The sequence below is a fragment of the Ailuropoda melanoleuca genome, chromosome 8 (genome assembly GCF_002007445.2).
Source record: "Ailuropoda melanoleuca isolate Jingjing chromosome 8, ASM200744v2, whole genome shotgun sequence".
In the NCBI taxonomy this organism is placed as follows: domain Eukaryota; kingdom Metazoa; phylum Chordata; class Mammalia; order Carnivora; family Ursidae; genus Ailuropoda; species Ailuropoda melanoleuca.
In genome coordinates, this window is record NC_048225.1 from 44,025,758 (window position 1) to 44,312,170 (window position 286,413).

The 286,413-nt window shown below is 40.1% G+C and overlaps 7 protein-coding genes and 2 long non-coding RNA genes across 49 annotated transcripts in view; 6 read left to right on the top strand and 3 right to left on the bottom strand.

Moving 5' to 3' along the window:
• CCDC83 (coiled-coil domain containing 83) overlaps positions 1-30,380 on the bottom strand; it is a 50,911-nt gene extending 20,531 nt beyond the window's left edge. The window contains exons 1-7 of one of the 3 annotated variants that reach the window (XM_019797590.2): positions 30,245-30,380; positions 24,449-24,571; positions 16,364-16,448; positions 10,490-10,652; positions 8,820-8,867; positions 7,083-7,250; positions 887-978 (exon numbers count right to left, since the gene is read on the bottom strand). In XM_019797590.2, coding sequence (XP_019653149.1) covers positions 887-978; positions 7,083-7,250; positions 8,820-8,867; positions 10,490-10,652; positions 16,364-16,448; positions 24,449-24,543 — 651 coding nt within the window. In that variant the 5' untranslated portion in view covers positions 24,544-24,571; positions 30,245-30,380. The remainder of the gene's footprint in view (positions 1-886; positions 979-7,082; positions 7,251-8,819; positions 8,868-10,489; positions 10,653-16,363; positions 16,449-24,448; positions 24,572-30,244) is intronic. The other 2 variants (XM_011222449.3, XM_034666199.1) reach the window with 2 other exon arrangements.
• Positions 19,077-27,269, top strand: LOC117803355. Its single transcript, XR_004627122.1, has 3 exons — positions 19,077-19,334; positions 24,689-24,759; positions 27,046-27,269. It is a non-coding gene; the product is annotated as an uncharacterized LOC117803355 (long non-coding RNA).
• Positions 30,381-35,079: 4,699 nt separating the features above from the next.
• Positions 35,080-55,747, top strand: LOC117803353. Of its 2 annotated transcripts, none has more exons than XR_004627118.1 (4): positions 35,080-36,495; positions 48,405-48,804; positions 49,571-49,761; positions 54,958-55,747. It is a non-coding gene; the product is annotated as an uncharacterized LOC117803353 (long non-coding RNA). The 2 variants fall into 2 exon arrangements; XR_004627119.1 differs by lacking the exon at positions 35,080-36,495 and adding an exon at positions 37,439-39,824.
• Positions 55,748-63,573: 7,826 nt separating this feature from the next.
• SYTL2 (synaptotagmin like 2) lies at positions 63,574-180,655 on the top strand. Of its 22 annotated transcripts, none has more exons than XM_034666182.1 (21): positions 63,588-63,725; positions 77,879-77,984; positions 110,659-111,163; positions 124,982-125,133; positions 126,947-127,079; positions 139,032-139,113; positions 140,027-140,141; positions 141,723-142,526; positions 149,896-153,777; positions 157,391-157,492; positions 159,558-159,611; positions 160,873-160,920; positions 163,839-163,933; positions 167,031-167,150; positions 168,459-168,628; positions 169,695-169,797; positions 171,876-172,046; positions 174,618-174,696; positions 177,328-177,427; positions 179,115-179,320; positions 180,188-180,655. In XM_034666182.1, exons 3-21 carry the CDS (start codon positions 111,051-111,053, stop codon positions 180,331-180,333), a joined length of 6,675 nt encoding a protein of 2,224 aa, XP_034522073.1. In that variant the 5' UTR covers positions 63,588-63,725; positions 77,879-77,984; positions 110,659-111,050; the 3' UTR covers positions 180,334-180,655. The 22 variants fall into 22 exon arrangements, with proteins under 22 accessions (XP_034522081.1, XP_034522082.1, XP_034522072.1 ...); XM_034666183.1 differs by lacking the exon at positions 63,588-63,725 and adding an exon at positions 63,738-64,194; XM_034666190.1 differs by lacking the exon at positions 77,879-77,984 and having other exon boundaries at positions 63,574-63,725; positions 149,875-149,964; positions 157,391-157,504; positions 160,870-160,920.
• Positions 180,656-184,032: 3,377 nt separating this feature from the next.
• On the top strand, positions 184,033-188,216 carry CCDC89 (coiled-coil domain containing 89). The gene has a single exon (XM_034666201.1). It carries the CDS (start codon positions 185,910-185,912, stop codon positions 187,020-187,022), a length of 1,113 nt encoding a protein of 370 aa, XP_034522092.1. The 5' UTR covers positions 184,033-185,909; the 3' UTR covers positions 187,023-188,216.
• A 14,194-nt stretch (positions 188,217-202,410) lies between these two features.
• Positions 202,411-207,263, top strand: CREBZF (CREB/ATF bZIP transcription factor). 11 transcript variants are annotated; one of them, XM_034666210.1, is made up of 4 exons: positions 202,411-203,744; positions 203,953-205,200; positions 205,828-205,942; positions 206,978-207,263. In XM_034666210.1, the coding sequence occupies exons 1-2, from the start codon at positions 202,672-202,674 to the stop codon at positions 203,966-203,968; spliced, it is 1,089 nt and encodes a 362-aa protein (XP_034522101.1). In that variant the 5' UTR covers positions 202,411-202,671; the 3' UTR covers positions 203,969-205,200; positions 205,828-205,942; positions 206,978-207,263. The 11 variants fall into 11 exon arrangements, with proteins under 11 accessions (XP_034522101.1, XP_034522103.1, XP_034522100.1 ...); XM_034666212.1 differs by lacking the exon at positions 205,828-205,942 and having other exon boundaries at positions 203,953-204,030; positions 205,132-205,200; XM_034666209.1 differs by lacking the exon at positions 206,978-207,263 and having other exon boundaries at positions 203,953-204,397; positions 205,132-205,200; positions 205,828-206,605.
• A 4,241-nt stretch (positions 207,264-211,504) lies between these two features.
• TMEM126A (transmembrane protein 126A) lies at positions 211,505-219,893 on the bottom strand. Of its 2 annotated transcripts, none has more exons than XM_019797577.2 (5): positions 219,753-219,893; positions 217,646-217,744; positions 213,972-214,165; positions 212,359-212,473; positions 211,505-211,734 (listed from the first exon to the last, which is right to left on the bottom strand). In XM_019797577.2, the coding sequence occupies exons 2-5, from the start codon at positions 217,735-217,737 to the stop codon at positions 211,605-211,607; spliced, it is 531 nt and encodes a 176-aa protein (XP_019653136.2). In that variant the 5' UTR covers positions 217,738-217,744; positions 219,753-219,893; the 3' UTR covers positions 211,505-211,604. The 2 variants fall into 2 exon arrangements, with proteins under 2 accessions (XP_019653136.2, XP_019653137.2); XM_019797578.2 differs by having other exon boundaries at positions 219,777-219,880.
• Positions 219,894-237,453: 17,560 nt separating this feature from the next.
• On the bottom strand, positions 237,454-243,896 carry TMEM126B (transmembrane protein 126B). Of its 3 annotated transcripts, XM_019797576.2 has the most exons (6): positions 243,728-243,854; positions 241,106-241,219; positions 240,730-240,851; positions 239,512-239,705; positions 238,066-238,177; positions 237,454-237,800 (listed from the first exon to the last, which is right to left on the bottom strand). In XM_019797576.2, the coding sequence occupies exons 3-6, from the start codon at positions 240,840-240,842 to the stop codon at positions 237,617-237,619; spliced, it is 603 nt and encodes a 200-aa protein (XP_019653135.1). In that variant the 5' UTR covers positions 240,843-240,851; positions 241,106-241,219; positions 243,728-243,854; the 3' UTR covers positions 237,454-237,616. The 3 variants fall into 3 exon arrangements, with proteins under 3 accessions (XP_019653135.1, XP_034522128.1, XP_002917343.1); XM_034666237.1 differs by lacking the exon at positions 241,106-241,219 and having other exon boundaries at positions 239,512-239,627; positions 243,728-243,896; XM_002917297.4 differs by lacking the exon at positions 241,106-241,219 and having other exon boundaries at positions 243,728-243,885.
• A 1,692-nt stretch (positions 243,897-245,588) lies between these two features.
• The window catches only part of DLG2 (discs large MAGUK scaffold protein 2), a 1,964,683-nt gene continuing 1,923,858 nt past the window's right edge, over positions 245,589-286,413 (top strand). For 2 of the 4 annotated variants that reach the window (XM_034666215.1, XM_034666218.1), the window contains exons 1-2: positions 245,590-245,809; positions 261,824-261,955. In XM_034666215.1, coding sequence (XP_034522106.1) covers positions 245,791-245,809; positions 261,824-261,955 — 151 coding nt within the window. In that variant the 5' untranslated portion in view covers positions 245,590-245,790. Of the gene's footprint in view, positions 245,810-261,823; positions 261,956-286,413 lie in introns of all 4 variants that reach the window. The other 2 variants (XM_034666214.1, XM_034666217.1) reach the window with 2 other exon arrangements.

A 286,413-nucleotide genomic window follows, 5' to 3' on the forward strand; every position in this document is an offset into this window, starting at 1 on the left:
AAAAAAAAAAAAAAAAAAAAAAAAAAAAAAAAAAAAAAAAAAAAAAGCAACAAACTGGAATGCAGTGAAGAACTACCAGATGTTTGTGATTCTGTAGAAGAGATATTCTAGATGAAGAGACAATCCCAGTGGGGGCCTCACTAACTGAGGAGATAGTCTGGGGACAGGGGAAGGAGAGTAAAGAAAAAGGAATTAGAAAACATATAATGTTGGAAATTATATCTCAAACTTTTTTTAAAAAATATTTTATTTATTTGTCAGAGAGAGAGCACAAGCAGAGGGGAGCAGCAGGCAGAGGGAGAAGCAGGCTCCCGCTGAGCAAGGAGCCCTATGCAGAGCTCGATCCCACCATCCTGGGATCCTGACCTGAGCTGAAGGCAGATGTTTAACCAACAGAGCCACCCAGGCTTTCCTCAATCATTTTTCATATCCCAAATTTTTAAAGCTCCGGCAGTGTAAAGTGTACTCTCTTAGGTTTGGATATATATAACAGTACTTTTTAGACAAATCATATTTCATTCTATAATGCATCCAAAACTTTTATTTAATAATTTGGTGTAGCCATTGTTATTACATAAAAATAACTGAATGGTAAGTTACTGAGCTCTTGTTTCTTATGAGGCACTATGCTACTTAATTCATCTCATTTAATCCCCATACTATTCTTTAATTTAAAGGTAAATATCATTATTGCCCCTCTTTTTTAAATTAGAAAACTGAAGCCCAGAAAAGTAACAAATTTAGTTTATATTCCCAGGAAGTGGTAGAACCATGATTTAAACTTAACTGCTGAACTTCAGAACGCACGTTCTTAATCAATATAACATACCACGGGAAACAATAAGGGAACAGCTTTTGTTTTGTTTTTAAGAAAACTGAAATATACCTTTGTGGCCCATTCCTTCTTTTGATCCAGTTGCAACAAAGTTTCTCTGATTATTCTCTTTCTAGCATCTTCCAGAGTGACTTTATAGTGTTCTTTAAAAACAAAATTAGAAAATTTAACAAAGCTAATCCTAGGTAAAACTATGCTGTTCGTAAATTTTATCTTCCATGATCCTCTCCTCTCCTTTCTACATATTTCCCCCCCAAATTTTCAGGGTACATTTTTACTGAAGCATCTAGTACTTCCAATTAGAAGAAATGCTGCAATAATTTACTAACACCTTAATGTGAATTAGCTTAAGATGATAGCTCTCCTAAGAATATTTGTATTTTCAAGGGATTGTCTCTCCAAAGGGAAAATTCCCGATACTTTAGGGCAGCCATCTACCTTGCACATCACACACTTCTGATTCCACAACAGAAATATAAACAATATTTGATTATCTGCATGAGAAGCATCCCATACCTATGACTCCATCTAACTAAATTTCCAGTATTCCTGACCTGCGTTTCCTTGGGCAGGAAAGACAGAGTGAGAAGAGGAGAGAGGTGTGAAGGGGCCATGAAAGTCAGCCCCTGGTTCTGAGTTGGGCTCAGAGAAAAAAAGGAGGACAGATATGAAGAAGTGCAGAATTCTTCATTCTCTCCAGCTTTTCTTATGTCATAGTCAGGATTGAGAGAGCAAAGGATCATAAAATTTTAGGCCTTGAAAGATGCTTAGTGATCAGACCATCAGCACCTCTGCTTAAGGAAAAATGAGGTATAGTGACATGAAGTCTGCTGTAGAGAGTGGAGAGGAAGAAAATTAGTCTAATTTGACACCTGGTGAATAAGAAAATGTAAGTCTTCATTATTCCAACCCACACATGCCCATCTATACAAACTGTAGTCTTCTTATTCCCATTCGGAGTCATTTCTTGAATATTTTAATCATTCCAGTCTCATTTCTGATAGAATTTGTTTCAATTCAGGACCTAGTCCACTAGACTAAGGCTGGATGTTTGAAACTTTTATGAACCAACAAAACATAACAGGCAATCTAAAAGTTGCAATGGATCAGGAGTTGAAAAATGATGGATTTTAATTCTTAGCATCTGAAAGAAACCGTCAACCTGGAGCTTGATAAGATTAAATATTAATTCTTTGCTGCAAATCATAAAAAAATAGATGATCAAATATGCTCTGACCAAAGTTATAGCTCTCTCTATTGCCATATTAACACTGACAAAGCAATAAAAATACCCAACTTGTTCCAAGTTCCATATAAAATTCTATGGACTGTTTATCTCCTGAAGAGCAGAGTAACCAGCACAAGGGAGAATGTAAAAATCTCATTGCTATCTTTTGTGATTCACATGCTGCTTTGAGAAACAACTGCTACCCATGCATTCGTGAATACAGCCAAAGAAGCTGGGAGTATGAAATGTCTCCTTCTCATAGAAGTTGGAGACATTGCTAGTGGGGGCGTGGGAGAGTCTGGCTTTGTGCCTTTAAGCTCCTGGCTGCTAAGACCCCTGTCTAATGTGGCCACCTCTCAGAGGCTGATGGCAAAGCCACACTGGCTGAAGCTTGCTTTGCCTTGTTCTGCCTTCCCTGCTGTGTCTGGCTCTGTGTTGCTTTGCTCCCCCACAGTTTCCTGGGAGTCTGTTGCCCACTTTTCACACCCTTGTCACTGTCACACAACCTCACTGACCCTCTCCAGTGGGAAGGGTGATGGTAGCCTCTCTTGTGAGTTCTCTTGGAGATCACCAAGGGACTCCCATTAACAGATGAAGAAATCGATGTTCAGAGAAGTTATGCTGCTTTTTTGTAAATGCATTTTAACCCAAATCTTCTAACTCACTATTAGTGTACAAAGAAATTTTAGAGATTCCTGTTCTCTGTGCCTGGTGAAGGACAAAAGTAAAAATGCTCTGTGACCCTGACATCTATGACTTATAATAACCCACACTTTCTGTATTGCTAGGCCTCACTAAGGTCCCCTTTCCTTTTATTGAGAGAAAAAGTTGTGTCCTGGATAGATTAGTGACTGTGTTTCCTATACCCACTATCCCAACATCTCCCAGCCAAAGTTCAGGGAAGCAGCTCTAGGTGCTTCCTTCCCCTTCCCCCCAGAGCTCAGGGATGGTCCTGAATAAGGCAGGGTTGGATAGCTGACCACAGAATGGCCGACTGATGACCCATGAGGAGGCATGGACAAAGGTCTTTGCTCATCTTCTTTAGGTAGGTGATGATACCAGCTCTTCAGAGTCTGGGCTGGAGAAAACTGCAAGAACTGGTCTGTGGGAAGCAAGAAGAGAATGGGGACAGGACAGAGCAAACCAGAGGCACCATGAAGGGCACACAGGCCGTGAAAGATAATGTAGAGAGGAGCCATCTCTAGGGCCACGGCTGATCTGATGGGCTTCTGTTTCCATCTTCAACAAACGTGACCATGGGACATCAAGCAAACTTAGTTTTATCTATTCCCTTTAAAATTCATACTGTGAGGCTAGTAACTCTTTCAATAAGATATATAGCAAATTTCTTACTTTTCTCATCTTTTGGGATAATAAGAGGACCTCCAATCAGTAATTAGTGTATCCAGTCTTTTGTAATAGTTAAAATTTTAAGCTCCGTTCAAAGCTATGGCTATTCCCTTCCCAGCTTGAACGTACAACTATTTCCTCTGATTTGAGTTTCTATGCCTTCTCCCTCAGGGTTGAAGAGGAGCATGGAAAGGGACAAAAAAGCTCTCACTTGACAGATATTATCTCAATATGTGCACTCTAATGTGGCACTTTCTGGTTCTAGCTGGCACTTACGGTTGATTCCTTTTTCTATGGGGGTATTTTATAGGTTCTTCAAAGGACCACCCTCCCCATTGTTAGTTATTTCACCTGTGTTTCCTTGACACGGGGGATGTACTGTACTTGAGGCTGGCTAACAACCTTTCTTTTGGCCTCTGGCTCTCTATCTCTTCCTCCTTCCCATATATGCAGGCTCCTATTTCTGGGTTAGGACACCGTCACTGAGATCTAACAGGACTGCGTACTAGCTCTCTCTCATAGCAGATTCAGAGGAAACACTTTCATGCTTTGCCATGACAAACTCTGAGAGTGCAGCCTGCTGCAGACTGATTATTTGTCCCCTCTCCCCAATGAATGTGCTGAAATATAGTCCCCAGTGTGATGGTATTTGGAGATAGGGTCTTTGGGAGGTCATTAGGTCAAGAGGGGGGAACCCTCATGATTGGGATTAGTGCCCTTATAAAAGAGACTCCAGAGAGCTCCCTTGTCTCTTCCACCAAAGATGGCTGTCTATGGACCAGGAAGTGGGTTTTCACCAGACACCAAACCTGCTGGCATTTGTCTTGAACTTCCCATCCTGAAGAACTGTGAGAAATAAATTTCTGTTGTTTATAAGTCACCCATTCAATGTATCTTGTTATAGTACCTGAAAGGACTAAGACACAGGCCTAGCTCAGGACAATAGCCACTTCACCTTTGCCCTGCTGTCAGAATGATTAGTTAGTCCCTTATCCCCTAGATTTCTCAGGGGTGGGTCATAAATTAGACCTCCATGTCTCCCAAACTGCAGAGGACACATACTGAACAATTCGAGGAATTTCCTTAAAGATTCTCCATCTTGATTTGAGGTGATGGAAGAATTCCCCTTCACCTGCCCCTTTGTGGGACAGCATAAGACTTAGAGCACACCAAGATCTCTTTCTAAACACTGTTCCCTAATTCCCAACAATCTTTTCTTGACCTATCCAACTTCTTTTATAGACTGGGATTCCGTTTTCTGCCTCATCTGCATGGCGGTATCTCAGTTTACTCTGAAATGTGGTGTCTGTTATTTTGCCACCCCAGTTCAAATGAGACTAAAAAAGTTTTACTTTAACATCCTGTTTCAAGAACCATCCTTTCCTTAAAATACTTGCTCCTTGCCAGTAAACCAGTCTAACTACCACAAACTCCATGATCATGGGTGTGGGAGGAACATTCTAGAGAGAACATAGAAGAAAGGAGGAGGTGGGGAAAAAAGGGCAACATAATAGTAAGGCTTCAGATAAATCGATTTAAGTGTCCTGCTCATATCCACTGTCCAATTACTGGCTTCCAAAGTATTTTAATAGTCCCCAAGCAGAGTTGCTGCTGCTACCTGCATGGTTAGGAGAAATGCCTAAAACTAATGACAGATAAGAAAGGCCCATAGCAACTATTTCCCTATGACACTTAAAGTCAGCTACAGACTCAGGTTTAACCAGCAAGTAATTCAATATATAAATGTTACTACCACCATCCCAAAGCTGGATACACAGCATGACAATTTTCAACTTAAAGAAATCATCCAAATTTCTGATCAAGATAATGGGTTAATAAGTTTATCTGAGAAGATGACTCTTCCTAATTTAAAAATATAAAGAACTGTTGGGGGGGGACTTTAAAAATTTTAAACATACCAGAACAGTAACTATTCTAAAAGTATAGTACCGGTGCACAAATACACAGATCAGTGGAACAGAAGAGAAAGTATAGGGAGAGACCCAAATACACATGGGAAATGGAAGTATGATAAAGTCACCATTTCAAATCAGTAGGGCTAAAGTGAATTATTTGATACATGATGTTAGGACAACTGGAAAACCATCCTTCCTAGGGATACACAAAAATGAAATTATATAAATACAAGTATATTCATTGCAGTAAAAGGAGATATTTAAGAATATTCATTGCAGCATTATTTGTAATAGTAAAATATAGGAAACAACCTAAATGCTTATGGGTAGGGAACTTGTAAAAAAAAAATCATAATACAACAAAACGAAGTAGCCATGGAATGAAGAATGAAGAAGTACTAATATGTACTGATCTATAAGAATATCCATATTGTTACATGAAAAAGTAAGTATAAAATTGTATTTGGAGCATGCTTTATACATATTGATATAAAATATTTCTGACAAAGGTTACACAAGACTTTGATAATAGTAGTTTTATCTAGACAGAGGATCTGAGTGGCTGGGGGATAGACAGGGGTAAGAAGGTCTCCTCTGGCTTTTTTAAAAAGACTATTTATTTATTATCATTATTATTATTATTATTATTATTAGAGAGGACAGGAGGGAGGGGTAGAGGAAGAGGGAGAGAGAGTTCCAAGCAGACGCCCCGCTGAGCATGGAGCCTGACACAGGGCTTGATCTCATAACCCAGAGATCACGACCTGAGCTGAAACCAAGAGTCGGATGCTAACTAACTGCACCACCCAGATGCCTTAGAAGGTGTCCTTTTTATTCTTTACTTTTCTTCTGGGGAGGAAGGCCTTTGAAAAATTGGAACTCTAAGCCCAGATCAATTTGGAACCAAATTTACACTGCCATTGTGGTGCAGAAACGCTGAGCTGAGAAACTGACAGAAAACTTGGTCCAGCAGTGGAACATCCCACCATAGGGCCCCAGCCCCCCCAGTTTCCACTACCCCACACGAACACCTTCACCACTAAGGGCACCATCACCAGCCGGGCTCAGAGCTGTCATCTGGCCAGTGTTCTTCTAAGTCATCAAATTTCTCCATTTACTCTACTCCATGACTTTCCTGTCTCTGAGTCTCTGATGTTTTTTTAAGCCACTGTGTTAGCCACAGTGACAGACAGGTGGCCTCATGGTTCCCAGAACTAGTCCTGGTAAGCTTCATCACGCCTGATGCCATCCCGCCCCATACTCTCTCCATTTCCCGTCTCGTGTTTGTGCTTCAGTTCTTTCTAACTATAACCTCGCATTTACTTGGGCGTTTCTCTACAATGATTCTGGTTTAACACCCTGGTTAAGTTGTTTTAAGCTTGCCTCAGATAAATTTCTTTTCAGTATAACCCTGTCTCAGGGCCTTCCTTCCCCAGTGGAATGGCCCCAGACCTAGGTGTGGGAGCGTGCAGACACCACCCACTGAATGAAGCTTCTTTCTCCAAGACAGTTGGTCTCAGGGGTTCTCCGCTTCCCCCCCACCCCCATCCTTCTACTTCTCCTCAGTTCCACTGGTGATGCTGGGAGAGTTTCTCCACTTCCTTTCTCCACCTTTACTCTTAGGTTCATAGCTGCTTGTGCTGATAGCAGAAAGTAAAGAATGATTCAGGGAATACACATGTTTTTTCTTCTACCAAAGGGCTACTCTCCAGAGATTTTCTACTGAGTTTGAACTAGCTTTATCACAACTGACCTGACATTTTCTCCGTATTTTCTTTAACTGTATTGATGTCATTCTGCAAGGAGGTAATGAGTTTAGCATGTTGCTCACTCCCTACATTCTTGTATTCTTCCCAGTATTCCTTTTCACTGAGTTTCTCAAGAAATAGTTTCTCAGAGTTATTTAGTTGCACGCGCATATCTGTTGAGAGAAAATCAAGACACCATGTCATTTCCATTGTTCTTGCAACCACGATACGTTGCAATCCGATTTTATGAAGTTAAGATCTGAAAGGTCTGCTACTAAAATGCTGTTAACTCATAAACACAATTTTTTATCTACAATTAAAGGAAATCTAAACTATTTCAACTACTGTTTAGCCCTCATGATGCATAATCCAAGTAAAATTAAACTTCCAACTATAAAATAGATGTGTGGTTTTAGGCTGTGACTGATAGGTTAATAGACTACCTGCATGCTTAGGAATCCACAAGCTTAAATTATTCCCATGATAGCTTGGTAAGTGTCCTATTTTGTACATTACATTATATCACATAAACTTTTTATTAATATATTGTCATTTTTCTGACCATTGTGCCTCTGGGCAAAGTGAGTTCAACTTATATCCTGCGCTGTCCCTGGCAGCCATTTCTGTAAATAAATAGGTTGCTTCCATCATCTAAAGTTCTGTGTTCGGGCATCCCTTGTGTGAGATGATACCGTATGACAGTAATCTCAACACGTCTTCCCCGACCCCCACTTACAAAGGCCTTCAGGGTGAAAGATAAATTCTCTAGTAAAATATGTGCAAATACTGAGCTGTGTCCCCCATACGAACCTTCAGTTTGCCCTGGTGCACTGGCTAAACATGATATTCCACTCCATCTTTAGGCTGGGCCTCATGCTGCTAAATATTTGGGAACTGGAAGTATTACAAAGAGCAGGGTACAATGAACTTAATGGCTCTTTGGCTCAGTGCCACACACCATCTTGTTTGAGAGCTCCCTGAAGGCAAGACCGCATCTTATTCTTCTCTACAAAACCAGCACTTAGCAGAGTCTGCCAATTACTTGGTGCTCAATAAATGCTTATGGCATGGCGGAAGCATTGCAGTCAGGCCACAGGGCTGGTCTTCAATACACAGGGCATGACTTTTTCCAAGGCTGTAAATAAGATCATAAATTTTTAAATCCCTTAATAAGGGCACTTGTTATTGCCATTAAACAATGAACACCGCAGTCACCTGCCTGATGAGCTGTCCTCTTATTTGCTTAGACGGCTACTGTCTCAGCCTGTGCCAGCCACAGTCAGCCTTTGACGGGAGGGTTGGTTACTGTCACTGAAGATTTTGAAAGAGGTGGATGTAGTGGCTGTTGTTCTACTTTGCCAGAGCCCATGTCCCTTCCCATCTCCTACACCTTGTCAAATAAGTAGGCCAATTACAGTGACTCCTTCTCCTGGTCGTCAGGATTTGTCCAGGGGGAGCCTGTGTCTCAAGCTCGGCACATGCTCAGAGGCCTTCCCTGGAAACACGTTCACTGGAACTGGTGGAAAACATGTTTCTTTTGTCTCCATTTGGAGGTTAAGAAGATGTAAGGTGAGAAGTGTCCATGGTCAGAGTTCCAGCCTCATGGACAACAGCCTCAGAAAAAGGAGCCAAATTTCAGGGGCAAGACAGAGAAGAGGGTAAGAGACAGAGGAGGAGGGTGAGGGGAGAGAAAGAGGGAGAGGCAGAGGAGATTAAAAAAAAGAAAAAAGCTGAGATCTGACCGCACGTGAATCTCTGGGTCCAGGTCAGGAGCACCGTGGCTTTTCCGTCTGGTTTTAAAAAAAAAAACAAAAAAACAGCGTCTTTATGCTTAGGCTAGTTTGGGTTAAATTTTTATCCATGCAACTGAGGAGTCCTAACTAAAAGGTGAAAGAAAGGGGTTCTGTCAGTCCTTCTCAAAACTCCCGGTGCACAGGAATCCCCCAGGGTGTTGTGACAATGCAGATTCTAAGTCAGTAGCTCTCGGTGGGCCTGAGATTCTACACTGCGACGAGCTGCGAGATGAAGCCGCCACCACCACTCCCCAAACCCAGTCGGTTACGGTGACTCCCTGGACGAAACAGAAGTGCCGAAGTGCCTCACAGAGCCTCATCCCACCTGCCTGTCCTCTCGCTTTCCCTCCCTCCCACGACTTCTGCCGGCTCCTCTCATCCTTGGAGCACCGCACATGCCCAGCCCTCCTCTGCTGAGCTCGGTCACCCGGCTTGGCCCCCAGTCGTGCCGGACACACACGTCCCAGCACTCAGCACAAACGTAAGCAGGCACACCTTGGCTAGCTGGTCCCATTTCCCTGCGAAGGCAGTTTGGTGAGCACATCTGAATATCCTTTGTGGTCTCACTCCCATCTCAAGGGACTTACCAAAGTCCTCCTTCCAAACATAAGCAGAAGTCTCCTGGAGAGGCGCCCTGCAAAGTACAGTATCTACCACCTTGTGCCATCCCCACTGCCCATCAAGGGACAGGCCACAACGGGCTTCTGGGAGCCATTGTGGAGACCCCTAAAAGTGAAGCTTGCTGACTGATGTGTGGTCTTGGGAGCTACTCCATTCAAAACCACAAATATCCACAGATGGTGTGCTTGCGCTGTGTAGAGCGTTTGGGTCAGCAGGTTCTCTGCCACTTGGAGAAATTCAGGGAATCCAGGCCTCGCTTTGCCTCCCAGGTCCTAGTACAGCTTCCTGAGAACATGCACATCTCTTCCCCAAGTTTTCCAGCTTCCTAGCTGAGATGGTATGCATAGAGGTTCTGGCAAAAGTGGTTTGGGAAATCTTAGCAAGTTTACGATAAACGAATTTTTTTTTTAAGCGCGTGTTAAAACGATGTATGACTTACCCACGGGACCATGGTATTTCCTAAGTCCATGGCAAGAGTAGGTCCTGCGTCTTTCATCTTCTCACCTAGCATCATTTCTGTCCACATCCTCCAACCTTCCCCCTTGCCAACTCTCATCCCTCTTCTCCCACCAAAATGAGGCGCTTAGCTCACTTAGAGATACTGGCATGGGGGGGCAGCTCCATGGCAACATTCACCCTGTTCCCAAGTCTGAACTGACGTGGAAGCCAAAGATGCCTCCAGAGAAGAGAATTTCCCCCAAAAAAGAACAAATCCCCCCTGTGAGGACTTCAGGGTGGTAGCTAACAGGCAACAGGTCTGGTGTGGAGAGCCAGGTGGTTTTCCTCTGCCTTTGTTTTTGATCAGTGCCCTTCCTCCTCCTCCTCACTTGGCTTCAGTAGCTCTGCCCACTTGTTACTTCCCTCTCCTTCCCATTTACCCACACGTGTGTGTGCTTGCGGTGGTAATGCTCTCATCTCAAACACGTTCACAGCATTTTGAACATATTAGGAGACAGAAGCATGAACACATTCAAGAAATAACTAAGTTTCTAAGTCACCTTTCAAGTTTTCTTCCTGGTATCTTTCAAACTTCCATTTTTCCTTCATTGCTTTTTCAACATCTTCTCTTGTTACAAGTGGTAACCCGTCTGACTTCTCTTCACTCAGCTCCTTTAGTAGGTTCCATATGTGCCAAGTCTGTTCATCCTTCAAACGTTTGTTCTGTTGTGAAAATCAACAGTGGGTAACTGCATCTGCTCAAGTATTTACATTGACTTGCCTCAAAACAGAGTCGCACATTGAGGCTTGCAAAGTGAGAAAAAAACATTTAATGAAATAAGTTTATACAGTATCTCTAAGAGCTTATGGAACATGGAAGATGCAAAATAAAATTAAACCCATTAACACAGTAACTATTGAATAGAGAGCTACATTTAAAAAGTTGTGTTATTAACCTTCCAGTCTGTCACCCTATTATAGGGTCAGTGAACGTTAAAGTTGGACCTTGGAGGCTGATTTCTTTAGTCTCCCATTAAAACGTTATTCTCCAGCAATCATCATTCGTTTGGTCAGTATTTATGAAGCATCCACCAGGTGGTCTTCTAGACACTAGGAATACCTCGGTGAACACTATATACAAAATGCAGTGACCCCTTCTCTTAGCCATAGGGTTTTGTCCAGGGGAAGCATGTGTCTCAAGCTGGGCACATGCTCAGGGTCCTTCCCTGGAAATACTTACACTGAAACTGGTGGGAAAGGTGTCTGTTTTGTCTCCATATCGAGGTTAAAAGGGTGTAAGGAAAAAGGTGTCCATGGTCAGAGTTCCAGCCTCATGGGGACAACAGCCTTAGGAAAAGGATGCTTCTATTGCAAAGATAAAAATTTAACCCAAAGCAGCCTACGTATGAAGAGGATGTTAATTTTTTCACATAACCAAACAGAAAAGGCAGGATGTTACACCTGGACCAGAGCCTCATGTGCTGTCAGATCTCAGCTTTTTAAAATTTAAAAAAATCTGCTCTCCCCCTCCTTCTCTCTCATCCCCTCTCCTCCTCTGCTCTCTTATTGCCCTTATCCCTCTTCCCTCTCTGCCATCCCCATGAAAGTTGGCTCCTTTGCAAAATGGTACAGCTACTCTTAAAAAGGGTGCCAATTTCTTATAAAACTAAACATTTGCTTACCATACAACTGAGCTCTTAGGCATTTATCTCAGAGAAATTAAAGCTTATTTCACATAAAAACCTGTACACACATGTGTCTAAAAGCTGTATTTATCATAGCCAAATAAGGAAAAGAACTCATATGTCTTTCAATAGGTAAACGGTTGAATAAATTATGGTACATCCAAATCACAAAATAAAAATGAATAAAAGAAGCCAACTAATGATACATGCAGCAAACTGAATCTCCAGATAATTATGCTGAATGAAAAAAGTCAATCTCCAAAGATTACTTACAAAGATTAACTACTACTACGTAATTTACATAACATTCTTAGAATAACAACATCATAAATATGAAGAACAAATTAATGGTTGCCAGGAGTTAATGAAGGGATGGAATTGGGAGGGAGGGAGCGGCTATAAAGGGACAATAGGAGAGATGTTCGTGTTGATGGAAATGTTCTGTGTCTTGACTGTATCAGTGTCAATATTGTTAAGGTTAATATGCTACTTGTGATATTATACTGTAGTTCTGTAATATGTTATAGGAAACCAGGTTCTGGTTATACAGGATCTCTCTGTGTTATTTCTTATAACTGCATGCCGATCTATAATTATTTCAAAAAAGTTTAATTTAAAAAATGGAAGTCAATCAATATTAGCAACTGAAAAACAATATATTGCTCTTTCATCAATTCTCAAATGTTCCATTTTCTTGAATGAAATAGTTCATGTTTTGTTTTCTTATAAATAAATTGAATTACTTTGGCTTGACATGAGTTATTTGAAAATGAAATACGTGTAGAAACTTGAATAATACCAACGGAATGATCCCTTGCGAAACTATTGCACTGCTAATACTTTTTCCAAATGCAGACTTTTCCACTTATTTTTGTTAGAAGTGGAAAATTCCTTATCAAGTGTAGTCTGAATACTAAATAAATCTTTATCTGATTGTATTTATGTTAGCTAATTTTATTAAGGCAACAATAGCCTTAAAATCAATTGCAGCTCTAAAATAGGCCAAAAAATCCAAAGATAGTGACCATTTAAAAACCACTACATATAATTCATAAAGAAGTAATGTGTAATCAATCAACAAATTTTTCTCTTACTTTCCATACTTAGCACAATACTTGTCAAAGTGAATGCAGTCCTCTTAGATCAAATTTTTAACACAATGACTATTCTTCTCAAACATATGATATTTTCATTTGTAAATTAAAATAGTATCACATGTCCTAAAAATGTAATTGAATATTGCATAAATATGACTAAATCATATTTGGCATTATATGTAATTTTTTTTAAAGATTTTATTTATTTATTTGACAGAGATAGAGACAGCCAGGGAGAGAGGGAACACAAGCAGGGGGAGTGGGAGAGGAAGAAGCAGGCTCATAGCGGAGGAGCCTGATGTGGGGCTCGATCCCGTAACGCCGGGATCACGCCCTGAGCCGAAGGCAGACGCTTAACCGCTGTGCCACCCAGGCACCCCTGCATTATATGTAAATTTAATAACATCCATATTAAACTCCCAAATCCCAAAGTGAATTTCAAATGGGTGGGAAATGTGTCTGACAACAGGTTACAAAATTTGCTATATCTGAAAAATTATTTTGAGTGATATACTGAAATACAATTTAGTTAGATATATTCACCAATGTGTTAAAAAAAAAGGACATTTATCCTACAAAGTAGACAACTATTATTCAAGGTAAGAATAATTGTCACACTATAAAATAGGAGAAAGGAGATTCAATAAATAAACTACTAAGAAAGGACTGATTTTGTTTTGTTATTAGGCCACGTCATGGGCTTTACATTTTTAAGTCTTTAAGTCTTTCAGATTCAGAGGAGCAAGAACAGAAGTTGCCAAGACAGTACCGATCTCTCCCTTACTATTTTTCCTGCTCTCCCCAGCGATGACGTCTTATATAACCATAGCACATTACCAAACCAGAGAAATGGAACTTGGTACAATGTTATTAAGTAAATTAGAGACTTTATTTGGATTTCATCAGTTTTTACATGTGTTCATTTTAATTTTTTTTGTGTGGGTATAAGTATTATGAAAATTTGTCACATGTACAGATATGAGAATTATCACCACGTAGATGGCATTTGAAGCCGTGGTGTGAAGTAAGATCTTTAGAGTGAAAGAGAAGAGTTGAGATCAGAACCCTGGAAAATACTAATTTAGGGGTGGGTCCAGGAAAAGAGCAATGAATGAAAAACAAGAAATGGCTGGTGAATAGGGGGAATATTAAGGGAGAGTGATGTCCTGGAAGCCAAAGAAAGTTTCAAGATGACAGGGATGACTGCTGGAAGCATGAAGGGTAAAGTGAGGACGATAGAGAGGCCACTGGACCTGGCGACCTGGTCATTAATAACTTCTGCCCGAGCCGTTGTGGTGGAACAGGAGGACTGAAAGAGTGAACCAGAAGTAAGGAAATGGACACAGTGAACTATGAAATGTCTAATGAGGTAAGTGGAGCAGTGAGTGTGAACACAGAGAAAGGAAGACGATAAATGAAGGGACACTCCAAACAAAACTCACACACACAAAGGAAGAAATGATGTGAAGGAAGGAAGAGGGGTATTCCTGATTTTGACCTAACTGAAAAGTCTGTCTTGCTAATGAGTCATGTTTAACTTAGCAATTAAATATCCGTGACCTCAAAAATGTTTCCTTCCACTGGTGCCAGTGTGAATCAACTCAGTAAATATTTATTGAACACCTACGCATGCTGGGCCCTTCCAGAAAAACAAAGGTAAGTAAGATTTGACTGCTGCTGCCTAAAGAGCTTTCAATTTAATAATGGAGTTTTCAGTTTAATAATAACATTTGTGTGCAGCATTCCAGCTTAGTTTGGGGGAATGAAAAGGAGCTAGCCAAGAGAAGAGCATTCCCGTAAGATGGAACAGCCTGCATAAAGGCACAAGAAGGAACAAGAGTGGGTTTTCCAAAATTTAGAAGAAGCAGTGGTAAACAAAGGGTGGAGCAAAGGGAGATAAGGTTGGAGAGGTGAGCAGAGGTCAGATTTTGTAGGGCCTCAAAGACTTTAGTGAATTCATGGATTTAATTTCCCATACAATAGGAAGCCACTGTAGGGTTTTAAGCACTGGAAGGTTTATAGTATTTGAAGGGTTGCACCTTGGAAAATGTACTGAATTGAAGAAGGGTGGGTAAGAGGTGGTGGTGGCTTAAACCAGGGCAGTAGCAGCATAAATGGAAAGAAACAAATACATACAGTTGGAGCAAAAGCCTGTCCTTCCATGCTCCTCACTGCTGGGTCCAATTATGACCAAAAGGAGACATAGGCCTATCCCATTCTTGGGTGAATCCTCATGAAAATAAGAATTTTGTCTCTGGCTGCAAAACAGGGGGTGTGGGAAAGTAATTCCTCAGTCCTGATCTGTTGTCCTTTCCGCAACCAAATGGAAGTCTAAGACTGACCCAAGAGGCCCAGTGTGACCACCGGGGGATGTGCATTAGTCCCTTGATGACACTTCACTCCCCTTACATGCGGTAGATTTCATCATATGAAACTGATCCCAACACCTGACCAAAGTTCTCCTTCCCATTCTCATCCACAGACCTGAGTTTCTGTTTGAGTCCGGTAAACAGACTTTAGTGACTGATCCTGCGGAATCATGACAATGTCAGGGTCACAGTTAAATCACCACCATGGCATGTCTGGCCCAATAAATGTTGCTGAATGAATGGCCAAATTAGCCCTATTTGGAAGACAGGAATCTCCATGTTATAGGAGGGAAACCGAGACTCCTACCCGTTTGGGCCAAAATGATACCAGCAGTAAGTTGTACAGTCAGGGTGCAAACTCAGGTCTCTGACCCTGGACTCCATTAAAACTTGTACATATAGTCAGTTTAGACAAAAGCCAAATTAAACAGTTAACTGTGGAAGTTTTAGAGTCGATATAAATGCTTTAATAGGGAATAGTCTCAGTATTTCCTCATTTATGAGACACCCTAAGGGATAAGTTGTGCTAATCATCGCCTACTGCTTCCAAACTGTATTTCTGCCAGTCTTTAGTCATGATAGGCATATACAGCATGGCTTCATATTCATTTTAATCTGATTTTATAAAAACAATATATCGTCTTAAACATTAAATGAGTCACTTTAACAATTGAGACTGTATTTTTCAAATAGCATTTACATATGCACCCTCTGAAAATCTAAAAGCAAAAAGATACAGAAATTAAAAACAGAGAACCAATGTTTTATCACTTGGCTAAATAAGAAATTAAAAGATAAATGTGATTTCAGAGCCTTAAAATTTTGAACACAAGATTCAGAATCATCATGATCTAAATAACACAGCTCAAGCTGACTTCCTTTGTCATGGTAATTAATATAATAGGAACAGCAGTGCCCTCTTGCCTTAAATGTACCAAAAACTGAGATTGTCAATTACTCAATTCCAAGCACTAAAGAAGATAATTTCCTAGAATATGTGTCATCATAATTCACAATTTTTAAAGCATTTGTGTAAATGTTTAATAACTAGATATAAGTTTTATTTTTTGAAAAAATTTAAAAAGATTTATTTATTTGACAGAAAGAGAACACAAGCAGGGTGAGCAGCAGAGGGAGCGGGAGAAGCAGACTCCCAGCTGAGCAAGGAGCCTGATGCAGGACTCGATCCCAGGACCCTGGGATCATGACCTAAGCCAAAGGCAGACGCTTAACCCACTGAGCTACCCAGGCACCCCTAGATAAGCTTTAAATGTTATACTCACTCTTTCATGATACTTTTGATTCTTTTCTCTAAGTCTCCTTATTTGAGCCATAAATCGTTCTACTGCATTTTCCTTTATTTGACAGCTGATAATAAACAGAGATGTGTTACAATTATTTATCAAGGAAAATTAATGAGACAAATTTTAAAATTAAGCTATTTAGATGGAAATAAAGTATTAAATATATTATAAAAACCCATTTAGGGATAAGATACCTTCTTTTTTTTTTTTTTTTTAAAGATTTTTTATTTATTTATTTGACAGAGATAGAGACAGCCAGCGAGAGAGGGAACACAGGCAGGGGGAGTGGGAGAGGAAGAAGCAGGCTCATAGCGGAGGAGCCTGACGTGGGGCTCGATCCCACAACGCGGGGATCACGCCCTGAGCCGAAGGCAGACGCTTAACCGCTGTGCCACTCAGGCGCCCCTGGGATAAGATACCTTCTTAAGCGATTTTTGTGTGTGTGTGTTTCTGAGTCTAGTTTACTCACTAGAATATATATTGGAGAGATAACTTCAAGGTTTTTTCCTAAATCAATCCCCATTTGTATTTCACAGTCATAATTTTTATACTTTGTAATTATCTATAAATTATTCAGCTTAAAGGGAACCTAGGGAAGGGCACACAGAAAACATGCTTTCTAGAATTCTAAAAAATTCAGACAAAAATGACAAAACAAAGGCTTTATAAGGGCAGGCATATCTTCTTGAAATAGTAAGATAAATGAGGCATAACTTTGGTTCAAGTTTGTTAGTATGCCATCTCTTCTATAAATAATAAAAGCTTTCCTGACACAAACACATTTCTTTAATACCCAATAAGAATTTGTTGAGCATCTGTCAGCTACAAAGGAGAGAGAGAACAGCGCAGGAAGATTTTGCTATAGGCCATTTGACAGCTATTTGAAGTGCTAAGTATATCTCTATCTCTCTATTACCCAGCAAATCTTGTAACTTTAAATCTGAGACCAAAGTAACACAATGGAAACAGCTTTGCATAAACACCTTGCCTCAATTAAAACAAACAAAATAAAAATACAGCACCTCTGTGGTGTAGTGAGCAGAGAGGCCGTTACAGAATGAGAAACTCATTTGCTATCTTGTCCCTGTCACTTCTCACCTTATGATCTCAGGCAAGTCACTTCTCTGAGCATCAATTTCCAAGCTGTCAGTGGTGATAAGAATCCCTAGCTCTAATCCTATAAGGATTAAAATAAGAAATTGTATGTGAATGTTTCTCGCATAATGTAAGTGCTTAGTAAATTTCAGTTGAATTTGAATCTTATATACTCGGCCCTTCCTCCAAAATACCATTTATATGTGTGACATCGTGTATTCAGTAGAGAGAAAAATAAGGCTCTTTCTTTCCCAGTGATGAGAAAATGCAACATAAAAAAAAAACAAAACCAAGCAATTCCTTTAGTGGCAAAAGCGCTCTGTTTGGATACTACGAAACCTGGACTTCCACTAACTGCCTAAGGAGTCTCAACCTAAGGCCTTGGCTTACTCCTCTGTAGGTGAGAGCATTGAAGGGGATGAGCTCTATACTGTTTCAGTTCCAAAATTCTTCAATTTACATTGCTTATTGTTCCCTTTCAAGCAGTCACACAGACAACACATACAGCACATACAAGATTTAATGAGCTGCTGCTCTGTGCCTAGTATTGTTTATGGCATTATGGAGATGGTGTTGAACAAGACCTCCATGATCCTTGCCCCCAAGGAGCTTGCATTTTACTAGACCACAAAGAAGTAAACACGCAAACATATTACTTACCCATTGTCATGGGGGAAATAACAGGCTATGACAAGGATAGTAAATGGAAGGAATAACCATCTTTTTACTTCTCACCTAAAGCTTAGGTGTGGGGGTGCCTGGGTGGCTTAGTTGGTTAAATGTCTGCCTTCGGCTTGGGTCATGATCCCAGAGTCCTGGGATCAAGCCCCACCTTGCGCTCCCGGCTCAGCAGGGAGTCTGCTTCTCCCTCTGCCTCTGCTACTCCCCCTGCTTGTGTTCTTTCTCTCCCTCTCTCTGTCAGATAAATAAAATCTTTAAAAAAAGTAAAGCTTAGGTGTGCAAAAATTCTGAAGGAGTGTCTTCTCTATCTCCCATTTTTAAGGAGAAAATTAAAAATATTGTAAATGAGAATTATCTGAAAAAGGCCTATGCAAATGCATGCAAATTATGCAATTTCTGCCATCATAAGTATGGTAACCTAATTAATTCTCTGCATGGGCAAAGCAGGCAAATGAATCTCCAGTATTTGGTGTCCCTTGGTTGACACCAAGCCTTTGGGTGGTCTGGTTAATAGACTTATTCCTGGCTTCCACTGAGAGCTTCCTTGGTGATGACTGAGCATGCAAAGGTGGGTCTGGAGACTCCATCCAGCCCCAGCCCCAGACACTGCATGGCACACACTTCTACTAAAAAAAGTTATTTCTCATTTATTTGAAGTTCAAATTTAATTTGGCGTCATATAATTTTTTTTGCTATATCTGGCAACCGTACACTTAAGTCTACCACCCCTCCGCTCAGACCTGTTAGGAGCAAATCATCTGGGGCTTTGTCTCGTGTTCCCTGCGAGCAGTTTAGAAAGATCTAAGTGGCACCAGCAGGACTCAGGGGCAATTCTGAGGCGCCCTAAAGGTTTTGGTGGCTTCATTCCCACAGTTGTAGCTCACATGGTAGTTGTAGGTCTAAGTTAGCTGAGCCTTTCCTTGGAATTTACTTCAACCTCTGTGGGTTTCATGAAGATGAAACCGAATTTCAGAACTCAACACTACTAGCCACTGTGGGAATTCAAGCTTCATGGTTCTCTATATACTTTTTCCTTTTCAGATCTCCCTCAGATGCCATCGTATGCATATGTCACACTAAATACTGAAGCCAGTGGGATGACAAACCAATGAGATAATACATATTAAAGTGGTTTGAAAAGAAGACACACTATTTTAAAGCATGATATGAAATGGTTAGTAATATAACAGGTCACATTTCCCCTTCCCTCTGTATTACCAAGATGTTACTAATGTGTCAACTTTCTCCCTCCAGGCAATTTCATTGAAAATTCTGAGAAGGAAAACAAATAAATCTGGATTTTTTTGTTTGTTTGTTTTTTTGAGAGAGAGAGAGAGAGAATGAGAGCATGGGGTGGGAGGGGTGGAGGGAGAGGGAGAGATTCCCAAGCAGACTCTGCGCTGAGCACAGAGCCCAACGTGGGGCTCCATCTCATGACCCCAAGATCACGATCTGAGTTGAAACCAAGAGAGAGATGCTTAACCGACTGTGCCACCCAGGAGCCCCTAAATCTGGATTTTTTGAAAAAATTATATTTTTATCTATTTTTTAAACTATAGTCATATCCACACCTATTTCTATATCTACATTCATGCCCATTGTAGAAAACTGGGGAAAAAACAAGTATAAAGGGAAAAATTAAAACCACCGTTACCTAGAGATGATGATCACTTTACAGATTTAGCATTGGCAGTCTCAGCTCTTCACAAACAACCACAGAGGTTCATGACCTTATTTTTTTGGGATAGATTTAAAAAATGTTTAGTTAACTACCTACTATGTGCTCCCAGCTCTTTGTTAGATGAGACTGTATAAGAGAATTATAAGATGCTGCCAGGGGATCCTTGGACAATCCTTTCTCAGAAAGTGAGGGGGGTGTTTTGGCTGCTTGTCATGTGACAAAATTCTGTCACCTGGGAACACATGGAATGAGTCAAGTGTCATTAGCAGAGCATGGTACACTAAGGCCTTGACTGTTTCAGTCCACAAGATAATGTATTTAGTCTTAACAAAGGAGAGAACAAAAGCATGAGCTGTTCAATTTATATTTTGCACTAGATCATGAGAATTTTTAAATGTTTGTCTCTTTGTAAACCTGTGTTAAAGAACAGAAATACTGGCCTCTGACTGACCTAGAAGAGAAAGAAACAATTGTATTTGGATGTCACCAATGTAAACCATAGGAGCAAATCAGAGACCAGGCTATATTCACGGAGCCTGACTTTCTGTCCGCCTCTCCAAAGATGAGATGAGGGAAGTTGTCGGTTATGCTGACAAATGAGTGCAGTGGTTTCTGGTTATAACTTAATGTCTCAAGTAGAAAATAAAAGGGAACTTTGTAACAAAGTCCCTTCCCATGGGTGTTTCTCTCTTCGTGTTCTGACACTTTCACTCACTGTCCTCTAAAAAGAACAGACAGATAGATTTAGAGTTTCTCAAGGAGGAGGAGATGGATTTTCTCTGAATATTGTTAAAAACAAATCTCTTAAAGACCAGCGTCCCAGGATAGTCACCAGCATCACGGGCTCCGCACTTGCAGCCTTGTTCCCCTCCAATGAATACTTTCCCAGTCCCAAATCCCAAATGCTTCACAGGGCTAGGCTTATCTCACTCACCCTTGCCCATACCACCAGTCTGCTCTTACCCTCTCTCCCACACTCTGTCTTCTCTCCGTTCCTCACCCCAGCGTCCTTTCCATAAAGCTTTCTCTCCTCCACCCGATATCTCCATAACACCTGTTCCGCTGCCAGAGATCAGCTCCAATGTCACTTCCTCAAACAAGCTTTTCCTGACCCCTCTGACCACATCAAGTCCTTCAGTTAAACCGTTACAGAGGACCCTATACTTTTCTTTCATAGTGTCTTCACTCTAGCTATACAATTTTTTAAAAAAGCTTGAAGTATTATCTAACGTCTGTCTCCCATGCCTCGTCAGGGCAGGAACTGGGTGGTCTGTTTGCTGTTGTCCTCCACCGCTTGCCTTGGACTTGGTAAACATTCTAGTATTTGTTCAGTAAATGCATGAAGTACGTGTTTCTTAAAAAAATTATTTTTTTTTTAAATTTTAATTCCAGTATAGTTAACATACAATGTTATATTAGTTTCAGGTGTACAATAGAGTGATTCAAGAGTTCTATGCATTGGGGCGCCGGGGTGGCACAGCGGTTAGGCGTCTGCCTTCAGCTCAGGGCGTGATCCCGGCGTTGTGGGATCGAGCCCCGCATCAGGCTCCTCTGCTATGAGCCTGCTTCTTCCTCTCCCACTCCCCTGCTTGTGTTCCCTCTCTCGCTGGCTGTCTCTATCTCTGTCGAATAAATAAATAAAATCTTAAAAAAAAAAAAAGAGTTCTATGCATTACTCAGTGCTCATCATGGTAAGTGTCCTCTTGATCCCCTTCACCTATTTCACCCATCCCCAGCCCACCTCCCCTCTGGCAACCATCAGCTCGTTCTCTGTAGTTAAGAGTCTGTTTTTGGCTTGTCTCTTTTTTTTCTTTGTTCATTTGTTTTGTTTCTTAAATTACACATGTGAGTGAAATCATGGTATTTGTCTTTCTCTGACTGACTTCACTTAGCATTATACTCTGTAGCTCCATCCATGTTGTTGCAAATGCTAAGATTTCATTCTTTTTGTGGCTGAATAATATTTCATTAAATTATTTATATATTATATTATTATATTTATATAATAATGAAATATAGTAATAATATGTATAAATTATATAATCTAATAAACATATAATCATATAAATTATGTACTATATATAATTATATATTACATAGTAAAATATATACTATATATAATATTTTATAATATTATAAATATACAATTATATATATTATATATAATGAAATATATATATATTATCCATTCTTCTTTATCCATTCATCTATTGATGGATACCTGGGCTGCTTCCATAGATTGGCTGTTGTAAATAATGCTGCAATAAACACAGGGGTGCATGTAACCCTTTTTATTAGTGTTTTTAATATTTTGGGAGTAGTGCAATTACTGAATTGTAAGGTGGGAACCACCATACTGTTTTCCACCGTGGCTAGATAAGTTTGCATTCCTACCAACAGTTGGCGAGATTCCTTTTTCTTCACATCCTCATCAACACTTATTGTCTCTTGTATTTTTGATGTTAGCCATTCCGACAGGTGTAAGGTGATACCTCATTGTAGTTTTTGATCTGCATTTCCCTGATGATGAGTGATATGGAGCATCTTTTTATGTCTGTTGGCCATCTGGATGTCTTCTTTGGAGAAATGTCTGCTCATGTCTCCTGCCAATTTTTAATTGGATGTGTGTGTGTGTGTGTGTGTGTGTGTGTGTGTGTGTGTGTGCTGAGTTGTATCAGTTCTTTATATATTTTGGATACTAACTCCTTATTGGATATGTCATTTGTGAATATCTTCTCCCATTTAGTAGGTTACCTTTTAGTTTTGTTTGTTGTTTCTTTTGTTGTGCAGAGTGTTTTATTGTGATGTAGTCCTGATAGTTTATTTTTGCTTCTGTTTCCTTTGGTTCAGGAGACATATCCAGAAAAATGTTGCTATTGCTGATGTCAGAAAAATTACCATCTGTGCTCTTTTCTAGGATTTTTATGGTTTCAGGTCTCACATTTAAGTTCTTAATCCATTTTGAGGTTATTTTTGTGTATGATGTGAGAAAGTGGCCCAGTTTCATTTTTTTGCATGTGGCTGAGCAGTTTTCTCAACACCACTTATTGAAGAGACTGCTTTTTTCCATGGGATATTCTTGCCTCCTTTGTCGAAAATTGTTGACCATATAAACATGGGTTTATTTCTGGGCACTCTATTCTGTTCTATTGATCTATGCGTCTGTTTTTGTGCCAATACCATATTGTTTTGCTTACTACCGCTTTGTAGTATATCTTGAAATCTGGGATTGTGATATTGCTTTGGCTATTTGGGGTATTTTGTGGTTCCATGCAAATTTTACGATTATTTGTTCTAGTTCTGTGAAAAATGCTATTAGTATTTTGATAGGTATTGCATTAAATGTGTAGATTGCTTTAGATAGTATGGACATTTTAGCAATATTTGTTCTTCTAATCCATGAACATTTGTTTGTGTCACCTACAATTTCTTTCATCAATGTTTTATAGTTTTCTGAGTACAGGTCTCTTACCTCCTTGGTTAAGTTTACGCCCTGCTATCTTATTCTTTTTGGTGAAATTGTAAATGGGATTGTTTTCTTAATTTCTCTTTCTGCTACTTTATTATTAGTGTATAGAAATGCAGCAGATTTGTGTATATTGATTTTGTATCCTGTGACATTCTTGATTTATCATTTCTAGTAGGTTTTTGGTGGCGTCTTTAGGGTTTTCTATATAGTGTCATGTCATCTGCAAATAGTGAAAATTTTACTTCTTCCTTACCCATATGGATGTCTTTTATTTCCTTTTCTTGTCTGACTGCTGTGGCTAGGACTATGTGGAATAAAAGTGGTGAGAGTGGACATCCTTGTCTTGTTCCTGATCTTAGGGGAAAAGCTCTCAGATTTTCACCACTGAGTATGATATTAGCTGTGCAGTTTTCATATATGGCCTTTATTACATGGAGGTATGTTCCTTCTAAACCGACTTTGTTGAGGGTTATGAAGTACATTCTTATGTGGAAAGGACTGAAATGAATTCATCCAGTCCCTAAGAATTACACATTAAAACACTTACCCTGTGGCAAAAAAGGAGCTTCAAAATCTCTCCAGGGATTTACTGTCTATGAATTTGATAAAACATAACATTGAATAGGTATTACTTCTGGTTTTGTCTCCAGCTCCTGGGAGTGAGACACTAGGAAATATTTTTATTAAAAATAATTGCATCATTCGGATTTGATCTGTAGCCACCAGAGATAATGCTCATTGGAATGTCTAGAAATGAAAAATCTTTTACTCTTCTATAAATGTATACAAACTATTCTATGTGGTATTTTAAGAGGTAAGTCAGCCAGCTGTTATATACAGACGGCATATAAAGTATGTGGGAGAGTGACCAATAATACAGTGGAGGGGGAGAGGGAGCCAAAACCACATTTATGAATGCTGTTTCATTGCTACTCTGTGGAATATGTTATAGTTAACGTTTCAAAAACTTTAAAAAAATACGCACATAGCACAAGAGTCAATTATGCTTCCAATCTACCTCCAGTCTGGCTCTCCTGACAGCTTTTGACTGCATCACGTTCCATTTGGAAATACGTGAATCTTAACAATGACTTCCACTTACATATGGGAACATTTGGATTCCATAGTCTAAACTTACTGGTAGTCTAGAAGTGCTTCACTGGCAGGCAATTTGACTTCTTTGTGTGGCCCATCTTGAATATCCTTTTTATTTACTTTTGCTGTGTTATCCATTGTGTTGCTTAATTAGTAGGAAGCATACCTGTGTAGAAAAGAAACAGGACGAGTAAATAAATTTGGTCTTTGCCCCCCCTCTACTTATGTTTACTCAAGATGAGGAACTGCTGGGACTTAATTTAAAACTGTTTTTTCCATTCAGGTTTCCATGTCCCCAGACCTATCATCCACTGCAATGCTGGGACATCACAAATCAATGGATTCTAGAGTCCGGTGAGTTCCATGTTTGGCCGGGTACAGCATTTCCCCCACCCAAAACTTTCTAAGAGACTCATCCCCATATGTCATCCATCTACATCTGTTGTCCCTATCAAGCTTTTTTAAGAACAAGGACTAAACTTCTTCACTCATTTTATTTCTCCACAGTGTTTGGTGAAGTGCACTGCATATAGTAGCAGCTCAGAAAATGTCTGTTAATTTTTTTTTAAATTAAGATAAAACAAAAGCACAACTTTCCATGAGCACCAAGAAACTAGAATCCAAAAGAATTAGGTTTGGCCGGGGTTGTTATAAAGAGCAAATAAAAGCATGTATTCAAATGTTTTTTAAATGACTAAAAGGTTTACAAATGCAAAATAATAGTAATAATAATTATTATTAACAGTAACTGCTCATCAGCTATTAATTGCTTTTTTAATCAATAATGAAAAATTATCAAAAACAATATATTTTAGAAGTAAAAAATTAGGTCCACTGTTCACAGATTTTTATAGTAAACAGGAATACCTCATGGATTTTGTATAGGTACTAAAGTACCTCTCTTCAGATTATACAGTCTTCTGTAACAGATTTTTATCTTTTCATTTCCATTAATCTCAAAAAAATGAGTGCCCAAACTTCAGTGTATTAGTACTTGAGTATGGTCAAAAGAATTTAGCCTTTGTATTTATTTATTTAGATGGCTGGAAACTCCACGAGAGTGGGAATGATAAATTCTTGTGCACTAATCTATTTCCCCACCTAGCACAAGTAGATGCACAATAAATCCTTGTCAAATGAAAAAATGGATGGATGAATCAGGCAGACATGTTTTAATCCCAGATCCCCCACCTATTTTCTATGTGACCTTGAGTAGGTTACTTAATCTCTTTGAGCTTCAATTTCATTATCTGTAAAGTGAGAGCAAAAATCTTACTCTAAAAGCTGTTGTAAGGATTACATAAGCTAATATTTTAAGCACCTGGCATAGTGGCTGACATACAGAAAGAGCTTAGTTAAGTATTATGGCCATTTGGTTGAAGCTCCAGATCATGCTTCTGCAAACTCCAGGTAACGGTAAAGCAGAGGATGTCTCCTTGCTGCCAAGTATGATGACATGTGGAAAAACTAATCCATGCGGTTTGCTCTTGTCAAACTTCATCATTGATATGGGCCACTGGATAAGCAATCCTCATAGATCACTGAGATCCACGGTGGAAAATCTCTCTGAAATGAAACACGTTTTCCTACACCTCCAGCCAGGCTCAGTCTTTGTGTCTGAGACTTTTCCAGCCAAGTGTGTTCATCTCGCTATTCTAACAGATTCAAGTACACCTGAATGCAAATATACTATAATACCTTCCAGCTGAAAAGCACAACAGAAAGATTTAGTACATTAGAACAGAATAATATTATTAAGTGGTATCTTCTCAGATATGAAAGTGTTGAGAATAATTCCATAAATGACACACTAAAATGTGTCATTATACCATCACAGTTCACAGAAACTTATCAGCTAGCAAAAAAAGTGCTTTTGTTTTAGATGCAGAGTTGAATTTTAATATTATTTTCTATTTCAGAATTAGAATTTTTAACTTGACTATTGCACAAAAAGATAACATGCTGACCAGGGTTTTATTTAACAACAATAAGTTGCTATTTAACAGTGATTTTTATTATAAATATTTCATTTAAAAGTTAAAACAAATGCTAACCTTGATCTCTTGTTTTCTTTCTGAGTCATATGGAAGAGATCAAGTGTTTCCACCTACAGTACCCATCTGGTGCTGGGGGAAAAATGACCTCATCTTGTTCAATTACCTCAGTTACCTGGGTCTTTGGTTTTCAACTCTCTGACTAAAGTATAATTAGTTACGTAACTGCAGCTCATGGCAAAGGACTTTAATAAAATATGAGTGAAAATGTGGATCCAGGAAGCACAAATGATTTATGCATAAACTCTACTCATATTCATTGTTTCAACATACTTCCCAGAAAATTAGGAAGCATTGGCTTGCCCTCTTATTAGATGCATTTTTGCAGTGAGCTAATGACATTACTTCAGAAAGTACTTATACATTTGAAAATGTCCTACAAACAGTGGTGATTTTCATAAACATTTACAAGGATTTACATACAGTTCCTGACCACCTAGAGGATTTCTAATTCAGCAAAGAGTGAGAATCATAGAAAAAAATTTCACAAAGTAATGTAATTATCTTCCAGAAAGGTTTCGCATAGAATAATTCCTGACACAGGGACACCTAATCTGTCTGTCTCTAACTGCAAACATCTATTCAGTGCCAGCTCTGTGCATAGCTTTACCTGTCCCTTAATTAAAAATATGGAAGGAAGAGACAAGATCTCTACTGAGACAGATGGGAAGAAAGAAGCATACTCCAGCAGAACTTTAAGAAAATAATGAGCAACTTTAAAAGACTAGCAAGATTGTGCAGGTAATGAATGCTCCGGAGATCTCTGCCTGCAGTGTGACCTTTTGTGCATGTTTTTCCTCTCCCAGCACTGTTTGGGCATTCAATAACATATGCCATGGAGGGAGGGGAGGCGAGGAAGCTGTGTTTGAAAGACTCAGGCCTCCAGCCTTTGCAAAGCCCACCCTATAATCACTTTCCATCAAAAAATGTTTCAAAATATATTCCCCGAATGCTTCTCAGTGAAAAGTAAGAAGTCTGTTTGAATAAAATGGACATATAATAGCCATCTTCTTCAAATGTACTGTTATCCCATAGTGCTTTACTCGACTCCACAAAATCACCCAAAAAACACAGAGTGCATTCTCAGGATCCTGGCTCAATATGTAGAAAGTTCCTAATGACTTTTTTCATGACTTTGTGGAGCCATGAAGCCTCCTAATGACTCTTCAAATTTTGTGGGGGCTGGGAGAGATGGCAGTTCTGCCCTGATACCTTTTTGGACATTTGGAATGGATTCTGATGTATGTTGGCCAATGTTTTTATATAAGTGTAGATTAAAATGGAAGATATTTACTTAATAGCATTAGTAATGGCAAAAGTTCTGAACAAGATTCCATCAGAGGTTGGGAGCAGATGTTTAGTTAAAAGATCTCTATATGGGTGTTGAAAATCTTGAAACATTCATGGCATTCGCCCTTAACAAAATACAACTCTTTTAATACTGAATAACAACTAATCACTTCAACAAACCATCTTTGGGTTTTCAAAAATATATGTTGGCACATAGGCCAGCATCTCGCATGGATGAAAACTAGATGTTCAATAAGTGTCTAATTTGAATGACTGATCTGCAAATAATGTGTACCCACTTTCTTTGCCATGGCCCTATTTATTTCTTCATAATGTTGTATATACCCTTAATTTAGAAAGTAAATCTTATTATTTACTTTAAGTATGCTCCACGCCCAGTGTGGTGCCCAATGTGGGGCTCAAACCCATGACCCTGTGATCAAGACCCAAGCCAAGATCAAGAGTCAGATGCTCAACTGACTGAGCTACCCAGGAGCCCTGAAAGTAAATCGCTTTTAAATTCAAATTCTCACTTATGGTAAAACATATTTTTAATACAATTTTTAAATGTTTTAGAAATGTTCTTCAGCATATCTTAAAAAACCCTGAATTCATTTAAAGCCTCTTAATGGTGAGAATATCACCTAAGAGTTAGGTTAAAACAAATTCAGTCCTCCGTTTTTTGTTTTTGTTGTTGTTTTTTTTTTTTTTTTTTTTTTTTTTTTTTTTTTTTTTTTACTGATTATGTATATACAACCCAAAACAGCTTTAAAATGTAAAACACAGCCAGTTTGGAGATATGTTAAACCAGCCTATATTCAAATTGAGGTATTTAACGATATCTGGATAGAGGTGCCTGGTTGGCTCAGTCGCAGGGTTGTGAGGTTCAAGCCCCATGTTGGGTATGGAGCCTACTTAAAAATTAAAAAAATAATAATAAAGTTAACTATTATTAATGTACCTTACATTTAAAAAAAATAATAAATAAAATAAAATATCTGGATGAATGGCATTTTTAACTTTCACTTGCCTAATTGGTGATTTACATTACATTACCATATATTTTCTTTACCAACACAAATCCTTTGGTCAGTGGCACATTTCTGAACTGCAGTTCTCAAATTATACTGGATTCTTACCTTAAAAATTGGTCTATCTTCTGATCCAGAATTGCTAATGACATAGGTTGAAAAGCAGTAATATTATACTGACTTTTCTAGCAACCAAACTACATTTTTTCCCAACTCCTGCTGTCCTCCAAGCTTAGAAATGTCAGAAAAGAAACATAATCATGAAAAAATATTGTGAGGATAATGGAAATGCATGTAGTATTTTCATCCTCTGATGGTGGAGGAGAACAAAAAGGCTTTTGTCCTCAAAGAACAGTGGTGAATATGAAGAAGATCTGCCGGAGCCAGGTCTTGGGGTGGCCGTAAGGAAATCCATGAGCCTTTACCACACACGCAGTGGTGAGTACCCAGTCGTATTAGTTTCCTTCTCCGCCTTCACAGAAATATATATGTGTATATATACAGTTTTCTTCAGTGGGACATCTTCCACCTCCCGACCACCTCCTCAACTCTCTCCTGCCCAGCAGAGAATTAATCATGGAGTAAGAAGGGGAATGAAGAAGCAAGATACTATACAAATCTAACAAATTAATAAAAGAAAGAAACTAAGCGTCCTGTTCAGAGGGATGTTGCAGCATCCAGGGCAAGGAGTTGAAGCCAGTTTGCGGACTGGGAGGGGGAGGGTGAGGCCATCAACAGCGCTCAGGAAGTATCCACGCGGAGGGAGGGCGGGCTCTGTGCTGGTCCTGAGAAGGAGGCAGGCATGCGTGAGCCTTTACTCAAAAGGCATTCACAAGACTAGGAATGCGGTGAGAAGAGCGCTAAGCCGAGCCAGACTTGAGTCTAGTCCTAGCTTTTCCACTAATGAGTTTTATAACCCTCGAACAAGCCCCTAAACCCCTCTGTCCCTGGGTTCTCTTCCATCTTTCCTGCCTCCTGTCCTTGTTATCAAGGAAGCTCAAATGCTTTTGCAATACTGTCAAGCATCAAGCTCCATACAAATGGAATTCGTTTACTGAGCATCTACTGTGTGCTAGAGGCTGTGAGGGCACCATGCAAGCTACAAATCTGAATCCAATTCAGATCCCGCCCTCCAGGAACCGAAGATCTGGAAGGGCAAATAAGCCACGCCTCTGTTGGTTCTACAGCATGGAGGAAAGAGAGATTAGTATTTTGATTGGATCAAAAGATCTTCCCTTTCTATCTCCTGCGTGAACAGGGGTGGGCCTATGGGAACCCCTGCTGGCGGTTTCCAACGGTCCAGGAATAGGACATGGTGGAAGACGCCAGCAGGGCGCGACCCCAGGTCCGTTTGGGCGCAGAGCCAGCCCCGGGGCTGGTGGGGGTGGGGCGGACATGTAAAGTCTTAAGTGTCAGATTGGAAGGATTCAGGGGCCCAGCGAGGAGTATATTCAGTCTCCCTACCTCCCCTCGACGGCTTCCAGGTGCGGATGCACCGCAGTGGACCCGCAAGTAGCACCGGCATCCGGCCCGCGGACCAGGCCCACCCGCTCCGCGGCTGCCGATGCGCCCTCCGTTTCCAAGGCGCTGCGCCCGCGAGGGCTTCCCCCTCCCGCCGCCCTGCGCCGCCGCTACCCGCGGGACGGGCGCGCCACCTGGTGGCCGCAAGGGGAAGAGTCCGGGAGAAGGGCCCGCAACGCAGCCTTTTGCCGCCGAGATCCGGCCCTCCCTCCTTCCTGAGCGATTTTCACCGCCACGGCTCACTCTGCTGATTGCACACAACGTACGCCCCCTCCCTGCTTCCCTCCAGTGGCAAACCCGTAAGTAGTGAGTTGTGAGGAGACGTGACATCCGGCTCTGCGCTGTGACCGTGAGACACACTAGGATCTGTGTGTCCGTTTCTTCCCCTTAAAGTGAGACCGAGACTGCTCGGTGGTTTTCCAGCAGCTCCCAGGGTGGGGAAAGGGTGTGTGCGCATGGACGGGTTCTGCCCCGCTTCGCCCTTCAACCACCAAGGCTTTTTCTTCTGTGTAAGAGTTCTTTTGGGTTTGGCTCTAAACAGAATTGCAACCTCCTGGACTGAGTGCTTCTATGATAACGTCCAGCTCTGAAAGATCCTTGATCCTGTTTTGCTTCTCGCTTTACTTTTTCGCTCCTAAACCTCAAGAAAACCAACACAGATGCTGATTCTGTCTTTTCCCTCTCTTTCCACTTTTTGCAGCTCTGTCCTAATTCGAGGGGAAAATATATAACCTTTAAAGTTCCCCTTTTCTCGGGGCGCCTGGGTGGCTCAGACGGTGAAGCGTCTGCCTTCAACTCAGGTCATGATCCTCGAGTCCTGGGAGGGAGTCCTGCCTCGGGCTCCCTGCTCAGTCGGCTTCTCCCTCTCCCCGCTGCTTGTGCTATCTCTCACTCTCAAACAAGTAAATAAAATCTCAAGAAAATAATAATTCCCCCCTTTTCTCTCCTGCATTTTTTCTCATTCTCTGCCTCAAGGCAATTTCTTACATCCTGGCAGCGCCTACTTAGGCTATAGTAACATCCGAGTCAAATAGTTATCCCTCGGTCCCGGCAAGACAAAGGTGAGGCGCTCCCTTGAACCTCCACTCTTCATAAGTCACCTGTTTGCCATTATTGAATCTGATTTTTAAAAAATAGATTATTGGGAGGCCTGCGTCGCTAAGTCATTTAAGCGTCTGCCTTCCGCCTGGGTCATGATCTCTGCCTCCTGGGATCGAGCCCCCTGTCGGGCTCCTCCTCTGGGAGTTTTCTTCTCCTCCCTCTGCCCTTCCCCTGCTCTTGCTCTTTCTGTATCTCTCTCTCTCAAATAAATAAAATCTTTTAACCAACTGAGCCGCCCAGGCGTCCCTCTAAATAAAATCTTTTAAAAATTAAAAAAAAAAGTTAAAAAAATAAGTAATAATCATATATTTTCTAATTCTGTTATGTTAATAAACAAATTAAGAGCTTCTTAAAAGAAGGGAATTGAAGCAGTTAATACAAATATTAGCTTTTGGTTGAGGGAGTTTTTCTCATCAGTAAAAAAGTCATCCAGAAAATAACCAGTTTGAGATAATTTATGTGTTCTACCTCATCTGAACCTTCCTTTATTCCATCAGGGTTATGTATTTGTTGAATGCCGACAGTTTGCTGTGATCTACACATTTGATAAAGGTTTTTTAGGTACTTGGTCTTTCCTAGAATAACAACAGGTGGGATTGTGGGGTAATATTTTTTTTTTTTATAAGATTTTTTTATTTTTTATTTATTTGACAGAGACAGAGACAGCCAGCGAGAGAGGGAACACAAGCAGGGGGAGTGGGAGAGGAAGAAGCAGGCTCATAGGGGAGGAGCCTGATGTGGGGCTCGATCCCAGAACGCCGGGATCACGCCCTGAGCATGAAGGCAGACGCTTAACCGCTGTGCCACCCAGGCGCCCCTGTGGGGTAATATTTTTAAATAGAGTACAGATGCAGGAGGGAAACAAAAGCGACCACCAAAAATTTTCAAGCATGGGGATTATTTTTGTTAGATGGAAAAACAATTTTGTGATTATTCAGCACTTTGAAATCATTCTCCAATCATTTCCTATAAATCTTAGACCTGCTTCTTTTATGAAAGCCTGGGCCCAGGGTCAAAAATGTACTTTTACCCTATCATTTATTTCCTGTGCAGTTTTTCTTATGGTGTTTGCCGGTTGGTGGTTAAATAGTGGAGCCAGCATTTGCCAAGTTTCCTCATTTGACTTTGATTTTCTGTTAGCTTTGCCATGTTGAGTGATGTAGAAATACAGGCAGGAGAGGGGCGCCTGGGTGGCTCTGTCAGTTAAGATTCTGACTCTTGATTTCGGCTTGGATCATGATCTCAGGGTCAAGAGATCGAGCCCGGCCCAGGCTCCGCTCTGGGTGTGGAACCAGCTTAAGATTCTCTCTCTTCTTCTCCCTCTGCCCCCCCACCTCCCAGAAATACAGGTAGGAGAGTTTCTGTGGTAGAAAAAGCCAAATATATTGTCTGACTTGGCAAAATGCCAAATAACCTATTGGGTATGCATAGTTGCTAAACATTTTATACTTTTTCAAATTTGTCACCTGTTTTCATTGAAGATCACTATTTCTGCAAACAGACCCTAAAGCAATCAACTAAATGTATTATTAAATCTCACAAAAATTTTTAGAGACCTGAGCTAGTGATTAACCTGTTGACTTTGTAAACCAGTTCAAATTTCTAGTAAATCAGAAAGTTTACTGACAACAAAGTTACTTTTGAGAAACAGAAAAGCCCTGCTATGATTTCTTATCCAATAACTTTGTTCCTGACAAATAGGAAACAATTAAATAGGTATTTTGCAAAAAAAAAAAAAAAAAAGAGTCATGAAGTAAAAAATATTCTCGTTTCCCACTTTATTTATAAGGGTTGCAACTTTTTCTTTTAGGCCAGAGACAAGGTTCTGCAATCTACCCCATCTCTTCATCTCTCCATCTCTTGAAACCAAGTTTAACTTGAATGACCAGAACTCTGGCAAAAAGAGATCACATCGCTCTTCCCCCACATATCTCCTCCTTCTCCTAACTAATTTTTGAAATTACTTTTATGATCTCTTTGTTCTCTGTGAGGGAGAGGAGCCCAGAACGGTAAGCTGGAGCCAAAGTGTCATGTCCCAGAAGCCTGAGCCAGGTAATACGGACTGTGCCTAAGGGCGTTAGTGTATGATGTCATGGGAGCAATTTAGCTCCAGTGAGTTGCTACATGCTTCCGGCAGTTTTAAAATACGACTACAAAAGAGAAACATACAAATCAATAGAATGTGACAAAAATGCAGAAATAGATATGGAAAAACATATATACATATATTTGACTATCATATTTGATTTTTTATACATATATATATATGCCCACACACACACACACACACACACATACACACACACACACAGAGAGACAGTTGCTTCAGACAGAAGCGCCAAGGTAAATAAATGAGGAAAGGATAGTATTTTCAACAAATGCTACTGTATTGCATATGCTTGGAAAAAAATGAACCTTGACCTGATATATACATTTGAGTTAAAAAATTAACTCAAAGTTAATCATAGATCTGAACATAAAAGCTAAAATTATAAAACTTCTAGAGTAAAACATAGGAGAAAATCTTTGTGATCTTGGGTAGGCAAAATTTATTTTTAAAGGACACCAAGAGCATGAATTTTTTTAAAAAGAAAATAATAATTTGGACTTCATAAAAATTAAAAACTTCTGCTGTTTAGTTAGTTTTGAGAAGATTAAATGGCAAACCACAGCCTGGAGGAAAGTATTTTAATACGTATACTTGACAAAAGGCTGGTATGCATAATATAAACAACTAAAGCTCAATCATGAGAAAATAAAACAACCAATTACAAATGCCCAAAGATTTGAACAGACACTCCACAAAAGAAGACAAATCAGTGGCCAATTAGTACATGAAAACATGCTCAACATCATTAGTCATCAGGGAAATGCGAATTAAAGCACCAATGAGATACCACTACAAACCCATTATGGTGGCTAAATTAAAAAAAACCTGACAATACTGTGTGTTAGCAAGGGTGGGGAGCAACTAGAACTTTCATATATTGTTGCTGGAAAAGTAAGATGACACAACCATTTTGGAAAATAGGTCTTTTATAAAGTTAAACACATTATCTCTCATATGACCAACCCAGCAACCCTACTCCTAGATATTTGTTCAAGAGAAATGAAAATGAATGTTCATAGCAGCTTTATCATAATAACCTAAACCTGGAAACAACCCAGATGTCCATGAACAGGTAACTGCTAAAACAAAAAGTTTATAGCATACAATAGCAACTACTTAGCAATAAAAAAGAAATGAACTGTTGATACATGCAACAGACAACATGATGGGTCTCAAAAGAATTTAGCTAAGTGAAAAAGTCAAATGTGGAAAACTATATAGTGTATCATACAGAATTCTAGAAGAGCCTGAAAGCCGATTAGTGGTTGCCTAGCTCCGAAAGGGAGAGGGGCTTCACTGCAAGGAGGCAGGAGGGCACTTTGGGATGAAGGAAATGTTTTCTTTTTTTTTTTTTTTAAGATTTTATTTATTTATTCAACAGAGATAGAGACAGCCAGCGAGAGAGGGAACACAAGCAGGGGGAGTGGGAGAGGAAGAAGCAAGGCTCATAGCGGAGGAGCCTGATGTGGGGCTCGATCCCATAACGCTGGGATCACGCCCTGAGCCGAAGGCAGACAATTAACCGCTGTGCCACCCAGGTGCCCCGAAGGAAATGTTTTCTAACTTCATGGTGGTGGTGGTTACAGGGTACAGGCATTTGTTTAAACTTGCCAAATTACATATTTAAATAGGTGCATTTTATTGCATGCAAATTATACCTTAATAATTAGCTGATTTTTTCAAAAAATAGCTACAAATTCTTTGATACTCCTCCCATCAAGAGGTGGGGTCTCTCTTTCCTCTTTTTGAATCTAGATGGTCTTATGATTGTTTCAACCAAGAGAGTATAGCAGAAATGACCATACATTATTTCCAAGGCTAGGTCATAAAAACTCATGCAGAACTCTGGGTTCTTTTGGGATACTTGTTCTGAGGAAAGCCAGCTGCCATGTAAAAAGTCCATCTGCTTTGAGACAGCCATGCTGGAGAGACCAAATGTAGGCCCCATGGTCATCTGTTCCAACGAAGCCTACCTTCTAGCCCAAAAAGTGCCTGACATGTGAGTGAAGCTCTCTTGGATCTGCCCAACAAACCCATCAGCTGAGTATTGCTGAATTGTGCCACAGTTGATGCCTCAGGGAACAAGAAATTGCCAATTGCTACCCTGCAGAATCTGGGATATGGTTGTTTGAAGCCACTAAGTTTTGATAGTGTATTAGTTATCCATTACTATATAACGAATCACTTCAGAATTTAGTGATTCAAGACAACAACAATCACTTATTGTCTCAATGTCTATAGATCAGGAGTTTGGGAGCAAGTTGATTGGGAAGTTCTAACTTAGGGTATCTCATGAGGTTAGATGTTGGGCAGACTCTGTCTCTGCCTGAAGGAGCTTTCAGTATAGGGGGAGCAAGGAGCAGACAAGTTAATAGGCAATCACAACACAGTTGGATAACCTGTGGAATAGGGGTAAAAACCCCTGGAAAGGGAAAACCTAACCCAGTCTTGAGGCTCAGGGAAAAATTCCTAGAGGAACAGAAGTCTGGATTGCGAGTTGACAACGAGCAGGCATTTGGAGGGTTGGATGTGAAAGGGGCTGTGACAAAGGAACAGGCATGGACAAAGCCCTGCAGGTAAAAATGAAATCGATGAGTTTCTTGTGGAGCTGAAAGAAATTTACTAATGCTTAGAGAATTGGGTCTCAGAGGAGAGGAGGTAGCCTGAAGGCTAGAGAGAAGTGAGCAGGGACAGATTGTGATGGGTCCTTGAAATCATCTTTCATGATGAAAGTTCACTCTGGCTACAGTATGGAGGTGTTGGGAGAGGTCAAAGTGGGGACAGAGTCCACAATGAACTCCACTGATCACACTTTCCATCTTCTTCTGCCTAAGGGCTTCTCACATAGGTTTAGTTTCTGGTCCAGGAAACATGTCACCGTCTCTGCCTTTTACAAGATTGCAATGGTTAGCAAAAAGAATGACCTCATCTCCTTGGCTCAAGTTATAAGCTTGCCCAATCTCTGGAACCTTCTATGACTCAGGTGAGATGCCCACCCCCACACCAGGAAGTAGTCTGTGAAACTCTGCCTCCAACAAACACATTAAAGAATTACAGCATAGGGAGTGACACTGCCTCACATCTGGAGAATGAGGCAGTGTAGATTCTGACTTCCATCTTTTAAGAACTGTGTTTGTATAATTGTTTTCTGGTTGATTTTTTTTTTTTTTACTGTGGTAAGAACACAACGTGAGATCTACCCTCTCGCAAAATTTTAAGTGTACATTGTTGTTGACTGTAGGCGCTGTATTTAACAGCAGATCTCTACAATTTATGCATCTGATGTAACTGAAACTTCATACCTGTTGAGCAGCAACTCCTTATTCTCCCTCCCCTGAGCCCCTGGCAACCACCAATCTACCCTCTGCTTCTATGAGTTTGACTATTTTACACACCTCATATAAGTGGAATCATGCAGTATTTGTGTCTTCTGTGTCTGGATTATTTGACTTAGCATAATGTCCTCCAGTCTCATCCATTTGGTTGCAAATGGCAGGATTTTTTTCTTTTTCTGAAGCTAAATAATATTCCATTGTATGAATATACCATGTTTTCTTTATCCATTCATCCATCAATGGACATTTATGTTGTTTCAATATTTTGGGTATTGTAAATAATGCTGCAGTGAACATGGGAGTGTAGATATCTCTTTGAGATCCAAATTTTCATTGTTTTGGATAAATACTCCAAAATGGGATTGTTGGATCATATGGCAATCCTATTTTTTAATCTTTTGAAAAAAACCCCAATACTGTTTCTCAAAATTTTTGTACACAATTCAATAGTTTTCCTGTCTATCAGAAATAATGATTTAGAATAGACTGTGGGGGAAATGTGCCATATAAAAATAACATCAGAAAAGAGTTTAATACAGATAGTATATGTTCAAAACCTAAATAATAATTTTTTTAAAGTTCCCAAAACTTTTGACTTAACAGACTGGATTGGAAAGGAAATATTATGTACCTGGTGTAGAAAATATGTAACATTGAATAATGTCAATGTTAATCTTTCCAAATAAATGTATAAGTTTGATGCAGATCTACAAAAAAAAAATCTGTTTGCAGAAGGAAAAATAATTAGGGCATTTTCAGGACTGTGTATCAGTATTAGCAAATCCAAGATGGTGTGCTATATTTTTAAATAAAAAGAAATAATGAGGTTTTGGGTGTTGAGGAAATACTAAATATTTTACCTTTTATTCATCACACTAGCTGAGAAAACCATTGCAAAAGACCACCTTCTATGATCCCATTTAAATGATATGTCCAGAAAAAGCAAATCTACAGAGACAGAAATTGAGAGAAGACTGCAGTTGGGCCTATACCACAAGGGGGTCACCAGCAGTGGGACCACTTGGAAAGAGAGTTGTCCAAATGAGGGAAGATTAGCTGAACAGGGGGGTGCAGAGAGAATGGTATTTGGACCCTGAAATCAAAAGACCCTCCTAGTGAATGCACCTGACGTTGGGAATTGCTCATTGTGGAGCCTGGTAAGACTAGGACACACAGGATATAGACTGTGCTTATTTATATATTCCTGGTGCTTATTTTCTTTAACAAAAATTTGGACTAAGACAGTCCAGAGTTTCTCTGAAGCAACTGACCAGCTGTGAACTTGGATACATTACTTCTCCTTTCTGTACCTCAATTTCCTCATCTGTAAATGGAGATAATATTGCATACCTCTTGGGGCTGTTCTGAAGAATAAACATCTGGTCTAATTCCTGGCAAATAGTAGGTTCTTGGTAAATATCAGTTCTCCCTCATACTCCTTCTAAAATATTATTTTAGAGAGAATGCCGGAAAGTAGGAAAATGTGGAGCTCTTCTGGTCATTTTTCCCCTGTGGCTGGCAAGGGCTTGCTGCACTCTGTATCTGGTGGGACCCAAATATGCATCTCTGACCTAGCTTCAAACCTGTATACTCGGCTGCCTACTCAGCATCAATTAGATGTCTCACAGGCACATCATGCCCAAAACTCATTATCTCCCACCCCTCCAACCTGCTGATCCTCAAGGCTATGGTCCATATTCCGTCAATAGCACCAACATCCACCCAGCTGTTCAAGCTAGAAGACTGGGAGTTGTTCTTGACTCTTTCTTTTCCCTCAAATCCCAAATGTAATCAATCTTCAAGTTCTATCAGTCTATCTAGAGGTACATAGAACCCATTGTTTAATTTTCATCCAAAAATCTTTATTCAGCAGTGACTATGGGTGAGGCAGGCACTGTGCCAGGCTCTGTCTTCACTGCCTCCTCCCCAGCACTGATCACAGTCCTCCTGATTTGACTGAAGAAATAGCTTCCCAGTTAGTTGCCCTGAATGAGCGTTTTACTTCTTTGAATCCTTTCTGCATATTCTGCCAGAGATTCATTCTTTTGCTTAACACCTTAAGTGGCTTCCCACAGAGCCCTGAGGAAAGAACTCCTGACATAGCTGGTAAGCCTCTCTAACATTCAGGCCCACCGAGCACAAGTCAAGTCCCTGTGATGGGCTCCAGTCATTGGTGGGGTTCCCTGAGGTTGGGATTTGAGAACAAGTGGTTCATTTGGGAGGTAGTCTCATGAAGCTGTGATAGGAAGTGGAGGAATGAGGAAGGAAGAAAAAGAGGCTTATTCAGAGTGCCTTAATGAACAGACTACTGGGAGATGGGTAACGGGCTCAGTCTCACTGGGGAACTCTGGGAAACAATATATGCCATATCCTGAATTGCGTTTCCCCAAAATTCATATGTTGAAGCCTAACCCTCAATATGACTGCATTTGGAGATAGGGATAATAAGGAGATAATTAAAAATTAAGGAGGGCCTATAATGAGATCTTAAGGGTGGGGCCTTGATACAGTAGGATTTGTGTATTTATAGGAAGTGACACCAGGGAGCTCCCCCGAATTCTTTCTTTCTCTTTCTGAGAGAGCACATAAAAAAGAGGTCATGTGAACATGCAGTGACATGGTGGCCACCCACAAGCCAGGAAGAGAGGCTTCACCAGAAACCACCCATCTTGGCGCCCTGATCTCAGCCATCCAGCCTCTGGAACTGTGAGAAAATACATTTCTGTTGTTTAAGCCACTAAGTGGATGGCATTTTGTTATGGCAGCCCTGGCTATGATGGCATAGAACACCCCCAGAGCTGTCTCACCCGCAAGGAGAGGAAGCTGGGTAGTTAACTCTGCTTTCTCCCTCACCATCGGTTGAGGGCTCTTCCTGATGGCATTGATCCCCTGGCACTGTTGGCCTACACCGTGCGAGGGCTGAGCATGCTTCTGCCCGCTGTGGGCCAGAGAAGTCTTGAAGCCTTCGGCTTGCCTGGTGAGTGCTGAGGGGATGTGAGCAGGGCAGTGGTGTCCACCACAGCTCCCTCTTTACCTTCCTTCTTTAGCTCTGCTTACTCTCAAAATGACTCATTCAGCTAATGTGTTAGCTCTGTCAGGTTATAGACAATATCTCTCTGCTTCACCAATATACCGCCGATGCCTAGCACAGACCCTGACATGTAAGAGATGCTCAAGAGATATTTAATGAATGTTTGGATAAATGAATAAATGGCGATCCTTTGCAGAAAGCAACGCAGGCATGTCATGCTCTGTATTTGACAAATAAATGACAATACAGCATAAAACCTCTAAGTTATTGTGATACCTAAATCTCCACATTCACATAAGTCCCTGAAGTTTCTTTACAGTAGGTGATTAAAAACCTTACTAGGCTTTCTAAATAAAGCTTCAGGTGTAAATTTTTATCCCTTTGCAACAAATACAGTATTTGCAACACATACTGTTTTTCTAGCCCCAGGCCATTCCACATGTTGAGCTGGGGTCGGGAAAGATAAAACATACACAGCCCACCCTGCACAACAGTAGCCGGGCTGAGCCCCAGATGGTCTGTGGGCTCCCAGCTGCCCACAGCAGCAGCGCAAACAGGTGGAGCACATAAAGACGAAGGTGGCGTTAGGGAACTCAGACCTTACGCTGTGAGCCCTGGGGGCTGTGCAAGGTTTCGCAGCATAAAAGCAAGACTTCAGAAAGATTAATGAACAGGAATATTTAGGTGGGAATGGAATGGGAAGAGACTGGAGGCTGGGAGACAAAATAGGAGGGCGGAGCCCTGAGACAGCGTGGCTGACAGAAACTTATGGGCTGGGTGACACTTTCCACAGTAGGTCTGTGGACTGGCTGGAGACAGAGGAGTCACTGCAGGGAATGAATCAAAGTAAAAACAGTATGCAAATGTAGTTTAGGTTTTAATCTCACTCCCTTACAAGCCCTCTTCTGTTACTTTATCTTTGAAGTTATTTCCTAAGGCACCAAAGAGGTATTTGTAAAAAAAAAAAAAAAAAGAGAGAGAGAAGCCAGTCACAAAAGTTCCCTGTAAATAATCAAGAATGCAAGTTCTCACAGCTGTGTAACTTGAAAAGAGAGTTTAAATGGCATTTGGTTTTGTGTGTTCATGGGATGATGCTTGAATGTTGCACACATACAGCATATGACTTTCTCTGAAACTAAGAAACTTTGTGTTTCCCTTAAATCTTTGCTAAAATTTAAAATATTCCTTTTCACATGTTCTGTATCTTGACTGTAGTGGTGATTACATGTGATATTCATTTATCAAAACTTCTCAAACCCTACATTTAAAACTGGTGGTTTTGTATGCCTCAATAAAGCTGCTTTTTAAAAATTGAATAAAGATCAAATCTATCCACAGATGTATCCAGGCAAATAAGAATACATATGTATGATTGCACTTATATAAAACTCTCAAAAATGCAAACTAATCTATAGGGACCGAAAGCAGATCAGTGGTTGCTTCATTGAGGGTGGGGTTTTATATACGTCACAGTGCTACCTATACGTACATATATGGCACCATAAGGTTGAGACACTTCTAGTTAAATATAGCTGCACTTATCTCCTCCTACAGAAACATCACTAAATAAGGAGAGGTGGGACGGGATAGGGTTGGAGGGAGTATAAATCCACAAGGACTGAGAAAATTGGAAAGGAGATGTGAGCAAATGAAAGATTTCAGAAAAAAATTTTGACTGGTGGGAAATGAGTGGAGAAGGAAAACATGACTTAGAGCAGAGGAGGCTGCTATTGGGAGTCCACAGAGGATGCAGGACTGGAGCTGGTCCCAAGTACACTGAAGGTGAGTGAAGTGCAGGGATTGGTTGAAGTTTTTAATGTAGATATTAAAGCCAAAGGTTCTCTTCCCTGTCCTTTGAAGTCAGGGAGCTACCTTCCACAGGCGACAGGAAGCATGTTCTCTGGAGATAATGAGCAAGAGAGACCCAGACAGCCTCAGGACATGAGACATTCCGGGTGAGGTAGGGTTGGGTTAATGGTAGGAGTCTGAAACATGCTGATTAAAAGTTCAAGTTCCCGCCAGCCTTCTTTCTTAGATCTCCTGCCACAAAGACCCTTCTTCCAAATAGCCATCAGGCGTATGTCCCCTAGGCAGGAGACTGGAGGCTGCTTCTCTAAAGACAAAACCCCTCCACATACTGATATTTGAAGGATCCAGTAGGGCAAAGCACTAAGGGAAATGCCAGCTGACAGCTGTGCCATAAGCCTAGAAAGTAATTAGCCCACATGGAGCAGGAGAACTTGAGAATTCTGAGGGGGAGATTGCCAGGAAAAAAAATGGAACAGACAGATTATTTGATATATTTTAGTGTCTGGAAAATAATAACAATAGGTGTTTGACAAGTCCAATCTAGCATTTGAATAGATTAATAGGAAACTTTGCAACTGAAAATAACAAGATGATTGTTAACTCCTGGAAAAACAAAAAGTTGTTCAAGAAAGGAAACATCAGGGATGTACTGTATGGTGACTAACATAATATAATAAAAAAAAATATGATTATAAAAAAAAGAAACATCATCATAGTAATTACCTGCCTCATCAGTGTAATATTTGTATGCTTTTTTGTTATAAAAGAAGTGACTGATAATTTAACCCAAAATTGGGAGGATGGGGGGAGAGTAAGTGAGGTCGGAAGTTGTAAGAGAGCTAAATTCTCATTGACTAGATCAAGAAATTAGTTTACGTTAAAAGTGATATTTCAAATTAGTGAGAAAGAAAGGTTTACATAATAAACAGTGTCGGAACTTCCAAATGCAATATATTAAAAACAATATTAGATTCCTGTGTTAATATAAAATCCAGATTAAAATGAACTAATAAACATTAAGAAATAAGGGTTCTTAAAATAACTTTGGAGTAGGAAAAATACTTCTAAGCAGGAGGCAAGCTGCAAAAACCATAAAGGCAAATGATGGACAGATTTGACCTTGAAAGAACAAAAAATATAGGAATGAGTGACAAAGATCACCACAAATTAAACAGAAGCAACAAACCTGGAAGAAAATAGGCACAACATTTTAAGAGAGAAAAGATTAATGCTATCTAACTACACATAAAACTTTTAGTAGCTCTCTGTTCTTTTTCAAATCTATTTGAACAGTTTGTAAATACCTTCTTCCTCTTCTTCTTTTTCTTCTCCTCCTTCTTCTTCTCCTCCTCCTCCCCCTCCTCCTCCTTCTTCTTCTTGTTTCAGGGGTAGAATTTAGTGATTCATCAGCTGTATATAACACCCAGTGCTCATCACATCAAGTGCCCTCCTTAATGCCCATCACGCAGTTACCCCATCTCCCCACCCCCGCCTCCCAGCGGCCCTCGGTTTGTTTCCTAGAGTTAAGATTCTCTTATGGTTTGTCTCCCTTTCTCTGATTTTATCTTAGTTTATTTTTCCCTCCCTTTCCCGATGATCCTCTGTTTTGTTTCTCAAATTCTACATTTGAGTGAAGTCATGTGTAAAATACCTTGCTTCTTAATTACACTTTTGATGTTCTTATTTCTTTAAATATATCAAAGGAACTTATTTTATTTTTGAATCTGATGGTTCCAATCCTATCTGCAGTCTCCGCAGTTCTGACTTCATTGTTTCTGCCAATGTCTGCTCGCAGCAGCTTCTTCCATGTCCGTGGGGTTTTGATTGTGAGTTCATGTTCATTAAAACCTTAAATGGGTGAACTTTTTGATAGATGGTTTAAAGTTTTTTGTTTTTTGGGTTTTTTCCTGGAAGTTTGCTTTTACTAACCTAGATGCCTGAGAGCATTAACTAACCCAGAGCCACTGTGAACAATATTTAGGTATGATGAGCTACTCTTGTGCTACAAAGGTGTGTGGGTTCTGGTTCCACCCCTGCCTGAGGGTTGAGCTTGCAGTTGGCAATTCTCAAGGAAGACGTTTTTCCCTCCTTCACTTCCCACTACTGTGTAAGTGGCTTTCCCATAAATAGCCTTGCAAATCTGATCATGTCACTTTCCCTGCTTAAAAAACCATAGATCACTCATTTCTCGAGTCTTAGCTTAAACATTACTTCCTTATGATTGCCTCCTCTAACTGCCCGCCCCCAAACTACATCAGGTCCCCAACTCATGCTCTTACAGCACCTTCTACTTCTCCATAGGCATTCATAACTATTGTAATTGATCATTTGTGTAATATTTCAATGAAATAGTAAATTTCTTCATCATTGGCTATAAACTATGCTGTTGGGAACCATGTCAATCACCTTCAGGGCTATGTCTTCACCATCTATCTCAGGGTCTGGTGTGTATTTGTTGAATAAATAAAAAATAAACAAGCGAACAGTTTGGGGAATATTACATAGCAGAGCAAATGTAGTTCCCAGCTCTGTCATGTTCTAGCCCTAGGGGTTGCTCACTTGTAAAACAGAATTGATAACGCTTACCTCATGGGATTGTTGTAAGAGTTACAAATGATTTGTCTATAGAACTACAAAATGGCTCTTGGCAATGATAGATTCTCAATAAGTGGTAGCTTTTATTATTATTTGCCAACTATTCCTAAGTTCTACGGAGTTGTGCCAACCAATTATTTTGAGCATACTTATGTAGTCATTTCAAATAGGGAGCAATGTAAAGAGCTTTTAGCCCACCACGAATCACTGCATCAATATGATAATTAATGGATTATTCCAGAAATTGGATTTCAAAATAATATAGACTTAAAACTCAATAATATTGTTTTCAAAAATAACTTAGCATGATGGTTTCATGGGTGCATACATATGTCAACATTTATTAAGTTGTACACTTTATTTTATTTTTTTTTAAGATTTTATTTATTTATTTGACAGAGATAGAGACAGCCAGCGAGAGAGGGAACACAGCAGGGGGAGTGGGAGAGGAAGAAGCAGGTTCATAGCGGAGGAGCCTGATGTGGGGCTCGATCCCATAATGCCGGGATCACGCCCTGAGCCGAAGGCAGACGCTTAACCGCTGTGCCACCCAGGCGCCCCAAGTTGTACACTTTAAATATGTTCAGTTCATTATATGTCAGTTATCCCACAATAGGACCATTTTTTAAATAAGGAAAAAAATTAAGCCATCAACAACAATGAGTGGAATGAAATGCATATAATAGATCCATTATTTAGGATGAAGTTTGATTCATTTCACTGTTTTTTTTTTTTAAAGATTTTATTTATTTATTTGACAGAGACAGCCAGCGAGAGAGGGAACACAAGCAGGGGGAGTGGGATAGGAAGAAGCAGGCTCCTAGCGGAGGAGCCTGATGTGGGGCTCAATCCCAGAAGGCTGGGATCACACCCTGAGCCAAGGCAGACCCTTAATGACTGCGCCACCCAGGCGCCCCTCATTTTACTGTTTTTTTTAACCAAGGATCTGTCTATTGTTTGGCCTTAATTTGAGGACAATTTAATTGTTTCTCACATAGTCCTTTTTTTAAATTGCAATTTGCACTACAGTTTGACAAATGTCAATGCCATCACTGCTGAAACTCCACTCCTCAAATGTAAATATTTGCTGAAGGTTAATCTTGCTTTAACAGTACAAAAGGAAATTTATCTCCATTTCAGAATGAACTGTTTTAAAAATATTTATATTTATATCAATGCCCTGAAAAACTATGCATAATGCCACTTTTTTTTTTAAAGCTCGCATACTTCTCAGATCTGACCAATGAACTTGTGCCTCTTTCTGAAGAGTGACTAAAGTATCCAGTTAATGAATCATGAGTATCCACACATTGGACTGTCTGTATTTCTGCTACTGTTAAGGCAGCAACAGTCAATGTATCATTTGCTTATTAACGCCTATCCAGTTCACCCTAACTTGGTGTTAGTGGTGTTATTGGAAGACCTGTGGATAAAACCTCAGGGCCTAGATCTGAAAAGTGAGCAAGAACAGGTGTGGGTCAGCTAGGAGGTGATGTTACTGTGAATTTGGTGAACAACCATGAGATAGAGTGTCTTGATTTGTGTTTCCCCAAAAGCAGACCCTGAGACAAGAATGTGGGATGCAGGTGGCTTATTTAGGAAGTGATCTCAGGAAGCACAAATGAGGAAGTGGGGGGAAATGAATGGGAAAGGGAGAAATGCCAGTGAGGGGTGATGAATGAGTGAGTTACTGCTGTGTAAACCTGGGGCACAATCTCACTAGGGATCCTCTGAGGAGTCATTTGAGCAAGCTTCAAAATTATCCCACCGAGAGAGAGGTTAAGCTGGAGTGTTTATCTGCAGATTCATGTCCTCAGTGTTTGAAGGATGTCCTGGAAAATGGGGGCATTAATTACACACACACACACGCACAGAGACATACATACCCATATGCACACACACACACACGTGGCTAAAGAAAGTCCTCAGACAGAGATACCAAAGAGATGCCACCCACTGAGATGGAAAGCTGCTGTGTGCATGGAAACTGCCACACTGTTCACTGTGCCAGTGAACGCAGAGGTTGGATGAGGGGGAATGCGCTGGGACATAACATCATCTGCTACACAGAGGGTTTGGGATCTTGATGTGATAGAATAGCAACACTAGGTGTTAACGAATGTGTAGCAGCATGGTTATAAATTCTGGAGGAGAAATGTCCCTTTCCCACTTTTCCAGAGTGAAATAAAAATGAGGAAATGCACAATTAGCTGGCCAATTCAGTAGACTTTTCAGTTGTTTTGTATCCTGTAGATATGTGGTTCAGCAGCATTAGCCTCACCAGGAAATCTGTTAGGAATGCAAATTCCCAGACCCCACTCCAAGCCTGTTGAATCAGAATCTCTGGACATGGGACCCAGAACTCTGTGACAAGCCCCGTAGATGATCATGACACACACTCAGCTTGGGAAGCTTCAGCTGGAGATAAAACACTGTCCTGAGAGACTTAACTCTTATCCCACAGGGTCTTGGACTGAGTGTGAGAGAACCATCTGGTGTCTGATCTTAGTTGGGTGTGAAAATGGACAAATTATGTCATCTTTGTGGGTCTTTTCCAATATATACAATGAGAAGTTTGGACTAGTTATACTGGAGTTTCAGAAATTTTTTTAAGCAGAGGAATACTTTCTTCCAAAGAAATTTTTCTTGAAAACATTAGTATAGGAGACATGAAAACAGAGCTCCTTTTTTTTTTTAAAAAAAAGATGTTATTTATTTATTTGAGACAGAGAAGGAGCTGGGGGAGGGGCAGAAGGAGAGGAAGTAGCAGTCTCCCTGAGAGTGGAGTCCTTTGTGGGGCTCGATCCCGTAACTCCTGGCTCATGATATGAGCCAAAGGCAGACGCTTAACCGACTGAGCCACCCAGGTGCCCAACAGAGCCTAGGATCCTGTCTTCTCACTTTCCCTACGGTGGCTTCCTAGTCATCACTATGGACCTTTGTGGTTCTAAGAAGTGTAGTTTGAGAACCACAGCAACTAGAAGAGCTTCAAGGGCCGTCTACGATATGATCTAAGACATCAGGCAGACTTAACCACAGTTTACGTGCTAATGATAGCTCTGAGATAGACCTGTGATCACAAACCTTGGATTCAAAGCCTGGCTGAACGCCTACTAGCACGGTGACCATGAGCCAGTCACAAAGCTCCCATGGCTTCCACGCATCCTCATTTCTAACCTGAAGTTAACACTAATTCTTGTTGCATCTGCCATACAGGGATGACAGGAGCAAATGAAATCATGTATGTGAATGTACTTTGTAAGTTGCTAAATCCTATCTAATCAGAAGGGATTATTGTGGGAGAAATTATCCTTCCAGGTAGTTTTCCTTTGTAACTGGTGCCAAAGATATGTAGAGACAGAGAGTGTAGATAGTGAAATAGTCTGTAGTTTCTCCTTTATCTTTGAAGGATGCAAATGTAATTTTCCTTTTTAATTAAAACCTGTTTACCAGGAAGTGTCATTTTAAATAAAATGATGCTTAAGCAGAGACTTGAGTTAACCTGATGACTCATTCTATAAAGCTTGTAAAAATAATGTTTGGAGTAATACTATCTAAAGAGATAATTAAGGATGCCTGGGTGGCTCAGTCGGTTAAGTGTCTGCCTTTGGCTCAGGTCATGATACCGGGGTCCTGGGATCGAGCCCCACATTGGGCTCCCTGCTCAGTGGGGAGCTTGCTTCTCCCTCTGTCTGCCATTCCACCTGCTTGTGCTTTCTTTCTATCTGTCAAATAAATAAATAAAATCTTTAATAAAGAGATCATTAGTTTTTCTTAACAATTTACTGCCCACATACTAATTGGGAATATGTTGACTGAGCATTTGCATCTGCTTGCACATTCAGAAAAATTTTAGTGAATCATTACTTCATATTTATTTGGCTTTTTTTTCCTTTAATCATCAGGTGGGTGTTCCAGGAGAGATTCATGCATCCACCATAGAAATGCCTGAGATATACTAGGTAGCATGTTTTATGCCTGTATTTTGTCATCAGTGAAGTAGTGAGAAATTTCTTTCAGAACTTTTGGAAGATTATCTACTAGTAATGTCAAATATATTTCCTGGGGTTAGAAGGTAGTCTGATTTAAGACCGTTTATTTTTTTTTCCCCTAAACCTTCAGGGTGGCAGGTCAGGATGATAATCTGAAAACTGTCATCATAAGAAACAGATACCTGCCAATAACTCTGGATGGCCACTTGGAAGGCTGCTATTACATGGACCTACCAACATTTTCTAAGTGTGTCTCTCACTTTGCATTTCCTTCACATTTTTCCCATTACTTGGATCTTCAGCCTCACATTGTTGTACACCAATCAACACTCCCTGAGAAGGAATCAACATGGACTGGACAAGGATTTGCTCACAGCCACCCCATATCTGGGTGGAGGGGCTGTCAGCATTCCTGCACCTTTGAGCTGGAGAAGCAGCCGTGGGGCGAGGCTGCTGCATGTGTGCTCATTTACTTCTTGGACAAAGAGACGTGCCGTACTGACTACTGACCAGGCATTGCGCTGGGCACAGTGAGTAGAACAAACAGGCCTTTGCTAGGATCCGCAGGTTACTGAGGAGTCAGGCAGGCAGGGGTAGAGTGGGAAGACAAGGAGATGTGAAGAGGAGCAGAGAGTGTTTCAAGCAGAGAGAAGAGTATAAAGAAAGGCCCAGAAGAGAGAGCATGGCATGTTCTGAGGACTGAAGAATGTCCACAGTGGGTAAACCATAGGGTGTCACATGGAGAGTGATGGGAGCCAGTGCCAGGTCGAGGAAGATCTGTCAGCATGGGCCTCCCTCTCCTCACCTGTGTAACACTAGGACTGGTGCACGGCAGTGCTTCTCAGACTGCCCTGTGGAACCGAGGGGGTTCCACCCAGGAGCCCAGAGGGCCAAGGGGTGAAGGAGGTGGAAGGGAATGGCTCTGGGCTCCAGCTTCTGCTTCAGTAAGAACAGCTGCATTCATATCCATTTCAAATGTTGGGGATCCAGTAGTGTTAGAAAATAGGGTTCCATGGATTAAAAAGTGATTGAAAGCTACCAAGTCCCCGCTAGATCTCACGTCCTTGGATAATAGGATTCTGTGCTGCTCCCCTTGAGAGAAGGCTATCCAGGTTAGTAGGGGTGTGGGTGTATTGTCTCCCAAGGAGTGGCCCATTCCTTACTGAAAACACACAGGATTGTGGTGTGGGCAATCCTGGTTCTGGGACTTCCTGTTCACTTTTTCACAGAACTTTCCAAAACGGTCCCTGAAATTTCCACTTTCCCACCTTGACTGATGTCTCTTTCCATTGGCAGGTCAGAGGAACCTTCCAGCAAGCCTCTCACCTGCCTTCCTAAGGAGCAAGTGTGTTGTGATGCTGAGTCCCCTCAGACTACAACCGCACAAGGACACATTCATCTACATGTGAAAGAGCGTGAGCCCGAGAAGGAGGACCAACATCTCCTAAAACGAGAAATCACTCCCTGTCTTACCCATAAGTGGCACCGTAAGTACTGGTTGAATTGTCTGCTTTTTTTTTCTTCCACACTTATTCTTTAGACTTTGGCTCTATAGACCAACATAACCTATTTCAGCTTCTCACTTACTTGAGTCCCCAGGACTTGGCTTCTTGCCTCCTTGTTCTCTTGCCTTTGAGTCCAGGCTGAGGCTCTGAAAGTCAACCTTTGCTCACCCATCTGTGGAATCTGTACACTACCCCTGCCAACCAGGTTGGGCTCCCAGCTCCTCTGCAGCAAAGCAGCCTGGCCTTCTGCTCAAACCTTGAGAGATGATGGTCACAATTTAAGGAATCCGTTTGGATACTTGCTGACGGGCCGTGCCTCCCCGCCCCCCCCCCCCTCAGCTGGAGCCACGAGAAGCCACTACCAGGAGACTCAGACTTCCTCATTCCTCCAGTCAGTCTTGACTGAGTAGTGCTTCTTAAAGTTTAACGTGCAGACAAACCACCTGGGAATCAGGCCAAAGTTGATATCTGATATTTGGGTCTGGGGTGGGTCAGAGAGCCTACATTTCAAAGAACTTCCCAGGTCACGTCAGTGGTTCATGAACTTCACTTTGAGGAGTATAATGAGAATGTGTAGGCTAGCAACCTCAACCCCACCTGGAGATGGGGTCTGGAATGCAATTTTTGCCCCCATTTGTTAGCACACGTTTATCAAATACCCTCTCTCTTTGTGGTCCTTGCTGTGCTGCTAAGATCCTTTCTTTGCTTTCAAAGATAGAACGAAAGCCTATGTATCTGGGGTCTCCATACTTTATAAAGCTTAATTCTCACCACGTCCCCGTATGATTCCTGTTTTATACCTGAGGAACCTGAGTCTTAGAGAAGTTAAGAAGCTTGTCAAAGGTTGCCCTACGCTAATGGGAAATGACAGTCTGGATTCCAGCTTACTTCTCTGGCTCTGAGGCTTCTTGCTTTCTGAAATATCTCAAGCATCTCTTCCTTAATTTTCTTGTGTTGCCAAAATCCATACAGTTGGGCTTCTGCCTCTGCTTCCTTGCCTAGCACTTTAGTTTCTGGCTTAGGCTGAGCCCTGCTCCAAGCCCCGGCCAGCTTGGCTAGTGATGGTGCATCCAGCATTTCCCAGGCCCTCCTCACCAGCCCATCTGTTAGTTGGGATTCAGCTGCAGACAGTCCAGTTGCCTGGAAACACTAAGCATTGCTCCAAGTTGCAAAACAGCTTCTAGGGACTAGAATGTTTCCTTTCCTTCATAGCTAACCCTCATGGTGCTTTGAAGTTTCACACTCAGCATCAAGCGCTTCAGAAAGTAAATAAGCTGCAAAACAGACACAGTGAAGAAAGGAGGAAGTGGCACTAATTTATGCAAATTTCGTTCTCTGACCTCTTAAGCCCAGGGCGGTATTCCTAATGATCCAGGCCTCCTCCTAGGGATAGGTGTAGCAGCTAGTAGAGCTCAGGCTTTGACTTGTCCCAAACCCTATCACTGTTCTGCTGAGGCTCTGGGGCGAGCAGAAAGAGTGGGGTAGAGTCTGGGAGAGTTGTCTGCATGGGATGGGTGTTACATAGACCGCAGAAACTCTGGCCTGTGGTCATGACTTTGACTTCTCCTAGGGCTCCTCACTTGCTCCCCACCTACCCCTCTTAGCCAGGCCAGGTTTAAACTAGGAGCTTATTTCCTATTGGCTCATTTACTCCCATTTAATTACCCCGTCCAGGGGGAGGGAAAATATCTGCTATTGCTTCAACTGCTTTTGCTTACTTAGAGTGGCAGAATTTAGCAAGAATTAGAAATTGAGGGGCGCCTGGGTGGCACAGCGGTTGGGCGTCTGCCTTCGGCTCAGGGCGTGATCCCGGTGTTATGGGATCGAGCCCCACATCAGGCTCCTCTGCTATGAGCCTGCTTCTTCCTCTCCCACTCCCCCTGCTTGTGTTCCCTCTCTCACTGGCTGTCTCTATCTCTGTTGAAAAAAAAAAAAAAAAAAAAAATCTTTAAAAAAAAAAAAAAGAATTAGAAATTGAATGATGTCATGGTCCGTTCTCACTGACTAATGAAATGTTTTCTCTCTTTGTTACTCAGTGTAACCCATTCTATGACTTTTAGTGAAAAATCTTTAACAGAATCTTGTAAACCATTCCCCGTGCTCAGACTGACACTTTTGACGATCATAAACCAGGCTTTAGGCAATCTTCTGTCGGCCCTATATCATTTTAAGTGACATCTGTTACTTGTTTAAGTGTTCCTTCCCTCCGCCCACATACCCAGCCGATGGCAGTTCCTACCCAATCCAAGCCCAAGTTTGTCAGGGGCCTTCTGACCCTCTGACTGCGTGTAGCTGGGTCCTCTGACCCAAATTCCCCAGTCCTCTTCCTCTCGACACTATGTGGCAACTTTAACCACACCTCCCGCAGCAGCTCTTTAAGTCACCCAAACTCCTTCTGCCCTTGCCCCCAATCAGACAAAATGTAAACATGTTCATGGTCAGCGGTGTGGTAACTTGCAGTTTCCTTTAATTCAAAGTTTGAGTCCCCCTCAGGGTTTGCCATGTTTTCTGTGCAAGTCTCAGAGTTGTTTTTTGTTTACTCTGAGCACGCAGAAGGCGGTCGGAGCTTTAGTGGACTAACCACAGCATCCCGGAGTCGGCATGTAGAGTTTACATACATTTTGAGAACCTTTGAGTGCTATTTGTTCTAGTGCCCTAAGAAGTATGCCAAAGTAAAATTTCAAAGCTTGGCATCAATATTTTCCTTTTGGGTCTAGAAATTTTGTGATCAAACACCATAATTTTTTTACCTCCAATGGTGACTGTGTAATTTTTGGCAATCTTCAGGCATTCTTTGTTGCAAATTCTTTTGAAACCAGTGACAAATGCTTAGTAGCATTGATAGCATTGACCAAAGATTAGTTTGGAAATTTAATAAAAGGAAAAAATAAATTAGTTAGTGTTCTGAAACCTGACTTAGCTGTATTTTTACTTTCTCTTAAGTCTATGTGCTATTCCTTGTCTTAGAAAACTTTAAATGATCTTAGTATAGGATATGTCTGATTACAAACTTTACATGCTGACAGATGAAATCGTATTTTATTGTTGGTAAATACAAGCAGACAACATGTGCCTGGCACTCTATTGAAGGTTACTGCCACAACTTGGAAGATACTCTAGGACACTAAACATTTTCTGATCATTCATCAGTTATTCATTCATTCAACCAATATATATCTAGTGCTTACTATGTGCCAGAAATTGTTCTGGGTTGTAGATCTTAAAACGATGGAAAAGATAGACAACATTTCTGCCTACGTGGAGCTCATATCCTAGTGGTGGCTCAAATGTTTGTAAATTGTATAACTAAAGGAATGAATGTGGGTGCAGCAAGGAAGGAGGCTGGGGTTGGGCTGGATGGTGGTCAGAGCACCCAGCAATCCTGGTAATGCCTGAGGGCTTAGATGGAGCCAGGGGGAGGTCAGTGCCAGGTCTGAACCAGCTTGGTGAGCCTGCCCATTCTCTCCATACTCATAGACCCTATAAGAAGCCCTGTCCTGCATTCAGGTGCTTGGGAAGTCAGTGCTGCTTGCACCTCCATCCTTGCTTCTACACCCACTTGCTCCTTACAGTTGGCTCCAGTTACAGCCTTCTTCCCTCTTGGCTGGTTCCCCCTCTCTGCCAGGCTCCTTTGGATTGAGGCCTTTGAGTCTGGCTGTTGGTCCTGCTCCCTGCCTTGCTTCCTAGTTTCTCTCCTCAGATTTCTTCTTACCTCCACATCCAAGCTATGGGCCAGCTCTACTTCTATCTGAGCCTAGCTCTAGTTTCTAAGTTGGAGCCTTAGACACCCACTGACCTAACTGGCAAATCGAATCTCAGGGATTGGGGTGTAGTAGCAGGAATTTGCAGACTGGGGTGATGCTCAAAACCAGGCAGGCAACAGGTTGAGGTTACAGAATTTATCTAGTTCACATCAGGACCATGATTGGGAGGAAGAGACTGGCAGGAGAAGGTCAAGGGGTCAGGGATTCAGGGTAGGCTCTCTGTGTGGCAGAGTAACTAAAGGGCAAAGCAAGGAGTAAAGTTCCGGTCTTATGGAAAGGCAAGTATGTTCCTGACAAAGGGTTAGGGACAAGGCTGTAATTTGGTGGGCACATGGGTGCACACCACACCCAAGCTATATTAGTGCTAATTCCAGAATCTATAACTGGGGGTCTGAAATACTGTGTGGAGGTCTGGTTAGGGCCAAGACTCGTAGAGAATACGGGTTCAAAGAGCAGACCTTGCAAGGAGACAGAAGAGGGCGTGGATCCCAACTCTGCTACTTACTAACTCTGTGACCTTGGGCAAACTGCTTCACCTCTGGGCCCTAGTCTCCGTACTTGTAAAATGGGGTTGGTAACAGCTACTCCACCTGGATGTGGTGAGGATTCAGTGGGGACTTCGGGAGGACTTTGAGGCTTTTTCAAAAAGAAGACAAGTCTTTGAGCAGCTAGGGCTCTAGGAGGCCCAAGTGGAGAGGGGCCAATGGTCCACAGCCCAGCGCTGGTGTGGCTGCCTCTGGGGCCGCAGGAATCATTGAGTTTTGGCAGCTAGAGAGCAGTAACAGCCAGTGGGTGTGCTCTCCCACCAGGTCTGGGGGAGTGGCTGGGCGTTGGCTCATTCGTCTCTGCCACATGCGCTTGTGTGCATAGTTCTCGTACTTGCCATGGCTCTGCCAGGAGCTCATCGCCTCTGAGTTCCGAGTCAGCGCATCTCCTTCCTTCAAGCTCAAGCAGTGATCACCAAAAATTGAAAAAACCCACATGTGTGTGTGTGTATATATATATATATATATATATATATATATATATATACACACACACACACACACATATGTAGGTATATATGTATGTATGTGTATCTATAGATACAGATGTAGATATATAGATATCTATCTCCCCTGTTGCTGAGTCCATTCACAGACCAACTTTGGACTTAACCTTTCATTCTTCTGTGCAGAAATCTTTCATTGTTCCTTATTTTTAATTGCACCATTTGCTTAATTTTCTAGGCCTTTTATAATCTGATTTCAGGTTATTAGTCACTCAGCTCCCTTGCTTCTTAACATCGCCCCCTCTGTCCCCCCCAGGGCTGTCTCTCTGTTAAGCTTTTCCTTCCCTTTGGATGCTTCTCCTCCACTTGCTCCTGTTGTTCTTCCTCTCCTACAAATCTTACTCTTTCTTCCATCTGTCTCAGGTCTCACCTTACCCGGGAAGCCCTGTTTGACTCTTGGAATGCTTACAGATCTCCATATCCCTGAAATCCTATGATGCTTAAGAGTTCAAAATATATCAAATTTCACAAACTCTAAGACGCCGTCACCTGAAGAGGCACCGTTATTTTCTGTACCATTAGGAAAACCTTCGAATAAAACTGGCAACTATAGAATGTAAGACACATCCTTATTTCAGAAAGGTTAAGCTGTGAAAAACTTTGTCTTAGGCTCAGTGAAATGCTGTAATTTTTAGTGCTACATATTATTCATAATTATGATGGACATTACCACTGTTTCATAGTTGCGTGTGTATTTTCTGACTAGAACGTGTACTTCATGAGGACAGAATTCATGCCTGGCTCATTCACTGTTGCAGCCCTAACCATCCAGCACACTGTCTGGTCCTAAATAAATGACTGAATGAATGGACTCCTAACATGAATGGAAAGTTCCTTGAAGACAGGGATTATGTATTACGTGCTTATGTATAGTTATTTTTAAAATTGACATGTAACATACATATAGTAAAGCGCACTAATCTCAAGTGTACAGACTAAAGTCTTTTTATATATGTATATATCTACATTATAATCACTGAAATTAAGATATAGAGCATTTCTCTATGGTACTTTCCCCAGTGCTGAGGAAATAGGAGATATCCATTAGTATTTATCTATACTCATTGATTGAATAAATGGTCTCCAGCCACCTTTGCATAGCTCAGTTTCAATTCACTCCTGTTTATCCTGGCTCAATGATTCTCAAATTCTCTTCTGCCTCAGAATCACCTACAAGGCTTGTAGAAACACAGATTGCTGGGCCCCACCCCTGGACTTCCTGATTCAGAAGGTCTGTGGTAGAGCCTGAGAATTTGCTTTTCAAACAAGGTAATGTTGATGTGGTTCTAGTGAGATGGGGAGGGAGGGTCTTCCCAAGAGTATTAAATGTCTCCCAAGTCAGGTGCTTATTCCTTTTCCTTGCGACAGACGGCCTGGGTGGTGTGGTAAAGCCCATGTACTCCTCAGAAGAATTTTTCTAATGGAATAAAATAAAATACCTAAGACTACAAAGAAAAGCAATCATATTAAAACGGATTGTTCAAATTATTTTGAAATTATTTTGTAATTGTAATATTTACAGTATCTACAAGTCATCTGTATTGTGATATGAAACACGTGTGGTTTCCACTGGTGGTAGCTCACACGCCTACTGATAACACTCCTGTGGTTGTTGCTTACATTTATAACTGAAGGAAGTGACTAACTGCAGACAGACGTTAGTGACAATAGAGAGCCTCGGTTAGGAATCCTTGCCCTGGTGCAATCTGAATGAGATGCTCTACCTCTAGCCCTGGGTGAATTTCCAAAGAATTCAAGTCTGTGTCGTTCAGTGTTATTAACTAAATGCCTTCTATGTGGAGACACTGTGATAGATGCTCGATATTCAGAGAGGAATAGGACATTTTCTCTTCCCTTATTCACAAATGCCCCATTTGGGTGAGGGAAGATCGAAATATAAACTGATAATTTAAGTGGAGTGTGGTATATGCAGAAAGGGAAGAATGCACAAAGCACAGAAGAAAAGAATGGAATGGTATATGCAGGAGCATGAGAAATGGGGGTAAGAGCTCTGTGAATTAGACCTCAGTTGAATGGAAGTTGTGAGGGTAGACTATGACACTGGTGGTCCCCATGAAACACACCTCCATATCCTTAGGCTCCCCCATATTGACTCTGAACTTAGCCACAAACCTTGGTTTGGTCAAAGGAACAATAGCCATCTTGACACAAATATTTGCACACGGGGCTTGCCTCTTGTAATGCTTGGGCTTCAGCTGCCATGCAAGGAGTCTGGGCTTAGATGACTGATGAGGAGAGGGCATGTGGACCACAGCCCTGGAGAATGAGAGGCCATCTCCGATGTTCTAGCCTCAGCTGAGCACTCAGCTGAGAGCAACAGTGTAAGGAACCCCAGTCAGTGGGTGAGAAGCAGCAGAACCACCAACCCAAGGAATCATGGGAAATAATAAATTGTTTCCACCACTGTTTTAGAGTGGTTTGCTACACAGCAGTAGGTAACTCTCAAATGGCTGTTTTTATTTCTTTACAATTTTTCCTCTTCTGTTTGGTTTTTTAAAATACAGAGGGCAAAACACCCTGTGAAATAAATAAGCCAGTGCAGAGATTCTTCTGCAAACAAATAATCATGATTTCCAGAGAAGCTTCCAGTGTCTCATATATTTAAATCTTTTAAGATCTATGGCTAGAAAACTGACATAATTATGACTAGTAAATTGAAATGCTGATCTTCAGAGAATGATTACTTTAAAATCCTAAGTTCTTCAGCTGGACAAGATCTTGGAATGTATGCACCCTAACCTCTTAACTTCATTTGATTTTTAAGTTTATTTATCTTTTTTAGTAATCTCTACACCCAGCGTGGGGCTCAAACTCATGACCCTGAAATCAAGAGTCACATGCTCTTCTGACTAAGCCAGCCAGGCACCCCTAACCTCTTCATTTGAGAGATAAGGACACCAAGGCGTGAGAGGTTAAAGCTACAGAGTATTTTGTTAGTAGGGGTCCAGAAGGGAAACCAAATCTTCTGACTTCTGATATAGTGTCTTCTAATAAGTAAGATATAGCAATTTGTAGATTATCATCTCCATTATTTTATTTTTGCAATAGGCAAAGTGGATATTTTTATCCTTTCTAATTTTGTGGGTGCTGCTTATTTCACATAGAGACCTGCTTATTTCACATAACTCATAAAACCGGGACTAGACTATGGGTCTTATGTCTCCTGGGCAAGGGCTTTTTCATTATATCAGGCTGCCTGTGATGTTCAGCATCAAAAACAAGGAAATAAACTAATATATTTTTGAAAGAGAATCAGCAGTAGACACTAATCTGGTTCATCTCTGAATTTCTCATAGCCATGTATCAGGTACACAATGTGTCATTCAATAAATATTTGTAATATGAAATGAATATATGAATGAATAACTGAACAAACAAGGTATAGAACAAGATTATGTTTTATTTTTACCAGGCATTCCATCCTTGAAGTGTATGGTTAATCAAGATTCCTCTGTACCTGATAAAAATGCCACTCAGTAGTAATGACATTTTTTTATTACTGTGCTTCGAAAGCAGAGTGATGAATACAAAGGCAAGGTCTATCAATATGTGTCTCCTATCCTGTATGTACTAACTCAAAAGTTATTTGCCCCTTCTTCCAAAGGGGAAACTGAGGTAGAGAAAGTGACTCAGGCAGCCTTGAGCAGCTTTGTCCGGTAGAAATACAATGAGAGCCACATATTTAATTTAAAATGTTCTAGTAGCCACAATAAAAAAAAGTAAGAAGAAACAGATGAAATTAATTTTGATATGTTGTACTTAATTCAGTATGTCCAAAATATTATCTTTCAAATGTAATCAATACAAAAATTGTTGATGAGATATTTTACTTTTTCTTTTTTTAAGTGGGTGTTTTACACTCATAGTACATCTCAATCCAGACTAGCCACACTTCTAGTGCTCAATAACCACATGTGGCTGGTGGCTACCATTTTGGACAGCGCATAGGACACAGTAATTTTGTGAAGAGAAGGTAACAGTAATTACAGCCCAGGGGAAGTAGTCGTGTTTTAAGGAATACTTGAGGAAATTTCCCTGCCTAACCCAGACCACTGTAACTCGAAGGAAGAGTCTGCTACGCCCTGGGGAGTCAGCTTCAGAGTTTTGACAGCCTTTTGGGAAGATGTTTGGCTGTGTAGCCCTGAGTAAGTAACCTAGTCTTCATATAACTTGGTTTCCCATCTGTTACCGTTTAGAGCTGCTCCCACGGTTACATGAAATAATAGGAAAAAGCGGTTGGTCAATACGAGCAGGTAGGAGGCACTTGATTAACAGAGGTCTAATAATCTACTAGGATCTCACTTTATCACACAAACCTCAACCTCATTTTGGATTTTTTTTTTTTTTTTAAAGTTGGTAGGACTCCCTGCAGATCACTCTCTTTTCTGCCACAGCAAGTGTAAAGGGGCTCTTCTTAGGTATGGTAAATTTCAAGAAGACAAAGTAAAACAAAAAAGGTCATGGGTTACATTGTAACTAGCCTTCTTCTACTGGGGGACTCTCATATTAATAAAACCACCTGGTCTTCTACTCTTTTATTGTGATGAAATATTCATAACACAAAATTTACCACTTTAAACCATTTTTACATGTGCAGTTTTGTGTCATGAAGTACATTCACATTGTTCTGCAACCATCACCATCATCCATCCCCAGGACCTTTCTAACATCCAACAATGAAACTCTGTACCCAGTAACTCCCCACTAGCCCTATCACCTCCTTCCCGCAGCCCCTGGTAAACACTATTCTACTTTCTGTCTCTTTATATTTGGCTATTGTAGGAATCTCATCTAAATTGTGGTCTTCTATTTTTTGAAGTAACCTTTGTTCTTTAAACATTAAAATAAGAAAATTTGTTTAAAAACACTGACATAAACCTAGAGGTTTTTTAAAAGAATAATTAATGTTGGAATGCATGTTGATATGCGGAGATGAAATGCACTGAAGAAATAAATCACAATTATTACACATACATATCTGAGGGAAATGATCACTACAAAGGTTTTTCTTCACTTTGTAAAAAGAACTCTGTATGAAAATGTATGTACATGAATATAAATGAAAACGTCTGTATAAGATTACTGCTCATAAAGGTCGTAAATAATGATGCCAAAATTTTCATAAGTATCAGAAATCTCTCTAGTATAGTAGAGCCTTGACTTTGTCAGTAGCTTGCCATTTGGCCTGGGCTCAGGGCCTGGTCCTCTTAAGCCCCTGCTATCTTCATCTGTAAAATGCAGATCCTACTAAGAGAAGCCCTTCCTACATCATAGAGTTGATGGGAAGATCAAACAAGATAATTAAAGTGAAAGGGCTTTGAAAAATACGAAGCCCTGTAGATATGCAGGGCATTATTAAAGACTGTGGAGAGATTGCTAACACAATTTGATTCAAGGCCAAAGTTTTGTACTTCCAAAAGTTAAAAAGATATTCAGTATTTGCAAATTATTTAGAAAACCAAGTTCCTGCTTTGGTGACCCAGTACCACGACTGAATTGTGTTCTAAATGCTGTACATTTGATACCCACTGCTCCACGTCATCTAACCACATTGCCACAGTAGATGGAATTGTACAGCATTTCAGCAGTATCTTCAATTTTTGGTGGGTAAGAAGTTCTAAATCCACATAGCTTAAAGATAAAGTCATGTCTCCACAGGAAGTTGTTTCTGTTTTTTCACTTTTCCATGGTGGCAACAGTGCTGCTCTCTATAACGTATCCTCTATGGGAGACCGGCCTGCAATGTGATTGAACAAGCATTTATTGGTGCCTATAGTGTGCAAGGCATTTGCGGTAGAGATGGTGTCAGGGGAAGGATGGAGGTAGTGAGAAAAAATACGAAGAGACAAGGGGTATCCCTGAATTGGGTGAGATTTATCAGGTTTTATCCTGATTGGGAGTGGCTTTTCCTGCGATGACTAGAAGGAAAATGAAATCAATGCCAAGAAAAGCTTTGAAGACTACATGGTGGGATTTCCAAAGTTTCGGAGGATTAATTCATTCAACCTAGGAAGGCAGAACTTCATGACATTTGTCCTAGGTCCTGATGCCTGAGAAGGATTCGTTGGTTCTGAAATAGAGGGGAGATATTTCAAGCCTGAAGGAGCCATACCTAGTATGACAGATATATACTCATCTACTAACTGGCTGATAAAACAAAACAACGTGGGTGATGTGCCTGTGACTCTACAAAATCACAGCTGGGTGGTATTAGGGGTGAAGTCCCAGATTCTCATTTGAAAGCACCGGCCTGGTGGCATTCCACCGTCCAGTCCAGGAGGACCACTTGGAGAGCAGTCACACACACCCTGGCAAACAGCATTCCCTTTTATTACAGAGTTGTAAAAATTTACCAGGCAGGGGGTCCAGATTTAAACACCCTATGTCCAGCTAGAAAACTCTTCTAGGCCAGTGTTCTGTCTACCTGCAGGTTTCTAAGCTCACTTCTACTCCTGTCCCAATTTTCACAGATCCAGCATCAATCTTCCCGTTTAGGTTCTGTTTTTTTCTGGGATTACATTTTCCCTTTCCAGTATGTTACGATTAGATTATTTTTCCCTTTCCCTTTCCATAAGACCACTCTTCTAACCATTATCATGTCATTAGCTAACATTTATTGAGATCTTACTTAGGGCCAGGCAATGTGCTATGTAAATGGCAGCATCTCCCTTACATGGGGCAGGAAATATGACTACAGCTGACCCTTGAACAACTCAGGGATTAAGGCGCCTATCCTCCCCACCCCTCCCTGCATAGTCAAAAATCTACCTATAACTTTTGATTCCCCCACTACTACTATTAGTAGTCTGTATTGACTGAGAGCCTTACCAACAACATAAACATTTAACACACATTTTGTACATGCATTATATACTGTATTCTTACAGTAAAGTAAGTTCAGAGGTTAAAGAAAAAAGAAAATGTTATTGAGAAAATTGTAACGAAGAGAAAATGCATATACAGTACTGTATTTATTTTTAAAAAAATCTATGTATTAGTGAACCTGTGCAGTTCAAAACCATGTTGTTTTAGAGAGGAACAGAGGCCTAAACAGGTAAGGGCCTTGTCCTAAATCAACCCGCTAGCTAGTTCAGCAGCGGAGACCACTGATAGAGTTGGGACACACACCACTCTGTACACTAAATCCTGCACTGCATTATCCCTATCGCCTTGCTTTTCCCTCCAGTTCCAACAGAGAATTTTTTGTGAAATTTGCATGTCATTTACATGCAAACTATTTTGAAGAACCACAATCTACTACAATAGGTTAAGAGGAACAAGCTTCTTTCTGCTGACTTGATGGGATCATGTTAACTAAGATTTATTCAGTACTTCCTTTGTGCAAGGCACTCGGCTATACACATGCACTTTCTCATTTTAACCTGCACAGTAGCCTTGAGAGGAGCATTATCATCATCTCTTTTACAAATGAGCCAAGTGAGGCACAGAGAGGTTAAGTAACTGGCTGAAGGTCCTGCTAGGAAGTGGAGCGGGGGCAGTATTTGAACGTTGGCCATTTAACGTCAGGGCTCTAGCTTTTAAACTCTGAGCTTTCTGACTTTTTGCGATGAGGGCCCCAGCAAGACTCTTCCTCAATTTCTCCCCCACCGCTCTTGCCCAGAGCCTGAAGTGAGACTCTTCACACCCTCCCTAGCAGGCATTGCTATTTCTCTTCTGGGAGAAGTGACACTTGGAATAGGGAGAATTGAGTTCCTTCAAAGCCTTGTAGCAAGAATGCAGGGCCCCCAAAGGTGAGCAAGGTCCAGTGCCTGCCTTTCCCATTGGAGAGGGGCAGGAAGGGGATTACCAAGGCACACACAAACAGCACTGAAAACGAGATAGCAGACAAATGAGGTCAGACCACTCCCCTGCTTAAAGTCATTCACCGGCAGCCCCCACCAACAGGACACAGTCTGCTTCCCTCAGCAAGGCAGGTATGGCCTCTCTTCTGCATCTGCCACTTTACCTTCATCTCTGCCTCACTGTCACACCCCCTGTGCAACATATGGCAGGCATCTGTATGTCCTTGCCTGCTTCTCTGCAGCCCTTCCATCTGATCTAACTTACAGCCTTCCTTCAAGACTTATTTTGGTCACATCTGTATTAAAATTTGTATTGCCCTCCTCTCCCAGTGTTTGTGACTCTACAACACTTTGCATGCCCATTCTAGCTGTTATTACACTAAATCGAAATTATTTGCAAATATGTCTCTTCAAAGGCAAGATGAGTGGTTATTCCTCTTTTGCATCCCCAGTGCCCACCCAGTACAGGGACAGAGGAGACTCCCAAAGCTTGGATGAAAGCCAGAATGCACACATAACCCAGGGCAAGAATTCCCGGGCCGGGGAGCAGCCCAGCACCCCTGAATGAAGTCCTTGGGGATCTGCATTTGCAAGTTTGAGAAAAGGAAGATTTTTGGAAGAACCGAAGGCAGACCTGGGCCACCCTCTGTTGGATGGACAACACAAATAGGGGAGATGAGGAGAAAGGAGAGGGCTTTAAGGTTTACCTCTTCCAGAAGTTTGCTTGGGCTGACCCCATCATTGGTAACATTTTGTAATTGGCCCTGATACAGTACCTTCCAGCACCTTCCAGCAGCGTAACCCCGTCTTCATTGCACACATCTTGATCCCACCCGCTTCCTGGGAGGGACGGCTGACCTCGCTCTCTGAACGGAGAGCACGCCACCTTTTTGGGCTTCGGGGACTCCTAACGCACAGTGGTCAAAAAATAACTGCTGCACTCTTTATCTGCGCAGTAAAAAAAGTTGTTTGAGGGCAAGGTGCACTTGAGGAGGCCCAGGCAGGGAGGACCAAAGGGGAGAGAAGAAACAGAAGGGGCGCAGGGAAGCTGAAGAAGGGCAGGGAATCCGGCCCGAGCGCCCGGCGCCGGGGGCGGGGCGGGGCAGGGCGGGGCGAGGCCCGGGCGCCACGCCATTGGCCCGCGTTCCCGGGAGACACCCCTGCGTGCCCGCCCGCCGCCCGCAGGGGGGAGCCTGCACCCGCAGCACTGCGCTGACAGCGGCGGGGCAACACCTGGACCGGTGCGGGGCACAGCCGCCGGCGCGCTTTCTGGGGACAGGAGCCTTGCCGAGCCCGGTCCGGAGGAAGGTAACGCGCCGCGCCGAGGGTTTCGGGGTTTGCACCACCGTGCTGGGTCTGCGGACTCGAGGACGCGGGAGGCGGCGAGACGCCCTCCCGGCCCGGTTGCGACTCACAGCAGCAGGGTTCTAGTCTGTATTTCTCTGCCCACTCGAGATGTTATCTCGGGCAACTTTCTTTCCCTCTCCGGGTCTCTGTTAAATGAGGGAGGTGTTGGTGTTGACTTATGCTTTGTAGTGTTCTGAGTTCTGAGACGCGAGGAGCGTTTTGGCTTCTGGCAAACCCCCTTCCTCCAATCCCCGCCTGTAAGAGCCAGCTCCGCTGCCCCGGGAGCCGAGTCTTCAGGAAGCCCAGGTACCGGCTAGACGGAGGTTCTGCTGGGCTGTAGCGTTTCCTGGGGCTTTTGAGGACTGATCTGGGCTTTTGGCTGGCTGTTGGAGGGACCTGACTGCAGAGGAACTGCCCCCAGATTGCTCAGGTGAGGTACAGTCCGGGCGTTAGAACCTATCTACAGGTGGGGTGTTGGGAAGGGGAAACCGGAGGCTGGTGATTTTTACTTGGAAAACAAGCAGTTTTTGTTTTGGAATTATTTTCCTACACCCAGACCTCGTCCCGTCGTGAGTTCTAAATCACAGGAATGGGATTTTTCATCTTGCAGGATGGAAAACCAACTGCTTCAGCAACCAGGACATATACAGCTCCATCAGCAGTGGGCCCCTCTCTCCCCATCCATCCTGTTTCCTCCCTCTTCCCTTTCCTCCCTTCTGCCTTTATAAATTCCCTTGGACTTTGAGGGGCTCCATTTTCTGTCTGAACGAAAAGTCCTCGTTTTCATTGAGTGCTGGTTTGTGACCAGCGGCCTCTAGAGCTTTGGGTTGAGATGGAAGCCTGGATACGAACAGACTGTGGATCATACCGTCAGCCTCCCGTCCCATAGGGCCTGGCAGCGATGTGCAGAGGAAGCCCAGTGGGCTTCAGACAGACAGGCATTGGAGGGTGGAATGATTCAAACTGCTGTCCAGCTTCCTGTCCCCTTCTTGGCAGCCATTCCCAGTGAGGGAATGGTGGCCCCAGCCATCAGTTGGGTGCAGCAGGCAAACAGAAGACAAGTGAAAGGAATGGAGGACTTTGATGGGGGCGGGGAGGGGGTTCTGTGGAAGGTCTCCAGGTGTTCTCCCCCCCCCCTTTACTGTAGTCCTTCTGCCCCTTAGTGTGGTGTCTGGGTGAAATCGGATGCCAGGACCTGTTGAGAGTGGTGGAGAAGGAGGCAAGGCAGTGATGATATTGGCTGTCTTTATTGGGCATTTATGGGCCAGACATTCTTTGCATATCATGTGTCTTTAGTTCTCACAAAGCCACATGAGGAAAGGTATACTGGCATTTACCCCATTTTACAAATGAGAAACTGGGGCTCAGAAAGATTGCTTCCCTTAGTCACCTAGCTAGTAAGCAACATTGTTGGGATTCAAATCTAGTCTCTCTGATTCTAAAACCTGTGTTCTTTCCACCTTTTTTGGTGCTGCTTGAGTAAGGGCAAGCTGGAATCGTAGCAGCAAAAATGACTTTTACTGAGTTCTCAGTAGGTGCCAGACACTGTTCAAAGCATTTTAGAGGAGTTACACCATTAATGGTGCAGGAGTTTCAGTCATTCTGGTGGGGATAAGTGACTGCCTTAGCCTCTCTCAAGCAGCAGTCCTGTTCCAGAACGCCTGCCTGATTCCCCCCAGCTGCTAGTGAGTGAGTGGGGCAGGAGCCCTGTTTGCTTTATCCTAGAGGTGGTTTGAGGTCTAATGAAAGATTGATTGTCCACAGCTGATCCGTTAGACCTGACCGTTGGCTTGTGAATGATCCCACTGTCCCCTAAGAGGCCTTTGCAGCCTTTGCTCAATAAACATTTGTGGAATGAATGAATTAGCACCTTGTACAGAGTGGTCTGCTGTCCTGCCCAATCGGGGCAGCTCAGGCCCCACCATCCTCAGAACCCAGGGTGCCAGGCCAGGCAGTTTCCCATTCTGAGAAAGGGAGGTAGAGTGAATTATGCCCCTGTGGGCTCCCAGATTTGCCTGGTAATATGTTTCCTGCCACCTGTTTTATAAGGAATTTTAAAGTTATAGCAGATGAAGAAAAAATTGATTTTTTAAAAAAAACTGACAGGAAAAGTGACTTAGTGTCTCTTAAAAAGGGGGTGAATAAGATGGTAGTGTTTGCCTTAGGGCTTTCCAAACTTCTCCCTAGAAGAATCTCCAATAACGAAACTGACAAGCCCTTCTAGGGGTTGGGGTATGGTTCAGATGGACTCCAGCAAGCTTGAAAAATTGTTTTAAGAATTTATGTGATTTTTAAAAAAGATTTTATTTTATTTATTTGACAGAGACAGCCAGCGAGAGAGGGAACACAAGCAGGGGGAGTGGGAGAGGAAGAAGCAGGCTCATAGCAGAGGAGCCCGATGTGGGGCTCGATCCCAGAACACTGGGATCACGCCCTGAGCCGAAGGCAGACGCTTAACGACAGTGCCACCCAGGCGCCCCAAGAATTTATGTGATTTTTAAAATGTGACTTCATATGTTGAACTTAGCTTCAATATATAAAACAAGTTTTTTCCCCAAAATATTTGTATAAAAGTGGTGTTCTGGCATATTGTTTTATATTCTTGGGGGCTGAGAGTATCCAAATGGAGAAGTAGGGCAAAGGTTCTGGTCTGGGGGTTGGGTATTATTTACATTTTTCATGCACTTAGTTTACAGTAATAGAGCTTCCCAACCCGTTGTGAAGATAACCCCTTTCTTCTTTATCTGAATGAAGAATGTGTTTTAAAAAATTTTTAAAAATCTTTATTGTGTGATTCCCCCACCAGCTCTGTTAAGGTAGAAGTGGAATATAACATTGTGTAAGTCCATGATGGTTTCATATGTGTATGTATTGCTACTATGTTTTTGTAGTGAGAACATTTAAGAATTATTCTCTTAGCGATTTTCAAATATATAATACTGCTTTTTTAGCTATAGTTGCCGAGCTGTATATTAGATGCTCAGAACTTAAGTCATCTTATAACTGGAAGTTCATACCCTTTGACCACCATCTCCCCATTTCTCCCACTCCCCAGTCCCTGGCAACCACCAATCTATTCCCTGTTTCTGTGAGTTCAGCTTCTTTTAGATTACAGGTAAAAGTTACAAGTGAGATCATTATTTGTTTTCTTACTACCAGACTTATACATATATTCATTGTAGAAAAAGACAAAATACAGATTAATAATAATAATAATACATACATACATACTCAGAAATAACCAAGGCAAAACTTGGGAGATAGCCTTCCAAATCTTTTCCTCTGTGTCTATATGAGTAAATTAAAAAAAAAAAAAAAAAAAAAGAACAAATGATGGGGCTCCTGGCTGGCTCAGTCAGAAGAGCATGTGACTCTTGATTTTGGGGTTGTGAGGTCAAGCCCCACATTATTAGAGATTGCTAAAAACCAACCAACCAACCAAACAAACAAAAGAAACTCAGGTACCTGTGTGGCTCAGTCAGTTAAGCCTCTGCCTTTGGCTCACGTCATGATCCCAGTGTCCTGGGATCAAGTCCCACATCTGGCTCCCCCTCAGCGGGGAGCCTGCTTCTCTCTCTGCCTGCTGCTCCCCCAGCTTGTGCTCTCTCTCTGACAAATAAATAAAATCTTTTTAAAAAAAAAAAGAACTTACAAAAATAATTAAGATCATCATAAAGGTTAATCTTGTTTGTGAACCCCAAAGTCTACCCCACCCCATAATTAATTCCCTGGTGTCACAGAGTTTCCAGCAGAGGGAAGTGCCTGCTGTGGGGCTGTTGCTGGTGGTTAGGATCAGGCTGTGTTTCTTGTGAAATGACTCATGTGTCTTAAATGTCTCAAACGTAACCGAAAAGGTAGCTCATCAGCGTTGTTGAAGTGCAGAATGTGAGCGGAGAATTCTATAGCTAAGGTGCACAGGGAGGAGCCTTAGATAAGATCATTGCTCCTGCATCGTATTTTAGTACCTGTGTGACTTTGGGCAAGACAGGTAGCCTCTCTGAACATGTTTTCCCTTCTGTAAATTGGGAAGAATGACACCTACTCTACCTTCCCCTACCAGAGTCACTATTAAGGACCAAGTGTCAGGTGTGATTGTTACTTGAATTGCATGCAAGTGTGTATGCTATTTTTAAAAAGATGTTTAAATGTAGAAAGATCAAAAGTATTGTAGGTCTTTATAAAATCTGGAATCTAACTCATGGGCTTAACATTTCAGTTGGACTTAACTACAGTGCGGATCCTCTATTGGATTCCTACTCTAAGTTTTCTTTGAAGAATATGATTCCTTGATGTCTAACATCTGGGTGATCTTTGTCACAATTCTGAACTGAAGAAAAGGACAGGAAATAGTCCCATTTTACAGAATAAATGTAGGCTTGCCATTCAAGAGAGCTGTTCATTGGCAGAGGGTCCTAGAGCCCCAGGGCCATCTCTAGTTGCCTTAAGCAAGGCAGAGGTGCACAAGGAAGAAGCAGGGAGAGTAACTGGAAAGGCAGTGTGCCTGTGGGGACATGGCTGAATACCGGGGAAGCCACCGCCTCAAGGGCTGCTTCCAGACATGCATGCATTCAGCTCCTAGCAGTTCTGGAATGGGCCCTGCACTGGGAGGCAGTGCCTCAGCTTCTGTTTCTACCCCAAAGACAAGCTGTGTAATCTTAGTCGTATCTTCGCCTTGAGCCTTGGTTTCTTTATAAAGTGAGGGGTTAGGACCAGAGGAGGTAACTTCGAGTCTTAAAAATCTATGGTTCTGGTTGTTCTTTCATCTACATTTGCCCATCTTTTTGGTAGAGAATTAACACATCCAGATAAATCAGGTGTGGGAAAATGTTTCCACTTCCTGTGGCTTCCAACTTTTGGTGCCCCTTATGATATTCTAAGTGTCTCCCCAGCTGACACCCTCAAGCAGAACGCACGATCCATAGATCATTGAGAGGTGAATTGTTCTGCTTGTCTATTTGTTACTATTAATCCAGAACCTCCTTAGATTTTTGGGCAGGAGAACTGCTTTCAGTAACTTTGGGGAAGGTTGGTTGACAGAAGTGTATAGTAAAAGCAGGTTATTTCTGGTAATAAGGCTATGTGTGTCACTATGTACTAGGGACTTGACATTGTGCTATGATTTTTGCAGAATGTGGGAGAAGCACACTCTTGAGTGGCTCAGAGCTCAAGCAGAGGGAGATACAGGAGGAAGGGATGAGGAGAAGGAGGGAGGGAGAGACAAGGAGGGAGAGGGAGAGAGATAGGATTGAGCAGAGAGTACCAGGTGTGGTTGGAATATGATGGAGATGAGAAGACCAATTTGGGAAAAGACTGAGCCCCCACAGACTTGGACTTTTTGGTTTCCTTCTGCATCTACATTGCTTAACACTCGATGGGAACTTAGTTAAGTATTTTTAATGGATTAATAAATGAACAAATGAAAGAATGATTCTTCTGAAATGAAATTTTTGCTGAAACATGGTACAGTGATCTTCAGGTCCTTATGTATGTGAAATGTGTACTTACACCCTATGAAACACTTTCCTGTGTGTTATCCTGCATAATGAGGATAGAGATTTTTTTTTTAAGGCCAAAATAAAAGTATTTCCTAATGCCATACTTTCTAGACACGTCACAGCTACTACTAGTAGAAATGGATTTGGTTTATTATTTCTAGATAAGTTGTCTTTCTGTAAAAGCACTAATAAATCCTTGAGGGGTGGGAGTATAAGACCCAGTAAACAGTTCCATGAATTTGTATTCCAAGTCAGAGGGAGAAAGACTGGCATTGTTTAACTTCTGGGTGACTAGACATTTCTTTTTTCCCTTTCAAAAGCATTGTTTTACCATACGTCTTGATGGAACTGATGCCATCAGCTTCTGATTAGACAGATGTGTTTTGTGCCACCATTACTCATGGCCACAGGCGCCTGAGCTCTCCTGCCACTGGCTGAGTCAGCTGATTAAAACATAGGGCTGCGAGGCTGAGGGCAGGGGCTGGATCCCAGGCCAAGCCAAGTGGCTCAGTCAGATCTGTGCCTCAGCCACTCCCACCCCTTCCACCAGCCATCTGTACTGGGAGAAAGACTCAACTATGACATGTTAGATTTATTAGGGAAGATTCCTTACCATTGCTTGTTTTAGATGAGTCATTTGAGTTTTAGGAGTAAGGGGTCTGGGTTTTCAGTTTACTTCTTTGATTCTTATTGGAGTGGATTCTAGGGTGGTTTCAGATTTCCCATCTTCGCACATGCTTAGTCTGCATCCTTAAACCTCTGCTGCCCCAGGTCTGCAGCTGTCACCATGGCATATCATTTCTTCAGTGTGTCTAAAATGGGAATGATCATACCTGCCTCACAAAGTTGCTCTGAGGATTAAATGAGGTCACGTTTAATCAATGAAACCAGCAAAAATGAATTGAGATGCTATTGCTGGGTGGTTGGCCAAAGACTCATCAGCCAAGGACTCACCACCTCATACCTGTCTGGCGCCATTTTTGCTGTAACTACAGTTCTATGTGACATGTATTCAAGGTGCCTTATGAATAGTTGAAACCACAGGCATTCAGGGGCAAATGCTATGGGCCTACTGCATGGACAGCCCCTGGGGTAATTGGTTAGGTAGGATTCATCTTCCTCAAAAGTTATTTCAAAAGTATTTTTATCTGATCTGGTATGCCCTTTGTTGCTAATGTAACATATTTCACTATATCTAGTTGCTTCAGATTGCTTTTTTAAACCTTGTGAGGCAGGTAAATGATGATGATGATATTTGAGCAGTTACTATGTACTAGGCACTGTTCTAAGCGCTGTTTGTACATCCATTTATTTAATTTGCACAGTAGTCTACTATTGATACTATTTTGAGTACTATTATTTTTCCCCTTTGATGATGATGAAATTAAGGCACAGATAACTTAAATAAGTTACCCAAGATGGCATAGCTAATCAGAGGAAGAACAGGGATTTGAACCCAGGCAGTCTGCTTCTAGAGCCCATGATTTGGATCATCAGAGGATAATCTTTCCAAGCAAAAATGTCAATTTCATTGTCTGTAAAGTATGAGAAAGTCACATTCACCCACAGAGTGTCTGCCTGCACCCTCATAGCATTCCACTCTGTCGTTCATAGAAGGAAGAAGCTGAAAACAGTTCTAGATGCAGAATGAGGATGCATAGCTTGGCAAATGTTTTGACCATACAAGATAATACTTGAAAAAGAGCTTGTCTCATGAAATTCCGGAAATTTTATTACCTAGAGACAGCAGTAACTAAGTTTAAGTCTTGCAGGAAATATCTGGGGGTGAGACTTGATCACAAAGTGACGAGTCAGCAACTTAACGCCCCTTTTCAGTATCAATACTGGGCTGTAATATAGTAACTGAAGTGCTGTGTTTCAGGAAGTAAAGTAGTAGCTCTGTTTACATTAGGTAAATCACATCATTTATGGTCTTTTGCTTAGAAAAGCAAAATTGTATCTTTCTTTTCCATTCCTTTTAGGGATGTTATGAATAAGAACAAGAACATGGTGGTAAAAAGAATGCTTACTATCTACTGAGTACATACTATTATGTGTCAGTCCCTTGCTAGGCCATTGCTCATCTAATTGGAAGGACAGTTCTCTGAACTAGATGATGATTACCCATTTTACTGATGAGGAAATGGAAGCAGGGAAGTTAAGTACATTGCCCAAGGTTAACAGTTAGTGAATGGCAAAACAAACATTTGAATTCCGGTTACTTATCGTGACTCAAAAGACTGTGCTCTGTCCCCTAGCAAGTACTGCCTCTTTCTAGGGGTTCTTTAGAGGAAAGATGTTATATCCACATTTGCCGAATCCTGTGTTGAAGCATATTGCTTGGCATGGGGCTCATAACAGATTATGCTATTTGAAACTGGGACTGTTCTAGGAAACCTGGAACATTTCTGTTACCATAGAAACAGTAATGATGGACTTGATATAAGTCTTTCAGGAGAAAAGTCTGGTTTTACCAACATGCCACAGGCCAAGGAGACAGGTGCCTACTTGGCAATTAAGAAGCAGGATTGTCTGGGACCAGAATAAGTGAAATATGATCTAGAGAACTGGCAAGTAATCCTTTCCTTATGCTTAATTTCTGGAACACCCCAATTACATTTTATTTTGGGGTATCACAACTTGATAAATGAGAAGAATATATGAAGAACTTGAGTAAAAACAAAGTTGGTCTTCATATTGCACATGTTGAAGGGATTTATTAAAGAATTCTTTGTACCAGTTACCCTACTCAGAGCACTTCACTCTGATAGCATGCACACGTAGATGTTTTTGAAATAGCGTCATACCGCCTTTCTGCAAATATAATCCCTGTGTTCTTGCTAGAATCCTGAGGATATGTTGCTGTCTGATGGTTAGTAACAGGTGGTTGTGAGGTGCAGTCATAGGTGGAAAGTCAGAAGCCGGAATCTTGTGAAGCACAGTGGCTGGCAAGGTGATAGGAGAGTGGCTATAGCAAGGAAAGTGTTTCTGGATTGTGTCCATGGGCAAGTGTGAGTCTGGAAGAGCATGTTCCCTATAGAGGTCATTGTCATGGAATCAACTTGGCTTTACAGTCAGACAGTATTGAGTTTAAACCTCGGATCCATTTATTAATTGTGTAATTGAACAGGTAAATTAACCTCTCTGAATCTGAGTTTTCTTTTCTGAAAAATTGCATCCATCTTCCATCTCTCACAAAGTGGTTGTAAGGAATCAATGAGATAATGGATATATTAAAGTGTTTAACATTGTGACTTGCATTGCGTCGCTGTTCAGTGTCCATTCCCTTCCCTCTTTCTTCTCTTCATCCCTTCCTCTTGGATGCCTCTGTTGGCTCTTGAGAGTTCCTGTTGTACAAGCATTGCCATCATCCAACTGTACTTCATCAAATCCCTTAATTTTACAGATGCTTCAGTTTCTACCTATAGAAAACAGGGGCTGATGATATTTGCCTCACTCTTCTATAGAGTTTTTATCTAATCATTAAGTTGACAACCAGACTCTGGGGATTAAAAAAAGAACAAGAAAGTGCCCATGATAAGGGCAACAATGGTAAAGAGTACTTAGAGTTTCGTGTAAATGTCCCAGTGGAAACACACGCAGCTCGTTGTGAGATTGCAGAGAGCACTGCCTGGGAACATTGGGAGGTAACAAATGAGGTGGAACCATGGCCCAGGAGGAGTTTGCTAGATTGAGAAGGGGATGACGTAGAAAGAATAGGTTCACAGACTTTCATGTTCAGTGGTACAGAGGTAGGAAGGGCATGGGATACCAGGGGAGAGACCATGGTATTGGCATATAGGGCCGATAATTTGTTACTGGAGGGGCTGCTCATGTGGTGGGCTGAAGTCCAACGGTGAAACCAGGCCAAAAACTTGCTCTTTGCCTTGGAGGCTGCAAGGAACTAATGGAAGTGTCTCAATCTTGTGAGTGAGATAACTGGATTTATCTTTAGGACAAACAGCCTAAATTATGGAAATGATTAACACCCCCCAATGTGGAAGATCGATTTGATGGAAGGCACATTTCTTTGGACTTATGGCTACTGGTAAAAAAATATATATTTTAAAAGCTTTTTGCAACAGGTACTTGTAGAAATGGGGCTGCTATTTAATTCAAGACTTCTACATATGTATAGGAAAATAGTGACTCCATATACTAATTTATGGACTGGACCACTTGGAGCCATAGTATTCCAAGAGGATAAATATGCCCTGCTTTGGAGCTAAGCATATTAACTAACCATTTCTCAGTAAAGGACCAGGTATGCTTTTGGTAAATGATTGAGGCTTGGATCCAGAAAGATACTAAGACATTTTTTTTCAAATCTCCAGAATTGACTTTAAGATTCTGGGAGTAGTTGACACCCACTGCATGCTGAATTTGGGTAGTGATTTGTTGAATGTCTTGTGCTCAGCATGTGCTGCTGTGTTTAGAGGTCCCTGAATTTCTTCAGGGGACAGAAGGGAGGCTTGGGCCACAAAATGATCATTTATGGGAAATTTCAAGAAACTAGATGGCCTTTTTCCTTCAGTAGTCAGTGTCAAACACAAGTACACTAACTGTGTTTGTGTGTTTCCAGGTCTGTGTTTATGTTTTCTTGAGTGTTGTCTGCTTTATCCAGACCAGAGGGAAAACCTGATATATACCCAGAGTTCCTCGGGGAGAGCCGTTGGGGAGATTCACCTTGGTTACTAGAGATACCTAGATGTAGAGAAGACACTTGCTTCCCCACGTGATCCAGGTGGTAGCTGGGAACCAAGGGTATGGGGAGATGTGGCTCCAGCTGCCAGATTCTGCGGGGACACATGTGAGCCTACCCTGGAGCTGAGCACCAGTGTTTGCTTGGTGTGTGAGAAAGTGAGGATGGAGTGGATGTGCTTGCTTTTTCCTTCTCTGATAAGCTTTTCCCTGTATCACTCTCTGAGCAGTCAAGAACTGAAAACAAGTCTTGGGCTGACATGAGGAGCTCAGGAAGGCATCTCCCCTGGGAGTGTTAGGGTATGAGATCTTTGAACCTGTCTTCTTCCTGCACCAAGTGCAGGTCCTTTTCACTGGGTTAATGGAGCCTAGGCAGAGTCCTTTGATAGACCTAGGTTTGGTCTCTTTCCTTGGAGACCAAAGGCACATGAACCGTGGGTGGGAGGGGTCAGGTCTTTGAATGATGTATTTGTCTGTTGTCTTTTCTAGTTACAATGACGAAGTGTTAGTTTTAATATATAAATACAGTACGATTGGTTGATTTTTGTCTCTCTTTTTAGACTATTACTAAATAGTGAACATTTGTTGATAAAAGGGGAAGCGTGCTCTTGTGGGAAGAATATCAGGTTTGGAGACAAGTGTTCATTGGAGAAACACTTGTTGAGTGTTTATTATGTGCCAGAAATTCTCTTAGGCTCAGAAATCAGCAGGGAAGACAGACCTCTGTGATTACCATGCAATGTGATGTTAATAGATGTGAGCATAGAGGAAGGAGATGGGGTTGTGAGGGGAAGGGGGATCAAGTGCCAAGGGCTTCCTGGAAGAGACAGCACTTGAGAGGAGATTGATGGATGAATAGGGACCCGAAAGTTAAGAGGGGCAGGAAATTGTGTGGTGGGCACAATTTTATGTTCAAAGCAAGACTGGAAGGAGCTGAGGCCAGAGAGGTAGGCAGTCGGCTGATCAAGGGGAGCTTTGTGCAGCTCGTGGAGGAGACTGGACTATTTTAAGATTCTGCCTTGTGTCCTGTTCTGTGTGAAATTTCCTCTCTGAGCCTCAGTGTCCTTATTAGTAATAGGAGATGTTAATGATTACCTGACTTTATTTCATGGAATTACAGTGAGACTCAAAAGAGATAGTAATAGCTAACAGTTATTGAACATTTACAAAAATTAGCTCATTTAATCCTCATCACAACTTTATGAGATAGATACTATTGTTACGCCCGTTTTATAGATGAGAAAACAGAGATTAAGTGATGTCTCAGGTCATAAAGCTATTTAGTGGTGGCGTCAGGACTTGAACTGAAGTAGTCTGTCTAAAGAGAACTCAGTGTGTGTGTATGTATGTGTTTATAGAGCTAACTCTCTGTCAAGCTCAAGAGCCAAGTTCTGTTGGCTCGAGGCAAAAGAAATGCATAGCTGTGGACTTGGCATGCATAGTATTTGGCTTCTCCAAAATACCTGTTACCAGTGGGTCTGTGTGTCCTGGGAAAAATATTGTGCCTGCTGGTAGATACCCGACAGGTAAGCTTCCAGCAGTGGACAGGATCACCTTTCCTCAAAAGGAGCGTTAGTGACCCACAAATGACTAATTCTGGAGTGAAGTGAACCCTCTGCCTCTGACAGGGAGGTTTTTCTGTTGACACATCTGTTACTGAAGATGGAGCCTCCACCACTTTCCCACCAGTGTTCCATTGGAAGGGCCTAGGCTGTTCTGCACTTTGTTTCCTCCTTCATTCTGCCATGATCCACCGTGGCTGGCTGAGGAAGTGGCTGCTTTGCACAATCATCACTGTCCTTTGGATTGTGAGGAACACCTTTGACTCCCCGAGCATCTCCTCATTTCTGCCCACCTGAAGAGAAGGGGCAGGCAGCCATTCTAGTACTTCAGCCGATGCCACTGTTGTTCAGACACTGTGTCTCTACAACCATCTCTTCTTTTGAAGGATGGGTCCCCTCTTTCTACCACTCTCTTTACTCTTCCTACTACTTTCTCTAGCCTCCAGAACTTCATCTCACCTTCTTTTTCACAGTGACAAGAGGCCTTGGCTCACACACAGTTTTCTGTGGGACGGTTTTCTGTCCCACCCTGTCTTTGATTGGCAAAGGTCACTGGTGACATGCCCGTTACGAGTTGAGCGCCCTTTTCTCTGCCCCACTCTGCCTCTGCTTCTTGCGGCACTTGGCTAGGTGGACAGCTTCCTCTCCCCTGAAATTCTTTCCCCAGCTTTGTGACACACTACTGTTTTGTTTTTCCAACCTGACTTCTCTTTCTCTTTTCCCTTGAAAAGTACAATATCATCTGCTTTCTTCTCTTTGCTTTTTCATTGCAGTCTTTCCCTTGCTGAGTTCAACCACCCGCAGTTGAGACTCTAGGCTGGCAACTGCCATGTTTCTAGTTCCAGCCACAGCCTCTCTCCTGAGCGCTGATTCCTCATCTCCACCGGAGAAGTCCACTGAATTTTCTGCCATGGTATTAGTTTTTACCTTTAACCTACCTGTTTTTCCAGGCATTCTTGGTTTGGTGCACGAATTAACTCAGTTTAAGAACCTCAAGTCTTGTTTGATTCATGCATTTCTTAATAAAGAAACATTGTTACGGCTTCCTTCTCAGTGTTCTTCCCTAATGATATTTCTATTTCACCACCTTTGCTACTTCTAGCCTTCGTTGGCTGTTGTGAAGTTTATTAAGAAAGTCTTGGCCCTTTGGCTATCACTCCTTTCCTTCATTCATGCTAAAGTAGCACAATTAAAAAAGTAAAAACACAAACACACATGCACACGCATGCTCATCATTACTTACCACATAAAGGACGATCTCAGTCTGACGTCCGAGACCTTCACTGATCTGATACAGCCTCTGTTTTTATTTATTTATTTATTTAAAGATTTTATTTATTTATTTTGCGAGAGAGTGAGACAGCACGTGAGCAGGGGGAGGGGCAGTGGGAGAGGGAAAATCTTTTTTTTAAAGATTTTATTTATTTATTTGAGAGAGAGCAAGAGAACACAAGTGGGAGAAAGGACAGAGGGAGAAGCAGACTCCCTGCTGAGCAGGGAGCCTGATGCGGGGCTGGATCCCAGGACCCTGAAATCATAGCCTGAGCCAAAGGCAGATGCTTAACTGACTGAGCCACCTAGGATCTTAAGCAGAGGAGAGGGAGGATCTTAAGCAGACTCCCCACCCAGTGTGGAGAGGGAGGATCTTAAGCAGACTCCCCACCCAGCGTGGAGCTTGATGGGGCTCGATCTCACAATGCTGCGATCATGACCTGAGCCAAAACCGAGTCGGATGCTTAACTGACTGAGCCACTCAGGCCCCTCCAGCTTCTGTTTTTAACTCTTACCATCTATTACCTCTTTCTTTCAACCTTGTCTTCTGTTCAAATCATATTCCCTTTTCCTTCTAGTTGCCTCTGTACTTTGTTCATGTAGCTTCCTGTGGCTGGAATGATACTTTTATTCTCCTCGTTGAGCTCTTCCTAACCTGTTACTTACTCCCAAATCCTACCTGTCCTTAAAACTGCAGCTCTATGGCAATTCTTACCAGAATCTTCCTGGTTCATCACAGCAGGAAGTTTCCTCTCCCTTCACTACCTGACCTAGTTTATACCTCTTTTATGGCCTTCATAGCATGCCAACCTGTGCTTTCACTCTTTACGTACTCCTCTTATCTTCCCTGTTGGTCTGAAAGTTCTTAAAGGAAGGGGACTAAGGGACTTGTTATTTCCTTAATGCCTGGGGCACAGGCTGACACAGTACAAATATGCTGAATGCATATATTTTGAAGCACTGAATTACACTCACTATGTGTGTGTTTTTTTAAGGATTTCAATACATCAATTGGTTCTGAGAATTTAGTGGTCAGTGGGCAGGTATTAATTAGATATTTAGATTTTTGTTCTCCTGTGTGCAGGAAAGAATTCCCACAGCAAACTTGAGACTGCTTATCCTTAGAAAGGCCTGCTTGCAAGCTTGGTCCTTTACTGGTGTCTGGGAACTTGGATCTGGCCCTCTAAATGGTAAGAGTAACCCACTCTACATACATGGTTTGTGCAAACAGTGCACTTGATGCACTTGATGCCGAGCACCTGCTTTCCTTCGGGGAGTCTGGAATTTGGTTACATGCCAGGCAGATAGTGTCTACCTGACCAGTCTCCAATAAAAATCCTGGGCACAAATCTCTAATGAGATCCCTGGTTGGTAACATTTCACACACGCTGTCAGAACTTGTGTGTCCTGGGTGACTCTTCTGGGAGAGGAATCTTTGAAGCTTATGCTTGGTTTTCCCCAGGCTTCACCCCATCTACCTTTTTTCTTTGCTGATTATGCCTTGTATCCTTTCAGTGTAACAATTCATAGCTGTGAGTATGGCTGTATGCTGCCTTATGAGTCCTCTTAGTAAAGCATCAAAACCTGGGGCTGCTCTTGGGGATCCCCTCAACATACTATGAAATTGGTACAGGATTTTTGTCCCCGTAGCGCCTGGGTTCTTGGTCATTCATTCAATGAATGAAGAGGTAGACCGGATGAAGAGTGGTGGGCAGCAAAGCAAAGTTTACTGAGCAAGAGTATAAAGCTCCTGGAGAGGGAGGGGGGCCCCAGTGGGTTTCCCCTGGCATTTCTAAGTTTAGGGGTTTTTATGAGCTCTTTTGAGGAACTTTCTTAAGCAATCAGGATGTGTTGAGTTGTGCCAATCACAGCTTTGATCACCTATCTGTCTACCTATTGGGTTAATGTCCACGTGCTGATGGTCTTTTTTTGCTGACATCTGGGGGCTTAGGTCTTACCTGCTCCGTGCCCGTGATATCGACAAATGCTTTTGTGGTAAATTGTCTTATTTTAGGATGTTTTGCAGAAGTCATTTCTGCAAAGGCTGCAAAGCAGAATGTCAGTGCGGTCCTGTCTAAGCTGCAAAACAGGATGTCAGTGCTGTTTTATCTTAGCTGTCCCGACTCTGTATTTTCTTGTTGGGGACCCTGACCACCTAACTGTCCAACTAACTCCTAACAAAATGCCACAGATGCAGAGCCAATCCTTTTTTTTTCTTTTTTCTTTCTTTCTTTCTTTCTTTCTTTCTTTCTTTCTTTCTTTCTTTCTTTTTCTTTTTCCTTTCCTTTCCTTTCCTTTCTTTTTTCTTTTCTTTTCTTTTCTTTTCTTTTCTTTTCTTTTCTTTTCTTTTCTTTTCTTTTCTTTTCTTTTCTTTTCTTCTCCAAGACTTCAGAGATATGAAAGACTCAGCTTATTGGTTTTTACATGTAAGAGGAGCCCAGTTCATAAGATCAGTACGTACATGGCCTTGTGAATCTATATGGTGCTCTGTGGAATAAAGCTGAAGGCTTCTTGATTGCCCACTATAAAATTTGGGTTAGAAAGAGCTACTGGAGAAGAGTTTTTTTGGATTTTTTTTTTTTAATATCTCAAGTACTGTCAGAGTCGCCAAAACATCAGCTGTCAGAACTAGAGTCTTAGAAAAATTAGGGACAATATTTGCCTGGGATTGATTCTCATTATTCCTCTAAATCTAGATTTGAGTTCTTTGTGACATGTTTCCTGCCTGAAAATAAAGGGTGGGCAGAGTGTCCTTCCTGTTGGGTTTCTGTTGTGTCAGACATCAGCTAGGTGTGTGGTGAGAGTCATTTCCTTTAATCCCCACAAAGACCCTCAAAGGCAGGAATTTTAAGCCATATACAAATGAAACTTAGGGAAGTTAATATTTTCCCAGAGTCACACAGCTATGAAATAGCCCTGGAGCGCAAGCCCAGGTCTGACTCCCAAAGCAGTGCTTTTTGTTTTTGTTTTTTTACCTCTGTGCTGCCTGAACACATGGTGTGACTTCATAAAATAATAATTAATCATCGTATCACTTCATCACCCTATCACTTTAACAAGTGTCTAAATCTTATCTGGGCCTCCGTCAATGTTAAGTTTTAAGAAGTGTTCGCTGCTGGTGCCCAGCCGGAAGTTTGAGAGGAGAGTAGCTTTTGTGCATGCTCTGTACACGTGTGTGCCCTTCCTACCCGGTCCCGGGTCTCCCCGCACAGCACCAGCGGCCTTCTTGCCTCTGTTCTTGTTCCTGCCCAGGGAAGGCTGGAGAGGGTCTGCTCCATGGTTTTGCCAAGTTGGCCTGAAGTCTCCCTTCTTGACAGATTTTGGGCAAAAACTTATCTGGAAACAATTGGCTTCATTAAATTTGAAAGTAAATGGGGAGTTTTTTGTTTTTGTTTTTTTTATTAATAGAACTATAGGGAGGAAAATAGAAACGGGCAGTTGGGGGTGCCCTCTGGTATTCTTGTTAATTTCATCCTGGGAAATGCTTTCATACAACATTTCTTTCAGATGATGAGCACACTTTGGTAAAGAAACAAGGGCTGGGGTTCCAGAGACGGCAGTGTCCAGTGCTGACCATGAACAAATAAAATCAGCCCTGGTACGATGCTCAGCACAGACTAGGTGCACAGTTAATGTTTTGCTGAATGAATGTGATCGGGTGTAAGTATCTTACTTCTCTTGCTGCCCAAGGGACTCAGTTGCCATGAGTGTGCTCTGGCCAAGGAAGAGAATATTCAGTTATTGTTCAATCAGGTGTTGAACCTGGGGATGGGCGATCCATCATCTTTCAGAGAATGAAATGCAAATGGTTTCTCCTTGGTAGGATGCAATTTTATGTAGATTACAGAGAATAGATTTAGTGGTGGTGATAGTAACAACACACCGAATATGTAGTGTTTACTCCGCTAGACTAAGTGCTTTACACATGCAAACTCATCTCATCGCACCTCACACTTTCAAGTAAATATTTTACCGATGAGGAACAGAGAGGCTAAGTCGCTTACGTGAGTGGTAATTCGGAAATGTAAACGTGGATACCTGACAGCCACTTAACCTCTTCTTAGTGGTATTATAAGGAAATAGGAATGTAGGCATTTTCCGCATTTTTCTAAATTTTGGTAAAATATACAAAATTTACCATTCTAACCTTTCCTACATGTACAGTGGCATCACCCACAGTGTTGTGCAGCCATCACCACCATCCATTTCCATAACTCTTTCTGTCACCTGATCTTTACTGCCCACCTGCTTGTACTCACTAACCTTTGTCTTAATGTTTTTCCTTCAGCTCTTCTTTCCAGTTTTCCTCTTACCTCAGGCAAATGAAACCTGAAACCACCCTTCAGGTGATGCCGACTGCCTTGATGACACCTGCTGACCCAGACCACCCAGACCTTTTGAGCCAAACCCCTGACTCCAGGGGAGTGACCCCTGTAATGACGGGCAGTTGCCTTTGCCTCATTGTAATACTAAAATCTCCGCCTAAAGAGGAGCCCCCATCTCATTTACATAACATACAGTATATGTATAGGCACGTTTCCTTAAGTCACAGGTACGCCCTTATGCCTGCCTCTACATAGGATGACAGAGCTTCCCTATCTGAATATTCATCCTAACCCTGAACCAAAGGTACCCATTCTCTTTCTCTCCCTCACTCTCAGAGCCATGGCTTTGGAAGCTATTCCACGTGATCTCCTTATTTGTTGCAAATAAAATTTTTTTCTTTGTGTGACAACTCACCTGGTATAGTCTCTGTGACTCACCAAGGAGTGAACTCACATTGGTTAAGTTACATTTGCACTGAAATTCTATAACCACGAAATAATAATTCCCTGTTCTCTCTTACCCCCAGCCCCTGGCAACCACATTCTCCTTTCCCTCTTTCTGATTTGACAAAGTACCTCATATAAGTGGAATCATACAGTATTTCTGTTTTTGTGACTAGCTTATTTCACTTGGTATAGTGTCCGCAAACTCATCTAAGTTGTAGCATATACCAAAATTTCCTTCCTTTTTAAGGCTCGATAATATTCAGTTGTATGTATATACCACGTTTTGCTTATCCATTCATCCATCCGCGGACACTTGGGTTGCTTTCACATGTTAGCTGTTGTGAATAATATTATGCACATGGGTGTACACATACGTCTTTGAGACCCTGCTTTCAATTTTTTAGGATATGTACCTAGAAATGGGACTACTGGATCTTATGGTAATTCCGTTTTTAATTTTTTGGGGGATCTGCCATACTGTGTTCTATAGCAGCTCTACTATTTTAGACTTCCACCAACAGTACACAAAGGTTTCAGTTTCTCCACATCCTTGTCAACACTTTGTTATTTTCTGGGTTTTTTGATAGTAGCCATTCAAATGGATGTGAGGTGATAACTTGCTGTAGTTTTAATTTAAACTTTCTCAAGTGTTTAGTGATGTTGAATATTTTTCATGTGCTTATTGACCATTTGTAGGTCTTGTTTGGAGAAATGTCCCTTCAAGTCCTTTGCCCACTTTGAATTGGGATTTGTTGTTGTTCTTGAATTTTAGGAGTTATCTATATATCCTGGATATTAATCCCCTATCAGATACATGATTTTCAGTATTTTCTCCCATTCTGTGGATTGCCTTTTTACTCTGTTGATAGTGTCTTTTGATGCACAAAATTTTTTATTTTCATGAAATCCAATTTGTCTATTTTTTTATCTTTTGTTGCTTGTCCTTTGTTGTCATAGCCAAGAGATCACTGCCAAATCCAATATTATGAAGTTTTCCCCTGTGTTTTCTTCAAGAGTTTTTAGTTTTTGGTCTTACATTTAGGTCTTTGATTTATTTTGAGTTAATTTTCATATATGGTGTTAGGTAAGGGCCCAACTTCATTCTTTTGCATGTGGTTATCCTGTTTTCCCAAGATCCTTTGTTGAAAAGTCTGTCATTTTGCCACTGAATGGTCTTGGTGTTCATGTCAAAAATCATTAGAGGGAAATGGCATTTTTAAAGGCCATCTATTTCTTGGTATTTCTTGATTTTTTTATTAAAAGGAAAATACAGATGAAGAACTCCACTTTTCATGAATTCCTGGAGCAATTTCTAGAAATTCTGTTTTTTCTTTTGCTTCTATGTAAACCTCAAATAATTATTTAAATTTTTATCAGAAAGAACTCATGTTTGAGTCTTGTCCTCCTCCCTAATAATGTGATTTTTTTTTCCTTTCCTCAAGTTACCAAATCGTAGAAATCAAGCCCACATAAGCAGATTAGACTTTGTAAACTCAAGTTCCCTCAATGGGGAACCAGTTCATAGAGATACATGATGTCTATTTGGGAATTTGGGTTCTTTTGAGTTTGGGGCTATGAAAGTCTACTCTGTGACCTTGAGGAAGTAGGAGGTTTACTGCTTGTTCTATTGTCCTTTAGAGTTTGAATCTGCAATTTTGAGACTTTGGAGCATGGGGATTGAGGAACTGTGAGCTCTATTCTCTAATGAACTGTATAGCATCATCACTTAAAGATGGCAGAGCATAACTTCTCATTTTGACATTTTCCAGTTATGCTGGACTTGTTTTTTAGACCACATAGTTATTTTTAATTAAATATTTTGCAGGATTCATATTTATATTGAGGGAGGATACTGACTAAAACAATGTGAAAATGAAATTGCTTGCCAGCTTCCAGCCATAGATTCTCAAGCCTTTTTTTGGTAATAGGATTTTTCATTTGTGCAGAACTAAATAATGTGACAGCTGTGAGCCCTTATCCATGGAAATGCCTATTTATTTGCCTGTTGGAACAATTTCCATGACAGAAAGTGTTGATAACATGCCCTTAATTTTTAAGGACAAGTTTATAAAACACAGGTTATGAGATATATCAATTTACATTTCATGAATGTTATCAAAATTTGAGGTGGCTGAAAATTTCTCCATGTCTGTCTATTGGAGAAGGTTTTAAATTCAGTCTCAAAATAAAACGACTCATCCCGAAAACATAGACTTTGATTAATAACAATTGTCAAATGACTTCCTTCCTTCTAAGTATTTATATTTTGTAATGAAGAGGAAAGTTAAAAAACAAACAAACAAACAAACTCTGAAACTAAGAATCTGGGTTGGGGGGATGCAGTTTATTAACAAACAGTTTGCTTTCATGATTACTTTTCTTGTGAAATCATTTTGTCTCTTTGGTTTATTGTTTCTAAAAGGTATTTGTTTGAAGAGGAAAAAAAATCCTTCTGGAGACTTGAAGGCGCTTAGAGTGACACATTTCACAGGAGCCCCATTTAAAGATGGTTTGCTTTAAGTGGACTAGAAGATTAAGCTATAGGTTAAGAGAGACATGAGCAACCCTGACTTGGAATAGAAGACAGAAGGGCAAAGGACATTAGGCCATCAGCTCCCCTCACTGCTCTGTGAGATAGCTGATTCTGAACTACTCCAGAAGAGTGGGTTGAGGGAGCTCTATTGGTAGAGCACAGGATCTGGCTAATTTGAACACCACTCCCCACTAGAGGCTGGGTTGGTGTCACGGTTTCCCCGGCAAGTTAAGTCGCTTTCGATGACTCAAAGAGTTTAATCTTCTACAGAACAATAGGCTTTCCCTGGAGCAGACTGTACCCATCATCTGACCTCGTTCATCTGGCTTTCTTTGACTCCTACTGGATATCCACCTAAATTTAGCACATGACAATAATCTGTCCTATAGAATTCACTGGTTACATACTGCGTGTACATTTGATCTCAACTAAACTGTCAGCATGTCAGAGTTATTAATCCCCTTCTCTTGCAGCTTTTGTATTCCTATAACAGCTGGTAGAACTCCCAGGGAATCAGGTTGAGAGTATTGGGTCTCAGTTTGAAGAAGTTGAGAAAGCAAACAGTATTTGCTGCATGTATTCTCTTCCTTATGAGCTCAAAAGTGTAGGCATATGACCCCACATGAGTTACTCTCAATAACTTGCTAACCCCACTTCATCCAAGATTTTGATTTAGGCCAGAGGAGAGGCAATGAAGTGGGCACTTTTACGAGTATTCAAGTATGTATTTAAAGAGCTATTGTAGGCGTGGTGAAAAACAGCTGTTTGCTGTGTTCACAGTGGGCAGGGCAAAAGGAACAGATGGCAGATTAGCTGGTAAAAACATAGATAAAGGGCTGTGTAGAGATCATTTATCCCAGTTTTTCTTCTACAGATGAGGAAACTGAGGCAGAGGCAAGTTGAATGATAAGTCCAGGCTAGTACGTAGCACAGCCAGGTGTGGAATCAGTCCCCAGGCCTGCGGTAGGTGTTTCTGAAACCCTCCACTCCCGGTCCTCAATCATTACAAAGGTTGGGACTAGGTTCTCAAGTGCTCTATCCAGCAAAGCTGAGGGCTCTTCTTTTCTGGAGTTTTTGTTTGTTTGTTCTTTTATTTTAAATTTAGTTTAAACTTAAACTAAAATAAACTTAAATGTCTTCCTGAAGAGGTGCAAATGAAGTTCAGAAAGGAGTGGAATATTTTTTGGAATTCACTGTGAGCCAGAATATTTACTGAGAGTTCTTTGCCTTGGAAGATACACATTTGTTCGCCATTTCTTCTTCCACACCATACTTCACCTCTTTATCCTAAAGTGATTTCTGGGTCCTTTGGTTTTCTCATCCGCTGTGAAAGTGTGATGGGGCAGGAGCTGCCAACACCATAGGGCACACCTCAGTTTCCCTAACTAGCAGGCTAGCAGGATCTTCAAACTGTTCTTTCTCTCTAACATTTGGGAACCCAGGAATCAGAGGAAGCTGCTGGGAGTCTGTCCTTACAATGCAGATGAATTTAGAAAGAAAGAGAAAGCAGTGTTAGGTAGTAGTCACTTAATAAATAATTATTGGACAGATGAATTACGGTGCTTCTCCCCCTTTTCCCTTGTAATTATAGAATGGAAAGGGACTAAAGATGCATTCAGCTCAATGTCTTCATTTTACTTGGTCAAGGAAGTGAAGATACAAATCTTAAATGATTTGCCCAAAGTCATACAGCTAGCTAGGGTCTGTGCTGGGGCTAGGCACCTGCCATTCTGTGTCTTCGTATTATATTAGGTTGAACCAAGTGAAATTGCCATTTCTGTGGGACAAAATATTTGTATTTTGACAGTTTGTGTGGTGCAACCTAAATATGTTTGAAAGATCAAAACTGTATACTTTCTTAGTTCAGTAATAGCAATAATAACCTTGTCCTTCTCTACAACAAGAAAGCGTATAATAGTGGAGCTTGTTGTGAAGGTCAGAAATACTGGTCCTGAATCAGATAATTCTGGTTTTATATCCTTGGTGTTTATAAGCTGAAGTTTCCTTGGCTACAAAATAGGAAAAATGTTAGGTACATCACTTTTGATTGTTTTAAAGGTTAAATGAGCTGATTCTTTGAAGGGCTTAGTATAGTGCCTGGCACATAGCAATTAATTAGTAAGTGTATGCTATCATTCATTGTATAAATAAGGAAAAGAATAAAACTCATAAAGCTTTAAAGTTTATAATCCTTCTGAACAGCCATTCATCTTTTCTGAAATCTATGGTATACGTCATACCTTCATTGTTTAAGATGGACACACCTTTATATACATATCTTTGTATTCTATTTCATACGCTTCTGTTAGTTATAGAGGATATGCTTGGAATGATGTTCTACCTATTTTTAAGACCTTTGCTTTGACAAAATGTGCTCTTGTGTCATGCAAGATCATTATGGTGAAAGTTAAGCAAACACATGTGAGTATGTGAAAGTAGACGTGAGCCCCCTAAAGGAAGGGGACCTTTGCTGTCATAGTCATGCATGTTTCTTCCTCAGTTTCTAGCAGAGGCCTAATATATAATCGAGGCTTGAAATGCTGTTGACTGACCAGTTGAGCTAGTATATTCTTTTAAAACCTGGACCCTGGAACTATATCCAGTGTTTGTCTATCTCTGCCTCATGGATCAGCAAATATCTCTACTGCCTGGGCTTGGAGACACCCATGTGTAAAGTATTTCTCAGAGAACTCCTCATGACCCCGTGACACATCCAGAGCAAATATGTTTTCAGACAGCTGCACACTTAGGGGAAAAGTTATCGCCTTTAGGGTAAGAATGGACCAAGGCACTCCCAGCCCTAAGAAGGAAGCAGTAGACTTACTCTGAAAACAAATACTTCCCAAGCAGAGAAAATAAACATAGGTAGTCCCTCCTTCCCTTCAGGACCACCAGCCTACCATTTTTGGGCTCAGTAGGCTTTGTGGGTGTCTTCCCCTATATCTAAGTTGCCTTTGGGCAGGACCATTGCATGGAACTGTGGGGGAGGGGAGCCAGTCCAAGACAAGCCCTCTGTAGTGATTTACGGGGAGAGGGGCTTGCGGTACAATAACAGCTACCCGTAAGTGCCCTGATTAGATTCCACTCAAACTGGTCTCTTCCCATTTAGTCCACCGTCTAGCTCCATTCACTTTCTCCATGTGACTTCTGCCATTGTAAATGGAAGCAAAGTCTGATTTTCAGAGAAAGGTGCTACATGAAGGGAACTCTGCTTATTTATTTAAAAAGACATAAATTTAGAATTGGCCACCATTTTGAACTATGAAGTGAACATTAGTGTCTAGAAGTAACTGTGGAAGGATATAAACATTTCTTGAGCTTCTACGTAGGCTGGCGTTGAGCTTGGCTGTTTATGTACACCATGTCTCATTCACATACTCACCTTGCAAAAATAAGTATTATCCTCCATTTTACTATGGGAAAACTGAGGTTCAGAGAAATGAGCTGCCACAGGGTCGCACAGCAAATAATCGGTGCAGCTCTGACAAAATCTATGTGTCTTACTGTTACTGTAGCCCAGATGCAGATGACCTTTAATTTTGCAATAGGCCTGTAAGGCAGTGGGCACAGCTGTTCCTGACCTCTTGAAGTTCAGAAAATTGGAGCGGCAGCATCGTGAATTTCTGGTTTATCCAGCTTTACTATAGGGAGTAGAAAATGTATACATTCTTTCATTCATTTACTCATTTATTAAAAGCACTTTTATTCAGTCTCTAGGCTCAGCATTGTACTAGGCACTGAGAAGGTATCAAAAAGATTTAGGACATTCAGAGTCCTGAAATAGTTATCCTTAATGAAAGAACAGCAGTTAGATTGGGTGATAAAAACAATTGGTACATTGGGAGTTTAGAGGTGAGAGGAATCTCTGTAGGTGGTTAGGAAAGGTTTCATGTGTTAACCACACACACACACACACACACACACACACACACACACACGAGTCTCAAATTAGTGGTTCCGATGGTGGCAGAGGAGAGATTGAAGATATTTTTTTAATTAAACTTTTTATTTTGAGATAATTGTAGATTCTTATGCTATTAAAAGAAATATCTGTGTACCCTTAACCCAGTTTTCTTCAGCGATAGTAACATCATGGACAGCTATAGTGCAGTAATCACCTCCAGGGTATTGACATTAATATCATGTGTGCACAATATCATGTGTGCCCGTGTGTATTAAGTTCTATACAATTTTATTGCAGGTATCCAACACCATTACGGAGATACTCGTTGGTTCCATCCCCACAGGGATCACTCCCATTTTTCTTTTATAACCATATCCACCTCCCCCTTACCTCCCCTATCTGCATCTCTAACCCCTTGGCAACCACTAATCTGTTCTCCATTTCTATAGTTTTGCCATTTCAAGAATGTCCTATAGATGGAACAATACAGTGTTTAACCTTTGGGGATTGGCTTTTTACATTCAGCATAATTTCCTTGAGATTCACCCAACTTGCTGCATGTAGCTATAATTTGTTCCTTTTTATTGCTTAGTAATATCTGATGATATGGATATACCACAGTTTCACTGTTCACGTGTCGAAGGGCATCAGGGTTATTTCTAATTTCTGCCTATTACAAACCAAACTAATATTAATGGGATTTTTTTCTTGTTATTTATGTAGCATAGTTGTGTCCAACATTAGGCCCTCCTCGAGGCAAATTTTATTTTTTCATTTAGCCCTCCTCATTCAGCAGGTATGTTTTGAGCTAGGCATTGCACTACTTATATTCTACTAACAAATAGTTAAATGAAAATTACCTTTGGCTCCTAGACTTCAGTGGCCTGGAGCTCTTAGTATATAACCACTTTGGAGAAAAACTAGAAGTCCAGACCTCATTTAAGCTCCTGTGGCCTCTGATAAACCTCAAAAATTAAAATTTGAACGTTTACTCTCTTTAATTCTCCTGGACCAGTTCAGGCTTCCTGTAACTTTCTGTGATCATTAAAGATCTCACTTAAAATCTTAAAAATCAGGAATGTCTGGATGGCTCAGTTGGTTTAGTGTCTGACTCTTGATCTCAGCTCAGGTCTAGATCTCAGTTCAGTCCTGATCTCAGGGTTGTAAGTTCAAGCCCCACATTGGGGTCCATGCTGGGTGTGGAGCCTGCTTAAAAAAAAAAAAAATCTTAAAAATCAGTCTTCTGCATTATTTCAGAAACAGAAGAATGGAAGAAGTTTCTGCAAAAATTGCTTAAAGATCTGCTTTTCTTTTTATAAAAATGGTAGACAAAGACTTTTATTCCTAGGAGGATACTCGACATTTGCCAGATAATGCCCATTTAAGGAAGAACTAAAATCCCACTTTTCCTTCTATTTTCTATCCCTAAAGAGGGTTTTTATTTCTAGCTGCCCTCAAACAAGCTGTGTTGTTTGCTTGAGCTCATAATGAAACTCTGTCCTGTCCACTCTGGTATTTAGTAAATGTCTTTTTGTTTTCATCTTGTTTAGAATTACAAAAACCTCTATCCTCAGGTGAGACTGAGTATGTAGAATAGACCTCTTGGGTGTTTTGTCTTCCAGCTTGCAGGGGCACTCCTGTTTCTCCCTGTGTTGGGGAGTAGGCAGTGCAGTGTGGCGTGGGTGTGAGATTCCTCCTGGCTTCAATTGCCCTTTCCTCACCTCCCCCCTTCTTCCCAACCTACCTGGACTTCTGATTGGCTCAAATAAGAAGTAACACCCACATAAGAGGATACTGCCTTCCATACATCCAAATGCTGCGTGTTGCAGCAGGCAGAGAGCTGCGGTGTGAGTAACTCGTCATTCCCACGGCTGATCGGAGCTAGTTTATAAATCCAGATGATGGAAACATGGTTTTCCTTACCAGCTCTGTGGGATCGTAGGAAGAAATTAAAACTAAGATTTAAGATGATGGGGTTTTCTTGTGTAATTCTTTTCTTTTTAAATGAATGTTGAAGTCTGGTTAATTTTCTATGCTTCTGATGTGCGTAAATTTAATAAAATGAACATGTAATAAAGTTAAGCCCATGATGAAATCATTTATTTCCCTTGTATCTCAGCCTAGGTAGTAGTGGCATTTGAAAGCCATTATTTTGGGGGAAGAATATAATTATGGGCCCAGAAATGGAAGTGAAAAAGCATTGCAGGCTGATGAGTTTTCCTTGATCTTCTTGGTGTTTTCTTTCACTCCCCCCCTTCTTGTACCTAAGATAAAAAAATAAAAATGAGCAAGGCAGAGAATATCATATTCTTAGAGAAGGTTTTTGTCTTCACATTTCTGTTGATTTACTTACTCCTTTTTTCAGTACATTCGTGAGGTTCACCACACTCTTCTTTTTCCTCTTGGTGGCTTTGGCCATCCTAACAGAAGAATAAGGCAGAGGAATGTGAAGTTTAGTGGTTAAGCAGCTCACAAAACCCAAGCTCTATTTTCAGACCATTGTGTTGCACCATTTCTGCCATCAAACTTTTACCAAAGCTTAATCTCAATTTATCTGACTTCATCAAATGTTTTTCTTGGGGAAATGTTTCTTTTCTCCTTTGGCTGCCTCAGAGTTCTCCCTGGGTTTAAGAAAGATGAATTTTTGTTTACTTTGTGAGGGTTGATTGTAGGACATTGTCTCAGGCCACACCAAGAAGTTTGCCCAGGGGCACGAGGCTGTTGAGGCTGAGCAGCCCCATCAGAAGGCTGGAGGCTTCAGGGGCCTCCTCTCCTTGCAGTATTTGAGGAGTTCATTCTGAAGAAATCTGTGGGCTGAATCTGCCAGAGATTAGAAAATGAGCAAAGCCAGAGAGTGTGGGAGAGTCAGAGAGAAAGAAGTAGGAAGAGCCAGAGACTTAAAAAATAAAGTTACCACTGAGGCCATCTAGGGAATGACCCTGTGATTTGTGACACCATTATCCAAGACAGGCAGGGTGGTGTGGAGGTCCGGAGTGTGGACCCTGGAACTGGGCTGCCTTTGTAGAGTCCTGCACTGCCACTTACTAATTATTTTGTTTCTCTCTGCCTATTTCCTTAGCTGTAAAATGCTTACCTTCCCATGTTGTTGTGAGAAATCATTGAGTTAATGATATAAACTACTTAGAACAGTGCCTAGCATATATTGTAAGTGCTATGTAAACCTTTGATAGTGTTATGACTAACTAATAATAACTAATTTCTCCCAGTTTGCTGTTTACTGTCAAGAATTGGAATACTTAGGGGCGCCTGGGTGGCACAGCGGTTAAGCGTCTGCCTTCGGCTCAGGGCGTGATCCCGGCGTTATGGGATCGAGCCCCACATCAGGCTCTTCTGCTATGAGCCTGCTTCTTCCTCTCCCACTCCCCCTACTTGTGTTCTCTCTCTCCCTGGCTGTCTCTATCTCTGTCGAAAAAAATAAAATAAAATCTTAAAAAAAAAAAAAAGAATTGGAACACTTAATTTTGATTGTAAAATACCACACTCTTTGGAGGGGCTTGAGCACTACTGAAGGACTGGCTCTGTTAACTTGTTCTTGCAGGGTTGGGATGGAATTATCCAGGCTTTGAGGTGAAACGAAAGTCGTATTCATGGGTTACTGGGCCATGGTCCCCCGTAGCCAAATGGACATGGTCCACTGTAGCCAAATTCTGCTGTGGTCTGAATTTTGCTCTTTCACCAGTATGAACCTGAGCATTGTATTACTGACAGGGGTCTGAAAACTCGTCTTCTTCACCCTCATTTTGCAAATGAAGAGAACAAAGCTCTACAAGGTTAAGTGATTTGCCCAACATCACATCACGAGGGAGCAACTGGTCTGGCAGTAAAATTGACCCTGCCTAAGTCCCAGGATGTTCTTTCTCCAACACACACACGTTTCCCCTCATCACGGCCCCTGTGCGGTGTGATGTACCTGACAATTCTCTCTCACACAGCATGTCTTTAGGAGGCATTTACTGTCTACCTCTGTTGATGAAAAATTTGAAATCAAAGTTATGGATAAATTGTTTTACCTAAATATTTTCAGTTTTCTGTTATAGCTTGGCTATTTAAGATTTACCTCTGCTAGGAGAAAAAAAGAAAGAATAATGAGATTTTACACTTATTACCTGACCCATCTGTTTTTAGTTTTTGAAAGGAAAACTTGAAATTCCATTATCTCAGTTTGTGATCGATACCTATAATATACACATATACACATATATGACATAGTATTTAAGAAGAGAGACAGGGGCAATGTTATGCCACTTCTCTGAGCCCAGTTCCTCTTCTATAAAGGAGGAATGATAACGGAAGCTTCCTTCCAGCGTGGACCTGAGGGTTTGGTGTGATAGCTATGGAAGCCTTCCAGCATGGTGGATCTGCATAGAGACAACAGCAAGAGCAGTGACTTTGCATATAATCCTGCTACTCCCTCCCAATAAACAACTACGTCTGAACCAAGACAGGCCTTTTTAGGACATCTTTTATGGGGGAGGGTGCCTGATTTTACCCACTACTTGGGCACCAGAATCCTGGTTTTATAGTCAGTCACTTAGCAACCACCCTGCTTAGCTTTCTCTATGTAACTTCAGAGCAAAGAGTTCTCAGGATTTCATAAATTTGATTGCAAATGACTGAGAACTCAATATGTATTATATATATTCCATATATCCCTGTATGTGTATGTTTCTATGTCTGTCTTCAGTGTCTAGAATAGATATAGTGACGGGTAGAGTGTGTGAGTGTCTATCCTGTTTCTCTTCACTTAGCCATCATTAAGCACTTGCCCAAGGGCAAGTCTTCAAGTCTCCATTGGTGGGTGTCTATGGAAAGCTTTGCTGCCTTGATGAGCTCCTCAAGATGCCAGAAAAGCTGAAGAGATGCTGGAAAAGGATCTTCTGTCTAACTGGGTAGCTCTTTCTCTTTGGTCATTGTATTTGCTCTGCAAATAGTACTGGGTTCTGATGTGACAGAAGAGAAGGTTTAAATTCCCTTTGATGGGGGCGCCGGGGTGGCTCAGTCGATTAAGTGTCTGCCTTCGGGTCACGGGGTGATCCCAGGAGCCCCATGTGGGGCTCTCTGCTCGACTGGGAGCCTGCTTCTCCCTCTTCCTCTGCCCCTGCCCCTTGCTCATGTGAGTGCTCTCTCTCTCAAATAAATAAATAAAATCCTTAAAAAAAATAAATTCCATTTGGTGGAGTCGCTTCCAGCTTCAAGTCCAACCTCCAAAACCACTTCCTGGGTACTGCCATCAAATAGTCCCTGCTTTCACCCCATCCCTACTGCTTGTCAGTTACTAGGGGTTGGGGGTGAGACAGGATTGGTTAATTTCATCATACCCTGTATCCTGTGAATTTCATCTCAGAACTCTTGATGAAATAGATATTGTTTGAAATGTTACCTGATTAAAAAAAAAATAAAAAAGAGGAACCAGAATTCTGGAGGGTTGACTGAAGTCTCCCTAGTCAGACCTGTAATTCTGAGAGGAGTAACCCTTTGAATTCCTGTCACCTAAATTCCCTACCTGCAGGTCTGTGGTTTAACTCGAATCTCAGTTGTCTTTGGGCCTGAGGCTTCCCCTTGAAGGACCTTCAGTGTGATTCCACAGCCTCCACAATTCCTGGTTTTTGGATTAAATCCCATTCTGTATGATGTACAGAGCCTGGGCCTGCTTTATTAAGTCCTTCTATAATTTTGAGGCTCTATCATCACCTTGAAATCTTTCCCAGCCATTTTCCTCCTTCTCTTCCCACCTTAGGAACGGGTCCAAGTTGGTCATTAATTACATTCTTGAGCCTTGGTAGCAATGAATGCTGTCTGGGAAGGCCGGCTTGCTATACAAGCATGTGATTAATCACTCCCACAGAGAAAAATACTTGACTGAGAAGGCCAGGTAGCTCAGGTAGCTACAGTAATGGCCAGGAGTGCCAAGGTCAGGGATTTTTCACCCTAGCTCAGTGGATACAGATCACATATCCCTAACACCATGTGGCCCTCTCCCTGATACCCCACTATGAGTGCCAAAAGAAAAGGCTCAGAGCCACCCATTTCTGCTCCTGGGAAAAATACTCAGAGCACACACATGCTGATTACTGATGACAGCTAAAGAATGACCACTTCTTAAATGAAAGACAATGTGCTTCTGTGTGTGTATAAATATAGACATCCTTATGTTTTTCTGCACTCCACCCTCTAAAGTAGTACTGTGTTGTCGTCTGCATTGAAGTTAGTGAGCGTAGGGTGTGAATTGTCTAAATCTTCCCTCATGTTCAAAGGTCACCTCAAGTCTCACTTCTTCCCAGTTCTTCCTCCGATCTCTTCACTTCCCTACTTATGACATAATTGATGCTGAAGGATGCCCCCTTTGTCCGTAGTCCCTTTTCCCTTTTGGGAAAGTATTCTCTTCCCAGCTCTGTCACTTAGCAGCTTTGTGACCTTGGACAAGGCACTTTACCTCATGTAACCTCAGTTTTCACATCAATGAAAGGGGGATATGAGGATGCTTACTCCTACCCGCCTAGGTTGCTGTGAAGAGTGCATGTGTCGGAGTTTAGTGTAAACCCCCAACGTGGTGCAAATGGAAGCCATTATTATTGCTGTGAGCCAAAGTCTTCTTGACAGCACAAGCCAGGTCTTACTACCTAATAGTTGTCTCAATAGTGCCTAGCCCAGTCCCCAACAGGAGACACTCTCAGTGAGAAAGGAAGGGAAGAAGGGCAGGGCAGAAAGAAGGGAAGGAAGACTTTTGTCAGTTTTTGTGTCTTATTTTCCTCATTAAGCTTCCCTCCCTCAGTATAGCTCTATCTTACTCAAAACGGTTACTTTCTTCTTCTTTTTTTTAAATAATATTTTTTTATTATATTGTGTTAGTCACCATACAGTACACCCCTAGTTTTTGATGTAACGTTCCATGATTCATTACTTGTGTATACAGTGCTCCATGCAATACGGGCCCTCCTTGATACCCATCACCAGCCTACCCCATTCAGAATGTTTAGTTTCTAAAAGGCATTTGACCGGGAAGCAGAATAACTTCTTTTCCGCCTAGTTGTCTTCTTCTGCATCTCCTTCTCCCTCAGCTCCTGGGTCGTGGTGTTTGCTTTCGTGCCGTATGAGGGGGAAAAATTATACATTTGGAAGATGTCTGAGTGATCAGAGGCCACAGGCCTCATTTTCCAGGTGAGGGCACTGTGAGAGGGGTGCGGCACCAAAGGGTTTCAGCTACTTGTGGTGGAACAAGGACCCGAATCCTGGTCTTTGGCTGCTCTTCCAGGCAGAGCACAGGCTGACCCCAACTAACAAAGCATCGATGATCATCTTTTGACTTTGGCTAATCCTGTAAAGCTCTTTCCTAGATCAGTGCAAGGATTTTTGTTGCTCATGAGGGTTTAGGAAAATAGGTTTGCTGTTGCTGCAACATCATACTCCCTGCCTGCTCTCCACATTTCAGGAGTTTGTTTTATGGTGATAAATTGGGATCATATAAAGAATAAAAATCCTTTTGAAACTGGTGGCTTCACACATCAAATTTAACAACATTCTGGTATGCGAAGCTCATGTTTTGTGTGTGCAGGGGTTGGAGGGAAACCCCGACTCTTCTTCGCATCTTTGGGTTTCTTCTCAGGGCACTATGTGCCTGACCCTTCCTTTCTTCACTTTTGCCAGAGCTCTTCGGGGTGTATTGGCCAGAACTCAGAGCTAGGCAGACCTGGGTTCAAATCCCAACGCTGTAGCTTAGAGGCAAGTCCCTTAACCTCCAGGAACTTCAGTTTCCTCATCTGCAAAACACAGATGACATTGCCTACTTTGCTGGTTTCCTAATGCTATAGATATAACATGTATAAGGAGGGAAGAAGGTATTGGAGGAGGATAAAATGTCTGTTTCTTCTACTCTCTCATCAAGTCTGACTGCTACCTATTAATTGCATTAATTAACTTAGTTTTTTAATCTTCTGTAATACGTGCACATATACATGCCTTTTAATGTCATTAGTGGTAAAGGCATTTTGCTTTTCTGATAAAAGATCACATTCTTTCTTGCTGCTTTTCATCTGATTTTCCAGAGCTTGGCTGAGAATTTTCAGAAAGCTTAGTGTATAATTTATCCCTTTTGGAAATTTTCCTTCCTCTTGGTTAAAAAAAGCCACACAAAACCCCAAAACCCACCAAGTTGCACATCATTTCTAAATTTGAATCTCCTTTTTTTTTTTTAAATTATGGTTCAGATGGTTAAAAGAGAGGTTTCTCAGGGAAAATGTAATGTATATTTTTCTACTCTGCATAGATGATATCACAATTCCTAACAGCTGTATATATTTTTTCCTAATAAGGCAAAGGTTTAGAGATACATTATTTTCTTGCTTTTTGAATAGAGAAAACAATACTTAAAAAAATCAGTCTCTGGTCTTTCGGACTAACACTATAAAATCATGTGGTACTCTGTTGGAATGCAGTATGGTCTCAGCAAACAAGCAGTCACAGGGTCAGATAGTGGGAATATGGAGGAGAGGGACATGGAATTTCTACTTTCAAGAGGCACCCAGGCTTGTAAGGGAGGTAGATAAGTAAATAGACAATTGCTATATAATGCAGAGTTTTGTGAGACCACAGAGGCCAAGACTCTAACCCAGCTTCTGAGGAAGGGGCTAGACTCACCTTCCTAGAGGAGGTGATACCTGGACTATGACTTGAAAGATGAGTAGGAATTTATGGAGCTGGGGAAAAGCATTAAAGCAGAGAGGGGTTCGTGTTCTGAAGACACAAAGGTAAATTTAAGAAACATCAAGGTATGGTGTAGGGGGAAGTGGAGAGGAAGCAGGGGGCAGATCTGTAGAGGTCCATGTAACACTGAGGGGTGTGAATGAAGAGCCATGGAATGTACCTTCCAGGGAGTCTTACACCAGGAAAAGGCCTTAGAGGTCTGAGTCTAACATTTTATTTCCCAGCTCTGGATACTGAGGCCAAGGAAGGGGAAGTGTCTTACTCATGGCCACAGAGGTAGTTAGTGGCCGATAGTGGTCATCTTTATACAGACTTGGTTGTACCTGGGGAGTAGAGAAGAGGGAGCCTTGCTAATGAAATTTCAGTGTTGACCTTGTAAAGCAGATTCTCATAGGAACATTTGGCCAAGGATCTATCATGGGGACTGTATGGTTTGGGCTAATGACCCCAGCATGCCTTTTTGCATATTATGTCCTTTAAAGGAAAGGCCATCACTAGCTAGAAATGCTCTTTGGCTATTTTTAGGCTGTGTGGTAGGGGGAATTAGTGGAATTCCTAAGGTCAGCTCCAGCTGTTTTTCTCCAAAAGACCAGCTGAATTTTTCATGAGATTTGCTCATTAGAGTTTTTATCCTTCTGCGAGGCATTGTACTGCATCTGAGTCAGGCTGCCCTGGGAAATAAGTAAAGGGACTAGAGTTTGGGGATTAGGATAGTTGCTGTCCTTTTTAATGTGAAGTGCTCTCTTAGATGTGGTTGCTCATCTCTCACGCCTTCTCAATCATAGTGAAGGTCCTTCTGGATTATAGCAACTACCTTAAAGGATGGTTGGATTTTGAAGATTTTGATGATTTAGGGATGTCATATATATAAAGAGTCTGGCACGATGCCTGGGCAGAGGCGATACTGATTACATGATGGTTACACTAAATAGCCCTTTTCTTTCAATAATATCACCTTGAAACACTTTACAGATATCAAGACAGATATTTCTTAGGATTCCTGTGAGGGGAGCTTGCCTGTAGTTATTTGGCATCTAGTTACAACACTACTCTCTGGGCAAGTGAACTGTTTATATGAAGACAGGCAGAGTGAAAACATGCTTCATTTCTTCTAGACTGCACTATCCACCCTTCCTCTTCTCTAGTCTAATGGGGTCTGAAGGAGCTCATGCTGTGTTAGACAGTGAGTGTATAAATACAATGGTATAGCATTTTGCAGTTGATAAAATGTCTTTCTATATATGGCGTCATTTGCCCTCTGTCGTGATTCAGTGAGGGAGATGGGCAGTGGTTAATTTCAATTTTAGAAATGAGGAAACTGAGACTCAAGTAAGTGCTGTGTTTATGGCTACCAAGCTATTAAGTAGGAAACTAGATTTCAAACCAGATCTTACGACTTTAAATCTCATGTTCTTTCCCCTTCATGATGCTGCCAACTAGGTTGAGAAATAAAGGGTCAAGTTTCTCCTCCATAAAAGTGGTTTAAGGGATGCCATTAAAGGAACATGGTTCTGTTGCATACCCAACTGAGGAAGGAAGGAGCATCTCCAGCATGAGCTATCTGAACATGATGGAGTAAACAGGAGCTCTGTCCCACTAGCTTGGAACAACAGCTGTTTCCTGAGCTAGAATTCAAGGACATTAAAATAACAGGGTATAACTTATGCTAATGAAAACAAGGCTCCCCCTGCTTGTGCTCTTTCTCTCTGTCAAATAAATAAATAAAAATCTTTAAAAAAATGCTCTTTGAATGTTGTTGGTTGGGATGAATAGTAGTTTAGAGGCATTAACTAAAGAGAGTGGGTCTCACAAAGTTTCCATCTTAAGTCTAACACTGATGATCAGAAAGAGAACCAGTAGACTGGTTCTCTCTAAAATGGAGAAAAGCGAGGCCATCCTTACTATCCCCAGAACAGGAAGACTGCAGAGATGCTCCTAGCACTTCAGTGACTTACTCAGTATTTGAAAGTTTCTTCACTGCCACATGCAAGGCTACAAAATGAAGTAGGCATACATCTTTCTCCCTAAGAGTTGATGGGAATTTGATATGTATAAAAATTACTATAATGTTGATGTAATTACTGAGTACTTACTGTGCTGGGCACCTAGATATGAATTTTAATCTCAAAAACCAAGTGAGATAGGTATGATACCCATTTTATAGATGAGAAACCCAAGGCTTAGAGAGATTGAGTAACTTGCAGGAGAGGGTCACACTGTACCTAGGTCTTTCTCACTCTAGATCCTGTGCTTTTTCCAGCTTCAGATGGGAGATGTACAAGTAAGTACCACGAGGACTCCTGAGAGTGATTATTGCCAGCTTGTGGAAAGGATATTTGTGAGGTGGAAGGGGCTGTAGGAGCAGCTTTATGGAAGAGATGTCTGTCATTTAAGCTGGGACGTGGGTGAGGGCTGAGGTTTGGATGTGGGCAGATATAAAGGAATGACATTCTGGGTGGTAGCCCGTCACTCCAACCTGTCTTCATTCTCACAGCTGCTCCCTCTCTTCTGACCATCCTGCTTCCTCATGAGGATCTTGTGTACGCACTGGGTCTGCTTAGATGATTCAGGATCATCTCCCTATCACAAAATCCTTCACTTAAACAAATCCATGAGGTCCCTTCACCATGTCCCTTATTCATGAGTTCCAGGAAGTAGGATGTGAACATCTTTGAAGGACCATGATTTTGCCAACCACAGAGAGTTAACAAATACATCCATAGAAGATAACTTGTCACAGTTTTCTTGTCCCACTCTTGTAAACTTTCTTGGCTTTTTCTCTATGCCTTTGAATAGTCTTGCTTTTTTTCCTTCTAATGTGTTTTTTCTTTTCTTCATCCAATAAATGGGGCACCTGTTTTGTGCCAGGGACCATGCTAGGTGCTAGGCCACAGGGATAGCAAAGCACCTCTTTGCTCACTACCAGAAGAAGCAGAATTATTAGATGAGGGATGTTAAGGCAGACCCAGAGACCAAGATGTCAGACTCTTGACTTTTGATTTTCTAAAGCTGAGGCACAGGCCTAAGATGAGAAGATTTTGAAGAATTTTTGGTAATTGAAAAATGAGATCCTCCCACCTACCTTCTCTACTGCCAACCCCCATCCCAAATATAGAAGATTTTTTATCTTCTTCGAGGCCCCCCTCGGAGGGAGGGCTTGTGGAAACCAGGAATTTGACTCCTTAACATGAGGTGAGAGGTCAGAAGATGGGAGACAGTCTAATGAGGAGAAGAGAAAAACAGCAGCAGTAACACTCCAACCTCAAGGCAGCGTAGAAAGGTGACCGAGTCGGTGAAACGTGGAGTTTATTGTCAGCAGGTATTTTATGGAGCACGTACTGGGTCCCAGACTGTTTCACTTACAGCCTAATGTCAGCCTTGCAGTGACCCTGTAAGGTGGGTCTTGCTGACACATGGTACAGATCGAGCATTAGAGTTCTCAGGGAGCTGCCAAGGAGCTAATCAAAGATCAGTCCCCTTCCAGGCATCTCTTGATCCCCAGACCGGTGGGTTCCACTCAGTCACACCAGCCTCTGGTGTTGGGTAGATGGACATCCATAGTACATGGATGTGGTAGGCATTATTCACAGTTGCAAAATAAGTGTCTCTGTCGAGAATGGAGAGGAGCGAGGAAGACCTTGCACGTGGTGGGAACTTGATGTATCTTTGATGGGATAACTAAGCCTGACCAGAGGGATGTGAACAGGTCCTGGGACTGGGGTGAAGCAAGTGAGGTGTCCAGGGCACACAACTGTGGACCTATGGACACATCATGAAAGTATCGACGCTGGATATGTGGTCCCTGAGAGTGAGTGTCTTCTTACAGTTTGTGCCCTTGGTGCCTCACTGATAAGGAGGCCTCACTCTTGGTGGGCAGCAGGGGAGGAGTGCTGTGTTCACACAAACTTGCCTCCTTAAATTTTGTGCCCTGGGCCTCTTGTTTGCCTCTCCCCGAGGTCTTGGAGTTGAGCAGGGGCCAGAGAGATGGAGACCTCATTAGTTCAAGGGTCTCATCCCTGGCTGCACCTTAGAATCCCCTGGGCAGCTGGGGTGTGACCCCACGTCAGTTACATCAGTGTCATGGGGAGTTAAAAGAGGAAGAGACTGGACATAGCTAGTTTTTTGTTGTTGTTGTTTGTTTGTTTTTTGTTTTTTTAAAGCTTTTCAAGTTGATGCTAATGTATAGCCAGGTTTGGGAATTCCCGAGTTAGGACAGTTGGAGAGAGCCCCTCACATTCCCAAGGAGGAATGTACAGGATTGTACCAAAAGTCAGGCTTTATGCAGCCTTTCTTAAAGTCTGAGTTGCTGATTGCTCCAGTTCAGTTAACTTTATGAGCCTGGTTTAATTCCAGCCTAGTTAATAAATCAGCTGGTTGCTACACTCCTTTCCTCTGAATTTGAAACCTAGAAAATAATTAAATCTAGAATTTACCTGGAATGTCTGTTGTTATCAGTGTGCTGGTTTCAGGGGCGCTCTGAACTGCGACTCAATCCACTTCTTAGTCCATTTGCAAATTCTTATTCAGGCTGAAGATGCCTATGTCCTGGAGGATAAGGGAGGCCCCCTTGGGGGTGTCCAGCTCTCACACTGGGTAGCTGTGTGACTGAAGGCAGTTGGTCTAACCTCTGCAGCTCAGCTTCCTCATCTGCACAGAGAACTAGTGATGACGAGGATTCGGCTATTACTCCCATTTTGGGGTTTGCTGTTGTTACAGACGGAAAACAATTGATGTACGATGAACATGTTTCACTTTGACTAGTTGCTGTGCTCTTCAGCCAGTCATAGGCGGTTCTCACCTATCAGGAATCCTTCACAGCTCTGATCCCCAGACCCGGCCAAGCATCTGGCATCATGTGGGAACATTTTAGAAAATGCAGATTCCTGTGCCTCAGCCCTGAAGATTTTGATTCAGTAGGTCTTGAGCTAAGTCTGGGATTCTGCTACTGCTCCGCCACATCTGGGTACAAACAATGATGAATTTAATTAAAGTGACAGAACTCCCAATTTAGATGTCACTATAGAGCTTAAAGTTGATAGAGATTGTTTTTCTTCATGGAGGCCTGCCCTGGCCCCCACGACTACATTAAGCCCCCTGGTGAAGAGTTTGATAGCACCGGGCTCTTCTGCTTTGTAGGACTTCTCCAGCTTGTTCAACATCTGCCCTCCTTTCCAGAATATCGACTCTCTGAGGGCAGGGCCTGGGTCTACTATCAGAAGTTTGAGAGCACACGATTTAGCCTCTTCCAGAACTGACACCTGGGACTGTGGTGGATGCTGCCCTTTCAAGGGGAGAGGATGTATCTCTGGCATTTTGAACTTAGGCCAGACTCCTGGTGCTTCCCAAGCTGGAAACTCAGTAAGAGCCCATGGATATGTTGCTTTTACAGCAGGTCTGTGCAGTGTCAGAGGAAGCTTGTTCTGTATCTTAAATCTCCTTGTGGATAGGTTGTCAAAGGTCAGTCATCCCTTCTGTAGATTGTCATCCTTTTGTAACAATTTGAGTTTTCTGCCCAAATATGAAGTTTATTTTTTAAAAAAGATTTTATTTATCTATTTGAGAGAGAGAGAGAGTAAGAGAGAAACTGAGCTGTGGAGGGGGCAGAGGGAGAAGCAGGGAGTCCGATGCAGGGTTCAATCCCAGGACCCTGGGATCATGACCTGAGCCGAAAGCAGGCACTTAACGGACTGAGCCACCCAGGTGCCCCCAAATATGTAGTTTAAAATGAATTTCAGCTGCCCATTTTCCCAGCTCTTTTCTTTCTTCACTGTTTTCAACTTTTGGAATCCTGATATACCAAGAAAATACAGATTTAGAGGGTGGTTCTGGCACACTTATTAAGACTGGAAAATGCGAAAAATTCGGGTTCAAGTTTCTCTTCTCTGCCATTTCAGGCCTTGTGGGGTCTGACCCTGGATACTGTTTCCCTGTTCATACCCTATACTCTGGTTACCAGCCTTATTTTTAAATCTCTTCATGGTTTCGTGGCCCAGTACACTGGCCCAGAATTCCTACTCTCATCTCTAATTCAGCCTTCAAGGTTCACCTCACTTTATTTCCTTCCTAAATCCCTGTGGCCCCTGATACTTTGTTGGGCCTCCATTATTAGTACTTGGATGAGGGTTAGTTGTGTGTGACCCTGTCTTCCTCACATGGCCCATTATTTTGTCCTTGGTTGGGGCTTAATGAAAATATTTTGTTCCTGTGGGTACCACGAGTCCAAACTTGTCTAGGAATGGCAGAGGTGAGTTCTTCAGAAATCCGGGGACATTATCATTAGGTTTGAATGTGAGATCAAGGGGTGGGGAATTGTCACATATAAGGAGTCTTTCCTTCTCTCTGTCTCCTACATTCTTAATATGGGGTCACCAAGATAGTCTGTGGGAAATTCAAGCTGTCAGCCACATCAGCCTGGAGCTGGAGGAGAAGAATGAAGTAGAAAAATGGCTTCCACCTTTGGAAAAATCCTCACGAAAGTGAAAGCTTTGTAGCTTGAAGGTGCCTGTCAGTTTTGATTTTTCAGTTGTTCCTCTAAGAAAAAATAAAACAAATTTATTATTGGATAACAAACTAACATATACTTATTCCATCTATATCCTTCCCTTTGTTCATTTATTCATAGGCTCATTTCATTTACTCATTTATTCATTCAGTTCACATTTTTGAGCAGTTACCCTGAGCCCGTTTTAAGACAATGAATTATGCTTTCCCCTCAAGAAGCCCAATTTAAGCAACATATTAGGTTGTGTAATTCTCATATTTTTAAATAGCGTGATAAAAGCCCTGACCACACAGAAACAAGAAAATATTCATGTAACATTGTTTCTGGACAGTGCCGTGGACAGTGCTTTTCATATAAACACATCTCTATGTAAGTATTATGACAACACGCTCTGACTGAGTTTAAACACATAAAGGTAGGTTCTTTTCGTAACAATTTCTGGTTCCCAAGGTCTCTGCTATTGTAAAGAGGCTCAGGACCATGTTAGAAACTCCTGCATGTTGACACAGGTGTCTTTCCCCTCTATCCTGTGCTCCTTTCCATGTCTGCCCATAAAACAAATCGAAAGGGCCCAGTCATTTTCCTATTTCTACAAGTTGTACATAGAAGAGCCTGCCCTGCTTTGAGGGCAAATGCGTGTTGCTCATAGCAAAAGTAGGGTGTATAGAAAGAGGAAAGCAGGGTGAACAGCCCTGGACGGGGATCAGGAAACTGGGGTCTAGTCTCATCTTTGTCCCTCCCTAGCTGCATGATCTCTCTGAGAATAAGGGGGTGGTCATATAGTGAAAGATGAAAAACCTGTAGAAACTTCCAGCCCTGGCTTCAAATCACGTTCTTCTTGAGTGACTATAGGTGAGTTATGTCACTCCTTGAGCCCAATGTTATCTGCACAGTGTGGAGAATACCTGCCCCACTGGGGGGCAGAGAGATTAGGTGGGATCACATAGGTAAAGCATAGTACCACCTGCTCATTTTTCTCTGAACTGAAAAATGAGCAAGATCATGAAAAGCTAAGACGACATCATGTGAAGAACAGCTGAGGGAGGAAGGAGACTCAGGGAGACTCAGGGAGAACAAGAAAGCTGTCTTCCTTTTAAACTGCTGTTTGAAAGGGAAAGTGAGGGGCGCCTGGGTGGCTCAGTCGGCTAAGTGGCTAAGCATCTGCCTTCGGCTCATGTCGTGATCCCACGGTCCTGGGATAGAGCCCTGCATTGGGCTCCCTGCTCAGTGGGGAGCCTGCTTTCCCCTCTCCTCCCTGCTCTTGCTCTCTCTTGCTATCTCTTGTTATCTCTGTCACTATCTCTATCTGTTTCAAATAAATACATAAAATCTTAAAGAAAAGAAAAGAAGAGAAGAGAAGAAAGAAAGAAAGAAAGAAAGAAAGAAAGAAAGAAAGAAAGAAAGAAAGAAAGAAAAGGAGAGTGAGCTGACGGGGCCAGGGCAAATTGAAGGCAAAGTGTAAAAAATTATGGGCAAATTCAACCTTAGCGCAAACTAAGTCTGAGAAGTGGAGCAGCCCCACAGGGGAATTAGGGCTTTGGGCATGGGTGTCCTGGCAGGGTGGCCTGCGGGTCTGATCACCCCAGTTGAGTATGCAGCGGGGAGATTTGCGCTGGGTGGGAGGTGAGCAAAGGTTCTCTGATTGTTCCACTCCACTTGTTCCTTCCTAGGCATCCCCAGTGGGTTATTCCATTTATCCCCTGATGCCACTATGATCTAAGGAAGCTTACGAAACACTTGGTTTGATGCCTGATGGTTTGTCACTGCTGGAAGTGAGTCCCTTAATTGATCAGGGCTGTTTTTGTCCAGTGCTGTTCTCCCCGGGTTACCCCACACTGACTTTGGCATATTTATTCCTGCTCTCCTTCTGCCTCTTATTTTTCTTTCCAGTCTTCATTCTTGATGTCATGGGACTGTCAGCATAATTTGCTTCTCATCTCAAAACCTCATCATGTGAGAGTCACTACTTACTTGAGGTTTCCTCCCCTTGCTTGGGGTCTGCAGGCTTTGGTACAACAACAGTCATCTGGGAAAGGAAGAGGTGCTCTGTGGGCCTGCCCTTGCAGCAGAGCACAGTGGGGGAGCAAACGCCGTTGTTAATCAGGCTCTAACCTGGGTTTGGTCTGGCAGAATGATCAGAATTAGGCCTGTAAGTCTAGCTCTTCTAGTGATCACCAGCAAGCACCAACTGTTTGGGGCCTTGGTTTCCCTCTCTAGCTTAACTTTGGACACTTGGCAAGGAGAAGAGTATTGGCTTTTGTAGATGTGGCATAGCAGGGCTGACACATGGAAACCTTGAATTCAGCACAATCTGCATTTGGAGCCTGTAGATTTCCCTTTCATGGTACTGCTCCCGCTGCTCACTCCTTATTTATTCTCCACGGTGTCCTGCCTTCTCACCAGCTCTTTACAATAATCTCTGTAAGAAAGGGGAAAGTAGGACTAAAAACACCCATCCCATAGATGAGAAAACCGAGAGGGGGGGACGTCATGTGAAGGACCGGGGGCCGGACCTCCTTGAATAATATGGACCTGGTTTTTCAGTATGGCCCTAGAGCCAGCTTCATGTGAAGGAAGAAATGGAAGCTCAGTCCTCTTCCATCTGTATTCATGTATTAAATATGTGAGTGCCCTGTAGATGTAAGGCACAGTGGCAGGTAGTGTCGTCCCAAAGCACTCAGGTGCCCAGGCCGTGCTCATAAACGAGTGGAGGATAAACCTGAGTAGATAGGGTTTCAAGACACCGTGATGAATATCCTGACTCAGGAAGTCAGGTGCTAACGGAACACACTGGAGCGACGGCTGACCTGGCCTTGAGAGCTTAGGAAAGGCTTCTGTGCAATAAGTGACATCTAACTTGAGATCCAAGAGGTATCAGCCCAGGAAGGGTATTCCAAGAAGAAGGAATAGCATATACAGAGGCCTGGGGGCAAAAGTAACTGCAGAGTTGTGTGTGGGGAGCCTAAGGAAAAGCACTCGGGGAAGAAAGCTGGTGCCAGTTCACTTGATCCCACAGGCCATGGTGAGGAGTTTGAGCGTTAGCCAATGGGCAGTGGGAAGTGGTGAAGGGTTTTAAACCTGAAAATATGGCTTAGTCAGATCTCACTTTTAGGAAAGTCACTCAGCAGCATGATGAGAATGGGTGGGAGGGAGGCTGTAGCTTAGGAGAAGTTTTTGCTCACACTGGGAGCTACTCCTTCTGTGAACACATCAGGAAGACCCATGGCCAAAATTTATCCCTCCCAATTTTTTTTAATAATAATTTCATATTATATTATGTCACCATACAGTACATCCCTAGTTTTTGATGTAGTGTTCCATGATTCATTATTTGCATATAACACCCAGTGCACCATGCAATTTGTGCCCTCCTTAATACCCATCACCGACCTATCCCAGTCCCCCACCCTTCTCCCCTCTGAACCCCTCAGTTTATTTCCCAGAGTCCGTAGTCTCTCATGGTTCATTCCCCCTTCTGTTTACCCCCCCTTCATTCTTCCCTTCCTTCTCCTACTGATCTTCCTATTTCTTATGTTCCATAAATGAGTGAAACCATATAATAATTGTCTTTCTCTGCTTGACTTATTTCACTTAGCATAATCTCCTCCAGTCCCGTCCATGTTGCTGCAAATGTTGTGAAATCGTTCTTTTTGATGGCTGAGTAATATTCCATTGTATATATGGACCACATCTTCTTAATCCAGTCATCTGTTGAAGGGCATCTTGGCTCCTTCCACAATTTAGCTATTGTGGACAATGCTGCTATGAACACTGGGGTGCATATGGCCCTTCTCTTCACTACATCTGTATCTTTGTATCCCTCCCAATTTTTGCACTGAAATTGCCCTGATTGCTGACTGCCAGCTGTGGGCCAGTGATTTTTCTGTGCTTAAGCAGAGAATGAAGATCCACAGTCAGAAGAGTTTTGTTCTGTTTTCCTGTTTGAGGAATCTGTGAGGGGAGAATTAAAGGAGAGGTCAGCATTGGGGTGGCTTAATCTGACAAAGCTGCTGGCAAGGGGCGCCTGGGTGGCTCAGTCAGTTAAGTGTCTGCTCTGCTCAGGTCATGATTGAGCTTCACGTCGGGCTCCCTGCTCAGCGGGGAGTCTGCTTCTCCCTCTCCCCCTGCTTGTGTGTGTGTGCTCGCTCTCTCTCTTGCTCTCTCACTATCTCTCTAAGATAAATAAAAATCTTAAAAAAAAAAAAAAACTACTGGCAAGTACCAACCCTACCGCACAAGCGTGGTGGCAGACACCTCCCTGAGCCCTACTCTCCTCATTTGAAAAACACAGATCATAAAACACTTGCCTCAGATCTTTGTGAGGATCCTATGAGACCATGTTAAGTGCCAGGTATGTGGGAGGTACCCAGTAAATCTTTACTTCTCTTTTTTTCTGCCTTTCCTTAATGCGGCTCCATCTCAGAGTAAAAGCCAGAAATCGTATAGCGCTAATCCACAGCCTAATACGGGACGGTCTACTTCTTTCTGACCTGTTGTACCCCGTCCTCCTCCTGGCACACTCTGCTGTTCTAGCACTGACTTCTTTGATGTTCTTTGAACACACCAGACACTCTTCCACTGCAGGAGCCCCAGATACCAGTGTGGCTTGTTAACTCACCGCTGTCAAATTTGTTCAAATGTCATCTTCTCAACGAGACCAACCCTAGCCATCCCTTTAAAACTCCCAACTCCCCCCTTCCCTTCTCTGCTCTGTTACCACCTTCTGGCAAATTACATAATTATTTAGGCATTATTATTATTATTATATTATTATTATTTAGTATGAAGTCTCTTCTGAGGGGCATGGAGGCTCCACAGGGACAGGACTTTTTTTCTGTCTTATGTAGCACTGTATCTCCAGTGCTTACAACAGTTGCCAGGCACATAATAGGCTCTCAGTAAATGTTTGCTGAATGAAATGGTTGATTAGCTCCCATGACAGATAGCATGCAGAGTATTGGGAATTGGGAAAGCACCAGGTATTGAACAGTCTTGATTGCTTTACAAGGGCTCTGCTGCAGTCTCTCCCAATTAGGAGTCAAAGGTTCCAGCCCTTCCCCTCCTTTCTCTGTAAAATGAAGACATTGTCCTTTGTCTCACTGATTTTTAGGAAAAACCTTTAACCCTTAGAAGCTCTTATGCAGAAGCATGGGTCAGCTTGTGGTTGTACTTGAAGGTGTAGAAACCAGTGTTTCCTCCTTTAGCAATGCTCCCAGTTACCACTGCTGGACAACCTGAGCTGTTTTTCTCCTTTGTTCTCTTCCTGTCCTGCACTCCTTGACTTTCAAACAGTCTCTCACATACGGCGGCATCCATGGTTCTCCGAATGTGGCCTCAGTTCATTTCCATGCCGGCCTCTGAGATCTAAGGAAGCTCTTCTGCATGAAAGAAAAGATAGCCGTCCCCTGGTGGACTTGTATACTTGGATTAGGTTCATTCATTTACTTACCTACTTATTCACATTCAGAGACGCACAAATGGGAGTGACTGAAGGAAGAGAAATAATGACAGCGGTAGAGGTGTATGTACAAAGAAGAAAATTTTTGTGTTAGGCAAGCTCCTGTGACAGAAGTGTTAGAACAACCCCCACACTTCAGTGGCTTCCAACACCAAATATTTATTTCTTCCCATAATCTCCAGGTCAGCTGGGGTGGCCTTACTTCGGGTGGCTCAGGTTCTGGTCTGACCCTATAACTCCTTTTCTGGGACCCAGACTGGGAAGGCAGGAGCTACCTAGGGCAGGCTCTCCTCATGGCCAGTGGCAGGGAGTATACGCAGCCAAGCCAACCCACACAAGACTATGCTTGTACCACCTTTGTAGCATTCCATTGGCCAGGGTCACAGGTCAAGCCCAACAACAGGAAGGTAGGGATGAATACTCTGCTTACTCTAGTGGCAACATGGTTGCATAACTGTTTCAGGGAAGGAGTGAAGAGTTAGGAGCAGTAAGTGAATCTACTTTTAATTCTACCTGAGGTAGTTAGGGAAGACTTCCTGGAGGCGGTAACTTTCATCTTTGAAGGATGAGTTTTTTTCAAGATGAACAGGCACAAACATATACAAATTCATGCATATATTGAAGAGAGAGAATAAAGTAGTGTCTTAATATTTATTTGAGTAGTCACCGTGAGCTATATGCAGAGAGCTACAGGAATATAAAACAAAGGTCCTCAGAGTACCTGTTCTTGAAGTCCATACTTCATGGGTGAGATGGGAAGGAAACATAACACAAAAGAGAAAAGGAAACGACATCACCAAGTACACTCTTATTTGGAGGGATAGAACAAAAGTGTGAACTCACAAAGGAAGCTAGAATATATTTTTAGTAGCTATTTTTGATAGATGATGCAAGATATGCGCTGTTTGATTTTCATTATTTCTCTTCGTCTTTACAACCTGTGAGGGACATCCTACTGGCAAATGAGAAAACTGAGCCTCAGAGTTGGGGGTCACTTGCTAACGTGGCAGAGGGGATACTTCCCAGTGGTTCTGTTTTGCCAAAGCAAAGAACTTATTCATAAAAAGTACTCAGTAGTGTATGTACTGTTTTATTCTTAAGTGAGACTGACTAAAACTTACCGAATTCTTGGTTTTTAGTGTCTACTGTCTGTGTAGCACTGTGTTTGTTAAAGGGCCCCCATCCTGGAGTAGGTGACCTCTGAAGTCCCAAACAGCTGTGAAATTCTTCATGTCACCTTCTCATTGCACATGGGATTGAGTGGCCTCAAAGATAATGAGATTCTTGCCCAAAGTCCTACTTAAAATTCTCACTTTGGATGGAGGAGGTTGAAATTCTGCCTCTTCCTTTCCCCCAGTTTATATATACACACCAGTAGTGTTCTTTCTCCTCAGAAATGAAGGGAGCAAGCTTGGTAAGTTGCTCTAGACCCAGCAAGGGTTAGAGGTGGGACTGGGTGGAGAATAACTGTTCCCCCTCTTGTGCCCCCTACCTTTACATGATACCAGCTCATCGCCTGTCATTACAGAGCACAGATATGTTCCCAGGCAACGTTCCAACTCACGGCGACATGGGCACTTGTGAATTTTTATTTCTAGTTTCTTACCCATGATCACTTGATGACTGGAATCACATCTTCCTGGTCTTATTGACTTTGAGTGTGACTTTTAGCCTAGCATTTCGTGAGTTTAGAGACAGAGAACTGGCTCCTTTTAGTAGCCATCCCTTTCCTCAGTGGGTTGTCAAACATCAACAGGCATTTTGTGTGCTCTCCATCTTGGCGGTCTGGAATTGAGTAGAAGCATGTTTCATGACCCATTTGCTCAGGAAGCTGGCCAAACTGGTTTCCCTGATCTCAGAGACCATCTCGCTGGTCATTCTCTTTCCCCAGGCACGTTTAAAATTTGTAGTAATGAGCAATGCTTTTGGAACTGCCTCGCACTGTCTTGTGTTTACTGTCTCGTGATTCCCCAGGTATCACGAGATGCTCGGGTGCTGCTGCCTCTGCTTGAGTTGATGACCCAGACACAAGGAGAATAAACTGAGTCTAAGACTGGTCCAGAGTGGGAGTGTGAGTAGGAGTGCCACTGTGGGAACAGGTGACCTGTCTGGTAAGGAATGCAGCATCCTTCTGAGAGCCTTCTTTCCACGTGGTCCCCCAGACCACCACTCCCTCGCTGGAAGAGGTGCGGAGGACTTTGCAATCAGCTACCTAAAACTTTTGCCAAGCCAACATAAGACTTTTGCTGCAGAACTGAACGAGATGTTACTTCATTTACTTTTTGCATCTTCTAATCATTGAACAACAGTCATACTTGTTTTGCTTTGAGAACTGTCAGCCAGATTGGTTGCTCTTATTTTTGTGTATGATTTTCAAAATGATTGACTTGAGCTTCCTGACAGAGGAGGAGCAAGAAGCCATCATGAAGGTTCTGCAACGGGATGCTGCCCTGAAGAGAGTTGAAGAGGAGAGAGTCAGGTAAGGGGCCAGGAGATCCTCGGACATGGGGGAAAGAGGGACAGTCTGTAAGAAGATGGGACACCTTCGTTTCTCAGCCATATGTGGTAATTTTGACGTGGAGCCTGAACTTACGGGTTTTAGGTTACTTCCTGGATGGGAATTTTTTTCCTTCTTAGTAATTTATCCCTGAGGTCTCCTGCCAGAGACAGTCTTGATAAACTAAACCCCTTTAATTTATTAAATACTGAATTAAAGATGAAGCCTATACAAACACATATATACATCTACATACATGTATGTGAATGTGTGCCTATTTATATCCACTTTTTAAAAAACTGAATCATTAACTAAGTTGAAATTTTTTTTAATTCCTAAGATTTTTAAAAGAAAATAAATTGGGAAGTAGCTCACATTTCTTCATACTTTGAGAAATGTTTGAATTACTTTCAACAGCAACTGATACTGGCTCTGACTGAGCCACTTTTTCATTTGTGTCTCACAAGAAGGAGTGGCAGCTTTGACACGTTGTTCTTGCTGAGAGGAACCCACATGTTCCACATCAACCTTCCCCCCACTTTCCACTCTCCCGCGGGGTTGGTGCGTTCATTGAGCATGAGAGAAGGATGCTGAAGAAGTGGGCTTGAGTTCAGGCCCTACCATCTATTACCTGTGTAATCTTGGGCTTTGAAGACAGTGAAAGGCTTCTGGAATGTACGTTAGTAGTATTAACTGCATAATCCCCATCCCAGGGGTTAACTAAAGCCATGTTCTTATTTCCTGGGATAGAGGATCATGAATAATGGATTTATTGGCACCATTTCCCATATTTTGACCCCAGTCAAACATGGATGCTTTGTGAACATGCTGAAATGCACTCCAAGCACTCCAGAGCATCTGGTTATGGCTACTAATAATAGCTCATAGAGACAGTGCTTAACAAACCCACGAACGATTCCCAAATGACAGTGATGAGCAGATTGCAAAGGGCATTTTTCTGAGCTCAAACACTCTGGTGCAGTTGGTAGGGGCTTGGGGTGCGATATAATTATGCCTCCTTGATGTGTGAGGAAGTTGGCTTTGAGACAGGTCAGGTGACTGCTCAAGCTCATCCAACCCGTAGGTGTGAGAATTGAGTCAGATCCTGGTCTTCAGGTACTCATGCACTAATGCTACTTCCTTTTTCTGAGAAAGTCATAGCAGACAGGCCATCTGAGCACCCGGCCATGGAGAAGGGGGCTGCTGCTTGGTAAGAGGTAGGACACTGAGCTGTGATGGTGACAGGTGAGAGCCTGAGAATGGGGCTCTTTACTTGTCATGCACCTCCCTACAAGTCACCTGTAGTGCTCTGTGCACCGGGATGGGGGGCTGTTCTCCATTCTCAGCTAGTGGGGTGCCTTGAGCATTTTATCCAAGAGGGGCGGGAGCAGTCTTCCCTCAGAGTCTTTTGGTAACATTGATCCTTTACCCACATACAGTTTATAAAGCTCTTTCATGAATGCTGTCCTATGTTTCCTCACAACCACCCTGAGATTTGGTGGGGCAGGACTGGTACACCCATTTTAAAAATAAGGAGTGAGGGCAACACAGAGAAAATACTCACTGATTCTTAAAGCATAGTGGGAATTCCTTTATCCTCTCAGAAGGCAAGACAGGGAGACTTGGAAAGAAAGCAGTGGAGCAAAGATGGCACTGGGCCCCTCTTCCTACGTCAGGATGTGGGGACTCTGACTATTGGATTGCTGAATACTTTCAATTCCTCCATTTATCAGGTGTTATGTGTGGGCTGCAATTCTATGCCCTCTATCGAGCCGGGTTAGGAAGAGACATTTGTGTCCCCCCCCAAATGTCCTTCCTCTAAATGTCCTTGGCCCCTGGGACTGCAGGCTGCTGAGTCTTCCCTGTAGTTGTGTGTTTCCGTGTGAGGGGAGTGGAGGTGTTTCATGGGCATCTGCAGTGGCTGATGGAAAAATCCTACAAAAATGCAAAGTTCTGGCTGGACCTGGGTTTTGTAAAGGGTGTGAGCATATAGCTTCTGGTACCAGCCTGGCTGCAGTCGCAACAACAATGCAATGAGTCCCTTAGTAGCAGTGGGTTTGCAGACTCCCCTTCCATTCACTGTTTCTCAGGGTGCCCCACCAGCTGCTGCTTCTGTAAACTGATAGCAAGAAGTCATGGGGTGGCAAAAAATCATGTGTGAGTCAAGCCCTGTGTACTACCACCATGCTGGGGGAGTTGCTAGTTAGACGTCAAGCACCTGATGTTGACTCAGCCACAGATAGGTTTAGGACTCTGGTCTTGGAGAGGAGTGATGGTGCACGATGGGTGGGGGATGGGGTGGCCGATGGGTGTGGGGCCCACAGACGGTGGACACAAAGAGGCCCTGCCCATGGCCTGGCCTACTTCACATAAAGAGAATTGTACTCTGACCCCCTCTTTGATTCAGGACTGAAGGGACTTGTGGGTATGGGGCTGAGGCTGTTCTTCTCCTGGGCTGGTAGAAATAGATATCTGGTCTCTGCAAGTGCTGTTCCATGGGCTTTTGCTTTCAGCCCCTTTGCCATCCTCCAGCTGTTTGTCTTTGACTCTTCTGTCAGCTTTCAATATAGCCTGACAGCTCTAGAAAAATTTTTTGGTCCCTGTCAGTCATTTTACAGATAAGGAAGGTAAAGCCCAGAGAGGGGAAGTGACTAGCCCAGGGCCACACAGATAATCACTGCCAGATTACCACTGCTGTGGTAAGAAAAGCTCTTGGTCCAGTGCTAGTCCCTTTTCCCCATGCTGCTATTTTGCCCTTTGCAATTTGTCAAGCTGCAAGCTGTCTTGTTAATCATTTGTTAATTTGTGAAGCACTGTCTGTCAGTGAGTTATTATTAGTAGCCGTAATCAGATACTCCAGAGTGCTTGAAGTGAATTTCATTATGTTCATAAAGCATCCATGTTCAATTAGGGTCAAAATCATTGGTATTATTCCTTCAGAAGACTAGGGAAGAAGTCCCCTGCTTAAACTTGGGAGTCAAAACTGACGTGGGTTTGAATCCTCTCCTCACCACTAATCAAGTGTGGTTCATTGAACAAGTTACTTAACCTCTCTGAGTGTTAACCCAGAGACTGAGAATGACCATAATACCAAATTCAAAGGATTAGAGTCAGGATTAAGTAAAATAATTATTAATCTTCTTAGCACGTAAGAGATGATGGATATATTTTAATTCCCTTATTTTCTTCTCTCCTTTGCCTCTAAAAAAGGGCAGAATTCTATGCTTGATGGTCTGACTCCTTAGGAAGAAATTACTCCTAAAACTCTCAATTATTTTATGCAAGAAATTTAATTGAGCTTCTAGTAAGTATAGGGAACTTCTCTGAACAATGATGAGAGAATTCTATGGTAATTAAATTTTGGTCCCCCCCCCCCAGGAAACTGACCTTTATCCATTTAATGGATTACCAATTACAGTTTCCCTAACATGATTTTAACAGTTTCCCTTTCCTTCTAGTTGGTATGTAGTTTTAGAAACACAAATCATATAATTCTAATATTGGCCTAAGCAAAACATCATTAGAAAGGCAAACCTGCCACTATAAATCTGACTGATCTTTGGAATGCTGATTTACTATGGACTTTGGAGCATAACCTTCCTACAGATGTGAGAGGGTCTCGCTAACGCACTAAGACCAGATGCTGCCTCCGAATCCTTTTCAGCATGGCTGTAGGGGAGATTTCACATTCACGCTGAAATCTGTTTGCCTTTCCTGATATATCCAGGGCTTTGAACTGTTCACATACAAGCTCATGTGAGACATTGTGGAGATGATTTAATCTCTATGTTACCTCCGGTCTGATTTCATGAATGAGAAAGATGAGCGTCATACAGGAGAAGTAAGTGTTCAGTTCCCAAATCTGTCCTACCTGTTTGTGGTAGAACAGGGACTTGAACTCAAGGGAATAGCCACTGTGGTGTCTCAGGAGGCAGCTAGAAGATAACCGTTCCAGGTCACTGTTGCCCCGCAGCTGTGTTTCACACTGCCTGTCTGCCTGCAGCCCCAAGTGCTGGGCCTGGTCATTACCATGCATGTATATTCAGCTTGCTTTCCTAACTACTGGCTAGAAACACTTCACAGACCAGCAATGAGGCAGACATCAGGATAGATTATTTCCCTCTTACTACTCCCTCTTCTTTTTAAGAAACACTATTCTGCATATACATATGTAATTTTAGTCTTTTATGGTTTGAAAATGAGACACTCTAAAGGTGGTGTTTCCTGTGCTTTGAGTCATACTGTCAGCAGGAAGTCCTTGCCTGTGTGTGTGCCTGTACACCACCAGCACTACACCTCCCACCCCCTGCACAGAGAACCACATTGACGTGACGGGCATTCTTGCCATAGATAACATCTCCACCGTGACCACATCTTATGATTCTTAGCTGTTTCCCTAAGACCTAAGTTTTTTATTTTTTGTTTTTTTTTTAAGTGAAGGCAGTTGACATTGAAGAACTGCTTTCCAGGACCTCTGGGGTGTTTTCTGTCAAAGCAAAGAGGACAGGAACCAACATTTGTCAAGGAACTATATTGCATTCAGAGCTCCACGTACATTTTCTCCTTTCATCTACATAGCAGTGTAGCTGAACCTGCTTAACACTGAGGAAAGGAGGGAGGAGGGGTTAAGCTCCCTGCAAGATTGAAGCCTTGCTCATCACCCTACAAAGCCTGTGCTTTCCTCATGCTGGGCAGCCTCTCAGCAGATGGTGGGGATTTACGATGTGTCCATGACACATTAACTTTCATTTTCCACTGTAAGGAGCATTTGCAATTTATTTCATTTTCACATGTGTTGGTTTTCAGATTCAGTTGAATTCTTTTGTAGAGTGAAGTGTGATAACCATCTTAGACACCAAAATCATGTTTGGCCCTCTTAGGTAGGATGGAGTTGACCAGGGGTCTGGATGGCTTCTGGTCCTGGCTCTGTGTGACTTTGGGCAAATCTCCTAACTTCTTTGGCCCCAGAGTATTTTCAAATCACATAGTCTTACCATTTTGTCCAGGATATACTGAGGGATTAAAAAAAAAAAAAAAAGACTGGGGAATGGGTCAGTCAGCCTCTCTGGACAGCCTGCTGGTTCTTACCTAGTTGACTAGATAACATCAACCAGGTAGGCCTTTGTCTAATCATGATGAATAGTGGGAAGCTGGGGTGTGTTGTGTGAATAAAAGGGGAAAAGAGGCTAGGCTGAGGGAAAAGTGTTGAGGCCAGCCCGGAGGGCGTCCCCGATCTTCTGGCTTTCCTCTGCAAGTGCTTACGCTCTCTCTCTGCAACACAGGAATTGAGACAGGCACTAGGGCTGTCTAAAATATTGGATTTTTAAAAAAGATTTTATTTATCTGTCAAAGAAAGAGCATGCATGCATAAGCAGGGGGAGCAACAGGCAGAGGGAGAAGCAGGCTCCCCACTAAGCAAGGAGCCTAACCTGGGACTTGATCCCAGGACCCTGGGATCGTGACCTGAGCCGAAGCAGACGCTTAACTGAGTGAGCCACCCAGGTGTCCCAATATTGAATTTTTTTATGCACAATTCTGAGCATATGGCTGGTACATGATAGGAGATTAATGAATTAATGAACAAATGAATAGATACGGCCTTTAGCATGCAGAGAAGGCAAGATGGCTCTCTTTTACAATTGACTAAATTCTTTGTACGTGATGGTGAAATTGTAAGTATTAAACAAGATGATGCATGTTAGGTGACTAGCACGGGGCCAGTAAAGAACACATGCTTTGTATGTATTAGCCAAAAGAATGGGGGCACGGCCTGCCTGGAGGGCCAGCAGGACAGTGCCCTGTCTGGGCTGAGTGCTTTTCTTCTACTTTCACTTAAGCCCACCAGACCATGGGTGTTTAGTGGGCATCTTCTCTATCCTCAGCTCTCTCCTACGCACAATGTGCCTATGGGCAGAGGATGATAAGGGATGAAAACTGTGATCTCAAGAAATACCTTTTTCTCACTTCAACTAAATGATATAAGAATGAGAGAATCAAATGCCATTTTTATTGGTACAATTAGAGTTGATGAAAAATGAGGCATCAACCTGGGCTGGTGGAGAAAATTTTAAGAGCAACATCTAGATGGTGGGATTTTTTTTTTAATTATCCTACATCTTTATAAAACCTGGGTTTTAATGTCACATGTATGTATTCATCTATGAAATATTCCAAATGACTAAGATTGAAAAAGAAATTGATTAAACATAGCAGGATTATCGTGTCAGGAAAGACAAAAATGGCACTTAATGAATTTGAGTAATTTCTTATTTTTTGCCACTTAAATGATAAGCCAGAAACCCCCTCCTAATTCAGTACTATCATGGCTACCAGCCTTTCAGGGGGCCATGTGTTTTGTGTGCCTATGGTGCACTGAAAACTTAGCTTGATCAGGGCATTCAGATAGTCGTTTAGACAGGAGCAGATCCAGAGTTGCACAGGGGTGCCTACAAAATGCATTTCAGCCAAACACCAAAAATAAGTAAATAAACAACCTCCTGAAGAGAAATTGAGACTTGTTAAGCTAGGAGGTGCTTTCAACAAGGTGATGGCTGATGCCAGATTTCATGATGTTTGTTCCTGTTCTGCCAAGAGTGAGGTGTCCTGCCTCATCAGGAGAAGTCGCTGCCATTGTGACTGGGTATGGTTCACTGAACCCCAGCAGCGACAGGATCACTCTTCTCTCTTGCCTGACTCAGACTGGGGTGGCTGTGGAGCATTTATTTGTTCTTTAATTTACTCACTGGCCAAACAGTTGTTAGGTATCAGCTCTGTGCCAGGCTTGGTGCTGGGTGCTGGCATGACAAAGGTGATTAAGATGTAGTCCTCACCTTCAGGGAGTTTGCAGAGTTGACAGATTGGTAGGTGAGACAGATGTGCAAATAGATCATTGGAATATGGTTTGGTTAGTGCTGTGGGAGGCTGGGGAAGGGCAAGCTGCTGACCTGTGCCTTGGCAATCAGGGAAGGCTTCCCCTGGGCGGTGGTGCACGAGCTGGATCTGAAGGATAAGGAAGAATGTGCTGCACAGAGAAGTGAGCAGAGATCCTGAGAGACTTCACATATATTGGCCTCTTACCAAGATCCAGGCACTGTTAGGTGCTTTCAAGTAAACACCTCATTTATTTTTTTATTTTTATTTTTTTATGATTTTTTATTATATTATGTTAGTCACCATACAGTACATCCCCGGCTTCCGATGTAAAGCTCGATGATTCATTAGTTGCGTATAACACCCAGTGCACCATGCAATACGTGCCCTCCTTACTACCCATCACCGGTCTATCCCATTCCCCCACCCCCCTTCCCTCTGAGGCCCCCAGTTTGTTTCTCATAGTCCATAGTCTCTCATGTTTCATTCCCCCTTCTGATTACCCCCCTTTTCTTTATCCCTTTCTTCCCCTACCGATCATCCTAGTTCTTATGTTCCATAGATGAGAGAAATCATATGATAATTGTCTTTCTCTGCTTGACTTATTTCACTTAGCATTATCTCCTCCAGTGCCGTCCATGTTGCAGCAAATGTTGAGAATTCGTTCTTTCTGATAGCTGAGTAATATTCCATTGTATATATGGACCACAGCTTCTTAATCCAGTCATCTGTTGAAGGGCATCTCGGCTCCTTCCATGATTTGGCTATTGTGGACAATGCAGCTATGAACATTGGGGTGCATATGGCCCTTCTCTTTACTACGTCTGTATCTTTGGGGTAAACACCCAGTAGTGCAATGGCTGGGTCATAGGGTAGTTCAATTTTTAACTTTTTAAGGGACCTCCACACTGTTTTCCAGAGTGGCTGTACCAACTTGCATTCCCACCAACAATGTAGGAGGGATCCCCTTTCTCCACATCCTCTCCAACAATTGTTGTTTCTTGCCTTGTCTATCTTTGCCATTCTAACTGGCGTAAGGTGGTATCTCAGTGTGGTTTTGATTTGAATTTCCCTGATGGCTAATGATTTTGAACATTTTTTCATGTGTCTGTTAGCCATTTGTATGTCTTCATTGGAAAAGTGTCTGTTCATATCTTCTGCCCATTTTTTAATTTGTTTATTTGTTTCTCGTGTACTGAGTTTGAGAAGTTCTTTGTAGATCTTGGATACCAGTCCTTCATCTGTAGTGTCATTTGCAAATATATTCTCCCATTCCTTAGGCTGCCTCTTAGTTTTTTTGACTGTTTCCTTGGCTTAAACACCTCATTTAATCACCTCAGAAGTATTGCAGAGTAGTTCTGATTTTCCCCTGTCTTTACAAACAAAGAGACTGAAGCTTTGAAGGGTTCAGTAACCTGCCCAGGTAACATATAGGAAGGGTCAGAACTGGGGTTTGAACCTGTATGGGAGAGTCTAAAGCTCATAGTCTTTCTGCCAGGCCTTTCTGCTCAAATGTTTAGGGAGGTCAGAAAGAGCAGTTCAGAGAATAGTAAGAAGTCTAGAGTATTGGCTAGTAGAGTCTGGAGTTAAGTGCTGGAAAATGAACCTGAAAAGGCAACCTGAAGTTAGGTGGTCAGGGGCCTCATATGAAACTCCTTCACTCCACAAGCACTGAATAAAAATCCACTATTTTCCAGAGACACCAAGCAAGGGTATATGGAGTAGAGGCTCTGCCCCTGGGGGCTCACTTTCTAATCAGGGAATGCTGGAAGGACTTCTCTCTTCTGGAATTGGACTCAAACTTGGTCCTTTGGGAGGAGAAGGCAAAAGCTCCATCAACAGCCCATAGGTGATTGTTTGCCCTGCAGAAAGCCTTAGGCAATTGGGAACCATTAGAAATGTTTAATAAGAACCTGTGACCTCTGGTAATTCAAAACCATGAAGTGATAACTGTCTTTGTCAGGATTTGGTGATATTCTGTCATGACACTCTGTGTCCAAGTGTTGTGATTGGATATGTTTGGGATGGAGTCACTTCTTCCTAGGTAATTGGAAGAGGAGAGAAAGTTCCAACAGAGAGTTGGACTCTGGGTAAAAAGATACTCCCCAGACTCACTTAGGAGAGAGGAAATGTACTTGCCAGAATCCCTACTGTTTTCCCCACTCCCAGGTATGCTGGTGTGCAACCCTCACACATGGCCCTGCCACCACCTTGATGTGGCCATCATACATGTTCTCTGCCTAAGACATGTAGATTTGCTACTTTAGGGAGGGTGCATATTAGCTTGAATGGCAATCATGAAACCCTCTTGGACTTCATTACCTTCCAAAAGTTCAAAGTCGGATTAAGGATTTTATACTCCTTTATTCTATGACTATCTTCTAGAGTTTGTGGTTCTCATTTTATTGAGATGGATGGAGAGATGTGAAGTTTAAAAGACTTGTCAAGTAGAGGGTTGGCTGGAAAGATGGCAGACTATGAGGACCCTAAGCCCACCTCATCCCACAGATACAACTAGATAACACTTATGTCTGCATAAATAACCTAGAAGACAATCTGAAGACTGGCAGAACAAATTCCACAACTAAATAGTGGAGAAGAGGCTGCATCAAAAAAGGTAGAAAGGGTAGAAGACCCAGTCTGGGAGTGGGTCCACTGGGGCTCTCTGCAGTGCAGAGGAAGCTGGTGGCACAGAAAGGGGTGAAAAACAGACTTTCACACTGAGGGACCCAGTGGTAGAGGGTGAAAAACTGGAGGATGAATCCCCATAATATTTGCCTTTGAAAGTGAGAGGAGCTGAATTTGTGAGTTCTTTAAAACCAGTCAGACTTAAAGCCTGGAACTTTAAAAATCAGGGGCTCGGCTCTGGGAGAGCCTGGAGGGCATTAGGAAAATGAGTCCCTACCTTTAAAGACACAGCACACTAACAGCCCAAACATACAGCTAGAATCAGCAGTTTGAAAACACTGAGGGAAGACAGGAGGGAGTGATTTGCTCATCTCAGAGCGTGACTTGTGGCTTATAGCTAGGAGAAACAAGAATCCTGGGGCAACCCCTCCAGAAACAAAGGAGCTGACAGGTGCCATTTCCCTCCCCCACATAAACAATGGCCACCTGCAAGAACCAACCTGACGCTTGCCTCACTTGCTTACACAAGGACACACCACCCCATGCTTTGCTGGATCCTCCCTTTTCAGTCACACTTGCCTTAGTCTCAGCACTGTGGACCCTTCTGCAAGAAGACCAGCACAAATCCTACCAACACCATGTCTCCCCACCCAGGCATTGTGTGGGACATCAATTCCAGCTGCAGTGAGGGTAAGTCTCATCTCGCAAGCAGACCACCACACACCTTGTAAAATGTGCCCCACTCCTGCTGGGGACCAAACATTGCCCATGATAGGCAAAGAGAACCTCTGCAGACAACTGGACTGAAGGAAAAAGAGGTCAAGAGTGAATAGCAGGGACACTAACACACCTAGGAGATATTCCCTTTGCTGGACCCTGGGGAATGGGACATGCACTGCAGGGCACTAGAGGACATCTTCTTCATAAGGCTATCATTATTAAGTGCAAGAGCACTTAATAAGAGCAAGAGAAGTAGCTGACTTTCCTAACACAGTGAAATAGGCATATGCACCCTCCCTAAAGTAGCATCGGGGTCCCTGCTCAGTGGGGAGTCTGCTTCCCCCTCTACCCTCTACTTGTGATCTCTCTCTCTCAAATAAATAAATAAAATCTTTTTTAAAAAAATAAGACACCACAAAAAAGAGAACTACAGGCCAATATCTCTCATGAATATAGATGCAAAAAACCTCAACAAAATAGTAGCAAACAAAATCCAACAATACATTAAAAAAATCATACACCATAATCAAGTGAGATTTATTCCTGGCATGCAAGCATGGTTCACTGTTCACAAAACAATCAACATGATATGTCACATCAAAAAGAAAAAGGATAAAACCCATGTAATTTCAGTAGATGCAGAAAAAGCATTAGAGAAAGTATAACATCCATTCATGATAAAAACTTACTGTGACATAGGTCTAGAGGGAACATACCTCAACATAATAAAGGCCTTATATGAAAAACCCACAGCCAACATAACACTCAATGGTGAAAAACTGAGAACTTTTTCCCTAAGGTCAGGAACAAGACAAGCATGCCCACTAGCAGTATTTGTTATTTAACATAGTACTGGACGTCCTAACCAGAGCAATTAGACAATATAAAGGCATCCACGTTGGTAAGGAGTAAGTAAAACTGACACTATTTGCAAATGACATGATACTGTATATACAAAACTGCTAGAATTGATAAATGAGTTCAGTAAAGTCATAGGACACAAAATCAATATACAGAAATCTGTTTCTTCCTATACACTAATAATGAAGCAGCAGAAAGAGAAATTAAGAAAACAATCCCATTTACAGTTGCACCAAAAAAACAATAAAATAGCTAGGAATAAATTTAACCAAACAGGTGAAAGACCTGTACTCTGAGAACTATAAAACCCTGATGAAAGAAATTCAAGACAACTCAACGAAATGGAAAGATGTTCCATGCTCATGGGTTGGAAATATAAAGATTGTTAAAATGTCTATACTACTCAAAGCAATCTACATATTTAATGTAATCTCTCTAAAATACAACAGCATTTTTTGCAGAACTATAACAAACAATCCTAAAATTTGTATGGAACCACAAAAGACCTCAACTAGGCAAAGCAATCTTGGAAAAGAAAAACAGAACTTGTGGTATCACAATTCCAAATTTCGAGTTATATTACAAAGTAGTAATAATTTAAACAGTATTATACTGTCATAAAACTAGACACCTAGATCAGTGGAATAGAACAGAAATCCAAAACCAAACTCACAGTTATATGGTTAATTAATCTTCAACAAAGGAAAAATGAATATCCAATGGGAAAAAGACTTTTCAGCATATGGTGTTGGGAAAACTAGACAACCACATGCAAAGTAATGACACTATCACTTTCTTACACCATACACAAAAATAAACTCAAAATGGATTAAAAGACCTAAATGTGAGATCTGAAATCATCAAAATCCTTGAGGAGAGCACAGGCAGTAATATCTCTGACATTGGCCATAGCAGCATTTTTCTAGGTATGTTTCCTGAGATGAAAGAAATAAGAGCAAAAATAAACTGTTGGGACTACATTAAAAAAAAAAGTTTATGCACAGTGAAGGAAACAACAAAACTAAAAGGCAACCTATGAAATGAGAGAAGATATTTGCAAATGACATAAAGGGTTAGTATCCAAAATATATAAAGAACTGATAGAACTAACCACCTCAAAAAACAAATACTCCAATTTAAAAACGGGCAAAAGACATGAACAGACATTTCTCCAAAGAAGACATACAGATGGGCAACAGACACATGAAAAGATGTTCAACATCACTCATCATCAGGGAAATGCAAATCAAACCTACAATGAGATATCACCTCACACCTGTCTGACTGGTGAAAATTGAAACACAAGAAACATCAAGTATTGGTGAAGTTATGGAGAAAAAGAAATCCTCTTGCACTGTTGGTGGAAATCCAACTGGTACAGCCACTATGGAAAACAGTATGGAGGTTCCTCAAAAAATTAAAAATAGAACTACCCTACAACCCAGTAATTGCATTACTAAATATTTACCCAAAAAGTACAAAAACACTAAATCTAAAGGATATGTGTATCCCTATGTTTGTAACAGCATTATTTACAATTGCTAAGCTATGGAGCAGCCCAGGTATCCATTGGTAGATGAATGGATACAGAAGAAGTGGTAAATATATACAATGGAATATTATTCAGCCATAAAAAGAATGAAATCTTGCCATTTGCAACATGAAGAGCTAGAGAGTATAACGCTAAGTGGATTAAGTCAGAGAAAAAAAATGCCATATGTTCTCACTCGCATGTGGAATTTATAAACAAATGAAATGAGCAGAGAAAAAAGAGAGAGAAACCAAGACACAAACTCTTAACTATAGAGAATAAATTGATGGTTACCAGAGGGGGTGTGGGAGGGATGGTGAAAATAGGGGATGGGGATTGAAGTGTACACTTATCATGATGGGGAAGAGAAAAAAGACAACACCACCTGTCAAGTAGAACAGTGCTTTTTAAGTGAGTGTAAATTAGGGAGATTTTAGGGCTGTATTTGTTTTGTTCAGCAGGTGTTAGCTTTTCAGTGAGCATGAATGGTTGTGGAACACTTGAAAGCAGTAATTGTACAATCAGAATTTGCCTCTGCCTCTACTCCCCAGCCCTCTACTTGCATAAATTTGATCTTGCTTGCCTCCAGCCTGCTTTTTCAGTACTCACTTCCCTGGCATTAAGAACTAGGGACATCATTCATTCCCCCACCCCCAGAGAGTCTCTGATAAACGCATTTCACCAAAACGGAGAGGTCTGATGAACTTAAAACTCCTCCACCAGATGTTCATTGGGTTTTAGGTGCTAGGAATTGGCAAAGCGCAGTTTTACATGCATTGCTAATTTAATCTTCAACGCAATCCCATGGAGTAGATTACTATGATGAACCTCTTTTTACAGATAAAAGGACCGAGACTTAGAGACACTTAATAGACCATCTTTCCCTGGGGTATTTGCATTTAAACGGTGGACACAGAAGACTGCAGCCAAAAAGTGAATCTGGTTTGAGAAATTCCAGGCACCATGTGGAGGTCATGGATGAAGTCTTTGATTTTTAAAAAATGTTAGCCTTGTCTTTCCTGACTTTTCAATCAAAGAGGAATTTCTTGGTCATCTAGGAGGCTTGTGGGGTCTTCTAAAATATTGAGAGCTTTATTTGTATGTTTACCAATTTCCTTAGGCACTATTCCATTTGAACTCATTTATTTACTGTGGGCTCTCAGCAAAATAAAGCTCTTTTCCTTTTGTAGACATTTGCCTGAAAAAATTAAGGATGACAAACAGTTGAAGAATATGAGTGGTCAATGGTTTTATGAAGCCAAGGCAAAAAGGCACAGAGACAGAATTCATGGTGCAGATATCATCAGAGCGTCCATGAGAAAGAAGAAGCTCCAGGTAGCAGGTGAGTTGATTTGGCTAGGACATTTTGAGCCAGCATTTGATTGGGAAGGCATTGCCAGGAGACAGGAAGGATGTTAGAATCAGTACTGCAGTCTGCTGAGGGAAGTCATTTAGAGGTGCTCTTTGCATAATGTGTAGTCCTCCAGCTCAAAATCTTCTTGCCCTGGATTCAGATAAGGCAGGGCCAAGGGACTCAGGGTAATTTAGAAAAACATAGGAAGCCCTTTAGATACTGTGTTGAGTTGTAGTAGTATAGACAGTTGGGATTTATAAGGCATTTACCCCCTTCATTCCTTTGGCCTTTAACTCTGAAAATTCAGAACCATTTCCTCTGAGGAGGATGACAGGAAGAGATTAGCTTCCCTTTCCACATCTGGTATGTCTTTAATCAACCAAGTATATCATTTAAGGGACTGTAAAGACAGTATTTTGAGGGCTTCTTTAGAATTCTGTTGGATTTATTAAATATGTGTGGTGTGCCTTCGCTTTCACTCTGAGCTAGGCAGTGTAAACTTTTACCCCTGAGAACAGCCCCTGTCTAGATCTAGCCTGTACCCAATAAGGAAAATAACTGTCACCTTTTGAACATTTCATACGTGATAGGTATTTGCTCTCTATTATTTGCAACTATAGCAGCAATCTTGTAAGGTAGGTATTCTTATCCCCGTTCTACATATGAGACATGTAAAATCAGAGAAGTGAAGTTACTTGTCCAAGGTTGTATCATTGGCAAATGGCAGAGCTGGGATTTTGTTCTTTCTGACACACCCCTTGCAAATAAGGGGTAATGTTTAGTGTGTGCCATGCACTGCTCACATCCCTCTTGATTTTCAAAACCATCTAGGCCTTCAGAAATCTTGGGAGGTATGGGTTAGTACTGTGGATTCTATTTTGCAATTGAAGAAAGTAGACTTCTGTGTAAAGAGACCTGTGGGGAATACCACCCTGGAATTTAAGTATTTGGAAACCGGGAGTCCTTGTGTTGCTTCATCTTAACATCAATGTATAAGCATTCCTGGCAATTACTGGCACTGGGGTCGAAAGCAAGTTTCCTGAACTTTTTGATCCTCAATTTCCAAATCTCTAAACTTGGAATATAGCACCTTCCTCACAAGGTAATGCATACAAAAAACAACACTGTGCCCAGCACTTAGCATAATTACTTAATGCTAATTATTTGAGAGGTGCTGGTAAAGAGTCCTGGGTGTTCAGAGGTGAGAAGAAGTGATTTTCTAAAGAGGGAGCATGGAGGTTTTATGGGGGGGGCCTTAGCATCTGAGCTGGGTATTGAGGATTATGTAGATTTTGGATGTGTAGAGACTGTGGGAAGGAAGAGGCAGTGGAGAGGAACATTCCAGACTAGAAGCATTTGTTCCCATTTGGATCCCGGAGCCCAGCCTCAAGTTGGGCACATTGTTGACATTCAGTAAATGCTTGGTAATGATGGTGTCTCTGTTCCAATGAGAACTAGCTGCCCTGAGTGTCCCCTGGCCATACATATTTAGTCCTGACCCCAATTCAGGTGAAATTCACCTAGAGGTGGTCACTATTTCGCTGGAGTGGTCTCTGGAGTTACCTGGACATTTAAAGGTCCACTCATACTCTCAGGAGATTCTGCTTGGGGGAAGCTAACATCAGATATAATTTTGCAGATATAATTCTGACCCTGGGGACTCAGACTCATGAGTGACTGCCTTGGCAATCTAGGAAGACCTGAAGCTGAGGTTTGAGCTTCAGTGATAAGAGCTACTAGGAGACTTAGAAGTCATGGAGGTGAGAGATGACCTTCCTATCTTGACTGTTTCTTCTTTCAGCAGAGCAGAATAAGGACAGAGCAAACGAGGCAAAGGAAAGTTGGGTGAATAACATCAACAAACATGCTTTCCTCCCCCCAGAGCTAACTGGTGCTGTGGAAGAGCCAGAAGATGTAGCCCCAACGAGCCCAAGGTAAGACAGAGCTCACAAGGACAGTCACTGCATGTGGGATTCATGGCTCGGTGTGCTATGAGCACAAACACCAGACTAATCTCACAGGCACTGTGAAATATGTATGAGAGAATTCTGGGCCTTGACGTGGACGGAGCCTGAAAAATACTCTTTCCCAGCTTCCAGAATTTCTAATAAATCTGAGTGTTAAGTAAAACTAAAATGTTAAGTGGAGGTTTCTTCCAGCACCAATAATAGCTGGTTTTTATTTGTATTCATGATTTTATCTTAGAGTAGAATGAAGAGGTACTTCAAAATAAATATAGTCACTTCAGGGGAGAGGTGAATTATGACCAAATTGTCATAACTTGGTGTGATAGAAGAAGCTCAAGCATGGGCACTAGACATGAATTCAAATCCTAAATATGCCGTTTATTAGCCATTTGATGATGGCTTTTCTTAACTATAGATAGGAATGATAATGTATACCTGGAAGGGCTGTAGTGAGAATTAGTGATAACATATGCAGAATACCTGACACATAGTAGGTGCTTAGTAAATGCCTCTTCAGGATGCAGGTTGTCCTCAATATTTCAGTCTTGATTTTGTTGGTGTTTTCCATACCTGTTACCATCTGATCAAAGTGTACATTTGTGTGTTCTTCCTAAGAAATACCTGATTGTGGAGCTATACTGCCACAGATGTTTTGATGGTTTGCTTTTAGGTATTTAAGGATCTTCCCATTGGTGTTCATCCCTTGGAAGTGTAGCTGCTACCCTTTGGTGGGAAGGCAGTTGCATTTTATCTGTAGCTCCTTAGTGAAGACAATTTAATTCAGAGTCTCCAACAGAGCTGAAGTTGACAAATTTGCTGATGGCACAATCACCAAGTCAGGTGCCAAGTCTGAGGCACCTGCAGAACAGTGATGTTTCCAGCATAGCTTACAGGTGAGGGAGAAGGTCTGTAATATAGGCATGAATAGGAATTTCAGAGCCAAATATGAGTAAAGTTATATCACATGGATAGTGGCATACTGATTCTGTTAAGGTACCCATTGTCTATTTCCCTATTGTAGAGGACTCACTTTGTTTTCCATGGGTGGTAGACTGGACTGCTTCCCCTCTGGGATGATTTGTAATGTCCTGTTAAGTCTGTAGAGGCCATGTTGGTTAGAAGTTAAACAATAAGTAGCCACTAAATTGATTTTGTGACCTTGCACTAGAAGTGACTTAAATTCTTGGGCCTTTGGTTCCTCAATTGTAAAATGGCATGATAATGATTTGCCAGAAGAATTATTGAGAATTTAATTAGGTAGTAAATGTAGAATTCTTACCATGGTCCATAGCACAGAGTAGGCATTCAGTGAATGGAAGTAGGGGCTCTCACAGAGAGTGAGAGCCTAGCCCTACCGTCTCCCCTTGGTGACTCCTCATTCACCAGCAGTACCCCTAATGGGATAAAGGATTGCCTTCCATAGGGAAAGATGAGACCTTAAGTATTATAAACTCCAGGAGTGAGAATGCAGTCATTTAGAATCACCATCAAGGAGCTGGCAGCAGTTCCTAAGAGCTAGTTTGACAGCGGACGGGGGCACCAGAACACTGACTGACTAGGGGAGGTGGGTACAAGTCCCATAGAAGGGGAAAGAAGATTTGGAGGTATCAGAAGACCAACTTAGCTCACTGCACAGTTTTCTCTGGGTCAGACTTCCTGTCCTCCCAAGAACTCATTTCATCTCAAAGGGCCTGGGGGACAGAGGCACCCCTGCCCTCCTAGTCCAGCTCATTTTCTTCATGACCTCAGGCAGGCTGGTGGCTGTATCTCCCCTCTTCCTCAATTTGAGGCTACTAATACAGCTTCCACAATTCATGTCTGCATTATTTCCTGCATTCCTTGTGTGACCTCAGACGAGTCTTTCTGGTCTCATCTGTAAATCAGAGCAGAGCTGCCTCACCAGGATATGATGAGATTAAATGAAATGAGATGTGGGAACCACTTAGTATTTCACAGGAAGAAAGAAAATTGGCAATTTCCAGTGGCTTTATAATTATGTTATTGTAACATAGATGAGGTACGGTCGAGAAGGCAAGAATAAAAATGTCAGATGTGTCTAGTCGGCTTCGCTCATTACGTGACCTGGGTGGTAATCATACAGAACTGCGGAAGGCGCTGTTGTATACTTCCTCCTTCCCGTGTTAGAAACTACCACTTGACTCAGTATCAGGTTCTTACGGTGTTTCTCACCTATACTTTAACCTTTGGGAACTGGGTGTGTTAAGTGTATTTTGGGGCCTGTGCTTTTAGAGGAATTGAACTTCAATAAAATGACTCAGTACCTGTCAATATTTTCTTAGCCCGGAGTCAGGTGTCCGGGAGTATTGTGAGGCAACAGTGACTAGATATTGCAGTTTCCTTTTCTTTTTTTTTTTTAATGTACTTTTTTTTTTTAAAGATTTTATTTATTTATTTGACAGAGAGAGAAGCAGCCAGAGAGAGAAGGAATACAAGCAGGGGGAGTGGGAGAGGAAGAGGCAGGCACCCAGCGGAGGAGCCTGATGTGGGCCTCCATCCCAGGACTCTGGGATCACGCCCTGGGCCGAAGGCAGACACTCAACAACTGAGCCACCCAGGTGCCCCTAGATCTTGCAGTTTCTGAAAGAGTTTTTCTTTTTTACTTTTTTTAAAATTTAAATTCAATTAGCCAACATATAGTACATTGTTAGTTTCAGGTGTAGTGCTCAATAATTCATCAGTTGGTTATAACACCCATTGCTCATTATATCACACACCCTCTTTAATGCCCATCACCCAGTTACCCCAACCCCCACCCACTTCCCCTCCAGCAACCCTCAGTTTGTTTCTCATCGTTAAGAGTCTCTCATGGTTTTCCTCCCTCTCTGATGACTTCCCACTCAGTTTTTCCTCCCTTCCCTTATGATCCTCTGCACGGAACTGAAAGGCATTATGCTAAGTGAAATAAGTCTATCGGAGAAAGATAATTATCATATGGTTTCACTTATATGTGGAATATATGAAGGAGTGTTTCTATTAGGCTCTGTGGCAAGATTCCTTCTTTCTGTACGTATAATTCTGTACGGTCCTGCCTGGGAAGAATTGAAATGCTGTGATGCCCGGCATGAACTCAGCCACCATCCTGTACCTGCGTTCTGTCACAACTCATCTTTGTTTGCACCTGTCACATGAGGAAGCAGAGAGAGGTTTGATGAACAAAGGAGCAGAGACTGAGGTTTTCTTTAGAGTGGAAAGAGAAAACTCCAAATGCTCACAGTTCCAGTGCTGGTTGCTAAATTTTAACTGGGCTGTGTTGGCACAAACGTGGTAAAAGACTGGGGTTTTGGTTTCCTTAAAAAATGTGTATTTCTAGTCGTCACAGATTGGTACCTTTTATAAAATATAACAAAAATGAAATATAGAAAACAACAAAGGCATGCAAAATATAAACCCCTGATCATGTGCTGAGATGTCTCAGCAAATTGCTATAAGTGATTCTAAATACATACTCTTGATTTCTGTATTTAGCTCATTATGAGCCAGTAACAAGCAATTCTCAGACTGGCACTGGTCCATGAACCACACCTTGTAGCACATTGTGTCCTTTTCACAATAATCCATAGGGCATGGCTGAACCAAGGTGGGGAATACACAGTGAAGATGGGAGAAGCTTTTCCCATGGGGGTCAGGACCTTGCCTATAAGGGAGGTATAACATGTTTTGACTGTAGAGGGAGACTTGCTCTGGGAGGAGGAGCAAGAGATAGTTGTATGTAGGGCAGTTCCTTTGTTACTTGAGATCACATGTTTTGTGAAACAAGATTAGACACCCTGGGCAAAATTGACAGTCTAGTAGCCTCTCAACTGACAAGGGCCTTGGATGTCCCCAGTGTTGGTGCTTTTTTTGGTCTGAAGGAACCTGGAAGCAGACTGGCCTTGTAGTTTCTCTGCCTCTCTCTAACTTCTTCCTTGAAGACTGCCTCTCTGAGGACTGGTCTCTGTGGTAGCTTATATTGTCTTAGCTCTGTGGCCTCACATGGGGCCAGAACTCTAAAAAAAATGATAGTTTCTCAAGTGTGTTCCAAGCTTCCCAATTTCCTCTTTCTGGTTCCTCTTCCCATGCCCTTCCTCTCCCACATCCCTTAGTTGCCCGATAGCCCCTTGTTTCTCCTTTAAAGGATCTAACATGCATTCCACTTTAAGAAATACTTGACTTCTTAATAACTTAATCCTGTATGGATGACAATGTTGAGCTTCTTGTCTTTTCTCAATGGTCACCCTATTAAACATGAGTCTGAGCATGTTTAAGGGATCCTAACACACAGCCCATCTGGTGTGTAATATGGACGAAGGCATTTCAATGAAAGGAATCAGAGGTCTGTCATGTGCCTGTCTCCCACACTGTGCAGACTTCCTGCCAAGAGGACTTAGAGTTCCTTATAGTTTCTAAAGATTAAAGAATTACGTTTCTAATACAGAAAGGTCAGAGCCTTCAACCAAGGGAAGCAAGGTGTTTGGTGCAGAGAGGACTATGTTAGGGGCAGTGGGCATCTCAGTGCCCTGGTATCACACCAGGGAGGTGGTCGTGTACTCTGACTCTATACAGACCAGCCCTGGTGATAGATGTCATTAGTCAAAGGTCAGTGACCACTGTTGCTGGAACAAAATTAGCAGGGGGTGATGTGAGCCAGCCTGAACTACAGGCAGAAGAGTTCAGAAAGGCCAGAAGAAAGGCAGTTGCAAGAGTAGGATATGGAGAAAAATAAGAAAGAGAAATAGGTGTGAATGGTTAGAATGGAACAATTAACCCATAGGTTGATTGGGCAACTCAGGCTACTTCTTGGAAATAAAGTGTTTAAATGTCTTTGTTTGCAGTTGAATGGAAACACTGGTTTAATATCTTGCTAGCACCCAATAAAATAAATCATTCTGTTGGGTTACTAATTCATTTTTCATTCAACCATTTATTCAGTCAGTCAGTAATTATGACGTGTTTATTGTATACAAAATGGTAGCTAGGAATTCAAAAATGAGCAACATATGGTTCCTGTCCTTAGGGAACTTATTGTTTGCAAAAGGGGCTAACATGTATAATCATGAATTGTGATGTGGTATGATAAGTATAATTAAAAAGCTGTGGGAACACAGAGGCAGAGCACTGACCGCTTCCAGGGTCAATGGGAAGGATTGTCAGGGAAGCTTCTAGAGATAGTTGTATGTGGGGCAGTTCTTGAAAGATGAGAAGGATTATGGCAGGTAGACATGGGGAGAGGACAGTACAGGCAGAGGGGATGACATGGGGGTCTGGCATGTTGGAGACGTGGAAGGGGTCTAGTCTGGTGGGTATGCTGTGTGAGTGGTGGGCAGTCAGGCTGGAGGAAGAGGCTGGGCCCGGATTGTCAAGGGCTTTGAGTGTTGGCCAAAAGGCTGGACTTTTTCCTTAAGTCACCAGAAGGCATTACATGACTTTTTGATCAGGTTTACTTTTTGAAGTGATCATTCTGCTAACTTTGTGGAAGATGGGGTGAAACAGTTCAATTAGAACATTGTAACAGAAGCTTAGGTGAGAGATGGTAAGAACCTAACAAAGGAAATGCAGAAAAGAGAAAACATATGGTGGAGTTTTAGAAATGAAATTAGAAGAAATTTGAAGGGTTAGTAGGACATAGATACCTGATAATCTATAAAGGATACGTGGGTCACTTGATGAGAAGTTCTCAACTGTGACCTGTAGGTCAGAACTGCCTGAGGGACTTCTAAAAATCCAGATTCCCAGGGCTGAGTGTCCATGCATTTCTTTCTCAATGTCGAGGATGTGGGTATTATTCACCACTGTGTCCCAAGCAGCTAACACATGGTAGGTACTCAGGAACAAGTACCTGTGAAATGAATGAATGAATGAATGCAGCACCCTGTCTTATTGTCCTTCAGCACACTTCTCATTATGTGACATCATGTTCTATATTTATTGTGTGTATGTATTGTCCCTTCCCCCCAGATCCATGAGGAAAAGGACTTTTTGTTTATTGCTATATTTTGTTTGGTTCACTGCACTATTCCTAACACCTACAACAGTACCCAACAAGTGTCTTGTGGAATGCATGAATGAATGAAAACTAGATGGAGAATGAGAGTCCAACCAATTGAATGAAAATAGTTGATGAGATAATTATGAAATAAAGAATAACAGTGAATGAGGGTTAATGAACAAACAAATGAATGAGTAAATGAATGATTGAATGAAGTGGTTTGCAACTCAGGACATGAGTAGAAAGAGGAGAAGGGGGAAATTTAAACTCCAAGAACAGGACTGACAACCTGCAGACTTCACTGTGGTGCATTACTGAGAATCTCCAAGTTCAGCAGTACCACCGTGAGCTCCGGTGATCACAGAGGTGGAAGAGAACAGGAGGGCTAGTCTTACATTTGGACAACCACAAGACTGGGAGGGGCACTCAGGATAGAGAACTGGAAGGCACGGAGGCAGGAGGGAGCTTGGCTGCTCCAGAGGTTTGTGATGTCCATTAGTCAAAAACATCCCTAGAGAACGAATGTCTCCAAAATGAGTTCAGGGAGAACAAGGTAAAGCCTTCATGGCAGTATTTCTTTCCATGGCATCAACACTTCTCTGATGACGTGGAAGGAAGGAATGAGTTTTCTTACAAGGGAAGCCGTGCATCCTCACTTCACTTTGTTTTAGGTGGAATTAAAACACTGTTTTGTTGTAAAAGTTGTCGTAATGAACAAAAACACTAGTCTTTAAGCTTCACTGCCTGTGCTTCAGTGATACCTGTGCCACCGATCTCCCTCTTACCCCTGCTGAATGGAGACCAAGCAATTAAAACCATGTCTTTATTTTTATTTTTTTTTNTCACTTTGTTTTAGGTGGAATTAAAACACTGTTTTGTTGTAAAAGTTGTCGTAATGAACAAAAACACTAGTCTTTAAGCTTCACTGCCTGTGCTTCAGTGATACCTGTACCACCGATCTCCCTCTTACCCCTGCTGAATGGAGACCAAGCAATTAAACCATGTCTTTAATTCTGAAGTAGTATTATTTTTTCTGCTAATGTTCTTGTTCCTGGAAGCCTTTTGTTTCTTTCTCTCGCAATCTCAATTTCTCTCTTTCTCCCCCCCCCACCATCTCTATGTTGCAAAAGGATTAGCTTTTTATTTCTATCCCTTCAATAATAAAATCAATGTGAGNTAATGCCGGGATCACGCCCTGAGCCGAAGGCAGACGCTTAACCGCTGTGCCACCCAGGCGCCCCAAAACCATGTCTTTAATTCTGAAGTAGTATTATTTTTTCTGCTAATGTTCTTGTTCCTGGAAGGCTTTTGTTTCTTTCTCTCTCAATCTCAATCTCTCTCTTTCTCCCCCCCACCATCTCTATGTTGCAAAAGGATTAGCTTTTTATTTCTATCCCCTCAATAATAAAATCAATGTGAAGCACTTGGCTTCCTCCCAAAGGCAAGGTAGAGAGGAGCCGATCTATGGCCAGTGCATTTGCTCTTTTGTCCTTGGATATATCGCATATCCAGTGATGTGACCATTTCATTTCTTAGAGGCCTGCCCCAAAGAACGACTTTTGTGGAGCTCTTTAAAACAATCTTTCTTAATCCTATAGGATCTTGGATTTACCCAGCTCACTTATGGTAGAAATAGTTTCATTGTGACATCCGAGTGTCTTACACGTGGCTGAGTATGTGCGTGTGAGAAAAATTATAGTGTGCAGTGTGGTGGCCCCAGAGAAGTCATGTTTTACTTAAGAAAATACTGACTTGAAAGGCTTGGTCCCGCATATTTTCTAATTTACTTCCCGCACTTTATCCCTGAGTCATTTTTCTTGTTTATTCATGTGTTGGAGCTTCACTGAGTGTAACACAGGCCAGCACGGTGTTGGGCGCTGGGGGTATGATAAAACACTCGCTTCCAAGGAACTCACCGTCCAAAGAGAGAGGTCAACAACAACACGTGAAAAAAGGCACTTGCAAAATTTGCTTCTGATTCAGCACTGTTAATATTTAAGCTGTAAAATGCCTCAAAAGAAGGCGTAAGATATCTGCTGTTATTTTTAACTTTTTTCAAGAGAAAGGCCAGTGAAGATTCAAAAGCTTTTAAAAGTTGCTTTCGTGTGCTTAGGAGCACTTTAGGGCTGGACGCAGAAGCCAATGGAGCGTCCAGCTGCCTGTGTGGTGTGATCGGAAGCCCCACCTCTTTCTGCAGTGTCCCTGCAACAGGACCTAACATGACTATTCTTTAGAGTTCAGTCTTCAGAGACTCGGGTTAAAATGCAGATACTTTGAACCCTAAAGCCAATATCATAATTTAATACTTTAATAATTCTTTTAACAAAGTAAACACATTTTGTCCAAGTGTTCCTTCTGGTATTGCAGGTAGTTTTTGAAGGGTTCCTGAGGGAAGAAGTACAAGCACAGAGTGTGGAATTTGGCTTGCTACAGTTTAAAAAGCTCATCTTGTGGAATGTATTGAATATCTTTTATATGCAGGACACAAGCTACTGCCCCCGAGAGGGATTCCAAGAAACAAAGACACAGTATCTGGCTATAAAGAGACTATACTCTCTTAGGAAAAATTATGCATCTGTATGTAAATATCTGATCACATGATAGCAAATAGTGCCAGGCAGAGAGCAAATTCCTAATCCAAAGTACCAAGGAAATGTGCCCTAAGATTGGAGACAAGGAGACCCACTTCCAGCTGGGCTGATAGAGGAGCAGCATCCCAGGGTGGTGAGATTTGGCCTGGGCCTGGGGATGACAGCAAGGATTTGGGCAGAGAGCACAGAAAACATGCCAGGGCAGGGCTGGGTGATAGGCTGAGTGCAGATAGTAACCAGTCAAAGGAGTTTTGGGGATAGTGAGTAGACAGATGCCTTTGTTTGGCATGAAGGGTCTACAGGAAGGAAGAGTGGGAAAATATGTTAGGTAGATAGTGGAGGACCTCCAGTTCCTTCCTGACAAGTTCAGACTTCATTCCACAGGTCTTGGGGATCCAGGGAAAGGAAACGAGCAGAAGAGCAACATGGTCAAAGTTGTCTTTGAGACCATCCCAGCTTAGAGGCGGAATGTTGTATGGATGAGAGGAGTGGAACTTGAGAATCAGGAGGTCAGATGTGAAGCTAATTGGGCTGACAAATTCAGGAGGTGACAGTACAGGTGGAAAGGAAGTGACAGATGTGAGAGTCACTGAGAAGGAGGAATCACCTCAACCTCAGTCCTCTTGCTGTGAACCACTGCTTTACTAATGTGAGAAGTCAGAGGTAGGATAGACTAGCCATGAGCGTGACTGTCTTTCGGGTCAGGGTCAGACACCTGGCTTAAATCCCCAGCTCTTCATTAACTCATTTCGTGTCATTGAACAGGTTCCTTAGCCTCCCCAAGCCTCGGTTTTCTCATGAGTAAAATGGGGAGAAGGGTACATACCTCATAGGGATGTTGCAAAAATCAGTTGAAGATCAATGGTTGCCAAATAACAGGCAGGCATGCAAAACATTGTTGTATTCCTCAAGAGAAGTAAAGCCAGAGCTTAATCTAAGAAGTCTCTGTAATTTTCACAGATATACTTTGAGGTCTAAGACTCTTGTTTTCATTTTTTCTAAGTAAGCAGACTAAGTAGCTAACCACATGTCCCACCCCCATCTCATTTTCCCCTCTCCCAACCACACGGTAACCGGGTGAATACTGTTTCTGTATTTTAGTGGCTGACCATGTGCTCTGAATGTGTTGTTTCTTCCTTTCTTTTGCTTTCTGAGCTAATAGGAACAAAGGCATTTTTTTTTAACCTAAATAATGTGCCTCCTTGTTGTTTGGCAAATAACATGGATTTTTAAAGGAAAAATCGTGGTTACCTATCTGCTGCCACTTCCCCGGCCCTGGCTCAGTGGCCTGTGTCTTTTCAGTTGTTCACCAGTTGTGTACCAGCTGCTCTACATGGCATCACAGGGGGTTATAAAGTAATGCTCAAGATGGCACTCCTGGGGACCTCCTGTTCCCTGCAAGAGAAAAGCTATGTATGTACAGAATGAGGTTGCACAGTAGTCGGGAAGCACATTGCTGGATAGAGTTTAGTAAGAGAGAGACTGGTTTCATGTCTGGTTTTATGATGTGGCATATACGTACTCAGAGCCGGGGCCCAGGAGGCACGGGAACTGTGCTTCCAAGGAGCAGAGATGGCAAAGTCTCGCATCCCTCCCCATCCTTTGTTCTTGGTGAGTGGGAGGGGAAAGGAGGAAGGTGGCAAGAGAGATGGGTGTTCCATGGACAGCCCCGACCAGCAACACTTGGTTCAGGTCCTCTGATCATGTGACTGCTTTATTTTATAAGAAGATGATATAAAATGTTCTGAGAAATGGAGCCTGGCATGTGCTATAAGGTTCCTCATGTCACTCCATGGTTTCTTAAGATGGCAGTCAAGAGAAATGGCTTTCTAGTCCTGGGCTATTGGCTGTTTTTATCGTATGGACACTGTGAGTTCTCTTAGTGACCAGGTCCTTTTTTACATTGGTGCTAGATAACTTGATAAAGTGTGTACCCACCTGTTGTAAGAGTTGCCTCCTATAATGTGTTTTTCTATTAGCCTTAATTCTGTCTCCTTTATAAATCCCCATTCTTGTTCCCTGCCCTTCTCCTCCCCATCCTTTTTCCCCTCTTTGTTACATCCACGTGATCAAGACATATTGTATATGCATCTGCCTCATCTTCTGTAATTCCTTTCTGGAACAATGTGGAGGGTAATGAAAGGAAGAACGGCTTCCTCGGAAGTTCAGCCTCTTCCTGGGACTAAGTCTATGTAAAAAGAACACTGGAGGTGCAGAAGGAAGGAAAGGAAATGAAGCCGCAGGAACATGTAGCTCACAATTGGAGCCACCGTATTCTTGGGCTGGGCTCTGGGACAGATTGCTCTCCCTCCCCAACTTCCAATTCCTTTGCTGCGTGGTGGAAAGCCAGGGCCTTCCTAGGTATTTTCCAAGTTGTTGACTCTGTGATGTCACTAAGAGAACAGGTGGAGTCTAAGCGGGTGCAGTGGTTTCAGCCAATAGTGACCTCACCTTTCATGCCTGAGGCAAGGCCACTGGAGCAGGAAGTCTGAGCAGGTGGTTTTCTTCCCTCTCTAGGGCCACTCTGACTCTCTTTGTCCCTTCTTCCTCAATAGCCATGGGAGTGACTGTTCAGTAGGGAGCCCTACTAAACTCACTTTTCTCCATTTACTCTCACCATGCTGTCATCCTGGGGCTGTCCTGTCCCTTGGGTAGAGAACCTTATTCTGAGCCAGCTCAAGACCTCCATTCTCCCATCATCTTCTGGCTGCTGTGCTTGGCATTATCTCTTTTGCATTTGAACAAGAACTTGCTGGCCAGTCTGGAGAGTTCAGTTGAGGGTCCTCAGCAAGTTGCCGGAACGCACCAGCCTCCCTGCACAGCAGCTCTTACATCTGCTGTCAAGTCACTGGTCTTACCTGAATCTCTTCTTCAGTTATTTCCTCCCTGACTTAGAGTAAGCACTTCCCTTCCATGAAATCAAGCCCTGAAGCTCTCTGGGGCTTCATTTCAGCAATGACGTCCACTGTTGTACACCCCCCACTGCCTTGAGATGAGTTGCTCCCTGTCATCTGCATCTGATGGTAGCTTCTGACTTGGAGATGAGTCCATTTCTACAAGTGTACATTGTGAACCTCTTGTGTGCTTGGTACCATAATAAAAACTTGACAGCTTCTGCTGGATAGTTTCACTTGTCTCACGCCTGTCTTTCATTTCTGTTCTGCCCCTGCCTTTGCCTCACTGCGTAATCATCTCTAGGCCCCAACTCCCTCTCCCTTCCTGGCAGTTTGATTTTACAAACTTCCTCTGCTGTCCTGCCTTAATAGCTTTCAGCTTCAAGGCACGATTTATGCTTCCTCAAAGAGTGAGGGTTTATTCTCTGAATTATTTTTTCTTTTGCAGTTCTAGCGTGGTAAATCCAGCTTCCACCATGATTGACACGTCCCAGGAAAACACAAGGAAGTCAGCTGTGTCTCCGGCTAAGGTACATTGAGCTCAGACCCTGAATATCTCATTTTTGGCAAGAATACCATTTTTCTCATTTTAGCAAAGCACCATGAAATAAAGAGGATTTTTTTTGGTACCAAATATAGATGATTTTTACTATTTAATGTAAGAAGTCACTCTTGTGGTGAAAACACTGATGAATGCCATGTTTCTGCATTGCTGGAGACTCTGATTTCTTGCCCTAGAGAATAAAAGGTCTCAAGCTATTGGGGACTGCTGCTTTTTAAGCATTCGGAATGTGACTTGTTAGTTCCATATCAGTCCATATTCCTGTTCTTAGCTTCCTGAATCTCTTTTAGAGATCTGCTTGTGGGAGGGGATTGCTAATTTATGAAACTCTAGACAGTAAACATTGATATTCAGTTTTATATTAATAAAAAATTCTATTTACTGATCCCCTTTCTGTCATCGAAATTGATGATCATAATAGTGATAATGAAGCACTTCAAACACTTTGATAAGTGTCTTTTAATTGTTATAGGAAAGGTCATTTACAATTATATTTAGTTCAGCTTTAATCTAGTACAGCAAAAGTCTCATATGGTAGAAAGAGCATGGGGGAATCTGCCCTGATTCGTCTCAGGTTGACCCTAACCTTGACCAGGCCCAAATTTTCTCACCTTTGTAAAATATGAGGTTTAGATTTAAGTGACTGGTTCTGGTCTAACTTTGTAGGACTCCAGATTGAGCATATTTTATACAGTTTAATTTTTCTCTGGCATATCTGATAATTCTATGTCAGCCACATTAATGAGGACAGTAATGTGTCAAACAGGCCAGATAGAGTTTACTGGATAAAACTATCAATACTGGAGATAATCAGCGTTTGCCAACACTGAGTTGCTGCTATGACATTTAAAATTAGTTTAATAAACAATATTTTTCCCCAGCAAAGGAAGAATCCGTTTAATAGCTCCAAGTTGCCAGAAGATCACTTATCTCAACAAACCAAAAGTGAGCTGTCAAAAAATGGAAAGGCTGGTTTCTTTCAGACTTCAAAAGAAGGTAAATATTATTTTTATGGACTAGATATTTTTATCTTTGTTATCTGTGGACTAAGGGAAATTCTCAGAGTTCCTTTAACTCAAATAACTTTCAAGAGAAAGTGAAAAGTCCTGATGGTTTTCTTATTTTACTGTGCCCATTGGTTTCCTGCCTGAGAGAAGGAAGCAGAAATTTTAGAAACTGGAAGTTCATGCATTCCAGTCTTGGACCTGACACTTGTTGTTTGACCTCCCGACCTTGGAATCTCCCTCAGTGAACTCGGGAATTTTTTGACTGGAGGCATTCAGTCACTCATGTAACGGCACGTATTGGAGGTCTACCACATGCAGACATAGTTCGTGTAAAATTAAGACTTGGCCTCAAGGAAAAAAAAAAGCCACTTGACAATGTTGTGATCCTCTAATCTGTAATTATCAGCCTAGTCCCTGAGGAGGCATTTGATCAGGTTTGTGGTTTAATTGATTTAAGTCTGCCTCTTATGGAATTTTACCACTCTTCCATGCCACTAAGAAGAAAACACTAGACAGTTCAGTCTCTTCAAAAGCAACTGTAGGAAGATTCCACAGGCATTAAAGGTTGGACAAGGTGTAGAAAATTAACACTGAATTGTGGAGTTGGAGTTTCAGTTATCCTGTTTTAATATTAGTGTATTTTATATTATGTAAAATATTTTACAGAAAAAAAGGGGCTGGGACATGTTACCTTTTTTTTAACTTTCTGAAAAAAATTCATTTTTGTTTTTTTTTGAAAGATTTATTTATTTGAGAGAGAGAGAGAAAGAGAGCAGGAGGGGAGGGGCAGAGGAAAAGGTGGAGAGAGAGTCTCAAGCAGACTTCATGCTGAGTGCGGAGCCCCACATGGGGCTTGATCTTACCACCCAGAGATCATGACCAGAGCTGAAACCAAGAGTTGGACACTTAACTGACTGTGCCACCCAGGAGTCCCTGAAAAAATTAAGTTTTGTTTTAGAGATTTTCTTTTTAAAAAATTAAAAAAAATTTTTTAAAGAAAATTGAGTTCCTTGGGGTGCCTGGGTGGCTCAGTTGGTTAAGCATACACCTTCAGCTCTGGCCATGATCCTGGGGTCCTGGGATCGAGCCCCACATGGGGCTCCCTGCTCAGCGGGGAACCTGCTCCTCCCTCTCCCGCTACCCCTCCCCCTGCTCGTGCCCTCTCTTTTTCTCTCTTTTTCTCAACAAAATAAATAAAATTGTAAAAAAAAAAAAAAAAAAAGGAAAATTGAGTTCCTTTTTCTGGTTTCCATATGTAAATTTTCAAAGTGACTTCTCTGTTTTTTCTTAGCCTCCTTAGGAATTTTAAAAATCTTTTCTAAAAACTGTTTATTGAGTATAAAAATACCACAAAGTATGTATGTAAAGCACAGTAATCTTAAATGGACAGTTCATGAAGTTCATGCCTGAATTTTTAAATGCTTTTTAATTAGATCTGGACTTACGGTAATACTTTATTGTCTTTAATATTTTACTACTTTTGCTGCATGTAGATTAATTTATGTTAGGTGTTTTAAATTATAGAGCTGTTCTCCATTTGACATGTCACCTAATGTGTTTTAATTTACAGGTGAACTGTCAGAGTCAAAAGAAAAGTCATCTGTCCCAGATACTTCAAGCCAAAATTTAGAGAAACTAAAGCCGAGATCTCCAGGCCCCGAGAATGGATCTCAGGTCAAACCTCCAATCCCGAAAGCCAGGAAAATGCTCCCCAAACCACATGAGTTAAAGCAAGATGATAACCAGTCTTTTCCTCGACAAAGGACAGACTCCCTGAGCGCAAGGGGGGCTCCCAGAGGGATCCTGAAACGCAACTCCAGTTCCAGCAGCACAGACTCAGAAACAGTTCGTTTCCATCAGAACTTGGAACCCAAAAGCAAAATCGTGTCCCCTGGCCTCACCATCCATGAAAGAATTTCTGAGAAGGAGCATTGTTTAGACGATGACTCCTCTTCAAACTCCCTGGAGCCATTAAAGCACGTGAGATTCTCTGCAGTGAAGGATGAACTCCCCCAGAGTCCTGGGCTAAGCCATGGCCGGGAAGTAGGGGAATTTAGTGTTTTAGAGTCTGACAGGCTGAAGAATGGAACGGAAGATATTGCGGACGTCAATGAACTTTGGAATGACCCTAAGCCTTCCCAATACAGGAATTCTTTACCTTTACATCAGTCAGCCTCCAGCCCAGGTGCATCAAACAGCGAAGCACATCAGCCAATGACTTCTGGTTCTTTTCCAATGAATGGGCACCATTCTCCCTTGGAAGGTTTAACTCCAAGACCAGAGTCCATTGAAAATTCACCCACCATCAATGAACACAAAGCTAAACCATCAGAATTATCAAGCCGTGAAGCAGAATTGTCCAAAAGCCCTGCTGGTAAGAGAGTTGTGACTACCAGACTATAAAAACCAACGCAGTGGGCTTGGAATGGCTAGGCCAGCCCTGTAGAAGCCCCATTTTGTCTCATAGGCATTCCAGCTACAATTTAGACAGGTGCCACTGGGGAATGATTATACTACCTCTTAATGGGTTTGGAGGTTTTCCTCAATCATCAGTAACTAAAGTGATAACTAACACTAAAACCAGGATAACATTGTTTCTGGCCCATAATGCTTTTCCCTAAAAAATGTAACTATCAATTATTTAACCGAACAAATTAGTGTTTTGAATTAAATCAAGGTGTGTGTATATAGAATAAGAATTAAATATATGCTAATACCTTTGCACAGAATATATTATTTACCTAATGCATATTTATTACCATTTAATCAAAATTTGATTTTTTTAAAAAGATTTTATTTTTAAGTAAATCTCTATACCCAACGTGAGGCTGGGATTCACAACCCCGAGATCAAGAGTTGCACGCTCCACCAGTTGACTAGCCAGGCCCCTCAGATTTTTTTTAATCTCAGAAGAACCTTCATTTTTTTTTTTTAATTTGAGAGAGAGACAGAAAGAACATGAGTGGGGGGAGGGGCAGAGGGAAAAGACAAGCAGACTCCCTGCTGAGCAGAGAGCCCAATGTAGGGCTCCAACCCAGGATCCTGAGATCATGATCAGAGCCAAAGTCAGATGCTTAACCAACTGAGCCAGCTAGATGCCCTGAACCTTCATTTTCTTAGCCATTTGTTCTTAGATGTTAAAAGTGCTGAAGGAACTTTCTCCTTCAGCTGCTGTGAGCTGAGAGGCCAAGAGAATACTGCTTTTCCCTCCTACCTAGCTAACTAGCCCTGTCTCGAAGATCTTACACCTCTCAAGGGATGAGACACTGTTTTCCCATACCCATACGATTATTTTGTAATTCTTATGTTTTAAAAAACAGAAACAATGGGAAAAAATCATGCTGTGTATTCTCTCCCATCTTCAGTAAGTCTTCCTCCAGCCCTATGATAATTTCTTTATAGTCGGAAAATTTACAATGGCAGCAGTCATATGTCTGATGAACTTGCTCTCCTCCTTCTTATTAGTCAATATTAAGTTAACACTGGGTCACTTTTCCTCGGTCCTGCAGTTTTATACTTGTTCAGATCAGTCTAATTCTTAAAGAGCAAAGCACTTTCAATTACCCTCTTGTGCCCCAGACATTTTAATCATTTGAACACAAAGGAATATTTTTTTAAATTAAAAATTAGCAGGTGCTTCTTCAATTAAAAAAACCCTTGTATTAAAGGAAATTACTGAAGTTTGATAAACATTGGCAAATAATTGGATGCTGCTTACCTAAATGTTTATTCAAAAGATGAAAAAAAATGTTTAATAATGTTTACCTTTATTATTATCCACAGAAAAGATTTGGTAAGCCTTTCCTGTTTTTCAAATTGCACCTGCTTTCCCACAGACTACAGACTATCTTTATAATTTTATATTAACTACTTATTTGTGCCTTCTGATTTTTGTTATTAAAGATTTATTTCTTTTAAGAGGGATAGCATGCACATGAGTGGGGGAGGATCAGAGGGAGAGGGAGAGACTCTCAGACTCCGCACTAAGTCCTGAACGCAACGCGGGGCTCGATCCCATGACCCTGAGATCTTGATCTGAGGAGAAATCAAGAGCGGGACATTTAGCCACCTGAGCCACCCTGTGCTTTCTGATTTTTAAGTCCCAGCTGACCATGAAATTAGGGAGGAAAGCATCATCAGCTACACCTATGTTTTTTAAGATTTTTTTTTTTTTGAGAGAGAAAGAGAGCAGGGGCACAGGGAAAAGCAGACTCCCTGCTGATCAAGGAGCCCAACATGGGGCTCAATCCCAGGACTCCAGGATCATGACCAGAGCCCGAGGTAGACACTCAACTGATTGAGCCCCTCAGGCATTCCCAGCTACACCTATTTTGAGTGAGAGGCCTCCTGGCCTTAGAGCTTATATACAAAGTTCTCCTTACTTATTAACATCTTGCTTACCACAAGAACATATACAAGTAAATAATGAACATAAAAAGAAAATCAGGCCCCAAAAATGGTAAATGCAAATTATGTGAATGACAAGTGTTTGACTTTAGCTCTGACCTTCAGGACAGTCAATATCACATTCATTACTACACTGCAAAATACAGAAGAATTCCTCAGAGAAAATGGAACGCTACCTGGCATCAAATCTTTAAAATAACTGTTCTTATTTTAAAAGTAATACACTTCCATTGTAAAACATTTGAAAAGTAGAAATGTACACAGAATAAAACAAACCATCTGTGATGCCATCATCCAGCACTAACTACAGTATTGCCAACATTTCATTGTAGAGCCTTTCAATAATTTTCAAGCATGAATATGATTTTAAATTATGTTTATACTGCCAGACTCCTTTTTTTTAATGAATAGTATATTATAAGCATTTTTTCATCATTGTTTTCTGTTAAACAAATGAACACGGAATTCTTCAAGATTTCTTAAAAGAACTTCACAATTATTGACATATATTCATTAGCACAATGTGTAGTTAAGGAAACCAAGTTCTACCATGTGCCAATTATTGTATAACACTTTGTTGTTTTCACACTTAGCCAGATAGAATTCTATTAACTGATATGTCCTCTAGTACATTTGAAATGTAGTTGACTTCATAAGAATTCAGGTGACATGATTTTCAAGAACATGCATTGCATGGCTTAGCATTTGTAAGGAAGAAGGAGGAATGCTGAAACACCTGGGTCTTTTTTTTTTTTTTAATGTGATGTTAGTCACCATACAGTACATCATTAGTTTTTGATGTAGTGTTCCATGATTCATTGTTTGCGTATAACACCCAGTGCTCATCACAACACGTGCCCTCCTTAATAACCCATCACTGGGCTAACCCACTCCTCCACCCTCCTCCCCTCTAAAACCCTCAGATTGTTTCCCAGAGTCCATAGTCTCTCATGGTTCATCTCCCCCTCTGATTCCGCCCCTTCATTTTTCCTTTCCTTTTCCTAATGTCCTCCATGCTATTCCTTATGTTCCACATCTAAGTGAAACCATATGATAACTGTTTTTCTCTGCTTGACTTATTTCACTTAGTGTAATCTTCTCCATTCCTATCCATGTTGATGCAAATGTTGGGTAACCGTCCTTTCTGATGGTTGAGTAATATTCCGTTGTATATATGGACCACATCTTCTTTATCCATTCATCTGTTGAAGGGCATCTTGGCTCCTTCCACAGTTTGGCTATTGTGGACAGTGATGGTATGAACATTGGGGTGCATATGGCCCTTCTTTTCACTACATCTGTATCTTTGGGGTAAATACCCAGTAGTGCAATTGCTAGGTCATAGGGTAGCTCTATTTTTAACTTTTTGAAGAATCTCCACACTGTTTTCCAAAGTGGCTGTACCAACTTGCATTCCCACCAATGGTGTAAGAGGTTCCCCTCTTCCAGGTTCGCCTTTCTCCACATCCTCTCCAACATTTGTTGTTTCTTGCCTTGTCAATTTTTGCCATTCTAACTGGTGTTAAGGTGGTATCTCAATGTGGTTTCGATTTGAATTTCCCTGATGGCTAATGATGTTGAACATTTTTTCATGTGTCTGTTAGCCATTCGTATGTCTTCTTTGGCGAAGTGTCTGTTCATGTCTTCGGCACATTTTTTGACTTGATTATTTGTTTTTTGGGTGTTGAGTTTGAGAAGTTCTTTATAGATCTTGGACACCAGCCCTTTATCTGTAGCGTCATTTGCAAATATCTTCTCTCATTCCATGGGTTTCCTCTCTGTTTTGTTGACTGTTTCCTTTGCTGTGCAGAAGCTTTTTATCTTGATGAAGTCCCAAAAGTTCATTTTTGCTTTTGTTTCCCTTGCCTTTGGAGATGTACCTTCAAAGAATTTGCTGTGGCTGATGTTGAAGAGGTTATTACCTATGTTCTCCTCTATGACTTTGATAGATTCCTGTCTCACATTAAGGCTTTTCATCCATTTAGAGTTTATCTTTGTGTATGGTGTCAGAGAATGGTTGAGTTTCATTCTTCTGTATTTAGCTATCCAATTTCCCCAGCACCATTTATTGAAAAGACTGTCTTTTTTTCCATTGAATATTTGTTCCTGTTTTGTCAAAGATTAGTTGACCACAGAGTTGAGGGTCCATATCTGGGCTTTCTATTCTGTTCCATTGATCTATGTGTCTGATTTTGTGCCAGTACCATGCTGTCTTGGTGATCACAGCTTTGTACTATAGCTTGAAATCAGGCAATGTGATGCCCCCAGCTTTGTTTCTCTTTTTCAACATTTCTTTGATGATTCGGGGTCTTTTCTGGTTCCGTACAAATTTTAGGATTGTTTGTTCCAGCACTTTGAAGAATGGCATTTGTATTTTGATCAGAATGGCATTGAAAATATAGATTGTTCTGGGTAGCATAGATATTTTAACAGTGTTTATTTTCCGATCCATGAGCATTGAATATTTTTCCATCTTTTTGTGTCTTCTTCAATTTCTTTCATAAGTGTTCTGTAGTTTCTTGAGTATAGATCCTTTGCCTCTTTGGTTAGGTTTATTCCACAGCATCTTATGGTTTTTGGTGCTATTGTAAATGGAATCAATTACCTAATTTCTCTTTCTACAGTTACATTGTTAGTGTATAGGAAAGCAACTTATTTCTGTGCATTGATTTTGTATCCTGCCACATTACTGAATTGCTGTATGAGTTTTAGTAATTTGGTGGTGGAGTCTTTTGGGTTTTCCACATAAAGTATCATGTCATCTGTGAAGAGAGAGAGTTTGACTTCTTCTTTGCCAATTTGAATACATTTTATTTCTTTTTGTTGTCTGATTGCTGTTCTTGGACTTGTAGTACTATGTTGAACAATAGTGGTGAGAGTGGGCATACTTGTTGTGTTTCTGATCTTAAGGGAAAGGCTCTCAGCTTTTCCCCATTGAGAATGACATATGCTGTGGGCTTTTCATAGATGGTTTTTATGAAATTGAGGAATGTAACCTCTATCCCTACACTCTGAAGTTTTCATCAGAAAAGGATGCTGTATTTTGTCAAATGCTTTTTCTGTATCAATTGAGAGGACCATATGGTTCTTGTCTCTTCTCTTATTAATGTGTTCTATCACACTAATCATTTGTGAATGTTGAACCACCCTTTCATCTCAGGGACAAATCCCACCTGGTCATGATGGATAATCCTTTTAATGTACTGTTGGATCCTATTAGCTAGGATCTTGTTGAGAATTTTAGCATCCATATTCATCAGGGATATCAGTCTGTAATTCTCCTTTTTTTTTTTTTAAAGATTTTATTTATTTATTTGACAGAGATAGAGACAGCCAGTGAGAGAGGGAACACAAGCAGGGGGAGTGGGAGAGGAAGAAGCAGGCTCACAGCAGAGGAGCCTGATGTGGGGCTCGATCCCACAACGCCAGGATCACGCCCTGAGCCGAAGTCAGACGCTCGACCGCTGTGCCACCCAGGCACCCCTGTAATTCTCCTTTTTGATGGGGTCTTTGCCTGGTTTTGAGATCGAGGTAATGCTGGCCTCATAGAATAAGTTTGGAAGTTTTCCTTCTGTTTCTATTTTTTGAGACAGCTTCAGGAGAATAGGTATTTTTTTTTCTTTGAATGTTTGATAGAATTCACCAGGGAATCCATCAGGCCCTGGACTCTTGTTTTTTGGGAGGTTTTTGATCACTGCTTCAATCTCGTTACTGGTTATTGGTCTATGCAGGTGGTCAATTTCTTCCTGTGTCAGTCTTGGTAGTTTATAGGTTTCCAGGAAGGCATCCATTTTTTCCAGGTTGCTTAATTTATTGGCATATAGTTGTTGATGATAATTTCTAATAATTGCTTCTATTTCCTTGGTGTTAGTTGTGATCTCTCCCCTTTCATTCATAATTTTATTGATTTGGGACCTTTGTCATTTCTTTTGGATAAGTCTGGCCAGTGGTTTATCAATCTTATTAATTCTTTCAAAGAAGAAGCTTCTAGTGAAACACTTGGGTCTTAACTGAAGGGAAGAGTGCCTGAGCTCCCTTATCTAAGTGTTCCATGTGCCCTTTGATTGAGGCTCAGAGAGGATCCTCTCTGCTTTCTTGATAGCTTAGAGCTTAAATAACCTTCTCTAGCCTCTTAGCCATTGGTCAGCCAACATCAGGGAACGGGTGAAGATCACATTCTGCACCAGTCTTCTTTCATTTATTTGGCTCACAGAAACGACTTAGAAACTCACAAACTGTAGAACTGAGTTAGGGCATAACAGAGGAGCCTCTTGAGATGATGGTCCTCAAACTCCAGTATACTGAACAGTCACTGGGCTAGGTGTTCATAAAGTTTCCTGGGCCCCTCTTCAGAGATTCTGGTTTAATCTATTAGGAGGAAGGCCCGGGAATACAAATATCCTCATTGTACCATTCTAATGTTCTGGAGGGAGCTCCAGAAAGTTGTTTTACCAACTCCTGAAATTCCCCTTGGTCTGTCTTCCTCAAACTTGGTATAAGCCCCCTCTAGTGTTTATGAGTATGCCTGTGGATGGGCGCAGTCATAAAATCAACATGGTGTATTTTCCTTGAGTGTCAAGTTTTATGTATAGATTTAAGAGTAGAAGAAAAGTAATATTTAAAATGTAACATGGATCACAGGCGCTGGGGTGGCTCAGTCAATTAAGCATCAAACTCTTGGTTTCTGCTGAGGTCATGATCTCAGGCTCATGAGATCCAGTTCCATGTTGGGCTCCGTACTCAGCAGGGGGTCTTCTTGGGATTCTCTCTCCCTTTCCCTCTGCCCCTCTCCCTGTTACTCCTCGTACCTATGCTCTCTCTCTTTCAAATAAATCTTTTTAAAAAATGTAATATGGATCAGAATACAAAATCCACAGGAATTTTTTATTTAATTGAAAGAAAATTTCATTATGTTCAGTTAGCCAACATATAGTACATCATAAATGAATTTTTTTTAAAGTAATCTCTACACCCTATGTGGGGCTTGAACTCATGATCCCGAGATCAAGAGTTGCATGCTCTACTGACCAAGCCAGCCAGGTGCCCCCATATTAATTCTCAGAATAAATCAGAGACTTCAAAGGAATTTCTCAATTGGGTCTATACCCCATACCTCAGGAGTCTACATTTACCTTCCTTTACTGTCAGAGCAACTCTGGTAGAATACCTTAATTAGGATGGTTTGTATTACAGCCCCTGAAAAATGCTGATAGAAACAGCTAGTGGTGTGGAAAGTATAAATACAAAGTGACACTTTAAAAGATAATGTGAGTAATTGAATAATAATTCTTTAAACATTCTCTTTCCTTATTTAGAAAAGCATTTCTGTGTTGCAGATGGACTGTCTTGTGTTGAGCCTGAGCCATTTCAGGTGCCAGATCACAGTTCTAGAGACCATCAGCAAGGTAAGCCCCCTCTTCTCAAGGCCCTAAAAGCTAGGACGTCCTCACACTCTGGTCCATTTGACACTGAGATAAGGAAGACAACTGATGATTCCATATCTAAAGTCCTAGACTGGTTTAATCGAAGTTCTCATTCAGAAGACAATAAGTCACCTCTCCAACATCCCCAAGGAATAGAGCTGAAAGAAGAAACAAACTCAGAATCGCTGACTGCTACTGCCTTAGAGAGAGATGACACCAGTCTGAAAGAAAAGGGCTCAAAGGCTCTATTACCCACCAAAGTTAAATTGATGCCTGCAGAATCTGATTCAACGTTTCAGGGAGAGGGAAATACACTGCCTTCTAGAACTTGCCAAAATGATAACGTGAATATCCAATGCAAATCCATTAATTTGTCCCAACAAGGCAACGAAAGTCCAGGCATATTGCAACCATGTGAAATCTATGGCCAAAATCAAGGGAGTAAAACTATGGACTATAGCCAAAGTTCAAAAAATCGAGGAGAAGGAAATCGGGTACTTCCCCCAATCAGTAACTATTCCTACAGTGCTCTCAAAGGACCTGATGCAGAAGGCCAAATTCCATGCAATATTAGCGATGTTGACAGCTTAGATGAAGAAGAGCCTAAGCTTCATGTTTATGGAAAAAATAGAGGAAACCCAGAAGTGAAATTTGACTCAACACTTGTCAAAGAACCAACTTTGAAAGACAACATGAAGGCAGAGAGAGAGAGCAAAGGAGGGGATACATACTTTCTGAAAGCTTCTTTAGAGCCAGATAATATTGAGTCACTACATGGGGCTACCAAAAACAAATCTTGGAAGAAGCCTGAGGTCCAATTACAAGAAGCTGGTGAGGTTCCCAAAAACCAAGTGCAAAGAGAAAAATACAAAAGAGTAAGTGAAAGAATATCTTTCTGGGAAGGTGAAAAAGCTGCTGCTAAGTTAAGTCATAAAGAACCCACATCATCATGCAGTCAAGGGCAGCCTTCTGCTAAAGCATATCAGCCTGTGAAGTCCATGCACAGTTTATCTACAGCCCAGAGTGAATATAATCAAGTCACTAGTAAACAAGTGGTCCTAGATAAGAATGGCCACACAGCCCATCTCTCCAGTTTTTGTTCCTCGAATAAACCTAAAGAGAACAGGCCCCAGATACCAGGTTCATCCAAAAATTATCCTTCAGTTAATCAACCAGGTGAAGTGCCTCCATTTCAGAATAAGATAAATGAGCCTATAAAAAGATTGCCTGTGGCAGAGAGTTGGCATTATAAAAGGGACATTACTTTATCAGCTTGGCAACATCCTTCAAAGATTGGAAATGGAACACATACTCCTTTGGAAAAAGGCAAATCTCTAATTGGTGAATCAAATCCCAACTTTAAAGTTACATCCCTAAAACAAAGAATGGATGAACCCAATACAGAACAGGTTTATAATCACTCTCAATTTGAGCATTTGAGAAAGTTTTGGGACTCAGGAGCCAATCCAAACAGTCAAGAGAATGTTGAGAAGAATACTACCACAGTAAGCCAAAAATATTTGATGTCTTTTAATAGTCAGAAACACAAAGAATTCAGTGACATTGTATCATCAGGAAAGACTATCCATGAAATAGGGACGTTTCCAGGTAAAAAAAAAATTCTGGCAAGAGAGGAAATAGAGAAATTAAATTCAAAGTGCACACTCCAGGTGTTACCAGATGAAACCACATTTCCACTGGGACCATCCAGAAAATCTACTCATCATTTGCCAGGAAACGAGTCATCAAAGGAAAATGTGGAAAAGAATACCAAATGGTTTGTTATGCCAGTGTTCAAGGAGGAAAAGGGTAGCTCAGACCAAGAGATTCAAGAATCCATAGTTAAAACAAGTGTTTTGTCTAAAGACTACAAAGACACTTTTAATGACAGCTTACAGAAGCTACTTTCAGAAGCTTCATCACTAGCCATGCATCCTTCTGGTGGAAAAGTTCATGGAAAACAAATGTCTGAACCAGATATTTCTGGAAATAAAATATGGCCTCAAGATGCAGATTTTGCTGAGACTGAGGAAGAAGACAACGGACATAAGGAGACCATTAATGAGCATGTAGACAAAACAGTAGCTCCTGCAAAGGTTAAGCTGAACACCTTGACTGCTAGTCTCGATAAACTCCTAAAGGAAGCAACTGGAACTTCATCCTGTCCCTTGCCAGTCGTGTTGGAACCTGCGACCACTAGGATCAACTCTGAACCTGAAGAAGGTAGAGTTAATGAAAAAGGGATAGAATGGAATAGCACCTCAGCCTATCAGAAAGAGATAGTAGCTCCTTTTCCAAAGGGGAACAAAACTTTAGTAAATACAGCTGTCTCCCAGAAAGCTGAAAGTGGTCGGTGCCAACTAAGTATGGAGGACGTATGTCAGGTGGCTGCAGAAGGTGCTCACCCATTGGGTCAACCTTCCCATGTTTACAGAAAAGATTCTTTTGGGGATGTGGCCAACTCTCCCCAAGAGATGCCTTCTTCCAGGGATGCTTGTCTTGCTCCTCAGGATAAGGCATTATCTTCACAAAGGGAAATTTCAGAGACTGTAGAAAAAGTCATTCTTCCACCTAAACCTGCCTTGAATGATGTATATGCTGTATTACAAAAGCTACTGAGAGAAGCTTGTTATCCAGCTGGGAGCGAAGTAGTGCCTGGGGAAGTAAAAGCAGAATTTCCTGAAGGAGTACAGGCAGCGGGTAGCCCCCAAAATTCTTCACCATGGGCTACAACGGACACTACAGTTCCAGACAGAAATGACTTTTATTCCTCCAACGTAGCCCCTGATAAAACTCATAACTTTGGACCTTATTTAGCTGCCCGAGTACCTCCATCAGAACAAACCCGTTGCTCATGTGATCCCACTGTTACTCAGTGTGGCAAAGAGTTACCTCAGGAAGTAGCAGAAATTGTGAGGGAAACAGTTATTCAGCCTAAATCAGAGTTCCTAGAATTCAGTGCTGGCTTAGAGAAACTACTGAAGGAAGCAATTGAAACCCCCTCCTCGAAATATGAAAGTGATACAGGGACTCTTTCGCCATCAAAGTTAACAGGTACGGCTGAGGTGTCCGGGCAAGCTGCTTCTGAATTCCATCGTGAGGAAATCAAAGAAACAGTAAAAAAGTCTGAGGCTCCATCAATAACTGAGAGTGCTTTCAATATTGGTTTTGACAGACTTTTTAGAGAAACTTCTGAGGCTCCTTCTTACCAGCTCCAGGTGTCAGTGAAAGAAGAAACTCCTGAGAAGGAGACTTCCCAGTCAGAGCAGGCCAGTTTCTTGAGGACAGTACCCCATTTTGACTGGACAGCCTCAGAGGCCTCTGAAATGAAGCTTACGAGTAATGTTTTCAAATCGCAAGCGAACCAGTGTGATGAAGTGTTGGGAGGTGACAAAGCTGTGACTGATTTATCAGTAGATCTTTGTGGTCCTGAAAGTGGGGTTGAGGTCCCTGGAACACTGCAGTTCTGTGTGGAACATAAAATAGGGATCACTGACACTAGAAACCCTGCAGAGGACAGGGATAGTGAAAGTGAGGGTGCAGGGGTTCGAGAAGGGGCTTCTCAGGAGCCTGGCTTGGAAGAGGCTCCTAAAGCAATCAGTGTGTCCAGAAATAGGCAACCCATTTCTCTCCTGACAAACACAGAAAACCCTACAGAAACAAGTAACGTCGAATTGATTCTGGCATCACCATGTAAGAGAATAGAGAAAACTGAAGAAAAAGAAAGTTTCTCTGACTCTGATATTTCAGGTGGAAACTTGAGTTCCAATGCAGAAAGCTGGAGAAAAACTTCCAGTGAGCATTCTGAATTTTTTAACCTATTGGTTAATGAGTAAGGGAATGCTGATGTAAACTATGATACAATTTTTAAAATTGGGATTAATTTGACACTTGGAAATGGTGGTAAATTCTTATCACTTCAGTTCTACCTAGGCTTTCTTAATAAAAAGCTACAGTTCCCTTTATATTCTTTAATCAAATGAGTTACATAGAGACAGTTTTACCCACGAGGCAGTGTTTCAGAAGCTGACTTTATTCTCACTAACAATAGAGTTGTTAGGTTTTAAAAGTAATTTTTAAAGAAATTTTTGGGTTTAGAAAGTACTTCTGAAACATTCAAGCTAGTTTTCCTCCTGGAAATAATTTTTCTTAATTGGCAATCCACACAGAAGTCTCTAGTAAGATTCATGGCAAGAAAGTGCCACGCACAAATGGGCACAAATTTCCCTTTTAGGGTGAATATTTTACCACAGTAGTGGCTGAATATACCAGGAAGAGTGCAAGGCTGGAACTTTCTTTCTCTCGGATACCTTTTCCTGTGGTATTTTGTTGCTACTCTTTTCCTCTTGTTTTCAATTACCTGCAGAATCTTCCCCTTCTCTAGTGTATGACTTTGGTCAGATGACTTTACCTGATTCCACCTGAGGGCATTGCCTGGCCTGCTGCATTTCTTTGGCTCCAGCCTTGGCTAAGTGAATGAAGATCTTAATCAATTACTACATTCATCTAAGTGGGCTTGGGGGTACTGACTTCAGCCAGGCTGAGAGGTACAGGCCTTGTCTCAGTTTGCTATGATGATCAACGTGGGCATTTTAGCAGAGAAACCCAGAAGCAAACAGGAATGTGAAACTACCTGAGTATAACAATGAAATGATAAAGGATCCTCTCTGGCTAGGACATTTTAACCACAGTTGCACAACAGTGGGTACGGCCACCCTCCTAGCAGTTTAGAAAATTTGTCATTTTCTAGCTCCCCTCTGTATTGATGAGAACGAATAAGCTTTACTGAGTGGATGACTCGTGAGGTTTGGTTTCCTTTGCAAGTAACTTGTACAGCCTCTTCTTGAAAACTGACCAAAGGATCCACCTTTAATCTTAATTAATCAAGTTGAAGGCCCGGTTCCAAAGGTTGCTGGTAAGAAAAGGAAAGTGGAATACCAGTCTCTGAAACCAGACATACACAGGAATGTACATCAGCATGTTCAGCTTGCTAAAGTAGACTTTTACTAAACTACCCCATGAGTGAGGGGGGTCGACTGGCCCATAGGACAGCTTGTAAATTTCTACTTACTCTGGAGACTATTGGCCCTAATATATATAGCCTTGTTTATAGTGCATCAGCATAACTGACTGAACAGCAAAAAGCCTATCTAAAAATGAAATAATCAATATTAAATAACCACCCAGAGAGAGCCCAGAGAAGATATTTAAAAGTTATAAGCCAATAAGAGGTATAAAATGGTACAATTGTAGTTTTATATACTCTAACCTAAATTTTTGTTTTTAAACAAATGACTGGGGGTGGGCTGGAGGAGGGAGGAACCTGTCTACAATGGCACCACAATTTTGGTGAGCAACCTAACATGTTTGTTTGTTTAAATTTATTTATTTGACAGAGAGCAGGAGAGCACAGGCAGGGGGAGCGGCAGAGGGAGAGGGAGAGGCAGAAGCAGAGGCAAAGGGAGAGGCAGAGGGAGAGGGAGTAGCAGCGCCCCTTCCCCCCCCGCAGCAGGGACCTTGACACCGGGCTTGATCCCAGGTCCCTGGGATCATGACCTGAGCTGAAGGCAGATGCTTAACCGACTGAACCACCCAGGTGCCCCAAACCTAACATGTTTGACTTGTGGCTGAGCTCTTATTCAACTAATACTTCAGTATGTTCCTTAAAAATTAAAAAAAAAAAAAGGCTCCATGGACAAATACTTTTGGAAATGCTGGGAAATAATGCACATTATCTGCATATTAAAGTCTCCAAGGAGATCTGTAGTAAGAAACCTTTAAATCTGAACACAGAGCATCCCAAATGTAATTCATCTTAGAATCCATTTGCTCTAGAATACGTATTAACATTGGGGAGAACTGGGATGCATTTCAGGAACGTATTCTGTAGAGAAGTGTTTCCCAAATTCATTGACTCATTAATGGAATCATTCACTGATTTAGCAAACTTTTCTTTTCTTTTCTTTCTTTCTTTCTTTCTTTCTTTCTTTCTTTCTTTCTTTCCTTTCTTCCTTCCTTCCTTCCTTCCTTCTTTCTTTTCTTTTCTTTTCTTTTCTTTTCTTTTCTTTTCTTTTCTTTTCTTTCTTTTCTTTTCTTTCTTTTCCTTCTTTCTTTCTTTCTTTCTTTCTTTCTTTCTTTCTTTCTTTTCTTTCTTTCTTTCTTTCTTTTTTTCTTTTCTTTCTTCCTTCCTTCCTTCCTTCCTTCCTTCCTTCCTTCCTTCCTTCCTTCCTTCCTTTCTTCTCTCTTTCGGCTCCATGCCCAACGTGGGGCTTGAACTCAAGACCCTGAGAGCTAGAGTCACATGCTATACCAGCTAAGCCAGCCAGGCGCCCCTAGCAAACATTTTTGTAGTGCCTATTGCAGCCACTGTTCTAGGCACTAATAATACAGCAGTGATGAATGACCATATTCAGACCAGAGCTAATACATAAGTTAAGAACCGTCTAGAGATATTTTTTTGTAACATTAGATATATTTAATTTACAACACTTATTTTGAGGTTATGTCCTTTTTCTTTTTTTCTTTTGGTCCTAACATGCCTATTAAAAAAAGTAAGTAAAGTTATTAGTATATGATAGAACCCACACACACTTTAAAATGACTTAATAGGGGCGCCTGGGTGGCATAGCAGTTAAGCATCTGCCTTCGGCTCAGGGCGTGATCCCGGCATTATGGGATCGAGCCCCACATCAGGCTCCTCTGCTGGGAGCCTGCTTCTTCCTCTCCCACTCCCCCTGCTTGTGTTCCCTCTCTCGCTGGCTTTCTCTATCTCTGTTGAATAAATAAATAAAATCTTAAAAAAAATAAAAAATAAAAATAAAATGACTTAATAAAGTAAAAAGTTGACTACTTCATGTCATTTCCCAACATTTTGTTGGAAATTTTGCTAGCTCATGAATCCCCAAAAGCCTGTAGTCGTTGATCTGGAGAATTCGCCCATCTGTGTACCTGATTATACACAGATGTTAAACATCTGAATCCTGCCTTTTATGGTTTTCCGCTAATTGTTTTAATGCTCCTAAAACCACTTTGTGGTTGTCTTCAAAAGCTAGAAGTGAAGTGGAAAGATTCAAAGTCTGGCACGGAACAAATCATGTGCCTAAAATAGAGGTGTAGACGACTAAGAGATCACTTTTCTATTTATGTGGTTATCTTGTTCCTTTATGATTTATGCTTGCAAATACTTCTTGACAAGGAAAATGGTTTTTAAAGGACTTATGAAGAGTGGAGAAATTTTACTTTTTTTCTGGGAAGTGCTTCATTAAGTAAATAAAAGTATAGAGGCTTCTGACATAATCCCTCTTCTCAACCTAGGATACCAGATACCAATGTCCATTGGTTATTAAGAGTTAGGATTTTTGGATCTTTTTTGTCTTGTGCAGTGTTCATCAATTTTATCTCATAACAGGTTCAGAAGAAGAACCCAGTCCTGTCTTGAAAACATTGGAAAGGAGTGCTGCTAGGAAAATGCCTTCCAAAAGTCTAGAAGACATTTCATCAGATTCACCAAGTGAGAATAAAGGTTGCCCCATTGTCCATGCCCCCCGTCTAAGCTTAAAAATGCTCATGTGCTTTTCTGTGGCCTCACTGCATGCTGTTGTGCACTGAAGCCCCTAAAGCGGGGGTCAACAGATGACAGTAACCTTCCCAAAGTGAGTGGAAGCAGCTCATCCTAAAGTGGCTGGAACTTTTAAAATAGTGCATGACGTTTGGTTACTAGAACACTAGGTTTCCTTGAATTGAAGAACCCCAGTTTGAGTGTTTATTCAAGTCCAGTGAGTTTTAAAACATTGGGGTAGCTGGCAGTTCTAGTAAGAATAGCTAACATTTATTGAACACCGTGTGCCAAGACGCGGCTAAGCATTTCACATGCATCATTTCATCTAACTGGCGTACGGAACCCTGCGAGAGATGATGGTTATTCCCATTTTACAGATGAGGAAAATGAAGCTCAGAGAGGTAAAGTACCTTGTATAGTGTCATGCTGCAGAGCTGTGAATCTGAACAGATGACTATTGAGAGCATTTATGAAGTGACCATGGTATATATGACAGTGTTGGATGTCTGATGAATTTGGCATGATATGGAGATGAGTTGGTCCCTACCTTCAAGGACTGTCCTTTCTCTTTTATCCTTTCTTTTCACACATTTCTTTTGGATACTAGAACTAGAAGCCCAAAGACTACCTGTCCTGCAATACTTTAGGCACACTGTTCCCCCAGCTGCTGCTTTAATTGGTGAAGGACTTCTTGAGTACTAACATAAAGCATTATATATATATATTATATATATATAGAGAGAGAGAGAGAGAGAGAGAGAGAGAGAGAGAGAGAGAGAGAGGGAGAGAGAGACTTGTGGGCCAGACAAGTGGACTTAGAAATCCTGACTTCTAGGGGGTTTGCTCTTAATTGTTTTTAAGCTAAGAGGCACCCCTGGGAGCACAGAGGGTCATGAGAAAAGCTACTAAATGAAAGTTAACCACTGCCAAACTCATACGCTTGAGATTTGAACATTGTCATGTTTAGAATATGCTTTAGGCATCTGCAATTGAGACTAAAAAGCCAGAATTTAAAAAGGAGAAGGGGAAAACCACTCCATTAAGTAATCCCTAAAAATCAGAGATTTTCAGGGCTCTGAGGACAGTATTCCCATTTTGGAATGCAGTTCTGTCCCTACCAGAGATCTTGGAATCTCAGGATTGGAAGTGACCTTGAAGGTCACCCATTTTAAACACCCCCCCCCAATGCAGGAATTCCCTATAAAGCCTCCTCAACAGGTGGCCGACCCCCCCCCCCATCCGCCTGAATGCTCCCACAGAAAGCAAGTCCAGTCCTTTGTTGGACCGCCCTAATTGTTCTTCCTGATGTTGGTGATGGGTCCTGAGGAAAAAGACAAAAAAACAAAAAACTCAGCAACAATTGTCCAGTTTGGCAAACCTCTTGCCTGTGAAGCATGGGGCTATTTCCATGGTGCAGCTTTAAAGCACTCAGGAATGTGCAGGGTTAAAAAAAAAAATCACCATCAGCTGACGGGTATTCCTGCACGCTCCCTTCCAAATACCGATACCCACTCTCACACTAGCCTGCCAAGATTCCACTTAGCAGCTGGTCCCCAGTTACATCTCTTCAGTTGACTTCCCAAGCAAGGCTCCCAGAGGCATACACAAATGATGATGCATGCACAGAAATATTTGTTAATGACCATGGGTTTGAGAAGGTGTTAGTCATGGCTAGCATCTTACCCTTTCCAGAAGAATAGAGAGGCTGTTGCCGCCCTGTGTTTTCTCCTGCTGCTGGCCGTTTGCTTGCTCTTAGCTAACCGTCTAACCCTGGGGAGTCCGTGTGCAGCAGTGTGCTGATGTAAGCTGCATCGGGGCTGAAATGGGAGCTCCCGCTATGGCACTGGTTCAAGTAGCTAATCTAAAGAGAAAGTATTTTGGGGAAGACATCTTGGTTGCACCCCTCACTGCATCTTGACTAATTGCTTCCAACTCCGGGGGCTTCCAGGGACAGTCTCATTGTTCTCTCTCGCCAAGGGTCAGCGGTGTTAACCATTTGTTAATTTCTCCTGAACAGATCAAGCAAAAGTAGATAATCTGCCAGAAGAATTAGTACGTAGTGCTGAAGATGGTAAATATCTTTATGTATTTGCATGTCTGTCTGTATATTAGGTTCTGGGGCGGTTTGGGCAGTCACCGGGACGCAGCTGTTGGATAAATAGAAGAACGTCATTTGCCACTATGTGATGAATGGTGCCTAAGTTATTATAAAACGGTTCTGACTCGGCGCATTTAATACTAACTGTTTGTATTCTCAAGGCTTCTGCAGGTGATACCGTTGTGAGGATCGCATCAGAGACCCTTGGGAAGCAAGGGTTTCTATAAATAGGAAATTGTATTTCTATGGGTATGAGCTGATTTTTGCTACTCTGACTTGCAAAACTCCTTGTGAGGGCAGGAAGCATCGGGTGGGTTCCTGGGTTAAGTTATTCGTGTATTTGTCTCATGTCACAGCATTTGGATCTCTCTGGGTACAGCTGGTAAAGCTTTAACTTCAAAGGGAAGAGTCCCAGAACCAGAGTCAGGATCCTGCCTTGCCTCATTTAAATAGCTAAAAATATACTGAGGTAAAATGAACTGGTTCTGAATGTTAAGGAGCCAGAAGATATTGAAGTTTGTCAATGGATTGAGTACTACATAGTTCACTGATAAAATATACAGGGTAATAGTGCCTTGGTGGGGGAAGGGATGGAAATGAGTCTGATTTTTATAGTTCAGCATTTATGCAAATATGTAATTTATATTTGTACACTGGAATTGTGTTTTCTAAATTGCCTTTACTATAATAATAAAAATATATATTAACTGAGCTTTCCCCATAAAATGTAGCATCAGAACTCCTCAAAGGTCATTCCTTACTTTTGTGTCATAGTTTTGTCTTTCTCATTGAATTCTTACAACAGCTTCGTGGAAGTAGGCGTGGCAGGGATTTTCATTTTCATTTACAGATAAGAAAAGCTCAGAGAAATGAGGTGACTTGTCCAGGACCCTGTAGCTAGTTGGTTGGGGGCGGGGGGGAGGTGGCAACTAGAAGCTCGGCTTCATTACTCCTAGTGCAGTGCTTCTTCCATCCCCGAGCTGTGTGTGGCTCAGTGACTTAGTAGAAAGATGCCAAACATCTCCTATGCTGGATGTTGGATTTTCAGTTGACTAGGAGACCCCTAAAGGGGGTACTGAAGAGTCACTCTGGGGAACACATAAAAGCAAGCTGAAAACCTATCAGCTGTATTCTGCAGTCTCCATTGTGAAACTGATATGTGAGCTTTACTTTCATGTCTCTTTAATCCTTCTTGGAAAATGGTATTTATTCTCAATGTTGCTCTTCTGAGTAGATCAAAAACCAGATCAGGAACCAGATACAAATGAAAGCATACCAGGAAGTGAGTAGCAGGAATTTTCTCACAAATGACTAAATGTTGCCACTTTACATGGTGTTAAATATACTGAAATAACTAACACTATTAATCACGCAGTATTTATTATTGGTACTAAACTCTTGCAGCTCACAAAACTATTTCATTCTGACAAGGGTTTTATTAAAAACATTTTACTGCTGCCAGTGTTGAAAGATTAATTTGTGGTTCCCCTGGGGGAGAGTTATGTATTTTAAAATTTTTTATGTAGACATATATATGTACAATATATAAATATATATATGTATGATATTGCTGAGTATTATTATACTTCTGTAAGTCTCTCTGCTCTTTGAGTCTTTTCTTAGAATGAAGGTGACACCTTCTGTTATCACTTGGCTTTATGTTGCAGTATGGTCTTGAGTATTGGATCTCTTGTGGCCTTTACACAAGACTGTAAACATGAAACAATTTATAGTTCATTTGGACCTAAGAAAGTATCGTACTTTTACAGTTAGTATGCATTATGGTTGTATATATATATGCCTCTCTACATACCGATGGAAGCTAATTTTATTATGTCCAGGGTTTAAGCTCTGAGGTTCAAAACTGGACTCAGTATATATTCAATATATAAAGCAAGTGAACATCTCAATCTTCAGAAATAAGTCTATATGTGTGGTGGCTAATGTCCATCCGCTAATTAATATCCACCACCAATCAAAGATAATGATTGTTTACTCTTTTCTGTTCAATCTGAAGATTGCTGTACTTAACTCCGACTGCTGTCTCAAGGACAAATAGCACGTTAAAAAGGTGTCTGTGGGGCCTAGCAAAGCATGCAGATAGCGTGTGTGTCTTCTTAGCTTCCCAGTTTCAGCCAGTTGCATAACGCTAGGCGCTGGAGGTATGAAGATAATGATACACGTGTCTGCCCTTAGGAGTGCACAAGATTTTTATTAACAGTTTCCAGTAGTCTGGATGTGCTAATAAGTCTTATCGAGAAGAGAGGCTAAATGAAGGAGCCATTTAATAGAGAAACAAAGTGCTGACACTAGAAGGCCGTGACATATAGTCTGAAATCCGAAACTTTGCTCATGAGGTCCTCCTTCCGGAGATGAAGGTGCTGAGCACATGACCTGACCAATTCTTAAGACGTCACTAGGCAACAAGACAATCCAGGTTTTGGCCCCTGATGCGTGTTCTCTGTCCAGCGGCTTCAGAGGAACCAAGACTTCTGTCCCTCAGGGGTGTTGGGTGAAGAGGTTTCTCCAGGTGCTTTTGAACTGGCAGATGCTTAAGTTTGGTCCTCTTGTTTCATCTTGTTTTGTTCAACATTTAGCCCAAGTAATGAAAACAAAGCATAGACATGGACGTATATGCCAATGTGTCTGTGTCTTTGTTCATGACCTAGCTTAGTTAGGTCAAGCCAAATAGGCGAATCATGTGCTGAATTCTGGATGAATTAATTCTCTCGCTGGTATTTTCCAAGATGCCTATTAATGTATGGGCTGAGATTATTTCTTTTCTCTAGTGAAGAATGTATTCTTACCACAAAACAAAATTGAAATACATGATCGAAACATAAATTACTAAAGCCTAATAAATGTAAAACTGACTACCTTTGAGTAGCAGATATAAATTTTGAAAATAACAGGGAGCAGTATTATGATAAAAAGTTTTTGCATACTCATTAGGCTCTACTGTGTCCTCATGGGACCTAACCTTACACTACTGCGGTGTAAGTCACAAAATATACCCACATACACATTATTGTTTAATTGGTAGTGATTAAAGCAGGTGTCATCTTGCGAGTCACTGTAAATGTATTTTGATACATTTGTGAGCCAAAGGCTAGATGAAAACTATGTGAATAAGCAAATATTTATTATGTATAGTTCAATTTTCAGTTTTCCTTCATTAATTTTCTTTTAACTAAAGATGAATTTAGCTAATGCTTAGGGCTGAATTTGAGCTTTTTGAGCTATATATTGAAATATAATTTTATTTTTGTTCTCCTGATATCTCTTTTACCGGTAAAAACCAAGTCGGTATATTTGTATCACATCAAAAAGGTAATTTAAAGATTATCAGATAATATTTACTTTTTAGCAAATACTTATGGAGAGGATACTATGTGCCAGGGCACTGTTCTAAGGTCCTTGAAACATATTAGCTCATTCAGTATGCAAGCTCTGCTTCACCAAAGCTTAGACACCAATTCTTAAAGAAAGAAATAGGTTTCTAACTAGAGTTACACAAATGAGGAATAGAATTCATCATCTCATTGTGACTTCCACACATATACTTACTGTATTTAAAGGTGTCTAAATAAGGTGTCTGATACCTTTCTATCAGAAAAGTAAATAATTTGCTTTAAAAAATAATTAGTTTGAACTCATGTTTTTCATAATTCTGAGTGAGAAACACTATCAGAGAAGTAATCCCCACAATCATTGAACGAACAAGCCCTTCCTTTAGACACTCAATAGCCAGGACACTATTATGATTGAGTTGTGTACAGAGATCCTTGCTGTCCAATGAAATAGTTTTTCAGTCTGCAGCATGTTTTAAAAATACATCCCAAGGAGATGAACCAATAAATCACACATCTTGTGGTTCAAATTTCTGATGTGAAGGATAAGTGAGCACCAATTCACAATGGTGGTATGTTTCAATATAGTTCAAATCCAGCTCCAGATTAATAAAAACTAAGTCTTTAAATTAATTGTTATTTTCCATTGGTTCAACTCCTTGCCATTTCTCTCTGTATAATTTATGAAAACTGCATGTTGCATGTGATCCTGTGCATGTGAAATACTGTGCCTTTAACCTTTTTGCAAAAATATCTCGTTCATAGATGAAAGAAAAGTGTGTTTTCAACTTATACTTTATGTTTGTCTGTTAATGTGAGGATAATTTTGAATGGAAATGCTGCTGTTTAGTTTCCACAGTGCCTTCACAACCTGATAATCCATTTTCCCACCCTGACAAACTCAAAAGGATGAGCAAGTCCGTTCCAGCATTTCTCCAAGATGAGGCAAGTTTGTCTTCTGTAACTTCAGAAAAATGGAACCAAATAGATGGCTTTGCAATGCCAAGGTTGGTGTGTTTGTATTCAGTGGTGGCAGAGGCCAAAGAGGTCAGCAAAACTGACCCCTGCCTTTCCTATCAATAGAGGTAGTGTTGTTGATCCTGGAACAAGGCAAGGCATGTCTCATTCGACTCAAACAGTAACTCATTTTGGTGGTGAAGTCAAGTTGCATTGATTTTTGGAATGTGCCTTTTGTTTCAAAGTGGGTACAAAATAAGAAATCCAGGCAGAAATATGTTGGCATGAGCACCACTCTATAGTTTCCAGTAGAGATGATCTGTGAAAGCTTTGTCCAGGTAGCATGAATAGCTTGAAAGCATTTGTTAAAGTAGTAAGGTGACAATGACACAGCAGACTTTAAGGATACCTACTGGGTGTAGGCAGTTGACATACATTATCTCATGTAATCATCCAACATGCCTGGAAGGCAGGCACCATCATTATTACCAGGTATTACAGATAAGGAAACGCTGGGAGAGGTGAGTAAGCTCACATAGCTAGAAGGGGGTCGAACGAGGGCTGGAGCTCTGATCTGATTATGGTGGTTAGCCATTATACCTGCTGTCTCAGGTCAGAACAGGATTATTCTTGCTATTCACTCAGTACTTTGTAAATACCAGGCACTTAATATTCATTCTGATACCTAACTCTCACCAACTAAATGAGGTAGGTACTATGTTGTCCATTTTACAAAAGAGGAAAGTACTTGAGAGAGGTTAAATCACTTTCCTCAAATCCAACCACTGCTAAAAAGTAGATGTAGGACTTTAACTCAGGTCCTTTGACTTAATTAAGATCCCATGTTGTGGATGGAGGGATGGGTTAAGTAGGTGATGGGGGTTAAGGATTGCACTTGTGATGAGCACTGGGTGATGTATGGAATTGTTGAATCACTATACTGTACGCCTGAAACTAATATAACACCATGTATTAACTAACCGGAATTAAAATTTAAAAAAAAGCCAAAAAAAAAAAAAGATTCCCTGTTCTAGCCAAGATAATTAGGAGCATGGAGTCGAGCATTCCTAGTGCTGGCTGTGCTGCTAATTTGGTGTGTGACTCCAGGCAAGTTCCTTAACTTCCCTGAGTCTGGTTTCCTAGTCCTACCTCATCAGGTGGTGAGGAGTCAGGGAGAGAATATGGGGGAAACCTATGGCAGAGTGCTTGACACACAGTGAATACCAATAAATGCTAGCTGTTACTATTAGCAGTTTGGGTCTGATATTTGATAGTGAAATAAAAAGCATTGTCCTCAAGCATTCTCTTAGTAGATGAAATGTGAGGAAAATTCTAGATAGCATATAAATAATGTACCTCCTCCCCAGCTTCCCGGGCACCCCTCTGTCTATTCTTGGGCCTTAGATGAACTGTGTCTGCAAATATACACCCTTGCATATGCTTAACAGCCCACATTACAGTTCCTTTGAAAAGAATCACTCATTCTTTGGAACTCAATCATTAGTTGGAAGCCAACAGTAGGCAATCTCATGGATTTCCTGCTTTTACACCTTTGCAAATAGGCTTTGGTCTTGGTTGGTCATATGAATAAGCTATATAATAACTTAAGAGGCAAGTGACACCAGTTCCTGGTTTTTCATTTTTCTCCTCCATCAGTTTAATGTGCCACCTCATAGCTCCACACAAGAGAGAGTCCAAATCGTTTGAGTTTGTGCATCAGAGATGCCCAATGAAGCTATAGAATTTTACCTCTCAAAGCGTGTGGGTTAGATCGAATGTTAAAGGAAGTGGACATGAAACCAGGCCTTGCTCCTCTGTCCACTTTGCCTTTGAGGCTTAGCATCAGTCATGTTCATTGAGTACCTGCTGCATGAAAATTGGCATTTGAGGTCAACAAGACAGGATCCCATCCTTCAGTAATTCACTAGTGACCTGATGCACTAGGTAGAGCACAGTTCATGCTGTAATAGAGGGAAATGGACTGTAGGCACGGGGGAGAGAGGTTGACAACAGACACACTATGGTGTGGGTTTTTTTAATCCTTGAGGGAGGATTTTTTTTCTTATCCATATGAGTGATAAATTTTGTTTTTCTTTAACTCCTTCCTTAATCTGCATTAGAATTGGCATCTGTTATATGATGCATAATTGCATGGCCCTGGAATACCTTGGCATGTACTAACTGCTCCACAAAGGTGTTTCCCTAACTCCACTGAACTGCTCCATAAACTCTCTAACCCCCAAAGGAGCTCATTCTGAGTCATGAATTTCTACAGCTACCATCTAATAAACTTTAGCTCTAAATATAATAAAATGTATTATTGCCACTTTTTTTTGACCCAAGTAAATATTTCCTGGAACATATTTAAAATAAGTATCTTTGTTATTTTTTTCCCAAAAATATGTTAAAATCTAATGTGGGTAGAACTGAATATACTTTAATAAATATAATTTAACATATACTTCCCTATAGCAGTAAAAAAGATAAACACAATCGCAGTATGGAAATACACAAAAGGTGGTTTAAAATTCTTAAAATCTGTATGTATCTAAATGTTAGTTTAAACAGATCAAGCTAGCATTTATTTTTTCTAGTTTAATAGTGTCTCAAGTAAAAGATTTGATTTTTAGGGAAGTTAAGGCTATGTTAATAATGAGAGGAATTGAGCATGACATTTTATGTTTTGACGGTAAATCTTAGACCTTTCGTTGTTTGGGTAAAGTTAATTTCTCATATATAGCAATAAAGTTCTCCACGTAACATAAACACGTGATATTAAGAGATTGACAAGAAAGCTCACAGCAGTGCTGCCTTTTGTAGCACCATAGGCCCACCTGTAGGTGAAAAAACAAATCACTTTGTTTGGTGTGGGTAGCTAAGCACTGCTGTCCTCCTTAGTGAGGTCCAGGATACACCACCACTTCATCCCGATTGCTGTTCCCTGATGATAGCACTAGTGTCCTTTGACCTTCAGAAATGTTCATAGATCACTGGGATACCAAGGTGTCACGTTTTTCTAAATAGAGATGCTGATCTTCACTCATTCTGAATTTAAATTTTGCGTATATTATATGATGTTTTGTAGAGTGATGACAGAGAAACAGATACAGCATCAGAAAGCAGTTACCAGCTCAGCAGACACAAGAAGAGCCCAAGCTCTTTAACCAATCTTAGCAGCTCCTCTGGCATGACGTCCCTGTCTTCTGTATGTAAACACAGGCTCCGTGTTAATATCTTTGCGCTTCCGTGAACCTTGTTCTATCATGCTCCTGCTTGCTACGGAATGGCCTCCTATTGTATGCCCCAGATGCCAAGAGCACAAGCTTTTTCTCTAACCCAGAATTAGCTTCTGGCTAGCTAAATCTTTGTTTTTCTTTTTTTAAGCATAAAAAGAGTTCATATCCATTATAAATGAATATGGTTTTTTTGAATGTAAGTACTTCAAAAATAAACCTTAATTACCAACAAGATGAACCGCTACATTTTTCTGTGCAAAAATGGGATAACTTTTGTAAAGCCTGCTTGTATCGGATATGTTTTATAGTTCTGTTTGCAGGTATAGGATTGTGCCTGTCTTTTAGCAAACATGGTGAATTAAAGTACTGATTCACATAAAATAGGAGCAATGATTCTTTGCCTTACAGAAGGACTCAGAGAAGGATTTTTAAAGGGAAATCTCCTAAGTGTAGTTGTTCAGGTTCCATGTAGAAAATGTGACTTTACCTAGAACTCCTTTCATAAAGTAAGGTCATCATGTGTGCGTGGAGTATGTGTGTATATATATGGAAATATACCCACATACACTTACCCAGATAGTTCTCTGATACATGCACTATCTCACCAGGTATGCTAACCAAATGATAAAGCTGCACTTAAATTCTTACTAGCCTTCCATTTTCAAACTTTTAAAAAATCTGTTTAAATTGAATTTCTGCTGATGATACTCAAAAGTATGGCCTGAGGAAGGCTTTCAACTGCCTTCATCAATCATCCATTCTCTACCCTTCCTGATCTCTAAAGGCGTATGGCTCACTAAGCATTTTCCTAGATTCAGTGGATGGGTAACATAGTAAGATTCCTTTTTAGTGCCTTGGAAATTTGATAGAGCAACGTGTCACTGTGATTTGTGTGCCTGAGGTTTCTCACATCCTCTTTCTTTAACATCTTAAATACTAAGCATGCCTAAAAATGGAACTCTGAATGCCCTCTATCATAAAATCCCCCTGCTTTGAAATGTGCCAGCATCTAAATAACTTTGCTTTGAAATGAGCCAGCATCTAAATAACTTTGCATTTCACTTGTCATCTGTATCTTTCAGAGGCAATTTTTTTTGAAAATACTAGTCATGTCATATATCATGTCAGGTTGTCTGTGTTGGTCTGTCTTTATGCCCTATTAACTGCTTTAAATGCAAACTAGAGAAATAATGGCAAGCCAAGATTATATTCATGATCCTTGCGTTGGGCCCACAAACAAGACAGGAACAAACACTGCGTGTTTCCAATGCCTTCAGGTGAGCGGCAGTGTGATGAGCGTTTACAGTGGAGACTTTGGCAATCTGGAAGTGAAAGGAAATATTCAGTTTGCAGTCGACTATGTGGACTCACTGAAGGAGTTACATGTCTTTGTGGCCCAGTGTAAAGACTTAGCAGCAGCGGATGTCAAAAAACAGCGCTCAGACCCGTAAGTATAACTTGGAATCACTGTTTTCTCTTAGTTATTCGTAATCTTGTAGGAATTGGGAAAGAAAGTAATCGAAGGGAGGATATGTGTGTGACTATATCAAAAAGAAATGTTTGAGAAGAAAAATTGGGGGGAAATGGTGTTTTGTTTACTCTATAAATATGCCAAACTTATTAAACTATAAAAATGTCAGAGAAGGAGAAAATGTTTCAAGTGGAAGGGACCTCTGAGGCCATCTTGTCCCATTTGTTCTTTTAACAGACAAGGAAACCAGGGCCAGAGAAGATAAGTGACTTATTCACATAAATTCAGAGTCAGCAGCAAAACGGGGAATGAGGGCTTGAACCCCAGTCTCTTCCCATGACACTCTCAAACCTCTCTAAAATTAGAGACATGTCGGGCCATACTTCAGAATGTTTAGTGGTGCAGAAACATTTAAGATTCTAGAATGAGGTAGTTTCTAAATTTAAATTATATTTTACAGAAGAACTTTAGGGGAAATTACCAGCTCATCTTTTCAGTCACAGACTTAATTGAATTTCAGTTTATTTGCAAAAGTTGAATGGTATGCAGAAGTCAGATTCTTAATTATTTTGCTAGCATAAGCCCGATCTTTTATGCTTTTACTATCAAAACAGCTGGGGTCAGTATCCTTTTTTTCCCCCATTGAATATGGCTTGCTTAGGTATGCTAAGATCAATTTTTTTAAAAAGTTCTGCAAGCACCAAAGCCTTTTCTAAATAGTTAACAAGCCAGTAGAATTAAGCACTACGTTAGATGTGTGTCCCCTGCCACCCCACCCGCCCTTGTCAAGTAAGGCCAAAGGAAGAAAGGGATTCAGGAAATATCCTTTAAAATTTTTCAGAACAGTATAAAATGGCCAATTCTGTTGCACTGTGCTTAAAAATTTAAGTATAAAAGGTGTTGTTGAGAATATTCATTACTTAACTGCTTTTCTCAGCGTCATGAAATAATTATTTCTGTCACTTACCAATGAATTTTTCAAAGCAGAGATGGAAACATCACTTTTATTTTCTCTGACCTTCTTGTCTACTTTTCTTTTTAGATATGTAAAGACCTATTTGTTACCAGACAAGGGCAAAATGGGCAAGAAGAAAACACTTGTAGTGAAGAAGACTTTGAATCCTGTGTATAATGAGATACTGCGGGTATCTATGAACTGTCTGTCTAGGAAAATCCTAAATGATGAGCTTTCACTGTGATTGTGTGTCGATAGCCATGTCTTCTTGGGTAGTATCTCTACAGATGAAGTCAGTCATGGAGAGAGAAGGGAAGGGATAAACATGTTCTGAGAAAATGCTTTGCATGAGACCATGCACCATGAATGTTGTATGCCTTCTGTCATTCACTCCCTACATACCCCACCAGGAGGGTATTACCTGCCCCTCACACATGAGGCTTAGAGAAACAAAGGAGTTTGCTGAAAGATACATACCTGAAAACATGGAGCATTGTAACCAAAGGCGCTACCAGAAGCATAATTTTGATCATGTTATTTCTCTGCTTAAAATCTTTTAGGATTCCCATTACCCTTAGAGGCAAGTCCATCCTTACCATGCCACCAGTCTCTTCACAACCCAAGCTCCAGCCTCATCTTTCCACTTTCAGAGTCTTTGTTCAGATCACCCTGATTGCTTTCTGTTCTTTGGAGGAATGAAGCACATTTTCTCACACTGCTGAACCTGGTGTTCCATCAGGATAGAGTACTCTCTTTCCCATATCCTATCCTGAACTATCTCCTCCAGCTTTAAATGCCTCTTCCCAAGAGAAGCTGAACTTAACACCTCAGTACCCCCGGGTCTGCTGCCTCAGGCACCTTGTTTTATATTGGGCTTTTAACTACTGGCTTCATTGTTTGCTTTCCCATTATAAGTTTCCCATTATAAGTAAGTTCCAGGAGGGCAGGGACCAACCCCATGTCATTTATCAGCTCTGTGCCTGTGGGCAAATGGCTTAACCTCTCTGTTCTTCAGATCTGCAAAAGGGAGGCAATAATAGTACCTGCCTCTCTACTTCAGTAGTTGTGAACATTAAGAGTTAATATGTGCAGAGTGATTAGTATACATTAAACACGTAAATGTTGACTCTTAGTACAATGTCTGGATAGGTACTTAAGAAATGTTTATTGGAAGGAGAGAGGGATGGACAGATGAATAGAAAGTATGCATGTCTCAAATACCCATATTATTTTCCCCCCAGACTGCATAAGTCTGCCTTAGTCATGATAATGTAAAACTAAAAATATAAGAAGTGTTCTTCATTTCCCCTTTCTGAAAAGTCTGTCCCACTATTTGATTCTCCTCTGAGGAAAGAAGCAGAATTAAATGAATTTTCAGTCCTTCATGGGTCAGTGTTTTATGGATTTTCTGTAGCCACTTTTTAATTACAGTGTGGCTATGATATACCTCGGGACGCTAGCTATTTCTGGGTCAGCTACTTCAACCCTATACTCAGGAAAAGCCAGCTAATTTAAATGGTAAACTCAGAGAAAGGCAAGACTGCTCCAACCAAAATGGATATTCAAGTAGTACATCATAAGGCCAAATAGAGATGATTTTTAGATTAGAAGTACTATTATCCCTTCCATGATTATATATAATCTAGGATTGACTGCATTTTAGATGAAAAAACTGTTAAGATGCCAAATATTTTCCACTTAACCATATGAAGCAGGAAAAAACAAATATATCTTTTCTTGAAAAATATCTCGTTGCAGGATATCTATAGTGGGAGATGTTTTGGGTAAATGGGGGGAGGTGATATATGGGAATTCTCTGTACTTTCTGCTCAATTTTGCTATAAATCTGAAACTGCTCTAAAAAATAGAGTATTAGAAAAAATACCTTGTCCTTAGGTAGAAAACAGACCACAGGATTAAACTTCATTAGTATTTTTAGACTAAACTGGATTTATATCTAGTTTGAACTAAAAACATCCAGCAAAAAATGAATAATTGGCTTTTGTTTTTAGAGAGCTATTACTGGCTATGATATTTGAACTGTGGTTTGCTTTTCCAGAAGCAGAAAGAAAATCAGCTTTTGTGAAAGATGGATTTAGCTCCTTGAAACAAGACACTTAAAATAAGATGACTTTGCAATATTTTTGAGATTTGAAATGTTAACAGTTGAGAAAATGTGATCTGCACAAATGACTTTTCATCTCTGTGTCATAACTTTGGTATAAAATAATATTATTTACCACTTTAATTTCCTTCTTTGATCTGCAGTATAAAATCGAAAAGCAAATCTTAAAAACACAAAAGCTGAACCTCTCTGTTTGGCATCGGGATACATTTAAGCGCAATAGTTTTCTAGGAGAAGTGGAAGTTGACTTGGAAACTTGGGACTGGGACAACAAACAGAATAAACAATTGAAGTGGTACCCTCTGAAGCGAAAGGTAAGTGCAGACTTGCTGGCTGGTTGGCTGGTTGGTTTGAGGCCTGCTGTATAAGAGAAAGCTACTATAATCACATTTTAATTCATAATGGTTATCCATAGTTTGGGTCATTACATCTTTCCACTTAGCACCATATGTCTCTTTTTTTAATTTTGTTTTTTTAGAAAGAGAGAGCCTGTGCAAGTAGGGCGGGAGATTGAGAGAGAGGGAGAGAGGGAATATTAAGCAGGTTCCACGCTCAGTGTAGAACCCTACACAGGGCTCGAACTCACGGCCCTGAGATCATGACCTGAGCCAAAATTGAGAGCGGGATGCTTAACTGACTGAGCCACACAGGTGCACCTGTCCCATATGTCTATTATGCTCTTTTCTGTATTTCCTATTCTTTTTTTTTTCCTCCCTAGATTTCAGGCTGGCTAGTTTTTGCTAACCTATCTTTTTTCAGCTTAATAATTTTCTTATCTGCTATGTCTAAAACAGCTATCTTACAAGTTTAAACATTATATTTTTCAGATTTATATTTTCATTTGATTTTTTATAGACCACTTCTCTGCTAAAATTCTCTATCTTGACATTATTTTTATGAACATATTAATCAAAGTTATCTAAGGCATATATCTGAAAACCTAGTATCTTAAACATTTATAACAATTTTTTATCTTAGTTCAGCCATTTGGTCCTTTGTCCTGGTATGCCCGTTTGGTTTTTATTGCACACTAGACATTATATATTAAAAACTCTAGGGATACTTTGAGACATTTTACTTTTGTTTCTGACACACAGGGTAGGGACAGATCACCTTAATCTAATCTGAGAATGAACCAACTAGAAGCTGGGGTTCAGTTTTCTCGTGGTCTGATGTAGTTTTTGCTTACCCATATTCCTAGGCTATGACCCTTCAGAGGTTCCAAGTGAAAGCCTAGGAAAGTAGTTCTCAAATTTTAGCATGCATCCAGTTCACCTGAAGGACTTATTAAAACACACATTTCTGGGCCCTGTTCCCAAGGTTTCTGAGTCAGTAAGATCTGGGCCCGAGAATATGCATTTCCAGCAAGTTCCTAGGCATTGCTAATTGCTCATGCAGAGTATGGCCTGGGGACCATACTTTAAGAACCACTGATCTAGGGTATTTTCTAAGGCTACTCATCTTTGCTGGCCGTGAACTCCAATTTTTGTCTCCCCTGTCCCACAAGACTGGCAAAAGTCCTGCTCAGGCTTCTTAGTCTCTTTCAGTTAGGCTTTTATGTGCTAGTTTGGCACTACTTAAAAATCAGCTGATGCCTCAACATGAAAAGCAAGGAACGTCAGGCTCAAAGATCTTGTCCATTTGAATCCTGTCTATATTAATAATTCTTTAGCTCCTTCAAATAAATTTGTTTAATCCAGTTTTTTTTATTGTTCTCAGTGTGAGGGTTGGTGTGATCCCAGCCAGAAGGGATAAATAGCAACAATACAAATCATTGTTGAGTATCTACATAATGCAACACTTTCACTTGAGAAATGGTTCCCAGATAGTGCATCAAAATCACCTGAAGTCAAGCAGAGAAAGACAATTATCATATGGTTTCACTCATTCATGGAACTTAAGAAGTAGGAAGATTGATAGGAGAAGAAAGGGAAGTAGAAAGGGGGGTAAACAGAAGAGGGAATGAAACATGAGAGACTATGGACTTTGGGAAACAAACTGAGGGCTTCAGCAAGAGGGGGGAATGGGATAGGCTGGTGATGGGTATTAAGGAGGGCATGTATTGCATGGTGCGCTGGGTGTTATGCGCAAGTAATGAATCTTGGAACTTTACATCAAAAACTAGGGATGTACTGTATGGTGACTAACATAATATAATAAAAAAATTATTAAAAAAAAAAGAAACTGAAAAAAATAAATAAAAATCACCTGAAGCCCTTATTTCTAGTCTTCCTCAGAAGATGTCAAGAGCTTTTCATTTTAAACTAACTTCCCTTAGTTTCTGATGCATAGCTATGCTTTGGCAATAAGACTCTAAAGGACCAGAATTTGAAAGTAAAACCATCTCTCTTATACTTGAAAATAATAGACATACATTTTTAAATTATTGTCCGGTCTTTGTTATTCTTAGAGATCTCACATGATGTGATCTGAAACAATCAGGTTAATGCAGCTTTGAAAATGTAATGTTTGGCTTTTCTTCCCCCTACTTTCCCACATTCTTCTTACTCAAAGAAAGAGAATAAATAGTTTTATGTGCTGGCTGGGTTACCAACAAAAATATGTGTGTTTTTATAAAAACCAAAGCATCACAGGACATTTCTCCTATCTCCAAGAAAGCCATTCTGATTTCTCTACCATCTCTGGACTAAAGGCCTTGAGATGTTTTCTGGGTACCAAGCAAGTTTTTTCAAGATACACAATATATGGCTTTCCCAGATATAAAAGCAAGAGTTCAGCTCTGATGGGGAAGGAAATTTTAATCCTGGGCACTCATGGATGATACATAGTCTCAGAATTGGAGCAGTTACGGTCCTATAACAGAGAACCAACAAACAGTAAAGTCGTTTGTGTCTTACACCTACTGACAGTCCTTCATTTTCCAGACAGCACCAGTTGCCCTTGAAGCGGAAAACAGAGGTGAAATGAAGTTAGCTCTCCAGTATGTCCCAGAGCCAATTCCTGGTATGCAATGATTTTCCATCCAAATTTATGTCCTTCCTGATCCTTCCCCTTCCCAAGGATTTCTTTGGACTCTGTGATATTTTCAAAGGTGAAACCCTCAGCAGATTTATTAACTTAGTAATTGTATGGACCAAATAAGTCAATTTACAGTTGACAAATTCTCTTTTTTTATTGTGGTAAAAACACAAAATGTAAAATTTGCCATCTTAGCCATTTTTAGCGTACCATTTGTAGTGTTACGTATATTCCCATCGTTATGAAGGAGAGCTCTAGAACTTTTTCATCTTGCGTATATGAAACTCTGTACCCATTAAACTATACCCTTGCCTTGTCCTTCACCTAGCCCCTGGTAACTACCATTCTACCTTCTGTTTCCATGAAGAAAAAAAATCCTCATTTTACAAAATTCTCTAGTTAGTCCTTGTTTTAATTTTCACCTCACTCTCCAAAAAGTTGGTATTTGCACAACAGGAATGGCCTTTACCGTATTCAGAATTTGGACCTGTTGGTAGTGTTATGGTAAGAATGGAGCCTGAGTGTTCTTCACAGGTGAGAATCAAAAGAATGCATATGAAGCCCCTAGGAAATTAGAGTTCATTGGTTCTCCAAGTCCTCAGCAGGACAGAAAGCTTTTTCCTCAAGGTTCTAATTGCATCTGTGATGTTAGGACCTCAGGTCTACAACCCACTTAAAGAACAAGAGACTAGCAAGTAATGAATGCCAGCCCCCTCTCATTTCCCAAGAAGTTCCCCAAGTTTTATTCCTTAAGAATCTGTATGAATGTTATGACTGAAATCAGAGTTTGCAATTCAAATGTTCTCAGTAACCAGGCAGTGAAACTTGTGGGATGAAAGAAATAATGGATGGTAAGGGCAGTGATTGAACTGGAGAAAGGCATTCTAATTCAGTTTAAAAAAAAAAAAAAGGAATTGGAGGACAAGCAAAACATATCTTTAGGCCCCTATGGTTGCCAAACCACCTTGTTGTTACTTCTGGATCTTCCTAAAAGGCAGATTTTCTTAATATATATAATTTGTATCCTATCATTTATGGTCCACATGCATAGAAATTCTGCCAATCTCTTTTCCTCCACTGTCATTTCTTGGTGGTGGGGGCAAAAGGGACCATGTGTTGTGATGGGCTCCACCTTGTCTGACTTCTTGCTCATGTAGTTTCTCTACCCTGGAATGTCTGCCTCTTCGCCAAGTCTTTGGATAGGTTGAGAAGAAGTCCCATCTTTTCCATAAAGCTTTTCCTGGCTATATTCTCTCACCCTCGCTGATCGCATTGTCATCTAGAACATTGCAGTAATAGCTTGGCATTTCATTCTGTATTACATTTTTATATTTTTTATATGAATTACTCTTTTTGGCTTAAGTGTAAACATTTTCCAAGGACATAGATGTCTTATATTCCTTGTATATCCAACGACATTCCTAGCATAGGCCTGAGCACATCATAGATGCTCATTAAATTCTGCTTGGTTGACTGGGTTAACCTATTCAGAAAAATATGGTAGTGGCCCTTTGTCCATGTGTACCCAGTCTAACCAACACCTGAAGACTAGGCCAACTTCTCAGTAATTCCCTGTCCTTAACATTAGTTACTATGTGTATGTATACAATATTCCCATAAAGTATGTAACCACATTTAACAAGGAGAGTGGCTATACTCTTAGCCAGTACCTATTCTGATTACTTTATACTCAGTATGTTTCAATTGCCCCCCATTAACAGCAATTGATATTAGTATTAATATTTGAAAGGAATATGCTTCTCATTGAGGTGTTTTGAATATAACTACACATGGATGATTTACATACCCAATTTCTTTAACTTGTCTTGAAACAAGCCAAAACTAGAAAAAAATGATATAGCACTCTGTACTTGGAATCAATATGAATTATTTTTTTTAATTTAAAAAAAATTTTTTGAAAAAATTAATTAATTAATAGAGCAAGTGAGCATGAGCCAGGGGAGGGCCAGAGGTACAGGGAGAGAGAGAATCTCAAGCAGACTCCACGCTGAGCACAGAGCCCAGTGCCACGACTCTGAGATCATGTTCTAAGGCAAAATCAAGAGTCAGATGCTCAACTGAGTGAGCCACCCAGGCATCCCGGGGCTGGCTTTAAGTACTGTGTGATACAGGAGTTCAAATTATATCCCCAAACCTATTTCCTTTCTCTCTCTCTCTCTCTCCATCTCTCAATTCACTTCCTTTGGGTTTTTACCATTCTTTTTTTTTTTTAAGATTTTATTTATTTAACAGAGAGAGAGACCACAAGAAGGGGAGTGGGAGACAGAGAAGCAGGCTCCCTGCTTAGCAGGGAGCCCGATGTGGGGCTCGAGCCTAGGACCCGGGGATCATGACCTAAGCCAAAGGCAGATGCTTAACCAACTGAGGCACACGAGTGCCCCAATATGAATTATTTTCATAGAACTCTCTGAGCTCAGTGCAGCCAGACTGGAAGATTCAGTTAGGAATGTATGGATTTAACCAATTAGGATCATATCCTCAAGCCCTAGCTAGTATCACTGTGCCAGACCATTTTTAGGTTGGCATCTTTGGATGTCGTATTGCCAAGAGAGGAATGGCAGTGAAATTTCATTTTCTGTCCTTTTTCAATTACAGGTAAAAAGCTTCCTACAACAGGAGAAGTGCACATCTGGGTGAAGGAATGTCTTGATCTACCACAGCTAAGGGGCAGCCATCTAAATTCTTTTGTTAAATGGTAATAGCATTGATAACTCCGCTTCTCTCAGTTGTACCAAAGCCTGGCCTTTGCTGGTTGTTATCAGGTCTCAATATCTGTGATGCTGAAACTCATAATTCGTGGTTTAAATGACATAACTGGGGACAATGGTGACATGAACTAGAGGGATCTGTGACATTGAACCCCAAAAGTTTTGTTTAGTTTTAAAACCATAAAGAGGGCATACATACAAATGAAACCACGGACCATGAACTCAGATATGGAATGCCTTCTAGGAGATACATCTGCTGGTGAGGATAATATTCAGTATAAAAAAAACTCATCAAATTTCTAATGGTAGGATGCCATACCCCTTGATTCTTTTGTGGCGCAGGGAGAATTCTTCCTCCTGTCCCTTGTCCCACCTTTGTGAACTATTTGCAAAAGGTCTTTTGCCTCATCCTGCAAATATGTAGAAAATGACTTGATAAACAGACCCTTACTAATAGTTTGTCAAAGGAGCTTAAGACAATTTGAGTTTTTAAGTGTCAAACTTTTTTCTCTGTTATACATATAAATGCCTAGCATCTAGTCAGTAGTAACTAAACAGAGATTAGTGTGTACTCTCTTAGCTCCCCCTGACTAATTTTATCTACATAGATTCTTCCAGAAGACCAGTTATAGCTGTTTAAGTTTTTATGCCATTATCTGTGATTTTCCCTATACATATTATTCATAGAGTTGTCAGCTGGTAAGATTTTTCAGCTCAGGTCAGTCTCTCATTCTGAGACAACTCTCAGACCTTCTTGTGTTTATAAGAGGTGTGGTAGGTTAAGAACAGAAAATAGATAATCAGAAATGCTTCCAAATCTTAAAGGAATCCTCAAGCAATTTCTACCACAGTAAGCATTTATTAAATGAAAGCACTAAACTAAGTTGTTTGCTTCATATGTAATTCTAATATTAACCTTATGAAATAGGTATCACCATTCTCATTTTAAAGATGAAGAAGCAAGTATCTGAGAGATTACGTGACTTCTGCTACAATACATAGCCAATAAGTAACAGAGTCAGGATTCAAAGCAAATCTGCTCACTGTAATGCAGAGTCTCTCCAGCAGGATGCTGCCATTACCACCACAACCACCACCACCATGAACATCGCCACCACCATTACCACCATCATCACTACCACCACCACCACCACCATTACCACCACTGTCATCGCTGCCACCACCACCATCATGGCTGCCACCACTGCCACCATCACCACCACCACTACCACTTCACCATTATCACTACCATCGCCACTGTCACTACCACCATTGCCATCACCATCACCATCATGGCTGCCATCACCACTGTCACCACAATTATCACCATCACCGCCATCAGTACCACTACCACCACCACTGCCACAGCCATGACCACCACCACCACCACCACCACCACCACCACCATCACCATCACCATCATGGCTGCCGCCCACCACCACCACCACCGCTACCACCACTAACATTTCACCATTATCACTGCCACCACCACTATCACAACCATCATTATTGCCCCCATCACCACCACCACCACCACCACCACCACTGCCTCTCTATGTTCTTTTTTCTTCCATTTCCTTCTGCCAATCTTCAGTAGCTGTGTTGATGTGCACTGAAAGCATAAGTGTTCACCATCTTATTAAAATGCTTTCATAATAATGATTCCTTTTGTAGTATCATCCTTCCAGATACAAGTAGGAAAAGTCGTCAAAAAACCAGAGCTGTAGGGAAAACCACCAATCCTGTCTTCAACCACACCATGGTGTATGATGGGTTCAGGCCTGAAGATCTGACAGAAGCCTGTGTAGAACTTACTGTCTGGGACCATTACAAATTAACCAACCAGTTTTTGGGAGGTCTTCGGATTGGCTTTGGAACAGGTAATGTTTGTTACGTTTTTAATTCCTCTATGAGCCAAGTGCTTCTGGGGACAGTAGAGGTTTGTTTGTTGTTTTGCTTCTTCCTAATGAAAACAGTTATTCTATTTCTGTTAAGTGTAATGAAATGAATGAGTGAAGGAATGTCAGGCTGTATGCCAAGGGCTCTAGATATGAAGATTAACAGGATGTAGTGTCTGTCCACACAGAGCTTAAGTTACTGTGTGTGGGAGGTACAGAAAAGCCTTCATCACTACTCTTCCCTGAAAAAAAAATTTATGTCTTTACACGACTAAAACTGCGCTTTAAATAATCATAGTAAATAGTATTTATGGAGCACTAGTCAGTCTACTGAGTGCTTTCTTTATATTATTTCACTTAATCCTCACAGAAATCCTATGAATAATTACTGATCTTATCCCCAGAGGAACTGACGTTCCAAGAAACGAAGTAACAGAGCTAATAAGTATTAGAGCCAAGATTCAAATTTGAGTCTGTTAGACACTAAACCCCAAACTACACCTCCTTAGAGATCTTCTGGTGTCACTTCCAACCCATGCCGGGCGCTATCCCTACTACCCCACTATGTCCCTGACAGATCGTCAGCTAGCTTTTCTATGAACACGACGAGAAATCATTACTCTGTGAGTAGATGGAATAGTCCCAATTATGGAGTGCCCTATTATTGGACATTCCAGGGGCTTAAACAGTTCTTTCCTATAAAGAGCCCCAGATAGGCCCTCCTGGTGATATTGAAACTATCCCTTGCTGTCTTCCATTCATGATTATATTTAGGGGATGATCCTTTTTTTTTCCCCCCCAATGAACTATTCCTTTCTAACTGCAAAGCTTCCTTTTTTTCTTTTGCAGGTAAAAGCTATGGTACTGAAGTGGATTGGATGGACTCTACTTCAGAGGAAGTTGCTCTCTGGGAAAAAATGGTAAATTCCCCCAACACTTGGATTGAAGCAACCCTACCTCTCAGAATGCTGTTGATTGCCAAAATTTCAAAATGAACCCAAAGTCAACTGGCTCTTCCACTGAAAACTACTCAACAGGTGGAATCTGATCTTGAAATGGATCTGACTATGTGGACGGATTCTCACCCGCTGCCTCTTGCCACTAACGGAGGCTACACAGCATGTTAAAGTCAACCTGCATATGCTTCTTTGGTTATAAGCCGCAAGAGATTTAAGTAATAACAGAATGTGTAACTTATTTGTGGCTTCAACATTAAAGAAGATATTTGAGAAAGCTAGAAAAATCAAACGGTTGCTTCAGCTTCAAAGAAAAAGCCGTACAAAAATATTAAATGTTGGGTGCTTTTCACCAGCAATATATTCTAGTTTGCCGTCCTGTGTTTTGCACCACATGTCATGCTACAGTTAGGAGGGCCTGCTACTCAGTGGTTAAAAACCCTCGCAGGAACTGAAAACACGTAGTTTTTGGAAAAGAGGGACAGAAAAATACTCTTAAAAGGGGGGGGAGGCAGAATATCAGTGATAATAAAGAATTTGACCATAAGAAAACTATTTACTCTGTAATCCCTATTAAAATATGGAATTCCAGGTTTGGGCCGTGAAACCACATCTACTGCATGCATTTCTGCCCCTGAAAGTGCTTACCCCTCGCCTAGCGTCCAAGTCTCAGATGTGCTTTGGTGCCACCCACTGGCTCATAGGTGGAATTCAGCTTTCGGCTTTATTTTCTCCTAAGATCTCAAGTCTGTATTTTGTAATAGACTGTGTAAAAAAACAAAAACAAAAACCTTGCATATATAAGATTCTGTTTTTCCTACAACTCTACTATATGAAATTGGCATGAGAGTGGTCACAGACATGCTTTGCAATGAAGTTTTAGTTAGAATGTAAACTGTACTTCTTATGTATGTATAATTTTCATAAAGTATTTTGTAGAAACAGAGTAAATTATTGTATGATTTAGTCATGTTGTCAAGTTAATCTGACTTCTTGTTTTGAATGAAATACTTTATGTTAGGGATCCTAAACTTTAAATCCCCTAGCAAGGCTAAAGAACTGCTGAGCTAATATTTCTTGAATCTTTACTGCAACTCTGGACATCATTCCCTCTAAGTGAGAAGCTCTGACTATGTTATTAAAAGTGGAATTTTTATTTTAAAAAAGTAGTTGAAAAGCGTTGAAGGTAAGTTAACATTTATTTTTGGAAAGTTTTCCATGGAGACATGTTTGGGGTCATTTTAACATATAAAGCATTATTCCTCCGTAGGACCCAACTTGCTTGCCTTTCTCAAAACAAGCACTGATTTTAATGTAGGTTTAGGGGGAGCCTGGGTGGTCAGGTGTGTGAGACCTTACAACGGGTGTCTAGCAAATGTCACTGAAAATGACTAGAGTGCTTGCCTCCTCTAAAGATATTAGAATCTTCTGGGGCCCCTGGGTGGCACAGCGGTTAAGCGTCTGCCTTCGGCTCAGGGCGTGATCCCGGCGTTATGGGATCGAGCCCCACATCAGGCTCTTCTGCTATGAGCCTGCTTCTTCCTCTCCCACTCCCCCTGCTTGTGTTCCCTCTCTCGCTGGCTGTCTCTATCTCTGTTGAATAAATAAATAAAATCTTAAAAAAAAAAAGATATTAGAATCTTCTACCCATTTGCCAGTGGCTAACCTAGAACATGCCCTTCCCATTGTGTCTCAAGGTCTTCTAGGGAGATGTGTAGTCCAGCTCTAGGTCCCAGTTCTGCTCTGACCACAGGGGAGGGGCCAGGTGAGCTGAGTGGAGGCACACCTCCCAGGTGGGCCAGGAATAGTAGCAGAAGTGCAAATCCTTTCCAGCTCCTGCACTTCAAGGTACCAGCTCCTTTCTCAGCCCTTCTTTCAGTTACCTGCTCAGCCACCTTCCAATATCCAGCCAGCTCTGAAACAACGAAGTTGGGTCTAGTGTCTCTCCCTGGGACTGCCTGCCTCCTCCTATTCTCAGATCCCTGACGTTCAAAACACCAGAGTGAACAAAAGAACCACCTTTGGTATCAGAATGATTTGGGTTTGAATTCTGGCTCTACCACTCTCCGGGTGGCATGGGGTAACTTGCTTAACCCCTCTGTGCCTTCGCTTCTTTGTTTCCTGTAAAGTGTAAAATGTAGATAATAAGGCCTACCTTTCAAGAATATCGTTAGAGTTAAATGAGAGAAGATGTAGAAATGTCTAGTACTGTTGTACAGAAGAACTCTGTAAAAAGTAGCTTCAAAAAAAGAGACATCAAAAGACTCAACGAAGTCAAGTGGAGGGGACTGTGGTCATCACTAGGGAGAACATTAGCCCAGTCTTATGCCTCAGACTTCTGGGGAGGAAATATACTGGATACTTTCAGGTTCAAAAGTAGGCTTCAGAGGGGAGGGGCGTGGGGGAATGGGATAGGCTGGTGATGGGTATTAAGGAGGGCACGTACTGCATGGTGCACTGGGTGTTATACACAAGTAATGAATCATGGAACTTTACATCAAAAACTAGGGATATAATGTATGGTAACTAACATAATATAAAAAAATATTTTAAAAAAAGTAGGTGGGGGGAAAATGGTAAAACAAGGAGAACAACCATGCGGAGAGGATTCCAAAGTCATTATTACTAAACTGCAAATTCTTTGCGAAGACAGATGTTATCTAATTTATTTGTTTACTTAGCATCTTGCACTCCGTTGCACATGGTAACTGTTTGTTGTGTAAATCAGTGAATGCATATTGATTAGGGTCTTGTGAGATTAGGGTCTTGTGAAATTCTTAAACTTGACAAGTAATCTATGGACTTTTTTATTTAAAATAATTTTAACATGTACATGTAACATTTTTTGATGTGGAAAATCTATTTCACAAATATCATTGAGCATCCATTTTGCACAAGGGACATAGAAAGGTGGAGAGAGGGGAAAGCATTCTGAAGCTCATCCCTCAAAAAACAACTGCTGTTAACACTTTCAGTGTTTTTCCGGTCATCTTTTTCTTTTCTTGGGAAATATATTCTGTGGATTCACTTTACTACATCAGACAGCCATATGTGGTAATCAGCAAATAATACATTCAATATATGTGGGACGCTTTTATTTAAATGAAGAAGACTGTTCTAATTTTCTAGTCACTTGTCTCAGCATTGCAAGTTCCATTTCAGCATAGGAGCTTGAAATTTAAGGAAAAGAAGAAAAATGAGGGGAAAATACAAGTAAGTTTATTTCACATTTTTGAAGTCTTTGGAATCCACTTTCATAAAAGCTCAGTATCCTCTAATTTCAGTAGTTACTAAAATTTCAGTTCAGAAAATTTCTCCAGTCTTCCAACATTGCTTTCCTTTTATAGACAGGAGACCCTGATCTTTGAGGCCAAAGTGAAAATCTGAAACTTCTTTCTGATCTGTTTTGCTTCCAGTGAAATTTGAAGCTTTTGAAAATCCATCCAACATCTATAAAGACACCCAGGCTTTTCCCTACTCATCATGACTTGAGATAATAAGTCTGAACACCAGAAACAGTGATTGTAGGAATAGTCAATTCTTCACTCTGTACTTAAATTTTCCCAGCATTTAAGATCATTCTGAATTTTAATTTTTTTAATCTTTTTTTCAGTTCTCATTCTAGCATAAAAATTTCCCTCCCATTAAGTTATTTGTAAACACGATAATGTTTAATGGCTGTGTAATATTTTAAGAAAATATAATTTAACATTTTCTCCTTTTTGGACATTTAGGTTTCCAGATTTTAGTTGTTAGAAACCGCATTGCCTTGAAAAGCTTTGAGCAAAACTTTTTCTTTTGGATTATTTCCTAAGCAAAACTCTCCATAGAAGGGCAATCATTAGTTCAAAATGTTTCAGGTCCTCAACACCTACCGTCAACTCACTTTCACCAAGGGTATGAGAGAGTACCTATTTCACTGTACACTTGCCAGTCCTGGGTAGTCTTGAAATAGGGGAAAATTTTTTCTAAATTGATAGATGAAATGAAATCTAACTTTAACTTAAATTTATTGGATCACTGATAGCGTTCAATATTTGGCCATTTTTATCACCTCATCTGTGAGCTTAATTGTTCATTTCTCTTCTAAGATGTTAATGCTTTATTGATTTGTTCAGGCTTTCTTCAAAAGTATAAATCTATCGTTTGTTATTTTTATGGTGGATATTTTTCCCAGTTTGAAATTTGCCTTCAACATCTATTCAACACACGTTTATCTTAAGCCTCCCCCAACAGCCCGGCACTGGTGAAGTATCAAGGACGCCACAGACGCAGTCCCTGCCCTTCATAATCTCAGGGTTTAATACAGGGAGGCAGGCAGGTGAGCAATGAGTGTAAAAGCAGTAAGTCTTTCACAGTTTCCATGAGAAGTGTGAGCAGTCTACAGCGGAGACACTAAGAGAGCTAAGTGCTCAATTCTCATGTAGGGGCCAGGAAAGGCTTTCCAGAGGAGATGATTCTGAACTGAGTATTGATGCTGAGTAAACTAGTGTAGCAACAAGGGACAAGGTGGGAAAAGGCATTCCAGGCAGAGAGAACACCTACAAATGAGGCCAGAGAGCTGGTCTGTTAGGGAACTTCAGTAGCTGGGTTGGACTAGGGTGTAAATGTCAGGTCCTGAGGAACAAGAGGCTGGAGAGACCTCAGAGCTCACAACTTAAAAAATTATAAATAACTTGAGATGTTCAGCGAAGTCAAATTAACCTTTTCCTTACTCATCTTTTACACAATGTTTAAGCTAAGAAAGTCCTTTCTGACCCAGAGTTTTTATGCTTACCTTTATTTTCTTCTAGTTTCCATTTTTAATACTTCGATTTTATTTTACTCGTGACATTTAATTGTTTAATTCACCCGGAATTGACTTTGGTATATGATGGTAAGCCTCATTGGGATCTTTTTTCGGCTGTAATGTTTATCACATCTGTATTGCTCATTAAGCTTCTTTCTGTAACCTTATTTTGCTAATGGGTAAAAACAGGGAATGCTGAATATCCAATAAGAGGTATTCCCAGCTGAGGACAATGATAAAGGGAAATGAAAGAAATTTCACTGGGGTTTCCTCTTTTACTGAACTGTGTTAAACACTACAGGTACAACTCACAGGTACTTAGGATCCTGACTCCCAGGGTAGCGCTGCTATTTTGTTCTTAGAGGTTGCAAATGTTTAAGGCGCAAACCTGTTTCCACTGACAGTAATTCATTCTCGTGACAACTGAAGTGGGGAGAGGGAGGAGGAATATGTCACTGGCAGCTTGATTTGTTTACTCCTCCCAGAAATTAGGTAGAGTCGGTTTTCTTCCCCAGATGCTGGCTGGAAACCCAGTGGGGTCGGCATCTCCTCTCGGTACAGTACAAGCCCAACACCGGGCTGGGAGCTGGGAGCTGAGAGCTATGATTTGTTAGAAAGGCAAGCATAACCCGACCAGATTGGTTCTGGACTCCCCCAGATCTCCCTGTTACTTCACAGCATTCTGAAGACCTGTCTACCAATCACAGCGCTCCTTACTGGAAAAAGCAACTGCTGGAGAGTGCTGGGAGCCCCTAGCAACGCTCTGAGGCTTTTGAATCTGAGGGGGAAGACTGCAGTTAGCCGATGGTGGAGCAGAGCAGCACCTATGCCTCAGGAAGAGAAGCCTCTCAGGATGGACCCTCCACCCTCTGAAGAGCCCTTAGATAAGCAAAACAAAAAACTAGAAAAGCAGGAAGAGGAGATGGAGTTTAAGGAACTGGATGGTCTGAAGGAGGCCTTGGCAAACCTCCGGGGACTGTCGGAGGAGGAGAAGAGCGAGAAGGCGATGCTTTGCTCCCGCATCCAAGAGCAGTCCCTGCTCATCTGCATCCTAAAGCGGAGGTCAGACGAGGCCCTGGAGCGCTGCCAGATCCTGGAGCTGCTCAACACAGAGCTGGAGGAGAAGAGGCTGCTGGAGGCAGAGAAGCTGAAGGCCAAGAGCAAGCATGCCCAGAAGCTGGAGGAACGCTTTATGACCCTGGCAGCCAACCACGAGTTGATGATCCGCTTCAAGGACGAGCACAAGAGCCAGAACGTGAAGCTCAGGGAGGAGAATGAGAAGCTGAGGCTGGAGAACAGCAACCTCTTCAGCCAGGCTCTGAAGGACCAGGAGGCCAAAGTGTTGCAGCTCACTGCCCGCAGTGAGGCCCTGTCCAAGGAGCTGGAGACTCTGAAACAGAGGTGTGCTCAGGAGGCCTGCCAGGCTCAGGCCAGAGAGAAGGAGCTGCTGGAGCTGCAGAGCCAGCAGGCCTGCGCCCACACCCAGGAGACGGAGCAGCTGCGCAGCCAGCTGCAGAGCCTTAAGCAGCAGCACCGGCAGGCCGTGGAGCAGATGGCCAAGGCCGAGCGGGTGCACGGCAGCCTGAACCAGGAGCTGCAGGCCAGGCTGCAGACAGTCACTCGTGAGAAAGACGAGCTGTTGCAGCTGTCCATGGAGAGGGGCAGGGTGCTTCAGAGCAAGCAAGTGGAGATTCGCCAGCTTGAGGAGAAGCTGGAGACAGCAGATGTGGCCAGGAGGCAGGCACTGGAGAGGTTTGAACAAGAGGCCGTGGCCGTGGACAGTAACTTGAGAGTGCGGGAACTTCAGCGCAGGGTGGATGGGATCCAGAAGGCCTATGATGAACTCAGGCTGCAGTCTGAAGCCTTCAAAAAGCACAGCCTGGATCTTTTAAGCAAGGAGAGAGAACTCAACGCCAAACTCCGCCATCTCTTCCCATAGGAAGCTTCTGTTTCCTCTTTCCTCTAATTTAGAATTTAAATATTTGTGCCTTAGCATTATGACAAGAGTAAAGTTGGTTTTCCATTCATTATACTTTTAAGCATGAAAGGCAACTCAAAGAAAAGCTGCTTTACTGTGATGTTGTGGTTGTTACTGTTGTAAGGCTAGCACTAATCTTCAGTCCTACCACCTAAAATACACATGATTTACGAGATTCCTTTCTGTGCCTTTGAAATCCTTCTACGTTTGCTATCATTATCTCCATCTTCCTCATAACTTATTCATTCTCAACCCCAGATATTCTCAAATATCCTGAGACTTTAAATTAGCAGCTCCTATGGACTTACGTGAATCTTAAAAGTGCAAGGAGATATACTATTGTGAAAACAGTTTTGCATATTTCCCCCTTGTAGATAGGTAGGTCTGTAGTCTCCCTTAGTTGAAGATATAAACTGTAACAGTTAATAGCATAATAATGGCATAGAGAACTTGCAGAACAAATTGTCTGATTTTGCAACTGACAAACAATTGCTTGCTTCACCTGCTTTATAGCAGTAGTAGCCTTTGATTTTATTTTACTTGCACTGGCTTGGAAAACAAAGATTGAAATCATTAAGTTCTTTACCAGAGTAGGCAAACTGTATTACAGTCATTCTATAGGAGCAGTAAGATTCAAATTAAGTGAAATCAACCAGTTTTAATTTTTCCTGCAAGCTTAGATCACATTCCATTTTCTTGCTTTTTCTCCTTAATAAAAACAGGATTTATAGGTGCAAGGGTGCAAGTATCAGTAGTTTCATTTAATATTGCATATTAAGCTAATAGACAAAGGCCCCAGTTTACAGTAACAAGTCAGAGCAGACCAGGTATGATACATAAAGCAATGCATAGTGATGATTTTGTTTCTTTTAGCAGTATTTCCTTGCAATTACCTTTTCCTTTTTTTATTTATTTTTTAACTTTTTCCTTTTTTAAGAAAACACCTAAATGAAATACATATGTATACTTATAGCATGTTTGTAGGAATACCTAAATATGTAGATATATAAAAACATAATAGTTATTACATCTATCTACAGAAAGTTCTTAAAGAGGCAGTTATAAAAAATATATTTTATACTTCCCTATTTCCCTAGTTTTAGTCAATATATAAGCATTATTATAAATATCTCTCAAAATAGATTGTAATATAGTCTTTTCCTTACCCATTCAGTGCCAAGGGTCCCAAGAGTTACCTAATAATTTAGATGTATTAACTTTCCTTGGTATCTTTTTAATAAACCATTTTTGAGTGTTACTTTACCTCAGGCAGTTTTTTAAACCTATTTTCTCACAGTCCTATTAAGACTGTGGTATTACATACAAATTCCAAGAAACCATGTTGTTGGCTTGAAAGGACTATGTACTTCCTCTTACACATTCAAGAATCAGAATATAGGAGCTAATTTTATTATGGTTATCCCTTATTGAGCTCATACTATTATTGTGCTGAAGCACTGTGGATGGCTTGTTTTATTTATTTAATCCATAGGGCCGCTTGAGAAGGTAAGTATGTTTATTTATATAGCAAGGAAGAGGAAACTGGGATTCAGCAATTTGTCCAAAGCCATTTAATCACTGGGGCTGCTGGGCTACAAATAAGACGGGAAGGTTAAGTTATGGACAGAACACAGGGAGCCTCAAAAGCTAGGCAGACCCCTTATAATGGAGAGTGAACAGGGAGGAGAGGGGCAAGCGTACAAACGCAGCACAGATCAGCGCTCCTTTTCCCAGCCAGGTTTGGGCGGCCTTGCATGGGGCCGGGTGCGCATGCGTGCCAGCTTCCCTTCCTTTCTCTCACCAGGGCTCCCAACCCTTTTTGCCTGCCGAAGCTCCACCCACTGGGCCCCACAGGCTGTGGGGAGGTGGTGTAGTTCGCCCAGGTTTTATGCCCAACTTCTGTGGAGGAGGCAGCTCCTGGGCAGACGCAAGGTGGGTCTTTGAACCAGGCTGAGGGCAGTTTGGGCAGGGAATCCTGGCGTCCTGGTATGAAGTGTGGTCTAGTAGAGGACTTAGCCCATGGTATTCCTCTTTAGACGGGGAAGGGTGTTTCTGGAAGAGTGCGGGGGTGGGTAAGATAGGGGGATGGGGCACGTGTCCCCTAAAACATGGGCACAAAGCAAGGGTCTCAGGTGACAGGGTCTGAGGACAGTACTGTTCAGTCATGCTAAGGCTTTTGTGTTAGGTTGTACGATATGAAATTGCTACTTTGTGGGTCATAAATGACTAGATACTATTTTGTGATGTTCACTCTAATACCCCTTTGAAAGATTAAAAGGATAGTGGGTAATGAGAAGAGAAGGTAAAAGATGGATGCCTACGGAATTGATGGAAGAGACTGATGTGGCGAACAAAGGTAAAAGAAATGTAGGAAAAGCTAAACTTCCTTACAACTTACAGCCCATTGACAAGTACTTGGGACAGGCAGAGTGACTTTCTTCCAGGAACTCAACTGCCTCAATACTTGCTAGAGGCAAAAGTTAACCTTAGCTAGAGGCAAAAGTTAACCTTAGCTTGACATTAGCCCAACCTCCAGGATCCTGTAAGTCTTCTTTAATACATAAAAATCCGTTTGGAAACCTCTGTATCTACCCCCCCTCCCACCTTCCAAGATACATGTTAGCAATCATCCTCCAAACATGGTCCACTAATAAACATCTGAAGGATCTCATGATTAAGGTTTTACTAGACAGTAGTGAATGACATTATCCTAATAGCAGCTAGCCCCTCAAGGTCCTGGAAGCCTTGCTTCCAAATTCCTTAGAGACATAAGCTATCTCTAACACACTCCCAATTTACAAGTATATAATCAGTCTCTTCTCAAGATCTCAGTGCAGCTTTTTGCCCACGGTCCTGTTCCTGTGCTTTGATAAAACCACCTGTTTTGCACCAGACATCTCAAGAATCCTTTCTTGACCGTTCATTCCCAAACCCCAATATTTCACATCAGATCCCACAATACAGAATAAGAAAGTAAGAGGAATGTGAACCTATCATGTGTTGAGTGCTTTTCATTTAAGCCACATACCAACTCTTCAAGAGAGGTTTATTTATCCCTGTTTTACAGATGAAAAAAGTGAGGCTCAGGGCAGTGACTTGCCCAAAGCCAGGGGGCTTTGGTGGGGGGGTGGGCAGGAGAAAGGTTTGAACCCAAGCTCCTCTGGCAGGGCCAGCTTCATAGGTGTGTCACCTGCATAGAGATCCCACATTTGGTTTAATGCTGTGATGTCACTGTCTTGGGTTTTGTTTTTTTTTTAAGAGAGAGAGTGAGTGCGAGTGGGGGTGGGGGAGGGACAGAGGAAGAGGGAGAGGGAGAGAGTCTTAAGCAGGCTCTATGCCCAGTGACAGTCCGACTTGGGGCTCAGTCTCATGACCCTGAGATCATGGTCTGAGCCAAAATCAAGAGTTGGATGCTTAACCGACAGAGTCACCCAGGTGCCCCAAGATTCTTAATAATTGTGTGACAATGAGTTCCACGTTTTCCTTTTGTGCTGGGCACTGCAAATTATGTTGCTGGGCCTGTTTTCTGGCTCAAAAATCCATCCTCTCTCCCACTATATGAACTACCTTCAAACCAGCCACAGAAAAAAGCATTGTTTTTTTTCCCTCCGTGCTCCACGGCACTTTGCATTCCACTGTCTCAGTGCTTATCTTGTTTTAATCTGTGATGCGCAGCCAGATTCGGGGAGGAGCAACCAGCTCAGTTATGTTGTATGCTGATCTATAAAATGATGCTTATCGCTAGAACAAATTAAAAACTATAAAGTGGCCATCTCCAAACTACTGCCCTTGAGGGGAAATTTGAAAAACAACAAAACTGCTTTCTAAGGCAGACCTCTAGCCCTAGTGATTTTTTTCTGCAATATCAACAAGTAGTAACCCTAAAATGAAAGTCAGCAGAACAGAGTTTCTAAAAACAAATAATGTGTGAATAGTGCTGTGTAGATAGTGTGATCTTTTGTGTTATGTTTTTATAATCCCTTCAGTGTGCCTCTAAGGAACTTGTCTAGTTCAAACAAACAAACAAAAACATCATGAAAGAGAGCTAGAAAAGGAAGGAGAGCTACCGAAAAAGTGAACTGACTGGGCTGATGTTTTCACAAATACTGACTCTGCTTCAGTTAGTGAAAATTCATTCAGGTTAATTTGTTTCTAGTAAGGTATTAATAGAAAATCTATTTCTTCCCAACTCCACTATAGTAAAGTTAAACATTTATTTATTTATTTACTTATTAAGCAGGCTCCACACAGCATGGAGCCCAACGTGGGGCTTGAACTCATGACCCTGAGATCATGGATGCTCAGGGGCGCCTGGGTGGCTCAGTCATTAAGCGTCTGCCTTCGGCTCAGGGCGTGATCCTGGAGTTCTGGGATCGAGCCCCACATCGGGCTCCTCTGCTGGGAAGCCTGCTTCTTCCTCTCCCACTCCCCCTGCTTGTGTTCCCTGTCTCGCTGGCTGTCTGTCAAATAAATAAATAAAATCTTTAAAAAAAAAAAGAGTTGGATGCTCAACTGACTGAACCACCCAGGCACCCCAAGTTAAATAGTTATTTAAAGAACAGTGTTTGAAGGAGTATCTGTCTGGGTGCTTGCTGCTCTATCCAGGCCTTGTTGACCCAGATACCTGTGGATAGAGGTGGATGGATGGTGGGTAGCCATCAACAATGCCCGCTGTTCCACATCTACGGAGACTGACAGATCCTTATCAGGCGGGGAGTCTTTTTTATCCTCGTCTCCTAAAAAATGTTGGAATTTTGAGGAGGTGGCCAAGAATGGGCTTTATTTAATCATTTGCCCGTCTCCTGAAGGGCAAGCTGGATGTTATTTTCCAAAGACTAAAAACATCTGATTAAAGTGAAGGGCTTAAGGCTGTCCAGATGAATCTCCCTACCTGATGCTGTTTTCTCTAAACCTTCTGTTTATCTCACTTGGAAAAAAAACTAATCCAAGAAAACTTTTCCCTTGGACAGACCTCCCTGATCATTCATTACACATTCAACTGACTATAGTGCCCTCTGCTCAACCACCTCACTCCTCAGTTCTACAAAGGTATTCGTCTTCGTTATTTGCCAGACTGTGTCTATTGAATGCTCTAATCCACTCTTACTTGTACTAGTCTAAAATAACCTCCCCTTTCATGTTTGAGATTGCTCGTTACAGCATTGTTTGTAATAGCAAAAGACCGGAAACAGCTTAAATGTCATCAGTAAGGCACTGGTTAAATAAACTGTGGGCCCTTTATACTTTGGAATACATTGCAAATATATTTTTTAAAAAAAAAGAAAGAAAAGAAAAACGAAGCTCTTTCTTTATGTATGGATATGAAAATATCTCCAGGATAAATGTAGGGGGAAAAGCAAACGGGGGTACAGAATAATACCTGTAGTTTACTATCTTCTGTATAAGGGGAAGAGGGGAATAAGAATGCAAACATATTTACTCCCATCTGCTTAAATAAATATTGAAAATAATAAATACTAATAAAAGTGGTTATTAGTGGTATGGAGGGGTGAGGGATAGGACTGGGAAGGAAACTCAGTGTATACCATTTTTATATCATTTGACTTTCGAGCCATCTGAATGTATTACCTATTCAAAAAGACAATACAATTAAAAATAAAGAATCTTCCATGTAACTGTTTAACTTCCTAGTAAGCTCTATTTCTGTGTAGATGACTCAAAAAGCCTGCAGATTTTTCTTTCTCCAAGAATTAAGTAGACAAGACATATTTTATATAGAGCCAAATATGGTCTGACAGATTTAGGTCAGGCCATCCGGCTGAAAGCTGCTGCTTTCACAAATGTTCAACAACATACGGCTAATGACAATTTCTTTTTCTACCCTGAACGCCTCCTAAAGATCACTATTTCTCTCCTGAATTTGAAGATTTGAGTGGATTTTCTTTTTTTTTTTAAAGATTTTATTTATTTATTCGACAGAGAGAGAGACAGCCAGTGAGAGAGGGAACACAAGCAGGGGGAGTGGGAGAGGAAGAAGCAGGCTCATAGCAGAGGAGCCTGATGTGGGGCTCGATCCCATAACGCCGGGATCACGCCCTGAGCCGAAGGCAGACGCTTAACCGCTGTGCCACCCAGGCGCCCCTGAATGGATTTTCATATGTCTTTGTGAGACATGAATTTTAGATCTTAGAAATCCTGTTTTCTCATACATTTAAGTTTTTAGGCTGGTGTTGGTTTTGCCCTAACAGACAAAAGATGGTAGAGGTGGGGTAGGCTAAGCCATTCTGACCTTTCCATTTTAATAAGTTATTCATCTAATGTACCTCATTAATTTAACAAATATTTATTGAGAGTCTTTAATTGGCCAGGTACTTACCCTTATCCCCCCTGATATTGTCTCCTAGTGGGTGAGGAAAATGCTGAAGGATAGGATGACAAGGGAGTGCATAGCAGAGTTTGCCAACATAATGTAGAAGAGGTTAGGGACAGCATTTTCTAGAAGTGGCAGTTAAGCTAAAGCCTGTTAAATGTGTTAAGAATTGCCCAAAAGAGAGAATATATTTGCAAAGGACACCACAGATAAAGGACTGGTATCCAAGATCTACAAAGAACTTCTCAAACTCAATACGAGAAACAAATAAACAAATCATAAAATGGGCAGAAGATATGAACAGACACTTTTCCAATGAAGACATACAAATGGCTAACAGACACATGAAAAAATGTTCAAAATCATTAGCCATCAGGGAAATTCAAATCAAAACCACACTGAGATACCACCTTACGCCAGTTAGAATGGCAAAGATAGACAAGGCAAGAAACAACAATTGTTGGAGAGGATGTGGAGAAAGGGGATCCCTCCTACATTGTTGGTGGGAATGCAAGTTGGTACAGCCACTCTGGAAAACAGTGTGGAGGTCCCTTAAAAAGTTAAAAATTGAACTACCCTATGACCCAGCCATTGCACTACTGGGTGTTTACCCCAAAGATACAGACGTAGTAAAGAGAAGGGCCATATGCACCCCAATGTTCATAGCTGCATTGTCCACAATAGCCAAATCATGGAAGGAGCCGAGATGCCCTTCAACAGATGACTGGATTAAGAAGCTGTGGTCCATATATACAATGGAATATTACTCAGCTATCAGAAAGAACGAATTCTCAACATTTGCTGCAACATGGACGGCACTGGAGGAGATAATGCTAAGTGAAATAAGTCAAGCAGAGAAAGACAATTATCATATGATTTCTCTCATCTATGGAACATAAGAACTAGGAGGATCGGTAGGGGAAGAAAGGGATAAAGAAAAGGGGGGTAATCAGAAGGGGGAATGAAACATGAGAGACTATGGACTATGAGAAACAAACTGAAGACTTCAGAGGGGAGGGGGTGGGGGAATGGGATAGACTGGTGATGGGTAGTAAGGAGGGCACGTATTGCATGGTGCACTGGGTGTTATACGCAACTAATGAAGCATCAAACTTTACATCAGAATCAGGGGATGTACTGTATGGTGATTAACATAATACAATAAAATAAAATTAATTATAAAAAAAAAAAAAAGAATTGCCCAAAAGAGCCTTCAGAGCATCTCCTCCTCCTGATAAGAAACGGCCTTTCCCAGTAGCCACACAATCCAGGGCTGCAGAATAAGCAGTCACAGTAGACTCTTACCACAGACCCTGTGGCCGGATTAATCCCATTATACTCACTTCCGTGTTTACCTCCATCCCTGTCAGAAGTCCGAGCCTTCATAATCAGGCTCAGTCCTCCCCCCTCCCCATCCCCACTCAAATCCTGCCACTAAGTCTTTGAAAACCTAGGTCTGTGATCAGCAAACTACCAAGGTATTAGTGCAGTGCGTGAAGGAGTGCCCTGGCATCAGACTGTCTGGATTCAAATCCTGTCATTTACTGGGGGACCTCGTACTGGATGAAGAGGAAACCAGAGAGCTAAAACTTTCAGTGAGTTAGAGCTATGACCAGAAGATGGCATAAATTTCACGTTGGTGTCACCATAGAAAAGAATGATCCAAATCTAGAAAACAGCTTTTTCTTTTAAGATATTTATTTATTGTGTGTGTGTGTGAGAGAGAGAGAGCACAGAGGGAGAGGGAAAGGGAAAAGCAAACTCCCCACTGAGCAGGGAGCCTGATGTGGGTCTCGATCCCAGGACCCTGGGGTCATGACCTGAGCCAAAGGCAGATGCTTCACTGACTGAGCCACCCAGGTGCCCTAGAAAACAGCTTTTTAAATGAATATCCTTAGTGGACAATATTCTGAGGAGAAACAGAATCACAATGAAATCTTAGTAAATTTTATTTATTAGTTTTATGGTTAGATGTAATATTGGCATTATCTTAAAACTATTATATTTTAAAACTATATCATATATATGAGATATGTATATGATATGCGTATGAGAGAGAATAAGAGAGAGGCTAAAGCAAAACTAATTATGTTCCTGTTGCTAGAGATAAAATTTTCAGTGTATACATTAAGATATTAAAAAGTAAAGTAACCCATTTGATGTTAAATTTGAATCGAAAATATCAGTCTAAATCTATGGATAGTTTTTCTTTAAAAAAAGAAATAGGTGTGTCCCAGCTCTATCAAATGAAAGGCCTAAATTCAGTGACAGTCTGGTATGAGCATCTCTAGGGCCCAGTTTGTGGCCTCCAAAAACTATTTTCCATTAAAACGAACTTTCTCTCTTTGGAGAAAGGGCTAATTCCATATCTGGAGTCAGAAATGTACACAATGAACCTGATATGGTTAGTTGTATCAGAAAGCAAACTGTGTCAAAGACTAACACAGCTCTCTTAACAAGACATGAGAGCCAAGTTGGAGAGGTACCCAAAGGCTAAAGAGGAGTAATATGAGTACAAAAATAACTGCAATTGAGTGAAACAAACTGAATATTTTAAAATCTGTGAGTTCATTATGATATACCAAAAAAGACAAACAAACAATAGCAATAATGAAAACAACAACAAATACAAAGCTCATTGGTCGCTAACTGAAAAGTGGCTATTAAAAGGAATTAATTGATCATTTATCTTACTTTGTTCCCTATATTTTAGGGTGACAAGATGGCCCATACGTGATGAGATAAAGTTGTTTTTCAGAGAATTGCAGAAAATTAAAGGAATAAAAGAATTTAAAAGGCATTATTTTGTAACCCCTAGTGAAATAATTTCTTCAGGCACTGATCATCATTAGACAAAACTATTAGGAGAAAGGTTAAGGTAGAATTTTACAATGGAGGAGGAATTAGAGTGTCAGCATATGAAAACATCCATCATTCTTACTATCACTAAAAATAGGAAAGCTAAACATTCATGTGTCATAGGATGCATCATGAAAAGAGACGCCTTCTAGGAAGAATTCTGGCCATAAATATTGAACCTGAAGCGAACTAGACCTGAAACTAATTTCTCCGCTAATGGGAGAAGTAAAATGGCACCAACAAGAAACCAAACAAACACATCTAGAATATGGGACATTCAAAAAACAACTAACCTGGTTTGTTCAATCAAGTGGTACTGGGGAAAAGGGGTGGAGCAGATGCCGCCCTAGATGAAAAGAGATTTAAGAGACATACCAAGCAAATGGAATATATAGAATTGTTTGGATCCTGATTCAATCAAGCCATCTGTAGATAAAGATTTGTGGAACAACTGAATATTGACTGGGTTCAAATGATACCAAGAAATCCATAATAATGTTACTGGTTGCAATCATGGCATTGTGGTCATAGGAGAAATGACCTTATAGTTAAAAATGCATAGTGACACATGTAAGGATAAAATGACATGATGTCTAGAATTTTTACCTTAAAATATTTGAGCAAAAAAAGTCAGGGAGATTAAACAAGTGTGGCAAAATCTTGATACTACTTAAATCTGAATGAGGAGTATACAGGGATTTAGTATGTTCTTTACTTTTGTGTGTGATTGCAAATTTTCAATATTAAAAAAAATTAAAAAGGGCTGAGGTTTCTGAAGGAAGGAAGAAGAGAAATAATTTGGAATTGGCAATGGGAAACTAGGGCAGCTCAGCCAAATTCCGGCTCTGGGGTACCTGGGGTGAGAGATAAGAAGTGGAGTTTTTCCTATCAGCACATGAAAAGCCCTGTTTTTGCCTTTCCAAATCTCTAACCTGAAACTTCTGCACCTGCTGTCCCTTCCCCAAAAAACAGTAATTCCCAACTTCAGTGGCAGCAACTGTGGGGCTTGATTAGTTGGGCGACATCCCAGTACTTTGTTACTATCTTGACATCCCAGTACTTTGTTACTATCTTAGTTGATTACTAATGTTGGTCATTTTTAAATAAAAGAAATCTGATTCCAGATTAGTCCACAGTAGTGTAACTTTCATTCATTTGCATTCAGAAGTGCTTTCTTGAGAGGAGGACAAAGGAATGGAAATATAGCTAGCACACTGGGAATTGCACATAATCCATGCAAAAATGCAGTGCTTGTGAACATAATCCTATAGTGTCCAAACACTGTCAATTCCTGCGTCTTCAATTTGCACTCAGTAAGAGCTTCTCATGGTGTTACTTCCTGCTCTTTACAGATTATACTTTCAGGGCGAATAGGCAAACTAGATTAAAATGAGCATTTTGGCCTCTGTAGTGCTATTATCCAACTCTGATTCACCTGCGTTCCCTACCATCTCTGCTCTAATTCTCTGCTATAGAAAATCCAATGTATTGGTGCTGAAGTACCACAAAGTCATGGTCTTCGTAGAGGACTTGATAGATTGGTACTTGTCATCTATTTCAATCCCTCTTTGAATGTGCTTTTCCCCATATTACAAAAATGGAAAAGCTGAAACAAAAGAAACATAGGAGCAAACTATATTTGCCAGACTCCTCTGCAGTTCTATCTGGAAGATGCAAATGAGGCAGGGGCCCTTTCCCCCTGCTTTGGCTGTTGTTGCTGCCAAGTGTATTCTTGGAAACACAGGGTTTTCTGCAACAACATCCCTATATTCATTCACTAGTTTTATGGGATATAGTTTTCTATATGGCCAGCCCCCAAGATAGCACCTAATGATTCTTTTCTCCTAGTATTCAATCCTTGTGTAGCTCCCTTTCACAGTAAAGTCTGACTGTGTGACCAATAGAGTACTACAGAAGCAATCGTAGGTGACTCCTGAGGCCAGGTCATAAAAGACATTGCTGCTGCTTCTTTGGTGTCTTGAATCATTCACTCTGGGGGATGCCAGCCACCGTGTAGTGTAGACATTCACACAACGTATGGCTAGGCCTACATGGAAGGGGACCTGAAGTTTCCTCCAGCCATCTGGGAGGTGGATCTCCAGCCCCAGTCAAGCCCACAGATGACTGCAACCCCAGCCAAAATCTGATTGAATTCCACGAACATTCCAGAGCCAGACTGCATAACCAATGCACTTGAAAATTTCTGACCAACAGAAACTTCAAGAGATAATAAATGTTTATTGTGGGTTTAAGCCACAACAATAAGCAAATATCTATTGTTGCTTTTAGATTTGGGATAACTTGTTAAGCCACAAAAGATAATTAATACATGGGGTTGAAAGTTTGGGCAGTAACCGTGCACTTGGAGCCAAATCTCAGTTTTCTATTTTACCACTTTCCCAACTGGGGCAGAGACGGCAGGTCCCTATAAGGCCTGTTAGGCCACTTTGTACTGAGAAGCATTCTTGATCACCCACCCTAGTGCCCACACCTCCAGTCCTCCCAATGACTTTATAAGCACACATTTTCAGTATTACAAACTTTTCTGCTTAAAATAGCCAGATTAGTTTCTCTTTCCTGCAGCTGAGCTTAACCTAATAAAAAATACCCAACTGAAATTAACAGCGAGACACTGGAGATATTCCTGTTAAAGACAGAAATAAGACAAGGAAGTTGGCTATGGACAGTATTATTTAACATCAAGGTGGAAGTATTTCATTGTCAGTCAAAATAATGAAAAATGTACTGCAAAGGAGGAGGCAAAATTGTCATTATATATATAAGATGACATAACTGTCTACCAGGAAAATTTGAATGAATAAGCTGAAAATAAACTTAAGAAAGTTCAGTGGGATAGTCGGCAAAAAATTTAACAAAAAACATCAAAAGCTTTCCTATGCAGCAACAATACCCATTTAGAAAATACAAAGGAAGAAATAATCCAGCCCAGTAGCAAAAAATGCATAAAGATAACTTGGAAAAATAAACTAATAAATATAATGCAGTTTCCATGAAAATTCCAGCTCTTTTTGAACTTGGAAAATTGTATGACATTATCTGCAAGGTTCTTTCTTTATTCTTCTAGATACCATAGGTCATATTTATTTTTGCCCCTTGCAGAATTGTTTTCTTTTAGTTGAGCTTTGTGTTATGCCTTCCACTGAAACTGGAGACCTTCTTCTTTTATTCATTCAACAAATATTTATTGAAGCCTAAGCTGTGGCAGGTACTGTTCTGGATATTTGGGATCTATCAGTGTCCAACTTTCCTGGCACTTGCTTTCTATCTAAGAAACATAGCTAACCATAAACATTCCTTGAGGCTATTTGCTACTTTATTCAGTATGCCAAAGAGAAGTTTCTTAAGACCTAAGAACTGGAAAAGTGGCTAAGGGATTCATATAAAGTTCACTCATGAGCAAACAAAGTTTCTCCTTTCAATTTGCCAGGGAAGCTTAGTTTCTTGTTAGCTCAACTTGAGTAACTGTAAGATTTTATATCTATCCTATTCCAATACAAACTTTCCCCCCTTTTTGGAACTCCTTATCTTCCTGTTTCATCTATATTTTCACTCGCCTTGCTTTTAAAAAATTTGAATTTTTTTGTTTCGTTGTATTCTAATGAACTTGTGAACTGCTTCAAATCTCAAATACCTTGTGAGATTAGAGGAACAAGATAACACCAAGAGGAAACAGACATATCCAGAATATGGTGCATTTTTTGACAACTGCCCTTGTGTCTTCAAAAAGCCAATATTAAGAAAAGCTAAAAAAAATAGGACTATTTTAGACTGAGAAATGGGGGGAAAAAACTACAAAAACATAGCCAAATGCAATAAGTCACCCTTGATTGGATCCTGGCTCAAAAGACAGTATCCACTATAAAAGATTATTTTGAGGAAAGCTGAGGAAATTTGAGTATGGCATGGATAATAGATATTAGTAAATGATTGTTAATTTTCTCAAGACCTGATAAGTGTAAAGATTATGAAAGAGAATGTTCTTATTCTTAGAGATATATACTTAAGTATGTTGGGGTGATGTGTCTTGTCTTGCAACTTTGGGATGATTCAGCCAAAAAATTTATATTTTACAAACATTTACAAACAGGTAATGCATATATGGCAAATGTTAATTGTTGAATTGTTGAGTCTGGATATTAGGTAGTATTGCTGAATTAGTGTGGATACTGTACTATTTCACATATTCTGTGAAATATTTGGAAATTTTTAAAGTTGATATATATCTTTTTATTATACACAGATAAAAAACTGTGGTTATTAAAAACATTAGAATACTTCCGTGAAGCAATTTCCTATGCAGTAAAGCTTCTAGAGAAAGAGACTGATACTTTAATTTTCTATGGGCTTTAAATTTAGAGACCCTGTTATTATGGTCCAACTATTACTAGAACCACTAGAGGTGATTGCTAGAATTTTGACATCCAATGTTACACAGACCTACGGACCAATCTTTAGGTAATTTACATATTCATTACTCCCTGAGTAGTATTTCATACAACTGATTTTGGGAATCATTATCTCAGATTTCATATTCTGTATTTACACTTCCTAACATATTCATCTCAAATGGCAATTTTCTTTTTTAGATTTTATTTGTCAGAGAGAGAGAGAGAACCAGTGAGCACAAGCAGGGAAGGGGCAGAGGGAGAGGGAGAAACAGGCTCCCTGCTGAGCAAGGAGCCCTCACAGAACTTGATCCCAGGACCCTGGGATCACCACCTGAGCTGAAGGCAGACCTTTAATCAACTGAGACGCCCAGGCGTCCCTCAAATGGCAATTTTCTTATGCAAGCCATTAGAAATTGCCACAGATACTACTGTGGTTAAATTAGGAAAATATGTTTCAGATAGCATTTTTAAAATGAATCAATAAAACCTTATTTTAAAACCATTTCAATAAATTATATACTCTACCTGATAAGAGATGTATCTCTCATTATCTCTTTGTATGGAGAAGAGACCGCAGCATTGTCACAAGACTTAAACGGGAAGAAACTTCTGAAATTTCTAAAGACTTGGAAGAAATTTAGTTGAAACCCCACAGTTGTAAGAAGAGTTTGCCTCTATTACATAGACCACTTCAATATCTATTTTTCAAATTAGAATTTGTTTTATGATTTCAAGTAAAGTCGATGTCAAAGAAAATATGACCCTGAAACATTGACCAGTATAAACAAAATATAAAATATAAAAAAAAAATTAAAAAACCTGTGGTTATCAAAACTAAGCACGTTCATAAGACGGCCAACACAACAGAGAAAAGAACAGGGCTGTCATCCTGACCACAGGGATTTTAAGGGTACTCTTTTTACCCCGGTAGATGAAAAACAGCAACAAAATCAGGCTCATTCAGGAAAAACCAGAAAATATTCTATTGGGAAACCGGTAATAGTCCTTTTCAGAAAAAGCATGTCAGTTTCGTGAGCCCTCTCCCCCCCCCACCAGATAAAACAAACAGGAAAAAGTCACATTCACGATTCACTCAACGAAATGTCCTCTGTTAACACAACCAGCAGTACACACCGTGAGGTAGCGGCAGTACAAAAACACTGGCACGCATGTGCGCACCCACACATACTCACGACCACGCCCACTACAGAACACACAAAATGGGTTTGCAATCCTATCACAGACAAGGACAAGACCATGTTTTTGTTGTTGTTTAGAAAATACACAGAAACGGCTTAGACATTTTAATAAAATTATTGTAATAAAAACTTGGAAAAATTATGTATGAATGATTTAACTTATTTACCTCTTTCCCCCCAGCACTCTGTGTTTGAGTGAAAAGATCTTGCATTACAAACGGAAGGGGAAAGGAGCAATTTCAACCGGTATCTGATCACCAGTCGTAAAATTCCGGGGAAATGCAGGTTAACTTTAAGATTATTCATAAATTTGGTATTTAAAAGATCAATTCTGAGAGAGAGTGGTTTCACTTGAAGTGCAAACCTGAATACGGACGCTTGAGAAGCGAGGGCGGAGAGAGTAGACCGTCTCTCAATAATTAATTCAGGATTTGTTATTTTTGCCGCTTGCGGACTATGACATCACTGGAAAATCTGAAATTACTCCCATTCCAGACCTCATGAACTCTCGCGATACTAGAGCCCAGTGGAGCGCGAAACGCCGTGGGAGGGGCTGGGGTGAGATCGACTGACTTCCGGCCAGGCCGTTGTCTGGGTGGCGCGGTCGAGTCATCGTAGGGCCTCACCGCTTCGGTCTCCCATCCCTCCCCCCCGCCTCAGCGCGGGGGGTCGACCAGCCAAGTGAGGCGGACCTTCCCCTCTGTTTCGCTCTGGCCAGCTTCCTGGCCCCCCGCGCTGGGGTCTGGGGTCCTTTGGGCCCGCGAGGCCCGGTCTGAGGGGCCGGGGCCTACGTGGGCCCGCCGCTGGGCCCCATGAGGCATAGCCTGACCAAACTGCTGGCGGCCTCGGGCAGCGACTCCCCAACCCGCAGCGAGAGCCCGGCTCCGGCCGCGACCTGCTTGCTGCCCCCGGACCTGACCCGGGCGGCGGCGGCGGCGGCGGCGGCAGAGGAGGAAGAGACGGCGGCGGCCGGATCTCCCGGCCGCAAACAGCCGCGCGGGGACGACGGCGAGTTGGAGGCCGGGAGGGGGGGTCGCGGCGGCGTGGCCGTGCGCGCGCCCTCGCCCGAGGAAATGGAGGAGGAGGCGATCGCCAGCGTCCCCGGAGAGGAGACGGAGGACATGGACTTTCTGTCCGGGCTGGAACTGGCAGATCTTCTGGACCCCCGGCAACCAGACTGGCACCTGGAGCCCGGGCTCAGCTCGCCCGGGCCTCTCTCATCGTCCGGCGGAGGCTCCGATAGCGGCGGCCTGTGGAGAGGGGACGACGACGACGAGGCCGCGGCTGCCGAGATGCAGCGCTTTTCTGACCTGCTGCAGAGGCTATTAAATGGCATCGGAGGCTGCAGCAGCGGCAGTGACAGTGGCGGCGGCGAAAAGAGGCGGAGAAAGTCCCCAGGAGGCGGCGGCGGCTGCAGCGGCAACGACAACAACCAGGCGGCGACAAAGAGTCCCCGGAAGGCGGCGGCGGCTGCTGCCCGTCTTAATCGGCTGAAGAAGAAGGAGTACGTGATGGGGCTGGAAAGTCGAGTCCGGGGTCTGGCAGCCGAGAACCAGGAGCTGCGGGCCGAGAATCGGGAGCTGGGCAAGCGCGTGCAGGCACTGCAGGAGGAGAGTCGCTACCTACGGGCCGTCTTAGCCAACGAGACCGGACTGGCTCGCTTGCTGAGCCGGCTGAGCGGCGTGGGACTGCGGCTGACCACCTCGCTCTTCAGAGACTCACCCGCCGGTGACCATGACTACGCTCTGCCCGTGGGAAAGCAGCAGCAGGACCTGCTGGAAGAGGACGACTCAGCGGGAGGAGTGTGTCTTCATGTGGACAAGGATAAGGTGTCCGTGGAGTTCTGCTCGGCGTGCGCCCGGAAGGCGTCGTCTTCTCTTAAAATGTAGGGTCAAGTAATCTGCTCTTTATCCGCGTTTACCCCTTTCAACTCCCTTACACCATGTAAAACACCTTAGTGGGACATCTTCACTGGACACATTTCAGAGGAGGAAAAAGTAATATTGAATCTTTAAGTGTTTAGCTAAAAGCATGAATGTGACACTGTAACCAACTCCTAATGATAACATGTGACTATTAAATCTCTCTGACAGTTTCTTTTTTAGGTGATTTCCTTCCTGCCAGGCTCCGTTGTAGGGGTTACAGAACAGTCGTTCCCGCCTCACAACCTGGTAAGGATCCATCTCTTCACGTAACGCTCATGCTCTGCTGCTTAGTCTACTTTAATGGGCAACATCTCAATTTGTGTGTGTGTGTGTGTGGGTTTGTTTTTTTCTTTTCTTTTCTTTTTTCTTTTTTGGAAGGTGGGAGGGGAAATCTAATTTGGGCCCTGTCCACCCTGGAAACAGACTTGTGCTGGTCAATAATGTATTTTAAGATGCTTCTTCTGGTTGAAATAGCTGTTAATGTGTCCCCTTGTTCAGACTTGCGTGTACCTAGCTCTTCTGTCCCCAGTGTGGACATGGCCTTGGATGACATCGGTTCCAACTGTACACTGAAAGCTGCTAATAGAGATACAGTTTGGAGACAGTGAAACAGGTGAAGTTGAATGGAAGTTCCGAGTTGTACAAGGTGCAAATTGGAATTCCAGTTTTAGAGCAACTTTTTAGAGGTTGACAATAAGTATTTGGGGCTTGCACAAATGTGATAGTTATTTTGCTGGAGATGACAGAAATATCTTAAATATTTGGGTATGCCTTTTAGTTTTCAGTAGGAGATCTAGAAACAATCTATTTAGAGTAAAAAAAAATTTAATATCTCACCTTTAAAGAAGTTGGAAATTAACATGCATTTCTGTGTTAATTAATTGAAGGAGGAATAAGAATGGCTAATGAAATGTTTCTTTGAGGACCAGCACAGTGATTACCCTATCACTGACTATAAATAAATTGTTGAACACCTTTACTTTTGTTGTATTAAAATTTTAGGTTAAATTTGTGTATGATTAGGTACTGAAGGTTGTGAAATGTGAATGAAAACGTGTAAAGTGAGGCTTCACAAAGAATCTTATTCTCCTTATTTCAAAGGTTTTTGTCCTGTTTAAAAATAATTTTGAAAATTGAGTGGTTCTGGCTACTTAAGGACATGATTGACACTTTTTCCAAAGATGGGGCATATTCTTCTCTTGAAGTACTGTATTATTCATTGTCCAGTTGTATAGATTGAGTTACAGTGTCCTTCAGTGTAAGAGGCATTAAGAAATTCTTTGTGAAACATCACTGTTTGATAAAGTATATACATATTTAGCATCCTTGTTTTTCTTTGTGCTAAAGTGGATACAGCTGTTGGGGCAGAAGAGACGGGACCAGCTGCTGGCCACATTTCCTGCTTTATTTTAAAAGGTAGTATAAGAAATGAGGAAAAAGAGGTAATATCAGGGCTTCTGCTGTCTTTTATTTTACAATGTTCATAATTAAAAAAGTATTTTCCAGCAGTCCAAAGATGTAAGTTATCTTACACATGTTTTATTTTGTTATTTGGTTATAAAAATGGAATCCTTGTTCTTGCACAACTGTAAATGTTTTGTTGCTAGATAACACGATTTGAGACCTAACTCGGTCTCTGGTTTCCAGTGCATTACAGCATATTTTGTAAAATCATCTACTGCACTTGAGCATGAATGGGTAGTAGCCAAATTCACAACCTGGAGTGATGAACCTGCTTATACTAAGTGCAGGAGCAAGCCCCTCACAATGCAGCTGCATGGATTTTTAGTGCCTACTGAATTATACATATATATATATATATATTAAAAAAAAAACCAAAAGTAGTTGGAAAAATTATTTGAAATGACTAATTTGTGCTATCTCTATGGAATATGTTAAATGTAGCTTTTTGAAACAGAAGCCTTGAATTGAAATTTAATTAATACTTGAACATTTTGTATATATTTCTTTGTATATAATTTTGTGCAGTACCAATGACAAAAATATGGTGTCATAATAAAACCAGGTTTGTTGATCTTTCAGTTATGGGCTCAAAGAATTTATTCATCTCTAACATGACATTGGAAAATAATGGATGAAAATAGGAAAAATGATTGTTGTTAATGCTGACTGTGGGTCTTAAAAGGTTCTGGAAGCAGTAAGTGTGTTTTTCTAAAATACCATTCCCTTGGAATATTTTCTTCTAATGTCAGTGCTTTTCCTGCATTATTTGAAGTTTGGGGCTGGGGAGAAACAGTAGTCAAAGCTTTCTGAATTGGAATGCTTTGAAAATTCCAAGTGTAGATTTTTAGGATGTCATTTTATAAATGGCAGTTTTTGGAAATACTTGACTAAGAACTTTTGAAAATGGAGATTAGTATCGCCTATTTTTAAAGCTGCTTTGTTAGGCTCCTTATGTTTTAAGTGTCTTTTCTTAGTTTCCATTTCATTCTCTTTTTTTTTTTTTCTTTTTCTAATTTTGGTGACTTAGTGATTTTGTCATTTTTTACATCAACTTCATGGTCTTGTTTTTACATGGTATTGCATGTATTTAGGACCTGTCTAACGGGCTTTAAATAAATTTGATCATATTTATGTGTAAGCACATTTTACTGTAAATGTTTGGGTTTCTGAATTTACAACAGATCTGTTTATTTCAGTATGTAGTAAACAATATCTTAAAGTGTCCTATTCACTACTTGTTAATTAAAGTTATGATTAATATGAAACTGTTGTCTTACTATTTTTAGAAAATTGTGTTCTGAATGATTAGTAGTTGGATAAAGGAGATTTCTGAAATATAATATGGATTGTTTTGAAATTTTAAGGTTTGGCTCTATTTACTGTAGAGGTTGAAAACAACTTAGTATTTGGGGAACCTTTTTTTCTTTCTTCCCTCATTGCCTCTATGGCAAAATGATACAGAATTAGTGTAAAGAGATAACTTTTTGATATTTGTCTTCTGATGGTGACAGGAATTCATACATTAATTGAACTAACACATCATATTGACCTCCTATTTCTATCATATTGACTGTTTCTGCACTTTCTTGACCAGTCCTAACTAAAAAGTCCACGTTTGTTAAAATATAGTCACACCTCTGATATAATCCGACAAAAAGTGTTCAAAATATTTTAAATATTGTGCATTTTGTAATCACTAAATTAATCTCTCTTTCTTCTCTTTAAACAGCTTAGCAGTGTCTGCAAAAACGAATCTTTTCCTACAACCTGTTAACTGACTGGACTGATGGTAACAAAGTAATTGTGGGAGCCATGTCGGTCAAAAATTTGGCATCTGCTGAAAAAAATGAATGCCATTTTCAAGTTCCCAAATTACTTCTATACTGATTTCACTTTCCAGATTTCACTTTCCAGAAATGGAGATATGAAAAGATTCTCTGGAATCCTTGAAAGACTTAATAGAAATACATGAGACTAAGTTAATTTTGGAACAAAATTATACTTTTTTTTTTTTTTTTTTGNAATTTTTTTTTTTTTTTTTTTTTTTGTCTTTCATGGGAGTGATACTCAGTTCTTTGCATACCTTTTAAAAATTGTAACCTTTGGAGAAGAGAACTATAGTATTTCATCAAGGAATATTAGATTCTTTAGATAATCACATTCTATGGAATTACATGTAGTGGAGTAGAATTACATAAACAGGCCATCAGGGATCACAAAGCATATCATGAGTTTGTATTTACTTCCTGGAATTTGAGAGCTAATCTGAAGTATAGGCAGACCTTACTGAGTAAAATATAAAAGTTAATGTAAAGTCCTTAACTATATAGAGTAGTCTTTTTAAAATAGATGCATTGATTTGTCTTGTTGTATCTTTGAAAAAATTGATTATGGTTAAATATGTGAGTAGTTAATTGCAATTCAGGGTAATGGGATGTTTGCATTCTGACGTTTTGGCTTCTTGAGTTTTCTCTGAGTACTTGACACTTTTTTGACTATTTTGAGGTTTCTAATGAATGGTATCCTAGTTTCTGTTACATATTAAAATGTCTCTAGTGTTATGTAAGGGCTTTAGTATTCTGGATGATGGGGAGTGGTTTTTTTCCCACATAATATGGTTGTTTTACTTAATTGAAACATTTTTCCAGTTTATTATAAGTGTGAAAAAACACTCAACTCTGGATTGTTTTTATTTCATTTTCGTTGGATTATGTTAATACATTCTTTCATCTGGTCTAGACTGAGTCATTTTATTTTATTGACTCATTGGGAAGTGTGCAGATCAGAGAGGTGGGAGGGGTAGGATGAATCATTGGCCCACGATCATTTATCATAACTATACAGTTTGGTTATTGTATGATATTATACAAAACTTATTAAATCCACTCTGTTTCTTGTAATCTAAATTTAGTCAGTGTGATGCACGGCCCGCAAAGAGCATGTCCAGAGGCTTATGCCTGACTATAGATGCTCCTACAGTACAAACACTACAGCTGGTTGTAATTCTACAACCAAAGATTTGGTGTTAACACTAGTTGGTGACAATTAATTACTCCTTTGATAGAACAGAGTGATTCACTGATAATGAGTAATCACCTTTAAAAACATGTGATCACCTAGTTCACTTGTTTAAGGTCTCACTAATTTAATCAGATTTTGAAGCTAACTAATCTGATTCTTGAAAGTTGAATAGGCAGTAAAATACTTCCCACATTCATTATCAATACGAAGTTTTGAGACCCTCCCAAATGTTTATATTTGTGTTTTCTTCAGAAACCAGGTAGTTTCTATCTAAGCTAGGGATGAAAAAGGGGAGGTCTTCCATTAGAAACTTATAGAGTGTTTTGTGTGGCCAGCACAGTATTTTTCACATATTTGAACTTGAATATCTCAATCCTCTGGCAGTCACTTGTTACTGTCTTATAATACCAGACTCCTCTCAGTTCTGACGTAGACTACAAATGGTCATTTACTTTGTTTTGAAATGCAGAAAAATTAAACCGGAGATAATTTAAATTCTATTCAGAAAGTAAATAACTATCATTAGGAATATAAATCATGCAATATTAGAAAAAAATTGATCTTTAAAAAAATACATAGGTTAATAGAAAGTTGCTTGTGAACTTGCCTTTGCCTTTTTCATTGCTTTGGTTACTGATAATAGTATTTTTATTCCTTTTTTACAAACTTTCCCTGATTTATACATTCAAGATTTTGTAGAGCCATTTCCCCACTTTTTAAAAGGAAACCAGTTTACAGTGGACTTTAATTTTTGTAGTTTTGTTGACCCCAAATAATTTTTGTTGAAAATTATTTTGCTTAATTTTCAATCTAATGGCATTTTGAAAAACCGTGTAGTTGTGTTAATATGCACAGATTTGATTTTTATTGGTGGCCCAACTTTTCTTTACCCTGTGCCTCTGAATTTTGCATCTTTGCTGTATACCCACCGAGGTCAGTTTCCCAGACCCCTCTGGCTTTTAATGTTTTATAGTTTCGGGTTTACAAATTAATATCTGAAGTACAGTATGAGACCTCTTTCTTAAAGCTGGATAACTACACCAAGTAAATTGTAAGACTGATTTAATTTGTTTAGTATGACTGAACTATTAAAAACTGTCTTCCAATGACTGAAGCAGTGTTCTTTAGGTCTTAGCTACAAATAACTGTTCCTAAATTGTAACACAGATCATTGCAAGTTTATATGTATTTACCTGCCCCCAACCAAAAATTTTGGTAAAGTAGATTTGTAGCAGTAGATGTAAAATAATATGGTCTTTTGCGTACATTGCCCATTTTTACTAATTGAAAGATGATTTAAAAAATATGTGGCAGAGGACAGATTCTAGAAAAGAATCTTTTTTGGTTACAGAAGCCCTTGAAAACTGTTCTATTTATAGATGGATGCTAGGAATGTGTCAGGATAAGAAAACAATTTGTACTAAATTACCAGTTTAGTTATGTCAGTGGCTTTTGAATTATCCAAGTTGATAGCACCATTCTTTTTTAAGGAGTCTAATTTAGTAATTTAGGTTTCTTATTTTTGAAGTCAGGAATTAACTTCTAATTTTTTTCTTTGCTGTGATAAGTAGAACTCTCCTTTAAACAAAAATGATAGACTGTAGATAGAAGTTTGGGTCAGAGAGCTTTAAGTAAAGCATATTCATTATAGAAAGCAAAAAATTCAGAAAGAAAAAGAAAAATCACCCCTAATTCTCTAACCCAGAGAACAGTCACAGCAAAATATAGATTCTTTTGCCTCCTAATTGGGATCATTTCATATATAAATTTGCTGGGGAATACATTTTAAGGCACTTGTTGAATATCAGCTTTGCTTTCTGAAAAATTTAAAATATTTTGTTAATGTCATTTGCATTTTAAAATCTTTAGCTGGACTGCTTTCTCTCTGAAAACCTGTTTCATTTACGAGGCTGCCTTTTCTAGGTGACAAGCTAAATTAAGTTCTCCTTTCATATAATTAAGTAGTAATTATATGAATAAATATAAGAATAAAATATATGAATAAATAAGAGTATTTAACAGATATGTCACTGTATTTGAAAGGAATAATTAAGATGCTTGTGAATATGATCTGGGATGGCACTTATTTTATTTCATATGACTGGCTTATTTCATAAGAAAGTGTTGGTCTCTACATCTATATTGCCAGTACTATAGCCATTAGTCACATGTGGCTAAAAATTTAAATTAATTTAAAAATTCAGTTATCCAGTTGGACTAGTTACATTTCAGGTGCTCAGCAGCCACATATGGCTAATAGCCAATATTGTCAGTCATGTATAAAACATTTCCATCATCACATAAAGTTCTGTTGGACAATGCTGATTTAGAAGAAAATGGTTTAAAGAACTGAGATAAGTTTTACAAAGGGGAACACAAAAGGTCACTTCAAAAATTTAAATGATCTATCTTGGGAAACAAGGAATATTAGACTACGGTATTTCAGAAAACAAAACTAGGAACAATAGGATGAGTATGGCTACCATTTAAGTGCTACCATTTATGTTGGCTACTGTGTTAGTCAACTTCCATATATTATGTAATACCAGTCTTGAGTGAGGTTATTGAAGAAACTGAGGACCAGAGAGGTTAACTTGCTTAACATCACAAAGCTGAAGAGGCCTGGGTAGGTGATTCCAAAAACTGTCCCATACTAAATGGAAGCTTCAAAGGTAGAATTTGCCTCATTCTTCCAAGAATATAGCTTTCCAAAGACAAGAGGACTCTTGAAATAGGTAGCTGTATCATTGTATCACTTTATCTGCTATATCAGTCAGTGTATCAGCTGTAGCTGAGTCTACCATCTTTCAAGACTATTGGAATTGATTCCTCTGTGGAGGAAGGTTGTTAAATATGTTGTAAATTTCTATGGATTAATAATACCTATGGAAACAGTGAATTAGGAAAACGAAGTGAGCATTTGCTGTAGTGAACTAATTCTCATCCCCACCTCTCATTTTCATTCCTGCTTGGATTCTTTATGAGGTCTTCAGTAAAACCTGCCGTATGGTTATTTTTCCTGTTATAGACCAAAATATGCTTAATGTAAAGGAGTGGAGCAAGCAAAGTAGAAGAGAATATTGGGCAAACTAGAGAAGTTATGCTCTTGTTTAAGGGGGTAGCCCTTACTAGTATTCAGCCTTTGGTTGCTGCCCTGTGTAGCCTTACGTTATAGGTCCCAGAACTGTACCTCATGTGATTAAAAGTCTATGTTTATTCATACACCAAACTCTTCATACATTAACAATTTTATTTTTGTGTACACATTTAACAGTCACTGAATTTCTAGGCCCGGTTCAGGTAACTGAAGGGCCTTTATAATTAGTTTATATTGTCTAGATCCAATATGCTGCAAACATAGTCTGGAGCAAAATGGGAAATAACATCTTTCTAAAGACAGGCTTAGAAATCCTCGTCCAGTAAGTTAAGATGTTTCCTTTCTCTGGTAGCGGGGCTGACTCATACCTATAAGAAAACATTGAGACAGTTCTCTAGAAAAGATAGTGTATCAAATGGCAAACCTATGTACAATATATATTAACCCCAGAAGTCTTAAGATAAAAGTAGTTTAGGTAAAGATTAAGTTAATTCAGTTATTCTCTTTGATGTCTGTTGGTCCTTAAAACTGTGTTTTTGTTTTCTTTTGTCCCTTTCTCCATTTCACCTCTGAAGGCTCAAACAGCTTAGATTGATATGAGTTCTATCAGAAAATAACTGAATTATACTGGCTTACAGCCAAACATTTTGTGATGGACTTTTCCTTTAGTGGAACTGCTCAAACTCTAAGAACACTGAGCATATAATTACCTATCATGTTAGGCATAGTACTGTTTGTAGCTCTGTGGTTGGCATTCAGTACACAAGTTAAAGAACCTAAACTACATATGCAAGAAGTATGATGGGATCAACTTCTAGAACTGTTTTCAAATTCTTGAGAAGTAATATTACAAGAAAAAAAAGTCTAACCCTTTCAAATTAAAAAACATTACCTTAAAAGCAGAAAATGTATCTGCTATTTTAATTTGTGCATTTTCTAGGTAATCACTTAAATATTGAAGTTTTTCACTGAATATGAGAAAACAATCTTACCTGGCTGCTAGACCACCATTCACAGGTATAGCCAAGATAATAGGGTACAGACTACCAAAAACAAGACCAACCAATCCACCCCGTGTTATGGTACAGGTTTCACAATTCAAATCACCTAGGAAATAAATCAGTTCTGAAAATGAAGGTCATGATAGTCAAGCAAACGATATAAAGAATACAAGGTCATCTTAAAAGTGTCACAGATACTCAATTTTTTAGGCAGCAAACACAAATCTGTAAGGCATCTTCGAAGGTATCATTATATGTACAGATAACCTAAAATAGCCAGGAATAACTGACAGCAGATTTTTAATCTCAGTTTGTACTGCTTTTATATTTCTGCACTTGTATTGGCAAACCTGAGCTAATATTTTTCTGTCTGTAGAAAACTTATAACCCATGGGAATTTTTAAAAAATAATTTGTACTTCATCTTATGTTTTTACATTATATAGTGTGACTTTTTATAAAATTTTTTATTCATTTCCAAGTTAGTGTAAGCTATATTAAAAATAGCTAAGTTAATAACATGTTTTACTCAGTTTGTTCAGTTCACTGGGTGGTAGGTTTCCCTAGATCATAAAAATTCTATACTGATCATGGGGAGTCAGGCAAAATACTCATCCAGTTTAAACCAATTTGGAACAGCACTTAAGAGAATTTAAATGGACTGTCTTTCTTTCATCCCACCATCATCTGTGGTAATAATACTTTTATGTGAAAGCAGTGATTAGCCATACTGTGCTGCCCTTTATTGCCCTTCACAGATAATGCTTTTTTTTTTTAATTGAAGGTTTGTGGCAACCCTGTTTTGGTCAAGTCTGTAGGCACCATTTTTCCCAGCAGCATTTGCCCGCTTCATGTCTCGGTCACATTTTGCTAATTCTCATAATATTTCAAACTTTTTCATTATTATTATATTTGTTATCATGATGTGTAATCAGTGATTACCATACACTGGAAGCTCAAATGATGGTTAGCATTTTTTAGCAATATTTTTTAAGGTATGTACATTGGTTTTTTTAGACATAATACTATTTCACCCTTTAAACAGACTATAACATTGTAAACACAACTTTTATATGCACTGGAAAACCAAAAAATCATTTGATTTTACTGCAATATTCACTTTATTGCAGTAGTCTGGCAAATCTGCAATATCTCCACATATGGTAAACTATCAAAAGTCAAGTCTCCATATATTTGATAATTCTTGTACATACATTTAGTGCTTTGAGAGATTCACTATGTAAATAGACTCTTCCTCCTATAAGTGTTTTCTCTTTTGAGGGACTTCTCTATAAATTTTTTTTAAAAGTAAGGCAGTCAGCATTAAGTTTGCAAATATTTCCTACTTTAAGTACTGTGGGAAAGGTAAGTTAGAAAAAGGAAAGTATTTAGAACTGCCATGTATGTGTATTTTACTTGTACTGAAGACTTTGCTGATATGAGCCGCCACTTTACACAAGCTAGCAAGTTTCAGTCTTATCCCTGCACTGACTACAATAACAGCATATAGCTAGCTACCTGATGTTAATATTTAAGGAAGGGTTAACGTAAGGTGCAAATTATATACACTAAAGCAAATTCTGGTGACGGTGAAACAGAACTTACCTGTATTCAGAGGTAAACTTACAAAACCTTTGTAAGATACATGTGCAGTCAAAAATGGGATCACTGCCATTGGTAAGCCAGCAGCTATACGAGCCTGTGTCACATTTAAGATGCGTCGAAAAAGACTATTTGCTATTAGACCACAGAGACCAGCATTAAGTCCAACGTATGTTGATCCATGTTCCAACAGATTCCTGAGTGGTGACAAAAAAGAGAAAATTTTGGGAGGTACTATATTTTGTCTGTGAGCTGTGCAACATTTCTGGTATATGTTATAGGATTCAATAGGACATTAGGAATAACAGGATACAACATTTATCCCTTATAGCTCCATAAAACAAAAATCTTTTAAAATGTTTTACGTACAGATTTTCAACCTAAAGGGAAACTGGTCAACACTTAAGGATAGCGTGATACATTCAGATTTTGCTAAATGTATTTTGCAGTTCTGCAAAAGATACTAGTATAGAAATTTCCCCCCAACTGTAACAGGGAAGAGCTTCTGAAGAGTCTGATATGAATGCCTCTCCTTTGGGCACCCACAATACCCAATACTTACCTGTCTAGCACAACAGATGATAAGGTGGTACTATCTTACAATCACTGATTTATGTCAGGCTTCCCCACTAGTCTTCAAGTAAGTAACTAGAAGATAGTGGATACAAAGATATATTCATCTTGGTTTCAATAGCACCTGACACCTAAAAGGCATTCAGTAAGGTGGAGTAAATTATGTTTCACTTCCACTTTACCCTGAAGCATTAGAGTCAGGATAGGGGGGTGGAGGAGTACTAACATTTAAGGGATACTATATGCTAGGTACTTTACAACAATCCACTGAAATAATGAATAAATTAATGTTTGACTGGTAGAATTGGTTTTTAGACAAGGTGTATATGAGTTTTAAAATGCACGTTCTGTGCTTTCTTTAGTTTCTTTAGTTTTGGAAAAATAATAACGCTAGATACTGAAAGTACTCCAAACTCTTCAGCCTACCACTTTTTTTTTTTTTAACCACCTGCCTTGCCATCTACAACACTCATTATTTAGCCAGACTAGCCACACAATACCCCCCTAACTTCTATGATTAACATTCATCTTAAAACAGCTTTTCTAGGAATTCCTAACTGAGCTTTCTAATTGTATAAAGCATTACTTTTCTTACCTGTCACTTTACAATCATAATGGTGCTTGTCATTCAATCATTCAGCATCTACTACATGCAGCAGACTTGATGCTGAAGTCACAAAAAATTATCTTCTACCTTCAGTATTTTCATAGTTTATTATTGGAGGATGAAAGACATGTGAGCATGAGATAAAAAAGAAATCTACTGAAATGGTAATGGAAATACAAGAGAGTGGCAGTCTAAAAACTTCGGGTACACAAGATAATATTTAAAAAGTGAGGAGAGCCTAGAGAACCTATCAATAACAAAAGAAAACACATGAATGTGAAAGACCTATGTATTTTTATGGGCACTGAGGGAATGAGAAACTTGAGCACTTCTGAGATACTTTTATCTTCATAACAATCCTGTGAAATACATATTATCTCCATTTTAGTCCTAGCAACCAAATGCTCAAAGGTAAATAGTTTGCCCATATACATTTTTATATATTACTATATTAACATAATTATTTTGAATATATGTTATATACTGATGTGAAGTATTTTAAAAACTTATATGTAAATAAAAAGGAGTGCAACTAGAATCTGAATAGCAAAGTTTATGGTCTCCCAAATTTTAATTTCCTGTGGCTTAGAGTCACATTTTTTAGTTAATTCAGGAAGTACAAAATTGTTATCTAACAGCTCCTTTGCAAGTCAGTTTTCCAAAAAAGTGGAAACTCATGAATGTTTGGCAAGACACACACGTTTAATACAACTAGACACATGAATGAAACACATGAACTATAAGATCATATTTAACAAGTGGCAATGAAATATATGATATATACAATTATTTTGTAGTTCAGAAAGTGAGATGTTTGATATTAAAGTTTCTACACCTAAGGACTTTTCAAATAACTATTAAGCATATCAAATGATAAGGCAAGAAGAGGTGAGGATTCAAACTTAGGATAACAAGGATAAAAAAATAGGAACATGGGAAAATAGGGAATTAAGGCAAAGATAAGGAGACACTCATCTGCTCTGTTCAGATGCCAGTGTTTGAGAGCAATTTATTACTTCCAAACTAAAGCTTACTTTGCAGTTCCAGCTTATTTCCCCACTGCTTCTCCATTCTAATTTGGTCAAAGTACCAGTGATACAGCCTGCTCTTTTCAAAGCTGCCACCATCTACTCTATTCCTTATGTCAGTCTGTCTGGCGCTCTACCTTACTGACCTGGAACCATGGACACAGGCCCCCCCACCTTTTTAAAAAGATTTTATTTATTTGACAGAGACAGAGAACACAAGCAAGGGAGTGTGAGAGGGAGAAGCAGGCTTCCCAACAAGCAGGGAGCTCAATGCGGGGCTCAATCCCAGGACCCTGGGATCATGTTCTGAGCCAAAGGCAGATGCTTAAGGGCTGAGCCATCCAGGCGCCCCAACACAGGCCCTCTTGTACTTGAAAAGTTTGTTATCTACCTCAGGAAAATAACAAGGGATGTACAATGTGTGTGTGGTAGGGGAAGAGCTGTAGGACATACAGCTTATGAAATCTCACCAAGTTCTTATTGCTGCCCTGGGTTTATAGGTTCTCTCTTGTTGAGAGGGTAAGTGGCAGCAAGACTGGAATTTACTTAGGGCAGTAAGATTATAAATTCCAAAATGTATTTCAAATCCTTCAAACCCGTACCATCCCCACTTCACCAAGATTACTGTGTGAGTTTTCCTACTGGTCGTCTTTTTTTTTTTTCCTCTCCTACCTTAAATCTATTTCCCAAAAGCAACTGGAATGTTCTTTAGAAATGTTAGCTGGATCATATTACTCCCTGCTTAAAACTCTTCCCGTTCCTTCAACCTTATGCCTACTTCCCTGTACTTCCAGTAACTCTGGTTCCTCAGATATGATCAACTCTTTGCTAGCCTGTGGGCATATGCCAACCCCTCTGCCTGAAATACTGTCCCTCCAACCCCTCCCTAGGCTGGTTCCTCTTTTTTTTTATCCTTTTTGGCCTCATAATTTCTCTTTAAATGGAATCTAGTCTGAGAGTCTTCTTGCTAAGGAAGTGCACTATAGATGACTCAGTGTTGTCCTCAAAGATCAGTATGGTTCCCATATAGCCTTTTTCTGTTTAATGATAAAGATCTTTTAGCCGTGATCCCATTTCTCTGGTATTCGTTGTCTAGTTATGGGTGTTACATAGCACTCTCTTGTACCGTTAGACATAATAATAGAAATGCATTGACAAGACAGTTTAAAAGCCATCTTAAAGGTCTGTTTAGATGAGTCGATAAATGTTCACAGTACTCTAAGTCAAATGGAATAACTGGGAATGATCATATAATTAGATCCGAAAACATGATGATGAAGTCTAGCCTCATCTTCAAGCAAAATGGTTAATCTTTCTTGGTCTCAGGTTTTCTCAATAAGGCAAGAAAAAGCTCAGTTTCCTTCTGATGTTCTATGTTATTTATATTCAACCAAATAAATGTGAGATAATGAACCAATACTGAAAATCCACCTGGTAAAAAATATTTTTAAATTAAGAAGGAATCTTACCTTTCTGCTTCTGGGAGTTGGCTAATTTTTCTGGTTATGATATTGAAAATTAAGTCCTCCTTGACAGTATCATCTGGTTCATGATTTTCCATCTTGAGCCTTAAATTAAAATATTTTTCAATAATATATATCCACAGAAAAACAACAAAAGGCTTATAAAAAGCTTATAAAAAGCTTTATAAATACCATTAAATATTAAATATTTCATTTAAAAAATTAACTATAGTTTGATTCATAATCTGAAAAATCAGTGCATACTCACCTACCAAAAAAATATATTCTAAGTGAAACAGACACCAGAACGTGAAAAACAACCCATAAAACTTCTAGGAAATACAGAGTATCTTTATAACCCTTAACATATTTCTTAATTTGCAAATAGCACTGAACATAAAACTAGTATTAAAAATAAGAACTTGTATTGATCAATAGATACTATAAAGATAAGCCAGTGTGGGAGAAAATATCTGCAATATAACTGACAAAGGAGCATTTAGTACCCAGAAAATGTAAAGTGCACATCATCAAGAAAAAGGCAGGCAACCCAACAGAAAAACTGGCAAAAGGTTTGAACATGTACTTTCACAAAGAGGGAAACAAACAGCCAATAAACAGAAAATACGCTTAACGTCATTATAAAGAGGGAAAAAAATTTAAAACACAGTGAGATAGCCATACCTAGGTTAGCTAAATTAAAACCTGACAATTTCAGTTACTGGCAAAAATGTGGGGTAACTGAAACCCTCATGTGCTGCTGGTAGAAGTGTACATGGTACTCACTTTGGGTGTAACCACTTTGGAAAAGAATTTGGTATTATTTAGTAGGTTGAAGAAATATATTACCAATTTCACTTATTGGTATACTCTAAAGTAGAAATTAGCAAAATTTCTCTGAAGGGCCACATAGTTAATATTTTAGGCTTTGCAGATCACACATGGTCTTTGTCAAATTGGCCAGTAGTTTCTTGATCCCTGCAGTGGTTGGAATGAATGCAGAGTAAGGTGAATGGTGAGTTTTAATCCAATATTTAGCTCATTAAACAAGATTTCAGGGTAGCAAAGTTAAGCAAAGCAAAAGTTCACAACAGCAAAATACAACATGGTTTTATGAAATTAGATTTTCATAGTTATCAATTTGCTACAAGATTAATTTACAACACTGATTTATTGCTGGGTACCTGTTAGATATAAGAGATCATTGGGAACATGTTAAGTGAGATTTCATATCCTTAGGCTTAAAATTAGTAAGTAGACTTAGAAATTTACATCTAGGTTTTCTGGACTCAAACTTCTTGAGGGCCTTGGTTGCAATTCCATGACAGACACAATCTCTGCCCTACAGAAGCTGTGAATGATTCTGTTTTATGTGTTGCAGGCCGGTGTGTGTGTGTGTGTGTGTGTACATAAATTCAGTATATTCAGAAAGTGTACGGAGTATATGTTAGAGGCAGGTGTGTGTGTGTGTGTGTGTGTGTAGAGACACATAAATACAGTATATAAAGAGAAAGTGTACGGTGTATATGTCTGAAATAGAAGAAGTTATTTCCTCAGTCCTGCCTAATGCTATCACTAGTTTTCTGTTATATGCTCTGCATATTGGCGAGGTTCCGAGTTCTGTGAACTATTTCTAAGGTATAGCTATTAAAAGTCTCCCTTAATTCGGTAGAAGTTTGACACGGCAGCCTGCAGTAAGTTGTTTCTCATTAATAATAAGTCCTAATCCAAGATAATGCCACTTTTAAATACTACAGACATTTCAAAAGGCTTTTGCGTTAGCCAGCTCACGTCCCTCAGGTTAACTATGAATGAGACAATGAGTCAAGTGGGGACTCTAAAAATTGTTAGGCCAAGGTCACTCTGGATATTGGCAGTAAAACCTGGGTTAAATTCAAACGCAGACGTTTATTTTTTTTTCTCTTGGATTAACTTAAATATAAGATCTTTTCTTCTAGGGTGGAAAGTGAAGAGATGGTAGGTGCCGTCTCCCCTCCCCCTCTTCCGACCCAGTCCCGGGATCTCATTCCCGCACGGCTGGTGAACAGCATGTCACTGCGCTGTGCTTCTCCTGATACCCGGGCATTTACTCTTTTTCCCGGGATGCCAGTACCTTATGCTCTCCTCACAGCAGTACCTTATGCTTTCCCACGCCGGGGCTCACTCCAACCTTTACTCTCCTACCCTGAGCGCAGCCATTTTGGCTGACACGTGACTCGAGTCGGGCAGGCGCGGGGGCGCTGCCGCTGATTGGACTCCCAGGACGTAGATTGCCTAACCCCGCGACTTCCTGCGTAGGGGCTTCCAGCCGAGGGAAGTGCTGGGCTGGTGGGCGAGGAGTTTCGGCCAGCGCGGAGGGTACACTTTACATCCTACCCCTGTCTTCCAGGACTGAGCCTATGGAAATTGTGAAATTTTGATTTCCTACCCCTTTCACGGAAAACCTACCTTGGACGCATTACCCCAGTTCCTGGCCGATAGAGCCTACCTCATGTGTTGACATATGGGGTATATGGAAACTGCACAGCCCTCGGCATACGATGGGTACTCAATGGAAAAAAAAAGTCGAAAAGAAGCTGAGGTTTCTTTGTTACATCGGTTTTTTATTCTCCCTAGCATCTTAAACTCCCTGTGCTATTTTATAATCTGGCTAACTGTCTGACCACACTCTGAGCCCCTCAAGAGTAAGCAAGAGTTTTTTTTGAGGATCGCTCGTGCCCTGCCAAGTACTGCTTATAAAAACAGGTTTGGGTGAATGCGGTGAAAGAAAAACTAGAGAGCGAGGGAGCTAGTGGTTTCATAAGTCAGAACAACTGAGAACCAAAGTTTTGGAACAAGCGTCTGAAGACCTCTCAGTTCTCATCCCCACAGCTTCTTATCTCTAAAACGGGGGACGGGGAGGAGGTAACACTCACCTTGATTATTGTGTAACGTTGTGAGGATCCTAAAAGTGCTTATCAAGTTTACTTTGGGAATCACTGAACTTTATCAAGGAGAAAGTGGTATTCCAGGTAAAGGGGGAAATTTTCATTGGCGAGGTGAGCAGAAGAGCACCCAAAACTCCTTTGGCTGCGAGGAATTTATCCAATGTCAAATCGTCGCTTGTCAGTAAACCAGAAAATTAAAACAGATCCTCAGATTCCGAGGAAGAAAGGCAGCATATGCCCCAACTCGAAAGTTTCCGAGGTAAATGCAGGGACAGTTTGAGAAAAACCGGTTTATTAAGATGCTAACTATAACATGTGCCCGTGAGCATGTGAATACTTTGTTTCCATTTTATAATCTTATTCCAATTTAATTTTTAATGGCTTGAAGCTTATTTTGAAATTTATAAATGTTCATTGTACAGTATCTATAGCATGTCATTCTGGAGTAATAAAAGCAATTTAGTATATTGAGATTTTATTAAAAAATCAGTTCTTCACAAGACAAGAAGAAATGCCCATTTCATCGAAGTTCTCAAATTATTAGCTTAGGTTGTTCCTTATTAGCCTTTAAAACCTGTAGAATCTGTAGTGAGGTCACATCTCTCTTGTTAATTGTCTTTTGTATCTTTTTTTTAGTGTTTGATCAGTTTGGCTAATGGTTTATTATTTGTTTGATTTTCTCAAGCAACCAGTTTTTTTTTTCATTGCTTTTTTCCTGTTGTTTTCTGTCTTCAATTTGATTGTTTTCTGCTCTGATCTATATTATTTGTTTTCTTTTTCCTACCTAGGATTTAAGTTGCCCCTCTATTTGTAATTTCTTAAGGATGAAGCTGAGGTCATTTGATGTGAGATCTTTTTTTTCCCCCTTAACATATGTGTTTAGTGGTATGAATTTCCTTCCAGCTTCTGTTTTAACTGTGTCCCACAGGTTTTGAAATGCTTATTATTTTGATTTGGTTCAAAACACCTTCTAATTTCTCTTTGCTTTTTTCTTTGACCCATGAGTTATTTAGAAGTGTGTTAGTTTTCTAATAGTTGCAATTTTGGGGGGTACTTTTCTGTTACAGATTTCTAAATTCCCTTGTGGTCACAGAATATAGTTTGTATGATTTGAATCCCTTAAAATTTGTTGATATTTATAGCCCAGATTCTGGTCCATGTTGATAAACACTCCATATATGATCAAAAAGAATGTATATGCTGCTGCTGTTGTGCCAAGTGTTCTAAACCATCAGTTATCACAAGTTGGTTGATAGCATTGTTTAAGACTTTTTTATCCTTTCTCAATTGCTACGAACTTGTTCTATCAATTACTGAGAGGTTATTGAAACCTCCAACTATTAAGGAAATTTTCCTATTTCTCCTTTCATTTCTAACAGCTCTTGCTTCATGTATTTTGAAGCTCCACATGAAATGATTAAACATTTAGGATAAACTGATTCCTCCATGATTATGAAATAACCTTCTTATTTCTTGGTAATCTCTTTTGCTTTTCAATTTACTTTTCCTAATATTAATAAAACCACTACAATAGCTTTTTCTGATTAGTGTTAACATAACATAGTTTTTCCCATCCTTTTGCTTTTAACCTGTTTGCGTCTTTATATTTAATGCAGGCTTTTAAAAAAAAAGATGTTATTTATTTATTTGAGAGAGAGAGAGAGAGCGAGCGAGAGAGTGAGAGAGCCAGCAGGAACAGGGGGAGAGGGAGGGGCAAGGGAGAAGCAGACTGCCCCCTGAGCAGGACCCTGGCATCATAACCTGAGGCAAAAGCAGCTGCTTAACTGACTGAGCCACCCAGGCGCCTTAATGCAGACTTCTTATAGGTAGTATATAACTGGATTTTTAAAATCTAAATTGACAGTTTCTGACTTTTAATGAAGGAGGTGTTTAGACCATTTATATTTATATGATTTTTATATCCCAGAGTTAAAAATCTATCATCTTGAAATATCTTTTCTGTTTCTCCCATCTGTTTTACATTCCCCTTTCCTTCTACTTTTTTTTTTTTTTTGGTTTGTTTTGACTAATTGAATTTTTTTATTCCATTTTATTCATTTTGCTGGCCTATTAGCTACAGTTCTTTTTAATAATTGCAATGATTGCTTTAGCATGTGTAATATACATCTGTTTTAGTTTCCTCAGGCTACTGTAAGAAAATACCAGAAACTGGGTGGCTTACAACAACAAATTTATTTGCTCACTGTTTTGGAGGCAAGAAATCTGAAATCAAGGTATTGGTAGGATTGGTTTTTTTTTTTTTTAAAGATTTTATTTATTTATTTGACAGAGATAGAGACAGCTAGCGAGAGAGGGAACACAAGCAGGGGGAGTGGGAGAGGAAGAAGCAGGCTCATAGCAGAAGAGCCTGACGTGGGGCTCAATCCCAGAATGCCGGGATCACGCCCTGAGCTGAAGGCAGACGCTTAACCGCTCTGCCACCCAGGCGCCCCTGGTAGGATTGGTTTCTGTTGGAGGTGTTGAAGGACAATTTGTTCCATGCTTCTCTCCTAGCTTCTGGTGGTAGCTGACAATCCTTGTTGGCACTTGGTGTCTCTTGTCAATGCATTGCTCCAATATCTTCTTCTGTCTTAACATGGCATTTAACCTTGTGTCTTTGTGCTTTCACAGGGCCATTTTCTCTCTGTCTGTGTCTATGTACCCAAATTTCCGTAATCTTATGAGGACACCAGTTAGTTATTCATTAAGGGCTTGTCCTAATCCAATATACCTCATCTTAATTTGATCACATCTGCAAAAACCATATTTCCAAATAAGGATACATTCACAGGTACGGAAGATTAGAACTTGCAAATATATTTTGGAGGGACCCAATTAAACCTGTAACAACATCTTTAACTTACCATAATCTATCTTCAAGTAATATTGTACCATTTTATGTACGGTAAAAGAGTGTTACAACAGTATACTTTTTTTCTTGGTCTTTATGTTATTATTATCATACATTTACTTCTAAGTATATTATAAACCACACAATACATAGTTACCATTTTTTATTTCATTCGTCTTTGAAAGAATTTTTAGAACTAAGAAAATTCATATTTATCCACATATTTTCCATCTCTAGTACTCTTCATTCTTTTTATAGATCGATATCCCATCTGGTGTCATTTTCTTTCTACTTGAAGTATTCTCTAACATTTCTTAGAATGCAAATCTTCTGGTCGTGATTTCTTTCATACTTTTTCCAACTCTACAAAGTATTTAGCCTTAGTTTTAAAATTGTGGTGAAAAACACATTAAATTTACCATGTTAACTATTTTTAAATGAATGGTTCAGTAATGTTAAGTATATTCATAGTGTCATGCAACAGATCTCTATAACTTTTCTTCTTGTAGCATTTAAACTCTTTACCCACTAAATACTAATTACTCCTCTCCACTCCCCCCACCCTTTGGTAACCACCTTTTTACTTTCTGCTTCTATGGGCTTGGCTTCTGTAGACACTTGATATGAGTGAAATCATACATTATGTGTTCTTTTGTGACTGGTTTATTTTATTTAGCAAATTTCCATCCATTTTGTAGCATATTACAGGATTTCCTGCTTTTTAAAGAATGCATAATATCCCAATGTATATATATGTATATATCACATTTTCTTTATCCGTTTATTCAGTCATGAAGATTTGGATTGTTTCCATCACTCAGCTATTGTGAGTAGTGCTGCAATGAACATGGGTGTGCAAATACCATTTCAAGACTCTCCTTTGAATGCTATTGGATACATACCCAGAAGTGAGATTTCTGGATCATGTGATATTCTTTTCTTTTCTTTTCTTTTCTTTTCTTTTCTTTTCTTTTCTTTTCTTTTCTTTTTTTTTTTTTTTTTTTTTTTTTTTTTAGGAATCTCCGTACTGTTTTCCATGATGGCTGCACCATTTTACACTCCTACGAACAGGGTATAAGTGTTCCAACTTCTCCTTTTCCTCACCAGCACTTATTATTTTCTGTTCTTTTGATAGTTGCTGTCCTGATGAGTATGAGAGGACGTCTCATAGTAATTTTGATTTGCATGTCCCTGATGATTAGTGATGTTGAGCATCTTTTTTTGTGCTTACTGGCCATTTGTGTATATTCTGTAGAAAAATGTCTATTCAAGTCATTTGCCCACATTTTAATTGGATTTATTTGTTGTTATTGAGTTTTAGAAGTTCCTTATATATTCTGGATTAACCTCCTATCACATGTATGATTTATAAATATTTTCTCCCATTCCATAGTTTGCCTTTTTATTCTGTTAATTGCTTCATTGACATGTAGAAGATTTTAAGTTTGATGTCCTTCCATTTATCTACTTTTATTTTGTTGCCTGTGATTTTGATGTCATAGCCAAGAAATCATTGCCAAATACAATGTATTGAAGTGTTTTTATATGTCTACTTTTAGGAGTTGTGTAGTTTTTGGTCTTATATTAGGTCTTTAATCCATTTAGAGTTAGTCGTGTATATGGAGTATGGAAAAAATCCAACTTTATTTATTTATTTATTTATTTTTGTATGTGGATATCCAGTTTTCCAAACACCATTTGTTGAAGAGACCATCCTTTTCCCACTACGTAGTTTTGGCACCCTTGTCAATAATCATTTGTGCATATATGCAAGGGTTTATTTCTGAACTATCTGTTGTGTTCCATTGGTTGATATATCTATCTTTATAACAGCACATCATCTTAATTACTGTTGCTTTGTACTATGTTTTGAGATGAAGAAGTGTGAGGCCTCCAGCTTTGTTCTTGTTTTCCAAGGATGTTTTGGCTAATCAGGGTACCTTGAGGTTCCTATGAATCTTAAGATTTTTTTTTCTATTTCTATAAAAAATGCCATTGGGATTTTGATAGTGATTGCATTAAATCTGTAGATCAATTTGGGTCATATGGACATTTTAACAGTAATGAGTCTTCCAATCCACAAGCACAGGGGTCTTTCCAGTGTCTTTTTTGTTATTTTTAGCAATGTTTTGTAGTTTTGAGTCTGAATCTTTCACCTCCTTGGGTAAGTATATTCCTGAGTATTGTATCCTTTTTGGTACCATAGTAAATGGGATTGTATTCTTAATTTCTTTCTTGTATTGGGCATTGTTATTGTAGAGAAACACAACTAATTCTTGTGTGTTGATTTTGTATCCTGCCATTTTGTTGAAATTGTTTTTAGTTGTAACACTTTTTTCCCTCCTGGGATTTTTAGGTTTTCTATATATAAGATTATGTCATTTGAGAACAGAGATAATTTTACTTTTTTTTTTTCCAATTTCTTTTCTTACCTAATTACTTTTTCTAGAACTTCCAGTATTATATTGATTAATATTGTCAAGTGTGGACATGGTTGCCTTGTTCTTCATCTTAGAGAAGAAGCTTTCAGTCTTCTACCATTGAGTATATTAGCTATGGGCTTTTCATGTGTGACTTTTATTACGTTGAGGTAGTTTCCTTTTTTTTTTTTTTTAAGATTTATTTATTTATTTGAGAGAGTGAGAATGAGAGAACCCAGCGGGAAGGGGCAGAGGGAGAAGGAGAGAGAGTCCCAGGCATACTCTGTGCTGAGCACAGAGTTTGATCTCACGACCCTGAGATAATGACCGGAGTTGGAACCAAGAATTGGGCACTCAACTGACTAACCACTCAGGCACCCTGAGGTAGTTTCCTTCTATTTCTAATTTGTTGAGTAACTTTTATCATAAAAAGTATTTAAGTGTTCTATATTAATTGAGATGATCATGTGGTTTTATCCTTAATTTTGTTAATGCAGTATATTACATTGATATTTTTATATTGAACCATCCTTGCTTTCCAAGTATAAATTCCATTTGGTCACTGCATATGATCTTTTTAATGTTCTGTTGAATTCAGCTTGCTAGTATTTTGTTTAGGATCTTTGCATCAATATTAATCAAGAATATTGCTCTATAGCTTTCTTTTCTGGAATCTTTAACTTTCTTGGTTTTGATATCAGGATAATGCTGTAATGCTGGCCTTATAAAGTGACTATGGGAGCATTCCATCCTTCTAAATTCATAAGCAGAGTTTGAGGGGGATTGGTATTAATTCCTTAAATGTTTGGTACAATTCATCAGTGAAGCCATTTGGTTCTAAGCTTTTCTTTGTTGGGAGCTTTTTAATTACAGCTTCAATCTCCTTACTAGTTAGAGGTATGTTCAGATTTTTATTTCTTCATGATTCAGTCTTGTTGGGTTAGATGTTTCTAGGAATTTGTCCATTGCTTCTAGGTTATCTAGTTTGTTGGAATATAATTATTGATAGTAGTCCCTTATGATCCTTTTTATTTCTGGGACATCAGTTGTAAAAAACCTACTTTCATTTCTAATTTTAGCTATTTGAGTCTTCTTTCTTATTTTCTTAGTTAATCTAACACCGTCATCATCCAGACTCAGAAAGAGAACCTCAGGAAATTCTACAGGTATAAGAAGTACAAGCCCCTGGATCTGCAGCCCAAGAAGACAGGTGCCATGTGCTGTGGTTGAACAAGCACCAGGAAAACCTGAAGATCAAGAAGCAGCAGCTATAGCCGCTGCAGAAGTACCTGGTCAAGGCCTGAGCATTGACATCAATAAAACAAACTGGGGAAAAAAATAGAACTATCATATGATCTGACAATTCCACTTCTGGGTATTTTTCTGAAGGAAACAAAAACACTATGTCCAAAAGATATATGCATTTCCATGTTCATGGCAGCACTTCATAATAGCCAAGACATGGACTCAACCTAAATGTTTACTGATGGATGAATGGATAAAGAAAATGTGATATATATACACAATGGAATATTATTCAGCCATAAAAAGAAGGAAATCTTGCCATTTGTGACATGGATGGACCTTGAGGGCATTATGCTAAACGAAATAAGTCAGACAAAGAAAGACAAATACCATTGATCTCACTTTTATGGGTTATCTAAAAACAAAACAACAGCAACAACAAAACAATTCACAGATACAGATGATGGATTGGTGGTTGCCCGAGATGGTGGATAAAGGATGGGTGAAATGGTGAAGGTGGTCAAAAGGTATAAACTTTTAGATATAAATAAGTCCTGGGGATATAATGTACAGCATTGTGACTGCAGTTAATAACACTGTATTGTATATTTGAAAGTTGCTAAGACAGTAAATCTTGAAAGTTCTCATCAAAAGAAAAAGATGTTTGTAATTATGTGTGGTGATAAATGTTAATTAAGCTTATTGTGATCATTTTGAAATATACACATATATTGAATCATTATGTTGTACACCTGAAACTAATGTTGTTTTTTTTTTTTAAAGATTTTACTTATTTATTTGACAGAGATGGAGACAGCCAGCGAGAGAGGGAACACAAGCAGGGGGAGTGGGAGAGGAAGAAGCAGGCTCATAGCAGAGGAGCCTGACGTGGGGCTCGATCCCATAACGCCGGGATCACGGCCTGAGCCCAACGCAGACGCCTAAGTGCTGTGCCACCCAGGCACCCCTGAAACTAATGTTATGTTAATTATATCTCATTAAAAATCCAACATATAAATACTTAAAAAATAATTAAAACTTTGTCTTTTATAAAAAGAATTTAAATAAATAGGCTTTTTTTAGGTGTGAAAAAGAAAAAAAGGAGGGAGTTGTATGATAGTCAGCTGTGGTGGACTTATTAATTTGTGTGACTTACTATAGAATGGGTGCAGAGTCAAAGGACACTTAAGGCTTGCAGTTTGACACACTCAGCAAAGACATACAGGGGTGCATGTGGGAGGGCCAATAGTGGTCTGACTCTTCTGACACAGATATCAATTGAGTCTAAACATAGTAAGAGGGATTTGGTTTTACTAACCAAATTTAATATATTTGAACTATAATTTGAGGTATTTTAGTAATGCCTTTTGAGGTAACAGTTTTAATTAATATATGGAATAATATATATTTGAGTAATAATTTAAAAAGAGTGCGTTGTTTAGTTTCCACATATTTGTGGATTGTCTTGTTTTCTAATTTCATTGTGGTTAGCAAAGATACTTTGAATGATTTGAATCTTCTTAAATTTTTAAGACTTGTTTTGTGGTCTAACATGTCTCTCTTGGGGGAATGTTCCATACTTTGATTTTCTTTTCATTTCCCTTTGTGTATATTATGTGAATATTTTCTTTGTGATTACCACTGCAATAACATTTTAAAGTTATAATACTCTATTTTAAACTGATCACTTGAAGTATGATAATCACTTCAGTTGTGTGTACAATCTACTCCTTTACATCTCCACTTTTCCTGCTATATGTTACTGATGAGATAGTTACATCTTTTTATAGTTCATTTTCATTAACATAAATTTATGGCTTTTTATGTTTTTCTTAAATTCTACACTAGATTGTAAAGTCATTTGCATCTACACATTATCATACTTAAATGTTCTGTATTTATCTAAATATTTACCTTTACCAGGGAGTTTTATATTTTTGTGTTACTGTTCATTTCTTGTTTTTGTTTTTAAAGATTTATTTATTTTAGAGAGAAAGGAAGAGAGAGAGAGCAAGAGCAGGATGAGGGGTAGAGGGAGAGGGAGTGAGAGAATCCTGCTCAGCATGGAGCCCATTGCAGGGCTCAATCTTACAACCCTGAGATCATGATCTGAGCCAGAATCAAGTGTCGGTTACTTATTTTTTTTTCAAGATTTTATTTATTTGACACAGAGAGAGACAGCTAGCAAGAGAGGGAACACAAGCAGGGGGAGTGGGAGAGGAAGAAGCAGGCTCATAGCAGAGGAGCCTGATGTGGGGCTTGATCCCATAATGCCGGGATCACGCCCTGAGCCGAAGGCAGACGCTTAACCGCTGTGCCACCCAGGCGCCCCTCTCTGAGAAATTCTTAATTACTCCTTTGTTTTTGAAGGACAGATTTTCCAGATATAATATCCTTGGCTGCAGTTTTTTTTCTTTCAGTACTTTGAATATGTCATCGTATTCCCATCCAGCTTACAAGGTTTCCACTGAGAAATCTGCTAACGATCTAGTAGTAGCTCTTTTGTACATAATGATTGCCTTTCCCTCGCTTTCAAGATTCTCTGCTCATGACTTTTGACAGTTTGATTATGATGTCTGTTGGTTCACAAACTGGCTTCTGTACCTGAAGGGCAAGGAGAGACCAAAGCAAGAGGCAGACCACTCCAGATTGGTAGGTAGAAGTTTTAATAAAGAACGTATGTACAAGGTTTGTCTTGGGTGGCCACAAGACACGTAGATCTCTGCCCTCAACCACCAGAAACTTATTTGGTTCAATCACATATACTATCCAGATGGTCTCAATAACACATTGCTCTCTCAAGGCTGCATCCTTGAAGAAAGCTCCCACTATGAGAATGGTGGACAGAATGTATATTCTAGGGACGGGAGGGAGTAAGGAGCCTCCAATTGCCCAGGTCCAGGTTGCAGGTCCACCTGTGATCACATCTTCTTGATTACTTCCTTCAACAATTTCTCTTGTTGTAAATCCCTTTAAATTTTTCCTAATTGGAGTTCCTTGACCTTCTTGGATTTGTATGTCCATTCTTTTCTCAGATTTGGAAAGATTTTGGCAATTATTTCTTCAAATAGTTTCTTTTCATTCTGGGACTCAGATAATGCATATATGGTTCCATTTGATGATACTCCAAAAGTGACTTAAGCTCACTTCGTTTTTCTTCATTCTTTTTTCTTTTTGCTCCTCTGCCACAATAATTTAAAAGTCTTGTCTTTGATTTCATTGCTTATTTCTTCAGATTGATATTGAGTACCTTTAGTGAATTTTTCAATCCAGATATTATATTCCTAAGTTCCAGAATTTCTGTTTGGCTCTTCTTCATAGTTTCTATCTCTTTTGATATTCTCATTATAGTCATGTATTATTTTCTTGATTTCATTTCGTCTGTCAGTGCTCTCTTTTAATTCATTGAGTATCCTTATGACAATAATTTGTCAAGAACTCTTCTTCTGGTTTATCTCTGTTTCTTTAGGGTTAATTTCTGGAGATTTAATTTGTTTCTTTAAATGTGTCATTTTTCTTGTTTCTTACTATGGGTTGTTATTTTTTGTTGGGATTTCAGCATTTGATGAATCACTCCATGCTCCCAAGTTTTTCGATTTGCTTTTTTGTAGGGAGAATTCTCTCTACTCTGCCCAGCCAGAGATTCTGGAGATTGCTTCAGCCTTTTCTGGGGATGCATCTTCTCTGTGCCTAAAGAAGTTTTCCAATTTCTTCTCAAGAGCTCTTGCTGGTGTTGCTCTGTGATACTGTATCGTCTTTGGTGCTGTGGGTAGGCTGCAATATTGGAGTTTTACCTAGTGTTTCTGTGGTAATGAAAACTTTAGTGCATGTTTATGGCCTTTGTTCTCAGACATCCCTATACTGGCACACCATTCCTGTCAGTATTTGGATTCAGGTAAAAGAAAATGGTTCCCTAAAAGTCAGAATGATGGACATAGGTTTCACTTCTCTCTTCCACCAGGGAGAAGGGAGTTGGGGTATTTCTCCTAATTGCGCCACACTGTGTTGGAGTAACAGTTTCTGGATTTCTTATAAAGGTACTTCAACTGTATTTTGTTAAATCTCTGTCTTCATGCGAGGGTCAGGGTCTATGGCTTTCTATTCTGCCATCTTGCTGATGTCACCCTCCCTATTTAGCCTTAGTTTTAGAAAAATATTTCTGCTAGGTATAGGATTCTAGGTTGACTTTTTAAAAAGCAATCTCTACGCCCAACATGGGGCTTGAACTTACAACCCCGAGACCAAGAGTCTCATGTTCCACCAATTGAGCCAGCCAGGTGCCCTGACTTTTTTTTTTAAATGTTAGTACTTAATTATTTTTTTTAAAGTTTTTATTTATTTATTTGAGAGAGAGAGTGTGTGAGTGCAAACAGGGGGAGGGGCAGAGGGAGAGGGACAAGCAGACGCCCTGCTGAGCAGGGAGCCTGATGTGGGGCTTGATCCTAGGACCCTGAGATCATGACTTAAGCCAAAGTCAGACACTTAACTGACAGAGCCACCCAGGCACCCCTTAATGGTAGTACTTTAAAAGTTTTGCTCTACTGTTTTCTGGCTAGCACTGTTACCAGTGAGAAGTCTGTTGTCATTCTTATTTCTGTAGGTGTTTCTCAGGCTCCTACAAAGATTTTCTTTTTCTTACTGGTTTTAAGGAATTTGAAAATGATGTAGTGTGGAAATATTTTTTCTGGTTATTTCTTTTGGTTGGAATTCATTGAGCTTTTTGAATCTGGGGTTTTTAAAAATTTCAGTTTTTCTGTGGTTTAATTAACATATAAAATTATAACATATTTAAAGCGACTTGATATATGTATATGTTGTAAGAGGATTTTCTTCCATCCATTTAATTGACACATCCATCACCTCACATAATTACCCTTTGTGTGTGTGAGAACATTTAAGTTCTAATCACTTAGCAAATTTCAATTGTATAGTACAGTATTATCATTTATAGTCTCTATGTTTTACATTAGATCATCAGATCTATTCATCTTATAGTTGCAAGTTTGTACCCTTTTACAAACTGCTCCCTATTTTCCCACCCTAGCCCCTGGCAAACACTTTTCTTTTTCTTTTTTTAAGATTTTATTTATTTTTCTGAGAGTGCACCCGTGCATGCATACGAGAGAGAGAGCGAGAGAGAGCGAGCGAGCATGTGTGTGCGCACGTGCGCCAGTGCACATGAGCAGGGGAAGGGGTAAAGGGAGAGGGGGACATAGACTCTCCCCTGCCTGACGTGGGGCTCCATCCCAGGACTCTGGGATCATGACCTGAGCCAAAGGCAGACGCTTAACTGACAGCTACCCACGTGCCCGGCAAACACTTTTCTACTCTATGTTTTTACGAGTTTGACTTTTTTTTTTTTTTAAAGATTCCACTTATAAATGATATCATGATACCATGAAGTATTTTCCTTTTTCTGTCTTATTTCACTAAATGTAATGCCCTTAAGTTTCACCCATGTTGTTGCATATAGCAGGATTTCCTTCTTTCTCATGGCTGAAGAATATTGCTATATATATGTCTATAGACACAGATACAGTATATTATTATTTGTATAATATACATTATTATATATATTACTTAAAATATTATAATCATTCAATTATAATTGTATATATTATCATATACAATATTATTTTTTTAAAGATTTATTTGTTAGAGAAAGCATGAGTGGGGGGGAAGGGGTGGAGGGAAAGGGAGAGAGAGAATCTTTCTGAGTGTGGAGCCTGATGCAAGGTTTGATTTCATGACCCTGAGATCATGACCTGAGCCAAAATCAAGAGTGGGATGCTTAATGGACCGAGCCACCCAGGCATCCCCCCATACAATATTATAGATTGTTGTACACATATATACAATGTATATAAACACAATAGAGTATATATCTCTCTCACATCTTTATCCATACATCCATTGATGGACATTAAAGTTGTTTCCATATCTTGGCTCTTGTGAATAATGCTGCAATAAACATGGGAATATAGATCTCTTTAATATCATGTATTCATTTGTTTTGCATATATACCTAGGAATGGGACTGCTGGATTATATGGTAGTTCTATTTTCAATTTTTTGAGAAAACTCCATACTGGTTTCCATAGTGGCTGCACCAATTTACATTCCCACACTGCACAAGGGTTCCCCCTTTTTTTTTTTACATCCTCACCAACATTTTTTATCTCTTGTCTTTTAGATGGTAGCCATCCTAAAGGTATGAGTTGCTATCTCATTGTGATTTGGGTTTGCATTTCTCTGATGATTAGTGATGTTGACCACCTTTTTGGATACTTGCTGGCCATTTATGTCTTTTCTGGAAAAGTGTTTATTAGGTTCCTTTGCCCATTTAAAAAATCACATTGTTTGCTTTTTGCTCTGAGTTGTAGGAGTTCCTTATATACTTAGCTTATACTTAGCTTCTTATATGAGATGTGGTTTGCAAATATTTTCTCCTGTTCAGTAGGTTGCCTTTTCATTTTGTTGATAGTTTACTTTGTTGTGCAGAAACTTTTTAGTTTGATATGGTCCCATTTGTTTATTTTTCCTTTTGTTGCCTTTGGTTAAGGTGTCAAATCAAAGAAAAAAATCATTGCCAAGACTGATGTCATGAAGCTTACCCCCTGTGTTTTCTTCTAAGAGTTTTAGGACTTTAGGTCTTAAATCTAAGTCTTTATTTTTATTTTTTTAAAGATTTTACCTATTTATTTGACAGAGATAGAGACAGCCAGCGAGAGAGGGAACACAAGCAGGGGGAGTGGGAGAGGAAGAAGCAGGCTCATAGCAGAGGAGCCTGATGTGGGGCTCGATCCCAAAACGCTGGGATCATGCCCTGAGCCGAAGGCAGACGCTTAACCACTGTGCCACCCAGGCGCCCCTAAATTTAAGTCTTTAATCCATTTGGATTGATTTTTTTATGTGGTGTGAGATAGGGGTCCAATTTTATTATTTTGCATGTGGCTTTCCATGGTCACATGTAGGAGATGAATCTCATCAATTACCCTGGCTTGTTTTTCTGTTTGTCTCTGAAATCTGTGATTGTCCAAGTCACCTTCTTTGTTCTTGGTGGTTCCCAGCAGTTGAATCCATCAGTGTCTCAAAGGGGAGGATCTCAGTCAGCATCTAAAAGCAGGCTGGTTGGAGGCTGGATGCTATAGGCAGGAGCTAGGAAAATGTGTAGACTACCTCCAGGGAGAAAGTGGTAGTTGAGTTTTTGCCTATTTTCTCGGCACTGGGCTGGGATACATAGCCATAGGAGGTGCTCTTGAGCTCATCAAGAACTTCTTTATTACAATCCTATAGGACTACTGACTGAATGCAAGTCCCATTGGCTCTTTGAGCAAGGCAGTCCAGGTGCCAATACCTTAGGTGGCAACTGATAAAAGCAGAGAGAAAATCAATACGATACATTGCAAGCAATGCAATGTAATACAATCCAATACAAAAATGGGGAAAAATCACATGGTTTAGGTAGTTGGGGGAACTGGAAGAGAAAAGGCAAGAGAGAAGGTAACTTCTCACACTAGGGACCATATCTTAGTCATTGTTATATACGAAGTAGGGAAAACAGACAACGTAAACACATTTATTGAGCACCACCTATATGCCAGGTATGGTATGGTATTGTTCCATGTACTTTAATCTTTGTAATCTCACTGCAAAGTGAGATTATTAGTTATTAGTATATTTTGTGAGTTATTAGTATATTTTGAGGAAACACAGAAAGGTTAACTTGTTCAATGTGTGATATACAATGTCTTTCATACACTAGGTCTTGAATCAATATTAGCTGAATAAGTGAATACATATTGATTCATATGAGAGATATCTTGCGAATTTTCTTCACTGTGCTTCTTCTTTCTAATCTTTCCTAGAAAATTGCTAAAATCATTAACTGCAGCCAGGGAAAGGGCTGTGATCACTGGTATGGAGTCCCAGCAACAATAACAGTAGTAGCAGTAACACGTGTAGACTTCCTGTGAGTTGGCCACTGTTTCAATTTACATATATTAACTCATTTAATCCCAACAACACTATGAAGTCAGTAAAATCTTTATTCTTTATTTTACAGATGAGGAAACGCAGGTGTAGAGAGGTGAAATGGCTTGTTAAAAGTCATCCTGTTGGTAAGTAGTAAAGCTGACATTTGAACCTGAGAGATGAGCCCAGGCTGTACTTAACACCTCTGACCCATCTTGTCTCTATTACCTTGCTTCCTTTCACCTAGCATCACCTTTGGGTTCAAGCCTAGATCAAGGTTTCCCTAATTTCCTCTTTCAGGCCTCTTAAAGCCACTTTGGCAAGTTACTGCTTTCCATCACTAGAGGAAAATATCAATAGACTTCCCAGCTTTTTCTATTGTAGAAATGGCAAAGTGAAGTCATGGAGTGAGGTACCAATCTTGTCAGCTTTCAGGTGGCAGGGGACAGTAACCTAAGTCAACCTTGCTGTATTTCCCAGATTACTACCTCAGCATATGAACAAATAAAACATAGAATTTATAGAGCTTCTACAAATCAAATGGGCCAAGGACATGAACAGAAAACTCAAAAAGGAGGCCAGTATTTTTATTTAAACTTAACTAGATTCATTTTTACTTTTTAATTTTTAGTTTTTGCCTTGAGATTGGTACACTTAAAAAAGATTGATGTGGCTGAAACGAGAACAACAGTAAAGATGTGAGGGGCATGAAGGACAGTAAGAAGGTAATAGGATTGATGGATCATAGGTTCTGGTGAGGTTATAGTAATGCGGGTTGTGGAGAGTGAATGAGCAGGAAGGACAGGAGGTAGTGATCAGAAAAATGGAATTTTAAAATTAAGAATGTAGAGAATTTGAACTTAATGACTCAGGCTACAGCAACATAGTCAATAAAAATATATAAATCATGTCTGAAATATTTTAATGACATATTTAAATTTTTTACATAATTCTTCAAAACTTGTGTATTTTACACTTACAACACATCTTAACTAGTCACATTTCAAATGCTCAGTAGCCACATGTGGCTTAGTGACTATTATACTGGATGGCACAGTTCTAGAGTATGACCATGGGACTAAGTGGTCAGGTAGAGAGACCAGGGTGTTGGAAAGATCACCTATGTGAATACTGGAATCACCAAGAATGTTACTCAGTCACTAAAAAAAATATGTTAGACCTATATGTAATGAGTTGAAAATACCTGCAAGACACATAGTGCAGTGAAAATTAATTTTCAGTATACTATGTGTAAATAATATTATTTTAAAAAATACGTTAAGTTACAAAAGAATACTGCAAGGAAAGAGGCATGCTAACTTGATAGTGGTTCCCTCTGGAGAATGGAGTAGAAATAGGATGTGCGAGTGCAGATGTGGGAGACTTTCAAATTTTGCACTATATTTTTCTGGGTCATTTGAATATGGTACATTGAATATGGTACATTCATGTATTATCTTTGTATAATAATTTTTTTAAAAAGTTAAAATATGAATACCATTGATCCAGTTATCAGTTTAACTTTGTTCCCCCCTAGTCACCTGCCCTTTCCTCAGTTTCAAGTATCATGAATTATTCTGAGAACAAGTTGGATAGCTAACTAGCTAGTTTTATTTTGATTTTTTTCATTAGCACTAGGGTGTATCCCAGTTTGTTACCTATGATGTCATAGAGCACCTTGATAAGACTTCCATTTTGCTTTGGATTGCTTGGGGCCTCAGATGACCAAATCTTATCTCAAGATATACACAGTTAAGATAAGGAGAACTGTGGGGCTCCATTCTGTACCTTATTCATCAGACAGTGCTCATTTCCTGAACTAAGATAAAAGAATGCTCTCGAAGACTTTAGAAAGTATGCTGTAATCTCTTTCCTTAAATTTTGAGCTCCTTGAGGGCAGGGACTGAATCTTTGGACCCCCAGTATCTATATTAATGCACAGCATAATAGGCATCCAATAAAAGTTCCTCTGACAGCACATTTGTTAATGATAAGAGGCTAGAAAGTATACAGAATAAGAATGTAGGGTAGAGGAATGGGCTGTATGTTAATTTCTGTGTTGCTTTCTTACAAACTTTCAACTGCTCCTTCAAAATATAGGTCAAATGACACTTTTTTCCCTTAGTTTTCCCTTCCGCCCAAGTAGTTAATAGTCATATCCTCAGTATGCCCACAGAATTATTTGTGTTCCTCTCAAACTTTCTCTTGCTATGTGTTCACATTTTAAATTTCTCTTCTGATTGTGGGTTCCTTCTGGGTTAAGGACCATTCCTTATTACATGTTACAAGGTACCTGAGACACAAGGTGCTTAATAAATGTCTCATGAGTGAATAGACAAATAGAGCAGAACTTGAAGTCTCAAACCCATTTCCACACACAATGAAGAAAGATGAAACTTACATTTAAATACTGAATTACTGAATATTTATTGAGAACCTGCTGTATACCAGGCAAAAGGAACAGAAACAAACTGTCCAGAGTTACTTTTAACTGCTTCAGCAATGCCTGAGTCCTCATCATAAAAAAACCCATTCTGCTGACTTAGTATCCATTCACTCTTTAATCTTCATGTACAGTTTTCTCAAATGTACTTTCAAATCTTGCATAATGCTGTAGACCATTAAATATTCCAAAGACCGTCTGAAAGACTAGAGGAATCATCATTGCTTTTATCTCTGTTTGACAAAGCAGCACCCAGTAAAGTAAAACCCTTCCTTTTGGTGGCAGTGGAACAGTATGATACCTAAAAAAGAAAAATAATTAAGAACTTCTTCTGGATGTATTTTCTATGAAAAGTTCATGGATTTCTCCTAAATGGATAATTTCTATTCTATGGTCTTTCATGTAGATAGCAAAAAGGTTTAAAGCTAGCTATTTGAAGTGCCAAGCTATATTAAAATTTAATTAAAATGTGTCACTGGCAGCTAAAGAATAAGAAGTTTATGAACATTTAAAAAAAAAATGGAGGGAGGAAGGAAGGAAGAAAAGGAACAAACAGACAAACTTACTTGACTGCCAGGCGTCCATTTTTAGAAAAAGCCAAACCACAGGGATATAAAACACCACATACAATGCCAATCAGTGAACTTCTCAGAACACAATTTTCCTGGCTTATGTTGCCTGGAAAACAAAAGTAAATTTGGTTTCCTTTTAAAACTCAGGATAAGAACTATTAAGACAGTCTTGTGCCCTTACAGAGTAGTTATCTGTACTGTCTTCAATCATAGTGAAACAATAGAAAGAATATTAGAAATTCAGTCTAGGCACATGATAGACTAAATGCACGTTTAAAAATGCTTTTATTAACATAAGGAGAGTTACCGCTTATTTTTATTTTTAAATGACAGAGAGAGAGAGAGAGACAGTGAGAGAGGGAACACAAGCAGGGGTAAAGGGAGAAGCAGGCCTCCAGCTGAGCAGTGAGCCCGATGTGGGGCTTGATTCCAAGACCCTGGGACCATGACCCGAGCCAAAGGCAGACGCTTAATGGCTGAGCCACGCACGCACCCTGAGAGTTATCTCTTATATATATAATTGTTGCAGAAAGCAATTTCACAATGAAAAATACTAAACCAGCAGACCCAGAAATCTGGATTCTAGGTTAATACATTTTTATTGTCTTTGTGTCAGGCATGTATTGGTGATATAATGTTGCATAAAAGAGACCCAATCTCTAACCTTTAGGTGAGTCCACTAGGAAAGAAAGAATGACATTTTTATTTAAATAAATATGTTTAATATTTATGTTAACTATATTTAATATTATTTAAATAAATAAAATTTTAAGTGTGCACAATGCTTTGAAGGTAAAATGAATAGAGAATGTATCTAGAAACCTAATCTACCCTGAGGGAATCAGAGAACGTTTCCCTGGGAAAGAGATATTTAAGCAGGGACCTGATAAATAGGATTTAGAGGTTCCACCATTACTAGTTATGAAACTTAAGGCAAGGGGAGGAGGCAGGAAATAACATTAGAAGCCCACAATCAGCCAGATACCTCATTTGGCATTTAACATACAGTATTTTAATCATCACAACAGTCCTGTGAGGTAAGTACTAGTAGTCCTAGCTTATAGATTAGACATCTGAGTCTCAGATTAAATGACTTGCCCATTGTCACAAAACTTAAGTGGTGGGAGGCAGAATCTGAAATCACGTGTGCAGTATGCCAAAGCCTGTTTTTTCCCCCAGTATGTTATGCCATTTCTTAGCATACCTGAACATGTCTTAGCTTTGGTTGTGTATCTGTAAAGAGGACACAATACTACTTGCCCTGCCTAATCAGGACAACTGTTGTGGGGATGAAATAGGACAATATACGTGAAGGTACTTTTTAAGTGGTAAAGCAATATACAAGCATTTGTGATCATTATCAACAGTAGCAACAGTATATGTTAATGTGTAATTTTACTTAAACATAAACACATTATACATTAATGAATTTAAATTTACCCGAATACAAAGCATCCGTTACAAGGAGCTTATAAGTGACTATAGTAGACAAAAACGGAAGTGTAGTCAGGGATGCATATGTCTTCAAAGCATCATGTTTAACCTTGAAGCATTGTCTGAAAATGAAGTTGGCTATTATTCCAGAGAAACTAGCTGCTGTTCCAAAGAACACTGTGCCATATATATTTAAAGTCCTAACAGGAAAAACAAAGAGAAAAATTACATTCAACATAATATTCTCTTAATGGATATATCCTTTTCTGAGTAGTCATTTATTATTACATATTTACTCAACATCAAATATTTCTTGAACACCTACTATGCAAAAGACATTTTCTATGTGTTGAGGATGGGGCAGTGAATAAAGAAAAGAAATCCCACCTCTCATGGAACTTGCATTCTAATGAGAGGATAAAAGTCTCTTTCTGAAATCACTTAGAGTGGTTCTAAAATGGAACTCTTTTAAGAGATAAAATTTTGGCCACAAATAAAAATTAATAATTCCAATATAGCCAAATTTTATAAGATATCTAAGAATATTGCTTTTGCTACTAAAAGTATTAATTTAAGTCATATGAACAAAGTTGTTTACATCTGGTTAGGCCCTTTAGCAAATAACTATTTCTTAATTAGTGCAGATATATTTCAAATAATTTGTATAGGATTTCTAAAACTTCATGCGAAGAGATTTGACAGATCTAGTTTTACTGATTCTGACTCATACCTAAATTCAGAAATGTCTGAGGTCTAAGATTAACATCCTTTTATTTTCTTCTTGAGCTCTGTTATTTAAATTGAAACGGTAATATAACACTATATGTACATCATGGAATCTGTATTCCTCTGCTGAATTCAGCACTGTGCTGAGTTAATCAATTCTAAACTGAATTTAATACAATTGAACATCAATTAAATATAAGTAGCTCCCAAAATGTATTTTCCTAATTGCTTTTAATTTAAAAATGTTTATTGTACAAATAACATTTCAACAGTAATTCTGGACATTTTCTTTTTTAAGAAGCAAAAGAAATGATCCACAGTCCCAATATTCCAACAAACCACTATTTTCATCTGTCCATGTTTCCCTCCAGTTTTTTCATAAACTTTCTGGAAAACCAACTCAATAAAGTTAATAGGATCTTAGATACTCAGAAACAATGGTAATATAGAAGATGTGCAAATAAAGTTATTGACTTTCAGTCTGGGTGTGTCTCTTACTTTTCTTTTCTAAGATATTCAAATTTTTTTTCTATGATTTCGATGACCATTGGTCTTCTGAATTTTGCATCTTCCAAAGAAAGACTGCGCTGACCATGTGTGTATGCTGCCATTCTGATGTCCTGGAAAACACAAAATTTCAGAACCATAATAGCTAATGATATTAATAATAAATCTTATAAATTTTAGATTCAGATCAAAAAGCATTTAGACCCTGGTAAAATGTCATCTGCTTTCACATACTTCGTCAATAATTCAATTAATATTCAGTAGCTCTTATTGTCTGCTAGACAATGGCTTTTTGAGAAATCAGTAGAATAACGATCATCTCTACTTTTGTAGATGAGAAAAATGAGGTTCAGAAAAGGTGACTTGCCTTAGGACCTAGTGTAGAAGGATAACTTCCTGAGATACTGAATTTTTGTTTTTCTTACAGTTTTCCCCAAAGGTAGCCAGGTCCTTTGTAGTTCTTGATCTAGCTTTTTCAGAGCTAGAAGGAAACAATAGCTACTTGTTGACAACTGTCTCATGAAAGCCTGAGCTCATTTTGGAGATTATGTTGAATTTCCTGGAGAAGGAGAGCAGGGATTGCCTTGGAGAATAATGAAAGAGAACATCAGAGAGAGGGACACTATTCCAGGCTAGATTGAGGTAATGCTCATGGATACCTTGGATTACATAAATTATATATCCAGCTCTCAAGGAGCATCTGGGGCAGAAACACAGCCTTTGCTGGAAACTATATGTAGTATACCAGGGAGCCTGGACCCGTGGCACTGGGCTCCAGGATGTGAAGGTTCCTGTGTCCCAAGTGTGATGCATGAACACACAGTTGCCAATGTCAAGGGACCAAGAGGGTTTGTACAGTAGCATCTTAACAGAAAGTAAAAAACAGTGATAAACAAAACAAAACAAAATTGGATCCTAAGAAAGGATCCTTTCTGACTGTTTTGCTCTGGGTAGGACTCTTGGGTCTCTGTGAAAAGTCTTAACAATAACATTTGTTAAATCTTTTGCCACACTGGCGTGGGATTCCAGATTAGCTGATAAATAGATTAAAAAAATTATGGCCCTTCACAGTTTATACTGACTTCCATTTTAACACTTATAGTAAGGGCATAGACTAGATCTCAAATTTCAGGAGTTGTGGGCAAGAGAATTAGAGTGGATTAAGCATAATGAACTCAGAAGATAATAAATCAGTGATTCTCAACCTTAAGTTTGCACAAGAATCACAAGCGGGGTTTATTTGAAATGCAGTCTCTTGAGCTCCCTCAGGATACCTGGATTCAATAGGAGTAGGGTGAAGTCTAGAAATCTGCATTTTAATAGACCAAGTGATGCTGACACTAGTAATCAGTGGACACATGCTGTAATTGTTGAACATCACTGTAATACTCATTTGCTGAATAAGTGATATGTACCAATCTTAACCGTAACTAATGAAAGGCTAATTCATCCATGGCATCAACATTCTGAAGGTATGGGCTTCTTTGAACTTTCATATATTATTACACAATGAGTAATAATGAACAATTTTCTTGCCCAGCATCATTGCAGAATTGGACTCTAAGCCAGTATGATCTTTTTCTTTAAAATATCTGAGAGGACAGAGAAAAAATTATAAATTACAATTTCTTACGGATGAGATTTAATCTTTTGGCTCTTCTGGACATATAAATGGAAAATGGAAGATACAGTAATATCTAAGAGAGATTCTATATCTAATCCATCTAATATACTATGAAGGCAGATATCAGTAACAAGGTAATTTATCATGTTTATTTAAAATAAATGTTTATTTTGCTGTCATCCAATTCATTTAAGTCCCTTACTTCCCACAAAGAAAACTCTCAGGCAATGCCTTGAACCAACCTTCTACCTTATCTACACTATCAGTACAGAGAACCCAGACACCCATATTATGATTCTAAAACACCGAAACAGGACAAATACTTACTGAGTGCAAATATTTATTTAGCGCCTAATCTTTGGAAGGCACTGTTATTAAAGCAGAGAAATAGACTAGTAATTTTTTGATAGACTTTTAACAAGTACTGAAATATAAAGACTTTGTGATAACCAACTTTTTTTAATTTTAATTTTTAAATTTTTTGTTTAAATTCTAGTTAACAGTCTAATATTGGTTTCAGAATTTAGTGATTCATCACTTACATAAAACACCCTGTGCTCATCATAAGAAGTGCCCTCCTTAATACTCATTACCTATTTAGACCCTGGTAAAATGTCATCTGCTTTCACATACTTCATCACCCACCTCCGTCCATCAAATATAACCATCATTTTATCTAAAAGTTGACTAGTCCAAGGCCACTCAACTGGTCACCACGATTATCCCAGTAAGAGTGTATGTATTCAGGTTTATAGTCTGCAAAGCATTTTACAGTTTTGATTACTTTTATGTGTATTATTTTACCTGACTTTTTTGAATTTTATTTAATACTCATCATTTACACAGTGCCTGGTATTTGACAGACCCCAGGATAATTAAGATGCAGTTGTGTCCTCTGGAATCCACAACCCAACCGAGGTCAGGACAAAAAGGCAGGTAATTGAAAGGCAGAATTAGTGTGCCATAAGAATGAAACCAAACCAAACAATAAGCATAAGAAAAACCAAACTTAAGCTAGCCAGGTAAGTGTAGGAAAGTTTCCCGGAGTAAGTAACGTTTAAACGAGTATCTGAAAGAGGAGAATTTGGTGGGGGTGGGGTGGGGAGAAGTTACACGGAAGTATTTCAAGTTGAAAGCCGGCGCAAAGAAGACAAAAGAAAAGAAACTGCAAGCAATCGGGACTGGACTTCAGGTCTCCTTTCCCTCCGCCTCTTTCCATAACAACAGGGAGCTTCGTTGACTGTGCCCTGAAAGAACATGGAGGCTGTTCTCTTTAGATTTTGAAATTTCACCATTTCAGAAAAGTCCGTTAATGTACTGAGGCTGCAGAAATCACGACTTATACGGCCCCGGGTTTCCGCCTACCTTGGGCGCTTCCCCAGCTCTCAGCGGCACCACACCTGCATCCTTCAGGTCAGCCCCAGCCTCACGCCCGAGCGCCGCCATTTTGGCGGCTCACATGACTAGCGGTGGGTGGGTACCCAGAACGCCCGGAGCGGGAAGTGGTGCCGGCTCACGCCTCTGGCCTGCAGCCCCGGCCCTCCCCGGTCCAGTCAAAAGCCGCGCCCTCCATCCTGGCTGTGATTGGGCGTGGCGTCCAGAAATGAGGGCCGCTCATTGGCTTCGAGGAGTTCCAGACGCCCGTGGGTCCGCCTTCTTGCCAGCCCTACATTCCCTTACCGTGCTATTTGTTAGCCGAGCTCCCTCTCCTCTCTTGCTGAGGGGGATACGTGGGGCGGTCCGAGCGCAGGGATGTTGCTGCGCGCTTTTCTCTCTTCTGGGCACCTCCGTTAGCTGGGGCCGACCTGCCCACCCCTTTCACTCCTTGAGGGAGTTCTCCCCTCTGGCCTGGTTCGTGTGTTATGGCTTCGGCTTCCCGGGCATCTCCTCCCCAGAGCCCCCATCCGGCCGCCAGAGCAGCCCCGACAAGCCTCCTCCCCCTGCACCGGTCTGACTCCTCTCCCAGTCTTTAGCCCCCTCATATTCCATCCTTTCACCCCGCTTGGAAAGGGACCAGAGAGAAATTTCCCCCCACTTCCCAAGAAGACCCCCCTTTGCCAGCCGATGTTTCGGGGTGGGGGGCGCTGCGAGCAAGCCTGGCGCCCTTTTGTGCACGTTCAGTGCCCAGCAGTATCTCCCAGACCGGCAACCCCCGACCCTCCAGTCTCCATGTCTTAGAGAAGCCAAATTCGAGAGTTATATAATTTCTAGTGCTGCTGTTTCTCCTGCCTGAGGAAACATTTCATCGCGTGGAGGGTGCAGGACATTTCTGTGCACTTCTATATAAGAACGGGGTGTGGGCAGGGGTGGCCAGCGGTAGCAGAGAGATTTCTTGTCTTTTCTGCTAAAGGAAGGTGGGTAGTTTGGAGAGAGATTGAGAGAAAGGGTGGATGTGGAAGCCAAGCCTCAGAACTCTGATTTAGGAAATCGCGAACCGTTTGCACGGCTTGTGCTCACATGCCTAATACTACTACATCGTCTCAGAAAACACCTTTGGGGGAAGGTTTGACTTCTCTCGAACAGTCTCAGTGTTTTTCCTCGCCGGATAGGGAGCTGCTTGGATGCGAAGAGATGGCATGATGTGAATGACTCCAGTGTGAAGAAATCTGCTTCGCCAACTCATCCTGCATCAAGTGCCCATTGAGTAGCACTGTCACTTTAATGTCTCCATGCCAAGGGATTGCTTTCCTTCTTTTCAATCCTCTCGGTTAATACATGAGAGGATCAGAATCAGAGGGGCATTAAGGATTAAGCCCGAGGGGCTTGGAGAGCACAGAAGAAAAAAATGAAAGTGACAGCAAGCTGGATCCTGTCTTACTGAGGGGGTGAGATCTGGAACTTCTGGTCCAGTAAATAAAAAGGGGCCTTTCAGTCAGTCTGTGTTCTGCCCCAGAAAACTGTTCAAACTCACCCCCCTTTTTAGAGACCAGAGTCAAAAAGGTTTTTAAAAGTATTTTTTTGTTGGGGAGGGGATTAAATTTTTCTCTAAAGAATTGAGGATCTTTATCATCAACCCGTTCATCTTTGAATTTGATCATGTACTGAGTAATGAGACAGCTGTGTAAATTTGGTTTGTGCCTTAATTGAGTTAGTCATTGAATTCCAAAATGTTGATGTCTGAAGAGGAGTTTTAATAACATTTTCTATGCTTACAAAATTTTCTCAGTTTTTTAAAACAGAATAAATATTTTATAAAAATTGAAAAACTCAAGATTATTTTTCTCTGAACTCTGTGGGCAGTATCAAAAGTTTAATTGTGGAAAAAATACATCATTTTTCCTCTATCTGGAGGAGAAGACAGCCTGGATTTCAAAATTGAACAGTGAAGTGGTTTGCAATAGTTACCTGGCTCTTGGCCTCAGTCCAGCTGGATCAAGTTGAGACCTGAAAAGAGATCTTGGATCCTGTGGCAGTGGAAAGACCCAAGAATGCCAGTCAAGAAGAAAGGTGGGCTATGAGGCTTCCTATATATGTTTCTCCCTTTTCTTGGTTCTGGTATTTGCTATTTAGATTGTATTCCATTTGAGAGTAAAATTTTGCTTGGATTTTGGGAAATATTTATTGTAATACTGTTTTTTCTGTGGTACTCATTCAGTAGTATTTTGTTAAACTATAATGAAGTAGGATTACAGTATTTAATTATAGACATTTGTGATTTCATAACTCAGGTTGTCTAAATTACCGTTTATAATCAGCATAGATTTGATACTACAGATTTGAGCTTTTCTTTTGCTTGTTTTCTCAGCTTGTCAAAGGTTACTTTTGAACAATTTTTAAAAATGAAACGTGTAAGGTGGAGCTCTTCCTCATGGGCTTAATATTTATTTATTTATTTATTTAAATGTTTTATTTATTTATTTGAGATAGTGAGAAAAGAGCATGAGCAGGGCGGGGGTGAGGGAAAGGGCGAGGGAGAGGGAGAAGCGGACTCCCTGCTGGGCAAGGAGCCTGACTTGGGGGCTCAATCCCAAGACCCTGGGATCATGACCTGAGCCTAAGGCAGACACCTAACTGACTGAGCTACCCAGGCACCCCAGACTTAATATCTATCAAGTGAATTACATTGTTGTAAAAGATAACAAAGCTGGACAGAACACAATTACAGATTTATTAATCTTTTGATTAAAAAATAAATTACGTATTTGGGTTTACTCTAGGGTAAATACCCACTTTTGTGATAAAGCACAACTTTGGTAACTGCCGTGCTTTTCCAGATGTATGCATTATCTAATAACACCATTGGCAAGTTTCCCAAATGAGGTAAACCTCTGATTCCCTCCTCTCTCCCCAGAATGGATCAGGATCCAGTGGCTTTCTAAAGTATAGTTTATTATAGGTCAAGCCATGGAATTCACTTTAACCTAGATCTGCCTCAGGTTAACTTTGTTCTTAAGGATCCTAATGAAACCAGTTTTTTTTTTGTTTTTTTTTGTTTGTTTGTTTGTTTTTTTTTTGGTCATGGTGTGGAAGATCAGATCAATGATAAAGAATTTTCTCAAGAGTTTGAACCAAAATTTATTCGAACACCCTTGCACTCCATATACCGGACTGGCATAGATCCAAGTGCTTACCAGTTATGTGAGTTGCTACAAACTGAAACTAAAGTTCAGGGTGAAGATTTAAGGGCAACCTGGCTCTGCATGATGTTGAATCCTTCTACCTATGGATTTGGAAGGTGCATTGAGGAAACTTATAATCAGTGAAATGCTTTACCCAACTGGTATCTGTAGAGATGGACAGGACAGATGGATAGAAAACCTCTGAAACACTTAGAAACGTTCCTTTGTGCATTGGATTTGAGACTGGGATTGTTTCCTTCTCCTGCTCTCCCCGATAATATCACCAAGATAGATAAACTCTCTTTGAGATTTTGGAGCCATATCTGTCCAGACCTGACACAATTGGTTTGTCTGGAACAAGAATGGTTATGGTGATATAGCCAATAAATGGCATGGCTCTTTGACTTACTTACCATGTGTTTTTATTCTCTCTACCACTTATTGTTCTCCGGACATTGTCCCTTCTGGACTGCCTTATTTTAGATTAATAATTGAATTACACGTTGTGTATGTGTGTAGGTAGCAGGGAGAGGAGATGAGGAGGAGAGAGAAAGGAGAGAGGTGGGGGAGAGAATTGGATAAAAAGTTATCTGGGAAAGAGGTAGAAGACGAGCAATTGATGTTTTAGGTATAACTTAACTAAGCAGGTGTCTTTTTTTTTTAAATGATGTCTTTAAAAAATACTACTGAAGTATAGTTGATACACAATGTTACACTAGTTTCAGGTGTACAACATAGTGAGTTGACAATTCTATACATTATGCTATGTTCACAAATGTAGCTACCATCAGTCACCATACAAACTTGTTACAATACCATTGACTATATTCCCTGTGCTGTACCTTTTATCCTTGTGACTTATTCATTCTATACCAGGAAGCCTGTACCTCCTACTCCCCTTCACCCATTTGCCCATCGCCCCTTCCCCCCACCTGTCTGGCAACATCAGTTTGTTCTCTGTATTTATGGGTCTGTTTCTGGTTTTTGTTTGTTTATTCTATTGTTTTGTTTTTTAGATTCCACATATGAGTGAAATCATATGGTATTTGTCTTTTCTCTAACTTATTCACTTAGCATAATACTCTCTAAATCCATCCATGTTATCACAGATGGCAAGATTTCATTCTTTTTGTGGCTGCATAGTATTCTAGTGTGTGTGTCTGTGTGTGTCTGTGTATATATCACATCTTCTCTATCCTTTCATGTATTGATGAATACTTGGATTGCTTCCATATCTTGGGTATTGTAAATAATGGAGCAGTAAACATAGGGGTGCATATATCTTTTTGAATTAGTGTTTTTGTTTACTTTGTGTACATACCAAGTAGTGGAATTCCTGGATCATACAATATTTCTATTTTTAATATTTTGAGGAACCTCCATACTGTTTTCCCTAGCGACTGCACCAGTTTGCATTCCCACCAACAGTAAGCAGGTTGATCTTAAGGTTTCTAAACCCAATAGGCTGAGTTTCTTAAAAAGTTCCTACCTTTGAAGGAAGTTATAAAAATTGCAGTGACATGATTGAAAATTATACATTATGAGAAATAATTTAATATTTATTTCCTTCCTTATTTCTTCCTTCTTTCCTCCCTCTTTTCTTCCTCCCTCTTTCTCCCTCTAACTCTTCCTTCCTTCTTTAATAATGATTGATGGTAATGGGTCAACTTTTTAAAGGAATCAACAAGTTCTAATTAGCAAGGCAAGTATATATATTTGGGTTATGCTAAAATCTATGCATTATGTAATTTGTGAACTGATCTACGTAGAAAAACAATTTATGTTGTTTTTAATCTTTTAAAACTACTTAGTGTCTAGATACATGTTTTTGAATCTTATAGTAAACTAACCAAATAAATTATGACATATGCATTATATTTTTAATTGGCTAAGCTTACTACTTGTATTACATCTAAAATATAAGTAAAACAAATATTTTAAAGTATAACCTAGATTTATTCTGCAGAGAATAGTGTCTTTTGTCATCCTGAATAATTTTTCTTTCTTCATTGTTACATGTGGTAGATACGATGAAAAAACTAAATTAAACATAATTTTAACAGTAATTATCCTTTTGAACCAAGTATTTATTCATTGCTGAATATATTCTTATTCAAACAAGAAATTTTCAGAAGATTTTCATTTGGTATTTATTTTGTATGTTATTGTAAAAGTAGAGAGGAGATTGGTCTAGTTAGTAACATACAACTGTGGTGGGAAGTGGGAATGAATGTGGCATCTCACTAAGTCCATTTTTAGGGTCTGTTCTTGGACTAGGTCTTGGATAAGCTGAAACCCTCATAGTCACTGCCTTTTTGCTTTAAGACATTATTTCATCTGGGGCGCCTGGGTGGCACAGCGGTTAAGCGTCTGCCTTCAGCTCAGGGCATGATCCCGGCTTTATGGGATCGAGCCCCACATCGGGCTCCTCCACTGTGAGCCTGCTTCTTCCTCTCCCACTCCCCCTGCTTGTGTTCCCTCTCTCGCTGGCTGTCTCTCTCTCTGTCAAATAAATAAATAAAATCTTTAAAAAAAATATTAAAAAAAAAGACATTATTTCCTATCTCTCCCACCCCTCTCTCCATGTTTTTATAGATTTCAGTTTTTTCAAAAGAGATTCTTCATTAGAGATTTTTTTTCACCCCAACAGTTGTTTTTCATTCAGGATTCTCTTTTCTATTGTAGTAACTTGATTTGCTCCCACCTGAACCTTTAGGACATCTTTGACCTATTTGTGAGAATTCAGGGCCAGTCCAAGATAAATTATTAGCGTTCTCTCATGTGATACAGGATCATGGTGTATTGGATGGGGCTATTTCAACAAGACTTGTTGAATTGCTCTAATCTGATTTCATGTTGGATTAATGTCAGAAATAAAAGTTAATGATAGTTGTGTCCTTCTCTATGTTTTCAATGGGAAGGTGATATTTTAATGGTAATATATACTTCAACAGGATTTTTTAGTATGTTGCATTTTTTTTTCTCTGTAATGTCATTAAATATGTGTACGAAATCATTGCTTTTAATACTTTGAGGTTGATGCTCATTTCATCTCTGGGTTTAAAAACCTGTCTTTTTTTTTTTTAATGTTTTTTTATTATATTATGTTAGTCGCCATAGAGTATATCCCTGGTTTCCGATGTAAAGCTCGATGCATCATTAGTTGCATACAAAACCTAGTGCACCATGCAATACGTGCCCTCCTTACTACCCATCACCAGTCCATCCCATTCCTCCACCCCCCTCCCCTCTGAAGCCCTCAGTTTGTTTCTCAGAGTCCATAGTATCTCATGCTTCATTCCCCCTTCTGATTTGCTTGACTTATTTCACTTAGCATTATCTCCTTCAGTGCCGTCCATGTTGCAGCAAATGTTGAGAACTCGTTCTTTCTGATAGCTGAGTAATATTCCATTGTATATATGGACCACAACTTCTTAATCCATTCATCTAAAAACCAGCAAATGTTGAGAACTCGTTCTTTCTGATAGCTGAGTAATATTCCATTGTATATATGGACCACAACTTCTTAATCCATTCATCTAAAAACCTGTCTTATTAATTATCCTTCTAGCTTCTTTTGAATTCATATAGAAGTCTAGCTGACTTTTTTCATTTACATAACACTTTATTTCCTTTAAATTCTTTTTTACAGCTGTTCTCAGTGATATAATAGTGTGTAAAATTATTTTTACCAAGTACTGGAAGTTAAATACTATCATTTTCATAATTCATATGTTTTGACATTGTTCTTTTTATTTTATTTTATTATTATATTATGTTAATCACCATGCAGTACATCCCCAGATTGCGATGTAAAGTTCGATGCTTCATTAGTTGCGTATAACACCCAGTGCACCATGATACGTGCCCTCCTTACTACCCATCACCAGCCTATCCCATTCCCCCACCCCCCTCCCCTCTGAAGCCCTCAGTTTGTTTCTCAGAGTCCATAGTCTCTCATGCTTCATTCCCCCTTCTGATTACCCCCCTTTCTTTATCCCTTTCTTCCCCTACCGATCTTCCTAGTTCTTATGTTCCATAGATGAGAGAAACCATATGATAATTGTTTTTCTCTGCTTGACTTATTTCACTTAGCATTATCTCCTCCAGTCCCGTCCATCTTGCAGCCAATGTTGAGAATTCGTTCTTTCTGATAGCTGAGTAATATTCCATTGTATATATGGACCACAGCTTCTTAATCCAGTCATCTGTTGAAGGGCATCTCGGCTCCTTCCATGATTTGGCTATTGTGGACAATGCAGCTATGAACATTGGGGTGCATATGGCCCTTCTCTTTACTACGTCTGTATCTTTGGGGTAAACACCCAGTAGTGCAATGGCTGGGTCATAGGGTAGTTCAATTTTTAACTTTTTAAGGGACCTCCACACTGTTTTCCAGAGTGGCTGTACCAACTTGCATTCCCACCAACAATGTAGGAGGGATCCCCTTTCTCCACATCCTCTCCAACAATTGTTGTTTCTTGCCTTGTCTATCTTTGCCATTCTAACTGGCGTAAGGTGGTATCTCAGTGTGGTTTTGATTTGAATTTCCCTGATGGCTAATGATTTTGAACATTTTTTCATGTGTCTGTTAGCCATTTGTATGTCTTCATTGGAAAAGTGTCTGTTCATATCTTCTGCCCATTTTTTGATTTGTTTATTTTAGTTTCTCGCGTATTGAGTTTGAGAAGTTCTTTGTAGATCTTGGATACCAGTCCTTTATCTGTAGTGTCCTTTGCAAATATATTCTCCCATTCCGTGGGCTGTCCCTTAGTTTTTTTGACTGTTTCCTTGGCTGTGCAGAAGCTTTTTATCCTGATAAAGTCCCATAAGTTCATTTTATCTTTTGTTTCTCTTGCCTTTGGAGATTGACATTGTTCTTTTTATTTTTATTTATTTTTATTTATTTTTTTAAATATTTTTTTAAAGATTGTATTTATTTATTCGACAGAGATAGAGACAGCCAGCGAGAGAAGGTACACAAGCAGGGGGAGTGGGAGAGGAAGAAGCAGGCTCATAGCAGAGGAGCCTGATGTGGGGCTCGATCCCATAACGCTGGGATCACGCCCTGAGCCGAAGGTAGATGCTTAACCGCTGTGCCACCCAGGCGCCCCGACATTGTTCTTTTTAAAGGGAGCCAAAGAATGTTGTGTAATTAGAATTCTAAGGCTTGATATTGCCATGTATCTCATGGACACCCTTGAAATTGAGATTGTTGTTTCTTGGGTTCACAGTCTTTCCTTTTGGTTGACCATACTTTTTAAAAATGACACTTTTGTTTTTCATTTTTTCTTCCTTTCTTTGGGGAAGGGACCCCTTAAAATTCTTTCGTTCATTCCTTCCTCATTTGAAGTTTTCTTCTTTCATTATCTGTTTCCTGTACTTTGTGGATTAATTTTTTTTATAGTATCATAGTAATTTATATTTGCCTTTCATTATCTGGATATATTATCTTTACATCTCTAGCTTTTTTTTTTTAAATTCCTAGAATAATTTTTTTTTCAGATTCTTTGAAGGTGAAATTGTATACCTGTGTTGATTATACCTGAGTGGCTATTTTATCCTTTTGCATACATTTTACTAAATTTGTTTGAACTTTCATATTTGCCATACCAGTATTATATCCAGAGACTTTTTCCATTTCACAAAACTTTGTGTTTTTTTCTTTTTCCCAGCCAATAAAACTCAAAAGTGTTAAGAACTGAATCTTTCTGGAGAGGGATAGGAAAAAGAGTTTTCAAACTTTCCCAATTTCTGTAAGTTAAATTAAAATAGATAATTTACTAAAGATTTTGTTAGATTGAAAAATCCCTCAAAAGAGTCATATTGACCTTGGTTGTGAGTCTTATTGGAAACCATGATGCCACAGACTCTCGATGTTGGAAAATACTCATCAATCTAGGAGGCGTAAAGAGAGAGCAATCCGGAGAGAGAAACAGAAGAATACTTTTTGTATTCAACTACTGCTTAAGAGTATGTAATGAAGCAAACAATAGACGTAGTGTTAAAATTATCTGTTAATTGAATTGGTTTTACAATTCTTATGTATTGGGAAAGTGTGAAAATGATATGCTAATGACTTGATACCATGAAATATTTGAACCATTAGGTTGTTGGAAACTGCCCAAGTGTTCCGTATATGGTAGAATATTTTCTCTCTCCTTTAGGCCTATCATTGGTTACTTTTTTGAGTAGAAGAGTCTAGTTAGTGGGAAGATGTACACAAAATAGTGGATTTTTAAAGCATGGAATTAAGGCATTCAATTCACTCATGCCTTTGCTAATCAACCAATCGATTGCTCACTCTTTTATAACAATATATTCACTAAACTACAAGAATGCCCTATTTCTTAATTGTATACTCTCATTATATGCTCTCATTAATATTTACTATGTAATCATTTTAGTGATTATAACATTTTTTACTATGGGGCTAAGATGTATCAAATCTTTTTTTTTTTTTTTAAATTAATTGCAGGAGGAGGACCTGGTCTTTAGCTAGAATTCCTGCTCAGGAATTTGTATCAGTCAAGGCACGAGGGCTCTGTATCCTCAATATAGGTTGCTTTGTCAGCAAAGGATCATGAGTTTTACCCGGTCTCTTCTGTCCAGTCAGTCATTCTGAATTCCAAGTAGTAAGCTTTCTGCATAGGTTTAGTTTTTAGTAAGTTTCTCAAAGCTATTTCAAGAATTATGGCCAAATCACCTACATTATGAAACAATTCTCCTGACCTGATTTGTTTTAGAATTTAAGACCAAGAGGAATGATGTATTATAAATTAGAAAGTCATATGAAAATGAATTAAGTTAAAACTTTCAAAGACTATGGGTAAGTATGGCAAGATTATGTATCCTATTTCTTCTCATGACACCATCTTGCTAGGCACTGAGACCGTAACTCTGTTAGACAAAATTTTGAAGTTTCTGTAGGAGACTTTCATTTTGGAGAGCTGTGACATCTTTTATCAGTGACAGTGTGGTAAGACTTGGAATAAATCATTATGTTCTGTTCCATTTAAAATCCCTTATAAGTAATAAACTATAAATTCTTTTAAAAGCTAAATATGTATGTATTTAAGGGAATAGCTTTACCTCCATTTATTTATTCTATCATTTATCCACTCACCAAAGATTTGAGTGCCTGCTATGTACCAGGCACTCAATAAATCAAAAGACCAGTAGAGATTTACCAATGTGGGAGATGGTAAGATGCTGTTTCAGATCATTATTTATTTTCTTTGCCTTCAACTTACCATCATGACCTCTATCACCACCACCACCACCACCACCATCATCATCACCATCAACAGCAGTGATATTGTGGGGATAAAACCTAGACTAGTTGTTAGAAGACCTGGCTTCTAGAAGGGACAAGATTAGATAACCATTGAGATGGATTCTCAGTCTATAAATTCAGGCTTTTAAGAAATATCCATTCATTTTCTATAGGTCAACTTTATTTTTGACTCTTAGTCACTGAGTGGTGGACAAAATCACTCCAATCACTTTTGACGTTTTCTTTACTTTTCTGGGATCATGGTAGAGTTCCACCTGGAATGGTGGTATAGTCTGGTCATCGATCATCCCATATATAATAGGCTACCTCTAAGACATGATTTGTGTCTAGATAGTTCTTTCTGGTCTGACAGTGATTTGATGCTTCCCAAACATGGATTTTTCCCCCCAGAATTTCTGTATTTCTCCTTACCTAGATGCAATTATGATGCCATTCCTTACTGGGTTCTTTCTGTCTTCCAGGCAATGCTGTAAAGAAGCAGAGCCTAGATCCCTGTGGACTTGGAATCCAAAGACCTCTCTTCTTCAGCTGAGAAAATCTTTTTCTAGACTGGGGAGGTGCTAGGAGATCTCTCTCTCTCTCTTTCTGTACATACATGGGAATCTTTCATCTCCATGGCAAACTCTTTTATTCTGAGAGTTTAGGCTTTAGGAAAGCAAAACTGGAAAAACTTAAAAATTGCTGTTTTTGTCCTGGCACATTCCTCCCTTGGGTAATAAAATACAAAACCAGTTACGTGCTTAGATGAGAAGAAGGAAAATGGGCAAATTTAGGGAAAGAAAAAAATTAATATCTCAAAGTGCCAATCTCCCACACGTACAAAAGAGTTTACGTGCCTCCTTATGATGATGCCACCAGGTGACCTTGTAAAAATCAATTCTTCTGAACTTCAGTTTCCTTTTCTAAAAGGGATTTAATATGTTCCCTTCCTCTTAAAATTTGTTATTTCTTTTCTATATCAAATAAGATAATGTATATGAACTTCACTTTTATAAAGTCAGTTGGTGACAGAATTAGGACCAGAAGCTCATCCAATGTTCTTTTCATTGTGTGAGCATGGTGTTCTTAGAACAAATGAATGGCATCATAGCACAGTGGAGAAGAGCCCAGGGATGGAATCCTGTCTTTACTATTGCCTGGCTAAGTTATCTAAAGAAAACTGACAGATTGAACTTCAAATTCCTTATCTTAAAACATGACTATATGAATAATATTCACCTCTTAGGATTATTGTGATGGCCAAATAAAAATATCTAGCCCATGTAAAAGTTTTAAGTAGGAAAGTGCTACACAAATGCTTATCATCAGAATACTTTTTTTCCTTTGGTCCAAAGAAGAGGAAAGTTGTGTTCAGAGACAGTCCCCTTCTCTCAGTGGTCTAGGTCCAGCTTCCTGGTCAGCTTTTGGAGCAAGCCTGCTCAGATATGGCAAGGACGCATCCGCTTACAGACAGGAAATGCCATACTGTGCGTTTTTAAAATAGATTATAGTGACATTTTTTTATGAGTATTATCTCTCTCACTGATGCTAAAGTTATTTGTAAACCTTCCAGTATTTACAGAATGGTTATAATCTTTAGATCTGCTCTAAGTCTGGTCAGACATTTTTTCCACAATTCGAATTCCAAGTTTTATCTTTTTCATTTTCTTTTTCTAGTTTGCTACACCTGGAACGATGAATATTTCAATGTTCAGCTGAAGGTGAAATTTGCTGTCATCTTCCTTTCTATTTATTACTATTTAACCTTGCAATTTTCCCATTGTTCTCTTTAACAATTCTATAGAAAATCTGAAAACATAGCTTATCTGAAAGGTAGTAATAAAAATTCACATCTCTGTATAGTATCTTTTTGTTTCAGCAGGGGAAATATATCAACAAGTGCTTGTTGAAGTATATTAAAACAATTTTTTGGGCGGGGAGGGAGTAAAGTATAATTACTACAAACAATTACAGAAACAAGAAATAATATGATCCTTTCCCTAAGTTAGGTTTCAGTATGGCATAATATTTAAAAGTAGGCTTTGGTGCCAGATAGACCAGGATTTGAGTCCTGGTTTCAGCACTTACTGGTAGCATAACCTTGGGCAAGTTACTTCATTTCTCTCTTGTTTTCTCATTTGCAAAATGTGTATAATAGTATTTCTTAGGTGGCACTTGGGTAGCTCAGTTGGTTAAGTGTCTGACTTTTGGTTTCAGCTCAGGTCATGACCTCAGGGTTGTAAGATCCAGCCACTAGTCTCTGAGCTCAGCAGGGAGTCTGCTTGAGGATTCTCCCTGGCTCTCCCCTGCTTACACATATGCCGTCTCTCAATATATAAATAAAATCTTGAAAAAAAAATCTTCCAGGGCTTATTATTCTTCCTTGGGTATAAGGCCAAATTTAACATGGTCTCTATTGACATCAGCTTCTCTCCTCTCATGGTACCTGGTACCTCATCATAGCATTATTGCACTCTATTTTAATATTTTACTTTGTTTAAATTTCCTGTTTAATTACCTTTACTTTCATTCAGAAATCTCTGAGAGTGTAGAATATTGCCTATATAGAGTTTCCAATATCAGAATGTAGTTAGGTACTCAAATAGCTGATTAATGAAAGAAAGAACTTATTATTTTTATATACCAGACTTCTAAAGGTAGGGCATTTTTATGTTATTTATTTTTATGTTATAAATACAATTTTTATATCAATTAAACTTGTGAAAATTAGTAATTCAACATTTAACACTTAGATTCTAAAGTTCACTGATACGTTTTATGTCTGATTCCAAGTTCCTTTTTTTTTTTTTTATAGCAATTTCCTCAACTCTATTTCTGGAGGATTAAGAGTGGTAGTTTGGAGAGAGGGCTATACTTGAAATCAAAAGCTTTAGCATTAAGCTCCAAATCTGTTATTTAGTAGTTCTGTACTCTTGGACAAGCTACTATGGATTGCAGTTTCATGTATAATAGATATGATATGGGTTCTTACTGGTGAAAATCAGAGAAGATAATGCATGTAGAGTTTCTTAAAAAGTTTAACTGTAAGACATGTTGCATAAATTTATGTAAAAGAATTTCATTATTCTAACATCTTTGCTCTCCAAGATTTGTGTATTAAGTCCACCTTTTCTTCTACTATACTTTCATCTTAGTTTTCTTAACACCATATATTCTGTAATTGTTCCATTTTTAAGTTGTGACAAATAATTTTATGTGTCATCTTTTCCTTCTTTTTAAAAATTCATTTGTTAGCACTATTGCCATTCACTGTTTCATATTTTAATTATGTGTCCCAAATTATTTATAACTTATTGCAGTGCTATTCTTAAACCAAAGAGTTGAACTTTAATTAAGAGACACATGACTACCCAAAATTCCAATTATGTAACAGTCACCATATCCTTTGCATTGCATATTTCCTGCAAAACATTTATTTTAAAAAATTATTCTCAGGGTGCCTGGGTGGCACAGCGGTTAAGTGTCTGCCTCCGCTCAAGGTGTGATCCCGGCGTTATGGGATCGAGCCCCACATCAGGCTCCTCCGCTATGAGCCTGCTTCTTCCTCTCTCACTCCCCCTGCTTGTGTTCCCTCTCTCGCTGGCTGTCTCTATCTCTGTCGAATAAATAAATAAAAAATAAAATCTTTAAAAAAAGTTATTCTCCTCCTCCCCATTTCTTCCTGTGCCTGTGTTCAGGTAATCCAAATTTAGTTTCATTTTTTCAGTAGATTAAGGAGTCATATGAAGATAGATTTCTTTTAAGAATAAAGAAAGTAGGAGATGGGGCACCTGGGTGCCTGAGTCAGTTAAGCATCTGCCTTCAGCTCAGGTCATGATCCCAGGGTCCTAGGATCGGACCCCACATTGGGCTCCCTGCTCAGCGGGGAGTCTGCTTCTCCCTCTCCCGCCTTCTGCTCATGCTCTCTCTCAGTCACTTTCTCTCTCAAATAAATAAATAAATAAATAAATAAAATCCTTAAAAAAAAGAAAATAGTACTGAGGTCATTATAGTTGCAATTTAGGTGAAAAATTCTCCACTTATAACTGGTTATTTGAATATCGATTAAAATATCAGTGCTGACTTAGGTAATTATCTCAACTTTCTACCTTATTCAACTTGTCATCATTTGTCTAGGGATTTTTGTCCTGTACAACAGGATCCTTGTCATCTTGTCTTTTTTATTTTTTATTTTTTTGCTTATTTTTTCATCGTTGCAAAGATATCTAGTTTTAGATTAGCCTCAAGCTCAAGCTTTCATTAATCAGAAATAAGAATTTAAGTAGAGATAAAGGGCATAATGGACTTGACACAAGAATGTGATCATTACTGATAATCAAAAGAAGCAAGAAGGGCAGCCATAATTCCAGCACTAGAAGCTGGCATGCAAAAGCGTAAATGGTCTAAGAGAGACTTGACCGTATTGACCATTTGTTTTTTCTTATGTTCTAGCGTCTTATTCTATGTGTCAGATTTTTCTTATACAGAGATGAGAAGCATAATAAGCTCTGTTGGTTTGGAGAACATCTAGCTGCTTTGAATTGATTCGGTGTCTTCCCTGGGTAGTTAGTAAGTAAATATGTGTTGAATGAATTAGTGAAAGTCTTCTTATCTAGAAAATTACATTTATAGATGTGATTATGGAAATGCTGTTGATACATTTCTAAGAATTGCCACTCACAAGAATAAAAGATCAGAGTAAGTGAATACCTACAAAAGTGACACAGAAGTAAAAAAGAGCTTAAAAATTACAATTGTAAAAAAAAAAGAGAGAATAAAAGAAAAAGAGGCCTTGTACTTAGATTTTAAAAGACTACCTAACAAATGAAGGGATGAGAAATACTAAACCTTGAGGCACTAGGGGTATCAGAAATTCAGAGCCCAAAGATACATATAAGTACTGAGGAAGGCATACTATAATTATGGTATTGTTGATTGCTTACATTAGTGATTAGGAACGGGTTCAAAAGTGAGGCCAGTAGCCATTATCATTTCAGGGAAACTGCTGATTTTTTAACTATTGTCAAAATGTGGATTCAAATATTCTTGATTCAAAGAGTTTAAATATTATATTTAAATAAAGTATTTTATCATGCAAAGTATGACAGCATTTGCGCAAATGTATTAGCCTATGTTTATGTCTTGTTCTAAAATTGGAGAGGGCTCCCTGTGCATCCATATTCATTTATGTTTATAACCTTTTGAGGTAAAAAATTGATTACATGACATCCTTCTCCATTTGTTATTGCCTATTGATATTCCCCTTTCTTTCAATGGAGTAAGCTTGAGGTTTGCTATGTTATATAGAAAAATTGGAGACAGCTTCATTGATACGCTAGTATAGGAGCAGAAAGGCTATCTGAAGGAAGAATATTTAGGTAGAAGAGTGGGAATAGAGGTCCTGGTGTAAGAGAGTTCTTGTTATATGTGAGAAAGAGCAGAGACCACTGTGGTTGGAGTAGACTGGGCAAGAAGAGAGGACTAATAGCTGAAATTAGACAGGTAGTCTTCTGCTGAGTGAGTTGGGAAATCACTGGAGGGTTTGTGTTAGGGATGACATTATCTGGCTTATGATCTGTCTGACTGCTGTGTTTAGAAAAGTCTGCAGGATGGCAAAGGTGGTAGCTTGTAGACTAGTACGGGGTTATTGCAATAATGCAGGTGGTAGATGCTGGTGGAGTGGACCAGGGTAGTAGCACTAGCAAATGATAGTGGTGGTAGTTAGTGTTAGAGTCAACAGAATTTACTGATGGGTTAGATGTAGAAAATTAGAAAGGGAGAACAACAAGCGATAACTCCAAGGATTCTGGCCTGAAAAATTGGAAGAGAGAGAGAGAGAGAACGCTGTAGGAGAAACAGTAAAGGTAGATAAAATCTGTAGTTCAGTTTTGACAAGTTAAGTTTCAGATGCTTCTTAAACATCCAAATGGAAAAATTTTTTGGAAGATTTTATTTATGTATTTGAGAGAGAGGGGGAAAGAGGAATATTGAGAGAACGAGTGGGAGGAGGGGCCGAAGGAGAAGCAGACTCTGTGGATCAGGGAGCCCGATGCAGGACTCGATCCCAGGACCCTGGGATCATGACCTGAGCCAAAGGCAGACACTTTACCACCTGAGCCACCCAGGTGCCCCCAAATGGAAATGTTGAGTGTACGGTTGAATATGAGTTTGGAATACAGGGGAAAGATCTGAGCTATACATATAAACTTGGGAATCCTAAAGATTCTGATAATATTTAAAGCCAGGAGACTAGCTAAAGTTACCTAGATAGTAAGTATAGAGAGGAGTCTGTAGATGTTTAGGAGCTTGAGGAATGAGAAGGAACCAGGGAAAGTGATTAAGAAGTATCAGTATAGGAAGAGAAGCTAGAAGAGAGTGCTGCCTTGGAAACAGTGGCATGCTGGAATGGGCTCACACCAGCTTGCAAGAGCCTATTGTTACATTTTCAACAAATTTGTAAGCTGGTTTAAACACAGCCATTTAAAAATTAAATTATGTAAACTTACATTAAATTATATTAAAAATAAAAGTAACAAATACTGGAAACTTACCACTTCCTAATATTTTTCTACATTTTGATACCACATATGCTCTTGAGGTTATTTGCATCTATTTTATCTATGGTGTTAAAGCTAAATAATGGTGCACTGCTGTGCTTCTTCCCATTCCTGTGTTCAATGACGTCATGTTGGCGTCTTGAAACTGGCCATGATGGGAATATTTACACCTTGGAAACTGCACATGTTACAAATCAGGGCTTGTTTTATTGTTTTGCTAAAAATGTGATAAAGGAAATGTTAGTAATGTAAGTGCAAGTTAAAGGTATATTATTTTAGGCCACCTGGATGGTTTAGTCAGTTAAGCATCCAACTCTTGGTTTGGGATCAGGTCATGATCTCAGGGTCACGGGATCGAACGCCACCTCCTGTCAGCGCTAAGGCATGGAGCCTGCTTAAGATTCTCCCTCTCCCTGGGGCACCTGGGTGGCTCAGCTGGTTAAGCAGCTGTCTTTGGCTCAGGTCATGATCCCAAGGTGTTGGGATTGAGCCCTGTGTCCAGCTCCCTGCTCAGCGGGGAGTCTGCTTCTCCCTCTCCCTGCCTATGTGTGCTCTCTCTCTCTCTCTAATAAAGAAAGAAAATCTTTAAAAAAAAAAGATTCTCTCTCTCCCTCTTCCTCTGCTCCCCCCCACTTTTGTGTTCATGCACTCTCTTTCTCAAAAAAACTGTTACATCTCTAGCTGTTATACTGTGATTTGCATAAAAATTGAAGAAGTATTTGTCCGTTATTCAAAAATTATTTGATTCAGCAAAGAAATCACAAAATTGATGAAGGAATGAGTGAAGGTTTGTCACATAAGCCATCTTGTTTCATTTTCATCTTGTTAATGTAACAAAAAAATCAACCAATATTTATGTCGGAACTACTCATTCATCAGTTACAACCATAAGTTGGCCATTATTATAAGATCTGGGCAAAAATCAACAAAAATATTCTTGAGACTCAATTGATTATATGGAATTTATAATGAAAAGTTATATATCTTATTTTTTGTACATTTCATGTTTAATATTAGGTTTCTATTTTTCTAGGAATGTAAGATAGAATTTTGAATTCATGTTTTTCAGATACTGACCGAGCTTTATCATTACTGGAAGAATACTGCAAAAAATTAAGGAAACCAGAGGAACAGCAGTTGAAAAACGCTGTTAAAAAGGTGATGGGTATTTTTAAGAGCAGCTTATTCCAAGCTTTGCTAGGTATGTATTACAAATTTATTTATCATTTTAATGGTCAGAATGGGGCTTAATAGTTTGAGTAATGTGGTCAAAGAACCTAATGTTAACCAAATTTAAAACTGGAATAATTTTCCTTGATAGTGGAGGGAAAGATTTTCTTTTCCTTTTCTTCTTTAAGGCTAACCTAAAAAAGAACTGCTATAAAATAGAAAAAAAAAGTTTAGGTTATTAAAAATATAAATATCGAGGGGCACCTGGATGGCTCAGTTGGTTAAGTGTCTTCCTTCAGCCCTACATCTGGTCCTCTGCTCAGCAGGGAGCCTGCTTCTCCCTCTCCCTCTGCCTGCTGCTCCCTCTGCATTTGCTCTCTCTCTCTCTGTCAAATAAATAAATAGAATCTTTAAAAAAATAAATAAATATTGAAAGAATGTTTTATATAGGAAGAAAAGTTTACACAGGAAGAAACCTGCAAAGTCAGTTGCAAAAAAATTGGGGACAAATGCTGGAGAAGAAACTTGCCTTCCTTTAGAGAAGGAATTGGCTAGCATCAAAAACAATGGGTCATTTCTACTCAGAATCATAGTTCTATTTTTACTCCTCTTAAAATTAAAATACTTTTTTCATCTTTTGCTTCTCTTGTGAAAGGTTATGATTCATATTGAAAAGTTGATTGATGAAAACCTCAGTGCTTTGGAATTTTGGTCAGTTTGTCCTAAATTTAACCATGTAATGTCAACCTTAGTTTAATCTTTAACATAAAAATGGTGAAGAAAATCAAGGATTTTGCTTATGTATGTGTGTCTTTATATGTGTATCTTTTGTATTTATGCAGATAACTTAATTCTTTACATAATATTTTAGTAGTTAAACTAGCAAAAGATATAAACAAACACCTCCCCTCAACAAAACAGTCAACTAACTAAACAATTTAAAAAACCCCACTCAATGATACTATATTGTACTATGCTTGAAGAGTACATTTTAAAGAATAACTGAGTCTCCTAGACATTATTACTTTCTCAGGTCTGGTGGTATGGATATAAAATCTAAAAATGGGAACTTAGGATTAATTTTGAAAATATTTTATCTGTTTTTTTATTATGTCCACACTTGACAAAAACTGCAACCTTAGGGTGTGAATATAATTGAAAAAAAACCATTAAATTTTGAAAATTTAAAATTCATCTATTGAATAAAAATAGAAGTAAAAAGCTTCATAGGATTGTTTTGCCTGTGGATTAATTTCTTTGAAATATTTTTCTGTGGCTGGTGAGAATTAATGACACAAATAACTATAATCATCTTAGCTGGTATTAAATAAAAACAACTCTAAATGGAGTCTTACAGAATTTAAATAAATCCTGTCATTAGAGAATAGTATTTTAGAGAACACTTTTTTTAAAAAGATTTTATTTATTTATTTGACAGAGATACAGACAGCCAGCGAGAGAGGGAACACAAGCAGGGGGAGTGGGAGAGGAAGAAGCAGGCTCATAGCAGAAGAGCCTGATGTGGGGCTCGATCCCATAACGCTAGGATCACGCCCTGAGCCGAAGGCAGACACTTAACCGCTGTGCCACCCAGGCGCCCCTAGAGAACATTTTTAAGCCACAGGTTTCTCAATTAAAAATTAATGGTTTCATCTAGTTGATAATTAGTAAAGGCCATTAACTGAATGGCAGTATCTCTAAGTAGATTTGTATGATGTGCTTAGTTGAGACTGACCAAGTCTTTTGTGAGTTTGAATTTTTGAAAACTTGATTTAGGAAGAGTATTGTTGGATGCTTTAGATAATTCTACTGTACTTCGGTAATGTCGCCGTTTGGTATCACAATATCATTGCATGGGGAATAAAGGGCAAATGAATGACAGAGAATTGCATTTTGCCATTGTTTTGGGTGAGTTATAAATATCTTGGCAAAAAGCCTATAGCATGGTTTGAAATTCTCTAACAAAATGAAAGGCAACAGTAATCTGTAAAAAGCTGTTATATAAGTAATTCTGGTGCCCAGCTTTGAACGGATAGATTTACTCTGGCCAGTGTTTAAAAGTCATTCTGGGATAAACTAGGTAGGCCGCAAAGAATGGAGCAACATTATACAACAAAACAGAATTTTCATTTCAATTCTATGTGTGTTGCTAAATACTGATAACTAATTTATTATTATTGAATGTTTGAGTGTTCTCACTGTGTATTTCCTTAAGGACCCAAAAGAAGAAAAACCATGAAAGGGATTATATCATTATAAAATGATAAGCAGAGAGCTATTGATTAGAGTATTATTTGTGGTCTATACCTTTCTGTTTGGACCAACTACCTCCTAACCCACCACCTGCCCTTTTTTCTGTTACAAGTAATGGAGCATAGTGGCTTTACCCATTTTTCTGATATTCAGATAGCCAGTATATTGAAATAATACTTTGCATGAATCTTAGTTAGCTAGAAATAGAAGGGAATCATAATGCAGAAAACCCAGTACAAATACATAGTAAAGTAAAATATTATTATTACAAGACATACTGTAATATTTACATATCACCAGGAAACCAACCCTTTTATCAACAGAAAGCATCACTTCAAAAATTAATACAGCCTCCTTCTGTAATCCTTCCATCATAGGCTTAAAAAAAATCCCAAACACTAGTACGTCTTAGGTGGTGTAATCTGTGAAGACAGAATTCTGTCTACGTAATTTTGACCATTATTATAGTGCTTTTAAAGCATTTTATAAATGGGTTCTGTGGTAGTAAGGTGGAAGGTATTGTGTTTTTAAATTTTTTAAATAAAAACTTATCTGATAACAAAAGTAACATATATTCATCCTTTAAAAATTAAAAATAAAGGAAAAGAAGAATATAAAATTTTATGGTGAGGTACGTTCCTCTTACGGTAAATAGCAGATATATGATAAGCATAGAGAATGATGAACTGTTTGATTAACTGTCTCCCTCCTTGTTTCTACAGTTTCTGTATCCTTTAATTTTCCATTTATTGACAACTGACAGTGGAAAAAAACACTTAAACTTTAAAAATGTTAATATGTTCAGTAATGTACAAAAAAAGAAAAACACCTAAAACAGCAATGTACTAGAAGCCGCACATTTAGATGTTGGACTTAGGGTGACATCTTGTGGTGTAACTAAGGAAGAAGTTTTGTCAGATGGATAATTACAGTTTTATATGATTACATTATTAACAGTACAGATTTTGAATATAAGTGAATTGGAATTCCATGATATTTTACAGATTAATTTAGGTCTCTCTTATTTAGTATGGCTAAAAATTCAGATTTTCAAGATACTTTATTTGGTTATTTATTCTTCATTTATGTGACGAAGGAGCAAGATGGAAATGTTTTTTATTATTTTGATACTTCTCTTCCAGATCTCTTTTGAATATTTACACACTTATATTACCACCATAATTATTTATTTGTAATAGCTGTTTTAATAATATAATGGGCTAGTTCATTTTCAGATATGTACCACAAATGTTCTTTGTTGTTATACCTTATTGAAAATTTTTTTATTCTTTTTTCATTACTTATACAATTGTGGAGAGAACTATGTATATATTAATGAGTTTCAACTCCTTTGAAAATCTTGTTAATCTTGTTTATCTGATTTTATTTCCTTTTATTTATTTTTTAAAAATTTATTTTATTTAAATTCAATTAACATATACATTAATTTCAAACATTAGTTTCAGAGGTAGAGTTCAGTGATTCATCAGTTGTATGTAACACCCAGTGCTCATTACATCACGTGTTCTTAATACCCATCACCCAATTACCCCATCCCCCCACCTCCCACCCCTTCAGCAACTCTCAGTTTGTTTCCTATGATTAAGAGTCTCTTATGGTTTGTGTCTTAGTTTATTTCCCCCCCTTCTCTTGTGATCTTCTGTTTTGTTTCTTAAATTCCACATATGAGTGAAATCATGTGATAATTGTCTTTCTCTGATTGACTTATTTCGCTTAGCATACTACCCTCTAATTCCATCCATATTGGTTCAAATGGCAAGATTTCATTTTTTTGATGGCTGAGTAATATTCCATTGTATATATATCCCACATCTTCTTTATCCATTTATCTGTCAATGGACATCTGGGCTCTTTCCATATTTCTTTTTATTTCACTGCAGTGTTTGAGGGGGACTTTTGGGGAAAGCTTCAGAACAGAATGGGCAGTAAAGTGGTATTTTCCTTAAAACCTTGCCAGTAGCAACATGTTAGAAAAATGCTTATCCCTTGCATGTCAGACTTTGTGTTAGAGTAGAATGCTTTCATTTCCATAAATCGTAACATAGAACCGTATGGACTCAAAGGGGCGATATAGTAGATATACTATATATTGGAATATATTAGCTATCGGCATATACAGGAGATATACTACTGTATTAGGATTTATCACCTCCTTGTTGAAGCCTTCTCCCATGTCCCTACTTGATAGTCACTTTAGCCAACCCTTTTATTATGTCTCACAACATTTTTTCAGATTACTATAAAACGTTTATTCTATTGCCTTATGATACAGTGAATATGTTTCTGTGCCCTCAATAGACTATGAGTAGCTTAAGAGTTGAGGTTATATCTAAGTAACATTTATACCCCCAGTATATGGACCTTAATAATAGTAGGTCTTCAGTACATATTATTTATTCATTTATTCAATAATTATTTATAAAATACCTGGTATGTATTAGACATTGTGCTAGGCAGTGGGGATACAACAGTAAAATATAGAGGAGAGGATAGTCCTTGACCTTATAGAGAAATTAGAGAAATCAAGTGGGCAAAGAGACATTAGCTATGAATTTAGGTAATTACTTAAATGTAATGCTGATAAGTTCTCTAAAATCAATGTGTTTAAAAGTTTTATCACATTTTAGTTAGAGTGTAATAAAAACCCCTACATATTTTTCCAATATAGTAATTACAGTATAATATTTTATTTCAAAATAACATTTCTATGAAGACATCATGGCTATTTTGGTCTTAATTATTCATCATAATGTATAATTTTTGCCACCTGATAATAAGATAGTGAAGGGATTTTTTTATAGATTATAGTGAATGTGAAAGTCCACACAGTTATTATGAATTTGGGAAAACTTGGCTCTAATCCTCCACGCAGACATTCTCAAAGTCTGGTTCTTGGACCAGCAGCATCAGCATCACCTGGAAACTTGCTAGCCTTGTAAATTCTTGGGCCTTACTCCAGACCTACTGAAACAGAAACTCTGGAAGGAGTGCTCAGCAAATAGTATTTTAATAAGCCTTCCAGGTGATTCTGAGGCATGCTGAAGTTTGAGAACATGTGTTCATAATGATTAGATATTTGGCCTCTCAAGGAAAGTAATATAGTATGTGAATATTATTAATAAATTTGGTGAGATATGACAGTGGCATTTCTTTATTCTTGAGTCTAATAAAGATTTGATTTGATCTTTAACAAGCATAATGAGCCATTATTATTCTGGGATATATCTTGAGCACTTTAAGAACCCATAAATTAAAAAATATAATTATGGCATCTAATTTTCTTTTTAAAATACAATAGTATATCTTATACACATAAGTGATTTTTTTTCCCTTTGGAAACTTGATGGTAGTTTCTACCAGTGAGGCTATGGATAGAGAGCAGCAAAGCTACACTGAGATGTTGCTGTTAGCACACTCAAGGCTCATTCAGTACAATTGAGTAATAATAATTAATAAAGTATTTATGACATATTTAATTTATATGGACTTATGCAGATGGATGTTACTAGAAACAAAGTCCCTTCCCTTAAGGAGGTTAAGGTCAATTGGGAAGGTAATATTCACATATATACAAACAAGTACAAGGCAGGATATAATCAAGACTAAACTCAGAAAGCTAGACCAAAGTGTTGTAGAGTTCAGAGAAGCATGGGGTCATTGCAGACTGATGTTGCTAGGATAGCTTTTCTATAAAATGTGAACTTGAGCTGGGTCTTGTGAATGATAGGATTTGGGTAACAAGAGGATTCAAAAGATATATACTGAACACCGTGCTAGCCATTGTGATGTACAATGGGGAAATAAGCATTAAACAAAATTACATAAATAGTTTATATTTACAATTGTGATAAATGCTACAAAGGAGAAGGAGAGGGTGCTATGAGCAAGAGGCTTAACCTTTGCAGTGGAATCAGGAAAAGCTTTCTTAGGGAAGTGGCAGGTGATAAAAATTATACTGATTGATAGAGGTCAGAAGGAGAGTGAGGAAATAGATACAACAAGAACAAGGGTTCAAGATGTTCTTGATATTTATGTTTTTAAAATGTCCTATAGGAATTAGATAAGGCATCACATTAAACTCAAGTCTCTTCCAAAGACTTGTTTGAATTTGAAGGTAAACTTGAGGGGCATCTGGGTGGCTCCATCGTTAAGCGTCTGCCTTTGGCTCAGGTCATGATCCCAGGACCCTGGGATTGAGCCCCGCATCAGACTCCCTGCTCAGTGGGAAGCCTGCTTCTCCCTCTCCCACTCCCCCTGCTGGTGTTCCCTCTCTCGCTGTGTCTCTCTCTGTCCAATAAATAAATAAAAATCTTTAAAAAATTAATTAATTAAAAAATATATTTGAAGGTAAACTTGAGAAACAAGAGTGGTAAGCATAAAATGTGGCCCTCACAATCCTTCTCATAGCCCTTTTATAAATTGTTGTATACTGAGTGTGATTAGTTGTTTCATGTCACATAGGATCAAGTGTATCTTAAGTTAAATTTGACACTTTACATTGGATGCCATCAAAAAGGTTGGATGCCATTCTTGGCTCTGGATTTTGTATACTTGCTGCAGGATTTATGTCACCAGATGGCACCATTTAACTAAATTTATGTATTTTGGATGCTTACAAGGCTGTTTTTAAATGAAAGATGCTTTTATTTGTTCTATAGCTGAATTAGGAAAAAATTAATTTATTTTGATGGCATATGAGACTTCTATACAGAGCAAGGTAATAAAACCCCAAAAGTTTATTGGGAACATGAAGGGATCAGGCAATTTCTGCTAAGTACATAATAAATAAATTTTGGTAATAATCATAGTTGCTATTATATGGCAGCTGGCAAAAAAACAGAACACAATAGGTTTCCCCATCTAGGTTTTCCTATAGCTGGCATAATAATATTATGAATATTTTAACCTTGAATGTAACTTTCAGATGTAGGGATTTGATATACATAATAATAAAAACAGAGAAATTTCTAAAAGATTATGTTAAGAATAGGCCTTTCAAGGGGCGCCTGGGTGGCACAGCGGTTAAGCGTCTGCCTTCTGCTCAAGGCGTGATCCCGGCATTATGGGATCGAGCCCCACATCAGGCTCCTCCACTATGAGCCTACTTCTTCCTCTCCCACTCCCCCTGCTTGTGTTCCCTCTCTCGCTGGCTGTCTCTATCTCTGTCAAATAAATAAATAAAATCTTAAAAAAAAAAAGAATAGGCCTTTCAAGATGTCTTGAAATATTATGATAATAATATGTTAAAAATTTTTTGTCAATAGAGTATATGTCTCTTGAACTATAGAACTAAATATTAATAGAACATGATATACGTGTTTTTTCTTAGTGTAAACATTCATCTAAAGGAAATGAATTTTTATTACTTTCTTGGTTAAAAACTTCCTTACTACTTTCCTCATCTTTAAGCAGAATTAGTCACTTTCTTCCTTATGTTCCTGTATTTGTTCATATTTATGGTGTAGCAATTATTACATTGTGTTATTGTTAATTGACTACATGTTAGTTTCCCTTGTAGATTGTGAGCTTCCTGAATGCAGGGACTGATTCTAATTCAGTTAGACTGATTCTAAGTGTGTAGCACATTGTCTGTCATAGAATATTCTATCACTAAATTTCTTTCATTTGACAAAATATAGTTTGAACTCCTATTATTTAAGAGATACTGTATTAGGCTCTGGGAATTTAGTGACAAGAGACATGTGGACCTATATTCATGGAGTTCATTATCACGAGAGAGAGAGAGACATTAAACGAATACATACAATAGTGATAACTACTTAGAAAAGTTATTTGAATTAAACAGTAAAATCATAAGGAATTACTTGAACTGGCCAAGTTCATATTATTGTATTGTGTTTGTTTAAAAATGTTTGTTTATTTATTTATTTATTCATTTTTTAAAAACCATTTATTTATTTAAGTAATCTCTACATCCAAAATGGGGCTTGAACTCATGACCCTGAGATCAAGATTCACATACCCTACCGACTGAGCCGGCCGGGTGCCCCATTAAAAATGTTTAAATTCTATGTATTTTGGGCACCTGGTTGGCTCAGTCAATTAAGCGTCTGACTCTTGATTTCGGCTTAGGTCATGATCTCAGGGTCATGAGATTGAGCCCCTTGTCATGCTGCATGCTCAGCGGGTAGTCTGCTGGGGATTCTCTCTCTCCCTTGCCCTCACCCTCTGCCTCTCCCTCCCCCAAATAAATAAATAAATCTTATTTTTACTTTTTTAAACTATTTTTTAAAATTACATTCAATTAGCCAACATATAGTACAACATTAATTTTTGATGTAGTGTTCAGTGATTCATTATTTGCTTATAACACTCAGTGCTCAACACAACACGTGCCTTCCTTAATACCCATCACCTGGTTGCCCCTTCCCTCCAACCCCTTCCTTCTGTAACCCTCAGTTTGTTTCCTGGAGTCCAGAGGTTTGTCTCCCTCTCTGATTTCTTCCCATTCAGTTTTCCCTCCCTTCCCCTATGGTCTTCTGTGCTATTCCTTATATCCCACATATGAGTGAAACCATATGAGAGTTGTCTTTCTCTGCTTGACTTATTTCACTTAGCAGAATCCCCTCCAGTTCCACCCATGTTGATGGTAGGTATTCATCCTTGCTCATGGCTGAGTAATATTCCATTGTATATATGAACCACATCTTCTTTATCCATTCATCTGTTGAAGGACAGCTCAGCTCCTTCCACAGTTTGGCTGTTGTGGACATTGCCGCTATGAACATTGGGGTGCATGTGCCCCTTCTTTTCACTACATCTGTGTCTTTGGGGTAAATACGTAGTAGTGCAATCGCTGGATTATGGGTAGCTCTATTTTTAATGTCTTGGGGAATATCCAGACTGTTTTCCAGAGCGGCTGTACCAGCTTGCATTCCCACCAACAGTGTAAGAGGGTTCCCCGTTCTCCACATCCTTGCCAACACTTGTTGTTTTCTGACTTGTTAATTTTAGCCATTCTGTCTGGTGTAAAGAGTTATCTCATTGTGGTTTTGATTTGTATTTCCCTGATGGCTAGTGATGGTGAACATTTTTTCATGTATCTGTTAGCCATTTGTATATCTTCTTTGGAGAAGTATCTGTTCATGTCTTCTGCCCATTTCTTGACTGGATTATTTGTTTTTTGGGTGCTGAATTTGTTAAGTTCTTTATAGATCTTGGATACCAGCCCTTTATCTGATATGTCGTAAAAACAAGTTTAAATACTATGTATTTATTGAAACCTTATAGTCGTATCTATTATCGTTGGAAATTCAACTTCTCACCTGTAAGGTTCCCCATCTCCTCTGCCTACCTCTCATCTCATCTCTTCTTTATTCACTGTATTCCAGGCACATGGCCTTCTTTATGTTCTTAAATGACATTTTCACTTGCTTTTCTTTTGTTTGGAGTACCTTTCTACCTAAATCTACCCAAATTTGCCTTATTGGCTTCTGTCATCATTTAGGTCCAGTACCTCTAAAGTGCCTTTCTGTCTCACTCCCCATTTCCACTCTACCCCTAAGTCACATCTATCACATTTCCTGTTTTATTTTCTGTGACTGTATGGATCACTATGGGTAATTTTATTTATGAGTTTTCTGCATGAGTTTCTCCACCAGAATGTAAATTCCATAAAGCAACCATATTGCCTTATTCATTGCTATATCTGTTATATTAGCCTAGTGCCTATCACATTATAGCCACTAAATGAATATTTATTAAAATAATGGACGAATAAGTGAGTGTTGCTGCATGCCTGATACTGTGCTAGCTTCTTAAGTTAGAAATGTCCTTATTTAAAAGGAATAGAAAGCTTATGCAAGTAGCGTTTTATTTTTTACTACTTAAGAAGAAATCTGAAGGTAGGCAGTTGCTGGCATTAGGTCTGCATCTCAGCAAAGTTCTGGTCAATGTCTCTGCTGAATTGAAATTATAACATGTCCTTAGGGAGGAATGTAGGAAAATAGTGCCTGGAGAGCCCAAGGCAAGTGTTGTCATCTGGGAAGAGCACCTGGCAACTTCCCCTGAGCCAAGAGAATGAACTCCAGGTTCCACCAAACAGATTTCTCCATAAGAGCGCATGAGTATGCTCAATGACCAGATGGACAGGAACATTGCTCCAGTATCAGAGGAGACGAAGAACAGCATTTAGATCCAATAAACCCAACTGATTTCTGCCCCTAAGACATATAGCTATGATGGCAGATAAACCATATGTCCCCTCTGCCCACCTCCAGAATTATCTACTCCCATATAACCAGGCATTATTTTAGCCAGAGATAAGCAGGAGGAGGAGTAAGCCATAGGAATTTAGGGTTTCTGAAGCAGCTGGATAAGCCACAGACACAGTAAATAATGATTTATGCATTTTGCTTGCAGATCATGGTGTAGTGTAAGTTTTATGTGTGACTCCATTATCTTGAGCATAGATCTCAATGTAGATTCTAACTTTTTCATACTCTTTTCAAATTTGATATTAATGTTGAAAAGGATTAACCACAAAAAGGAGCAATGGGAAAGGAATTATCTGACAAGTATCTTAGAGGAAATGCTTCCTTTTCATCCTGTTACTTCTGGTTCCTGGCAAATGATAGACGTGGTGGAGAATGATGAACATTGATCTACTTAAGTTTATTTACATGAGTTGTTCCTAAAAGTTCCTTAAGAAAACATTTATCCCCTACCTCATTTGTTGCCAGAAGCTCCATAGCTTTTTATTTATTTATGAGAGAGAGAGAGAGAGAGAGCGTGCATGGGGGGGGGGAAGGGGCAGAGGGATAGGGAGAGGGAGAAGCAGACTCCCTGCTGAGCAAGGAACCCAATGCAGGGTTCTGAGATCCCAGGACCCTGAGATCATGACCTGAGCTGAAGGGAGATGTTTAACCAACTGAGCCACCCAGGTGCCCTGCCCTGGAATTTTTTAAAGTATGTTAGGAATTCCAAACATTCCAGTAATAACCAACAGATATACCATGTAGCATAAATTTCCCTGATTTCTAGTTTCTGAGTCTCTGGGTTCTATTTTATACTCAATTTCCAGTTTGTTGTCAAAATGGTAAACTTTCATGAAATCGTAAGATTAGCATTCTCTTTACAGGGTTGTATGTATATATGCAAATTGAGTCATTAAATGTACCTAGAACCACAAAACTCCAGTGGGCATGCCAGTTCTTACGAAATGCCTTAATCATGAATCCCTAGAAGTTTAAAGCACTTTTAAGTTCACAGAAACAAATTATACTGAATATTAAATAATACTTTCACAAAAACCTTGAGTTATGAAAAGAAGCAACTTGAATATAAACAATTACTTCAGGAATAAGCTTCATGCATTAGAAATAGTTGCTGCAAAAGTTTTTTGAAGAAGAGTTTAGGAGCTCTTCAACTGATCAAAATAGGACAATAATTATAAGTATAAAGGTGAGTTTTGGATTTCATTAATTGAGATAATTAATACATGAACAAAACCTAATTATTTTAGGTGCAGCGCTCCATTAACATTTTTCAGGATACATGTTTACATTCTTCTTGCCATTTTTCTCATAAAATCTAATTTTTAAAGCTTTCTAGAAGGGCAACCCCTGGAAATATGGAAAATTAAACATATTTAACAGCTCTCTGCAAGTTCTAAACCAAATTTGATGCTGGATACTTCCATTTCCCAAATTTGAGTATTTATAATTGTAACATGGAAGGAGATGAATTAATTGAATGACTTTCTTTATAAACATAGATAATTATGGAGAGGAATAGTGACACTGCATATTGAATGAAGGAAAACAGACAGTAATATAACTGAACTGAAGTTCGTATGCCCCAGTTTACCATAGAACCAAACCCTGAGATGTTGAGTATTCAGCAAGGACAGGATTTATTTGAGAGGTTGTCAAATGAAGAGATGGAGGCTGGCTCAAATTTGTTTCCCCTGACTGAGATTAGAACACATTTTTGTAATCATAGGGATTGAGATTATATACATACTGATGGAAGGGGCAGGGAAATTTATCACTATCCATAAGGAAAGATGGAATATGCATATTGAGCAAATATATGTAACATACATCCCATGTTCACTTTGGGGTGCAGACTTTTTAAAATGAAGCATAATTTGGCCCCTGCCATCAGGTCATCTGCAGGACAAGGAGAGGGGCTATGCACATGTTCAGAGCTGACATAAAGTAGATGGGGTCTTAGGCTCGTTATCTCTGGTGAGAAATGCAGAGCCTTGCTTATTCATAGGCTGGAATCATATCAATGGCCTTCATTTCTGTCAGGCCAGGCCTCTGTAGAGACAGTTAGTGGATTTGTTAGTAGTGTCTGAAAAGAAACAATAGGAGTTCAAGGAGAAAGAGGTCTCTGAAAAGTGAGTTTTAAGTTTTCTGTTAGTCTAACCTTATTTTCTTTTTTTTTTTTTAAAGATTTATTTATTTATTTGACAGAGATAGAGACAGCCAGCGAGAGAGGGAACACAAGCAGGGGGAGTGGGAGAGGAAGAAGCAGGCTCATAGCAGAGGAGCCTGATGTGGGGCTCGATCCCATAATGCCGGGATCACGCCCTGAGCCGAAGGCAGACGCTTAACCGCTGTGCCACCCAGGCGCCCCTAGTCTAACCTTATTAACCTAACTAAGAGGCACTGTTTCAGTAATATTCCACATGATAATTTTGTATTTCAAATTTGAATTATTGTCATTATTTTGGCTTTGTTTGTGGACAAACAATGCCTTGGGTCAGTTCTTTGATCTCCTTTTTAGCAACAATCTCCTCCTCTACCACCTGTTGGCCACCTTCTCCTATGTTTTACTCTATATGTTATCATTATTAATAGCTACACCCCTCTAAAATCTTCACTCTCTGACCACCACTCATCACCTTCTCTTGATCCCTCCTCTCTCTCTTTCTCCTTCCTTCCTTCCTTCCTTCCTTCCTTCCTTCCTTCCTTCCTTCCTTCCTTCCTCCTCATATGCAATACACCTCACATTCTTTAACATTATCTTCTGACTTTTCTTCTTATTTTATTGAGACAATAAAAATAAAAGAGAATTTCCATTTTTTTTTACCAGTTAATCTACTAACCTACTTATATCTGTATCCTTATATTCTGCCTTCCCTTTTATTAAAGTGGATAAACTGTCCCTCTTTATCTAAGGGCAAATCCTCCTTTTGGATAGAGTATTGAGTCAAGAGTCCTAGAATGTAACAGAAAACCTTGTCAGAGTTTAATGAAGGAAAGATATCGGCAGAGTTAAGGGAACTATTCAGGGATGGAAACACTTGGGAACTAGGGATAGTGGGAATCCTGAAGGAGCAGGGAGAGCAAGATGTTACTCTAACAGAGAGAGAACTAACCAGTGGAGGGGCCGCCTGATAGAAACTATGGCTTTAGGAAGAGGAACCCAGCCACAGCCAAACCGTGGCCCAAAAAGGAGAGAACTGGGGAATAAACATCCCAACCCCTTTCTCCCCTGATCTTCTTCTGCTGGTGCCTCCCACTAGTGGACCCCGAATGGAAGCCAGAGGGCAAGGGAACTGGGTGACATAGTTTGTTGAGGTCAGCCTCCTAGGGCTCAGAGCAGCATGGATAAGGGAAAAAAGATGATCTGGAAGGGCAAATGGAGCAGATTCTTGGCAGGTTTTATCCTGGTTTTCCTCATTTACTTAAAGAATATGCTACTGTAAATATTCTTTTTCTCTTTGCAATTAATTTACCTTCCTATTCAATTATGCCTGTTAGTACATAAACGTCTCTTCTTAGAAGAATAGTTCAGAGTAATGGTTAAGAGGATAGTCAGGTTTATATCCTGGCTCCTCTGCCACTTAGTATTTGTGTGGCTCTGGGCAAGTTTCAGAACCATACTGTGCCCCAATTTCTCAGTCTATAAAATGAGGGTAATAATAAAAGTACCTATGTTGTAGGGTTGTTATGAGGATAAATAAGCAAATACATGTATTGCATTTCAAACAGTGCCTGATACATAGTAGGTATTTGCTACTGTTGTCATCTTTAAAATCTCTTCTCTTCAGCTGTCCCTTCCCTTCACCTTATTTTTTGGTTTCTGTCTGAGTTTGGCCAATGGAAGGTACCAAGATCAGAAGAAGGAGAGGAAAGAGACCCTTTCTTCTGGGCTGTGATTTAGCAGTGACTGCATTCTTCTACTTAAGGCCATAGTTTTTATGTGTAGTCCCTTTCCCATTTCATTAATCCCTTTCAGAGCAAAATTTATTGTAAGAATTGTTTGTATTTCCAGTCAACACTTCTTTATCTCCCATTTTGTCTTGAAGCTACTCAAGATTAGACTCTTCTTAACACCCTAAAGAGATTGTAGTTGTCCAGGTTATTGTGATATTGTGATTTATAAGAAATATATTAAAAGAAAATATGTATTTTTCATATATATATGGTATTTCTTCACTGTTCTGAACTCACAGTGCCTAAAACCCTTAGAATTTCCTTCAATAAGAGCAATAAAGGTGTCTTTTGTTATGTTAATCAGGTGACTTTTGGAAAGCCCTTAGGTAGCTTAAGACTAAAGGGCTTGATGCTGGGAGAACCAACCATGTGATTGGAGGATTGGAATTTATAGCCTCCCCTCCCCCCACCTTCTGGAGGAGGGGAGAGAACCTAGAGATTGAATTCCATTGCCAGTGGTCAGTGATTTAATCAGTCTTGCCTACATGATGAAGCCTCCATGAAAACCCAAAGAGACAGGGTTAGATCATCCAGGTTGGGGAACTTGTGGAGATTTGGGGTGACTGGTGTTCCTGGAGAGGGCATGGAAGCTCAGCCTCTTGTCTCCATACCTTGCCCTATGTATCTTTTTAATCTGTGACTGAATTCTATCCTTTTATAGTAAACCTGTGATCTAGTAAGTGAAAAGATTCTCTGAGTTCTGTGAGTCTCTGCAACAAATTAATGGAATGTGAGGAGGATATGAGAACCTTCAGGTTGTAATTGGTGGGTCAAGAGCACAAGTAACAACCTGGCCTTGCTACTGGCTCTGAAGTGGGTTGGGGTGGGGGAGATTGGTGGCAGTCTGAGCCCTTAACCTGTGGAAACTGACATTATCTCTGGGTAGATATTGTCAGAATTGAATTTAACTCTCAGACACTTGGTTGTAAATCCTTGGGTATTGTGACTCCTGGCTACTTCTCCTACCAGTTTTACTAACACTCTTAGCATTGCTCAGTCTGCTCTGATACTGTTGGCCTTGGACTTTTCCTTGAACTAGCTTTCTACTTCAAGGCATTTGTAATTTCTGTTTTCTCTGCAAATGTTTACCTGCTTTCTCACTTGTTCAAGTGCCTGTCCAGTTGTCACCTCCTCAGGCCTTTCCTGGTCACTCTGTCCAAAATAACCACCCTTCATCCATTACTCTTTTTTTCTTACTCTATTTAATTCTTCTTTATTGTACTTTTCAACATATATTTACTTGTGCTACTTATTGTGGTCTTTTCCTCCCACCTCTAATGTAATCTTCTTGAGGGCAGGGATTTGATAGTCTTGTTCACTCTTCTAATCCCAGCACTTAGTAGAGTTCATGGAATATAACAGAAGCTAATATAATTTGGTGAATGAGGGAAAAGCTAATTTATTACTGATGGTCGAATTTTAGATTTTGGCAAAATAACTACGTTAATATTTTCTTTGTTTTTGCTTTTTCTATCAAATCACAATCATTGGATTCTTAGATGAACAGTGTTGAAAAAAGATATTCATTTAAAAAAGGATTCTTGTGTTTGCAATGTTGTATAGTTAATGCAGTGGGGATTTTGCACTTGTTTTCAGGGTCTTTGTGCCAAGAGCTCAGGGCATCGTAGAGTGTGATATACGAGGTCAAGAAAGTACATTAGCTTAGTTATTCTACTGCATTGCCAAGCAGTCTCTTGGAGTTTGCCGCTGTGAAATGATCAAAACAGCATCATTTAAAATGGCTAGTCCTATTAAAACATGTAAATTTTACTTGTTTAGGAGTCCTGCTTCTTTTTGAGGTTACTGTTGGTAATATGAAAAAACATTATGATATGTAATACTTTGAAAATTTAACAGAGTAAAAATATAGATCTTTGTTAATAATGTGACTTGGCTTCTAGTATTTAATATAGAAGTTCTTAGATACCTTTTTTTCTATTACGAACTTGAACCTTTCTCTTAAAATTCTTGATTCCATCTCAGCTGTTTTGAGAAATTTAAAACTACCACTTAAAAAATGTATTGTTACTCATACATTTATTCTTTATGATGTCTTTTCTGAAGCTTTTCATTAATTTGTTAATTGAACAGATATTTATGGAGCAGCTATGATGTGTCAAACACTGATAAAGATGCTGGGAATGCATCAGTGGACAAAATGGATATTCCTGCTGTCATGGAATTCATAGTTAAGTAGAGGGTATCAGCAATATACAAACATAGAATGGAGGAAAATAGGGTGGGGACGGGGAATAGAGAGTACTATGGAGGGGAAGGATTTTTAATAGAGTAGTTTATACAGTCTAGTCTAAGAAGACATTTGAGTAAAGACTTGAGAGAGCTGAAGGAATGAATCAGATGACTATTTGTGGAGTAAAGAGCAAGTGCAAAGGCCCTGAAGTATGAGCATGTCTAGGTTATTCCAGGAATAATAGGAATCCAGTGTAATGGACTCAGTCATTCTTGGTTGAGAGACTGTAGCAGGAAATGAGCTTGGTTATGATAGGAGGACAGATTATGTAGGGATTTATTGGTCATTATAAATACTTTTGTTATGAATGAGCTAGGAATATGTTGAAGGATTTTGAGAATGATATGGTCCGACCTATTCTGGAATGATCAACTCTGCCTTATTAGAATCGACTGAAAGGATGCAAGGAAGAAAATGGAGGAGATGAGTTTATTTTAATATTCCAGGTAGATATGATTGTGGTTTAGATAATGGTGTGGCAGTAGTGAGAGTGGTGAGAAGTAGTTAGATTCTAGATATTGAAGGTATAGCCAATGGGATTTACTAATAATTGGGTGTCAGGGATGAGAAAAAATAGAGGAATTAAGGAGGACTAATTTTTTCATTTTTCCCTAGCATCCCCATTTTCAGAGATGGGGAAGTCTAGGAAAGTAGTATATTTGGTGCTGGGGTGGAAGATCAGGCGTTTGGTTTTGGAAGTATGAAATTTGAGATAGCCATGTGGATATGTTAAGTATATAGTTGTATATAGAAATCTGGGGAGATATCAAGGATTGAAAGTTTAAATTTGGGGAAAATTAGAGTATTAATGTTTTTTAAAACCAGGAGACTGGAGGGAGAAGCAAGAGGTCATGACATGCACAGTACTATTAAAATATTGATTAAATTCTCTGAAGCTGATAATGTTCAAAATTGAGCTGTTAAAATTATTTTCTTGCCAAATTTTATGCAAAATCTGCATTAAAATTTCATACAGAAACCAGTTACTTCGTTGGATACAGCACAGCTTTTTACTAGCTTCTACCTTTTTGATATTAAAATAATTTATTTCCTAACTTATCAAAAGTGTCAATTACTAGATTAAAAATTTATTTAACTGACCTGAGTTCTAATTTTTATAAATAGTAGCATTATGGGATTCAATTTCAAATTTAAAAGAGGTCATACTTACTTAAGTAAGCATTTTAAGATTCTACATGATTTATTAGTATACATAAATTTAACTTTTAAGCCTCTGGAATTGATTTATCAAGATCATTTCTAATATGACAGAGATTTAGGCTAGAAAGATACGACTCTTGGATTTAAAGTTCTTGACTGAAAATGACAAACCGATACTGTGTAATTGAAGTAGAAGAGGGATTTAGTGGGACAATGTAAAATACCTTCTAGAAACTGTAGGAAGGCTGGAAATCAGACTCAGAAAATAGACAGGACCCAAAATACACCAGTCAAGATTTTTCCACAGGAAGAGAGTTCTAAGGATCTTGGCGATTTTGTCATTACCAGCGCCTACTAGCCACCACACTGCTGGATTCTGACTCTTTAACACTTACCACTGCGCCTTACTCTCTAGATTCGACCATACTCATCATGAATTATTATTATTATTTTTTGTCCCCTACCACCTCCTCTTTTTTGGGACAGGGCTTCTAAAATCCCTGGAATCTTCAAAGTGAGAAATGTCTTTTTGTATACTAATGAGATGACTGGTGGCTGGGGATTCCTGGATAGCCTCAGGATTGGGCCTAGTTGCCAAGGGAACCAACCAAGTGATTGGAGGGTGGGGAATTTTAGTCCCACCCTTTGACCTCCAGGAGGGGTGAGGGGCTGGAGATTGAGTTCAATCACCAATGGCTAATGATTTAAGCAGTCAAGCTTGCGTAAAAGTAGCCTCTGTAAAAAACCCTGAAGTACAGGGTTCAGAGAGCTTCTGGGTTGGCGACCACATGGAGGTGCTGGGAGGGTAGCATGTCTGGAGAGGACATGGGAGTTCAGCACCTCTTTCCCCAAAGCTTGCTCTATGTATCTGTTTCATGTGGCTATTGCTGAGTTGTAGTTTTTTTTTTAATGATTTTATTTATTTAGAGTGTGTGTGCGAGTGGGGGAGGGGCAGAAGGAGAGGGAGGGAGAAAAATCTCAAGCAGAGTTCACGCTGAGCGGAGGAGCATGCATGGCTTGATCTCACAACCCTGAGATCCCGACCTGAGCTGAAGAAATCAAGAGTCAAGAGTCTTAAATGACTGAGCTGCCTAGGCACCCCAATGAGTTGTATTGTTTTATAATAAACCAGTAATCTACTATATAAACTTTTCCTGAGTTCTATGAGCTGTTGTAGCAAATTGTTGAACCTGAGGAAGGGGTAGAAACCTCTAATTTATAACTGGTTGGTCAGAAGCATAGGTGACAACCTAGACTTGTGATTAACATCAGAAATCAGGTGGATGGTGTTGTGGAACTGATCCCTTAACCGATGGAATCTGATGCTAACGTTAAGTAGATATTGTTAGAATGGAATCGAATTGTAGGACACCCAGTTGTTATCCACAGAGAATGGGAGAATTGCTTGGTGTGGTGGAACTCCTACACACTTGGAGTTCAGAAGTATTTAGAGTAGATTGTTGAGATAAGAGACAGAGGTTTATTTCTTACTGTGGCACTCAGTACCTTGAAAGAGACCTGAAGTTTGCTTGTGGGAAGGAATGTTGTAAGGATTGCAGCTTGTGCGTTAGAGCAAAGTGGTATAAGGAGGGCTGTCTGAAATCAGAAACCCGGTGTCTGTCCCAGTTGGATGGGTGTTCTAAACAAAAGATTCACGGCAGCTTGTAGTCTCAGTTTTGAAGGGGAAAAAACACTTTCTTGATATTATAAAAATCCTACTAGAAACAGAAAGAAGAAAAGGGAAATTTATGCATAGATGAGGGCAATAGTAAGCAGTAAAGGAGAATAAGAAAGTTACATCAAATCGGGTACTTAAAATACCGACCTCATTAGCTGGGGATGCCAGGTGGAGTCCCTCTTGAGAGGCCTGGGCAGAGTGTCCTCCCCTCAAGTGAGACTTTCAACTGACTATCCCCATAAGGGCTATATTTATAGGGCAAGCGATGGGGTCTGAAGTTAAACATTTTTTTTTTTTGCCTACATGCGGTTTGGAGTGAGCTGCATTTTTATTTTATCATGTCTTTACATCTTCAAGGAGCCTGGGCTAGGTGTGTTTGCCTTCCTCCCAGATTCCATTCTGGGGAGCCAGCCCAGCCTGGAGCCAGACGTAATGCAAGACAAAATTTATAGCTCTTAGCATCTAGACCAGAAGGGCCAGTTCTGTTGTGGAGGCCAGATAATGTCAACTAACCAGGCTCCCGAGGTCACTCATGCAGCACGAATCTCACAAAGAACATTCTTTAATCTGCCTGCCTATATGCACGTTGGGTGGTTGGTTATGCAGGACAAATCACAGAAATCTCCATCTATACATAGATACAATGGGGGCTCTTAAAATGCGGGGCAGAGAGATCAGTGGGGGTAGATGGTACAGACAGGGAAAGAATTCACCCAAGGCAGAACAAAGGAGATAGAAGTTTACTGAGTACAGTACACCTCAAAGGGAGCAGCAGGGCAGGAGAGCAAAGGAGAGACTATCCGTAACAAGGCAGTTGGGGGGGGTGTATTTAAATTGGGAAGGTGAAGAGGTATGGGGACTTATGGAATTTTCTTTTTTTTTTAATTTTTATTTTTTTGAAGATTTTATTTATTTATTTGTCAGAGAGAGTGCACACAAGCAGAGGGAAAAGGCTGCCTGATGCAGGACTTGATCCCAGGACCCTGAGATCATGACCTGAGCCGAAGGCAGATGCTTAACTGACTGAGCCACCCAGGCATCCCTGGAATTTTTGCTTTTTCTAAGTGGGTTGTAAGTAGCCCATTGGTCTGTTAGGGCCTATGGATATTTTGAGGTGGGTCACCTGATGGGTCTCTCTGTATTCAACCAGGGGGTCGCTGTGGGCCCTTTTCCCTTGATCAAGTTTTCCACTGCTCAAGCCTGTTGTCTAAAGACAGCCTCTACAAGAAAGTTGTAATATTAGATGTGGATTAATGTGACTCATAACACATTCAGTGAATTGGGGCAGCTCACAGATGTTCAAGTTGTGTGTGTATATGCATTTTGTGTATTTCTAAGAGAACCATGCATTTCATGGTTGAGTTGGATGCACTTTCTTTCATTCTCCTCATGTTTCTTGCAGGGAAAATTGTAATGAGCTTCCCAAAAGGAACTCTTGAGCAGGACCTTGAGGACAATATAACTTCTTGGTTATACAAAGAAAGCTAGATATATAGGGAGCAAGGAGGAAAAGATAGAAATTGAGGCAAAAGAAGGAAAGTAAATAAACCATAACTTACAAAAATGTGGGAATTTTTTTTGAAGGTGGGACTTTTGAAGAAGTAAAGATTTGATACATTTTGAGTTCTTAAAGGGCAGATTTTATCGTTCTTTTTTTTTTCTTATTGTGTCTGGCACAGATCACAAAATAATTTCCAAGTTGAGTGTTATATGCAAGGTGTTATTTTGAGCTCTTTTTGTAACTTATTGATAAGCCTTACAACAATGTTTAATAATTATTATCATTTTCCAAATTTGATGCAAGCTATAAAACCCCAAATCTGAGAAGCTAGTGAATCCACAGCAGGATAAACACAAGGAAAATCACACCAAGGCACATTATAATTAAATTGCTGAAAATAGTGATAAAGAGAAAATCCTCAAAGTAGTCAGAGAAACAAAGACACAGATGTCTTGTTAGGAACTATGTAAGCAGGAAGACAGTGCTATGACATCTTAAAATTGATGCAAGGAAAAAAAAACCTGTCACCCAAGAATTCTGTATCTAAGAGAAGCATCCTTCAAAAATGACATGTTTCATTCAAAAATAAAAATAAGTCTCAGAAAAAAAACAATTTTGGGAGGATTAATTGTAGGCAGACTTGCACTGTAAGAAATGTCAAAAAAATTCTTTAAGAGGAAGGCAAGTTATATGAAATTGAAATTTGGATGTGTGCTATTAAAAAATGAGAATATTAAGTGTGTGGGGAAAAAATTACCCCTATTTTCAAATTTTTAAAAGGTCATTGATTATCTAAGGGCCCCTGGGTGACTCAGTTTGTTGAGTATCTGCCTTCGGCTCAGGGTTCTGGGATTGAGCCCTGTGTTGGGCTCCCTGCTCAGCAGGCAAGTCTGCTTCTCCCTCTGCCACTCCCAACTGCTCCCGACTCTCTCTCTCTCTAATAAATAAAATCTTAAGAAAAAGATAATCGATTATCTAAAGCAAAAATAATAATGATATATGGTGGGATATATAATAATAATAGTGTGGAAAACAGAAGGAAGGGAATGGAAGTGTGCTATTGTAAGGTTTATACTATGCATGAAGGGTCATAATAATGTTTGAAGGTAGACCATGATAAAGATCTATATTGTAAAACTTAGAATAATCACTAAAAAAATAAAACAAAGAGATATAGCTAATAAACCAACTGTGGAGATTAAGTATAATATTAAAAATAACTTAGGGAATCAAAAAGAGGTAAAAAGAAAGTTTAGAGAACAGATAGGCCAAACAGAAAATGAATAGCAATATGGTGGATTTAAACTCGAACAATTTGATTGCCAGACAGGACAAAAAAGAAAACCTTTAGTATGTGCTATCTATAAGAAATCCACTTTAAATATAAAGACACAGATGGATTGCAAGTAAAAACAAATATCAAACACTAACCATAAGAAAGCTGGAATGGCTATATCAATACAAGGCAACAAAGGTTCAGGACAAGGAATATTACTTGGGGTTAACAGACGTGTTTCATAATGATAAATGGGCCAATTCAAGGAAACGTAACTTGAAATGTAGGCAAGTGTTAGAAGAGCTTTAAGATTTGCGAAGCAGAAACTGAAAGGAAAGGTTGACAAATACATGATTTCAGTAAGAGATTTCTAAAATGCACTTTCAGTAATTGTTAGAGCAAGGAGAAAATCTGTAAAGATATAGACACATAGATGAAAAACCTGCAGCTGAAAAAATGGTGGGTTAAGGCACTATAGAAGTTCATTTCTCCACAAAGAAAAATAAAAACTGGCAAAAACTTTCAGAAATCAACTTCTTCAGAACTCTGGAAATTAATCAAAAGCTTATAGTGATGTGCCTTTTAAAAAACTTACCCTGGTCGCATCCCATGTTTCTAAATCAGCAATATCTTTGAAAATAAAACCCTGCATTCCCACTACAAATGAAGAGAATATACCTCATCTGCAAAACAACAGCAACAACAAACTTGTTTTGACCTATCTGGTGGCTTCCTGGAATACTGGCTCAAAAGGCTTACTTTTGGAGGAGTTAAGATGGCAGAGGAGTAGGGGACCCCTTTTTCAGCCAGTCCCCTGAGTTGAGCTGGATAGGTACCAGACCAGCCTGAACATCCATGGAATCAGCCTGAGACTCAGGAAGATACATCTGGATCTCTACAAATGAACATCTCCAGTGCTGAGTATTGAGGTACGAAGCGGGGAGCCGTGAAACCACGCATAGATATCAGAAGATAAATGGAAGGGGGAGGGAGCTGCCGTGTCTGGGCACCGGGAAGCAGTAGCCACCTACACGGGGGAGCAGGCAGACTCGCGGAGGGCACCCGGGAGAAAACAGACTGGGACTGTGAGCGGGGAGCGCGCGCCACCAGACTTCTCACGGAACTCCGGTGTGCTCACTGGAAACAGACTGAGACCGGGGAGCTCCAGGAGTGCGCGTGGGGAGGCTGGCGGCTGGTGGGCCACCTACACTGGGGAGCGGGAGGACCGCGGACCCGCACCCTCGAGACAGCAGACTGAGACCGTGAGCCGGCAGCTCCGCGCCTCCAAGCATCTCACGGAACTCCGGAACTCCGGTGTGCTCACTGGATCCAGACTGAGACTGGGAGCTCCGGGAGTGCACGCAGGGCGGCTGGCAGCTGGCGGGCCACCTGAACGGGGGAGCGCGCACGGGGCGGCTGGCGGTGTTAGAAACACAAAGGACAGAGACCCGCCGGCGCTGGAAGTGAGGGCTGGGACGCTGGGTGTGGGGCGCACAGCCCGGGATGTTGCAGGGTTAAANGGGCGCACAGCCCGGGATGCTGCAGGGTTGAGCAGCACCAACAGAAACAGAGTTAAAGTGGCCAGAACATCAGTGGAGAACGATCCGCCCTCTGTTCTGTGACAGAGGCTGAATTTCGGCCGCTGCTGCTCTGACTCTCAGAAGAGACACAGCAGACCTCCAGGGAAAGCCGCCAGAGAACAAAAGCCTGGAAATACCGGCTCACGGCGTGCCCATCCCCATCCCCCCTCGCAGGGGACACGGAGACTCTACCCAAACAGGGTTTCCTGAGTATCGGTGCGGCAGGCCCCTCCCCCAGAAGGCAGGATGAAAAATCAAGAAGCCCACAACCCGGGGCGCCTGGGCGGTGCAGTCATTAAGCACCTGTCTTCGGATTAGGGCGTGATCACAGTGTTCCGGAAAGCAGTCCCTCATTGGGCTTCTCTGCTGGGAGCCTGCTTCTTCCTCTCCAACTCCCCTGCTTGGGTTCCCTTTCTTGCTGACTGTCTGTCTCTCTCTCTCTCAAATAAATAAATAAAATATTTAAAGAAGAAGCCCACATCCCTAAGATCTCTATAAAACAAGGGTGCACGGCCTGGGTCCCAGTCAATAATTTGGGCTCTGGACAACCCCGCAATCTCTCCTCATCAGAATGACG

Excerpts from the sequence above, each read along its gene's own strand:
- SYTL2 (XM_034666181.1), top strand. The coding sequence starts at position 111,051 with ATGATTTTCAAAATGATTGACTTGAGCTTCCTGACAGAGGAGGAGCAA. Across the intron at positions 111,164-124,981 it reads GTTGAAGAGGAGAGAGTCAG|ACATTTGCCTGAAAAAATTA; the intron begins GTAAGGGGCCAG and ends TTCCTTTTGTAG. Across the intron at positions 167,151-168,458 it reads GCATGACGTCCCTGTCTTCT|GTGAGCGGCAGTGTGATGAG; the intron begins GTATGTAAACAC and ends CAATGCCTTCAG.
- CCDC89 (XM_034666201.1), top strand. The coding sequence starts at position 185,910 with ATGCCTCAGGAAGAGAAGCCTCTCAGGATGGACCCTCCACCCTCTGAA.
- CREBZF (XM_034666210.1), top strand. The coding sequence starts at position 202,672 with ATGAGGCATAGCCTGACCAAACTGCTGGCGGCCTCGGGCAGCGACTCC.
- TMEM126A (XM_019797577.2), bottom strand. The coding sequence starts at position 217,737 with ATGGAAAATCATGAACCAGATGATACTGTCAAGGAGGACTTAATTTTC. Across the intron at positions 214,166-217,645 it reads CAACTCCCAGAAGCAGAAAG|GAATCTGTTGGAACATGGAT; the intron begins GTAAGATTCCTT and ends GTCACCACTCAG. Across the intron at positions 212,474-213,971 it reads AAGTTTACCTCTGAATACAG|GTGATTTGAATTGTGAAACC; the intron begins GTAAGTTCTGTT and ends TTTATTTCCTAG.
- TMEM126B (XM_002917297.4), bottom strand. The coding sequence starts at position 243,808 with ATGGCGGCGCTCGGGCGTGAGGCTGGGGCTGACCTGAAGGATGCAGGT. Across the intron at positions 238,178-239,511 it reads AACGGATGCTTTGTATTCGG|GCAACATAAGCCAGGAAAAT; the intron begins GTAAATTTAAAT and ends TTTGTTTTCCAG. Across the intron at positions 237,801-238,065 it reads AATGGACGCCTGGCAGTCAA|GTATCATACTGTTCCACTGC; the intron begins GTAAGTTTGTCT and ends TTTCTTTTTTAG.